The 243,793-nt window shown below is 39.5% G+C and overlaps 4 protein-coding genes across 12 annotated transcripts; 1 reads left to right on the top strand and 3 right to left on the bottom strand.

The window, feature by feature from the left end:
• Positions 1 to 1,724: 1,724 nt before the first annotated feature.
• LOC124171906 (protein tramtrack, beta isoform-like) lies at positions 1,725 to 63,900 on the top strand. 9 transcript variants are annotated; one of them, XM_046551312.1, is made up of 7 exons: positions 1,728 to 1,923; positions 2,415 to 2,541; positions 3,084 to 3,596; positions 3,696 to 3,869; positions 11,073 to 11,367; positions 53,881 to 54,175; positions 54,402 to 54,491. In XM_046551312.1, exons 3-6 carry the CDS (start codon positions 3,105 to 3,107, stop codon positions 54,129 to 54,131), a joined length of 1,212 nt encoding a protein of 403 aa, XP_046407268.1. In that variant the 5' UTR covers positions 1,728 to 1,923; positions 2,415 to 2,541; positions 3,084 to 3,104; the 3' UTR covers positions 54,132 to 54,175; positions 54,402 to 54,491. The 9 variants fall into 9 exon arrangements, with proteins under 9 accessions (XP_046407260.1, XP_046407261.1, XP_046407269.1 ...); XM_046551304.1 differs by lacking the exons at positions 53,881 to 54,175; positions 54,402 to 54,491 and adding an exon at positions 62,360 to 63,900 and having other exon boundaries at positions 1,725 to 1,923; XM_046551313.1 differs by lacking the exons at positions 53,881 to 54,175; positions 54,402 to 54,491 and adding an exon at positions 39,198 to 40,811 and having other exon boundaries at positions 1,727 to 1,923.
• A 9,934-nt stretch (positions 63,901 to 73,834) lies between these two features.
• On the bottom strand, positions 73,835 to 144,544 carry LOC124171022 (EF-hand domain-containing protein D2 homolog). Its single transcript, XM_046550159.1, has 4 exons — positions 144,307 to 144,544; positions 75,617 to 75,764; positions 74,834 to 74,968; positions 73,835 to 74,438 (listed from the first exon to the last, which is right to left on the bottom strand). The coding sequence occupies exons 1-4, from the start codon at positions 144,474 to 144,476 to the stop codon at positions 74,283 to 74,285; spliced, it is 609 nt and encodes a 202-aa protein (XP_046406115.1). The 5' UTR covers positions 144,477 to 144,544; the 3' UTR covers positions 73,835 to 74,282.
• Positions 144,545 to 193,445: 48,901 nt separating this feature from the next.
• Positions 193,446 to 195,271, bottom strand: LOC124170635. Its single transcript, XM_046549494.1, has 2 exons — positions 194,710 to 195,271; positions 193,446 to 193,603 (listed from the first exon to the last, which is right to left on the bottom strand). The coding sequence occupies exons 1-2, from the start codon at positions 195,269 to 195,271 to the stop codon at positions 193,446 to 193,448; spliced, it is 720 nt and encodes a 239-aa protein (XP_046405450.1).
• Positions 195,272 to 226,931: 31,660 nt separating this feature from the next.
• On the bottom strand, positions 226,932 to 228,639 carry LOC124171423 (enhancer of split mbeta protein-like). Its single transcript, XM_046550599.1, has 2 exons — positions 228,436 to 228,639; positions 226,932 to 228,178 (listed from the first exon to the last, which is right to left on the bottom strand). The coding sequence occupies exons 1-2, from the start codon at positions 228,514 to 228,516 to the stop codon at positions 227,612 to 227,614; spliced, it is 648 nt and encodes a 215-aa protein (XP_046406555.1). The 5' UTR covers positions 228,517 to 228,639; the 3' UTR covers positions 226,932 to 227,611.
• Positions 228,640 to 243,793: the final 15,154 nt, after the last annotated feature.

The raw sequence follows: 243,793 nt of genomic DNA, 5'->3' as shown, positions 1-243,793 counted from the left end.
CGCGAGGGCCTAATACCTAGTACCATGAGCCTCGGTATAATTGCCATGGGAATTAAAGAACCTGGATAACGTAGTGGTTTGCGCATTGACCCGGAAAGCCAAAGGTCCGTGGTTCAATTCCCGGTCCTGGGGAATTTTTCTCATGGCAATTCTTGTATATTTCAGTACTGTTCACGCGGCAGGGTTAGAAATATTACACATTACTAAGTACTTTTATTCAGGGGCGCAGCTAGAAATTAAGGCTAGGGGGGTTTCAGGACCAAAACACTGGGGTGTCTGAGGGTGTGGAATACCCGCCAGGGTAAGCGGGAGGTGCGGGCCCTCTCCATGAAAAATTTTCAGATTAATGGTTCAAAATGGTAAGTTTTACGGTCTTCTGAGGGATTTTGTATCAATATTTACACTATTCTATAAGTAATATTAATCAAATTAAGTGAAATGGATTAAAATTAAAAAATTCTCTGAGCTCTGGGGGGGGTCTTATCCCCCAAAACCCCCCTCGCTGCGCCACTGCTTTTATTTGCATTTAACTTTCTGATATTATGTAATTCTTGGTTTACTGCAAAGACTCAACTACTTGAAGGGGAAGGAGAGGGGTGCCGACCAGGGGGCATTCTACCCTATGTATCACTTAAATTGACTGTAAATAAAAACTTTAATGTTTTATCTCAATTAATCCTTCACATTTAATTCTCCGAAACTCGTTATTTTTAATTGAATGGTGGTGGCCCTGATGGGCATAACCAGATTGAAGGAGGTATTATATTATTAGTATGAAGGAATTATTGCATTAATATTCATATATTTGGGATTGGGTATTATGGCTACCCAAATGTGGCTATCCAGACTTCATGCACATAATGGTGCCATAATTGTAACTCACTATGGTGATAATGGCATGCCACATATTGGCCATAACTTTTGTGTTGACTGAGTAAACTAATAAATACGTATCTCTCAGAAGAGTTACTTTGGAATATTATCTTTCAGCAGAGAGTATAGGTCGTATGATATAAGAACATACAGGACCGGCCCTAGCAGGTGCAGGGCTAGGGGCGAACCTTCAGTGTGGGGCCCTTCACTTAAAATATTAAACTCTATACCCCATCTACAAACTCGAGCATTTTGAATCCCTACCACTCTCTGGCTAAGTATGTGTTCCCCTCCCAAATTCAGACTTCGTAATTACGCCGTTACGATACCTTGATTCAATACTATCGTATATTTTAATTTTTTCACGAACTCAAAGAGCGGGGCCCGGGGCGGTCGCCCCACCCTAAGGCCGGCCCTGAGAACATATATTAGACAGGCATATTTCGATTTGAATTCAAGGTATTTGAAAGCCCGATTGTGCATTTATATACCAAGCATAGTCTATCGGTCATGTCTTTTGCAATGTGGAAATGATGCATTGAACACAAGAGCTTCATGATGTTGCCATGAAAATAAATGGATAGTGTCGACCGTGTCGACACTGCTGAATTTTAGTATGACAGACACACTCAAAAAAACCGCGTTAAGTCCACGAAGGGAGATTCTCCGCAATCGATCGAAATACCTAAAGCGAAATTTTAAAATTTGTCTGCGTAACGTGAATTGAAAATTTAAAGCTAAATAAAACTCGGAATTATCCGAAATAACGATAAACAAAGATTAGCCTACAAACAAGACCAATCAAATCCGGTTCCTTCGTCTGTTCCCGCTGGTTATCAAGCGGTCATTCGGGGCATTCGGGTCCGCTTTCCTTTGTTACTTTGTTATGACTAGTAGTTACTTGGTTGCACAATGGCGTTGGGGAGAAAAGAAATATCACAAACATTGATCTGTTGAGTTGTGTCAAGGTATGCGGGCTCCTCCAGAGTTCTCTCTTAATATTGGCTGTGAAGCGGCATCTCTTTGAGATCGTCTGTTGCGGTTTGATCTGTAAGTAAATCCTACCGCAATTATTTTGCCCTCACTTCGTCACTTGTTAATTACATTTGCGTTTGTTTATAAAGATTTATTTTCTTTGGAACTTTACTTTCATTTTTGCCTTTTATAATGACTGCCACTGTTTATTGCTCATGAGTAGGCAGAATCTAATTTTTTATAAGTAAGAAATCTAGCTGTTGAACTTAACATAGTTCTGTTGGAATCGGTTTTTAGCAGAACGTGGCCGTTAAGTGAACTGTTGTTATACAATTGAAATCGTCGCATGGGGTACATTTGCTCTTAATTGGTAATTGATGATGTTTTATCAAACGTGTCATTAACCCTGTACGTGTTTAAATTCACTTCAATTGTGTAGTCTGCTTTGCATTTGGGGCAATTACAACATAGGACAGTAGGTCATCGGTGGCTTGTGTGTATGGCACATGTGGTTACGTATTTCACTTATTTATTTTCTCGTGTATTGATGTCGAACTACATTACAGTTCACCTTCGCAAGTCGGGCTGGTGTGACAAGTCGCCAATTAATTATATTGAGTGTGTCAACTGAGGTCCTGTCAGTCTTGTTTCCGAAGTCGAGTGGCAGTTGTTTTTGTTTTTCGATGACTCCATGTAAGTTAATGAGGGTATTGAAAATATTTTTCACTATCCATGTAAGTTAATTACTGAACAGAAGAAGGAAGTGAGCTAGTATATTTTTGTATATATATTATCTGCGTATTTTAAAGATTCTGGTAAACATCATATACAGATACACGTATCTGTCTTGTATATATATCTATCATATTTTTAAAAATCTCTGCTTCTCTTCTTGGGTATTTTATGGGTAGATTCAAGTGAATTATTTCTTCTGAACTGGATTCTGGAATCAAGTTAGTGTGACAGTCCACAAGTTAATACTTCGTTGGTTTTTGGATGAGCGCGGATTTTATTTTGAGGATCATTATACCCTTCGACCAAACTAATCATTTGGTACACCTTTCAGAACTGCATTTTCTTTTTGCTAAATTATTTTTTCATATCTAGCCCAATTTTCAAATAAACTTGTTATCTTCAATATTTTCCATTAAGGTGGTGCAATTGCATATGTATAACTTTCTTTGTGAATTATTTATTTTATGAAATTACTTTTCGTCCAAACCATTCTGTTTTAGGTTACCCAGAAGAAAATTAAAATGGAGCAGCAATTTTGTTTGAGGTGGAATAATCACCCAATGAATTTGGCAGATGTACTAAGCAGCCTTCTTCAGAGAGAAGCATTGGTGGATGTGACCCTTGCTTGTGATGGGCAAACATTCAGAGCACATCAGACTATCCTTTCGGCATGCAGTCCATATTTTGAATCACTATTTATACAGAATCATCACCCACATCCAATAGTAATACTGAAGGATGTTAATTATACAGAAATGAGGGCTCTCCTTCAGTTTATGTATAAAGGCGAGGTAAACGTAAGTCAAAATTTACTGCCCATGTTCCTGAAGACGGCTGAAGCCTTAAAGATTAGAGGTTTGACTGACAACCATGTGAGGAAGCCTGAGACACAGGCAGAGATGACAACACAAGTTGTGAGTGACCTGGACCGGCCACCCTCAGCCAAAAGAGGACGAAAATCGTCTGGTTCTGTCGAACCCTCAAATTCTGATAGATTTCTTTCAGATTCTCAGGTGAATTTGCCAACTTTCATTTGGAATTGTTTTATGGCTATTTAATTTGTATACCTTTTTGGAAGTCCTGAAAATTTTATCCCTTGCTTTTCTTTTCAGTTGTCTTCTAATTGTAACTATTCTAGCCCCATGGGAGTTATACCAAAGAGCCTTGTTCCAGAGTCGGATATGCCTGACATAGTGGAAGTTGTTTCACCAGTGGAGGAAATAAAGCAGGAACTAGATGCTAATGGGACTGAATACCATGAACCGTTCCACAGTATGGATGGAATGGTTAGTTTTCTGTCATTCTGAGCTCATATTTGTCTTATGGTGAAATTTCTTTGTGTGTGTGTGTGCGTGTGTGTGTCTGTTGATTTATTTCATAAGTGTAGTTAACAGCTTCATATTCATTTCCTTTGTTTTTTAATTTTTTTAAGGACTTTAAATTTTTAGTTTTTCTAAACAATGATGTGGTGGGATGAATGTACATATACAACTCGGCAGTGTTTATGGAGAGCTTGTCACAGGGACAGCTTTTTAGGATAAAAAACTGGGATTGCTCACTTGAGGACGTATTAAAATCTGCAGATCCAGATAGGGTCAGTAACTGAATGTGAAGATATCCAACGGCGTTTATTTGGTGAGAAGAAAGTTGAGGTTATAACTATATGAAGAGGCTGAGGGAGTAATGGCTGGGGTGAGGATGAGCACATTACCCAAAAATTCATGTGTATTTATATACATTGTCAAATTTGCGCGGTAAGGCACAATTTGGAGTTCCATTTAAAATCCATTATCTAATTAGAAAAGAAAAAAATCGCCAAGTAACTAAATTAAGCGAATGGGAATGAGTTGTGACAGTGATTTATAAAATTAAGAGAGAGAAAAAAAATTAACCTTCACCGGGACTCGAAACCCAGGATGCAAGTGGCCAAAGACAATGGAGGAGCGCCTCAGACCTCTCGGTCACCACAGTAGTTGAGAGGGAGCGATTGCTCAAGGGAAGTCGTGGTGCGTGAAATATTAACATGCGAATACCCTAGCACAGCGGTCCTCAAACTTTTTCTTTCCGCAACCCATTTTAGTCCATATGTTTTAGCCAAATGCATATATCATGTCGTAAATCTGTATATAATACATACTTTATGCATGTCTGATGATCCCTGGTTTCACCATAAGGATATTATTTGCGTATTTTAAAGATTCTGGTAAACATCATATATGGATACACATATCTGTATTGTATATATAATTTATCATATATTTAAAAATCTCTGCTTCTCTTCATGGATAGTTATAATTTGAGATTTATTTCTGAGTTTAACTTAACACTGAGTAATACTGGGATAACTTGAACTGAAAAAAACTTAAATAAAAAGTGTTGATTGAAAGTAAATTGAAACAGTTTCCAAACTTAAAAAAATCTGAGTAAAGAACTTTTGACTGAAAGTTAAGTAACTTAAGCAAACTTTCCCAATAACTTAAGATTAAGTTTTAAAAGGTGTACAAAACTATATCCTAAGTTAATAAACTGAGAACAGTGTTACTGTGGAAAAAATAACTTCAATGAGAACTTTAGTGGAACCGTTCCCATAATCAAGTTAAAATACTCACCAGTATGCATTGATTTTACACACTTCACTTGCTGCAAAAAAATTGTTTGGTCAGTTACTTCCCTAGAATATTCACAGCTTCAGCCATTTGTTGGTTTCACCAGAGAAGTTCTGTATGAAGTAATGTCACGTTGAGTCTCCTATAAACCTCAATTGCATAGCTAGAAAATGGTGACATGCTGGTTGTGCTGTGTTACGTGTGCCATCTTGATATTTGACATGCATGTACGTAGTAGAAGGTGTGTCTGCTGATGTCCATCGCCTGTCGTTAAAGTGGTTCCAAATTTCAGGGATCGATTTTTTTCTCACTACGAAGCTTCGTCAAACAGTAAGTGTAGGTGAATGGTAAGGCTGGTGTTTTGAAGAAGGGTTGTCTACCATCTGAGTAGTGTAGGGAAAGGGCAATGCTATCCTTTTAATGTAGGTTTCACATTAAATACATCAATGGTGAGCGAGGGGGGGTGGGTTTTGGGCATAAAAACCCCCCAGAGCCCAGGGAAATTTTTAACTTTATTCTATTTAACTTAATTGGATTTATATTTCTTTTGAGTAGTGTAAGGATTAATAAAATATCCCTCAGAAGGCCGTAAAACTCACCATTTATCTGAAATTTTCTTCTGGCAGTGGGCCCCCGCACCTCCTGCTTCCACTGTAGCAGGTATGCCATACCCCCAGGCTCCCCAGTATTACCGTATTTGCACGAATCTAAGACGAACCCCTCTTTTTTGGGGCTCCAACAGGGAAAATTTTTTTTTTCCTAATAACGATACGAATAAACGATGAATGCGGGAAAACGATCAAATCCGGGAATGTTTGGCTGGGTTGCCTATGTCCCAGGAAACACAGAATTTTTGGCGCGTAATTATGATGTTCAGTAAAGGATCCAAACAAGATTTTACCTAATTACAGGAATTCTAGTACTTTATCGAGACACTTAGGTCATATTGGTTATATGGTCCGAAGACGAATGAAATTAAACTAGTGAAAATGAAACCTGACTTTATTAAACCCACACAGAAAACACTCAATGGTTTAAAGTCAAGCCATCCTGGAAAGTGGAGAACCACTTGCTTGAGGTGAAGTTCGGAACTGATGCTATCGTGTATGGCGTATGCAGAGCATAGTGCAGTGGGTGAAGCATGACCATATGACTGCGCCATGAAATTTTTTGTCCTTAAGATACTCATTCTTTTCTAATTGGCGTAGCACCAGATGAGCAGATGAATTCTGATTGTTAGTAGGGAGAAACAAAATATCCTTAGAAGATATCCCTTCGTCAGTAACTCTGACAAGTGAGACTTATGGTATAACTCGTAAATTGATAACTGATAATAACCTGATATCCTGCTTTTGGAAAAAAAATTCCGCATTAACTGCTGAGAAGCTCAGCTACGAGGATATCGAGTTTCGCCAAAATCACCGTTGTATTTTTCCAAATAGTTCCTTGCTTAAAAATGCTTAAATAACGTCAGAAATACGTCGTGTTTGATATCATTCTTTTTTTAATTACGTGCACATCACTAATATCTCAATCTAATAAAAGTATAACACCAATTGCCGAAATTCATTTTTAGACACCTTTTGGGCCAATTGGTGATTCATGCAGCAGTTGACCTCCAGGAAAGGGGAACTTTGAAGCAGGTAGGCTGAAAAAAGTCAGCGGGCGAGAAAGGGAGAGGCGTGAAAAGATTTCTTTTGTTGTCAAGTAACTTGATATTTTCATTCGAAGCTAAGGTCTTTGTAATACGATCCCTGCGCCAGCTGGGACCTTTTGTTTGATTTTGGAGAAGAGGAAAGCTTCAGAGGGGGGGAGGCGAGTGCTGAATCGAGGGGATAACGGATCTTGGGAAATGTGCTAATGTTACTCTCCCACGACACTGATCTTCTCCCAATGGTAGTTCCATCTCCTGGGGAAGATTCATACTATGTGTCTGTTGTTATTAGCCATAAATGACACATTGCATTTATTTCATCTCATTTTCGTCTAACGATGGATGCGGGAAAATTATTCGTCGGGACCGAGATCTTCAAATGATCAATGTGGGAAAATGATACTTCGGGGAACGATAGATGCACGAAAAAATTACATTGTCTTTGTGGAACTTTTGGGACCAGAAACGGCAAACGAAGAATGCGGGAAAATGATCAATGCGGGAACGATAGATCAAGGTTCCACTGTATAACTTTTCTTTTGAAAGCGGCAGTGTAATGACTTCTTTTCTCTGCCATCGTGATACTCTGAAGGGCACTGGATCACAACTGAATCGATCTCTCTAATCAGAGGCAAATCATGTTCCCTTCTTACCGTTGCTCTGAGAAAAATGCAACAACTTTGTAGCAGTTTATTCCGCGACGGCATTGAGGCTTTAACGTTACAATTTAGGTAAATTGTAACCAATCACATGAACATTTTGTCAGTTGATCAAGCTTTAACTGGAATGGAGCCGAACCCAGGCTAAAGCAGGCGATCTCGCAGATACGGCAGAAGTGCGCCCGGCGACTGATCGGCACGCACCGAATCTTCGCCTGCTGCCTAAATATGGAAAATGTTTTTTTACGTGAAAGCAAAATTAAATTAGCTAAATTACTGTTCAGCTCTTTTTGACTGTGATTTTTCGTTGTATAGCTATCAGGTGGCAAACTCAGGTATCCATATTTTTTACGTAAATTATGCAACCCGATTGACATCGAGAATTTTGCATCCGATTGTAAGACAAACCCTCTTTTCTGCAGGAGTTAGGAGGGAAAAAAAACCTCGTCTTAGATTCGAGCAAATATGGTAGTTGTACCTGAAACCCTCCCTAGCTTTAATTGCTAGCTGCGTCCTTGAAATTCATAGTAGTGCATATACTTGATAGGTGTAATGACGTATTTGTATGTATTCTGATTCTTCAGGGAGTGGTACACTGCTTCACCAAGCGCAGTGGTTAAGGTACAAATGTCACTTTCAAAATTATTGGCATGGTGAGCAAAACAAGAGACTAATATTTTTGATTGGAGAAGTTGCAATTGTTTGAGAACAGCAACTTGTTAGCACAGATTTGCTTGTATACTTCATTCGATTCTGTGCTTCTCTGTGGAAGTGGGAGCCATACTTGTACCAGGAAGAATGTAGTCCTCTTGCATCTATGGATTATAATTGTCTTCATCAGCCTTCACGCTATCATCTCTGGAGATAGCATGGTCCATTTGCACCTCCTTGGGCTCATCATGATCCTGAAGGAGTTTGAGAATTTTTCTCTTCATAATTACAGTGTAATCTGGAGAAACTGATATGCTCTGATGCTGGCATCCAAATATTTAGTAATGCACGTGTTAAATAATGTTCCATTTACTTACATTAAAATGGTCATCTGGTGTAGGTTTCATTTTAATAGATACAAAATGGCATGGAAGAATATTCTCTTGATCCCTTTTTGCCAGTCTTCACTTGGAAACACATATTATTTCCATATTTTCCTATTCCAGAATGCACTCCAATTTAAATTTGCTTGTGAAACACAATTTTATGGCTCAGACACGGCACAAAATACAGTAACTACGAATGTAAACAAAGTTTCAGTTGCTAGGAAGCGATGTTTGATTGGTTTGATTTCGTCACATAGTATAGAAGATGGCTGCCGATCGTTTTTGCTCAAGGTTCAAAATAAGAATTTTATCCGTTATATTAACATAGATGCGTATTACAGTGGGCAAAAATTTGTAATTCAAGGTTTTTTTTATAGGAATCTGAAATAAATCTCAAATTATAACTATCCACGAAGAGAAGCAGAGATTTTCAAATATATGATAAATATATATTGTAACCCCACCGCGCGGGGCACATTCGGGGAGGGGGAGATTGGAGGGCAAAAGGGGAGGGCGGAGGTGTAGCGGGGATATTCCGTGCACCTGGGGCGAGGGAATGGGATTTTGGGAAAGGGTAGGAGGGGGAAGTTTAGGGGTGATGAGACCTGAGACAGGAGCGTTCGGATAAAGAAAGCCGTTCGACTGCGTAGTTCGCTCAACATAAATTTAATGAGTTTAAATATGATCATTTACAAATACAAGATAATCAATGGCAAAAGTAACAATTAACTTCTTCTCCTTGAATTCAATGAAATACAACGCATAATTCACTATGCTGCACAACAGAAAAATTTCAGTCCTTAACCTAAACCCAAAAAAAAAATCACGCTACACGTTTTCACATTCACAACCCATACAAAACCACAAGAAAAGGGGACAAATAAAAAAAAAAACAAAAAGAAACGGGGGAATGGAAATATGAAACAACGAAATAGATATTGCACTGAAATTCACACGGTAATAGGGGAAAGTACTGTCCTCTTCTCTATTTGTGCGGGGGGAATTTTACAAACGTTTTTAATGAATTCTCTTCTTGACTTGGTGAAGTGGGAATTTTCTTCTGTTCCTTGGGGGGGGAATGGGATTTCGTGGCTTTTTCTCTTACAGTTTGTTGAATTTTCGGGGCTCTCGATCTGCTGATCGTGGCGATTCCGTTCCGCGGTGTAGGCTGCTCTGCGTCAACTCCGGCAGGTTCACGAGTGGGAGATGGCCTCTATGCGACAGTTGGGAGATCCTTTCATCGGCACCACGAGTCTACCTTGCAACTCCTACTCGCATTGGGCACCCTCTCTCTTTCTCTCTCTCGGGATCTCTCCACCAACTTTTTTCTCTGCCTCCCCAAACTCCGCCTACTCTTGGGAGCGTTTTTTGTTGCTTGGAATCGCCAAAAAAATAGAAGCCCATTTCCTCCGGTGCACCACGTTATATAGCCATTGAGGGGAGGAAACACCGGGGAGGGGGGGGTCAGGGGAAAGAAAGGGATGATGCACTTGGGGCTGGACGGTCACTTCACCAAGGACACGAGGAGGGGGGGGAAACCACGTTCTTCTTCGTCTTAATAGTTCGACTTGCACACTTTAGGGGAGGGGGGGGGAAAGCATTACACATTGTGGGGAGGAAAATAGGGAAACATCAAATGGGGACTCAATGATTCATGACACTCACGCACACATTCACACGGACACATATCAAAAGAAAAAAAACGGCCTTCCTTTACCTCGCACTCCCGTCTCATGCGCCACTATGTAAGCGGGCAGAATGCACCGGTTACAATATACAATACAGATATGTGTAACTGTATATGATGTTTAGCAGAATCTTTAAAATGTGCAAATAATATATGGTGTGACTAGGTATCATCAGACATGCATAATATACAGATTTGCAAATCTGTTTACCAATGTATTTCGAAGTCTTAAAAATGTACAGATAAAATCCTTTTGGTGCCACTATGGTAACTCAAACCCGGGTTTATGTGGAAGAAAGGTGTGACTTTTTTCGACATTACCTATATAGTTTAAGAAAATGACATTGGCATTGAGATCCTAAGCATCACTCTCCCTCAGAGTTCTGGATCATTCACTTGCTGAGGGAGAACTTTTCATTGAGGGAAGAAATCACTCAAGTGTGTGTCAATGGCAATGAATTAAGGGAGTCCCATGTGAGGTGGAGAGGAGTTGCTGGGGAGTAGGGGGTTACTAGGTTGCAGTTGGTGATGTCATCAACTTATCTGCTAAAGGGTTGAGACAGGAAGTGTCCTGTGGCGAATAGCTCAACAAGTAGGCGACAGACTTAGACACTGAAAAATATGGATCTCTTTTATTGTCAAATTCTATTGGAATCTAATTGGAAGGAAAAGTTAGTGAATTGGCTCATTTTGTCGCCCAAGTTGTGCTGAAACTGAGTCCTGCACCACGTACCATGTAAATAGGTATATGTACCAGGCACTGATGAGTGAATTGAGATGTTCTACCTGTCTTGATGTTATAAATTCCTCTGATGTCTGCTTAAATGAGTCATATCTTGTTTTTAGGAAAGCCGAGTGCAGGTGTCTCAGTCTTTCTCTGGATGTGGGGACGATTTGTCCCTTCCGGTGTCAGTGGAGCACGATGACTCGGTCTCTGCTCACCCAATGAACTCGAGTGATATTGGGTCGGCACGTGTGGAGCCGAGTGTAACCCATCAAATCAACTCAGCAGACTCGCAGCACCACATGGAAGCAACACCTCATCATTTAGATGAGAAGCCCCCCCCATTGCATCACCACCTGGATACCAATGAACAGGAGATGATGGCCAGTAGCCAGGAGCCACTCGAATTGTTTGATGGTAAGACATTTTTTTCCCTGCCATGGCAAAGTTTTTCTGAAGTGAATCACAGATTTCCCATGTTTCATGTACATTGTTTCTCTGATTTCTCTTTCCTATAATTGTGTGTGCTGAAACTGCTTTTATTGCGCATGCCATGGTCCTTGCTTCAAAAAGAAAAAACTTTGAAATTGCCGTTGATTTTTTTCATGTACGTTTTCACAATTACCTTTGCGTTGCTTATGGATAGTTGAATTTGTTTTTGGTTTAGAGTGGTCCATTTTTTATTATATTGTTGGCTAGTGGCACTGTGCGACAATTGGTGTGTATTTTGGTTGTTGTTCAGGTCAGCAGATGCTTTCAGGTTGCGATCACAGGAATGTCAGATTGTGAGGGCTTTGAATTGTATTAGAAGTGATTCATGAATTATTTTTGCTGTGTAAAGTAGGCAGTCATCTAAGACAAACCAAGAATGGAAGGTTCCTATGATGTGGTTGATTAGTGAACTTAAGGAGTTGATACTGTGGATATAATGGCACTGATTGAATCTCTTCATCATTGAACGTGGGAGTGTGACTAGTCCATCAAAACTGTTCCTCACTTATTCTTCAATGCTTTCGCAGATCAGATGTCCCACTCTTGAGGGAGACTGTTTCCTCCTGACGTAACTGTAAACCCAAAAATAGGATCTCCAAAGCAATGGGTCAGTTGTAAATTTTTTTACAGTGGCCTCAATTACCTTTTTGTGGTATGTTCAAGCATCCCCATTGTTGTAAGTAAACTCCAGCTGAAGGTCATTTGGTCTATCATTTATGTTGTGACAGCTGTTACTATGTAGCTCAAAATCGATGCATAATTCTGAGCAAAAAATTGAAGTACTTGGAGCAGGACTGGGGGCACCACTCGCCAAAGCTCTGCCAACGACATTGCCCATTTACAATGCTGCACCCCCACTCCGATTCTGTCTTCCAAGGTGTTGGAAAGATGGCATTCCAATATTCTAACACTTCATTACTTCTGATGAAAAATACATAGTTGTATAAATCAGTGTCAATTTTATTATCATTAGCCTTCGTATTAATATGGTTATTATCCTAGTCCAAGTTCACCTACTTGGGTGCCATAGGATTTCCATTTATTTTCAGTGATAACTGTTGGAATTCGACATTAATCCTTCAATTCAAGTTTTTCCAATCAGACTAAAAGAAGCTATTTGAAAATCACAGTGTATACTTATCCTGCTAAGTTGTACACAATTCTGAAAAAGAATTTTATTTTTTATCAGTGGAAGAAATGACATTTTGGCAATTATTTTGAGTGAGATATTAACAGAATTTCAGCGGTGAAAATTTTAAGCGAAATTCGATAGGCACATTGTGTGACTTCCCAGGAAATTGAACAATCATCGGGGGAATCTAAGCGTCAAAGGATAATAACCACGTCGAAAGTAACTATGTTGCCAATTTCAGAAAACCACCCTCGGCCCTTCATCAGCCCATGCCTATGATTTTTTTTTTCGTTTCCAAATCACGTAGAACATAGTATATGCCTCAGAAGGAAATATCAAGTTTCACTAGAACAATCAGTGTGTGTTTCATTCCCACCCTATCTCACCAACTGACCCTTTTTGGCCTACCTGCTTCAATTTTCCATTTCTGGAGGACAAATGCTAGGTGAGTGACTTTCTGGGCCTGAAGGTGTCTTGATAGCTTTGGCTATTGGAAGACATGCCTGAGATTTAAAAAAGAATGAGACCAAACGCCACGCATTTCTGAGGATATTTTAGTTTTTTCAGCTCTAATTGATTGCCACTAAGTTTTCTAGTTACAACTAGACTATGCTAATATTCAACAATGTCCAGACAGCTCAATTGTTAAAGAAACGAGTGTAGCATTAGCCCCTCAAACAAGTCGAGACGGACTGGGAATGCCAACTGCATACATCACGTAGCTCGCCCAGCTTCGCTTTGAAGGCGACGACGTCACAGCATAGTAAGATCTGATATGTTAGTCCTTGACTCCCTCATTCATAGTCTCGTTGCTTGAAAGGCATAGGGATCGCACTCCTTCCCCTCCAACTCACCTTTCCATGCTTCTGCTCCCCACCCCTTGCTCTCGAGATTGCTGAGCTGTCATCTCATTCTGTTCCCGCACCTCGTCGCATGTGAAATCAATGTTGTAAAAATTGTCAATTATGTTGCAATTAAATTAAGGATATCAGCGGCATCTCAAGAGGTGAGGTCAGGGGGTCCGGACCCTCCCAATGTATAAAAACACAATTTTTTCCTTCAGAAAAGAAAACAAAATATTGAAAACTCATGTATTTGGAAAAGAGTTATTAAAAAAATGAAGTGTATTCAATTATGAGAAGTGTTAAAATTAGGTTAAAATTCTATACTTTGTACCCTGTTATTAAAAAATTTCTACCCCTGGTTTTGGACCCCCACCCCAGACAAAATTCTTGGCTACCCTACTGAGTGACATACAGTAGACACGTTATTGTGAAGTTCACGGGACCGAAAAACTGGAGGTTCGTAATAACTGAGTTTGTATGAATGTTTCTTTTAGGAATTGTTGAAAAAACTGTGTGTAATATACGCGATTAAAGTATGCGCAAGTATATATTGTAATGGTTCAGATACCATTTTACAAGGTGCATTCAATTCGGTGCATTCATTTCCCTTGCCCGCTCCGTTCCGCTAAACTTTCCCAACCCCCCCCAGACCACGGCCCGTTGAGGAAAGCGTGAATGCGTAAGTGGGGATGAATGTCAGTTATGTAAGATTATGAGTGTTGTGTATGAGTGTGTTTGGGAGGATGGGAGCTCGGGTTTTTCCCGTGAATAACGTGTTCCTCTTCCTCTTTTTTTTTACTTTTGCATATTCTATTTTACCATTCTACATTTGTAACAGCTCTCGGTATTGCCTATCTCTCTTTTCCTCCTTTTCCTCTTCCTCCCTCCGTCTCTCCTCTTTCTCCCTCCGGCTCTTCTCCTCCTTATTCTCTTCCTCCCTCCGTCTCTCCTCCCTTTCTGAAAGCAAGTATTTTTTAAATTCTAAAATTGGATCGCTTGAATCCGGTGAGGCCGGTATGGAATGAAAGGTAGGAGTTGACCAAACGGTCGATTCAACTCCAACTGCCCTTCCCTCTTCTGTCTCGTCCTCCTCCCTGTTCTCCATAACCTCTACTTCATCGATATCATGCCCTTCCATATATTTCATATCCTTCTTGCAAGTACCCATTGTATTAAATATCCAAATTCCCAAAAATGCACCAAAAATTTGCCCCTGTGATTACCCTCAGTCATTCGCTTCCAAAAGCTAAAGCACCACTTACTTGAACATTTACACCACACAAAGAACAATCGGGTCCCTGTTCGGGCGCCACTTGTGGCATCCCACCCCTGGCTCGCCCGGATACCAAAATAGAACCTGGGGGAGATGTCTCACAAAAACAAAAGAAAATACAGTAGAACTTGTTTAGTATGTTTCTGAAGGGACCACAAAAAATGAACGTACTAACCAGGAAAGCATGCTAACGAGGAAAGTAAATAATAGCAGTCGGGGTAATTGCAATCTGTGAAAAAGTCGTCATAATTACAATTACTATCGGTAGTTCTCGTAGGATCGCCTTCCTGAACTCTTTTCACCTTTAAAATCAAGAAAATGAGCGCTACATTGAAAAACAATACCATGTGAATAAAAATCACAATGTTTCATAGATTTCCCGAAGACAATTACATGAAAACGGCATCTATCTCCCGTGATTTATCCTATGTATATTTATAGAAAGAGGACAAGTAAAGCTAAGTAATTTCTTTTTTTTCAAAGCGTACTCGGAGAATATAATAACAACCCTGAGTATGACAACTGGTTGTTTATAAATATCATAACAATTGGACAAAATTATATTAACCTTCAATTACGGCAACAGCCGTACACATTCGCTTCTGGAATGAAACCATATCGATTGATATATCGATTAATAATACACAAGATTATTAGATTATGACGTAATTACAAGAAGATTTTATATTATAAAGTTGAAATTTACTTTAAAAATTTGTCTAATGTCATCTGCTTTCGTGCCGAGATCAAGTATTTTTCAGCTAAGCTTCGCGTGAAGATCCAGAGCATCGTCTGCTCCCGCAGCAGTAGTCAAGTAAATATGCACGTACTCCATAGCCTCGGCGTCGAGTTTATGTAGTACGTGCAGTACTGCTTTAGATAAAGTGGGAATTGGATAAGACTCATTTCTTCATCATGATAACTCGTGCAATAGCAACAATTGCCCACTCGCGAAATTAGTGCGCAGTGGGCACTCCAGAGGCAATAGAAGGTGAGATGGTCGGAGTGGGGAAAATCGGGGCTTCTCATTGGCTGCAGTTTAGTCAGTCAGGCATTCCTGATAAATGGCCGCATTTTATTATTCATCACGTCACAAGAATTGAGAAATGCGTTTGGATAAATCACGGTCGAAGAAAGAAATGTGAAATGAATGCAAGGATGTCAATGGCTAATAATAATAAATTAAATCATGAATGCGGAGGTTTACGACCCTTGAAAAGATACTAGAGAACGAATTGTGGGTTGCGTCATGGCAAGCAATTGAGTGTACTAACCAGGAAAGCGCAATTTTTTCAAACGTACTAACCAAATACTTTTACCTATATTTTGTTCGGATGGTACCGGGACCGAGAGAAATCGCCGTACTAAGGAGGAACGTACTAACCAAGTTACACTGTATATAAATCCGCGTGAATCCCTCTCGCATGGGACCTACGGGACAAACGTATGTCACTCTCTTCGTACAATTTACAGAAATTAAAAATATTCACCTTCTTTGGAAATAATTGCGGGTGGGGGGTTTCCGATTCGACCCGATGGGTAACGTTCGGATGCTTATGCACTCTTCCACAACGCATTCACGGAAAGAAAAATGAACGGGGCGAAAGGAATGGCGATGGATATTTTTCCTTAAGATGACCCGGGAAGGAGTTAAAACAAAACACTTAACACTTTCAGCGAAACAAAATATAATTCAAATAATAAAACTGCATGTGAAAAAACAAAAAGAAACCCTCTTATAAAGTAGTGATGTATGAGTTGGTGAAAACAATTTATGACACATCAATGATTAAAAAAACACAACAATATAACTTGATTTTCAAGTTGAAATTTAAATAGCAAATGATAACAACAAAATATAGTTTGGTTGTGAACACGTAAATAATGATACACTTTTTAATTATTTCTTGATGGGGGAGGTAAATGAAAATCCATCCCAACGAGTGTTAATTTTACTTTGATGATTTTTTTCACTTTCACTGAGTAACGGGTGCATTTCGTGACTGTCTGTCTTGACACTTGGCAGAAGACAAGAGGGGGCTTTGGGGGGGGGGGGGGGATAGTTGCTATCTTACTTGACCGTTGTCTGTGGTTAGACCAGGTTGGATCCAACAAACTCTTGTTCCATTTACTGCACACTCCTTTCTCCCTTGTTGGAGGAAGCTGCATCCAGAACGGAGGGAATGCATCCTCTTCAGCTGGTCCTTGCTCCTTCGGACAGGGGGGGGGTCTCTTATTTCAGACCGTGTTCTTCTGGAATAAATCAGTTGCGTGATTTGGTACGCCCCTCGTCTTCTCTCTGCCGTGTCGCACCCAAATTCGGGCATGGGCTCCGCCCAACACTCACTTCAAAATATCTCTTTTCTTCCATGCGCACAACCTTTTTATAATCCCCATCTTGGGGTGGGGTGACGCACAAAAAAAAAGAGGAAGAGGAACACGTTATTCACGGGAAAAACCCGAGTTCCCGTCCTCCCAAACACGCTCATACACAACACTCATAATCTTACATAACAGACATTCATCACCACTTACGCATTCACGCTTTCCTCCACGGGCCGTGGTCTGGGGGGGGTTGGGAAAGCTTAGCAGAACGGAGCGGGCAAGGGAAATGAATGTGCCGAATTGAATGCACCTCGTAAAATGGTATCTGAACCATTACAATATAAGCAAGAGAATTCGTTTCAGTTTCTCAATAGAAGAATGCGGCACGATGCAATCAAGGGTTGATATCTTCCCGAGTACAGAAAGTCCTCGATATACAAACTAGATGCGTTCCGAGACCTAGTTCGTAAGTTGATAAACCTACAATCCAGCCGCCGAGAGTTGTCCGATGACAAGCGAAAGGATCTAGTTTGGGATATGGTGCAAATTTGCCAGTTAAGGAAGTGAAATGCCTGCATCGCATCCAAACAAAAGGGTTCTGTGAAGAAAGGAGCCGGGAGGGACAACAAGTGTGAAGGACCCAAAATAAGAATCCCTTGTTTTGGGCTTGTTTTATTGGTTCAGGCTTGTTTTGGTGCTTCAGATGCATACGTGACTAAGTTGTATCATTAAGCAAGGGTGTGGGGTGCATTTTGGAGGCAGTGATTGGCAGCAAACTGTGATGGCGAAGGGTTCTCCACTACACTTTTTTTGCGCTGTCATCGGACAACTCTCGCTAGCCGAATTGTATGCAAGGCATCGCAGAGTACGGTTATCCTGCAGAATGCAACACTACAACACAGATTTGCTCTAACCCACAATTGTGACAAAGTGATCTAGCTCTAGGCCTTAAGTACACCAAAGGATGAAGTTCGCCATGAAAAAATATTAGACTTAGCCCGGAATCGAACCCGGATCTCCCGATTGCCGGTCATGCTTGTTAACCAGTTCCACCACCAAGCCATTTTCTCAGAGCGAACTTCGGGATGGGTTTTACCGAACAAGATGTTGACGTCACAAGTCCACACTGTGGCACATGTGGCGAGGGTCGTGCTTACTAAGCCACTGTCGGGGTGAAAAATCCTTATTTTGCCGCTGGTCTGCGATGACGAATTTCAAAGCACTGCTTCGTCCGGACTAACGAGTTGTTTCGTGATAACGAGAACTTTGTTATAACGTTGTTCATATTAACGAGAGTCTTTTGCATCGATAAAAATGTATTTTAATGTGTGGAAACATTTTTATTCAGATGAAGAGAACTGACATGTGCATGCACTATGGCGTGAAACAATCATGAGGAAGTTCAAAATCGACCTCACCACAACTATGAAGCATTTGCAGGTGAATGCTTCATAGTCGTGGTGAGCATGCAATGCAAGTCAACATACAATGAGAAAGTGACCAAATTCGGGGGAAACGTGTGTGTGGAAAATTGAAATACCCCCGTGCCTCGCTTAGCACAAGGGATGCATTCCTTTGGGTTTTTGCACTAATCGAATTTGCATTATACTAGAGCATTTTAACACCAGGAAGATGGGGATGCATTCCTGGTAGCATAAGTGTTGGGTATCGAATTTCCTATCAACCATATATATTCCTATAAATAGCATTAGAAGACCTTATTCATGCAAACATTTATAGTTTAAAATATCTTTTAAGATTGAAGGCATGCATTAAAAGGTTTTTTTTCTCTGAAAAATAAATTTGTACATGCTTTTAAAATTCCCGTCTTTCGAGCGGGTGGTTTATCATTGAGGAAAAAAATGCATGCTATCTGAAGGGTTCATAATGCATTGCTGGCAGTTGACGAATTTTCAAACCAATCTAAAAACAATTATTATGTCACCCTGGCCCTTTTGTCGCTCATCGAAATGACAGGCAAATGCTACTTTGAATATCATTTCATTGCTCAAGGAGTTACTGAATGATAAATCATAACTGGCTTTAATTTGAAGTCCCTCGAGGCATTAGCATCAAGTAGCAACGTGAAATGGTCTGTAATGGCTGGAAAACTAACTCAGATTATTCTTTCCTGAAAATGAATTAACCAGATTGCATTCTCTTCCAAAAGAATTCCGTCTCGTCGACATTAAAAACTAGTGGAGGGGGAAAGGATCCGCTCTCAATCAGGTTGGAGTTCATCAGAAAATGTTGTGGAGTCGGTGCTATCAACACTTGCAGATTCACCTGATATAGTAGCACTAAAAAACCAGCTCGATTTATTATAAATCCAGGTAATTAGAAGTCTTTCCTTTTTTTCCAACTATTAACTTCGCGTACGTGTTGACCGCTTGGCTGAAGTTGGTGCGGCTGATGTCTCTGACATTTTAACCTCGTCTTTATTCAGAATAATAGTGCGGACTGCCGACGTCGTGTGCCTAAACTTACGCGCAATATCGCTTTGACGCTATTTTCGAAGCAAGTGATCACTTTCAATTCTCTTCTTGGGTTAAGCATTTCCTTGATAACTCCTTTGCTTTTCTATCCACATTCCTATTTTGTGCCATTGTACAATTGTTTTTTACTCCGTACATATGGCTCTGTAAAAATCACCATCTACTACTGAACAGCTGCCACACTCGAGTCCTGAGGGCCTACTGCTGCTGGGAAGGAATGAAGCCATTTTCTCATTGTGTTTAGACTCTCTCTTGGACCCTAACACGCGTTGATGCTATTCATGTGCAACTGGGTCTCCGCTCCCGGATGACCTTGAAGGCTGGACGGGTAGACCCTTCACGTGGTAGTCAATTCGCCTGATAGCCTATGATAGCAAAAATGAAGTCTCTAACCGTATTGCTTTAAAAAACTCATTTCCACAAGCTCCAAACTTAATTAATGATTTAAATAAAATGATGTTATTCAGTTAAGAGGACGAGAAAAATTACTTTGGTGGGTCGGCTCTCCGGACGCATGACGAGTAATGTTTTTGCACATTGCACAGCAATTGATTTAGACGAATATATAAATAAAGATTAAAATATGAGGCAAGCAATGCTGTTAATATGCTGAAATTGGTGACATTTCAAATTTTTTCGGGGGAACAGTTTAGAAAGTTGGGAGTTTTGGAATTTTCCTCAAAGTCACTTTTGGTCGCCCAGCTCCGTGCAAAATTTCAGCTCTTTTGGAAGGAGTCGGGGATTTGTATCCATCTCTGAGGGAGTCATTTAGTCACATAAGGGGTTTTTTGTGCAAGGAACATTCGTCATTTGTGGCCAAAATCAGGATATCTTGTCCCTTATAATAAAAGGTACCCACCAGAATCCTCTGCTGCTACTATATTCGTGGCTCACGTCTCAGTCTACACATACTCGTTGGTCATGCTGAAACCATGCAACCCGCAAATCGCTTACATTTGCCTCACCCCCGCACATGGATGTTGGCATTTTCCCAGTACAGTCCAATTCATTGTATGGAGGTTTTGCTATATTACTTTTTTATATTAATATTTATTACATTAATTTGTTCACTAATGGAGGTTGCTATATATTTTAAGGGCGGTGAGGAAAAAGAATAGGTTTTTGAACACAATATTCCGTAGCTTCCCCCTTAACCCTTTCGAGACGGCGGAGTTTTCGTCTTGGCATGACTGCTGTACTGAGCCTCAAGAGACTCTTCTTTCTCGTGATACGGAGCATTTTTGGAAGACATTTGTTAAGAAGGGTATCGCTGAACCTTTTTCGACCCCTCCCCGCTGGGACTCCACATTAGGCCGGCCCTTATTTTTCAGAATTGAGAAAAGTTATGTTTTCCTAGTCTCAAAATGATCCAATTGAGGTTCATATTCACGTGTTAAAATTTGGTTACTTTAAAATAACAGCAACCCGTGCCCCAAGGGCCCTGAGTACTGAGGGTCCTCAATTGAGATATTTTGGTCCAAAAAAGTGCTATTTCTATGTAAAACGTAAAAGTAAAGGTCCTTAGGGCTGATTTTCTGTTTGTTTTGATCTATCTCTAAGCGTTTACGAGATATCGTCCGTCGTAATGCAATCAACCCCCCAGGGCGCTACCCCGCACCGCGGCGCCGCTGAGGTACAGCCCGCACAACTTACTAGAGACTTCCCCTCCACCCCCTCCCCTCCCTCAGCACAGACTTTGCTGAAACTACCAGGCCAAGGCATTGAATTCCTTATCGGCTTTAAAAACTGCATTATTACATGAGTTTCATGATAGCGCTACTACCTACTATCCTCGAAAGCTCTGTAACCTTAACTACTCGACTCGACATTTGTAAGGATACTCGAAACGCTCGAGTCGAGAACCAACTACTCGACTCGAATTTTCGAGTACTCGCACATCCCAAGATATGTGTTTTGTTATTACGATTACGTGTGGCGAAAATTCGAATGACTGTTGGAAACGCGGTCGTGTATAAATTTGTGGTTTGAAGTACTACTGGAATCGGAATTGATTTTTCACTTTGGCAAGTACTCGTTTTCGATTCCGGTTCTTGGTCGAGAATCGAAGAATCGAACCGACCCATCACTAGTTTATACATAACTCGAGATATAAGTTAATATTTATCGTAGAATTTCGTTTAAAAATTGTAAACCTTGCTCAAAAGACAAATAATTCAATTTTTAGTTTATTTTTTATGAGAAGTGAACAAATATTTATTTCGAAAACTGACTGGATAAACAATTGTACGACCGCTGTCCCTTACCGCTAAGAGGGGTTATAAAAGACGAGGGGTCCGGGTACCTGCTCCCGGATTCTGAGGGTAAATCCTAAACCCCGCAGGGTTGGGTCCCGAGACTAAGACGACGTAAACCCGCGACCATCCTATAAGGGGGAAAGCTAGAAAACTTATGTAAACGGCTTTTGTTGTCCTGGCCAAGAAAACATCACACGTAAATGTACGCCCATCGTCTCACAGGTCAGGAAACGTCCACACATATATATACGTGTATAGTAGGGAAAAGGTTAAGTTAATGCAATCTGAAATATTTTCGAAAATCCTAAAATTTTAAGGCATGAATTCAGAGAATATGGCAATCATGTTTGTATAAAGCATGAGTCAATTATAGAAAAATGTGGTGCATTTGGGTGAACATGCATGCATTATGCCAGAAAAAATTATGACTATCCATCCAGAATGAGCGTTCTTATTCTAATTTAGGGGAACTTCTTTGGCCAGCAATGTTCTGTAAATTTAGTGCAGGCAGCTGAAGTAAAATTATTGAATGAGAAAGTTATGTTTGTCGTAGAAGTTTATTAGGATATTTTATAGCATTAGTATATTCCTCCATTCTATTTATTTTATTAATTTTCACGTGTTCATGTACATTTACTCTTTACAATAGGAAAGGGTGTACCTAATTCACATCTTTACTTTTTCATAAAGTTTGTATATATAAGTACAGTAGACTCTCGTTAATATGAACTTCCTTATTACGAAGTTCTCAATTTTATGATGCAAATCATTGGTCCCAATGGTACGGTTAATGCAATCTCTAGTAGAAGAAACGTTTTTGCAAAATTTACATTGTTGCAAAATTTACGTTGTTGCAAAAACCTCAGTCGTTGTCCAGACTGTTACAAAAAGAACTTTATTACAAAGTTTCACGTTTAAGTAACGGCATTTAGGTGGATATGCACTACGCTAAGTTCTCATCATGTACTGTGGCCTAGAGCATTAATTATGGATCTTTCTTCAGTACATCAGCATGCACACAAAATCATATAATAAGCTTTATTGCTGTGGAATCATGATGACCCACTCATTACCGCTCGTAAATTGGCCATACAATAAGTCCTTTTCTTATGATCATTTGATTTACGAACGTTGAGAAGTACGAACATTCGAAAAATTCAAGCTTGTCCAAAATTTCAAATGTGGCACCTTTTGAGTTAGCCGATGTAATGCAGTGTGGTGTACAGGAACTCGCACATTGGGCACAATCTGAACTAAGTATCATTTAAGCCATAGTGAAGTCACGAACAGTTCGCCCGTTCTTCCTGCCTGCGGACAGTGATTTTTCCATCCTCAGCTGCACATGTGATGTCTTTTACAAATGTTATGAACTTGCCGTCCCACTCGTGCGTGCCCGAAATTTCAAATTTGTGATCTTTGGAGTTGGCCGATGCAACACAGTGTGCCATAGAGGAACTCACGCTTTGTGCACAGTCTGAACATAATCAATTAATCCGTTGTGAAGTTGGGAACTGTTCAGCCAAGCAGTTTCACATATGGATGTTGTTGATGCCAGATGATCATGACAATGGGAAGATGACGAGAAACTACCGAATGAATTCAGAGGGCAAGGGCTAGGCACTCGAAAATTGTTTTCCCCAAGATCACTTTTTAAGCAGATTACCTCAGAGCCAATGGAGAATATTTGAAGATATTCTTTTGTGTAAAGTTAACCTCTTTAGTCACAAAAATTCTAGAGAGTGAGTTCAATGCTTAATTTTGTTTGAATGATAAAATGCTAATGGGTCATTCCACGTGAAATCACCCCGAAATTTTCCAAATGATACCCACCGACGTGGATTTTAACGAAATTTTTGTCACCAGCTACGATCACCTTTTTAATGACCTGTGTAAAATACAGCATACTCTGGATTAATGAGGGGTTAATGATGGGGAGAGGCAGCAGAATAATCGGAAAATACGAATAATCCAAACTTGCCCTTGAATATCATTAAATTATCATAATTCGTGTAGATCAAATGATTAAATATTATTTATGGACGTCGTCTGTTATTTTAGATTGCTTTTGGGAATCATAAAGAGCTTTATTTTCCTGACTGCAATATTTTTAGCAGCAAAAACGTGATTGTACTTGCATTCCTACTGCTCCTTGTCATACCCGAAAACCATGCATCTGTGGCTGCAAGATAACGGATTCAGAAAAGTGGTTTCCACGAGTGCTTCAAAATCACTGTGCAACGTCAGAAACTACACTGTCAGGCACCACACCGTGAAGTCGTGTCTCGCACAAGTTGGATGTAAATGCTGCTGGATGCGGATCTGTGATCACTGAGCGTGATCGTCCACTGCGATGCATGGAAAAGAGGAACACGGAACTCCCGTGAAGGTAACGCGCTCGCTATCACGTCATCACGCAGCATCTGTCAGAGGAAACCAGGACATAGGCAAATTGTCTACGCAGGTGAGTGCCCGGATATGACTCATGTTGTCTCTAATTCCACTTCCCCTGCTGCCTTCACTTCTACCCTCTCCTTCCTCTCCAATTTGACCTTGACTAGTCACGGTGTAAATATGTCTAAAGTGCAGACAGAATCTCTGGTTCCTTTGGGCCGTATTCGACTAAATACATGGCCACCATAATAATTGCGCATTTGCGATATGAAATGTAAAATTGTAGATCGTGGACAACATTTGTTGTAATTTGCGATTAGTTAGCCATTGAAGAATCCTCTAAAATTAATCAAGAGTTTATTCCCACCAGTGATCGTCGTCAGCACTGCTGGAGCAGACGTCCAAGTAGGCTTGAAGCATTCCTTGTCCGCAAGTAAATTACATAATTCCATTTTATGAAGGGAATTCTAATAGATATAATAATTCCGGTGTAGCCTAGCATGCGTCTAGCAATGTGCTTTGGCGTCATTTTTAATTTTTTGAAAGATGGCGGAAAACATCGAAAAAGTTTAAAAGTCGTGCAAGATTAAAAGCCGCAACACGGATGAACTGCTGCCGGATAATCGAGAGTGTGCTGTATTTCCTCTCTCACTCTCATGGTTTGTTAGATATGAGGGGTCAAAGTTCGAGATGCTTCCTCAGAAGTGGCGGTAGTGGGATTCAAATTCCAGAGTGCAAGGCGCAAGGGAAAAATTCATAGCTCAGAAAATTCATCATATATTTCAATGAAATTTTGACCCTTTGTCTATGAAAGTACATAGTTTCCATAGTAATGTCTTTTATCCCCCCTACATTGCTATGTTAGCCAAAATAATGTCAACAATTGTTAATTAACCGATTTTTTTAGCTCAAAAACATTGCATCATATTTTCAGAATTATCACCAAAAGGCAGAGTAGTTAACTCATCCAATTTTTTTTTTAATTGAAGGTAAATATGTGCTCCAATATACTGTTAAATAAAGATGGTGCTGTTTTGACTGCCACTATGAGTATTTTGGGTTTTCCACCTCCATGAGGGGGATTTTGGACATATACTGTAAGATAATAAGCATAAGTTTATCCTTAGCTTTATGAGGATATATTTGAAAAAATGTTCAGTAAATCTAAGACCAAACATGTAGCTTTAGTGAATGTGGCTCTTGTTCATATAATTTTTTAAGAACAATACGTGGCTTGTGGCAGCTGTGGGGAAAAGAGCCCAAATGGCTCGGAAACTGTGAAATGATGCTCTTTTCCTGGAATTTACCTATTTTTCAAGTATTTAGTTTATGGAAAAAATGGTATCGGCATACTTTATACTCTTAATGTGCATTAGAAGGTAAATGAAAATACTAATTTAACCCTTGAGCGGGTGCGCCTGATATTTTTACATGACCAGGCACGTGGCGTACTTTGTCAAAGTACATTGTCAGAATACACGAGGCCATTTTAGACCAGAATGTAGGTACAATGTTGAAATCCTTGGTTTTCGAAGATTGGCGTACTTTATAAACCAGCACACCCACTCGAGGGTTTAAAAAAATTATTTAAATAATACACTTCAATCATAAAAATTATTTTCTAAGAGTGGTAAAATGGGCCCGGCTGAACTGGTGTTGTACAAAGTCAGCCTCACTTTCACTGAAGAAGTACATTCTTCCGGAACCCTTGGTGATGGGTGGGCTGACAGGACAAATGATGTTACTTATGGGTATGTAACAGACGTCTTCTCACTCCTGTGAAGGCCAGCGAAATGGTCTAGTAGGGCCATAAGGGTTCATAAATTTCACTTTCACATCATGTTCTTCCTCGTGTTTATATATCACTATTCCAAAAAGCCCGTGATCATCACAAGCACATGCAATGTATAAGTTTGTTAAGATATGTGATAACTTAATTGCAGGTGGTATTGGTAAAACAATTTGATGCTGAAGTTTTCATCTAAACTTATCCTCTTTGCTCCAATGGAATTTTTAGATAGAGGGGTAAAATTGTGAAATTCACATGTGCCAGGAATGGATTTTGCTTTGTGGAATCTCGATGCAAGCTGTTGTCAGGTTTCTGAAATAGTTTCCTTTTTAATCAACCAGAACATGATATTTTTGAACTCCTGGTACTAATTTCCAAAGAGTCAGGATTTTACAGGTCTTTTCTGCAAATTCAAGACTTACATTTCTCAGTGATTTTGATATTTTCCTCCAGTGGTTCTTAAAAGGATCAAAACAATATATTTTGTAGGTTTCATAATTTTTCAAATAGTATATTCTGTGATGTTCGCAGACATTGGATAGGAATTCACCAGGTACCCCCCTTCTGAAAGATAATATGTATTTGTTTTTCAAGCGTACTCATGATCTCAATTTTGTTCAGTTGCACCACTGTTGTGTAACTTTTTTTTGTGGTAATCAGATCCAGTTTCTTTTCCAATGCTGCACAGTTCAATAATTTACTCATTTTGAAACATAGTGGAGACACTAATCTATTTTAATTTCGAAGTTCACAATGAGCAGCTTCGGCTAACTCTTAGTACACATGAGTAATTTTCAGGTAAAAATCCCATGGTCGCACGCACACAATAAACTTGGATACCCATAGAGCACCTTCACACAAGAAGACTAAAAGTGGTTCCCCAGAGACTATTTTGATTTATCATGCCCTCACTGTGATACATTGCAACATTTTTTTCTTCCTAATGTGGAGGTTGATACCTACAATGCACTTAATTCTCTCATTCCTTGGGGAGATGGAATAACGCTGAAAACTGAGGCTGAATTGGTGGGATTGTATTACCTTCTCAAGTTTGTCATGTGATACAATGCGTATGTGAGGCAAGGGAAAAAACTATGTCGCACATAATGTCAGGATTATCTCTCCCAGTGAAATAGAAATTCAATACAGTGGAAGCTGGTTAGTACGTTCCTCCTCAGCATGCTTTCCTCCTTGGCACGGCAATTTCTCCTCGTCCCGGCACCATCCGAGCAAAATAGAAGTAAAAGTATTTGGTTAGTATGCTTGAAATAGTGGCGCTTTCCTGGGTAGTACGCTAAATTATTTGCCATGAAGCTACCCGCAAGTTGTTTCCTAGTATTTTCCAAGTGTGTAAACCTCCAAATTCATTATTCATTTTATTATTATCAGCCGTTGACCTTCTTACATTCATCCCATGTCCCTCTTTCTACGACGGTGATGCATCCAAATCCATTTCTCAATGTGAGGAGCATGCGCGTCATTACTTCATAAGTGTTGTTGGAGCTGATGATGCTTTGGATCTCACGCGAAACTTAACGCAACAATACTTGATTTTGGTACAAGAAATAGAAAGCAGGCAACATTGGACAAATGTTTTAAGAGAATTTAATCTGAAGAATATAAAAATGCTAGTAGTAATAATTAAATGTCTTATTAATCGATACATCAATCGATATATTCATCAATATGGGTTCATTCGGAGAACGAATGTGTATGGCTGTTGCCAGGATTAATGGTTAGAAAATGTAGCACAATTTTTTTGATTTTTTTAACACAAGCAATTGATATACTCAGGGTTATTGTCATTTTCTACGAGTAATCTCTGAGAAAGAAGAAATGACCTAGCTAAACTTGTCCTATTAAAATATGTACAACAAATCATGGGAGAATGCTGACGTTTTTATATAATTGTTTCTGGGAAATCTCTGAAAGCATCGTGATTTTCGTTCACATGGTATTTTTTTTGGCAGTTTAGCGCTAATTTTCTTGATTTTAAATGTGAAAAGGGTTCGGGAAGGTGATTCTACCAGAACTTCGGACAGTAATTGTAGTTGTGACAACTTTTCCATGGATTGCAATAACCCCAATTTCTATTAATTACCTCCCTGATTAGCATGTTTTCCTGGATAGCATGTTCATTTTTGTGGTGCCTTCAAAAATGCACTAAGGAAGTTCTGCTGTACTTCAGTTGTCATCAGGGAATGTGGAAATTGGTGACAACCTGCCGCAGATGTATAAAGTAATACCATTTGCTCTGTCTGCCCTCCCATCACCAAGGGTTCTGGAAGAATGTACTTCTTCGGTGAAAGTGAGGCTGACTTTGTACAACACCTGTTCAGCCGTACCCATTTCACCACTCTTTGAAAATCAGTTTTATGATTGAAGTGTATCGATCAGCCACTTCTGAGGAAACATCTCTAACTTTGACCCCTTATATCTTGCAAACTATGAGAGTGAGAGAGGAAATATTTTACACGGGTCATAAAATAGGTTATGGTGACAAAAATGTCTAGTGACAAAACAAAAATAGCTAGTGACAAAAATGTCATTAAAATCTGAGTCTGTGGGTGCCATGTCTGGGTGAACTGACATGACCCTATATCAACCCAATAGGGTGGTTTCCTATTATTTTTTTATTGCCTTAATCGAAAGATTATTACTCCTGGAGTACGTATTTCACGCTTTTAGATTTTTAAATGACAATACATATCTATTTTTCGCGATTAAATGAAAAGTGAAAAATTTCAAGCGCGCGAAAACGCGACGCGTAAGTATGAATGCCGGGAAATCTCTCCGTACGTCGTATTTCTGGTTCCCCCTCCCGCCCGGTGAGGTGACCTTGAGGCGAGGCTTAGCGCTGATACGTCGCAGGCTGCCAGCGGGTAGCTGAGTACCTTGCTGAAAGGTAGCGCTTGGCTTAAAAAAGGTTTATTAATACCTTATCAAACGAAGAAAACTTTCTGACCTTAGCCAGTTTTAGTAGGTGATTATTAAGACATGTTTCCCTGAGCTCTGTGCCTCATGCATGCATTGGTAACCTCAGACGATGTATAACTCCTATCCTCTCGTGTAGAAACTAGGTCCCTGTGACGTCACGTGGAGTGGAATCGCATGGGCGCCAATCTGGCCTTTTTCAAATGAGGATAAAATTTGACCCTTGCCATTCGTCTAAACCGGTATTTCAAAAACCAAACAATTTGTGTATTATGAATATACTAATGGTGGGTAACGAATCGCAATCAATGCCTTTCGTTTTCTTTGATGAAGGAAACTACCCTATTCTATCTGATGACTTGGAGACCACTGAAACTCTTGCCCGCCTTTCTTGATTCCGAGAAATCATATGCCCTCCAATTGATTAGTGTGCCTTCAGTTAGTGATAATATCTGCTCAACCCATGTTGCATTTTTAAGCCTATTCATTCTGCAGTTGTGTCTGCATTAAACGAGTAGGACATTTCTCCCAAGTATGTTATCAATGATTGAAAATGCAATGATGCTAGTGATAGAATGAATACTGGTGTTATTTGCAAATCATCTGCTGCTCGAAACATGCAATGCCTTTTAACAGGCTAAAGTCTAATTCATTGCACAAATGGTCAATAAGGAAAGTATTGTCTACCACTACCAAGGGAAAGGTTGAAAATTAAAGATGGGAGTCTCATTTCACCATAATTCCAAGTTTTTGTGCAAGGAGTCTATCATAGGCTTCAAGTTTATTCTGAAGAAATGCAAAATTTTTACATGTGTGAAATCAGGAGGCCATGTTGAAAATTTGTCCTGACATCAGGTGACAGTATAAATGCTCGGAAGCTGCTGTTGGGGCATGCCAGCCACTTCAATGCATCTCAAAATATGTAGTGAGGTTATGGGCATATTTCCAATAAAAAAGTCACAATGCCAGGGTCTGGGGTTCATCTAGAGGTCTCTAAGATTTTAGGCCTTTATTTGAGTGTGTTCCACAATTTATTTCGATGGGGCAGCAATCCCAGGCAAAAAAATCAATCTCTCCATTCCACGCTCCAGTATAAACCAGAGATGTGTAATACAACCTTTGCAGGGTCATTGCTCCGTTTGACTGAACCCTTTTTCTTGGCAACAGGAAAGTTGGGTTTGAAGCAAACCGCTTCTGCCATGGGAAAGAGATACTTACTGAAGCAGAATCAGTTGTATGAAAGGGCCTCTGGAGAATTTTTTCTCACTTACAGTGGCAGTTAAAGCAGTGCATAAAAAATCAAGATGCTCAATTTTCACTACAACCTGCTCCAATTATTTTTGTGTGCAGCATGTGAAGTGTTTACCAAGTATTGAATAAATTCAGAATGATGTTGATTTATTTTATAGTCACGGCTCAGCCCAACCATTCCTATCTCTTGAAATACCCTTGTATTGAAATAGCGTCTGAATTAAATTACTTGGAAACACAGTGTTGGACACAGCTACATTCATCATTAGAAATTTTTTAGGATCCTTGTGAGAAGCATAGCAGTATTCTAGTTGTATATTCTGTTCATGAAACTTCACACATGCTTCTTTATAATCTTAATAAGAAGTTGCATCACATAAACAAAGCTCATCAATGCTAGAATCCATACAATAAGTTTTTCATACATCCCGCTTCTATTATTCAAAGAGAGAGCTCTTGGGAGGGGGGTTCTGGATGCAGCATATTGTTGCATTCATTCATGTGCTTGAGTTAGGTGTAAGGCATACATTGTTTATGTTGCTCTCATTTGGCTTTCAAATGTAACTAATCAGGGAACACACTTAAGTAGTGTGAGGCATTCATCTTTGCGCAAATTTTGTTCTCTACCGAAATGTTTTTCCCAGCTTGGAATGATAACCAATACTTTTTTGTTTCTGTATGTTCATTTTTAAGAATGATTAGGTTTAATCTTTGTCATGAACTGTTTTTTAGTCCAGGTACTCCTGCTATGCAAGTGTTCATGGACTGTTTCTTTGGCCCAAACCGAAAGGTGATGAGGAGTAATCATGACTTTTCACACAATGACATAATTTTCCAAACAATGCTTTTTAAACCCAACTGGTGTCAACAGCTACTCTGTCATTGTTCAGGATACAAATACATAAAATGATTGAACCCTCCTGGAATAGTTCGTGGGCCAAAGCTTTATTTCCTTTGACAGCCTTGGTGTAAACCACAGCATGTATGACAGAGGGAATTGAAAGAAGGTCCTCTGTACTAGTTGTTGGATACAGACAAAATGTGGGACAGATCATACAGTGCCATGAAAAATTCCATGAAATACCTATATTTAAATGTAATAATTTAAGAAGGTCAACTGTTGTAGATTATTGATATAAACACTTGCAATTTTTCACAGTTATAAAATGTAATACAGCCTAGGTCTCATTATTACTACATCATCTTCAAGGTTCAAAATGGTTTCGACGTGCGCTTGGATATTTGGATTTTATTTATTTTATAAGAATAATCTATCATTCAAATTATTTAACATCAATAAATTATAATTTGCTGACTTAGTTCACATTCCTATCAACAATAAATGATAAATTTTAGACTTAATACATTCCTAAGTGGAGTTTTTGTTGTTCTTAAAAAACTGCACTTCTGTTACAAATAATCGGCTATTGTTATAAAATGCATCAATTATATGTTACCATGTATACTCAACTGTGCGCATTAGTTTTTTGGGATTTTATTCTGTAGAGGTATCAGATGCAAAAGTATTAATTATTATCAATGGAAGAACCATTGTGTTTTAAGTTAATGGTTTCAATTATTACTAGAATCGAAATTTTTTTTACTTATCGAAGTATAAAATATAGATTCATATTGTTGGCTTGGAATTTAAGAATAGAATTATGCAACTAATCTCTAAATAATTATCTATATGCAATGCAATCCTTAAGTTAATGGTTTCAATTATTACTAGAATCGAAATTTTTTTTACTTATCGAAGTATAAAATATAGATTCATATTGTTGGCTTGGAATTTAAGAATAGAATTATGCAACTAATCTCTAAATAATTATCTATATGCAATGCAATCCTTCCTGTTGAATTGGATTACAGTGACTGTTTTACTGTAAATTGTCAAATGTGGACCTATGTCTCAAGTGAACCCAGCACAGTAGATAGCTTCATCACTTGATCAAAAGATATCGTGGATAGCGAAGAACCTATAGACCATAAGTAGAAAAGACATGAGTTTTATCCTAAATATTTCACTGATTAAGTGTCATCTTCGTAAGTGCTCTCTGAGCTTTATTCTGCTAATCTTTTATCATGGGTACAACGCCAAGGATGAAGTCTCTGGCAATATCTCGTCAAGGTCACCCAGGTAGAAACAAAGATTACAAATGTTATTTATGTGGTATATTTCTTATGTGTATGTATTCTGTCATTTTGTATGTATGCTATTATTGCAGTTGGTGGTATCCTTTTTGTTCAGAATGATTGTGGTGTATTTATAATGCACTCATAACCTTCGCTCACTCTGTGTTTCAACTCAAAGGTTGGTTTCAAGTCAAGCTGAAGGCAATTCTCAAAATGGTCTGATTCATTTCCCTGTGAATTTATCTAATCGTGGGTTTGGAAGACTATTTTACTCTCCTGTGATGCTGTTGGAATGTTGTGGCAATTATAAAAATATATTGTGGGGCATTTTAGTGGTTGTGTACTGATTTGATCAAGTACCCTCCGAACTGTAGCCTACTGCTCTTCTTAATGTCTCATTACTACGTGTGAATTGAAATTTTTATGCATGTATTTTCTTAACCTTGCATAATATAGTGCAAGGAGATGTTATAGTGGTCCTTACCCTGTCTCATAACCCTTTTGTACTTTGTCCAATTTCCTCAGTGTCTGTTTATACCTTTTACTGTGGTGGTAAACCATTAGCTAGCATATAACTCAGGGGGTTCAAGACTTTGAGAGAAAATTGACTTGATCACCCTTCAAAACCTATGGCTTGACATGTTGGTTGTGATGATGGCCCAACGTTTACCTCTATGACCTTTGACCTCAGTATTAACCTTGGAGGTCAAATAGTGGATAAGACGAGTATTTGGATAATACCAATGACTTGGGCACCCTTTAAAACCCATGGATCGACACCTTTGTTGGTATCCTATTCTTTTTGCCACCCTTATGACCTTGAATGTGACCTTACTGGGTCAACGGTTGAATTTTCGTGAATAAAAGTGTTATTTTCGGTCTCCTCCTGTCTGAAAACCTAAGAATTGACATCTTGTTCAATGAAATTCAGACTTTTTTCTATCTCGAATTTTTTAACAATGAAACCCCATAAGGCAAATTCAAAATTTTGGTTTGGGCCCACATTAGAGTAGAGGGCAAGGGACGGCCCCGAATGAGTTATATAGGACAGGTTATAAAGGATGTAAAAGAGAATAAATATGTAGCTATGAAGAGATTAGCGGATAGGAGAGAGAAATGGAGAGCTGCGTCAAACCAATCTTAGGATTGTTGACTAATGATGATGATGCCCACATTGTGAGGTCAAAAGGTCAAAATTGTAAAATTTTGCTTACACTCAATAAAACTTAGGACCTGTCTCCATAAGTATGCCAATTTTCAAGCGCAAGGTTTTCCCGCGAATATGCAAATTTCATTTTAATTGTGACCTTTCTATATATATTATTGCTTAAATACCCCTGGTCAATAGCATCTAAAATTTAGGGCAATGGGTGGGCCACTGAAAGCATGGCTCTCAATCAGCATCAATTATTTTTGCCGTTAAAATAACACCGATTTCAGGGCAAAATATCATTACTTTTGTAAAAATATATCACCACTTTTGGCTATAAAATAACCCCACCTTTTGCATGTCTCTAGTCATGGGTATTCACGGGGGAGAAAGAGAGCAGTGGCTGGGTTGCGAATGAATAGCGTCAACACATCAACGGATCCGCTAGATGGTATCAAACAAATTGGCTTCATTCCCTCCCAGTAGTCGTAGGCCCTCAGGAATACAGTGCGGCAATTGTTCAGCAGTTGAAAGCGATTTTGATAGAGCCATACGGAGTAGAAATCAAGTGAATAGTAGGAAACATATTAAAGATACCCTGTTGTATGTTCCACAGAAGTTTTAATAACCGACCCAGGTTTCGACAATACACTATTTCATTTTCAAGGTGACTATGCGTACACAAATTTGCGAGCATTTATAAGCTCACAAATGTGTGTATAGCATGTGAAAATGACATAGTGTACTGTCGAAACCTGGGTCGGTTATTAAAACTTCTATGGAACATACAACACTGTATCTGTATTATGTTTCCTGTCACCAAGTTCCACCAACTATCACCGTCCAGCCTTAAGTTGACAAGTGAACTGTGCCAAAATATAAAAAGTTATCAAGTAAAAGCATAAACCTAGAAGAGAAATGGAAAGTGATCAGTTGCTTTGAAAATGGAGAGCATCTAAGCAATAATGCACATGAGTTTAAACTCACAGCATTTTATTCTGAATAAAGGCAAAGTTAAAATGTCAGTGACATCAGCCGCATCAACTTTAACCAAGCGGTCAACACATACGAAAAGTTGATTGCTCGGAAGAAATGGAAAGAAATGTAATTACCTGGATTTACAATAAATGATGAAATGATGTTCCTTTCTCTCAGGCAGTTACTTGTGCAGAAGCTGTGGCTTTATTTGAATCTGATGGGTGGTAATTGCTCCAAGACATTTAGTGAAAGGTTTCATTTGGTTCCAGAATTTTTAACGGGAGTAGGCATTTTCAATGCAGCGATATCAGGTGAATCTGCATGTGCTGATAGCGCAGTTGCCGAAATTTTTTTGGATAAACTCCAAGCTATGATTGTAAGTGGCTCCTTTCCCCCTCAACTAGTTTTTTAATGTTGACAGGACAAGATTGTTTTGGAAAAGAATTCAATATCGTTCATTCATTGTCAGGTAAGAAAAACCTGGGTCAGGTTTCAAGGCATTTAAAGACTGTTTCACGTAGCTGGTAATGCCTTGGGGGACTTCAAATTGATTTATCATTCACAAACTCCACAAGCAATGAAATGGTATTCAAAGTAGCATTTAACCGGCATTTGGATTAGCTACAAAAGGACCTGGGTGATACAATAATCGCTTTTTGACTGGTTTGCAAATTCGTCTACTGCCGGTAATGCATTATGAACCCCTGAGATAGCATTCATTTTTTCCTAGATATTAGCCCACCCGCACGAAAGGAGGGAATTTCAAAAGCACATATAAATTTTTTGTATGAGAAAAAATGTAAACGTCTTTGAATTCCCCGTGCCTTCTATTATTAAAGATATTTTAAACTATAATTTTTTTCATAAGTAAAGTTTTCTAAGGCTACAAATAGGAAGAGATATGGTTCTTACGCAATTTGATACGTAATATCTATGCTACCGGGAATGAATCCCTCTCTTCCAAATGTTAAAATAGTCTGAAATAATGCAAATTCGATTAGTGTAGAAGCCCGAAGGCATGCATCCCTTGTGCTAAGTGAGGCATGGGTGTGTGACACAAATATAGGTCTTTCAAGATAATTTGATGCAGTTATTGTAAATCCAACAAATCAATGTCTCAACTGCTAGTGCCATATGTCCTCAAAATATTGCCAATCCAAGTAATGAACCGAAAATCTGTGCAGATGGCTTAAAATCTTCTGCAAACAACCAAATGTGTAGTTGATTAACTTGCCAGGCTAAGCTACTGAAGTGAATATGTCCAAATATTCAAGCCATCAAGTAATTCAAGAATTCTTCAAGAATATTCACTGTCAATAATAAATCACAAACGAGGATGCTATGTCAAGTGTGCTTGACACTTTGGATGTGGCTAGTTTTGGCGAGACAAAACCTGCTTTGTCACTATGCCGTGGCAAACATTTTCCAAAGGGAATTTTGTGCACCAATGCAAAGTTATTTTACACCATGTATTTAGTCTGTTGTGAAAAAAAATTCCGTTTATGCCTTATTAATCTTTTGTCTTGTGCTGCCATGTGGTCATGAGGTGCCAAGCACCTTGCACCAAAAACCCCTTCTAAAAATTCACCCTGGAAGAAGATGACTTGGTGGTGTAACTGGTAGTAGGTATTCATAACTCCTAGGGACGGTTTAATCAGATACCTCGGATCCTCATATCCGTGGATATTGCTCGTCTCTGATACTTCAGATCCAAATTTGCTGAAGACATCTGATCTGGATCCGAAATTTTTCTGTACAGGTTATGCAACAGAATTTCAGACATGGAAAATTTTCTAGCAGTATACGATAGGCACGTGGAGTGACTATTCCCAAGAGATTGAACAACAACATTCGGGAAATCTCAGTGCCAAAGAAAATAACCACATCAAAATTAACTACGTCGCAGATATCAAAAAACAACCACGGCCCTCCATCAGCCCATGCCTCTGATGTTTTTTTTTCCTCTCCAAGACCACACAGACCATAAATGAATATCTTTGAAAGAAAATATCAAGTTACACAAAGGCAACGGAAACATGTTTCTTACCTACCCGATGTCACCCATTGACCTTTTTTTTCCTACCTTCTTCAATTATCACCTTCTGGAGGACAAATGCTAGGTTAGGTACTTGATTGAAGTTTTTTATTTACAGCAAGACTATCCCAATATTCAGCATTGCCTAAATAGCACATTTTTCAAAGAACAGCGTAGCATTAGCACCCTCAAACTAGAAGAAACAGACTGGATATGCCAACTGCGTATATCACATAGCTTGCCCGGCTTCGCTTTGAAGGCAAAGACTTCACAAACTAGCAAGATCTGACATGTTCGTTCTTGAATTTGCAGCCTCGTTGCTTGAAAGATAGAGGGAGCACGCTCCTTCCCCTCCACCTCTCCTTTACGCACTTCTGCTGCCCACCCCTTCCTCTTGGTGAGCGGTCGTTTCTTTGTTCCCGTAACTTGTCTCACATGATGTCAGTGTTATTCTTAACATAGTTAATTGTGTTACAGATTGTACAATTGCAATTTAATTTAGCGATATACTAATATTAGTCATTCATTGTGTAGAAATTTTTTTATTATGATAAGGAGAACTCAGTGTATGCCATGTTCATGCACAATGACGTGTAACTATTGCAAGGAAGTGCAAAATCCTCCTCACCACAACTGAAGCATTTGCAGGCAAAACAAAAGTCTGTACGTGATGAGAAAGTGATAAATTTCAGAGGAAAAATTTGTGAGGAAAATTGGAATACAGTAGATTGATTTATCTGCAGATTAAAACCTATCTTCATTGCCAAATGCAAGCGCAATAGTTTAGATCCTGAGCATGTAAAGATATTATTTTTTTTTAATAACTTGAAAGCTCCTAAAAATGATTTTTAATCATTAAAAATATTAAAATGTATGTGACAATCTAAATTGCATTCCTTTGATTGTATGTACTTGGAAGAAATTTGAATAATTACTTAGTTTTATGGCAGGAAATAAAAAATGCATTTGAATCCAAAAATATCTCAAGATCTGACACCTGAAATAAAGCATCCGATCCAGATTTGGATCGGAAAAAAATCCTGGATCTGCCCATCCCTAATAACTCCCATGACGTAATTGGGGCATCGTGACTTCGAATCCCTGCTAAACTATATGAGTTTTGTGGACTATGGAGTTGCTCTAAAAATCATGTATTTTCAACTATTTTTGGCTCTGTAATAGTTAGTCTTAAAAATAGTCAGTTATATATTTCTTATAATTTCAAAAATAGTAAGATATATAAAACCTTGCCTACTTAATATGGAACTGGATTCTGTACATTCACATTCACTAATAGGAATGGAAGAATTATATTGGCAAGTAATTGAATTAGGTAAGGAGATCCAGATTGAAGGCCAATTGAAGAAGGAAAACTATATCTCTGAAACCGATTTTCCAATTGACTTGGCAATCATCCAATGACTGAGTTATGCTCTTGTGTTTGCCCACACGGTATCATGTTCAAATAGCTGACGATTCTTCTTCCTAGTCAGAGATTTCTTCAAGACTGATGGATTCCAAAATGTTGCACAACATTGCAATTGAGGAAACATTATGAAATCCATCCTGCCTTCAAGAAGTCTCCAAAGAAACATCAGCTTTTTTAACATTAAGACGTGGGTTGTCTCAAATGCATTACTTACACATACATGCACTGTGGAAGTTTTAACAGTTTAAATAATTGCAATGGCTACAACCACTTGCTCGCCTTCAACTGAAAGCACGAGATGTTGCTTTTATTTCATCCACATTTTTATGTTTTTCTGCCACAGCGCAACATTCTGCTCAATCTATTGGTGGCTACTCAAACTACCAGACTATTCTTCCTTACTAGCTTCGGGGCTACAAATAAAAAAAGAGGATAATGTTACATTTGATGAGAAAATTTTGAAAGCTAAGCCATTTTGTACCTGAAACCCTTATCCTTCACCTCTTAGGCAGTGGGGTGGAGAAAGTGGAATTATTGGTTATGTTAAACAGAATTTTTGCCCAGACTTGTGCAAGGTGTAGTTTAAGGATGGCAGGGGTAACTATTGTGAGGTTTTATGCTGCTTGAAACAAAACTGGTGTATGTACAAAAAATTATGCATCACAGAATAATATTAAAATTTGAAATCATATGAAATAGCTTATCATTTATCATGTAAAAAAGCATTTTGTGGTGCAGTAATGATTGCTGAAATGGTAAGAGGAGGTAATTTTAATATTGCTATCTTAGAAAGTGAAGAAATTGATGCATGATTATTTGTCCATTATATTGATGGTAGCAGTTTTTTTGCTGGAAGTAGCTAGATAGATGGGGTGTGGTGAGGATAGATATTTGAGAAATCGGCAAGGCCTGGCTGCAAGGGGTTGGTTGCGTGGGTGCCAGATGGGTTGCCTGGATGCAAGGAAAAATATTGTCTTTTATTTTTAAATGAAAGACAATAATTGTCGGAATTCATAGGGCTAATCCAGATAAAACTGGTTTAATCGTATTTAGTCTTCCGGTAATGTTCCCAGCAGGAGGAAAGAAACATTTAGTACACTTTAAAGTTCATTACTTGTAGGACAAAATGATAAACTACAGAAAATGTTGCCTTTTGACCAAAAGTTTTTTTGTGGGTCATTTCCAACTGTTGGCATATGATCGCACATTTCAGGAGAAATAGAATAAATTATTTATTATATCATGATTGCATGGAATTTCATGAAGCTTTGACTGGATTAGCCAAGGATTATTTTCAAAAGTGTGTAAATTTGATTTTCGAATTTTATTTTTTACAGGGCCTTTGATTTTGAATACTTCCTCAATTTTCGAGAGACTATCATGTGGTGGAAGGATGTGTAAACTCTGCAGAAAATTAGTTGTCAATCAGTCGAATCATTGTCTATTGTCACATACCATGTTCTGCGCTATCCATGTTCTGCGTGAAATATTGTGCTATCGAGATGAGAATGGGAAGCAGCACACGAGGTTGAAACACCCAGATAAATTGAAGGAGGATGTAGTATCACATTCGCTTTTGTGATAATAAAAAATACTGAAGGAAATCCATCTTGCTAACCTGAACACTTTTCCAGTCAGAATATTTTAAAGCAGAAGTTTTTGGTGAATTTTAATCTGGGTTGCATGTTGTCCTCTAGAATTAGCATTTGGGAAGCATTATGTGAATTCTGATGATCCTCAGTATCACACTTAACACCTTTCTGTCCTGGTGTTCTGTTAGTAATTGTTTTAGTATTATTATTTAATTTTTTATGTCAGCTGAAGTGTATGATTTGTAGGTAGGGCCAGTTAAAATTTCATTTGTCTTAAACTAATGATAGTGTTTGACAAATTATGTTTAATCCCCCCTCAGGAGTGGATTAAGTGTTTCAGCATAATTACAGAGGGATAATTATGTTTTTTATGGTTGGTTTTTACCAATGGTTTATGTGGATTTTACCTTTCAGGCGTGATTAGTATTATGTTTTCCCTGTCCGAAAATAATTGTTAGTGTGAGACAACGATTTTTTCTCAAATCTAGAAAGGCTGAAATATCATGATCTGTGTAAGTTGAATGATTGCTTGTGGCAACGTTATGGTCAGTCTGGGGAATTTTTCTTTTGAATTCAAAGAGTAGTTGTTTGAGATTATTTTTATGCATCAATGATTTAGTTCGTCTGACTATCCAGTGATGACAATCAGGGTTTTCTTCTATACGAAAATTCTAGTTGAGAGTTAAAGTATTGAGTCATGGTTTTCATTCTGAAATTTTTAAAAATTTCATTCTGAAATGTTGCTAAAAACCTTTTACCATCACCTGTATCATATGATTACCATTTGATATTGTAGTTAGGTAATAGTGAAAATTTGATCTCCACGTTTTTGGTACTTCTACTTCCATATTTCCATTAATCCAATACTTGTCTCTATTTTTTTACTTGAAAACTGGTATAGTATTTGCCAAAGACATTGTCACAGTTCCTCTAGGTCCTGAATTCATGTATCAAGAATGAATTGTGTATTTTATTGTATTTGGTATGATTTCAACTTTAATTTTTATTCTGTGATAATTTTTGTATTACCCACCAGGTTTTATTGCCACCAAGTCCACCTTGCCTTATTTAAATTATATTGTTTGTATGTGCGGGTCTTGGATGACCATGTCTAATTCTGAGTTTTATTAAAATGCTCGCCTTATATGATCTTTCAAATTTCAATTTTTCATTATTTTAGTATTTTTTAAAAGAAATATCAGTGGCTGAACTTCTAGTACGCCCTGTGTAACTGTGATAGTATAATTTATAAAAAGATATTTTACCATGGGTTTACCTTGTATTTGGCTAAAGCTTAAAATGTTTAGTTGTCAGCATTTTCTTGCTTACTAAATTAAAATAAAAACAATTGTGATTTTTTTCTTTTTTGCATGATAATTTTTAATATATTGAATCTATTATTTCTGGTAAAAAAATAAACTCGTGAAAAAAATTTAAGCTGTAGCATTCTTTTAAAGGGTTCATTGTTTTCCTTTTTTCATGAGTTTCGTTTGTGGAGGGCCTTCTACAACTGTAAGAATGAATGGAAAAAATACTATGTCTATTTATGCACAAACAAATTGTGAACTATGGTGATTCTAATTTAATGTGTCAATAGGTAATCATGATGGATTTTTCTTGTTTAATATTTTGAAGCATGTTTTTTCCTTGAATATTGAAGCACTCAAATGTAGTTGGCTCGAATGAGGAACAAATCTTGCTATTAAATTTGGTGCAAACCAGTCAGTTTGAATCTTGTGATGATGTATGTATGTACTCTCCAGTCAACTCAAAGAAGTCTATCATTGTTCTTGATGTTTTAGGCTTAAAAATAATTCTATCGTTGTTAAATCCATATTTTTTTATCGGTAAATTAGCTATCAATCCATGGATTGATGCTCCTTTATCATGAACATACTTACGTTCCTTTCACTTTTAATTATATTTTCTCAGCGATTGTAGAATAATGAGTGACAGATTGCTGTTTACTTTCTCACTCAAATTCTGGAATTGTCTAAACCAAAATTGAGGAGTCCGTTTATTTATGTCATGCCATCCTTTATGAGTATCTTATAACATTTTCTTCGTCATTTATTTTTTAGCCTCATACAATGCCTATGTATCTCAAATTAGGGATTGTGTGTGGGTTAAGATGAAATTTTTGTTGAAGTATTTTTTCCTCATGGCTATTCATGTATATTTTGTTATTGTTAATGCTAAAATTGCCTTTTATGGAATTTCACAAATTTCAAAGGGTGGTAAAGGTAATGCCATTTTTTGTGAACTCATCTAGCTCTCATCAATGCATCATTCTCTCCCATATTTCAGTAGCCTCTAGATTAATTGTTTTGCAATGAAAAACTGCCTACAAAAGACACTTGGCCCTCTTGTCACTTATTCTACTAACACACAGCTTGAGCCGCAATATAATGAGCATAATGCATTCTATCTAGCATAAAACCAAAATGCATTTGAAAGACAGTATTTTGGACTTGGAGTAAAATCTAACAAATTTATTTATATGTAAACAAACAAAAAACAATGGAATGGAACTGAAAAACCACATAAGGTTCAGCAGAGGAGTGAAAAGATATTTTAGCAACTGGGATGAGGATAACTTATTCCACAAAAGAGACTTTCAAGACTGGGTCATTGGCATTTTATCGTATGGCTAAAAGATAGCACTTTTGAATAGTATCGATGATGAATGTCCCATTCTATCCCTTGAAATTTAGAAGACCAGATTTCCCAAACTCTCGTTCTTCCAAACACCCCTTTGACACCCCCTCACCTCTTGCTCCATCAAAATCTTCAGTTTTGCCCGTATTTCGTGGACAAGAAGCTGCCTCTCCTCACCCACCAGCATTGTCCAGCATTTAATCTCTTCCAATCGATCCATTCTAATTCACACCCGCATCTCAAATGCCACCAGGCTTTTCTCATCCTCATCCCTCAGCATCCAAGTATCCTTGCTGTCAAGTGCTACACTTCATTTCAGACTTGTCCCTATCCTTTTCTTATCACTCTGTCAAAAGTTATCTTATAAGCACTTTACTCTTCAGAAATTCCTCTATTCCCAACGTAAATCTCTTTTTTGTATTCAGAGGCACAGATGAATGTAAGCGCAGGCTGATTATTTAGGGGAGGCATGTGCCCCCTCCCTCCCCCCCCCCCCCGACGTTTAAAAAAATAGACAAGATTTTTAATATGGCCCTGTTATCATTACTTTCATTTTGTTTTATGGTGTGGATAATGGAGATGAAGAGTGTATCTCGTACAGTAATTGGTGTATGTTGTTCTTAATTCCATGTATGAGAAAACAGTTTGCCTTTCAGACCTATGTGCCCCCACCACCCACGGAAACAAATCCGCCCAATGAAATGTAAGCATGGGAAATATAATGGAGAGGGCCAAATTTTACTCTGTGTATTACTTTGCACACCTGTAGACTTTTATGGTTGCTGAATTAAAACAGACTGTGAAATTTCAGTGCAAGACTAATGCCAGCTCTGTGGCTGTTGGTAGAAGCAGTTGCGAAACTGGTGTTTTTTTAATACAAGCATAAATTCCTATAAAATTGCATATTTTTTAATGACTGAAATAGTATGACACTGTTGCCCTTGGATATTTTCTTGCGCGATGTATTTCAGCATTGAGTGCATTAAATTTTGAAAGGTAAAAAGCTGGAGAGCTTGGATTTGCAAAAAATGTCTTCCAGATGCTCTCATATGAGCAAAAGAATGAAGATGTGCTCAGAAAAATCTGAATGTCCAGTCACCCTGAAATAGAGAATGATGTGCAACGCTTTTAAACAGTAATAATTCCATTTTTAGATGTTATGTATATTTATTCTACTAATTACAATTTTGTTGAATGGATTCACTGAGGACTTCTAAAATTTTAAAGAACTTAATTTAAAATTTTTGATCCCTCTAAGAATGTCATTTCCACATGATGCTTTTCGTAGGATGAAGCATATGGAGTATCCTTGATGGAAAGAGCAGTTATGAACTTAACAATTAGAAAAGTATTCATGAAATTTTCAAATTTGGTATGTTTGATTGGGTGAGACAGACAGCCTTATTGAAATGATTATTTCAATTTTTTTAAATCACGCGTAACATAGTCTTCATTGATATATTTGAAATAAAAAAGTAATGACACATATTTAAAATATGTCTTTGAAAGTGCGTAAATGCTCTGAAAATAGCATTAAGGGCAGCGAGGCAATAGTAGACTAGAAGTGCCATGATCAATTAGGCATGTTAGTGTCAGTTACTCAAAATTGGTGTTGAAGACTTAAAAAACTTTCTCAACAATTAACTCGTACCTTTACTAATAGATAACTCGGAGACACATTCTGCATTTTTTCCATGGGACAGGGCTTCTAAGCAAACCAAAAGTTGCACCTCCCAGAGCACAAAATTCCAGACATGCTGAAATTTTTTTTATGAAGAATGACATAGTCTTATTTATATTATACATATATATTTGAAATAAGTTAGTAACGATATGTACATATTAAAAATGTTTTGCTTGAGTGTCTAAAATAATTGGGATAAATTTTTTAAAAAGATTTTCTTTCTGACCTTTCCATTGGAGTTGAAAAGATTTTCGAAGTATATTCAGGTATGTTTCCTTATCAAGAAATATTTTTAAATCTGTTCCCATATCAATCCAGCTGCAATCTCAACATTTTGATTCCTCCACAGCCCAAGCACCCACCCTCTGTAAAATCTTGTTGTTATCCCCCTCCAACCAGTCCAGTGGCAGTGAGGCTTCAGGTTTAGAGCAGATTTTTAATGTAAAAGGAATCACAATTTTACATGATCTTATATGCATTTCAAATAATGTTTGTCAATATTTAATGTGAATTATTAAAAAAAATTGGCTCTAGCAATTTGATGAATAAAAAGGCCTCTTGAAAATTTCTTCATATTTTCCCAATAGGTTGGTCAAATGTTGTATTCCCAGATAAAGTTTTTAAAAACCAGTACATATTTTTATATTTTCTATTCTAAGATACATTTAAATAAGGTATGTTTACGACCTAGTCTGTATGTCACTCATTTTTGTACACCAAGATTGCTTAACTGAAAGTGGAATAATTTTTTTGCATAATTCCCAAATTTTGCCCTTACTACATGATAAAGTTGCAAAATCATGGTAAAAAGACATTAGTATTTGTGGCTCCTTGTAATCTGAGAGTTATGCTAAAATTTTCAGAACCAGGAGATCTCCATGAATTATTTGAATGTCTGTTTTAAGTCAGGAATCATAAAAATTATATCTTCATGTAATCCTTATTTTATTGTTGCTATCAAATGATCGCAATGCATGAAATGATGTTAGGAACCTGGAAGACTTTTTTGTGGTCAAATATTGTATGAAACTCAGATATCTCAGAGGCACATTTTGTCTGCTTACCCAGGTCACAATTTTTCGAATGTCTGCTCCCTCTTAGTGATTCTATTTGACCTCTCCTGCTCCTCACAACTCCCCCTCTCCCTCCCTCCCTCCCGTCCCCCTTTCGATTGTCCCCATCAATCGCACTGTGCCCTCACCTCCCTCTCTTGTTCGTCAACAACTCATGCACTCTGAACATCCCATTTCCTAACCCTTAGCATTCTTAATGCCAGACCCCTCTTCAAACAATCCCTCGACCCCATCCTGAAAGCTGGAAGGTGGTGTTGCACCCTGACCCAATATCACTATTCATTTGAGGAATCTGGTAGCTGAGGGAGAAATAAGTTGCAACAGAAATATAAGTCTTCACCATTCAATCATTCTGTTGAGAATGAAGCACACCAATCCAGTGAGCAAGACCCAGGAGTGGCCGAAGTGTGGTGATCCACTCGGTAGGAGTCCATGACATCATCAACTTATATGCAAAAGGGTTAAGGCCACTAGTTTTTCACCAAGAATACATGAGTAACAGCTCAAGAAGTGGACAATGGATCAAACCAAAAAATTTGGGTCTCTTTATTTTTCAAGCACCACCACAGAATAAAATATGAGTGAAGGAGCCACATTAAGTTATCGGCCAACAGAATTACAGAGACTCTTCCTCTCCCATTCCAATCCAAGCGGAATCGCTCGGCCTGCTGCCTCCATGGGACTGGACTGGCCCCCCTTAATTCTTCCTCCATTAGTTTGCTCAACTGCATGAATGTGTATATTAAGCTGCTTTCCTCCTTGTTAGAAATCTTTTTTTCACCTGGTGATGACTGTTTGAGTTGAAATGCCAGTGTCTTGAAGAAAATGGCAGAAAAGTGCTTCATGTTTTTCAATTAAAGCCTTTTTTATTTATTAAGAATTCTAATTTTTATTTGTCAAACAATTTGTGGTATAGTTGGTGGCTAAAGGCAGCAATGTTCAAAGGTTCAGTCTCTTAAAGAAATCACATCTGAGGCATAAATTAAGTCCTCTCAATTGATTACCTGGGTTCTTCTTTCATGCATATAATTTAAAGACAAATTGGTGGTCACCTGATACCCCTCTTCCTGATTTTGGAAGAAATCCTCTCATAACACTGTTCCTTATTTGTCAATTCAAGGCACAATGTGGGAGCATATTGAAGAAGAGGTCGAATTGTTTTTCAATGCAGGAAATTAAGCGTGAAAAATTTCTCCTACATACTCTGTTTTGATGCATCAAAATATTGTAGATTTGTTTTACATTTTATATTCTTCAAGCAGTTGAAGGAAGAACGTTGCCGATATTCTGAAAACCAGATCATGAGGAACCAGGTGCTAATAGTTTTAAATCTAAATGGTTTAGGATCTAAATGATTGTAGAAGACACACCGAGGTGATGCAACAAATTTGTTTGTTCAAACTGTGTGATTCCTTCTGTTTGATAGACCGAAAATGATACCCAAAGGCTGTCTTTCTGTCACACATGCTGGTCACTTCGATTTCTCCAAGCTCTAAATTTACTAGTAACCTAGATGCCTCCAAATTGTGTGCCTCCTGGAGCTATGGTCCAGCTTAGCAGATGAGACTCGAGACTGTAGCACAAGCATGTAGCCAGAGTGATGAGTGCTTGCGTGGGGCAGGCACTCCGATTTCTATCCTTCAAATGAAGTCTCCCGTAATTACTATCGCACTGCAGAATAGTTTCCGAGTCATGTGTATAATATACGCGATAAAGATACGCGCAAATATGTAAAATGAGCACATGCGTTTGATTTTATCATTAGAAGAGTGCGGCATGACGTAATCGAGGATTGGTATCTTCCCGATTACAGTAAGTCCTCAATATACGAACGAGATGCGTTCCGAGACCTTGTTTGTAAGTTGATTAACTTATGCAAGGCATCGAAAAGTGCTGTTATCCTGCAGAATGCAACACTTAATTACAATTCTGCGTAAACTCACAATTATTACGAACTGATCTAGCTGCGCGTGCCAGGGGCGCAGCTAGGAATTATGGCTGGGGGGTTTAGGTACAACTAATACCACGGTGTGTGGGGGTATGGAATACCCACCAGGATAAGTGGTAGGTGCGAGATCAATAAATTGCAGAATTTTAAGATAAATGGTTGAAAATGGTGAGTTTTACGGCTTTCTGAGGGATATTTCATTAATCCTTACACTATTCTGCTAGTAATATCAATCCAATTAAGTAAAAGGATTAAACTTCAAAATTTGTCTGAGCTCTGGGGGGGGAGGGTTTATCCCCCAAAACCCCCCCTCGCTGCGCCACTGGCGCGTGCGACACAGCTGAAGCCATAGAAATCCCTTTCCGTGGGCAGGATGAATGGGCGAGACGCTCAACAGTTCATGACTTCCTTATGGCTTAAATGATACTTAGTTTAGATTATGCCCTATCCGTGGGCAGGATGAATGGGCGAAATGCTCAACAGTTCATGACTTCACTATGGCTTAAATGATACTTAGTTTAGATTATGCCCAAAGTGCGAGTTCCTATGCGCCACTTCGCAGCACATCGGCCAACTCGTAAGGTGCAAAATTTGAAATTTCGGACATGCTTGAATGTTTCGAATGCTTGTATCTCTGAAAGTCAAATATTCGTAAGAAAAAGACTTTCTGTGCGTCCAACTTATGATCAGAAATGAGTGGGTCACCATGATGCCACAGCAATGAAGCTTATTATTTGATGTTATGTGCATCTCCTACTGAAGAAAGAACCATAATTGACATTCTTGAGTACAGTGCACGGGAAGACCTCAAACGTAGCGTAATGATTATAATGTAGCATAGGGTATATCCAGCTAAATGCCATTGATTATTTATGGAAATTAGTAATAAAGTTCTTTTGGTAACCGCTGGGACTGAGGTTCATTATTTCATCATGATGAAAATTTTGCAATAACGTTTCTTTTGCTACAAATTGAATTGGCCTTTTCATCAGGACCAAATATTTGCTTTGTAATAACGAGAACTTCGCAACAATGTTTTTTGTATTAACGTGAGTCTACTGTAATAGTGAATGAAGTAATTCATGGATTTAATGGCATTGGAATTATTTTACGATATATGACATTGACGCAATTCATCAGAAAAATTGAAGAGGCACTGACCAATATGAAGAAGGCAATCAGAGACTAATGGCTGGATGTTGCTTAATCTGCATCTATCCTTTTAAAACTTGGCCCAACAAAGATAGTGCCTTTTTCTGATAAACAGTGAAGGCAGCTTGATTTGTAAGTCATGCATAATATGTCTTCATTTTAGTGCATTGAGTGTAATTTTAAATTTTAGAAAGTCAATTGTTTCAAAATATTACTTCATCTTATCTATCTTCCTGAAGTATGAGATAAGTACAATTGTGAAATTAATGTTAGTGGCAGCAAATTCACTTTTGTTGTATTTTTATTCTATGCAATGCAAGTTTTTGGAGGCTTATTTATGAAATCGTAATATTTTTGGATTTTGCATCATTTAAAAATTCCACTCTCACATGTGCCCTGCGTTAATAATGTGAGCCATTTGAAGGTAATGATGATGGTGATTGACCATAATGAGCTTCTTCACCAGTATTTTATCGTTATCGATTGTGATGGAGTTTGAGAAATTAAGAGGCGCGTAATTTTCCAGTTTTTTGATTGGTCTCCTGCTTCTCAAGTTATTAAAATCGATGGGCTTAACCCTTTTGCAGATAAGTTGAGAATGCCGCTGGCTCTTGCCAAGCAGCTCACCACCTCTCCTCTGCACCCTAGCCTGGTGCATCCATCTCACAAGGTTCATTTCTATTAGCACACCAGTGAGCAGTTATTTCTGTCAAGTATCAGATCTCTAAGAATGACTAAATGAGGCAAGTTTCCAATGAGGTCACCAACTTATTTAATCTCTGCGGCAGCATTTGCATTTTTTTTTTCATTTTAAAGCAATGAGAGGATTGCTGAATGAGAAGGGAATAAATTGTGAACAACTCCACTGTACTATTAAGGTAGTAATAATCACAATAGTGAAGTAGTTGTTTAGGCAAATTACTAGATGAAAATAATTGTAAAAATGATTCAATGACATAATTTAATTGCTGATTTAAACTTAAAATGTTTTATAGTTATTAATTTGATCCTTAGATAGTAGATATATTAGGAATGGCTTTAGTATCTGTTTCTCATAGAATAGGTTCATCATTTATTCTAAGATATAAATATTTTTCTTCTTAGACATTTCATCAGTATTCTCTGCAAACAACAGAAAAAAATAATATTAGGTTTCTAATTTGGAATCATTGTCTAATTATTGGCTATGGACACTTGAGGTAGTGATTATATATATTATGAAGTCTTATGTATTTTTATCAAATGAGAGGCACTGTCAAGGAGTATTTGTCCTTAATATTCTTATAGCATTAACCATGTTTTTAAGATCTCTCAGCCACCATGCTTGACACTGTTTCAATATGACATACATTCGGTCACAGTATGAGAATAATCTCACCATATTTTGCCATCCTTGCATTAAATTATTTTGGGGGAATTCATGAAAAAAAGGTCATATTATGGTTCAGAAAGATCTTAGATCGTGAAGATATGATATAATGGAATTTGATATCCTTAGAAAGAAATAAGAATTAATCATGCTGTGGAATTGGTGTCAAATGTAACCAGTAAAATAAAATTCAATAGTTCTCTGTTTAAAGTCTCTTTCAGTGGTCACCTCAAATGTCCACTCAGCAAAATGACGTCTTTTCATTTACCATATTTTCAAAAATCTGAGATGCACTCAGTTCTTACAGTCCACATTGGATTAACAATTTTGAATGATATGTAGAGGAAAAATTATGGCAACAGTAGTGAAAAACCAGTATTCAGTTCATTAAAATTGGTCCTTATGTCGTAAAACAGCCAAAAATAGTTAATGCAAGCGTGTATTTCACCTGCAAATGGTGGTAGAGTCTGGGAACTTACTTCTGCATCGGTGAGAAAAACCACTTTCTTGTGAAATTCTGAAAGGTAGAAAGCATTGTCTGAGAATCGTGCAAACATGATGATAATGCCCTGCTTGTATAACTCATTGTCATGGCATACCATTTAATAATGTGTGAGTGACTGAACTTCTAAGCTAATATCCATAATGTGGAAATAAGTTGTACCTTTCTGTGCTGTGTAGTTTATGGTGTTGGGAGGAAAAATCAATCAATTAGTAATTTTTCGCATAGTTTTTTTTTCAAACAGAGTGCATTAGGACATCTTGGAAGCCATTATTAATGCTTTCCATACAGATGGTGTCTTGCAGCATCATAACGTCTACATGCTGGTGATCATTGATTTCCTCAGGTTTTCATTTTATGATTAAAACTGCGATAGGGCCCTATTACTGTGTTTGGAATTATAGACCCTTGATGATAATGCCAAAGCAAAAAAAAGTGTGTTTGCAATAAATGCTTTAAGAAATTTCCCATTGATAGATTTATCTTTCCAATGTGCTACTCAATTCATTTGAAAACGGATGACATGGAGTTCATGGAGTCAAGTTCTATTTTGAATGAATTTATTCTGTTTTGAATGCACTCTACTCAATGGGTATTTTATTGTTTGGGTAGCAAGGACTCGGTCCATTTCTTTGTTGTACGCTTGGGGGGAGGCTTTCATCGTGTGGTAGTGATGTGTGGAACACTTGTTCTCAGAGCCATCTTATGGTGCCGCTAGGACTTAACTTGATTATGCTCTGCAATATGGGGATTTGGCATTCATTTTGCCTGCTCTGCTTCATTTACCCAATGCTAGGGAAGTGGCATGTTAAAGAAGTGTGATGCACGTTTTTCCTTTCGCAGGGTCTAAGACAAGGCATATGCGTCAGGTGTTTGACAGAGTGCCTGGCCTATCCAGCCATCACAGGTGTAGGATGTGTGGCAAAGTGGTCACCCACATGCGGAATCACTATCACGTCCACTTTCCGGGGCGGTATGTGTGCCCCTATTGTCAGGCCATCTACACCCGCAGTGACAACCTTCGTACTCACATGCGATACAAACATTGTAACCCTTCTTTGGATGCCTCAAAATCCAGTGAGCAAGATGGCTGGGGAGGAAGGATAGAGAAAGATGAGCAATGTAGCACTATTGAGCCAGTGAAGGCAATGGCTGTGATGAAAGCAGAGTTAATGCCAACGCCCAAAACCTAAAGGAAGAATGAAAAAAGAGAGATGGAATTTCAAAATGTTTTTTTTTGTGTATTGGAAAATTATTGTAAGTTGTGATATTTAGGATGAGCAATTAATGTAAAAATGCAAATTATACTTGTTTTTCAAGTAATTTTCGCCTGAAGAAATTGTGATATTTCATAAACGATCTGCAGCAGCCTCTGTAGAAGCTGGGACCATAATCTCACTATGCCTCCTGAAAATGTGATATGTTAACAGAATGCTGTGTGTGCCAAAGTTTGAGAAATTGAATACTAAGTGAAGGGTGTTGTAAAAATCCTGTGTGTGATTATCTGTGGATAGTAAAATATTATTTTTTTAATGTGAGCTGATGGAATTTATGCTGCTGGATTTCTGTTTATGCGTCATGAGTACCTGTTTTCAATGTTTTTATGTATTTCTTGGGAAAGGATAACCTAAGATTGTTATAATTCTTCAAGGCTCTCAAAAGAGTTGGGTGACTTGTGAACCAGTTTTTAAAATTCTGTATTCTTGAAATGTGTCTCTGTGTTAATTTTGTTTTGTATTTGTTTACAGTGCCTGTATTCTGGGTATTTAGTGTGTGGGGTACACACATGTTCTTTTCACTCAAGTTTTTAGGTATTATGCATATGCTTGTTTGAGCTACTGTTCTAAAACTAGCCCTATTCTTAAATTAGCCTACCAAGAGTGAGGTCAGGTCATTTAAATATTCTTAAAGAAGTAAAGAGGATTAGATTTTTAAATATTTTATTTAGGAAATTTTAATGTGGAGATAATTATTTTGGTTTGGAACCAAGTGACTCAATCCTTAGTTTTTTGAGAACCTTGAATTCCCTTTATATTATTTTATGGAGAAGTAAATTTAAAAAAAGAGATATTGTGATAGGTGCAATGGACATGTATTCTTTTTTTATAATTGTTATGTATGTTTTGTTTATGTAATGTACATGGGAAGTCAGGAGGGAAGCGTTTTGTTCTTTATTGGGCTGATTGTCTATTTTCTGGTCATGGTGTTAGGTGTTTAGAACATTTCTTGCTGACTCAAAGGATGGCATATTAAGCAAGCCAGAATTTAAATTGGCAAAAGTTTATGCTAGGCATAAAGTTTTAACAGTTTCGCAGCAATATAACTAATTGTCTGGAAATTCACATTCAGCCTTTTCATTAATTTAGGTCATTCCCAGTACTTTTAGAACTGTATGTCTATGACATTCTATTTGATTTGCCAATTTATTCCCCTAGTCTATTGATTATTGAATTCTTTTATGTAGGCTAAAAGCCAATGCCTTACTATCATGAACGTATAAATTGCCTTAAAAGGATGTGATAGTTATGCATAAAGAAGAAATATGCATACATTTTATGCATTATTTGCAAAGTTGAAAAAGGAGTCTGCTATTTTGCTGAAAAGAGTATGAAAAAAAGATGTTTATGAGACTACTATTAATTCCAATCATCTTTGTCAGAAGATATTTTACTGGATCTTTGACATCAATTCTTTTTGTTCATTCTTTGTTTTTAATATGTTGATAAGGTTGTGTTGATTCAGCAAACGCCTTTAAGTCTGTAAGTGTTAATCGTGTACAATTAAAATTAATGGCATCTTTTATTTTTGCAAATTACTTAACATGTGTTCAGTTTTGCTTGTTAATGTTATATTTTTAAACATTTATATCATCTGTTTTCTGTATTTCAGTTAATCATCTTCGTAAGCCTATGATATCTGTCGGTATTTTGGATATTCTTCATTAATAATTCATATCATTATTTTTATCCTGCCTACAAATTTTTCTAAAAAGAATGAAGTGATACAATACACGACATTGAGATTATACTTTATTATTGTCATCATATCCATTTTTCTGGTTAATTGCTTATTTTGTGTCTGGGGTGAAGGTCGATTTTTCACTGTAGGTTTTGAAGCTCAATTGAATAAAGCCTACTATTCAAAGATATACAATTTTTCATTTTTTTTCAATAAGAACTTTTAGCTGAATTGAACATATTTAAATGTTTGAATGCATGACATGAGTTATAAAGTGTTGTGGGTTGGCTTGCGAAGGCAGCCTACCTCATTTAATGATATAGTGTGACAAATTATGCTCCCATGGAAAATTAATTTCAAGCATCTCACAGAAAGCAAAACTTCTGACCAGCCTGAAAATTGTTGGTGAATGCGATTAGAGATGCAATTAAGTAGCAGTCATATCTTTTCTTACGAGTATGTTGCCTGAGCAAAGATTTACTTTATCTTTATGCTCAACTTTACTTGTTGTATTTTTGCAAACGATTCAGAGAGAAGGCATGCACCATAAAGGCCTAAATTTCCTAAAGGATAAAAATGAAATCATAGATGTGAATTTGAGTGCAGCCCTGTGTCCTCCACTACATTCTTGAAGGAATTTAATATTTGAGTCTTATCATTTGCATTTACATGTATGTATGATATTTAGGAGTCAACAGTATATTTTTGTCATTCAAGTGCATTTCTCAAGTCTTTTATGACTAAGAGATATTATTGAGTCTATTGTTGATTTTTTTAATTAGGCTGAAATCTTGGAGATGATTATCTTCATGTTTACTGTTCCAGCCCTTATTACTGAACATTACTCCTTGTATATTGCTGTTCTTAGTTTTTATGGAGGAATGTAATATGGCCAATAATAAAGTGCATAGTATCAATATGCAAAAGCTATGCTTGAAGTTTCAATTTTCATCTGGAAGTTTTGTGCAGGATTCTTTTTTTTGTTTTGGGAAACAATACTTTTTAGATTTTTGGCCATGCTTTTTTTCGGAACAAAAGAAGGAATCATTGTGTTAAATTGTTGACAGATGACTCTTTCTTTCAGGTTGTCAGACATCCAAGGGTGCATTTGGGGGCCAGACTCCCCAGTCGAGTGGAGATATATTCATTCGACTGCCTTCAAGTTCCTTATTTCTGTGCCGAATGTGTGGTAAAACTGTCAGCAACAAGTGGCATCACTTTAGGCGTCACTGGCCAGACAAAATCCCGTGTCCTATTTGTCATGCAGTGTTTGCTAGGAAAGACCATCTAAAATACCACCTAAGAGTGAAACACGAGTGTGTAGCAGCCGTATGATCAACAGATGTTATTCTCCTACCTATAAGTCAGAAAGAAATAGGGTGCGTGGTGTAATTATTCATGTTCAGTATGGATTTTCTGTAGCTGTTTATGGCTATTTCCTGAATGTTGTAAAATGGAGGTATTTTTGGAGATTGTTTATGCATGGTATTAGTATCTGCTATGGCTGATGTCACGTGAAAACCTTGAGTGAAGACTGTTTTTTGCGTCCAGAAGGGTTGACTTTTGAAGCTTTCGCCTTCTGATTCGCTATTTTTCCTCTTGCAGGGCCAAAGTCCTCACACATGAGACAAATGTTTGACAGGGTTCCGGAAAACTCCAATCACTTCCAGTGTAAGAAGTGTGGAAAAATTGTCTCCCACATTAGGAACCATTATCACGTTCATTTCCCAGGGCGCTATGAGTGCCCTCTGTGTCTGACTACATACACACGAAGTGATAGTCTACGTTACCATTACAAAATTAAGCACTTTAGTAAGAGTTGGTTCAGAGCATCATTGGACTCATCTCATGAAGAAGAAAGTGCCTCACAGTTATTTTGAAGTGAGATGTACTGCCATGTGTAAGACTGAAGTTATTAGGCAAGCTCCTTCCTTTTCATTAAGCAAATTTTCTCCATAGCTAGGTAGCACTTTGGAATGAAAGAAGCATTTTACTGAATTTGCGTGAGTCTAAGACAAGTTGAACTCATACACGACACCCCTATGGACCATAACAATGGAAAAGTGTGATTGTTAATCATGAAATATGGAAAAACTTCAGTTTGTACCACAGTTATTTATAATAATGAATAAAAATGTGCAGGAAAGTTATCCTTTAGTGAAGAGAAGCAGCAAAATAAAGTGAATGCTAATATGTTCCATATGCAGATGTTTGAAGAGTCGAGGCTTTTTTTACAGTTGTGAGACAAACCAAATTATCCTCAGAATTACAGAAGGAAGACAGTTATTAGATTCGTGATAATGTAGTAAACAGAACAAGCTAAAGTTGAAATATTCTTTCTCTTTTCAGATCTGTCGATAAATATATGTCATTAATGTAAGCAGTTAAATAAATGGAACCCTTCTGCCTCTAACAACCCCTCTCATATCTTCCTTCCTATCGGATGCACATTTTTAATGTTTCCTTCTCTTCTGAGTCATGTCTAAGAGTGGAGGGTCTTGAATTATGCTGTAGATTAGCATAATATTGATTTGGTCATCAGTGATGTGAATGTATCCATGGTGAGGGCATTTTGTCTGGGTGATGGAAATGAATGCATGTGCAAGATTTTATTGTGCTCTGGTATTTCTCTGCTTATGTGTGCACCGCAAATAACAAAACATTGCAATTTATGTCCCTTTAAAATAGCTCCAGATTGTATATCTCCCATGCTCCTCCAGAAAAGCCAATTCTGTGTTGATGATGTAATCATTTCAACTTATGCATTTGTGTATTGAGGGTCAAACTGTAACAAATCCCTTTGACATCACTCACATCCATCAAGGTTAATATAAATTGATTACTAAAAAGAGTAGGATTGTATCTCATTTTGGCTTCTTAAACTTTTTTGGTATTTTCCCTGCTTTGTTTTGTACTATTGGTAATGTATATGTTGTTAGTGGAGCACAAAATTGTTGGAGACTTCTTGTGGACTCTTGTAGCCCTTTTCCTTTTAACTTACTCTGTGCCATGAACTGCAGTTAACTTGGAATTGTTTCCTCTTATAGTTTAACTTATGACATTATTGAGGCTATAATAAGTGTAAAAAATTGATTTCTTCCATGTTACCAGCATGTTACCCTGCAGATTCCGGTCGATTGGGACCCATCCAGACTGATGAATATCGTCCTAAGCAAATCCCCTATTTATTTTCAGCATCATGTTATGTGGTCGTAAGGATGTTGAAATGTATTTTTGAAGATTTACTTGGTATGGAAATAATACCACAGATTTTTTCCTAATCATGTAGAAGTCCTTGAAGAATTGTGCATATTTCTCTAAGCCTCTCTCAGATTAGGAAAAATTTATTCAACAAAATCACTTAGTTGAAGAGTCTGTAATTATGTCCATGTTCTGTCTAGCTGATGGCAATGAATAGTACTGGATGAATGGCCTTCAATTTGCCTCAGTGTTATTGGATATCTGCAGCCCTGTCTCCACCCATATATGTAGTATATGTGGCTAAAGAAATAAACAGTGCTCAGGCTGGGTATACTGAACAATCAAAAAGTGTGCTGAAAGAGGCAATGAAGTTAAAGAAAAGCTAAAAGTGAAGATTTTGTTGAATCTAAAAAATGGACCAAAATATTTCATTTCTTAAGTTTATAGTATGTACTATATGTCTCATGCATGGTCACTTACAACAGCTTTCCTAACTGGAGGAAACAAATTGTTTTGAATGTTCTTCTGGGAGCAAAGAAGCAGCTGTCCATAACATCTGGTGGCCTCAATAACCAGTATCTAGTGTACATACTTTCAATGAGAAATGTGTTTTAAATGGTAGCATGAATTATTCAAATATCATCCAACTCTGAAGTAAATTATGCTGTGGCACAATATGCATGCAAGTTTTTCCTAGTCCTGAACGAGAAGAAAGAGATTGCTTGATTCCTTTTCCTGATATTATATCGGTATATATATATGATAGTTGCGGGATATTATATCTCCTACTAAGGGAGATTCTTATTCATCTTGTGCATCCATCTGTCATACTCTTTTGATTCATGTGAAGACCAAGTGACTTTGATTAACCATTAGCCTGTTTTCAGCATTAGCTTTAGGAAATTGTTCTTTTTTAGTTCTCTTCAAATAATGCATGAAGCGCCGACTTTAATTTGAAAATTTTCGGAGGTACATGTTTAGCTGAGGCATAAACCCAATAATGAAATCATACAATGGCTCATTTTCCCTCTTTGATGACTATAATTAGCTCTGGAAGAATTTTTTTGTCAACACTTTCCTTAGTCGAGGGTCTGTATTTATGGCACACACTGTTTGTTGTCTCAGAGGAGTTGCATTTCTCAATGTAGCCAGTATTATAGAAAACCTGGAAGGCTATGAAATTTCAATCTCTTTCAAAATTCATGAAATGTCATGGAATATGACCCAAATATCTGGGGGGAATCATTCTTGCTGTGCAAGTCAATTGGTGATATTGTCTCATCCTCTTATGCGTGCGAATATCTTTAATATATGGACGTACCAATACTACTCAGGTGGTGCTTCATGGCTGTTAATACTCGTTTCTCCATAAATCTGTAGTTCTTGCTTTAACACTATTATTTTACTGCACATAATCACATTTTGTGTAGGAGTGTGGTAGGCCATTGGGGCACTGATCAGAGGATCCCAGGTTCCTATCTCAGGTGAAGCCTTTGAACACCCCCAAACAAAATCCTTGATGTGCAATGTGGCCATGGGAAAGGAACTAGCCCCCTCTCCTTAGTGTGTGATGGCAATGTGGCTTAGTGTGGGATGAGCTCTATCCTCACCTATCCAAACTAACCACCAGGTTTAATCACCTAGTAAATGAATCACATTTTTCTCTCCTGTAAACAGGAATATCCTGGGTAATATGTAGTATCAAAGAGCAAGAAAAATGTTATGAGAAGTGAGGGGATGTCATCTTGGTATTTGTATGACCTCCCAGGTTTCCATTACTGCCCAGTAATTACTGTAGTACAAATTTCCCAAGCAAGATTATACGGATAAGATAAATATTGCTGACTATTTAATCAGGATCAACGTGAAGTGAATTATTTTATACCTATTGTGTCTCAATAGTCATGTCATATGGTCTAAAGCCCCGCTGATCGCACTATCTTTCTAATCTATGCATGAATGCTCTTTTGTTGTGTATGGAAGTCAATTTTTTTAATGTGCAGAATTACATCTCCTTGGTATAACATTATTATTTCTGCCAGCCCAATTGGGAATTTCTATTGCTATAAGATATAAACTATGATTCTTTGAATATGGAAACTTGTATGCTATCTGAGATCACAATATTGAATGTTTAAGTCACTAAGTAATTGATTGTTTCAGATGACACACAATTGAATCGCTTCCTGGTTGAATTAAAGTCTACCTTTTTGAGCTTTCACATTGTTTTATTCAAATGTATTCTGGATTTTGAAGTTCAATCTAATTGCCAGGACCTTACAGTCGCCTCAGTTTCAACTCTATAAGAGCACTAGTCGTGTGTAAATAGAATGAAGTAAAACCATGGAGTAGTGTGGTTCCTTCCTGTGTGTTTTAATTCATCTATTGGGTTAGAAAATTATTAATACTTTTTAAAATGTGTTGAAATTAGGCAGATATCACATTTCTTTATATTTGGCATTATAATGATTATTACTACAAATAATAATTAATAATAATGATTAGTAATGATAATTAAAATAACGGCGCGTGTTTTGTTTCACATTAAGTATATTATATAGTATTTTATTGTATAAGCCCTAATATGGTTTCTGTGGACTTCAGATGTCATTCCAAAGGTTGGTGGTGGGATTCCATGTGATGACTGTTATGAGATAACTTCAGTAGATCATGGTGGCTTAGCAGGTAGAGCACTGGGCGACTGGTCAGAGAAATCCAGGTTCAAATCCCATCTCCAATACCAAGCCTCTGAACACCCCCAAGGAAAAATGCTCCCAAGGGTAAAGTTGCTGAGGTGTTTGGCTGTCCTACCCCGACCCCGAGTGTGTCACGTTCACATGTTATCCCAGCCCACCTCCTGCTTGAGCACTGATTGTCTTGAGGGCATTAAAATATGTACTTACATTCTCCTCTTGAACAGTTTGACTTAGTCTCAACTGTAAGGTGTGTATCATGTTATTGTTAACTTCATGAGTTTTGGGATCCCTTACTTGCCTTTCAGTTGTCAAGAGGGTACGTAATAGATTCTCTTGGGGTAGGGAGGATTACCAGGGCCATGAACAATAAGTGATGAAGAGTTAGTGTTGGTGTTTATGTAGTTAATGGGGGAAGCTGAGTGCATTGTACATTGACCTTGATTGATTTGTGTTCTTGTGTGGATGTGAGATTGTTATTGCTAAAAATGTGTGTAAGCTCTATTACTTCATGTCATTAGCCCTCCCAATTCCCTGACTATTTTTCGGTGGCTTATTTTGAAAAGCCCGTATTTTGCTGTCCAAAAGGGGCTGGAACTTATTCAAGAGAATGAATGCAGACGAGCTAGTGGCATACCTTTACTTACCACCAGCAAGTGTTGTGTGGAAATCACTGGGGGGAAATCGTTTGCCATGACTGAGAGTTCCCGAATCTCCCTAATTCATTTCAGATGTTCTACCACTTGCACTACCAAAGCATTTTCTCTCCTAGGAGTTGCACCAGACTAACTATAATTTTAGGTGACCAGACTAGATGATTTCAGAAAAATTGTAAATATGGACCAATTGGGACAGACAAAGCATAGAATAAGCAGTTTGTGCCGAGGAAAGAAGTGCATAGATACCACAGACAAGCTTTATTCCCTCAGGCTGGCTGAATTTTTATTACTGTCCATTGTAATAGACATTTAAAAATTGAAAGACCCATTTTTTTTTGTTTATGTAATACAAGAATGAAAACAAAATATTTTTCGTTGTTGCTCTGTTGTCAACTCCTTGAGGTCTTTGCTGAAAAAATCATTGTTTGTTGTGCTGTTTATTGTTTTGAATACTCTTGTGAGTGATTCTTTCACTCCATGAAGGATTGAATGAGTTTATTTACTGAAGCTGTCATGACAACACCAACGTGTGAGAATTGGGTAGTGGCAACTTTCATGTTTTTATTTATTTGAAAATTTTGAGAGAATGGCCGAATAAGAGGGATACTTATTCATGATAACATATCTTTCTCTTCCATCTACTACATTCTTTTATTGAGTTATTTGTTTATTATAATGGTTTGTGGTCTGACTGACACCCCTTTCCCTCCAAATCATTGAAGTGTCTTTCCACTTGTATCTTCACATGGAAAGAAAGTGGCTGTACTACCTACTCTCTACTCATGGTGGGACATTCTTGCAAGTTTTTTGGTGAATGGATTCCATCTGAATTGTTGTGAGGATTGTAGTGTGAGGCATAGTTCTAGTCTTCTGATGGGTTGTTAGAAAGGTATAACCTTATTTATGCGGCAGAAAATTGCATAAGTATGGTACCACTACACTAAAAAGTTTTCTGTTTATTAATACATCCTTCTCAGTTATTCAACCACTCAAGGGAAGATGTAACATCCCAACTGTTCTTCATCTATCTTCAGCTGTGTGTAGCAGCTTGAAGTATTTTAATAGCTATCCCCAGTCACCTGGATGTAATCTGGGAAATCTGGACTGCCTGCATCCAGCATGCTGGAAGACAGGCTGAACGTTCTTGTCATGCCAATGCAAATTTTGGTGTTCCTCAGCCTTAGAGTGTAGCCTGCTTCCTTGAGATGAAGGAAGATTTCCAACTATTACAATTTTTTGCTATCAAGGTCGGTCATAGGTGGGGGGATTGATTGACAAACAGCAACCCTTGCTTAAGTTGTGATGAGGATTTTTAGGATTGGGTCTGATTGATTGCTACTTGAAGAATATCTCAGGCACACGAGAATGATTCAAAGAAAAACCCATGAATTGAACTAAAGTGACCAATAAATCATTTTGTGGGTTTAGGATCTATGTCCAATGACTTTTTTTCATCACAATGCAATCTGCCTATAATTATCTAAAACTAATGGATTGATGAGGATCTTGTGTGAAATGATTTGTGTGGGAGAAAAATGGGAATTGGATAATGAATGTGGATGAAAAATAATGCTAATGGGATAAAAACAGTGACCAAGTTACAAAAATACTATGAATAAGAAGTAACAGAACATTGGCTGGCACATTAATCTGAAGGACATTATTAATGCGGGAAAAATCAACTTGATGTTTGTCAGAAGGAAGATGATGAAACACTAGTGGAAATTGTCAGAGTAATACTAAGTCTTTGCTTGTGAAGTATCTTGTACGCTAGGTGATACTGCTTCAGCCACTTTATACAGATTTTCACAGATGGGGGAAAGTGGGAGGGGTTGCCAGCTGCTCTGGCTTACTTTGGATTTTGCTATCCTGCAAGGACAATGGTGACAAGGAAGAGGTTTTGGGGCGCAATTGGCAGCTGGCTGCTCCAGCCTGAATCCAATGCTCTTATCGTGGATGTGAAGAAAGTGCCTCCTCCTATGCACCCTGAGAACTAGCTGGTTGGCTGCTGACCTTGATGTTAATTGCAATTCTTTGCATCAATTTTTGAGGGGAAATTCCTTCAAGGCCTCAGCAGTGCAGCTGTGGCAAAGTTTCTTCCCTTTGTGTCCTTTGCTGGGAGATTATTTGCCAACTTTAACTTTGGATTTGTCAGTGGAAAAAAGTTCGGAAGATGTCACAATTGAAGGAAAGAGCATTCCAATGAATTTACTGTTTTGCAATTTCGGATCGATACAATTCAAAGGCACAGACAGAGTAAGTAACTCAGAAAAAAATCTCTGAAAGGAATAGAAATCTGAACCCAATGACAATTCCGAATACGAAACTTCCGTCGAAGTTAGCAAATGACCACTCTAGTACAGGTCCTCTGCTTCTCCTGAGTCTCGGTCTGAACTTTTAAAAGATGTAGCAGAAGAGACCTCCCACTCACTGTGAGCATGCTTATGCATATTTGGGGGAATAGTGGGCTTCCCCATGAATACACATAGACAAAATCCACTGTCCACGTGCTGTTCACATGCGTCACCTCTGAGCATCTCTTCAAATACCGTAGTTGGGAATTTTTCTGTATTATATCAGATTGATGTCTGCTCGATTGTATCCATTAAGCTCATTGTAAAAATAGGCAATATTGATGAGGGATCTCTCTTCTTTCCATTCTTGCTCAAGGTATTTATCAATTTAAGGGTGTTGTTGGCTCTATAAAATATTCTCAAGTCATTATATAAAATTTTTTAATCATAAAATATATTTATTTTTGTTACCTGCTCTAGGGTCACTGATTTTATCTGTTGACTATTGTTCTTTTTGTAGTACAGGAATGTTTTCATGGATAAATCAATAGAATGCAAGAGGTCATTTGAACTTATTACTGGTAGTTTGAAGGACTATTATATGGCTGAACATTCTTAGGGACTAAGTTTGAGACTACTTTGCCAAAATTCATGTTTTAGGTAGTCAATGATCTTATGAATGGTCCTCACCCTGTGCATGGCATATGTATTTGCAGATGGAGGCAGAGAGGGAGTTACCCGACCATACGATAAAGTGGACTCAAAAAGCCTTGTTTACAACCCCCCAGTTCCTTTCCTTCGGGATCCTTCACAGCCAATGGCATGTGGCCTGGAAGCTGTGAGTACGAGTACCTTAGAAGTGATGGCCGCTGCCGTTGCTGGTCCTGTGGCTGCTGCAACGCACGTGTGCCGTGACTGTGGCAAGAGATTTTCTCACAGAGTGTCGTTGGCACATCACCGTGTCACCCACAAATTCAAGATCCAGTGTCCCTTGTGTGAAGTTCCAATTATTTTTTCTAGGAAGTATACCTTAATAAGGCATCTGAAAGTAGTCCATCGGATGAATTCTGACAAGGCAGAGAGGGAATGGCAGCAGCATATCGCTCAAGGAAGTGTTCGGGCAGCACAAAGCTAATGAATCTCTCATCATGGAGGAGTGCCTAGAATTCATTTTCATTGTATCTTTGTGAATGCGGAAGCATCATCAAGTCTCATTTAAACTTGTTAGTGCCATCATTTTTCAGTGATAAGAAATAATACCAGTGGCTTATTAATGAAGTGCAGACCCTCATAAAATCCATGCTTTTGGTGGTTGACAGTATCCTCCCATAAAAGGAAAGGTCCATGGTTCAATTTCCTTTGAATTGTAAGTTTTCCATATGGAGGAAAAAGTTTTTAAGTCTAAACAGGTAAAAAAAATTCCTGCACAATCTTGAGTTTTCAAAGTCACTTGGTCGAAAAAATTAGTCAATATCATTACACTTCTGACGATGGCTAAACCTGGATGAATGAGAATAATTGAGCTACTAATTGGCTTAAGTGGATATGCACAACAGCAAGAAATCCAAATGCCATTCAATATTCCTTTGAATTGAAATTGGCATTGGGATTTCCTGTCTTGACGATTGAGAACTGCACTTATGAGTGAGGATATTGGTACAGTTGTTTACAAGTTGTTTTTTTCATCTACAGTTCTGCATTCAATACTGCTGCACCCTGCTTGCAGCTGGTACAAACATTCAATGATGCAATATTTACTTCTTGCACTCAGGCAAGGCCAAATGATTGGCTCACGGCTGGAAAGCTGCTGGTACCCTGTCCCCAACTTGTTAGGCGAAGAGAGGAAGACATTGCAACATGTTTGGAATTTCCTCATTGGAATCCAGCTGAAGAAGGACTTGCCATGAGAGAAGAAACCAATTTTATTACAGAGCAATGGTGGTGGCACAATTTGCAAGGATACCTACCTTTTTCTTCTGTGACACATGTTTAATAAAAACACATGGTGCATAAAAACTATGATGTGCTAGTCAATAAATGTCAATCACTTAGGGATTTGCATTGGATGATCTATAGCAGTAGTTACTGGACAGCTCTGCAACATCTAGTCCTCCAGTCCCAAAATGTATTGCAACAGTGATCACAGATCTGCAATGAAGGCCTCACAAATTTCACCACCTCGATGTTTGATGACTCTCACTGGAATTCTGTAGTTCCTATTACAGTAAACAACCACTGAATGCCGCCTACAAATAAGTTATGAAGTCAAAAAGCTCCCCTTACTTCCAATTAACCCTCCAACTCCTATCCTGTGTTACTTAATTTGTGTTACACCGCTAAACCTCTGTTTTAAAGGCATATGTTGAAAATTATATTGCTTTAGGATGTACATATTTGACAATGGCCATAAATGCTGTCTCATTTTTTGCTCGGACATAATGTATTCACTATATCTTTTAAGTATACTGACGGAGTTCAATTGAACCCCATTAATAGCGCATGTATTTCCTGTTACTTCTGCTCTGCTTCAAGACTAAACTCAATGGATGCTTTTTTAATATCATAAATGCAATGATTGATTAGTATAAATTATTTCAGTGGTAACATAAATGTACAAGAACTTTGGGCTGGTTGAATGTTTGCTGGAGTTGAGTAGCCAAGGGGGGCCTTAAGCTCCCCCCCAAAATTTGTTGTGGAGACTGCCTGCGATACATGTGCTGAGGAGGCCATTAGCTCAGAGTCATCTATCCTCTGATACTCCCTTTTTCAAAACAGTTACACTTCATAATGCCGCCTGCACTTTAAGCAAACATATTGATAATTCTAGTCAAACGGTATCCAGGATTTTTTCCTGGGGGGCTGATAGGTAAACTGTCTTTGCATATTTGAGATTAAAAGCAACATGCAACAATTACTTCACGAAATTCTCTTTATTATAATAACTATTCTCTTTATTTTAATATGAAAGTTATTCAAATGAAACTAATTTTTACGTATATTTGGGGGGGTCTCCCCTACATCTGCCTTTGATTCTAGCCCAAGAGTTGAAAATTGTTGCAAAAAATCATGTAGATTTCAGCAACAAACTCAAACGGAGACCTAGTTGCAATTTCTCCGTGCCTTTCGGTAAAAAAATGTTCATAACTACATTCATTACTACAAAAGCGGAATTGATAGCTTTTTAATGAAATTTAGGTACCTATGGATTTCCGATGCATACGAATTGACAACAAATTGCCAACTTGGCAAATTATAGGCAACCCGCACCACATCTAAGCAACCCTTTCTACACATTTCTGGCTCCGTGTCTGGATGAGTGAAATAACTCCCCAAAGGGCTTAGATACTCTTTCTACCGTACTTTTAATGAGTACAGCATTGGGGATATATTTCACCCAATATTAAGGGGTAGTTAGGCTACGGGACTTCCCGTCGCTTTCTTGGTCTTTTAGCCTGTCCATTCTCCTTTTACTGAAAACGACGTGGCCATTCTGAACCATCAGAAAGAGCTATTAAAACGCCACATTTAGCTTAGTGGAGTCTTATGTATTGTAGGAACGGCATAATTGACGTAAGTATAGATAAAATGTCAAAATGATCGCGTGACCCCGATAGTGGCTGCTCCAAGCCATCGTTTTTATGGTCCATGAAAAGCTATCGCTGGAGGAATCCCTCCGAGGATTAAAACGTGCGTGCGGATGGCGTGATTCGAAAACTTCTTGTGGAACTGGTCTGGTCTATTAGTGTGATTTGTTTCTTTTTTTCAGAGAAGGCAATTAGCAGGAAGGCAGCGGCATATCCACAAGGGGGAGGTAACCTCCTAGCAGTGGTAGGGGTCCGAATAAAATTACCATTCTATCTAGAGTAAATTGTATGCACCCCCATTGGCGGATCCAGGGGGGGGGGGGGCACGGGGGCACGTGCCCCCCCAGACCCTCAAAAATATGCAAGATTTTTAATACGCTCCCATTATCATTGCATTCGTTTTGTATTACGAGGTATCCTTGTGCCCCACCCAGAACAAAATCCTGGATACGGCCTTGCTTGTGCCCCTCCCAGAAAAAAATCCTGGATCCGCCCCTGTGCACCCCTCTCTGGATTTACCACTGGATTGTAACATACCAAAAACGTGTAAAATAGGCCCCAAGTTTAGAGCTTATTTGTATTTCAATTAGTTAAATTAGGTAAATATATGGGAAAATATAACGAAATACTTAGTACAAAGTGGCAACCTCCAAAAATTTCGATTTTGCCTAGCGTGTGTTTCTACCTAATGGGGGCTGCAGTCCCCTTTACCCCCCCCCCCTTCCCATAGATCTGCCACTGCTGGAAGTTCCGAGGTGTAAACTCTTATTGCCGCTGAAGTGACATTTTCCGTGGTCAGTTGTAGCTTCTTCGTGTATCCCGCCCTCTTGGGCCGCCATTCCTCCTCCGTGCAATTCCGTGTGTTGCTCTCTCCTTCTTCCACCCTTCCCATACTAACTGTAAGTAGTAGTACTAATACTAATAGAGAGCCTCTGCTACCTGGCCCTATAAGCGCTGGAATCAATTTGAAATTGTGGACTCCCTGTACAGGATAAACAGCGAAACGCGGGTGCCTTTTATTTGCAGCTATCCTCACACACTCGAGTGTGTGAGGAACACAATCGCAGTTTCCTTTCTTCAAAATTTCCAACTTTTGTCGCTGCAAAATAATTCCAATCGATTACTGCCCTTCTAGCATTAAAGAAATCTTATTTTTCATGGTTGCTGTTAGTGATTTATTACAAATCAATAATAAGGCCTGAGTTCGTAGGCTTGTCTAACCCACATAGCACAATATTTTTTATTTTATTCTCAAACCACCGGATACAGCTCTTATTGGCCATTTTACACCGGGGTGTTCAACAAATGTAACAAGTTAACGCACACAAACGACCATGCCCTGGACCGGGGAAACCTACCCAGGCGGGACTCGAACCCGCGACCTCTTGTTTGGCAGGCGAGAACGTTACCCCACCGTCTAGATGTCTAGAAAATATCTGGAACGTCTTCAGCTAATGTCTAGAAAATATCTTGTAATATCTTCTAGATATTTTGTAGATATCTGAATGTCCGCTTTTCTGATATCTACAAGATATCTTTGAGAAGATATTTTCTAGACATTCATATTCAAATTCAATCCATTGGAAAAATTCAGGATAAATAAATAAAATATAATATTTTTCGGTAGAACAATAGTTTATTTTCAACAGACAGCCTACTGGTGGAGCAGGAGGTGATGGTAGGGTACCTTCTGGGGATTCTTCCTGAATATTGGAACCTCTCTGGCATTCACTTCTTTCTAATGGGGGCTTCCTCCTCCTAGTCCAAATTTGAAGTTACCAAAGCAGCTTGTAATATCCTTTTATATTTCTCAAAGGAGTCTGCAACATAATCAATGAATGTTGATTCAGTGTCTTGCAGTATAGGTCTTGAAGAATGTTTTATGCAAGTTTTTGCCAACGTATTTAAACACCTTCATCAGGGCTATGAATGAATGATATTTATGTGAATGAGTACATAGCTGTGATACGTGAAACGTTATGGCAATATTTGTTACGATAGTAAAAAAATTGGTTGTAAATTAATTATAAGAAGCAGAGACTAGAAATTTGACATACCTTGTATTCCATTGAATTGGATTTGTTTATTGATGGTAACTAAGCTGAGACAGTTCATAGCAGTGGCGCAGCGAGGGGGGGTTTTGGGGGATAAAACCCCCCCAGAGCTCACAGAAATTTTTTGGTTATTCGAGACTGAAATCACCGATGGCGGCGCTGCAGGCGCTGACAATATGGCCGACGCAGCGAGGTTAGTGTTCTGACAATAGCATAGGCGTAGTAGGAGCACAACTCTGTGGTAGGAAGTATCGTCGAGGTATCCCGCTGTATCAATTGAAATATGTCGAGGAAGATGTTTCTTGGTTATGAAGAAGTATATAGATACCTAGGGGCAACAACGAATAGCGGCTGTGCCACGGAGGGAGAGTGTATTTTAAGTGCGGGACTTGTTAATTTCCGTTGGTTGCCTTAGCGAGCAAGGCGGTGAATTGAAAGTATTGGCTTTGGAAAGTATTGGCTATCGGTAATGCATAACATATATTACTTACAACGTTATCACAATACTAACAAAATAACACTGGACGGCATGATTATCGGCCCTGACACCATTCCTGCTGCTTCTACTGTAAAATGACCTCCTAAATCCGAATATGAACTCCGTTTTTCCCCATCACCCACCATTTTTGGGGGAGCTCCCCCCTCCAATTTTTATCACTTTTCAGTCATTTGGAGGAATTGAAACGATTATTTTAGCATTTAATTTTTTTCTAAGGGTTTTTAGAGGTGCAAAATTCTAAAAAATATATATATATGGTAAGGAGGTAGATATTGGGGGAATAAGTCTCCGTAAATTGTGTAAAAACGCATTAAGAATTTTCAATTTTGCCATATTTTCGCAATTTTTTACGTATTTTTAAAATTTTCCAGCTCCCATTTCACGTCTTCCTCCACCGAATGATAAAAATATGTATAAAAACAAGAAACAGCAGTAATAATAAAAATATTTTGCTGCATAGCATAGCAACAATGATTAAAATTTGTAGCAATACCTCGGAAGGTTCACTTTACTACGCTGGCCCTCGCAATGCCTCGCCCGCTCAGCCTTGGACGGCAATTCTCTTAGCTTTCGCAGCTAAAAAGGATAAGTAATACTTCCTTATTCCACGAAAAATATAAGATTAAGATTTTATATTCTCATTTCAGTTAAAAAGTTTTCTTTCTCCTTAAGAATGGAGTTGCACAAAGTATCAGCCTCTCAAATCAATTGTGTGTATTGAAGTTGTCGTCATCTTCCCTCGGTATCTCTAGCAATCGCAGAGTCAACTCTTTCGGTGTTTTGGACAAGGATGATCCTTTTTTTCCAAGTAGTTAAAATTGTGCAAAACAGTATAAGTTCAGCGTGGAGGTTTTCGGGGTTACTACCGCATAGATTCATCTCTGCAGACAAATCTGATCACAAATCAATCTACAGAATCTACGCGGTAGTAACCCCGAAAACCTCCACGCTGAATCCTCACCACACCGCGAAAGCCTACACAAGGATTACAGTAGAAGTTGTTTCACTCCTTCTTTTTCCAAGTGAATGTCAGTATGTGGGCTTGAGTTGTGATCATTACCGTGATTAAATGTGTAATTATGTTACCATGTGAAAAAATCATCCTCATCCCTTCCGCTATGTTTGCGGTGAATTTACTTAAACATTGCAACAATAATCTCTTCTTTTAATTTTTAAAACTGCTTATAAATTTTACTTTGGCTGCCAAGTTGGCGGTCAGGGCTAGGATTAAGCTCCAAGTGTTTGTTGCACCACTTGTTACAGTAATTTAACCAAATACTTGGTCAAACCACTGTAGCATATGGCACATAGTTTCGCGCAAATGAATGGCAATCTCTTAGAAAAGGGCATAAAAATCTTTTCCTATGGGGCTAGACAATCAGCACTGAAATTACTTTTTATGGAAGGTAAAGGCTTGGTTTTTTCTGTAATTAAATGCATTGTTGATAGAACTGATGATGCCATGTGACCCAAAAGATTGAGACTGTTTATGGATTCGTCAAATACAAGCTTTAAAGTGGTCCTGTTGGCCAATGGGAATGAGTTACCTTCTGTGCTTTCTGCATACTCTGCAGATATGAAGGAGACGTTGAAGGAGAGTATTTCAGTTGAATCCTTGAAAGAATTAATTATCGTGATTATAATTGGTAAGTTTGCGCTGATCTGAAAGCTGTCGCTCTACTCATGGGACTGCAATCAGGCTTTACGAAATACTGCTGCTTTCTTTGTGAATACAACAGCCGCGCCCGTGAAAAACATTACATAGTACGGAATTGGCCTCGGCGAGAAAGCTTTACTCATGGTTATAAAAATGTTGCTTATGTTTCCCTGGTTTCGACAGAAAATATTCACTTGCCACCATTGCACATAAAATTAAGACAGATGAAATACTTTGTGAAGGCAATGGAAAAGACAGGAGCTGAATTTCAATTTTTAACTTAATTTCCTCGTCTTGCAATTAGTGAGGCTAAAACCAAGGAAGGAACTCGTGGACCCCCAGATTAGGAAACTTTTACAAGATTCGACGTACATGAAACACCTGAATTATAAATAAAATCGAGCTTGGCTTGGATTCTGAAACGTGTGTTAGCTGTGAGAATGAGCTGAGAAACGTGTGAATTGCTGTCAGCGTATTAGGCCATGGGGTTTAACGTGTCACTAAAAATGCATTTCCTTCATTCACACCTGGATCTTTTCATAGAATATTTACGAGCAGTTTCAGATAAACGCAGGGAATGGTTCCATGAAGACATCACCAAATTTGTGAGGAGATTTTCAGGGAAATTGAATGCGGTCATGCTGATATATTAGGCCTACTGCTGTTTTTGCATGAGAAACTTCTACCTCACTTCACACTGGTTATTTTTCTCTTTGTTGATGCGCGTGTGGTATTGAGGGCACCAGCATGGTAGCGTACCTTCTCAACTGTTGGCACACATTTTCATTATTTTTTCTATGCCGTGTACCTAATTTTTTTTATTACTGCTGATATAATCTGTTGATATGTATATTTTTCCATCATTTTAGGATATTTGGGGCATGGAAAAATAAAATGGGAGCTGAAAAATGAAGAAAATAAGTGAAAAAATTGCGAAAAAAGGAAAGGTTGATCATTTTAATGGGTTTTTTTTTAAATCATTAACGGAAACCAATCCCCCCAAATCGACAACCTTACCATTAATTATCATGTTTTAGAACTTTTCACCATTAAAAACCTAATAAGAAATATACATTCTAATATAATCCTTTTCATTCCTCCAAGACATATCAAAGTGATGACAATTAGAGTGGGGGCTTCCCCCTGTAAATGGTGGGTGATGGAGGAAAGCGGATGTCATGTTCGGATTCAGGAGGTCATTTTGCCTAATAATTAGCAGGAATGGTATCAGGGGTCAAAAAATTGTTTTTGCCGTCCATATAAATGCATAAAATACATTACTTACGAAGTTATCGAAGCTTAACACTAACAATTTATCCAGGGAAAACTAAATATACCCTACAATGCCTATGATTTCGCAACGTGGTTTCTATATTACCAACGTCACAGTTGAGTGACGAATTGTAGCAATGAAAACCAACTTAAAAGCCTCGAACACAATATCAATGGATAAAATATATTGCTTACGACGTAATGATAGCTTCATGTCAACAAAATAACTACAGAATCCGAGAATACCGAACAATACCAATGCTTGATCAACGTGGCTTCCTGCGGTAAATGCCTAGCCACCTATGGTTCCCTCGAAGCTCTACTTTCGAATTCGGCCGATAGTTGGCGTCTCCCTTGTCTGGATTCTCGATATATATCTATTTTACTTCATTGGATTAATATTGCTTATAGAATAGAGTGAGGATTAATAAAATATCCCTAAAAGACCGTAAAAATCACCATTATGAACCATTTATCTTAATTTTTTTCCGGCGGAAGGCCTCCTCACTTCCCGCTAACCCTGGCGGGTATGCAATACCCCAAGCACCCCAGTATTAGTTGCGCCTGAAACCCCCCCTAGCCTTAATTCCTAGCTGCGCCCAGTGGCGCCGACTCCATGGGGCTTGAGGGGGCCCGAGCCCCCTCAAAAATTCGTTATGGGTGTGAGGAAAAATGTGTAAGGCTTGTTGATTTTCCCCGGAGTGTCCAGATATCGAGATTCGAGTTATAAGGGCTCTAATTTTGATCATACGACTCTTCTAAAATGCTTAAAAAACTTAAAACTCACTACTTAAAAAAATTCCCGAGGCAAGATTGGGCCCCCCAATATTTTTGGTAAGTCGGCGTCCCTGGCTGCGCCCCTGGTTCATAGTTACCTATCAATTTTGATTTCACTGGACATACTATACAAAAAGAGTCCCCGCTCAAAAAGATGTATGCTAGACATCTAGTAGATTTTTATAATATCCACTAAATTGAAGACATTTTCTAGACTCCTAGTAGATATTTCAAATATCCAAGACATTGAAGATATTTTCTAGATATCTAGAAGATATTTTGTGCTATGTGGGAAGTTATGTTCAGTGCACAAATGCAATGTAATTCAGAAGAATGAAATATAGGTGAAATGAATTATGATTCATAAGTGGAAACTTTAATTCGCCGAAGTTTTTTATGACACAGTTTTGTAGCAATTCCTCTGCTTAAAACAAATGAAGAGAGCGCAAACTGGATTTCGTGCCATTTATTTTGGTAACCACCGATTGTTTTTGGCGCCAGTTACGGTTCCGATCCCAAGAACACGTGCAACCGGACCGTTCCATCCTCATTAAAATTTCATTATCACCATACATTTTAAGGGTGGGAAAAGATTCTCCTTGTAGTTTTCAATGTTCGTTCAAACATAGATTTTAAACATTTTAATCAGGTTTCAGCCAAACTATAAATTGTGTGGGTGGAGGCATGGTTTAGAACGTGTCATAATCAGGTGTTCAAACGTTTCTTATTTTTAAATAATTAAGTTACACAATTTGAATGAATGCAATGAAGAGTTATTCCCATGGTACCTACCTATGTGTTTCGATGAAAGTTCTCATGGATTGGTTTTGTATTATTAAAGCCGATATGTTCTCTTCTAAAGCCTGTGTCCCACGGTCAAATTTATTATACACGGATCTTATTTTAGCAACTGCTAGATTAGGAGAGAAAAATGTGATTTCAATGCACATTTACAGCACTATTCATAATATTTTCTCAACTACAATGTACATAGTTTATTAATAACATTTTCCTCGCTGGAATAAACTGCCTCACGTATGTATCCTGGCGTTTTATTCTGCCATCAACCTTGCTCATAAGGGACATGAAAATATCCTCACTTATCGTCAATTATTATCGATAATATACGGCAACCTCGGCGACAAACTCCTTCTCTAACATATTTAGCACGCTTATTCCAACGCTTTCATACCCTCTTTCCAGCCAAGGCCAAGTTCAGCATTCCTTCTGTTTTATTTTTTCGCCTTTAATGTTCAGACAATTTCGACTGCTAAAAAAGACAGAATCCTTCACTTCCACAAGCTTCCGCATTTGTTTATAAATATCGTCTTTCGTTTGTTTTTGGTCCAAATGAGATGCATCGTGGGACACCCCCGTCCCATTGCATACAAATTTTTTCATCAAAATTTTTGGTCCATGCTTGACTTTTTTGTCAAAGGCCCTGTGATTGGTTGGTTTTATCCAATTGGATGAAAATTTAGAACCTGTCCTATCCATTTGGGAAAAAGGCAAGGTTTCCTATGAAAGTCAATGTGATGTGAATTGAAGGCATAGAATGTTGTAATGTTTATGTGTTTAAAGTGTGATGCACACTTCAGACAGGATTGCCGTGGTAATGAAGAATTTGAGAAAAAATACAATATAGATATTAAATTGATGACTCAGTAACATATGAATTGTCAGGTTGGTAATACCCTTAATTATATATGAGAGAATATTTTTGGAGGAGTAATATATTTAGGTTAGAAATTTATCTGCAAGGAAAAGATATGTTTCATGTTCTCCTCACTTTGTAAAATTAGAAATAAATAATGCGAGAAGTTTAAATTTTAATGTTATCATATTTTATTTTTATATAAAAATAAGGTGATTTATGCTAGCATATAAATCGTAGACTAAATTTACTTGATTTTAATCAATCAGCTCAACTTACTATTATGCATTTTAAATTGGCTTTGGGAAGAATGAGAGAAAATGGTGGTAGGCTCATTCGAATGAAAGTAAAACAAACGAGACTGGAAAATAAGACTCTGAACTCCTTTTGTATGAATGATAACATTGGTTGTATAACATTGTCTCTGGACTTGAAAGAAGCAATCGATAGCGATGCTTTTATGTGCCGATTCTGAATAAAATTTGATGGAACTATATGACTCGAGTAATTTTTCTCTCTACATTTTTATCAATGGGCACTGTGTAGGACTATTTAATTAAGGGTAAAGCCACAAAGATACCTTTATTGCTGGATGAGGATTTTTCGGACTACTATTCATCAGTACTATAGTTAATTCATTAGAGAAAAAGATTTTTCTAAAATTTGGTGGTTTTTTTCTCATTAAATAAAATACTTGTGGTTCAAAATAAATTTATTTATACAAATCTACATGCAGCTTCATACGTAAATATGCTTTACGCAAGTAATAAAAAGTTCACTTTTTGTGATTGATTACAATTCATAATCACATGCAATATTTAAACAATTCATGATATATATACAGATGATTTTTCCCTATTAGGATGAATTGTTTAAAAATCTTATGAGTAACATTAGAAAAACTATATGGCCTCATTTTTGGAAAAATTTAACGATGGTGTTTAAATGGCGTGTTTCATTAAATGCATTCCTAATTGTTTCAGTCTCTGATGATAAATCATGTGGAATAAGGCGGCACTTATTTGACAACTCCTCCTGCGTACTTCACCATTCTTAATCTTCCCAAAACTACACTCACGCTCCAAATTAAATACTGCCTGGGAATGGGATTCTCTTCATCACTGCCGACTGCTCAGGGCTGCTCAGTCTCCATTTGATTGTGATCCATTTTGAAATAAGGCAGCTTTTTTCTTGAATTCCATTTTCCTCTGTTGTTTCTCTTCTTCTTGCCTCAACCTCTCCTCTTTCTCTTGCTTGATCTCATCTTCAAACTTACTGGTCTTCCTTTGCTCCTCAATCTGAAATAAAGAAAAAAAAACAGTTTCATTCATACGATGGGCTCTTGTTTGCAAACGGAGTTGTTGCATATTTCCCTAGAATGTAAGAAGAGAGCAACTCTTATGATTTCCACTGTATAAATTGTTATATGTCTTTCAAGACTGTATGAGAATCTCTTTTTTCGTGGCATGGGTGTTTATGTGTGGAGAGGTTAAATGAAAGGGGACATTTGAGACATGCTTTTGCAATTTGATCTTGCAAACATTTCACGGGGTCTCGAATTCCTGGAATACCAACCACTCATTCTGGCCCCTGCCTTTTTTTGGAAAGTGTTAAATACCTCTCATTAAATTCTGCTCAATTTCACTACATTCTCAATGCCACTTAAGTCCTTCTTCTCAGCCATATCACTTGCCTTAGCTTCAAAAAATGTGGCTGCTGCACTGACACCCACGGCGTCGACGTCCACCTCGGTCAATGCTGCCAGCCGTCCCAAACCACTCTCCTCTTGCAGTTCACCTGCCTTGGCTTTGCGGTACACTAGCAGAAACTGGAAGAATTAAAAGTCCACCGGTGAATTCTCTCAAGAGTTGTGCTTTAAAATTTGCGACCATGAAATGATAAAGGCTAACAATTGTTTCTGAATAGAATCACACTCATCCCATTAAAATTTCATCCTCTTTTTCTCCATTCGATTCACATCATAATCGGGTCATTTTTCTCAGTATGAATTATGTGGCATCTTAATGTATGACTTGCCAACGGATTTTGGATATGATGGAATTTTTAAGATGTTGTGTATTTAATATTTGTCTTATAATTTATAACAGTTATTTTGTGTTGAAACTTTGAGGATCGGATTTTTAGAACCATTTGCTACATCGATCTTGGTTTTCAGAGTTTCAAAACTAATTTTATTTTTTAAGCTTCAGCAACTTTCTGTGGGGAGAGATTTAGATTATTCCAGATATCTCCTTCCACGGTCCAATTTTTTCTCATAATTATTTCTCATTCCAATGCCCTTTCTGCAATTTTCTCGCACATATATTGCTAATGCCTTTGAAACGATCCATCTAAACGGTGTTTCGTTGGCTAGATCAGAATTATTCCGCATAATCCTTTACCCCTGGTCATTTTATCGATTCACTTTCAACGAACCTTTGGCAAGTTTTTGTCCATTTAACTTTCATAGGCTTACCTCTCTAAAACTGATTTTTCCATCTTCATCCTCATCAACAGCTTTTATCATGGCCTTCAAGGCTAGGTGAGTCTGAGGGGCTTCAAGTTTTTCCATCATTCTTTTCACTTCTTCAAGGTCCAGGTATCCATCACCACCCACATCATACCTAAGGGGGAGAAGACCAGAATTAAAAGGATGATAAAAGGAATATTTGATCAGACATTCTCAATAGCGTAAACCTTTGATGGCGTAAGCATATCTATCCAATATTCATCGATATTCACTGACTGTCTGACCTGCTAGCACACTAAATCATGACTTTAAGAGACCCCATTCTGATTATAGCTCCTCTACTCACTCGAGTGCCCTTCCTCAACACTTTACGTCTCAACGCTACCATTCATCTCAAGGAAATCATTCATCTGTCTTTTTTAAATCAATTATCTGAAACTTGGCATTAATTTTAATGCATAAGAATATCATATGGGAATATTTACTATGGTGAATGCATTTTGATGCACGCTCCCTCGCGTATCAGTTGTGAAGGTAAAGGAATCTATGTGGGTATTCTAGGCCATTATCACTTAAAACATGTAAAAATTCATGATAATCATACACTTTAATGTGTTGGTATGAGCGCTGCAAAAATCTAGGGTAACTCCCATTCGAGTGCATTGGTTGACCCTATTCGCCGAAAAACTTTGGCCGAAAACAGAATCTTTCAACTCCACCCAGTTCACCCCAAAAGTATTCAATCCGCCTCAACAGCTCACGCTAACATCTGGAAACCCTTCCTCATATTACCAGCAAAGTCTCCATGCTCACATGATGAAAAGAATCAGTGCTCACGAGTCAAAGTCGCGGTCAGAAAGTAATTTTCGAGTTGGGTTTGTTAGGAGAGGGAGAGAGAGAGCATGGGTTGGCTTGGGATCAATGGCAGGGCAGGCAACTCCCCACAGCCGCCTCCTCTCTTTCAGGGGTATGGCTCCACGCCACATTTAAACCCCAAAACTTGTTTTGATTTAACCCTTCCCGAATTTTAATTATGTCTGATTTCTGATAGATTTTTTCAACACAGAGGGGATGTCAGCTCTGCGTGAACCGTGGCCGCCACAATTTTGATTCATCAAATTTTTCTGGGGAAAGCCTTCGGGGGAGGGATTAAGAGGGGGTCCCTGGGAGATAAGATTCAATTGGAGCGGGGGTCATAGACTTAAAGAAAACATCTTCCAAATATTTTAGAGGGAGAATAATTGAGTACAACCACATTCTTTACGGCCTTGTTACAGGCTGATTTTCCGGGGTGTTCATTCTCAGCACGAGATACGCGACGCATTGGTTGAAAAGTTTTTCTTTTTTTTTGATAAGCGAATGTAAATGAATACCAACAAACTAAGGATTTTTGGAATTATTTTCACCCTGGACTACTAAACCTGGCTCAGAGTCACGTGATCACTAAACCTTCGTCATTTTGGCGACGCTATTTTTTCAACTTCCAATAAGGTTATTTTTGTGATTTAAAGCAATTAACGTAAATTTTTATTTTATTTAATGCATATTTTAAAGTCTTCTATTGAAAATATTTTTAATGATTCTTTTTACTATGATTTTTAAAAAAATCTTTTGATTTAAGGTGCTGGGGAAAAATATTTAAAATGCCATAAAATACGTAATGTTTTATCGCAAAATGCATTTTCCAAAACGTTGGCATTTTAATTTGGCGCGTGGTAAGCATTACGAAGGTTTAGTCATCTAGGGTTAGTGATGTTATTAAAGCTACCACTGTCACATCTTTGCTTGTGGCTGAATTCTGAACTTGATATTTCTCTGCCAAATGTAGCGGGAGTTAGTTCAATTGAATGTCCACTTGGGCCGTGACCTTCGCGAGGTCAATTCGCCGAAATCGCGAATGGACGCGGTCCAGGAATGTATGCGCCGAGCAGAGGGGTATAATGCGCGGATCAGACGAAGGGGGTGGGCCGTCCCCCGAAATCCCTGGAGTAATGCAGGAGATAGTAATCATTAAGGTGGCTCTCGAATATGAGTGTTCATTTCACTAGCTCAAAAAATAACTTTTTGAAAGATAAATAGAGCACATAGATTTCGCCAGGGAATGATGTACAGAAGATTGCACATCCGTCCTTCTCGTTGAAGCTTCATTGTTGTTGCACTTGCTACATTTTTAATAATTTTTTACCAATGTCCACAGCGCGACAATAAGGTAAGAGTAATCCATTTATTATCATTATTTACTATATTATGTTCACAATTGTGAGAATTAGTATTGAAACGTTACGAGTTTGATGTATAACATCATCACATGTATTAATTTTGGTTAACAGCCGTAATTAGAGCTTATTTCTCCGTGATATTCGGATCACTCTACCCGGCAGCGACACGAGTGGTGGCTTTTGTGAACTGATTTAAATGCGCGTTGGGTGTCGACATAATTAGAGGCCAAAGGAAGAATATGTATTACATACATCCTCTACTGTACTGTTCGTGGCATAGCGTCTCTACATAGAACGTAATTTCGAGGAGGACAAATCTTCTCTTCGTGCATTCGCCGCGCAGATCTTATTGTTAGAGTCAATAGAGGAGCCCACAGTTAGCTGGAGGTGGGTGGGAGGCTAATGGCAATTTTTTATTAATTCCTTTCTTTTTCATTTCTCAATCCCGTAGTGTTTTCTATTAGTGAAGCTAACTTCATGCATTTTTCTGCAGATGTCATGTGAATCTCTTCAATTTTGACCAATATTGAAATACTCTGCAACTGTCTCAGGTAATTTATCTTGCAGGAAATTACTGAACTGTATTTCTATGACTTCTTCCTTATAAAAGTTTTGAATTATGAAACTAACTATATAATTATTTTTCTGTCTTATCTACCTTATTTTTTGTTTAAATCCCCAAAAATTGTTTGACAGTGTAACACTTCTCTATAGCCATTTAAGTCATGGTGTTTGAAACTCACTAAGGCGTACCATTTCTTATAATTTTCTTGTTTTTTTCATAAGGAAGTGTTCTTTTCCTTTAATGCTTATGAGAAAAAATTTAAATGAAATAAACTAATTTTATGTTTCTCTATACTATTTTTATGCAGGAGTTCATGAAGAACGCCATTCAAAAAATATTTTATACTGCTCCGACTAGTTTGCTAATTCATGTTATTCTTATAATAGAATGTATTAGTACCCAACAAATATTATTTTTGCCTTTTTACATTTGCCTTTACATGGATACATGCATTAACGTAAGGTAACCGTACTGTTCTAAGACCTTAGTAGGTCTTCCCTACCAAATATCAAACCAATGAAACTACTCTGTTAATCCTCGGAATCAGTTATTTGGTGCATACCAGTTCCCAAAAAGGAGTTATGGTATGTTTGCATCGTACTTTTATTTTGAAAGGTGTTTTGAGCAAAAAATAATAGACTTAAAAAGAATGGAATCGAAAGAGAGTGTGTTGTAGTGATTGTGTTAGGAGCGCCACTGGGACATATTTTTCGCCTATATTTGCTAAATATTAACTAATTTAACAAAAAAGCCTGATGGAAGCCTATGTTTTAAATCGCGGTGAATGTCATGGTCATAAATACTCTACACAGGGGTCTCCACACCCATGGTTCCATTGATTCCCACCAGTCACAAAAAATAGAGGCGATCCAGTCGGTAGGATACTAGTCAACATACGTATTAGCCCGCAAAAGATACGCTACGCGTTGAATGTAATCGTTTATTGCTCAAAATCAAGCTCAATTTATTAATATTAATCTTAATTTCATATCTAATAATTAAAAAGACGCAATTGAATATTTATAAGTGAAATGTAGTCCCTTCAAAGAGAAGATCGGTGAATCGTAAGTGCGGTCCAGTTGTTGTATTGCTGGAATACCATTCTGAAGTTCAATGCTCGATTCCGCTCAGTGGTATTTTTTCATTATTTCCTTCTACTTTTTCTTCAGCAGAAACCTGCTATTCACAATTATATTCATGATTTTCACTGAAAATTTTAATTGTGTGTGAGGAAAGCTGTCTGCTGTTTTCCCATTTTTTCACACGGAAGCCTCCTTTGAATTATTGCATTTTCATGTCGCAACACGACGCATTATTAAGGTACACATGTATTTGGTTTCCTTTTATGTTGCCAAATGATATTGTGGACTCATTCTTAGCATTCATGCCTATTTTTCGAATCGGATTTCGTTATTAGTTGAACTTTTAACACCCTGCGGAGCAGGAAAAAACATAACCGGAAAAGCTATATTCTTTGATGATTAAAATTGATAATTCTCCCGATGAAAAAAGCAAAATTTACCAACAAGACGCTTCTCTGGAGCCTCTTGTTAGATGAGTGGCATCACGCTGAGTGGAAAGATGGTTGACCGTCCCCAACTCCCGAGGAAGAACCCATTCCCTCCCTGGCTCGCTCCATCTGGTTTTCAACGGTTCTTTTCCAACGATTCGAAAACTAGGCTTGAATTGTAAGAGTCCACAAGTCCGTAATTCAATACGAAAGAAATCTAAGTACATGTCTATGCTAAAAATGTGTCGTGTTGCGACAAGGAAATTAAATATTTCAAAGAGAAAATTGGGGAAAACCGAAAACAAGACTCGATCATAAAATCTCAACGTAGGAATCTAACGCCGTAGCCACTGGACCACGACATTATTTGTTTCGGATGAAGGTCTAAAGGGTATTCAAAGCCAAATACATTGATAGCTACCGATCTTTGAGCCACTATTGACTAAAGTTGGAGTGCGTATTAATGCGCGGAGACCAGTTTCAAAGTAAAGTGGCAACAGCTCCCTAATGGATCCTCCTAGAGTAGTATAAACTCGATGGTCAAGGTCATGGGTGCCAGCAGAAACACTGTGAGCGGGTTTGCATCCTGTGCCCCCCCCCCCCTGGGGGTGCCACGTGTGGCTATGAAGCTTTTGTCTATTGAGCAGTAAAGCAATAGTAGTGTTGATGAAACGGAATGTTTTTAGTTGTTCTTATTTGTAAGGTATCCCTTTTCTAAATACAATCTCCCCGTTTAAATTACAAAAGTAGTCGGCACAAATTTTCCATGAGCAAGGGCACCCCATTGAATCCCCAACCCACCCCACTGGGGTGGGGGGGGGGGGGGCGGCGCGTCGTCCGACATGTATGAATTTATGTTCGAACCTCTCCGTTATCAAATTTGTTCCCCTGATATCCATTCGTCGTCCAATCAACTGTGGCGTCGGCCCTACAAAATATCCTGCACTTCGCCTGCAAATATTTCACCCACAATTCGAGATGACGCAATCGGCCGGCTAGAGAAGGAAGGATGACGGTGAAGTGAGAATGGTTCCAGCAGAAGGCAGAGAAGGGCATAGTTTACTGCGGCCTTGGCCAATGTCAAAAGGAATGGAGGGGAGGAAGGCAGTTGGAATGGGGCAGCAAAAGAGCATAGGTCGCTTCACCTGCGTGACGTCGTATTACTCGGTCATAAGATAATGCAGGATAGTGCTGGAAGCATACCAGCCTCAGTTTTCTGCTGGAGGTATTACCATGCATATCGAGTGAGTTTGTGACCGCAGAGCAGCTAGCACATTTGGATTTCGTGAAGAAATATCATGCGCGTTAGAGCTAAAATTGCCTGAATCACAGCATGCCTTCATAATGGAGTTGATAGAGGAATACGTGGCTGCACCATGAGAAGGTTAATGATAGCAATGCATCTTTTGTAATGTCAGGTAGGCGTTGTGTGCATCTGTGTAACGGTGACTATGATGAGAAAATGATAACAGAAACTGCCTTATTCCACAAAGATTATATTTGGTACTACTCGTATCGAAGTCACTGCAATTGCCGTTGGTAGCGCCATCAGTTGCCAACTATTCGTACCCGATGACGACGCAGTGGCGTTCATACTAGTAGAACCAAATAAAAACTCTGTGGATTAAAACATTGAGTTACTGTCATCGTTACCTCATGATGATCTTCCACAAGTTTACACCTGAAAATATTAAATTCGGCAACTTTCATTGTGGGTGGAAAACTTTTTCCTTTGCAAAGGTTGACGAAGAGAGGAGAGATGGCCGATGATCTCATTCAGTGGATGGACACACCGCACGAGTAGTTCCGCGTGAGTAGCTAGACCTCTCGTATTTCCTGTCCGTTCTTCCGTGCGGTATTGAATGCCTATAGAGAGAATAAAAAAGAACTCTTTGATCAAGCATTCATCATCTGATGCCCGTATTTATCCCGAGATCCAACATACATAACTATGGCGAGGAAAAATATGTCTTGTCTCCACAAATTCATGCGTCAGAAATAGCGAGTAACTGCGTCACCGGTAAGGATTAATTTTATGTTTATTTTTAAATCCTCACTGGTAAAAGATCTAAACTATTGAGCGCTATCGACTCGTTTTCTGTGTGACGTCCTTACTTCCAGGATTCACTGATCAGTGTTGCAGATATTCCAGATCGATAGTTGTTTTTTGGAGTCATAAACTCGGGCATCATTGATAGAGAAGTAATGCTATTGCTCCAGAAAATATTTATTGATGAAATGCTCTGAATTGTTTAAGTGTAATACATTCATAAATATTATTAACACCAAGCTTAAGATCCTCGCGAATGATTTTGCTCAAATGTTTTCGAGAAAGTGATGAAGGGTAATTATTATTTCCTTTTGAGTGTAAATATTCCCTTTTCGAAGTTTTTAAAAGCGTAACTTGGACTGAGCCTTGTTACTTATTGGCACTTACTCGAGCATTCTTTACTATACAGCGAGAGGAGTCCACTATATGGTGGGCTGTACCAGAGCAGTGCTTGGGCTCACTTTTTGCAATCCAGACCACCTAAAATGCAAGTAGGTACGTGTCCGTTCTTGAATTGACATGTCATTTTTCTTATATTCGTGCTGGTCATAAAAACGTACCGTGAAGTAAACGAGGCCGCCCGTCAGATAAGCGCCAGGGCTGCACAATGTGTCCGGGGTTCAACCATGGTCTGCTCAAAATACTGTTTTTTTAAGAATATATTAATTTTTAATGCAATGATATAATAGCCATTATGAAACTAAGATGTAATTTGCTGATCACAGTTGGTAACCTATGGAATGTGGAATTACATTCCTTTCTAGAATGGTGATTCAATGTTCCAAGAAAATACCTCAATAAAACACAGATGTCTGAGTGAGCAACTATATTGATCTAATTGCAACACAATTACTTCGTTTTTATAATAAGTTAACGCAATTCAAAAGTTGCTTAGTGTTTGCACAATGTCTAACGTTGAATAGGGAGTTGTGGGTAATGTTTTGCTAAAGTCCAAAATCGAAAAAGTGTGAAAAGCTGTTTTCTTACTATTTAAGTTTTTTTACGAAACTGCTTAAGCAAAATTAAAATCTGAGCTGACTGCCTCGCCGCAGCCACGATGCGGCGTGCAGCGAGGCAGTGAGGTCGTATGAGTCGAACATGCTTTTATTGCTGTGGTTATTGACCGGCCATGTAGCAATCGTTCTGAAACACTGAGTGAGTTGTGAAGCTAGCATAAAAATAAAAGATACAGTGTCCGGCGTGATACGGTGGAAATCTTTGATATTCAGCTTAGTAAAATCACTTGTCTGTCTCCACACACTTTTATTTAAACTGACCACGGTTGCGGCAACTGGTGCCATTATCAATTTAATTGCATTGATAATGGCACCAGTTGCCGTAACCATGGTCAGTTTAAATACAAGTGTGTGGAGACAGACGAGCGATTTTACTAAGCTGAATAGCATAAAATATGGAATGCTCTACATTGGAGGAACTAACGGAAACATTATATTGCGGCGATTAAAGGAATTTCGTGCCTTAAGGGATCACACAGCTCATCATTTTCCTCATCAGCTTATAACTCAGTGTAATGGAAGCGTTTATTATTCCCTGACGGCAGAACTGGCTGGAGGGATTTTAGTTGCAATTGTAATGAGAGCTAGGGGGTGAGGGGGGTTCGTGACACAATTTTTATCGCTCAATCCGAGAGTGTCTGCTGAAACTGTCTCTCTCTCATGCAAGGATTGTCCACCTCGGCGTGTGAAAATGCTAACAATGTTTTATTTTAGCTAAGCGGATTGGATTTTGGCACGTGACTTCACATGCGCAGAAATCGATGGTAAAATTTTAGTGGTGTAAGTGCTTCAGTCATCTGAATTTAATTAACTTTCCTTGAGAGAAGTTAATTAACAATCTTTTAAATTATACAAATGAACAATATTAGGAAATGACAAAAGTTCAATTTATTAGATATTAACTGTCGTTAATGAAGTTTTATTTTGTAAATAAGCAGAAATCATGACTTTATTGGATTATTGGATAATTTATGGTACTTTTTTAGCAGAAATGTGAAAAAATATATAATGATAAATTCGCATGATTATTTTCGCAAAGTGGTCTCGGGGTGTTTAGTTTGAGGCGAATGGGTACATAGATGTGTTTCAATTTTGTGCAAAATATGCGATTGGTGAAATAGTTCTCTGGTCTAGTCAGCACAAGAGCCGCACTCCCCATTCTTGGAAATATGACCGCATTTTCTCCACGAGGGAGACTCAAGTATGGTTTTACTTGCAATTCCCTCCAGTCAAATTGTGATAGATATGATACGTTTGGGCCACTTACTAGGCTTAACCGACATGAATGCCCCTCCCACGACAACTTGGCGCTCTTCAGGTGCCACTTGAGCGAGATTTGTGAACATGTACCGATAATTATGATGATGCGCACAGCTTATGAGTTTTTGGGTCATGAAAATGATCTTGTTTGGGTCATGAAAATGCTTACTTTGTTTCATAAAATGGATGTGTCGCTTAACATTTTAACCTAACCCAGAAGATTACCCGTGATTAAAAAATTATGTACTGCCGGCTGCGAATCAAAAATTGGACTTACATCGATATATTTTTATAAACTGGCTAAAAAATCCATTACTTCCTCAGAATTTTTAGGGTCTGAAGGACAACGGTTTCTTAAGCGTAGAAAAAAATGTGCGGTAGCAACTGGAACATAAGTATATTTAGCCTTGATGATTTATAGTGCACCATGATGTAAAAATCGTAATGTAAGAAATCTCACCATTATGCATACCGATACTGTCTTAGATGGAGCTAAACGATGTTAGTTCAGTAAAAAGGGCGCAACAATCGGCTCAAACAGTCACGAATCAAGCGTTCATTTGAAAATATATGCTCACTGAATTGAGCTCATAGCAAGTAATACGCATGAAATATGTAACATATTTTGTGCTTAACATAATAGGATGCTCATTATAGTGGGATGAAGGCAGTAGGTTTAACAAATGGACAAAGCAAACTGAAGTCATCGTTTTTTTATCGTACAAGCTCTTCAGGAAGACTTAAGCAAATTGAAGAATTGGGTATCGAGAAACGGGATGGAAATAATTGCAATTATGTTAACTTCAGTAAAAGAAAAAATGCGGAAATAGAAATTATGAATTCTCCAAATAGTTTAGTTTCAACATCAAATACCTTTCAATATTTAGGAGTCCATTTAACTAAAAATTTAGAATGGAGTTTAAACGTCGAACACGATCTTAAAATCGTTTAAAATATTGCAGTGGGTGATGAGAAACCTCAGAGAAAGCACCAGGGCCTCTAAAGAAATGGCCTATACAATCTAGTACGACCAACATTAGAGTTCGCATCTCTTGTTTGGGACACACATTATAAAGAAGAAGTGAAGAAATTGGTGAAGGTGCAGAGAAAAGCTGCTAGGTATGTGTTGGGAAAGCACAAGAAAACGGAGAGCGTTTCAGAAATGCTCAGAGTTCTGAGGTGGGAGAGTTTACAGGAGAGGAGGGAAAGGAGCAGGCCCTGTGGCATGATTAGAATAATAAGTGGGGAAGAAGCATGGAAGGAGTTTGAGGAGGACATTAAAAAGCCCAGCTTTGTTGGAAAAAATGATGACCAGTTCAAGAAAGAGTGGCGATCACAAAGGACAAGTGCAAGGCAGTTGTCTTTCTTTATTAGGACGATAAGGGACTGGAACGATCTATCAGCAAACAATCATCTTCTCACTGACCATCTCAGGTCTTGTCTATCACCCTAACAGCATTCGTAAAAGTTGCGGGGGCTCTAAGAATATAATACTCAAATCTAAGAAATCTCCCAATTGCAATTAGACGGATAAGTCGCTAGGTGGACCCCTAAGTGATATTCATCTATCAGCTAATTTATATTGTTTTCATATATTTCAAACAACCTGTGCGATTGAAAAGACAGTAACTCGCTTCATCTTTTCAAACTCTAATTCATAGCCGAAAGCTATCTGAGCAACCTAATACCATAAAAAATACCCGTCTCTTTTACCTCCGGGATAAATGGGAAGGATGCCACTACGTCATTGCTGAATGCAAGGCTGTCTTTTTGAGGTGTGTTGACGCAATGGGCTCCCGTTGCCTTCTGCAGCGCGGTACCTACTCCGCGCAATTCCGTGTCATTTGCTCTTGCCCGAATCGGTGTCGCTGCATCTGAACTGATAGTCTCGATATTTCAATCGAGTATTCTCCAGTCAGCCGCAAAAAGGGACGTCGCTCACCGCGCATTGAAATGTTTTGTTTCATATTTACCATACACAGAAAAAACACTATATTAGTCTTCTACATCGAAAATTTTCAACATGTTAATAATTGAACGTACACTAACATTCCTTGGTTAGGGGAAATCTACCCTGGCGGGACTCGAACCCGCGACCTCTTAGTTTGGGAGGCGAGGACTTTACCCCGCCTCCACCGAGGCCGGTTTATAAAACGGCGTTGTTTGAGGCTTGAGTGGGTGGCATTTACCAATCATAATTAAAATTAATAATTATAGCTGTGTTTTTCCACTTAAATTTATTACACTGCACCCTTGAGATCTTCTTCGACACCTAGGTCGCACTGCATTTATAAAATAAGCAAATGCAGAAAAATAAAGCTATGATTATTATTTTTTCACGATTATGGTTTAAAAAGTCGCCACTCACGTCCCCCACGGCAGAGCGATCCGAATTCCGTCGGGAAATGAGCCATAATTAGAACTGTAACGCAAAATGTACACTAGCGTCGGCGTAATTCGTCAAATTCATAACCTCCGAATTTAGTTCCCCGAGAGTGCAAATACTATATTGCAAATTTTGAAAATAAATTATGTACCTACACTCACATTTTAGAAAACACATTAAAAGGCGATCTATCCTAACTAACAATAAGTGATAAAAATAAGTCTGGCTTCAGCGAGATGGACTGGGATCTCCCCTGTGTAATAATCCTCATTATCTTGACCTTCGCCTTCTGAAAGCCTGCCTCTCTCCAGTGCAGTTCAGGCACATAATTTTAAGTTCAAAAATTCCAGAAAATATTTTTTTCCTAAATGAATATTTCATTTGGAATTTCCCGCGAAACTTTAATATTCATTTTTTATTTAAAATCTTAATGAAAAATGTTTCCGAAAATTATAAAATTGCTTCCGCTCCTTGCCGCCCGTCGCCAATTAGCGTTGGCAGCGCGGTATGGAGGGAAGGCGACTCTTCAGTGAGGCTTACAATCTGAAGACATGCAGCACGATTTCACGATATACACTTCACAATTTAACTTTTTTTAATCCCTTAGATGAAGACATGAATGCCTTCATTTTCTTGCCCACGAAAGCCGAGGAATACACGAATTAAATCAGTTGAAAATGAACAAAACAATGAGTAAAAAAAGTAGCATGGTCTATTTGACGTAAAATTTTTGCTTTTAAATCAATTGCTCACTCATTTGATGTTTTCCAAAATATTAATTTCAGAGCATTTATTAATTTAAGTCAGAATAATTTATCACCGTATTAATGGTTTTCGACGTAATAAATGTTATTTTTCGATGCATGTCACCAAAACTGACCTTAAGTCTAAACAATAGATAAGATGTCAAATAAATATTCTCGTTCTTAAGAGAGGAACGAATCAAGTATTAATTTGATGGCATATCGCTGAGAGGATTATACTCAACAGATTACATTACTTTACATCCCCTAACCTCTCGAAAAATCAGCATGGTTTCCTTCCTAATCGTTCCTGTCTTACTAACTTATCTGTATTCCATCACCATGCCGTAAACTCAATAGCAAAAAATTCTCAACTCGACGCCATATTCCTTGATTTCTCCAGAGCCTTCGATTCACTTGACCATACCCTCCTCTTTCACACACTTAATCAACGATTCAACGTGCATGGAACCTTTCTCAATCTCGTCCAATCCTTCCTTACTAATAGATTCCAAAGAATTATATTTTCTGGCACCTCGTCCGACTGGTCCCCGGTAACATCAGGTGTTCCCCAAGGTAGTGTCCTGGGGCCATATTTATTTAGCCTTTTCATTGATGACCTAGCCACACTTTTGCCTCCATCCCAGACACATACTCTTTTTTACGCGGACGACTGTAAGCTGTTTAAACAAATCCAAACTCCCTCGGACTGCAAAGTCCTTCAAGATTCCTTAAATCTGACTGCAAAATGGTGCAATACTTGGAACCTAAATTTAAATTTCAGTAAATGTAACTCCCTTTCAATTTCTCTTAAAAAATCCCCTATTATTTTTCAATATTCAATTAACTCCGAGCCTATTCAACGCGTTTCGGCTGTGAAGGATTTAGGCGTCATTACTGACACCAAACCTAACTTCTCGGAACACATTCATTCAATCAAGAGCAAAGCCATGTCACTTTTAGGTCTCCTCTACCGCTACACAGAAATAGCCGATCCCACAGCTTTAAAATCATATTTCTCGGCATTTATCCTTCCAGTCACCGGATATTGCTCTCCCATATGGTCCATCGCAGCCCCCTCTAACCTCACCTCTCTTGACAGTATAAAAAGCTTCTTCGCCAGAATCGTAAGACGCAGAGTTCCCCACTTACGTGACATGTCCACCAGCTCACTCTTATCTTCCCTATTAATGACTGATCTCTCCCAACAAAGGATTAAAACAGACTTAAAACTTATTCATAACATTCTAAATTCACACATTGATTGTCCTGATTTGCTTTCATCCATTAATTTCAGAGTGCCTTGCCGACCCACTCGTACACATTCCTTGCTCCATACGCCTATCCCTAGACTATCCCTCGTTAAGCGATCCCTCCAACACCGCCTTTGCTCCTTGCTCAATTCATTACCAGACAATATTGACCCGTTTTTTCTGCCCTTAAACTCATTTATCAAACTCGCCATGTCCCATTCCTCAGCAAGTAAACAGACCTCCCTCTACACCTCCCTTTCCTCGTGCCTTCTATTTTGTTCTTTACTATGCCATTGCTCTTTGTTCAAATTTTTTGTGTTAAAATTTTATGTTTGTTACTGCGTCACTGTAAATTGGCAGAAATGCTGTATGTGAGCAACTACTTAAATAAATAAATATCTCTTGCAGTACAACGACATATCTGTCAAATGGTTTTAGAGGGCGTTGGTGTAATTTTGCGAATCTTGCGCGTATAATTGGCTTTGTGAGTCTTATTATCGTTGCCGATAAAATGTCTCATTCATATAGAGCGGTCTCAAACACTTATATTGTTGCCAAATAATTCCAATTCAAGTTAATCATTGCATAAGAATGTAAAAAATAGGTGAAAAAAATGCACATAGAACAGTAAATTACACGCATTGAAACATTGTGGACACAGTGCAAGGCCTGACGCGAGGACGGGGAGGACGCAGTTACCATATTCCGAGGAAGCTGATCGCTGCTGTCGAAATCAGCGAATGGTTATTTCTTATGAGAGATATTCGTCTGTAATGAAACGAAACTGTAATGAAATAATCAGTTGGAACCACGGAGTCAATAGAGTATCCTTGATGATTAATAATTAATTATGCGTGTAGCTGCTGATTTGAGGGATTCGCCCTTCAAGAAGCACAATTTCCGCTTCTAACTATATCATTTCGTATTCTCTGTCGGACAATGGATCAACCAGGTTTTAAGCTTGGCATTAAAAGTTTCGATACTATCATTTCCAAGTGGATTCATGTATTCACTTATTTCAATATCATGAAGATTAAACCGTCGCAAAGGCTTTTCATGTAAAAATTAGTTAACGCTATGAATAATGGAAAATCAAACACAGTAGAATGAGCCAAGTATATATGGTTAACTTATTATCAGTAATGATAGTGAAAACCCTATTCCTCAGGCTGTCGTTACCTCCGATTGAAGTTAATCACAGCGTTAAACCAGATAGAAGGGCAGAATAAATAGGCAAAGTTGCTTTGCAGAAAAATAAATATACTCCACAACTAGCTATATGTTGATGAGGTTTCCTAATTTTCTCATTAAATGAAAACTGAAGCATGTTGAAACGAACACCCGATGTGAGCGAAAGCTGCCGTTATTGCTTGTGTTATAAATAACAGAATCCATCCAATACCAACTCAATCTTACCGCAACGACATGTAAGGTTTTCACTTATTGGCAGACTTAATTTACGGCCAAACAATCCATAGTAATCGGTTGGTGTCATGGTCAGACGCTAGATGTAGGCGGAGGTTACAGTGACCTAGATTTTTATTGCCACCCAAACGAGCGGAAAGGGAGATAAGTAAGTATGGATCATTAAGGTACGAGTTTGTGGCTATTTTTTTGGCCAGCTTCGAAAGAGACGTGAGGAGGCGTGCCCTTCAGTTGAATGCCTTCGCGACAGAGCGTTTGGCTAATTAGCTCCAGACTTGAGATGCTGCTAGCCGAGGCAAAAAAAAGCGGATAGAAATCGTTCGTGGACGTGAGGCGAGCGGGTATGACCTTGAAACTTCTCTCGCAGATCGATAAATCAATCGCCTCAAGAATGCAGATGTCGAAAAAGGTGATTGTTCTCGGTTGCAGTCGCTGGAGGAGTTTTCGGCCTAGAAGACGAGCCACGCGGAGATTGGCGCCCCACTGGGCTCCTTCGCCATTTTCTTATTACTATCGATTGCGGTCGTTTGAAAAATTCAGAGACGCATCTTTTCCGTGTCTCGACCCGTCGCCTACTTTTCTTGCTCTTTAGGGCTAAGTATCGACGGGCTCAACCGTTTCGCTAATACGTCTATGACGTCACTGACTCTTTCGGAGCGGATAACGGCTTCTACGCTATTTCTCGACTTCGCGCATCCGTGTCACGTGGTTCGTTGTCGTTTGCCATGTTCGTTATGATCACAATTTTATGGATATCAAATTTTAATTCAAAATTTTCTCATGGCTTGAAGTAAACCACACTATCAAAAACTCACAGAGAAATGGCCATTGAGGGCCATGTGAGCGGGTGTATTTTTCGATTTTCTTGGTAGTTCCAGATTGGTTGTAGTAGTGTTTTTTGCGTTTTGTTTTAAGTATTATTTTGTTATGGGAGTTTTCGAATGCTTTTGCGATGTCGTGTAGCCATTGTACAAGATATGAACGGCTCTTGTAAGAAATCGCTGGGAGGCATTCCGGATATGTGAGGAAGGCGTTCTATTCTCGTGACTCAGCGTTGGTATCTTCCTAGGGGAGGATTTTTCCTCAAGCATTCTCTTTTTTCTACTTTTTTTCTGGGGTTCGGTGAGGCTTGATAAACTCGACGCGATATTTTTAGTTTGCCGAAGAATCATCGATCAGGAATGGGATTTCTTCTCGGTATCTCTCAGCTTGTTGATTTAGACATTCGAGAGAGAATCGATAAGTCCTTTTTATCTGTATTTACGCTTTTGGTGTTCCAGGTTCGTGTTTCGAACGTGATGAATTATTTAATTGACAAGGTGCCGAAAGATAAGACGGAAAATGAGCAATATCGTCATTTAAAGAGCAAAGAGCATCGCCTTCTGCAAAGAACAAATTGCTAAGTTTGCCTTTGCGAGCGCAGGCGAAGTATTTATAAACCAACGATGAACTTTGTCTGGAAAAAATTAATCGAAACGACCGGATTTCGAACCCCAATCTATCCGCTGCCAATCACCAATTTTAACAGTGGGCAACTCACTGGGTGAGTGGTGTAATTGTTAAGATCGATCGATGTAAATATTATCAATATATGTAAATTAGCTTCACAGCTTCATAGAAAAAAAAATAGCGTAGACTGGACGCCATCTGTCGTAATTCTGAAGAACCATACCAGCAAACTGCCGCACACAACGCATTGAAATTGAGCTTTTTTCTTAAGCACAGCGTTGTCTTTCCCGGAGTTAACATCTCAATTAAATATTATGTCAATTTTTAATTCCAAGCGTTCTTCAACGATTCACGGTTCAGAACTAAAAAACATGGATGCAAAGCGCAAAGGGAGAGTTGTCGACGTCACCGGAGACATCGCCAATGTTCCTCCTCTCCTACTTTGAAGGTGCAACTTCATTTCAACTTATGAACCTAATATGGTCTTAAGTTCTAATTTCATCTTCCGTTGAGCTGAGGTAATTTTTAAGGATACTTCGGTGGTAAAAATACATCTTCATGCCAGTCTTTTGGGAGAGTTTACTACGGAAAGAGAAATGTTTCGGACACAACTTACACAATAGCAACTTGAGAAGCAGCCAGCCAAGGAACAATGGAGTAAGTTGAATGATGAAAAAGATAACTCTTCCGTAAAGTCAATACATTTCGCAATATATCTAGTGGGGGATTTCATCTCAAATCAGGCAGAGGGGTGTCAGGTGACCGTCACCGATTTCTCTGAAATTTATATATGTGAAAGCAGTATCCTTATGATGAATAATGATGCCTTTACCTCTGCTCAGAACTGAACCGTCATAAAGTTACCGCCCCTTGAACATTGCAGTGTCAGGCCTCAGAGTAAAAAATGAAAAATCACATAAATGCTAAGTACTAAGGAACCATGGCTTATAAAGCAGTGGTTATTGTTTTATTTTGAAGAGAATTCATTTATGCACATTTTGACATAACTTGCAAGTCATTTGAAGCAATAATAAACAAATAGGACTTGTTTAAACAATAAACATTTGTCATTATTTAACAATTTATTACTAAAAAAGGCCACCTTTTATTTTCTTTAAAATTTATCAGTGGGTAGTTCAAATGTTCTGCTTTCATTTAAAAAAATAAAAAAAGGTAGTATTTTTATACTTTTTGTTTTAAGGCATGTCAAAGTTAGGCATGTTTTCGACTCTTACACACCAAGATTGCATACCTTCAAGGGGGGAAAAATGAAGTTTCATTCTTCTTAACATTCATAATAGTGAAAAGTTCATATCTGAATGATTGGTTACATCTATTGAGTGAAAGCAAGTTCAATCTTGTTTACTTCCATGGCATCCAATGTGTGCAAACACCCACTGCTACTAGCTGGAAACGATGAATGAGTCGCAATTTGCACAGAGTATTTTTCAATGGCACTTCACATAAGTCTTCTACTTTGGCCATGTGGATCATTTTGATGGACCATGTGGATGCATAAACGAGACACTAATGTCATTCTCTTCTAAAGACACTGCAGTGATTTTAAAAATTCACCAGGTTTTTCGGAAACAAACAAGGAAGTTATTCATGGTGAGATTTTGAGTCCTGTACGTCTTTATATCTGGATTTGTTAGTGTCACAGCCTGTTTGATTGTGTGGATTACAGAGCGAGCGATAGTTGTCCCGTGTCTGTTAACTACCAACATATGAAACTGTTGATGCCATGTACAGGTGCTCCTTTCACCCAATCATTTTTTTGTGTAAATTGAGCTGGTTAACGTGTGTAAAATGGAAGTTTCATATTAGGCAAGAATTTACTTACTGAAAGAAACTGATAAATGTCGAACATGTACTTCAAGACTCTGAAGAAGCCAGAGTGAAATGTCTATGAGTGGCCATGTTCAAATTTTATCATTCTTTTCCACGAGTTAATCTAAACAACATAATATGGCTGCTTTTCCAGTTTCAACCAAACATACAATTGACATATCATGCAGAGCTAAAAAAAACAACTAGGAATATGGGCCAATCTGATGTATACTGTTGGCATCCTCTTCCTCATAGTGCTCAAACAACATTATGCTCTCATTTTACTTGGATGATTATAAAGATTGTTCTTGTGTAACTCCTAATCAGCAAGATGTGTTCACTGCCATTGAGAATCATTCAGACAAATTCATTGCTGAAGTTTAGGATTGAACCAAGAAAGGTGTGTATCACCAATATATCCGTAAAATAGAAAGGGAAGATATTCAAAAAGAGAAGTTGGTAACACTAATTTTTGAGGCATTGGTGATTAATTTTGACTTTTCTGAGAATTGGAGTGTGATTCTTCAAGATTAAGTACAACCGTATGACTGGCAAAAAGTACAGATATCAATATTTACCTGTGTGGTATATAATAACTAAGGTATGCAGGCGCTTCAGATGATACCTCACATGACACTGCACATTCTTTTCTTCAGATGAATCAAATAGAAGAACAATAGTGTAAAAATATATCATATGAAGAAATAAATCATATATATTTTATTAAAGTCAGCCGCTAATTAAAAAAAAACAGATTTCAGATATTTGACTTGGGGAAAGGTGTTAACAGGAAGGAAGTCATAGGTGGTTGTTCAGTGCGACTGGACATGAATAGGGGCCCGATAGAGTATATCCTTGCCTAATATCAAACTTTTGCATTTAACACATGTTAAACTAACCGAATAGGGTAATTTCCTTCATCAAAGAAAACGGAAGGCATTGATTGCGATTTGTTACCCACCTTTAGTGTATTCATAATATACAAATTATTTGATTTTTAGAAATCCCTGTTTAGACGAATGTTAATGGTCAATTTTAACCTCATTTGAAAGAGGCCAGATTGACACCAATGCGATGCCACTCCAAGTGACGTTACTGGGACCTAGATGCTATACGAGTAGATAGGAGTTTTACATCATCTGAGATTAACAATGTATACATGAGGCACAGAGCTCCGGGAAACATCCCTTAACAATCACCTATTAAAATTGCCTTTGGTCAGAGAGTTTCCTTTGTTTGATAGGGTATTAATAATCCTTATTTAAACCAAGCTAGAAGGGAACTATATGCTAACGCCATGCTCGGCAGCAAGCAGCCAGAGGTCACACGGGCTTTTCGCAGCATTCATACTTAACCATTGTGTTTTCGTACGCTTGAAAATTTTCACTTTTCATTTAATCGCAAAAAACAGATATCATCATTTAAAAATCTAAAAGCATGAAATATGTACTCCATGAGTAATAATCCTTCGATTTAGGCAATAAACAATAATAGGAAACCACCCTATGTAGACAAAAAAATGTTTGGGTGAAAGGAGCACCTGTACATGGCATCAACAGTTTCATGTGTTGGTAGTTAACAGACACGGGACAACTATCGCTCGCTCTGTAATCCACACAATCGAACAGGCTGTGACACTAACAAATCCAGATATAAAGACGTACAGTACTCAAAATCTCACCATGAATAACTTCCTTGTGTGTTTCCGAAAAACCTGGTGAATTTTTAAAATCACTGCAGTGTCTTTAGAAGAGAATGACATTAGTGTCTCGTTTATGCATCCACATGGTCCATCAAAATGATCCACATGGCCAAAGTAGAAGACTTATGTGAAGTGCCATTGAAAAATACTCTGTGCAAATTGCGACTCATTCATCGTTTCCAGCTAGTAGCAGTGGGTGTTTGCACACATTGGATGCCATGGAAGTAAACAAGATTGAACTTGCTTTCACTCAATAGATGTAACCAATCATTCAGATATGAACTTTTCACTATTATGAATGTTAAGAAGAATGAAACTTCATTTTTCCCCCCTTGAAGGTATGCAATCTTGGTGTGTTAGAGTCGAAAACATGCCTAACTTTGACATGCCTTAAAACAAAAAGTATAAAAATACTACCTTTTTTTATTTTTTTAAATGAAAGCAGAACATTTGAACTACCCACTGATAAATTTTAAAGAAAATAAAAGGTGGCCTTTTTTAGTAATAAATTGTTAAATAATGACAAATGTTTATTGTTTAAACAAGTCCTATTTGTTTATTATTGCTTCAAATGACTTGCAAGTTATGTCAAAATGTGCATAAATGAATTCTCTTCAAAATAAAACAATAACCACTGCTTTATAAGCCATGGTTCCTTAGTACTTAGCATTTATGTGATTTTTCATTTTTTACTCTGAGGCCTGACACTGCAATGTTCAAGGGGCGGTAACTTTATGACGGTTCAGTTCTGAGCAGAGGTAAAGGCATCATTATTCATCATAAGGATACTGCTTTCACATATATAAATTTCAGAGAAATCGGTGATGGTCACCTGACATGATTTTGCACTATCTGCCTGATTTGAGATGAAATGGCCCTAGTTTAAGATATATCCTCTTTTGTTTAATTTTATATGTTTTCCGTATGTCTTTCATGTACTTTATTTTAGTAGACAAAATTTTCCGGAAAGTATACAATTTTACAAAATGTTCCTTTGATAGGATTCATAATATATGAGTAATGAGATACTCCTATCGTGGCCAAATTCCACCAAATAGAGGCAGAAACTTTGGAAATTATAAATATCCCCATGTTATTGCAGAACCGCAGCGGCAAACAGTTTGTCCTTTTCCATTTCCTGAACTGTCCAGCCCTCTTCCCCGCCTCGGTGGCGATTGCAGCGGGCGCATTCAGCGGATGACGTGCGCTGCCACAACACAGCCAAAATTCCACCGCCGAATGAGACCGCTGCGCAGCGCGAGCGCTCACTCATTTCTCGGAGCGGTCTTTTCGGCCGCCACTCGCCCGAGCACTCGTCGCTGATTGGCGGGAGCCAGTGGCGTAGCCAGGGGGGGGGGGGGGTCCAGGGGTCCAGAACCCCCCCGAAATATAAAAACTCAATAATTTTTCTTCATAAAAGAAAACTAAATACTGACAAATCATGAATTTACAAAATATTTCTTTAACAAATGAAGTTTTTTCGATTATGAAAAGTGTTAAAATTAGTTTAAAACCCAATACTTAGTACCCCGTTTTTCAAAAAATTTCCCCCCTGGTTTTGGACCCCCCCCCCGAACGAAATTCCTGGCTATGCCCCTGGCGGGAGCTCAAGTATTAGTTAGTACTGGGCAAGGTGCGTGTATTAGGTCTCTTCTAGCCACCTTGAGTTCTGGGTAGCCAACGGTGTGTTGCATGTTGTGTATGCAGCATGATTCAAAAGCCCTGCCGTGGCGCACGTTTCCCATTCGAGAGGAAGCTGAGAATATGGTGCGCTCCCGTGGTGAGCTCTGAGCGCTGCCTGACTTCCCCTGAATGCGCCCAGTGTCCTCGTAAAGGGCTCACTGGGAGTGCCGGAAGTGACGATCCCGCGTGCGGCGGCGCCCGGAACTGACGACGACGACCATATCACAGGGCGCTTCCGTTGCTTGGACTATCTGGACGTGAGCAGCAGACACTGCTCGGCAGGAGGTCGTTTTCAGAATGTCAACGTAATGTCCGTCGGCTTAAATATGCACACACCTCGTAATTGACACCTAGCCTCGATTCGTATAAATTTGAATGATGGAAATGCAATGCAACTATATGCTGTGGCGCGGATTGAATTTCATTCCATTCGCATTTTCTCATAAGAGCTATAAATCAATTATTTTTAATAGTGTTTGATGGCCTAGGGGAAGTGGTTTCCCATAAAAACTTCCAAAAATTAGGGCGGGGTGGCGTCCCCCCTTAATCCTTCAATGAATATTTAAGAGGGTAAATTTTGTACATTTTGTACATCCTGCTACAAGTAGATAAATAATTAGTAAGCTGCATTGTGACATTTTGATGCTTGAAAAGACCCATTCACACTTAGTTTATTTAAATGCGAAGGAGATATATGTACCTGTGTTATTTTATATCTAAATGCTCATACACGTCTGCTGTTACCATTTTGAAGAATAGAGAAGACTATACATTCTCTGTTCTAGTTCCACGAGAGTGAGGATTTTGCGCATTGGTAACGTTATTTAATATTTCATTCCAAAAGGGTCATTTTCTCAGCACTGTTAAATGACGAGAATTTTTGTGTGCAGTGGCGTAACAAGGAATGTGCTTTGGGGTGGGGGTGGGATCGTCCGGGGTGGCGACGGGGAGAGGGGTAAACGGCAATTTTTGAAAAATTACATGCCTGGAAATACATTTTTACATAATATTGGCACTAAAGCTTTAACTATAAGCAGATGCAGTTATTATATGTCATAACTAGAAAATATATTTTTTTTTCTCTCTGAGGCTTTGGGGGGGATCTATCCCCTCATCCCCCCCATAGTTACGCCACTGCTTGTGTGCATATTATGTATATAGAATGAGGAAAGCTTAAGGCCTTGAGATTGTGATGCAGGAATACCTCACCCCTCAGTGGTGTGTCTAAGGGGTTGGGGGTGAAGGGACAGATCCGCCCCAAGCCTCAGAGAAATAAAAATATATTTAAAACTATTGCCTATTTTTGACGTGTAATAATTCAATAGACACTAAATGAAAAGCGGAGGAAAATGAGACACTGTCGCCTTGAAGATGCTCGCTGCAGAGGGATCAACGCGTCGTGACAACGTCACAATGCAACAGCCGAAAATGATCGTCCTTGCTAATGCGAAACCTTCGCCGTGGAGCCTTCAAAATGGCGGAATTGCCCGATGTATAGATGAAGGGCCATCGATTGAAATATGAAAGAGGTTTGCTGTATCGAAAGTGTTCCGCTACGTACCTCGCACATGGAGTAAAACAAGCTGAGGTTACTCTGAAGTGCGATCAAGTGCGCGGATGAACAGATGTGGACACTGATTGCGAACGAAATGACACATTGGGCGACAGTGTTTAAGTTCCAGTGGTTTATTTACACTTGTGTTTATTGCCTCTGGTTGGGTGGCTTGGTTTACCGCATATGGCCCCTTTCCCTTCAACAATCACTCCTCCCGTCTGCCTTCTGTCCTCGCCACGCCTCTCAAAGACAAACTCCACCGCCTCCCCCGTCCCTCATCATCCATCCACTTCCCTTGCCCCCACCCCACTTTTTTCATCCCAATGTCTTTTTCTTCCCTAAAATGTACTTGCTGACTATGCTGTCATCTACCGAGAAATTAGTGAAGATTCCGACGCTGAGATCCTATCAACGGACCCACACAACACTCATGCGAGGAGTCATCGATAGAGGCTGCAACAAAATCTCACAATCAGCCGAGAACGTCTGACTATCGCCATGTATACTTGGTGGTAGAGTGCACATAATGGCATCGGGTGGAATCAAATATCTAGGATTTACGATAAATTCAAACCAAAGGTGGGGAGCACATATGGCATACATTTGTGCCATATGTGCTCCCCTAAAAGAAGGCTGAATTCATGACGCGCGATGTAGGAAGATTGAGAGAGAGGCACTGCTTAGCACGCCACGCCAAGCATGTGGCATTCGGCTCTGAAAGATTTAATCCGTGAACTAAATGCAATGCAAAAGAAAGGGGCGAAATTCATCAAAAACAGCTACGAGCAACGGAGAGCTTTTAGGCCGGTTTACAGAAAAATAGCCATAAATTATGCGTAGGGAGCGCTCAGCGTGACATTCAAAGCCAATGGCGTCGTTCATGGAAAAATAGTTTGGAAGCGTGATGCGAAATTAGCGCGAAAATTAGCGAAAAGGGATTCGGTCGATTTAACGGAAAACTTGGCGAGAAAATCTTCAACGCGCAGTGTCATTGTCATTTTTTTCATGCTCACTTCATCAGTGCTGTGTTTGCTCCACACGTGAATCGTGGAAGAAGAAAACTCGGGATGAAAAATAGCAAATGAATATGGGTATGCTAATGAGTTGAGAAGTGAACTCCGAAAAAGACATCGATGCGGCAAAGAAACAAACAACTCACACTCCATTCCAATACCTCGGAAGTTTGCTTCTATAATCAGACGAATGATGGAGGCTGTCAAGTGCGCGTCCATTTAAACGCCCTAAAGATGTGAAGATAGTAAACCGTGAATTTATCGCTGAATTCAATTTTATTGCCATTTTTTCTATAAACCAGCCTTTACAAACTATTTAAACGGATTAGTTATCGAGCCAATGGGGACTCGGGAGTCTGCGCACTTGCCTTACAATTAGACTGATCAAGCGCTTAGAAACTGAAATGCTTCAGAGTGAGACGAAGGGCATCATCTTAGACAACAGATGCAGTTGTAAGGACTTCAGGAACATAATCACTGGAGCGAAGGCGAATTTGATGAAAGGGAAGTGAGAGAATTGCTGTGGAAGAATGTGAAGAAAACACAAGTGAATAGTCTAATCCGGAGCGTAGCGCTGCCGGTTCGGAAACGTGGACTCTGAGGAAAGAGAAATAGAATACTGGAGAACTATGAGATATAGTTGTGGAGGAGAACGGAGAAGGGGACGCTAATAGAGGAAAGGAATGAAGAATTGTTGGACGCGATGGGCGAGGAGAGGAGACTTGTATAGACAGCAAATGGAGGTTTGGCATTGGGACAGTTCTCCATAGGGTTCCCCTACAGTTCCCTTGGATACGTGGATCCTGGAAGACGGTCAGCAAGTTGCTCGTCGACGAAACGTCGGAGAGAGAGATGGGAAGCCTAACCCGGCGTGAAACCTGAGTGACTTTCATTTATAGTTTTGTATTGGGCAATGGAGGGTCTCTAAACAGAGGGTGTGGGTGAAGAGGGAAGGGGAATACCGTGTTAGAAGGATAAATGTTAGCCTTATGTGGTGGGGAAGGAAGAGAATAACATTTATAAATGGAATAAAAGCGGATAAATGCTTTCGGTCGCCTATTCCAAATACCTACGGCTATTTCCCAAATGCCTTGTCTACACTACAGACTTAAGTGACTTCACTTAAGTCTAATCTTAAGTGTGGTGCGGTAGCTACACTTGAGCTTTAAGTCGACTTCAGCACCGTGATTGTCTATATCGGGAAACAGTTATGTTGACAGATGAAGATCTAGGATAGCAATTAGTGATTCTGTGATCCAAAGCCACACATATTTGAAATAAACTACCAAACTCCGTGAATTAACAATTTTGGATTTAAAAGGTTAAAAGGAAAGACCGATTTCAGTCCCTGAGCAAACGCTATTTGGCGAGAGGTGATGGAGCCAGAGGAATTTAGAATTACTAAGTAAGCTTGACTTCGTGGAATGACATATTCATAACGTAAACGAAAACACTTAGTCAAATTCCACTCCTTTATTAAAACCGTTGATGTTAAATTTTAACCTTCAACTCCTCCCACGTCCAATTAAATTGCCATATCTTATCCCCCTGGGCATCCCCATGACTAAAATTGAAGCCATATGCAATGGTTTCAATAGCAGTGTGAGGGATTTTACTGTGAGTGCATTCGTTAACGTTATTTTCGATTATGACACCATGGAAACTTAACTTTTCACCGGATCCTCTGCCTCTCTGTCGTCTCAGTCTTAAAATTCCTTAAAATGTTTCTAAGTTTTATAAAACGGGTTTCACCGTGAGCAACAGGCATAGCAATTAGTTTTCACGGAAATAAAACCAACAATAAGATGAGAAACTCCACAAAATAAATTCGTCGATTTAATAACCCCACCACTGGAAAGTTAACTAACGAAATAGAACACTCAATAACCACATCATGGAATACAGCACAGCTTAGAACATAATCTACGGGATGATTCAGGGGTGGGCTGGGTATTACGTGCCATTTACAATACTGGAAGAGCGTCAACCGTGCGGGAACAGTTGCCTACGCAATTTAAGTATGGGTTCTGAGTGACTTAGGTGGAGGTGTACTTAAAGGAAGCTGATGACACCTACACTACCACCTTAAATAGAGAGCCGACTTAGGTGGTTACTTATTTGCAGCACTCAGGGGAGCCACGGATGTGATCCCTAACGTGTAGCTCGGGGCGGTTTTGCCGGGTCTACAAAAGCATTGGTTTTGCCGGGTTTACAATAGTAGTACTATTGTATACCCGGCAAAACCGCCCCGAGTTACACGTTAGGGATCACATCCGTGGCTCCCCTGCGTGCTGCAAATGGTCACTGGCGCCACTCACCTTACTTGGGAGCGCTTTCTCGCGCTCTCATGTGTCTCCAGGAAGCGTGCGTGACGTGTCACGCTGCCGGAACAATACCCGGCGCCATATTTGGCCTGGAGTCGAGCGGTGGGCAGATATCCGCACTGAAGGACACAGTCGGGCTCGCGACAATGAGATAGGCGTGGTGTTCTCGAAGGTAGTCTGTCGGCACGAGGCGCGCGGTCAGAAAGTTGGGTTCGCTGACCCTATATCATAAAGTGCGGGGACAAGATAGTTTTATAGGGCTACAATGTATCCTGACTGTTTTCGTTGCCGGGGACGGATTGCGGTCGTTGTTTTTGGATAGCCTTTTTCAACTGCGACTTGGTAGTATGTAATATCTCTCGGCGATAATGCGTTTTACTTCGACAACCGACTTTAAGATATTATCCAAAAATCTTTAACGATTGCTTGTTCAGCTGTTGAAATAAAACTTATATTTGAGGTCCACGCTCTTGATAGCTATATTTTCTATTTTTTCCAGGCATTACGGAGGGGGGGAGCCCCGCATTCTATAATCCGCCCCTGTTTGTTGGTACCACAACTTTCAACACAATGGCGTCATTTTCAAGTCCGGACGAGAAAGGAATTAGATTTTTCAATTATAGTTCGAAAGAAATAGCTTTTTATCATCAAAAACACACGGAGAAAACGCGCATTCCTACCGAAGCCCATGTTAATTAGCTCATATTCGCTGGCTAATACCTCATAAACAATACTTCTTTAACGGTAGGTTAGGAAAGAGGTGACTTCTTCATGTGATATTAGAAAATGATGGGCTCTGGTTGAAGTGGTCGAACTCGACCCAACTGCTTCAAGCATTTTCAAGAGGATACATCACTCCCGCTCAAATGTCTTTCTTATCGTATTACTTGAAATAATCAGGGTTTATAGTAAGTCAAACCATGGGAATTTTCGCTTTGTTAATATTTCTTCCTTGGTTAGGTATTTGGCGTAGTGTGCTTTTATTTTCGTCATGTGGAGGACATCATAAAAACATGCCTCATCTCGTACAGCCTGCCATATAAATAAGGTCCGTGTCTAGTTTGAATGGAGATATTGAAGGGCTCGAAGGTCCGATGGCAAAAAGAAACCCTCGGTAAGAATCGAAGAAGTATCTTTTAATAAAAATGGGAAAACAATCTTTCAATATCTAGTGATGATGATTTCAAGTTAGCTACTTCATGAACAAGAGGAAATACGCGCTCACATACACTTAACTTCCTAATTGGTTTGTACTCTCTTGAAGATAAATGCATGTAAAATAATATTTTCTAATATTTCATTTAGAATATGCGTCGGTTCCTACGACAGATAAACTGTATTTGGTTCTCCACAAAGCAAAATCTTGGTATGGTTTCCCATCGTACACCTAAGAATGCCGATTGCCGACTACAAGTTGGCGGTACAAATTTGTTTAATTAAATAAAAGTGATATCGCACACATCCAGTTGGAAAAAAGAGCCGAGATCACATATGATGTAATGGATTACAATTAAAATGGTTAGTTTGCGTGTGGTATTTGGCGTAACTAACATTTAGCCTAATGATTCTAAGCCTCAACCTATAGTAAATTTGATAACCTTACTCATCACGCAGTAGAATTGAATATGAAACACCATGCTGGAGAGATATCGTATAGTTCGCCAGGGCAACTGTATTATAGTGCTGGGTGGCGATTTCTCGGTAGTCATTCGGAGAATCGTAATAAAGGAATGAAACCGCTCTTACCGCTATCTGGGCTTAAACCTGATGTTCTGAGTTGTGGTTCATTAATAAACTCGAAAGTCTGCGAAATAATTGGTGCAACTCATGCCTCACAAAATCAAGGAATGATATAATATCTCATCCGCAATTCTCACTCTATTACCGAGACCGGTTGCGACTACTTTGCAGGTAATAGCAGAACAAATACCAAAGACATAATTATCCCGGCTCTAACGATCTCCCTCAATTGCTTTGAGTATTCTGCTTTAAGAGGTGCCATTCATTTAAAGTCATCATCTTTTGCCTCGAAAGAGCGAATTAAAAGGTATTCGGAAGCGCAATGAATCTGCTGCGTCATTATTATTACGCTTCCACGAGCACGACCTAATCAAACTCAAGTCATGAAAAAAATAATTACTCGTTCTTCTTTCCGTATATCTCAGGGAGTAGTCGTGATTCTCTTGGAACTTATATGTACTCTCCTGAATGAACTCGAATCAACAAACTGCGTGAGCCCGAGTCCGGATGGAGGAATCAAATTTTTATTTCGATTAAACTATCAAAAGTAAAACTGCGGACGTGGGTAATTCTTAAACTACCGTGGTGCGGAAAAAAACGTTTAGGTTTTTAGGTCGCAGTTCCCCATGCTTCAATGTACCTCTGAAAAAAATATAATGTCATGAGACGCCTCACAGAACTTTCCAGTTGAACCTTTTCCCAAAAATGATGCAGTTTTGATGATATTGTTCGCACTCAACGAGAGGCCTTTGCCAAATAAAATAATCCGCATCAAGCATTTCACTCCTACGGAAAAAATCTCAGTTATTCTCAACACCAATTGCACGTAGTCGTGCGTTGGGCGTGGTCCGCACCCGGCAGGATTCGACTACATTGCAGCAGTCTAACAGGCCTACTGATTTCGAACAGATCACTATCGAAATTCGGATGTTGCGGCCTGTCAACCTCTGAGGCTATGGTTACATAGTCTCCTAGAGCCAAAATCAAAGAGGGTATCGAGGTCAATATCGCAGCTATACTTTTCCCGTGAAATGCTAAAAAGTTGGCTGTTATTCCGCCGATAATTTGAAAAGTAAGCAACAGCTTGGAGCAAGATTAAAATCCGAGGAAAGTTTTCAAACTTTGCATCATGAGGCAAATTTTAAATGATTTTCAAAGTCAGTTGCTCGATTCTATAAACTTAACGAGACTGCGTTGCCAACCCGGTCTCTTTTAACTTGTCTGGAACTTAAATTCCCTTAGATCGACTAGCTCCTTTAACTTATGGATTTTATTTATCGAGATACAAGTGGGTCGGGCCGATATAACCGCCCATGCATTACCTACTCCTCGAGCTTGAAATATTTACATTGTATGGCAATAGGATGGATAATATACGTCTATAAAATGAAATCATTTGTTAATTATTCAGGTGTTTAATAATAATTCGTTTGTTTTCAATCATTATCGGCCATTATCAGGATTGGAGGCAAGTGCATAGCAGGCCAACCATAGAGAACGCAGTAGAATGTAGTGAATCCCACGGCAAGAAAACGCCTGTGGCAGGTTTGGAGGTTCGATTAAATTTGAAAGTTTGCACTACCTTAAGTTAGCGAAACTGGTACCTAGGTACTTATTAAAAGCCTCGGGTCTTCCGCAAGAAATTTGTATTTAAAGACGAAACTACAGAAGTGTTTTTATGCATTTTATGGATTTCAGTCTACTCAATCCTTCTGGTGCAGTACGTAAATTATTTATTATTGTCAAAAGCATTGTATTCACTATGTTAGCGTAGATGTTTAGGATTACATAAAGCATCCCTAGGATTTGAAGCAGTCACATTTCCTCTTCTTCAGTATTACTTGATATAACTTTAACTTGAGCTCTCATCCTGAAAATTGCAGGGTGTAGAGGGTGAACCTTTTTCAATACTTACCTTGCTGTCAACTACAAGAATTTTGCATATGAAAACATACTAAGGCCAATTTTTCAAATTTGAGGTATAGGCACACGACGAAAATAGACTACCGTACGTACTATGAATATTTGAAGAAGACAGCGAAAATATAGAAAAAGCATTGCTTGGCGAGGAGAGAGCATTCTGGTTTGAGTTAGCAGGGCGTCTTCACTGACTCATTCAACTTTCACGGTTGTAAACGACTGCAAATCTATAAAGTTCTCTCGATGAAATTTTTTCCTAATTTACCAACATTATTTTGAACCGGCCATGTCTCGCTCAGCCACGTGCTCGCTTCGGCTGAAGGACGCTTCTTTGGTGCTCTGCGGCTTGCCCATACTGTTAATTTAGTGTCAATTCCCATGCATTTAAAAACAATACATTACATCACATTCACTATAAATTTCGTTCTTTTAATGCTGAAATGCGGCATTTTCGTAGTTCTTCCTACCGAAACGGCCAAAGTTCTTACGGCTTGGACTCCATAAGCGTTTGTTATCGAAATCCGCCCGATTTTTTCAAACAATATTCAACCGGGTCTCAGGCGACAAAATGTTATACGTTCAAGAGTAACGTTGCATCTAAAAAAATCAGCCTCCTCCAGTTGGTTCGATCCAATTTTTCATTCGAAGCCAGATAAAATTAAGCGGTACCATCTGAGCCATTATATTTACATTTTTCGACAAATGAAGCGGATTTGGGGAACAAAACGCCCATGTGACCAAGGCATAATGACAACGGCCGTTTCCATGGTGGTGAAAGATCTCTTTATTTTCAGCAGCATTCAAACGAAATTTTAACCTTATTCAATGAAATGTATGGTTTTCTGTTGCGTGCGATTTGAAAACAAATTACTGTAAATGTTTGACGACTTGTGGCCTCATACTATCTATCCCCTTTAAGAGCCTCACCGATTCAATGGAAGAAAATAGTTCCAATGTGAACGCCTTAACGACTTTAATTTTTTAACTAAATATTAATTTTTACGCATAAATGTGCATTCAACGATTTATTTAGATTGAAAAACTATTAAAAGCGTTAAAGAAGAGCATTAATGAATGCCTCGCTCGCGCCTTTAAGCACCTCTTTTCTTTTTTTGTGCCCTAACATCTCGGAACTCGGCGCAAAGATATGAATACAATGAATCGCCTATGCACCCGAGCAACTCTACCTCAACTCATTCATCAATCGAAAACATTCCGCCAGAATGTGTTTACTTCAGGGCTCCGTCGGCGGTGGTTCGTATGACCCGATTTTTAAAACATTTCGGATCTGAGACATTATGACCTGAGAGACTTAATAAAAGCCATTAACCTCTTGTAATACGAGAGTCGTTCATTAAGTAATGACCCTTATTTTTTTCTCAGAACATATTTATTGTAAAGAGTCAGAATTTGGCGACAATATGCATCAACATGTCTTGTCCATGCCCTATTTTTCTGCGTAGCACCAGAGAGGAGAAGCAGCCTCGGTAGCACCCATTACGTTCTAAGGCCTAACGATAACATTTTGGGCGAGCATTTATTTAGTGGTGGTAAAAGCTCTTGCCTGGTAGGCGTTGTTATGCCGAGCGTGGCTGATCATGCAGCTCTGTTTCTGCATCTCCTGGGGCTGTAACTTTCTTTACCCATCGCCCATCTTCACTCCTACCAACTGCAGCGTTGCCATGCGCTGCACACAAACGTTTATGGATGCTAACCCCGGTTTCTTTTTCTGTGTACAAAAATTCTATAACAGCACGCTGCTTTTAATGTGAGACGTATGTAGACGCCATTTTGACGCTGTACTAGGGTTGCTCTGCTAGGACGGTGTCAAACTTCGTCAGCGCAGAGAAAAAGCATCAATTGTGAAGCACCGACAAGGACACCGATCTATGCAAATCAATGGCTTTTTAAAAAAATTGGGGCATTACTTATTGAGCGACCCTCGTATATCGACACTTCAATAAAAATATGTACCCAAACTGCTAAGAAGAGCCCTGAGTAAAAGCATTTGCACTATTGTAATGAATGTTACCTGTACATCTATGTATATGATTCATGTAAGGTACGATACTTCCAAATACTCACGTATAAAAATCAATTTTCTACAAGTTAAGACCGCAGGTTTTGCAGTCTCCATGTTACAGTAGTACCGCCTGCAGAAAATTGTCTTTCGCTACACACTTGTGAGGCTGGACTAGCTCTTTCTTTCCAAAATTGCAAGATTTATGAACCATGGGAATTTTGATTGAGAAGTTTATCAACTATTTTTATGGATCTTGAATTTTTGTGGAATGTTATTGGACGAAATGAACGAGCAATAGAACATAGCTTTATTTTTGTTGACCAAAATAAACATTCTATATTTCTATATTCGTTTTTTAGCTAATATTATTTTGTAAGCTCAAGAAGAAAACAAAACGAGAGCAAAGTAAAATACAAAAATTTACATCGGACTTATGTAGAATTAAAAAAGGCTAAAGGATGATGCCACCTCTTGTGCCGTCAAACGCAGGAAAAACCGGAATCGTCCGCTAAAACCTATAGGTAACATATTTTTTCAAAGAAATCTTTAAAAAATTACGTATTCTCTCGGCTTTTTTGTTAAGAAAATAGTGTAAAGTATCTGAGTATCGCGTGAGAAAGAGTAAGCGATGCAGCGGTCCACTCCGATAAGGTACTCTAGCGGGATGGAAGCGGGTCAGTCGGCCGCCACCGCCGCTGACGAAATGCAATTCGGCGTCCACGTAGACAATTAGAGTAATTTACTGCCACGAATAAAGCCAGCTGAAACTCCCAGGCCAAGGCAATACATTGATTCATCGACTTTGCAAACGATATTCTTACATTAGTTTGATGATAACACTTGCTGTCGGCAGATTTCTGAATCTACTGGCTTCAACAGCTATGCAACCGGCACTACTCGACTCAACTGAATATTCGTAATGGTACTCGAAGCACTCACAGCTCTACTGCCAACTACTCAACACGATTCGAATTTTCGAGTACTCGGACATACCTAGTGATCGCGCTTGATTACATCTACTCCGAGGTTGTACAAATGCTCTGGTAAATGGAAGCTCGATAACGCAATAAAAGGGAGGTAAAAACATTTTTCGCTTGATAGTATTCCCGTCAAGATGACGTCGCCACGCTTGCGTCGTGGGCCCTCGCGTTAGCGGCCATTTCCAATTGGGGCGGCTGTGACAGTCCTCACGCGCCATGTCGGAAGCTATTTCTGGAAAATGTAGGGTCTTGATTGTCATTAGTTGAGATGGCTTTTGTTCCATTGTCTCGATGAGCACATCGGCCGAGTCAACGGGGACGGGGCTAGGTCGAAGAAGATTTCTAAGTTCCCCGCGACAACGCAACAACGGACAAAATAGAAAGCAATACGTGATTCAAAAATATTGGTGGTAATTCGACGAAAAGTAGGCCTCTGTAAACAATTCTTAACTCTTCCAAAATCATTTGAAAGCTAAGAGAAAAATAAATAAGTCTTTATCGGGCAAAAACCATTATTAAACATAGAAGGGTTCGAAGAGGAACGGCTAGTGAATTCCTGAGAGCAAAACAAGTTTTAGGCGTTAAGTGTGAGAGAATTAGACTGAGTTTGATTCTCATTAGACAAGGAAGATGCTAAATGAATGGGAAATTGAACGCTTTCTGCTGAAAATACGGCGTCGGAATAGAATTAATTGACATCTTCACAATTTAAATGGAAGCATTATCCGTTCCAATTGACAAAGCATACACAATTAAAGAAACGGAACCTCCGGAGCAAAGGCCCGCATTACGTGAAGAACAATACATTGGAGAAGAATTTCATGCGCTCTTTCTCTGGAACCGATAAGCCTGGGAGAACGAACCTGTTCTTCAAAATTACGCTATTCTCTTGAAAAGACCGACACCTCTCGTCATATCTAATGCTCATCTCATCTCTTTCCCCTGAGTCCATTAACGTCTAAACAGGGGAATTGCGAAGATATTTTCATGTTGAAAACCGTAAGAGAAAATATGCACTAGAGCGCGCATTGGCATCTGCGCATGAAGCCTAGATTTCACGAATCACATCCACGTCCCCCTCGCCTGCGTTTAACTGAATCCACTGAATCTGACAGCTGATTGGAAGATGCTCACGATGCTCGCGTTTTGGTTTCCTTTGTCGCGGTGAGCAAGGAGCATTAGTTGGTGCTGTGGGCAACGCTAGGTTCAAAGTAATGTAAATGTTCACAGTAATACTACCAAAATCGAGAAACATTATGAACGCTGCGAATTTCAATTGGTATTCAAGTTTATATTCAATTTTCTTCGCTTTAAATAGTAATAACGACGTCGAGGGAAATTACTTTTGTTTTTGGAATTGTATGAAAAAGCTCGTGAGAGAGCGCAAAATAAACTTTCATCCGCAAATCCTTCGAAATCATTAATATTTCTCGTAGTCCATATTCTCTCATACCTTTTTACGTTACTTTTATCGGTGGTGAATTTATCTGCATGATATATACATATATAAATATACTGGCGAGTGGATAAGAAGAAGTACAAGATTTATTTTTGGTAAATATATGCAGCTTTTGACGTAATGCTATACAATGAACCCCAAAAATTCATATTTGAGAGAGGATAATGCGTGCATTGTGCTGAGTTTATGATTGTTTAAGGTATAGATAAATCCTGGCGAGGTAAATTAAATAGACTTTATGAGTTTTTTTAGCTCAACTGGATTGGTCTTTTCATTTGAAATATCGCTTCAAATAAATTTTTGTATGTCTCCTAGGTATATTTCTAGTTCTAGGCTGAGGTCAAATCGAAATTGCAAGTTTTAGAACATAATAAGTGGCAATTATTACAAGGATAGTTACATTTTTGGTTGAAAAGCATATCAGAGAAGAATTTCATCTCCGTAAACAAGAATGTTACCTTGCTTACATATGCACCTGCTCAATTTCAAGCTATCCTTGTAATAATTGCCTGTTCCGTATTGAATCCGTGAAGCAGACTTACCACAAGACAACGCTTTTTTTAACTTAGCGGTCGGTTATATGATTTACATCATGCAGCGATTTTTGAAGAAAATAATTTCAGATTAGTCATTTTAAAATCAGCTTTGAAAATTGAAGTTAATAAATAATCTTGTATTTCGCAGATCGTATCAATAATTCACGAGGAAAATATATCCTAACTAATGGAAAACATTCAAATCTCTGAAGAATCTGAGCTTTTCCCGCTGAGCCAGACCCTGACCCGGTTGGAAACCCGAGAAGCTTTCATCCATTCAAATCTCTCGTAAATAATCCACATTTATTCCAGGAGATGAAGCACTTTGGCTTGCAATTTTTTCAAACTGGATGGATTTACTTGCAATTTCGACAGTGGGTAGGCAATAGACCAAGAATCAAAATCTATATCATGCCGACGGGCGCTTTTACCCTGGGGGTGGTTTCCACCCCACCTCGGTGGTGAAATGTTTTTATTGATGTTGACCATAGAAATGGATGGGAGAACGAGCAGAAAATTTTCTTTGCATTTTTTCGTAACCTTAATATTTTTCGAGTTATTCACCAATGGTAAGTTACAGTTTTTCATTGAAAAAATCAACGTTTTTATTGGTTTTTCGCAAATAACGTGAAAAATGTGCATTAATCAAGAAAAATATAAATTATAAAATTGTAGCTTATAAAGCAGCAAAGAAAATTCTTTTCTATGTCCCCTTGGCAACCAGTACGAATCGAGATACGGCTTCGTAATGACTAACTTTTGTTTGTTTGACGCCATACTTTAGATATTCGATGTCAAAGAGCGGTAAAGCCATGAATCTTTCGTGAAAAATAAAAAAAAATATGTTTTAATTTGTTTTACGTCCTTTCTTTAGAAACATAAAAGTATTCTTTAGCATGAAATTTGAGTGAGTTATGATAAAAATAAAGTCTGTCTTTACTTTTTTCTATGAAAAAATCGGTGAAAACAGCAACCGAATCACCAACATAAACAAAATTGATCGTATTCCTGTTTCAGTTCTCTTTATTTAGTTCTATCAATAAATGATAAAATTTTCATCAATTTACAATTATTAATTTTGAAAAATAGGACCTAATAGTGAAAAACGATTTTCTACAATTACGTAAATAATGTTCTTTTTTTCAAAATAACTCCAAAATAGTGGAGATACGAAAACTTTATGGTTAAAAAATTTTAGCTACTATAATTTCATGTATTTTTATTTGTTTAAATTTCCTGTATCTTAAATATTTTGTGAAATATGGCCGTTTAATGTCTCTATTTACAAGCAAGGATCGCCTTACTGCTCTTTAAGCTCACCCCCTTTCTAAACTAAGGCATCAAAAGGATTTATTTTTACATAGCCTCTTAGCCCTTTAAACACGTAAAAAATAATTTTAAATAAACTTTTTATCATAAAAAAACCAAGGAACTACGTTTAAAAAACCAATCAACTTTTTTAGGAAAATTGCGAAAAGCACAATTCAGAGCATCACAGCCCACATTACCGGTATAAACTTTGTGCGCTACACGTTCGGCGCTGACGTAAACACTCAAATTTACACCAAAATTAACACACATACCCATAATATGCCTACAAGCACACATACACCCATGTATGTGTGTTGCGGAAAGACTGGACGCCATGCAGTATCTGTTATATCGTGATATAAGTAATGTATACATAAATATCCATTTAGTTGTTAACCATTGGACCCCATTAAAATGAACAAACCGCCTGCACCTGAAAAAATTCTCAAAATGATTTTTTTTATAATGACAAAAAGGGTGCGCCGTTTCATTTGGCTGAAGAAATATGGTATAATATTGCAATTCTATTTCTTCTGTGTGTTCTGGTGAGGATTATCCTGTATGTATCAGAAGATGACGAGAATCGCGACGACGATGACTATATAAATGAAGATGATAAAAAATTTATTTTTATTTGTGCTTGTATAAGTTTTACTTTTGTCTATGTATATAAAAATTTAGTGTATTTTTGTGTAAATTATCTTTTGTGTGTAATTTTATTTTTTCCTATTAATAACTATTAAAGTAGTTTATGAACATCGCATTGTTATATGGGGTGGTTTTTAAGGGTTGAAAAGCTGCAACATAAAATTAGTACATATCTGAAGCAAGAACATTCCTAAATAAAAATACTGTGACGAATAGTTATTTTTTTGGGTAAATACTTTTTTACATTAATCCCCAATAAGGGCTGATTTTCAAGGTTTGAAATATTCTGAAATTATGTTCCAAAGGATAAAACAATCATTATTAAACTAATCCAAACTAAATTTTACCCATACAAAATTTTCAACTGTAGTGTTTTAACTTTTGGCATTTAGGGGTAGTTTTCACCCCTAAAAAATAAAAAGCGCCCATCGGTATAGTATAGATTTTGAATTAGAGGGTAGGATTAGTCTAATCCAAAATTTTTAGGCAAATCGATTCGGTTTGAAAAAATTGCAAGGTTTTTTACTTTAATGAGCTTCATTTCCTGGACTAATTACTTGATAAATTCTGGCTTCAAGCCCCTGCTGCTGCGTAGATTGCATGCGCATCATATTGTATATATTTCCTCCGGGGTCAAAAAATCTTAAAACTGTGCATATAAATTTGGAAACTTTTGAAGAAAATAGTGAAGGGTGTCATAATTGTCCCATGGCCGTTAATACTAACATCCACATGCTGACATACTAACAATCATAGAACTTAGGTGCCAGCGTAATTGGCTGTAATAAGACGGCACGAGAAGATGAAAGTAGACGCTAATTCATAGATTCCTGTTTCGAGCCCAGATCAATGCGTACAAATCGGAATTCATTGGGATTGCTTGCACTGCACGGCACAAGAGAGCGACTCCTTGACGGCTTGAATGCTATTATTCCAAAAGAATGAATTTCGTCGAAGTGGACTAACGAAATGAAGCTTTCTGTAATTTTCATAATTTGGCGATGTGGTAACGTAGAAAGTCAATGATATTCGTTAATACCAAATCGCCTCGTAATTTATTATCCTCACGCGCCTCTAACATCGATACAAAGAAAAGGGGCGTGTGAAATTCCACAGCTCATTTCTCCAAAACTAAAATTAGGTCAATTAGATTGCAATGAGTGGAACATAACGCAATTATATCTCGACGAAATAGTGGCATGAAATTATAGCCAGGGCTCACGATTGCTTCGGATAATACTATTTCCACGGTTACTAAGGGCATGTCGTATTGTTGACTAATCACCAAAATAGGATGCATACTTTTCCCTGTGGAAGCTATTCCGACGAAAAAAGCAATGGATTAATTTTAGAAACATTCCTTTTTCACTTAACGGCAAAAACGAGAGCTCTCTCCCTTAATTATGACTAATTGCATTAAGCAAAATACGAAACCTTTCTAAAGAACCAAAACTTGACCTGAGTAGAGATTCAAACACCATGGATACCGGACGGTCCAATACGCACACGTAATACGGTGCATATATGCCTTCGCTAGCGACGGTATACCACAATATTCCACAGATCCTTACATTTTTTCAATCGACCCAATTACGAAGTGGAAAAAATCTCTTCATTCTTATAAATTTTATTGCGGCTTATCTAACTGAACGCACCATTATGTAGCCTCGGTCCCTTAGGAGCCAAAACATGACCAATGACCCCCAAATCGTTGTAGTACTTCCATATTGGTATATTTTAAGTATCTCTGGTAAAGAAAATAATTCTCGTCAGTTAAACCCATTTTTAGGCCGTGTAAAGGCCTACTTGGAGGTATTCTAGAGGCCCAAGTGTTCTGTTTTATAGTTTATGCGTGAACTTGTGTCAAGTATTTTCCTAAAAAATTTCTTCTGATGGTTTGCATGGTGCTTTGATGATGGAATGTGAGGGAGGTACACTCAAGTAAGCCAAGTATTTCCCTGATATTTTTAGTGATATTTGAGTGATTGGGAGATAGGCCAACTGACAGACGCACGTGTCCATTTTTACATCTCGGTAGGATTAACTCAAGCACAAAGGAAGAGCATGTTCTCCCCGGGTAGCTGCAGAGCAGAATTGTTGATAGCATAGCAGAAACATTGGGTGAAAGTGGGAGATGGAGTCTGGGTTGGGTCATTCTGGGTTGGCTGTTTGGAGCGATCACTTCTAGCGGATACCTCAAATCGGAGTTCACACTTTCGCAGATTTATTATATTTACTGATCGTTTCATTTTATTTTGCTCGTAGTTGTGTTCTACTAAATGAGTTAGCGACTTTTGTTTTATTTACGCGTTTAATGATACCATACGATATTTTCTACATGTAAAAATGTATTTTTAGTAAAAGAGTAAAAATTGAAAAGTGGCCGTTTTACAGCATATTCCAAGACAGCTGTGTCAAGGGAAATTCTAGCTTTCTTTCGCATTAGTAGTACTATAGGCATCGAACTTTTGCACATGTTAAAAAAACAATGTTTTATTTTTGGGATATCATAACTGTACTAAGTATCTTTTTAAAGTATCTTCAATTATAGAAGAATACTTGAGGGAGATTTCGGGAATAACTTACAATTAGTGGTCGAAGGGGTACGCTGTCGAGCAGATTTCTTCGCTGCATGGGTTTCGTCAACCCGTTAGGCATCCATTCCGCAATGCCACACCAAGGCCACATAAAGAGCACATTTGGCATGAATTGATATTCACCTCACACATTGGCAAGTCCACGCTTCGCTCCGATCCGCCATATCTTCGACATTCTAATCGGTACTTGCGTCACGTCGCGTCGCTTGACGAGGAGGATCGGCGCCCAGCGCGGATTTACGAAACTGATCATATTATCAATCCATATAAAATTATCCCGCTGATTTTTCCTTTTATTCTCATTTCGAAATAAATTACTTGCGACTTGCTCAAATCAACGGCCAACCAGCCTGCTATCGGTGGACATTATGACTGAAAACATTTGACGGACGAGTGAGCTGAGGCGTAAGACCCTCGAGACGGGCTCAAGGGCATAAAGTTTATATTACAACTTCGAGAAATATTCGCATGTAAATATTTCGCGCAGCATGAGTTCCCTTGAGTAATCGCTCCTTTCCAACATCTGAGCTTGCGTCCAGCATTGAATTGGCAAAACCTGAGGTCACGTGATGATTCTGATGGTTCTGGTTGGATGATTACGACGATATCGTTTGTTTAGGTGTTGTTTGTTTCGCTTAGAAATTTAATTTATGGCAAATTAAATACTCCCAGTGGAGAATAAATATGATGGCTTTGACAATATCTATTCGTAATGATATCTTTCCTATTTTTTCCATATCACGTAATTGGAACGAATTTGGCGGTTTCTAATTTGGGCTCAGCTTTCGGGTGCTTCTTGACCACCTCCGCCACCACTCTCCTGTTTACTCGCAGGTTGTATTGTTGTATTTACTCGGAGGTTGGTTTACATGATTTTCGGATAAATTTGCCACGGCTACTTGGATTCATCTCTTTAAGGGCCGCTTTCCATTGCAATACGCTGTAAACAAAAACTCAAACGGATGGAAGCGAGGTCGGAAGCGATGAGACGTTCCGTTAAAACGTTGCGCTTATGAGATGGTTATTGTTTCTCTTCTCTTTGTTTTAATCCTCTTTCTGGCCACGGGGAATTCAGTGTCGTATGTAGCATACCAAGTATTCCCTGACATTTACTTTGCCACATGGGGGATATTTTATTTTTCATTTACTTCTATGTGGATGCGTCGTCGTGACTATTGGAATGCCTCGAGTAGGTGTACCAAATAGTCTTCCTCGGAGTACTTTTCTTCCGATTTTTCCCTCCGATCTGTCATGCAGTGTACTTGAACATGAAGATAAGCATGTCGCAAGAAGTGACAACTCACCGCGGAATTCTTTGTGGTGCTTCGCAACGTAAGTTTTCTCACTGTGACCATTTCTTTTATCGTCAGCATCCAATTCCAGTACTAAGTCTCCAAAGTTTGTGTTCTTTTCTAATCAATCGGCCGATCCTCAACAGCCCGAGCTACTGAATCGTTGGAATACCTCGTGCACTACTATTTTTTCATTATCATTTCTTTCAATTTCATCTTATTTGTAGAGGAAGTTGTGGCCTTCTTTCCCGTCAATGACGCGTTTACTGAGCTATTTGATACTCCATGTGTGAGGTGGAGGCTTAGAGGAAAGATTGCAAGGATATGAAAAGAAAAGAGGAATCCTTCTCTTGTGAACCGATATGAGGATTGGAAATATTACACGTCGGGCTATTCATTGAATAGTCAACTATATCAGACGTGAGGTGAGAAATGACCGTGAACTTGCAAAAGATAATTACTTTGATATTTCTGGTGTTTTGCGACAGGTTCCGAATGTTAAGCTTCCCATGAAGGTTGTCTTCACGATGAAGAATGATGGCAGTGTGTGAAGCGTGTGCGAGGGGAGATGAGGCACCACTCCACCCCGTGGCTGCTTGAATTACGCTGCCACTCTGGGCGCGTTCTCATCGGTTCTCAAAAATGCCCGCAGGGCGGCGCGGGGCGCAGAGCGATCCTTAAATTCTCAATATTTACCATTTAACGCATACACTCGTGAGGAGTAGCATTGAAAAGTAATGAATTCGGAACTATTCTTCAACACGATAATAATTTTTGGTTGAAAGCCCTGACTACACCTTGATTTCCCGTGGAATTCCAATCGCTGTGCCCGACCACGACCCCATGGACCCCTTCAGTATACCCATGTAAATGCGTGGTGGGTGGCGACGCATCTAGGGGTCCACTGAACAATCCTAAATTGTAGCTTTCCTGGATGTGTGACACATACAAGGCCGCATTTCGCAAGTAAATATCCGTCACTTGATCCGACGCTTCTCTGGCTTCCCGTGCGGTGATCTGTGACGTAGGATGGCAGTTCCGTCCGCGATGCCACAAGTAACTTCCGGTCCGAAATATAATTTTTTCCAATTTGAATGTAAGCATTTAGGAGGTCCTTCTGTAATTTAGAGCTAATTTCTCACAAATTCTCTCAAATTCTCACTAATTAATGTGCTAAATAGTGCAGAAGATGCATGGGGGCAGTCTACAAAAGTCAGTCTGTTTAGATTTTAAATTGACCAGAGTATGAAACTATTCCCAAAGCAAAGTCATTAAACTAGTATAATGTCATAGTTTACGTCGTTGCACTGTAGACAATTTTATGACCACTGCGACCGCCAGAAATTCAAAATGATTCATAATTAACCAAACCTTACGCTAATTTCTCCGTTTACTCACCAATTATTGCCTTTGCGCAATTTTTTCCATTAACTTCGTCATTGACCGCTGCAACATGACTCTAATTCTCATCGCTCTCCACGCTAATTATACTGACAAGCCAATTCTAACTTTTTGCTCGTCACATCAAGTACAGGTATATGTTTTGGCATGTGTATATGGCATGCCAAATATATATCTAAAGTGTGTATACCTCTATCAAATAAGGTTAAAATTTTTCAATTTTTCAAAATCGCAACAAATGTTATGATAATTTTCGCAATTAGATTTACGCAATGTTTAATGATAGGTGAGAGGTTTGGATTTTTTGTGCACTATTACACTGACTGATGTGACGGCTGTCAAGCGCGTAGTCATGTCGATCACGTGACTGTATCCGCCAATAAAAATGCGTATCGGTGGTCTACGAGAATATTCACGGTATGTGATTGCGCATCATGTGATTGGCGGTCACGATCCTTGATCCTTGTGCTGATGGAACGGACGCGAGACTTGATCTACGATCACGAAATGATTGTCCATCAACGTAAGTTTGATGGAACCAGCCCGCGTCACTAGAGTTCAAATCATTCACTAGTGTTTCCGCGTCGAATCGTAATCTGTTGTGCCAAATACTGTGAAAATAGCCCACCGTAATCTCTTCAAATACAATTATTATGTTCTGAATTTTACGCTATGAACAAATATGCGAAGGAAAGTCACTTCCATCCTATTTTTTGTGTAAAAACTGGATGCGGTGCAGGCAAGGTGTTCTTATGGTTCGACTGTTTCGCGTCAGTAGTGCGGCAAGCCCTTAATATATATTCTCATGTAAATTAGTGTTAAAAATTCCGGAAAGGATATTGTAAACACGAAAATCTAAGAGGAGATTCATGAAATGATTTAGAACTTTGAATAACACTAAATAGTTGACAATAAACCTACAAACTAATCGCCTTTCGGAAACACGGTCGCCCGGCGGAGCTTTCATTACTGGAAAGGTAAATATTGGGTTCATTATTACCTGACTGTACGACATTTATACATATATCCTTGATATCATCCATAACGAAAAAATTTCAATAAATTATATTGGTAATAAATCCGCTGACAAGATAAGAAAATTGACCAAACTTACACTCAATACATTGAGATAGGCCGAAAAGGTTTGTTTGGAAAAATATGCTCATGACTAGCGATATGATGATGACCTCGCGAGTTCACCGTGTGGATGCATTCGTTGGAGGCGGCCTTGGGTGGTCTCTGCCGCTCGTGCCCCGTATCGGAGGCCGACTTCTCTCACGGAGGGGTCGCAGTGGGGGGGAGTCACCTATTTCGGGCCGACCATCACCCGCGACGCAGACGCCGGGCCCCCAGACGAGACGCACAGCCCCAAAGACCACGAAGGCAACGAACGCTGAGATAGCGACGCCCCACACTCACACGCTCGTAAAAATCATGAATGCACTCACGATAAGGTGAAAGCAACTCTGCTGCCCTCAAGTGAACGGCTAAATAGTCGATATTGGAAAGTAGAGTCTTTCGCAAAGACGGCAGCAGCCATGTAATTACATGAATGAATTTTCATTCATGTAGCTTTCTGGTAGAATGATTCTATAGAAGCCCTTCGTCTGAAAAAAAGAGTTCGACCATTTTTCGCACATATTTTGTAACTTCCACCTCCGTTGTCGCAGAAACAATCGTCGTTAAGTCGTTCAACTGCGTCTTCCAACAGTTCGGACACTACGATTTCCAGGACTGTATGCATGGTGGTAATCACGCTAGTCATGTGAACGGCACATATTTATTCTTCGCCCTCGTTCGGTGATTAGCGCTAACTTGTATCATTGCCTTGTGCTTACATTAAAGACATTAACTCTGCGGTCATGGGAAGGCCTCTGGACAGACTATAAAGTACTTTACAGATAAAACCAAAACATTTTGAAGTACTTATATCAGTAAACCTCCCCTTTCTTTTATAATCATGTAAACTTTTGTGGTCTGCATTGAAAAAGAGAAAATGTTTTTCTAACGAACATAAACATGTCTTTCAAGCACTCCAAATGCCCCGATTTTGATACGACGAACTACTCAATTTTTCGAACAGTAATAGTGAATAATGCGTTTTTTTCGAAAATAAAGAATGATCTATTGGCTAAGATTGTAATTGGAAAAGAACACGCCTGCATGCCCTTCTACTGAGGGGTATTCAGCGTAAGACAAACCGTTCCAAAGAGAAAGGCAGTGTACATTTCCTTTAGCCTGCGTTAATTTCCAGGCTCCAACTTATACATTATTGAAGGGAGCTCGGGTGTGGTATTTTCGCCAAATACCACGGAATCGAAGTGAACTCACTCAGTGATTCAGCTCGTGGAGTTGGATAGGTGAGGGTAGAGTTCACCCTAGACGAATCCGCAGGCGTGAGAATTTCACACATTCGGAGTTCCTTTCTCCGGGCCAATTCGCTCTTCGAGGATTTTTGTTGGGATTGTCACCAGCCTTCACCCGGGATTTGAACAAAGGACTCTAAGGCCAGCAGCCAAGAATTCTCCGTACATACCGGATATTAGTGAATAGACAATGAGACACCATCTATCAATTCTGACATACCAGAGGAATCCAAATAAGAAATGCAAAAGCAAATGAGTTTTACCGATTACACTCAGATCGTGGGGAGAAATGTCAACTAGGGCAAACGCCATGAGTGAAACGAGGATGTTATTGCTGTAGGTGGCTTTATCCAAGCAATATCCGAAGAGTACAGCGTTCAGTTCTCGTTTTTCAAAAAAATCCTAATTTTAACAATTATGAGGTATAAAGAAGATTAAGTAAAAATACTAAGTAATTCAAAGAGTTCTAGATTTTTGGAAATCATTGTTAACTCTTGTGAATATGATGAATAAATAACTCAATCTCCAGTGCAGGATGGAAGAGCTGGAGGGAGAAATTCACGAAAATGTTTTTAATATATATCTATATTTTTTTTTCTAAGCAGTCGCACGAATAAAAACTTTTAGATTAATTATACCATATAATTCAATAAGATTATTTAAATCATAGAGCATGAATAACAAGTAAAGTTTGTGTTATGTTTAAAGGGGCTGAACTTTTCACAAAAAAAGGCGCTATTTTTTTTAATTTTGTAAACCAAAGGTACGATGTACGAACGGAAGATGTTAACCGGTCGCCGTTTTCTTGCGAGCCGCTCTTCTTCTCAATACAGCAATCAACTTTTCCGCAGTAAGCCGTTGCGGCCACAAGGATTTCCTCGCACATGGTAACGTGAGCAAAATGTTTCAGGGTAGTGCATCAGGTAGTGAGCGGGGTGAGGACTGCGCACACCACGCTCAATTTCCCATGACTTCCAGGGGCGGGTGCGGGGGAGGCGGGAGCAGGAGGGACCGCGCTTCGTCGAAAGAGCGTGGCGTGGCAAGCAGCCCACGGCTACTTCCTCATTATGACATATCCTTTGCTTACCGTCGCCCGGCGCGATGAATCGCTAGTGGATGAGAATGGAGAGGGAGGGAGTGAAGATGCGAGATTCCTCTCACGAGAGGAAAGGACGATTCGCACAATAAGTGAGCGAAAAATTAAATGAAAATATTTCAAGAAAAGTTTACCTCTCCACGATCATAAAAGAAGATGACGCGTACACCATTCCATAGAGATCCGTTTCCACACCAAGCACGAGTAGCAATCGAATGAAAAGCCTTTCTCTCGATTTAGTTCCTACGCTTGCAATGAAGTAGTTGAGATGGTTGAATTCTTCACATTTATACGTCCGGCACAACTAGTTTCGCCCCTTGGGGAATCATCAGGTATAATACAATTCAAATAAAATAGCTGGTGATGCCCCGATTTTAAACAAGTTCCATCGTGTAAATTAAACCTGGCATATTTTCGCGGTACAGTTTCCGTTAATCAGCAGTGATTGATCCGAAAACTCTACTGTTGATGAGGCGGTTATATCGATGGATATATGCACAAAACATTCCGATTGACTACAACCTTGTAGCAAAGGGAGAAAGGATGGGTATTTACTCTATTCGTCCCAATAGGAACGACCTCATCCGATAGGTCGAAATAGGGCTATGCGATTCAGGATATCCTGGACGGTTCCACGGTTATGCAGAAAAACCGTTCCGAATTCGGTGCACTCTTGCAGTAGACCGAACCGTTGTAATCTACATTACCCTTTTTATCCCTGCTAAACCGGTATTTTCCACCGGACCGGTTTTTTCCATTGAACTATTTTTTTCTATTGATCTATTTGTGGCAAGCTGTTAAGAAAAATTCCATCCTTAAGAGAGTATTTCGGAAAAAAAATACTTTACCAGTAATTTGAGCTGGGCTTTAAGCAGGGTGAGGTTCGTGATCCAATCAGCGTTGACGCAAAATATAGCATTTTTCTGGATATAAATTTTGGGTTATTTTCACCCCATTAATTTAAAGACACTTTTTACAAATAAATGAAAACTCATGGCGATGCAACCATTAAAATAGTAATTTCCAATATCATCTACGAGCTCATTAAGGAAGGTATTGTGCAAAAAACGCGCTCTGAGGAGGTGGCCGGGTGGATTCGGGAGGACCGAGCGTGAGATACCTGCAGCCGTGAGTGAACGGCGGCGTTCACAGAAAAAATCAGCGATGGTTTTGGTCAATTTTCAATCGATGGGAAAATTAGCCCGAAACTTTGAAGGGCGCAGTGTCGTTGTCATTTGTTCATGCGTTTTGGAACCGTGTTGTGCTAGTCCTAAACGTGAATCATGAAAAATCAAATGGATATAGAAGGGAAATGAGAAGTGAACTCCAGAATAGGAACCTAACTCAACTCTATTTCAATGCTTTATGTACAGAGGTTTACTGTTCCAGTTCTTCAGAAGAATGATAATTGGCGTCCACTCCGCGCTATTTTTTTCTGTGATCGCACCGAAGCTGTGAAGCTAATTTTTTCGTTGGTCCTAATTTACATTTATTGTTGCCTTTTTTATAAATGGACCTTGATCCTCGAGAAAGTGTTACGTAAAAAACGCTGATGGAATCGATGAGGGTATGCAAATCCGTGCGAAGGTGCACTAGGAAGAGTATTGAAGATACGGGGAGATACTGGATGACATGAAATTAAGATAGAGGAAAATAAAATTCAATTTGTTCGTTGCACATTGACGATCTATCACCGACCATGTTTTCGGCACTTGCGGCATTACCAGGGTACATACCTTGATAATTAGCCAACCATTATCTCGGTAGGTATCGTCACCAATGATAAGTGTCGGCACCAATCGTAAAGAATGCATTTTCAGTAATGAGTGCATTTTTTCCCTCTCGCTCCATTACGTGAAGACAGAGGTTAAGGAACAGCACGCGAATGCGGACAACTAAGTCCTATTGAGATGCAGCGTAAGGTTCAAAATGGTTCTAATGCCATGTAATATTGATAATAAAAGGCTAGCGATGTATAGAGAGGGGCTGTATACATGTGTAGAAAGAGGGGCTGGAAGCGTTCGAAATGTGGAGGTGACGGTTGGAGAAGGTGAAAGAGAGGAACGACGAAGTGCGAGATTTGGTGGGCGAGGGGAAAAATGGGATGCGAGTGAGGGTGGCGGATGGCTTGGATGGAGCAAAGACTGAGAATGATGTGAGGGCATTTGGTGAGGGAAGAGGCAGACAAGGCCAGAGTGGAATGTGGAATGGCCGAGTGCCCAACATGCCTCCCACCTTCACACGCGCAATACCACTAATTGTAACTATAAGAATAACGTGCCAATGCAAATGCGGATCGGGAGCTGAAGATGTGGAACAAGGTGTAGCACTTATGCTTCCAATTATTCCCTTCTTTCAAATGTTTATGCGAACACAACGCCGCGGCTATAGCTCCCAATTCGGATTTTTTGCATTGCTCCTCTTCGTCTACACCTACAAAATACCCTGCGAGCCACCTCTAGGGGGAAGGTTTGGGTGGAGTTCTTATCACGCAATAAGTTCTCTTCGTTTCTCAGCCCATTCGCAATTCCAGCAGCCTCGGTGGGTTAGTGCGTCACAGTCCATTGCTTTGAAAGGATTAAGAATACTTCCTCGGCCAGATCGGCTTCAAGTTCAAGCGGACAAAAAGCAAAACTTGGTGTTTGTATTCGTGCACTTTCACCGTTGGCAACCCCTCCGTCCCAGGAACCTGTTTATTAGTCGTCACGCATGCGCACCAACTTGTTCTCCGCCAGCGAAGTGGGACAGAGGACGCCAACGCGACCCCAGCCGCGTCAACCGCCAACACCACGAATCGCAGACGCCCAACCCCCGTGGTGGCGCACCACTTTACCCCAGAATTGATTTTAGAGGATGCAAAAATCACACCCGCCCTTCCTTCGCCACGATTCACTTGTTTAGAACGCACGGGATTAGCTCGTATTTTCACGTTATACACAGTGGTCCATATTCGGCAGGTCCTTGAATAGTGTGTGGGGAGCGGAGGCCAAGTGACGTCAGCCGGCGGCTCGTACCTAAGAAAGCGAGTTCGTTTGTCAGCGAAAGAAGCACACTCCTTACCGTAGATAACAAAGTGCGATGTAAGTGGAAACTCCGCGGTAGAGTCTGGAATGCACTCAAAGAAATAAGTCCTTCGTCGCAGGCCTTGCGGTCAGCACACTCGGCGTAACTAGACGGTATTGGTTACTTTTTCTCTACATCTGGATGAAATATTTGGTGAAAACAGCCTCCACCATTTTCTCATGTATACATAGTTGACAACAATATAACCTTTGATAAACCACCAAATAAAAGAGACATAACGGTTTATCAGCATATAATGACAATTTTTCCATAACACGATTCATTTATTCGCCGGCAATTTGAAAAAAATCGAAGGAGGGCATTTTTCGGTGGGATTTGTTCACCTTTGACCCCATACGAATCGCTAAAGTGCAGGCAGAGGAAAAATAAATAATACATATTAAGCAAAACTTATTTGAAAATGTTTATGCGGCGTTTCAACTTCCTAGCAAAAAAACATTTTTGGGCTTAAGCCTGCTTTTTTTCGATTTCAGCCCATTGCTCCAGCGCATATAATCTAAGATTTTGGTGACGTCCTCAAAACACCTTCGAAAAACGTAGTTATTGAGAATTCCTACTTCATCATAAACACCATATGCAACGATAACTGCACGAAAATTCTCTCCCTTGGCCCTACCTTCTTATGCGGATTCAATCATGCGCCCCTTCCCGACAAACTGCGGAAGCCCTTCTTCACCCTGATTCTCACAGTAAACATACCAAAAGAAAGGACTCACATTTGCATTTCGCGGAGACCTTCCATGTGGTCGTACGTCTACATCATGCTACGTTTCCACTACGCTTTCCATACGCTGGTTGACACTGAAACGGGTCGGATTACGTAGTTGAAACGGCAGTCACCGCCAGTTAGATCTGGAACCCGGGATTGATGAAGCAGATAAGCCTGTAAAATGGGCTAAAAATCGTTTGGAAAGCATCAGTTATGTGACGGCAGTTACCTATACGACTTCTTATGATTTTTCTCATTGGCCCAAGAACTTAACTTTTATTCATCCCAGCCAAAAGAGAATCACGTTAATATCAAAATGGTCATAGATTTAAGTTAAGCACTCAACGAAATCTTAGATTCACAGCATATCTTAAATTGTTCGACAGCTGACACTGTGGTTTATCCATGGTTATATAAATAAATTTATCTCTTTGTCTATTCCACACACTTCGTTTGGTACAACATCGATTCTTCTAGGCCTATGGGTACCAGAATCACGCGAAATGGGTTAATTCATTGCTAAATCCTTTTATGGACCGTCCTTGCTGTGGGTCAATTTTGTACCCTTGGGACGCTAGTCAGGACCACTGTGGAGCTTGCATAGTGGAAACAAAGCATTAGAGATACTCGATGGAGAGTACCTGGTTACCTCGTTGCTTACTTCACGCATAAGCAATCCAATACAACAGCAACTAAAACCAACTACTGGTAGTGCCACTAGTGAGCGCGACCAATGAACTCTTTAACTTTAAAAGAAGTAATACTAACGAAAGAATGGAGTGGTAATGCGTCCAAATTTATGCAGCAGTGAATAAAACAAAAGTTTGAACTATTTTGAACTATAATATATATTTTTCATTCCAAATATTTTTGTATCTATTTTTTCATTTTTTATTTCGCATATTTTTATTTTCAATATTTTTGCCATTATTTTGTTTGCTGTTTCTATTTTAAAATTGTATAATTAAAAAAAATATGTATCTTAAAAGTGAATGTCCAAGCTTGGTGGCTGCAGCTTAATCAACTAAACATTGCTCTATTCCAAATGAGCAAAAAACTATAAATCACAGTTTCGCAATGAAGATTTTACCTCAAAGACAGGAAAGAATTCGAAATATCGACGTAATATCTCTTTTGGCGGTCTGTATCTTTGGAAGCGTTTATAATATGATTTCGTGCGAATAGTCATGAGGTAGTTGGACGCAATCGCTCCTTGCAATACCATATGGTTTGAGTGGAAAGCACCCTCCAGTGTGAACAGAGTTTCCCCGACAGCCCGACTCTCTTGCTCCTCTCAAATTCCTCTCTGGCGGACGCCATGTGGGGTGGGGGAAGGGAAGGGGAGAGGGCGTGGACACGAATAATAAGTGGCGCACCAAACAAAGCTCTCCCCCCTCCCACTCACCCACCCCACGGTTGACATTTCCCTGAGGCACAGTCAGTGGCCCGGGTTCAATAGTTGGGCGCCGAAGTCACGGGGAAAAGAAGGAAGGCGAGGGAAGGTCTTGGAGTAAACTGCTTGCCCCTCATTGCTGAGCGGATTCATGCTCATCTACATCCACGGGATGCCCCGATAGCCACTACCCCGAGGGTGTTTGGCAGTGGGGGAATATTTCTTCCCAGCACGCATTGTGCTACATGTAGGCCCAACCACTATGAAAACACCCCCTACCACACGCCTTTCAGGCGGCTTGCGGGGTATTATGTAGATCCAGATTTTGAAACACAAATGCTTAACCTATCCTGAGGAATATTCGTGAAGTGCCGCGACAAACGCAATCTTCCGTCATCACCGAGGGGCGAATATTCTGGAAGTAGAATTTAGACGACAACTCTATGGCTTTCCGGTCATACTTACGGGGAAATAGCGCAACAGTCTCTTCACTTATACATGAACGAAGCTATAGAACGGCGAACGATCGAGATAAAGCTTCTCTCAAATAACTTTTTTCATAGTGTCTTCACTGATTTAACGACGAATATATCAACACCTTTACTCTACCAAGAATAAATGCCGTATATCTGTATTTCAAGCAGTGGTTTAGAAAAACAACTCAGCTCTATTAATCCAAAGAAATAGACAGGCACTGATCGCATTCCAGATTGAGAATATAAGGAGTTAGCATCAGAGATAGCGCCTTACTTGATAGAAAACCTGTGTCGAGAAGAAGGGTCTATTTATACCATATTCATTGTTTCAAATAGCATCCGCACCAAACAGAGGAGAAAATATTCTTGATTTATTAGCGACAAATATACCACATCAGGTAATAAACGTTGGCACTGTCGAAGGAATAAGTGACCATAGGGTAGTAACTGCAAAGTTTTCTCTAAATACCGCTGTAAACTTTAAAAAAGAGCGTAAAGTTTTCATTTTTAAAAGAGCTAATTTTGATGGGTTTAAGAGTCATATGAAAAATGCTTTCCCCGAGTTTCAAGAATCAGTATTAAAGTTAAATGTAGAGAATACTTGGAAAGCTTTTCTTTCGCTCGTAACTTCGGGAATAAATAGCTACATCCCTAGTAAAATAGTAAAAGAAGGCAGCGAACCGAGATGGTACGACGCGGAAGTGAGAAAATCATTGAGGCGACAGAGAGCGTGTCATGCTAAAATGAAAAAAGTCAGCACGGATTTATCCGCTAATGAACGCGAGCTAATAATTAAAAAATATAGGATGACTAAAGCCGCCACGAAGGAAGCGTTCAGGAATGCGTTCACGAATTTTAAAAGAAAAACACTAGTAGAGCAGTTACAGGATAACCCAAAAGCATTTTGGTCATATGTTAGGGAAGTTCAAGGTAAACGATCTACCGTATGTTCGCTGAGAAACGACAATGGAGATGTGTTGACAAGCAGTTACGATAAAGCCAATTTATTAAATTCCTACTTTAAGAGCGTGTTCACGGAGCCTTCCGAAAACTCACCCGAGACCGATGACAATCCCTGTCTACATAAGATGCCAGCTATTGACATTAGTACGCTCGGAATAGAAAATATATTGAAATCGCTTAGTCCAAATAAATCACCTGGTCCAGACGAAATCCCTTCTCGCGTATATAAAGAACTAGCCTCAGAACTTGCCCCCTACTTGCAGTTAATATTCAGTAAATCCATCAAGCAACACGAAGTACCTAATGACTGGAAAATCGCTAACGTAACGCCTATATTTAAAAGTGGAGACAAGGAACAGCCATCTAATTACAGGCCGATATCTTTAACGTCCATCTCTTGCAAAGTCCTTGAACACATCGTAGTCAGCTCGGTAATGAAACACCTAGACGCGCAAAACTTATTAATGGGAAATCAACATGGATTCAGGAAAAGCAGATCGTGCGAAACTCAGTTAGCGCTTTTCGCCCACGATATTTTAGTCTCCGGGGAAGACAACATTCCAGTAGACGCGATTTTTCTTGATTTCAAAAAGGCATTTGATAAAGTACCCCACGGAAAGTTAATAATAAAACTGAAATCTTACGGTCTAGACGAAGATGTCATTTCCTGGATTAGAGAATTTTTGAGCGACCGCGTCCAAAGAGTAGTATTAGACGGTGCAGTCTCCAATGAGGTTAGAGTCACTTCTGGCGTTCCTCAGGGTAGTGTCATTGGCCCACTCCTATTCCTTCTTTATATAAACGACATTGGCGAAGTAGTGCAGAGTAAGTTACGATTATTTGCAGACGACGCTGTAGTTTACAGAGAAATCCGTTCCAGCAAAGATATAGATGAACTAACGAATGACCTTGCTGCTATCCAAGCTTGGTGCGATGCTTGGCAGTTAGAATTAAATTTGGAAAAATGCGTCGTAATGAATTTCTGGAAGAAGAATAACTCCCTACAGCGTAACTATGTCATTCGGGGCACGCAGTTAAAGGCAGTTGAATCTGTGAAATATCTAGGGGTTAGACTCAATAATGATCTATCGTGGAATAAACATATTCGAGAAATAACCGGTCAAGCTAATCGTAAAATGGGTTTTGTTAAAAGAATATTAGGAAAGTGCGACGACAAAGTGAGAGAAATTAGCTACTTTTCCCTCGTTAGACCACATTTGGAATACGCTGCCAGTGTTTGGGACCCTCATGAAAAAGGCTTAATAACAGAGTTAGAACGCGTGCAAAGAAGAGCTGCCAGGTATGTGAAAGGTCGTTACGATAGTCTTGTTAGTGTAACTGACCTCTTAGATAAACTCGGATGGGAATCTCTGTCGGACCGTAGATTGAAAAATAGACTAAACCTTTTAGATAAATTCAAGAGCAGTGTCTTTTCTGACGAAGTTAACCATATCTTGCGGACGCCAACGTACTACGGAAGATCAGATCATATAAATAAAATAAGAGAGATACATTGCAGAACAGACAGATTCCGAATGTCATTTTTTCCACGATCAATAAGAGATTATAACGGCAGCAATAGAACGCGTAAATAGATTGCATGACTTGTAGTGTAGCCTACTAACCTATGTAAAACTTACTGCATGTTTCTGAATTTCTATTCTATATTCTATTTCTAACAGCATGTAGTAGTATAGTTTGTTATTATACGGGACGTTTCTTGGACGGTGTGGTGTGCATGTGGGAGTCCAAATGCATGCTGCATGCTGGTGATTGATCACCCCCTGCCAAACACCCTAGAGGTGGCTCGCAGGGTAATTTGTAGATGTAGATGTAAGGCGAATTTTGAAGGGTTAAAGCAGTACTTGTCGAACTCACTGTTTTCAAAGACGCCACTCTCAACCTTGGGTTAAACGAAGCATGGAAAAAGTTCATTAGTATTATGCAAGATGCCGTGGATAAAACGATACCCAGTAAGTGAAAACGTTTGAATACTGAACCGAGATGGTACAATGCTTAAGTCCTTAAAGCTCTAAAGCGACGGAGAGCAATTCACGCTAAAATAAAAAGACACATGCGGGACTTGCCTGTGAGAAAAAAAAACAAGAAATGCGTGAAAATTATAAAAAATTGAAAAAAGAGACGAAGAAAACACTTAGGGAGGCGTAGAGTGAATTCAAAAAAAAATATTGGGCGAATATTTAGATGACAACTCTAAGGCTTTCTGGTCATATGTGAGGGAGGTACAGGGAAATATCGCTACAGTCTCTTCACTCATAAATGAACGTGGCGATAGAGTGACGAACAATCGAGATAAAGCTAATCTCTTAAATAACTTTTTCCATAGTGTCTTCTCTGATTTCACGACCAATATATCAACACCTCTACCTCGACTCTACCAAGAGCAGATGCCGTCTATCTGTGTTTCAAGCAGTGGTTTAGAAAAACAACTCAGCTCTATTAATCCAAAGAAATCGACAGGCACTGATCTCATTCCAGCTCGAGTGTACAAGGAATCAGCATTAGATATGGCGCCTTACTTGAATATAGTGTTCGAAAAATCTCTAGCAGAACACACAGTCCCTAAAGATTGGAAAACAGCAAACGTCACGCCTATATTTAAAGGCGGGGATAGTGAAAGCCTGGTAATTACCATCCAATTTCACTTGCTTCCATGTATAGCACAATATAGGAAAATATTATTTTCAGTTTGATAATGGGTCATCTTGATAGCCAAAATCTTTAAGCAAAAGAACAGTACTAGGATTTAGAAAATGGAGGTCTTGTGAAACTCAACTTACTCTCTTCGCTCACGATATCTCAGCCGCGGGTGACGCACATGTTCAAGTCGATACCATATATTTAGACTTCATAAAGACTAAAGCTAAGGTTCCGCATTTAAAGCTGATTCAAAAGTTGGAAGCATACGGTATAGATACACTCGTAATTGGTTGGATCAAATATTTTATACAAGATCGCGAACAGAGGGTTATTTTGGATGGATTTTCCTCGGTTACAATTTGAGTTACCTCAGGTATACCCCAAGAAAGTTTTAAAGGTCCTCTTTTGTTCCTTCTTTACATTAATGACATTACCACCGCGGTCACCAGCAAAATCCGCCCCCTCCCAGATGATGTAGTTGTATACAGAGAAGTTTACGACCTTTGTGATAGATTAGCTATAGAAAAAGACCTCGTGGCCATAAGAGAATGGTGCAGTACTTGGGAGTAAGAATTGAATCTTGAAAAGTGTATAATGATGGACTTTTGGGAAAGGGATAAATCTTCAAGAAGGAGCTACAACGCTAACGGGATTGAATTAATAAATGCCAAATTGGTAAAATAGTTAGGAGTCACCATTACTCGGGATCTTTCGTGGAGTAAACACACACGTGAAGTGTGCGGGAAAGCTAACCGTAAACTTGGATTTGTAAAAAGAATTTTCGTTAAATGCCCAAAAAAATTGATGACGGCTACATGATCCAGCCATCTCGGCCCCTCGGTCAAGATAAGTCTTGTAGCAAATGTATTCAGTGAAGATATTGCTGAAATTGTAACTCTTTGAGGGTTCATTTAGCAGTGCTCGATTCATGAATCATGCTTGGCGATGGTTTGCTTGTGCATGACGTAGCGATGACGTACCAGCGAGCATTCTGGAATGGCTCGAGTGCTGGAGTTTTCGAACATCTTCGCTTTAGTGGCAACAACTTCGCAATTGATCAAATATATATCCACATATTTGGTACTCGGTATACGATTTTAAGCCATATGGAGGGAGGGTTTTCAGTCAATTACAGGAAGTGGTACATCTGCATACTACCCTGCGAGCCAAGGTGCGTATAATAAGAGGTGGTCTCAGCTGAAACTCCGTGCGGGCATGACGTCACGAAGTTCCCAACGTAGACGTATGCCAGGGAATAACAAGCAGGAACCGGGACGTGATATCGCCTTTCCGTATCAAATTCTTATGAGTTACTACAAAAATATCGTTATTAGCCATAAGATTACGTTGTGTACTCTTCCGGAATGACCCTGTTTTCTTTTCAATCGCATCATAAGACTAGCAAAGTAAGCAGAATTACCGTATTTTACATCCTATACTTTCACCCGTAAATATCGTAATGATCATGCTATTTGGAATTCTAAACTCACAAGAGGAATAAGCTACCGTAAAAAAAGATAAACTCGTTTATTTTATTTAAGTATTTCCAGCTTTAAAATTTAAACTGAAAACCACGGCTGCAGATTTGTAGCCACTTCAAAATTGCAAATGGAATTCTATTGCTATCAAGATAAAACATTTACATGTAATGTAAATATGTATCACAACTATCATTTTGGCTAAAAATAAATATCCTCTGATAGTTGAAGACCGTAATCTGAGCTAAATAAGCACCAGTAGCAGTTAATTCGCCACAAAAAAAGTTATAAAGTGAAAACTACAAGCATGCCTCAGCCAAGTTTCGATGCTTTAATAGGACGTTTTTCCGGGTATGGAACTTACATATTTACATGGTGAATCATATCTGAAAGTACTAATATTAACCTCATGCCCATAAAGTAGCAATGCTTACTATGGAATAATTTGATCTTTAGGAAAGAAAAATATTGGCTGAGAAACAAGATCAAAGAGATTCCGCACATAATTTCCAAGTAAACTTCCATTAAGGTAGTGCAATGAACAGAATAGAGGACGAATATTACCCAAAATATGACAAGAAAAACTACAGAAACCACGACCTATCATGCAGTACATGTGCTTTTCATGAGAGTTGCATCAAATGAAATCACCGACAGAAGTATTAAAAAGGAAAAAAATTTTCATTTTTCAAACTTATATAATGTACACACACGTCAAATGATACATTTTCAGATTTCAATGATATAAGAACGCCATTGAAACTGTAAACTACTTCCTCCCCCACTTTCAGCTGAGACCACCTCCTATTATACGCACCTTGCCTGCGAGCCACCTCTAGGGTGTTTGGCAGGGGGTGATCAACCAGCAGCAAGCAGCATGCAACAGGATTTCCACTTATACACCACACGGTACAAAAACGTTACGCATACTAACAAATTGTACTGCCACATTCAAAGGCAAAACTTGTCTACTACTGATTAATTTTTTGTGACAATAAAGCTATAACACACAAAAAATGCTGTTAGAAATAATAAGAAAATTCATAAACATGCATTAAGGTATGTATAAGTTAGTAGGCTACAATAAAAGATATTTGTGAGTTCTAAAGCAGCCGTTATAGTCCCTTATTGATTGTGGAAAAAAGACATTCTGAATCTGTCTGTCCTACAGTCTATCCCTCTTATTTTATTTATATCATCTGATCTACCGTAGTATGTTGGCGTTCGTAAGATATTGTTAACTTCAACGGAAAATGCACTGCTCGTGATTTTTTCAGATAGGTTTAGTATATTTTTCAATCTACGGTTGGCAGAGAAACCTATCCGAGTTTATCTATGAAGTCAGTAACAACACTAACAAGGCTATCGTAACGACTTCTCACGTACCTGACAGCTCTTCTTTGCACGCGCTCTAACTCTGTTTTTAAGCCTGTTTCATGAGTATTCCAAACACTGGCAGCATATTCCAAAAGGGGTCTAACTAGGGAGAAGTAGCAGATTTCTCTCACATTGTCGTCGCCCTTTCCTAGTATTCTTTATACAAAACCAAATTCACGATTAGCTTGACCTGTTATTTTCCGAATATGTTTATTCCACGTTAGGGTGCTTGGAGAACATGGTAATGCAAGTAGTTACAATATTAGCATCTAATCGTTACATTTGTTTCAAGCCCCTATCAAAACACCTTGCAAGTATTTTGTCTTGCTGATTGGATAATTTTAGTGAATAAACCGTTCTCCTGGGGTCTTGCACGGACGAGCATGGAATGGAGAGGACTACTACTGCCATCTCAGCCGAATATAGTGAGTTGATTTTCTGCTAATTACAATCCTTGTGCTCGATGCCTATTGCTGGCCGAGTGGCGTCTGCAGATCCGCATTTGGAAGGGGGGGCTCCTACCTTATGTTATAAGCAGCGCCAAACTTTCGTTTTGGCCCCAATGCACGATAGCATGAACCTGGGGACAAGGGCGTACCCAGGATCATAACTAGGGGAGGCAAGCCATGGGATTCATGAGATTGTTTCCTTGAAAAAACTGTTTTACTTTAGTAACATATCATATAATAATACATATCATTTTTGGTGGGTTTAAAGAAAATTTGTTGAATACTTTCGTTTTAATTCAGTACTGATTTTGCTCAAAGACTTCATGCGATTTTTGCTTCCAGAGGGAGGGGGTTAGCTGCCCCCCTGCTCCACGCTGGGTACGCCCATGCCTGGGGACGAGATGCTATCGCGTCCGCGAAGGATACTTTCAGAGTATTCAATCGAATTAAAAGTATTCTCAACTTTCAGAAGGAGCCCCACTAATATAGAGAGAATTGTTATCTTGATAATTGGTAAATTAATGATCCCAAGAACTCATTTTCGCCTTGAAAATGGTGATTATTTAGTTCATTCTAATGTTGGTAGTAAAAAACGTTGCGGGTACGAGCTCTCTTTCGTTCATGTAAATGAGCCTTATTGAAAGCACGCATACATTATGAAGAATTGAAAGAAGAATCAGGAGGGAGTACCTATACCGTAAATTCAAGTGCGACATAAAACCCTTCATCGACATGTGGTGTCAGGGCGGCGTCCTTTCCGCAGTGGAAGAGACGGAATCAGGGGACACCATTTTAAAAATAAAGATAGAGCCATAAAAAAAGAAGAATGTAATAATAAGGGCGGAACCTTACGGGAGCATCACCACTCGGAGGGGGGGCCACATGCGCGGAGGGATGGGGTCCAAGGTTGCGGTAACCAGCCCCTTCGGCGGACCTCCCCTGTGCGCGGCCCTCCCCTGTGCGCGGCCCTCCCCCTCGGAGAGTGCAAAGGCGGTGAAAAAGACATTAAACAAAAAAAAATAATAATGACTGAATGAATGAAAATGAAGAAAATAATGATTTTTTGAGGAATAAAAGAAGGTGACGATGAAACATTTTTAAACCTTTTAAAAAAACCGCCCATTTAATAATAATAATAATAAAATACATTATGACTCCGTCCGTGAAGTGAAGTGCTCGTGGTGAACTTGAAATCTCCATTAACTGGGTTGGATCGACTGAAATGGAGCCTTTTCCCCCCGAATCTGTTGGACATAGCTACATGGGTGCGAGATGCCTAGTCAAGGGCCGGCCCAAGCAGAGCGAGACGAGCCCTAAAACGGATTCCCTTAATTGCTCTATTGCCGAGTATCGTGAAACCTCCCCCAAATGATGAACATATTGTAATGGCTTTCCCAAATTATATTTTGAATAAATCCTTATTTTCATGACCGGCTGAACGGCAACTATTTTCTTTCACACTACTTGACTCAGATAAATACATGCTGTCCCAATTATCTATAACTCTTCGCAACGTGAATGTGTGTTAAGCTTTAAAATTGTCTATCGCAGATGTTTGTACAGCGTATTGCAATTATGAGCGTGCTCTAAATAAATCTGAATTATTTTTCTACCGTGATCTGCGTGAGTGTATGGAGTTCCGATTTCATTCGTAGGTGATTTTACCATCGTGATTGATTATAGAGATGTTTTACTCATGTGGTGATTTACGCATGAGCTGATTTGTTACGTCAAATGTATACTCGTCCGTTATGACTGGATTATTTTTCACAGAAAGATTCGCGTCGCCTTCACGTTGAATCATTTTCGACATTTTTATGTGAAAAGATCGCGTATTGACTTGGCTGCGGTGAGTATTGCTCCAGTATTGCGGCATTGTTCATGCGTGTTAACGCCTGAGAGGATGGCGAATTATGAATGCAATCCATGTCATTAGGTAAATGTACAGTTGGCGAGATATAAGAGATTGGATTTACATTCGTACTATATAATATGCTTTCCCATTCCGTTATTCATTATGCTTAATTTCAGTATATGAAAAATGGCCTCTGGGAGTCTGTACAGTATGTAAATCAACAAGTTGATGACGGATCAAACATTCATGAAATTCTGTTCTTGTTGCCAATATGACTATTGACATTCCGCCTTCAACCGTGAAACTCATTTCTATGTCTTTATTAATTGTGAACACTGGGCTGAGTATGGTCAGTGGTATCTCTTCGCAGAGCTCAAACAAAGCCCACGAGGCATTTCTGTGAATGCGAAAAATGCTTGGGTCGAAAAGAATGGTGATGAAGCGTTTGTCTGCGCTGCGATATTCTTCCGAGCGGACACAAAAGCCATTGGGAACACTGTCAGCTTTTGAAATGTGGAATCGACCAGATATCCACAAGAGAACATTCTCAGAGGGATGTTTGTCCGCCGTTATTGAACAAAGCCTTCAATCGACGTAAGAGACATGGCCTCGGATTTCGGAGAGAACTGATGAATCAAATGGTCCGCGAGGAAATGCAATCGGCTGGGTAACAAATGAAGATGATTTATTCGTAACAATACGGGCCGGGACGTGGTATGGTGGGAGACGGATATGAGGTTATTGAGCCGTCGAGTGGGGAAGCAGTGCGAGGGGAAAGAGGTCAGCTCGACTCATCGTGATGAAAGCCAAGGATCCCGCGAGCAAAAACTTTTTCCGCTCTCCAATGCAACGTCGTGGAAGCAAAAATAAATGCGTCACAATTGATGCGAAGAGAAATCAGAGGACAGTAAATTTCACATGGCAGTCGTTCGATGGTTACCATTGTGAATTATAATTAGGTTTTATTTACCATTTAGAGGCGCAGATTTTCTCCCCTTATTGTGAGTGCCAATGAGGTGTAACGTGAGGCTACAAAGGCTAAGACCAAGAGTTAGAGCTGAAAAACTGCGAATGGGACGCAGGAAGGCAGTAATAGGGAACTCGTAGATAAGGGCAAACGGTAGATGAAAGAAATGGCGTCTCTTTAGGATCGATGGGAATCGGTACTTATAAAAGCGACAGAGAGGTCGATTAGATTCGTGAAGAGTTTCAGGGTAATGGCTCTTTTATCATGGGATACTCTTGCTGTCAAATATCTATTTAAAAAGTCGCGTAATTATGCACTACATATTGTTTCTTCAAATTAAGTGATATTTATGACGTCACAGGAATAATTCCTTTTAGAACATTTCTTTGACCGAAAAATATGTTGAAACACAGTCTTTCGGATTTTGATCCTACTAAGTCGTACTAAATTTCATGCCGGAATTGGTCATAAAACTGTTTTTTTTTCGTACGTCCGGGGTTTTATGTTGATTTACGGAGAGTTGTAATGAATGGGTCATTTGCGATAAAAATGGACTTGAATGATTAATGCAAAAAAAAAATTAAACTGCGTTTATAATCCTCGAATAACCAACTCATGGTTTCAAAAGGATTTATCGGGTCCTACACCGCGTCAGTGCGTCCATTTGTGCCGACGCACTGCGGGCTAGAATCGAAAAAAGCCGGCCAAAACCTCAATTTTTCAACTTCCTAGCTCAAAAAAACAATGTTTTTGAGCTAGGAAGTTGAAACTTCGCATACATATTCTCAAATAAATTGCGCATAAATTTCCAGATTATTTCTTTCCTGTGCCCTTACGTTAAATATATATTAGAGGAAGTTGAACAAATATAGCGAAAAACGACCACCCTAGACTTTTTCTGAAAATAGCCAATTTAATCCTCGTGCGGATGTTTCATGAATAGTTTTATTGACAAAACTTATACCATCTTAATAAACACTTCTTTTTCTTAAATTTGGAGGGTTTTAAAAGATTTTGCTTCATCATTAATCATAGATATATAACAAAATGTCGGAGCCTGTTTTCAGCCAACTTTTTATATAAAAGTAGGGAAAAAGTAGATACTACCACCGACTTCCGCCAAGTTACTTATACCACGTCGTTCTATGAAGATTCGAAGTTGTGAATGTAAAGTAAAATCCTTCACCAACTAGCAACCTCGCATTTTACATCGTTTTTTCGAGCGTGCGGTCGACTCCGGTTCTGGCCGGCGGCGGAGAGTACGGCGACGCGGCAAGCGTGTGGATGCGATATGGCCACATTTACTTTTATATCTGGATAACAGATATAACATTGATTGAAAATAATCACCAGGAAGTAAAATTAATAAATATTGCTACGAATGACTCTTATTATGTAATCGCTGGGCACTGCATGAGGAGACCTCTTCCTTGGAGTCAATTCCATATACTTACTACTACGGAGAATGGACTTACATCGTGTGCTTCACGCAGGGAAACGGACTCTTTTTATTAACAAACAAACTCTCTTTCTTGGCAAGAGCCGTCCATGAACTCTTCTTTCCAGCCTCCCATACGTAATTAAAGCAAATTAAATTTATGCAAAATTTCCAGTTCCTAACTAAAAAAATCGTTTTTGAGGTTTTGGCCAGTTTTTTTTTCGTTTCTAGCCCACTGTGAGACGTTTTGATCCTCTTCTCGATGATTATTTTCAATATTTTAAATTTAATCTCGAGCCGAGGATCGGAACGTTGGCCCAAATGGTGGCCCTGACCCGGTGAAACACCCGAGAAAACTTACAGCATGAGATACGGCGGGAAAGCTTCAAATTATACATCACACGGTTGTTGCCGCGAGAGATATCGTGCAGGGATTTAGCGTAGCGCGTGACGAATAGTCGCTCCGATCGGGAGAAAGCGTGGACATGAATATGTGCGTCACGCGTGCCGGTGGGCACGGCTGGATGCTAGTCGGCACGGCACGGCTTTTCCGCTGCAATAGGCGTGACTCAGTGCTCCTATTGATCGCACCGACGCAGCTCATCGGGAGCACCGAGTCATCGCGGGGGGTCGCGCGAAAAAGTTTTCGCCAAAGAAGCACGACTCCCGCGGCAACATCAAAGCTCACTGCGGCTCGTTACGGCGACGACACGGCTCTGTCAATTTGGGCGCTCATTCCCATAATCGAGTTAACTCTACTACACCTCACCAGGAGGCGTGGGGGCGGGGCGCGCTTTCCCATCGTGCCTTGTGTTCAAGTGATCCGGTGATGGAAATTCGTGAAAACATTCCACCGTCGGATACCAAAATCAATTCACGTCAGTTTTTGAATTGCTCTCGCGTTGGACACCGAGTAAGGCTGTCTAACCCACGAGCAATTTACAACCATCATTCGACGAGGAAATCTGTGATCTTTTATAATTCACGTCAGTATTGCGGTTCTTATTCTTCTAAACAATGCGATAGAAGGCAATCCGTTGAAAAATCATAAATGCACGCTTCCATGACTTTCTTCTATTCAATGACGAGAGAGGGGACAACGTCCGTGCGATAGGCCGCTAATCCGTGATACCCTTTCTTAAGCTTAATTTCATCCTCTTTCTGTAGCTCTGTCGAAACTTTCTACTGAATAATAGTCATGTGTGTGTGTGTAATAGTGTGGTCGTAAATGTATCTACCCTTGTGAGAGAACGCTAAAAACTACATTGCTATTGCATGAAAAGCCAACGCAGTTAGATAGTGGTTCTATGATTTCTGGAAACGTATACCTGCGAGTCATCTCAAGAGCGTCTGGCAGGGGGGGGGGTTTCTTCTAAACATGAGCTAGCTACATGTAGGCGCAACCACAGTGACACGTAGGTATGTGTGGCAAGGGTTTATACAATGAAAGCTAATAAAATTCAGGTGGACATTCTAGCACATTGGCCGCTTAAAACTTACCAGTACCTATTCTTGATTGATTAATCATTGGAGAGTCTCCTATAAGTCAGACTCCCAAAATTTAAATTGTCTGTAAACTCATTTACATTCATATTAATATTTTAAGTGCCCATTTAATAGTTTAAATAATGAAGTGACCCATATTTACTCGTGTTCCGATCCTTCGCATGCTTCTGGAACATTTTGCGGGGAAAAGTCGACCGCCATAATTATTTCTCAGGTGAGTTGATGACGGCAAGCACTCATGTGAAGCGGGTCACCGCTTCTCCGCCGCATCGTGAATCGTCCTCTCGAGGTTCGTTGATGTTGACTGTATTGGAAACGATCCTCTCCCTCAAAGAGAACCTCTCCCACATGGAGTTAATGAACCAGAACTCAAGTGACGTCACTGACTCGTGAAAAGTGGGCCGAAACTTCCCCTTATTTTTGTCATATGAGAGATTGGCTGAACGAGGAAGGCTATTTTCACATATTAGATAGTATCTGGCGCAACTTTGTGGAATCTATTAATCAAGTTAAACTAACTAGAAAAACTCCGAGGGCTACCATTGGATTATTGAAATTCACAGCCATGTTTTCGTCGAGCAGTCGACGTCATCCGGTGAGCATTTTACTAAACGTATTTATGCTCACCTGACGATGTCGACTGAGTAACGAAACCATGGCCGTGAAATAAAATAAAACTGTTTAAGTGTACAGAGGGTACCTTGCCGGTTAATCATATTTTTTATCGTAACTTACCTCCCATCTACCGAATTCTTTACATAAAATGCGTTTTCGGGTCCAGGTGAACGTCTCCATTGATCAAATTGGCGTATTAAATGTAAATAACGGAAAGCATTTTGCGCCTCGCAGGTCACCCTTGCTAAACGTATTTTACGTACGTAGCCACTGGAGCAAGGACTCGGTGGCGATCATGGCGATGCCAACGCAACTCACGATCGCTTCGCGGCCGCCCGTGCGCACTCGGATTTGTTCAAGGTCGAAAGCGCGGGGAAAATAACTTTCCAATTCCTTGCGAGGCGCGATTCCTACGTTCGCAAATCTCTGCGCCTCGTTCACGGACATTACGCTTTAAGTTGTAGTGTCAGCAATGTCATGCATCAAAACTGTTATCGTATTTATCTTTTTACCACAACGCACGTCTATTTAAAATAGAATCACCATAAACAAGTTTAAAAGATTGCGATATAATATGCAGCAAAAATGGCCAGTATATTGTCATTCCGAAAGCGTAGATTCAAAATAACTAATAGATACACTCACGGTTCCGTCGACCTTCTATGAGTATTGGCAGTGCACTCGTTTGCAAAAATGAACCTTCATCCAATCACGTGAATGGGTGCAAATTCCCATTGGTCCATTGAACGATGAAATGTATTGAACTGATGGAGATTCGAACCACTAATGACCAGCTACACCAAGGCTAAGGAATGTAACTTGGTCGTGTGGTGGTACTGTTAACGCAATAGTCTGGGATTTCGGCGATCAGGGTTCGAAATTCGGTGATAGAATTGTATTTGTTTGCTATTTGTGCCAAAATTCACAATGTGTTATGAACGCATCACTTTATGTGCTTAATATATCGCGTAAGTGGTTCTATTATCACCTTTTTGACGTTGGCAGAAGCCTTTAAAACTGCGTCATTTCACGCGAATGGAAACAAATATTTACCTTGAAAAGATAATCCAATCCATTTATTAGTGCTCTGTTAACAGCAGTAAATCTTGAAATGAAATTTATTTCCTTGTAAATAACTCTGGTTTAACTCTGAAATTTGAATGAAATCGGTGCGGTGTTAACATTACATTGATCATAACTTACACACTTTCATAATACGAAACTTGGAGCAGACTCTTTGGTTTTGTACTTCATGGCAATTTCGTATACGCTTAATTTTGTTTATTTATTTTCACGCAAATGAAGTAATGGTGAGTATTTTAATATTTACATCATGCAGAGATTGCAGTTGGTGGAAGAGGAGAAGTAGTGGGCACGACCCTTCTAGTGTTAAGTGTTCTATGTGAGTGGCATTCATCGCAAGCGATAATACACAAGCAGTTTGAGCTCAGGCGAACCATGTTCTGCACTTTTCATTTCTACTAAAATTGCATGAAATGTGAATAACCTTTTCCACCTCTCAGTTAAACGCATTTCACTCGTAAGTGCAAGTATATATTTCGCGAAGAATTCGTCGTTTCCCACTGAATTTAGCAAAACGTTTTCGTTGGTGGGGCCTTTCAAATCAGAGAAAAGCTAAATCATTTCAGCATTTATTAGCACGCAGCATGTGCTCCTTTGGAAATATTTTTATTGACGGCATTCGTCACACATGACGAGTAGGTTATGATTTTCAATGAACAAACTTGGTTATATTCTCAACAGTTTTATTCTCCGCGTCTGGTTTCAATGCTATTGTGTCCTTTTCAATAGTCCAACGGACACCAATCCCTCCCATATTTATACCCTGACCCTATTTTTGGTGTTCTCGCCTCCTGAAAACGACAAAACAACGTTGAAACCGAATGAGAAGAATAAAAATATGAGGAATATTACAAAGTGTTTTCGTTCCCAGCCATGGAAAAATTCCACCAAGTAAGCCAGTCGATGGTTAATTTTATGAGTGGGTGATGGTTAGCCATAGGAAAATACCCGAAGCATAAAGAGAGACGGGCCTAAATTTGCAATTATTCTCTGAAGTTGTGAAACTGCATCCCATGGTGAACAAACAGTAATTTTCTCGCCGCGGGCAGGCAATGGTGAGACCGCAAACGGGAGAACGTATTTTCCAGCTCGCTTGTCGAGTGAGTCACTCACACGGCTCCCAGCGCGACGGACGTAATGCGGATCGGCTCTCAAGTGTCACTCCACCGCCTGAGCGTTGCTTCGTCACCCACGGCTGTGCTCATTAATAAATATCATTTCCATGCATTGGTCATGTTACGGTTGTCACTTATATCCAGATCGTTTGGGGAAACGCCGGCTAGAAAAAGTGAAGACACTTTTAATCTGTCGCGCGAATAGCGACGAAACTTCACATAAATCGCAATAAAAATTCACCCTGGCCAGGAATCCAACCGCGGACCATTGGATTGTATTTTCGAGGCAGGCCACTAAGCTTTCTCAAATCTTTGGGTTAATTCTGGGGAGGTTTCCTGCGAAACGCGTGTTCCGTAGCCTCACAAGCATTATTGAGCTGGAAAAAATAATTGTTTGATGCCCGATTCCTGGCCTAGGTGATTTTTACGTTTTACGAGTACAATTCCTTCGAAAATTATTTAAAACTTGGAAAATTAAATAAGAAACCCATTCCAGTTTCTTGGCACAAAATTATTTCGTCTTGTATCGTGCCACGATATCCACAGATTAATTATTACTCCAGATTGCGTGAAATATCTGGACTGCTTGCTCAAAAAAGCAATCCAATAGTATTTGGCAACACTGGAATATACAAACGAGGTAAAATTGCTTTTATTTTGGGTTTAATGTCAACTGCTGATAGTATGCCTTATATACCTGAGGACTTAAGAGATTTGCTTTGGCGAAGTTCAACTACCCCAATGGTATATCTTTACTTTTGCGGAGACGCGAAAGTAGGTCACGAAGCAAAGTTGTTTTTAAGGTTTCATTCGTATGGCCTCAATCGTATTTCTTCCAGCTTGCACCTATCTTATCTTTCATACGCCTGCTTCCTTGGAAATATTTTAGCTATGCGTTGCAACGAAGCCCGTTCAACTACTTTTTGGATCATGTTTACTTGAGGGTAGTTGCAGAAGTGGGCTATGAAGTGTTTGTCAGCTCCACTCGTGTTTCGCCTTGTTCCTCGCAGCATATCGCCGCAGTGCCGTGGGTGACGCGAGTTGTTTGCCCCGGGTCAACATACACTCCTGAGCGTGTGCCTTCGGGATTGACGCCTAAGATCCCAACATTTGTTTACCTCTGACGTCAAACAAGAAAGACACAAATCATCTGCACCTCCTAACGCACTCTTTTCACGCGTTCAAATTACTCTCAATGCCTCCAACTTCTCATTAGCATCCAATTATTTCACTCGTTTTTTTCCCACCTTTGATTGCATTCTATGACCCTGTGGGCACTCTAAGAAGGACAAATGCTACTCGACGTAATAATGTTCCTCCTGCTCTTCACCCGAGTGGAAGGTTCAATTTTTTCTGCGATCGGTATCTTATGTTATTCACAGTAGTCACTTCACTTTTCCACAAGTAAGACAGTGTACCCATGTATACCTTAAAGTACTGATTGGGCGGAGAATGTGAAACTTCGATGTTTAGTATATTGACGCGGCTTCCTCGATTGTGTCGTTGGGATAGTTTCGTTCAAGGATGAATACATTGGTAAGAGCAATTGCCAGCCGAATGAGAGAATGAGGGAGCGTGTTTTTTCGCTCAAATAATGCGAGGGCCCGTAACGCAATGCGTAATTCCCGCCTTCACTCAGCTCCCTTGGCACGAGCACATCGTCAGCTTCTCGGGTCCTAGGGACCGCGTCGCAGAATGGAAACTTTGGAATTCCTGTGTTCCGTATTTTGCAATCTTTTTTCGCCGGAAAAGCTACACATCCGGCCCAGGACGTATTTTCCAGGTAAGAATGTAGTCTCGCGGAGGAAAATATTAAATGTGCTATAATTCATGTCATTCTCCCGCCACGTAAATGAGTGCACTAATGACTGGAGTTTTTATACTGACGTGATGGGACTTCACTTTTCGGAGCACCTTTACTGCGGCTAAAAACTAAATTGACAGTAAATCAGCAAAATAAATGTACTTCACCGTCGCAAACTGGCAGTCCGCCGCAGAAGGACGCAGTCTATTTGACTTTTTGTAGCCACTAATATGCATACTTGTTGTGGAATTGTTGTAATAAAGTCCTTTTACCGCAGAGCTAATGTTTCGGTAGCGTTAGCCGTTGGTCGTGATTGCTGACAGAGGCCGTGCACTTTGTCCGCAGTGAACTCCCGGTGCAGAGCGGCTTACCTGTTGAACGTCTTCTCGTACTCCTTGATCTGCCTTCGGGAGAATTCTGCAAACTCAGTGTAAACGTTGACCACCTTGAACTTGGGCTTCACCTCTTTGCCCTCGTCCAGGGCTTCGTTGATGGCCTGCCTGCGACTCAGCACGCCGCTCAGCTCGTCGTCCGCCGGCATTTCGTGTTTGCGCGCCGCCCGCCCGTATGCTCCCGCCACGGCAACTCGACTCCAACTGCGCCCGGCCGGCATCAGCTGAGGCGAAGGCGGAGGGGGAGTGGAGGGGAGGGGCGGGTGGGGGAAGGCGAGTTGCGCATCCCAGGAGAGAGGCCTTGGGTGAAAGTTGACGATCGATAGGGGATTTTAAAGGGGGATGGACTCAGGGAAAGGGTTAGGGGGAAACCGGTGCCAACGAGCGACCGGTTCCGATTATACGATTGATCGAAACTGACTATCGAGGGTTGTGATAATCCGCGATACAATTGCGCCTATATGGCTATTGACTTAGATATGAATGCGGCATGTTATCAATGCTTTATATTTCAAAGATGGCGGAGAAATTAATCGGATAGAACCCGGAAAAATTCCACTGGCAATGTAGAACAACATTTTTCTAAGTATTATATTTTTTACTCACATCTCGCAGGCTTGTTCGGACCTTTGAGTAATCGAAACCATAACTTAATGGGTAATATCATCAAAGATACTGTAGTAACTCAGTGTAGTTATTTGATATTATCTCTTTTGTTTTCGATTGTAAATGGTTTTAAATGCCAACCTATTTCTTGTGTATATTTTTTATGTTTTTACTCTCGCCCAAAAGGCTATTCATGCGAGTCGATTGATCGAAAATGACTAGCAATTTTTATTGACACTCGACGTAGAGGTGGTGGCCATCCATCGCTCCGTATAGATTGTGATTCGATTGTCGAGCGTCGTTGCACCAGTGATCGCTTTACGCATCAGCGACTCCCGTGGCGACTTTTCCAAACCCATTCAAATGAGACAGCTCAGGTTCCGCGGTCGCAATCAAGTGTTCGTGTGGGTCGGCCCTGTGCCGCGCAGCACGGGATTAGCATCACCTGTACCCCACCCATGTAGCGCAGAGCATCTTCGCAGCCCATGCAGCGTGATTGACGCTGCTAAATTATTTTCAATTAATTCAATTGCCGGCCTTGAAGTTTCCATTGTTAATTTTAAATATTACCACAATACCTGTCCAATGCCATAGATGCCAAGTACTGGCACACAAAAGAATCACTGCAACCTCCCACACACGTGTTCGCTGTGGCGGCAATCAATACAAGGTGGATTGTCAAAAACCTCTGTACTCATGTGTGTATTACGGTGCCATTGGGAGCTAGGAGAAGGAGGAGCATGTCCCTTATGAATTGCGGCGGCGATGAGTTCTAGATGATGCTGTTTGCTGACTGGAGTTGGAGCGGTAATGGAGTTATTGAGGAAAGGGAATCAACCGTCTGAGAAATTAACATATTTCTCCCAGTAGGCTGCTGTTAACATACAAACAAACCATTCATAATTTTGTCTCCGTTGCATCTGACTCCGTGATCATGCGACGTAATTGATTTTCCAACAACCATCCTGTTCAATCCACTCCATTACTCCTCTTCTTCTGATCTCCTCCGCTAAATTTTTCAAATCCATTAAATAATCAGCACGTTTTACATTTACATCAGCCGACTGGGAGAAATAGGTTAATTTCTTAGACGGTCGATTCCCTTTCCTCAATACCTCCATTTCCGCTCCAACTCCAGTCAGCAATCAGCATCATCAGAAACTCATCGGCGCCGCAATTCATGAGGGACACGCTCCTCCTCCTCGCTCCCAATGGCACCGTCACTTGACCGATCACACTCATCCAAAACGCCGCAATGCTGCCCGTCGAAAGTGGCAAAACTCGCGTATCAAATCCGATGAAACAATTTACAATCGCCCTTCTAATAAAGGTAAACAAGATATTCGCAAATTCAGCGATAAAACTGGGAAAATCACATTTTGAAATTAATATTCCAAAATCATGCTCCCTTAAATACCAAACTCATCTGGCGTGTTATGAAATCACTGAAAAATCTGACACTTATGTCGCTAACCCGTATCCTTCAAATTCCGGTTTCGATTTGGGCAAAAAAACGAAATTCAAGCAGATTATTTGCGAAAAATAATGTCTCTCGACAATTCTTCTTCAGTGGTAAGTTCAATTGAATCAGGCGTTATGTAGTGGAAGTTCGACGTACTGAAATAAAATGAATTTTCACTTTTCCACAAGTATTTAATGCGCACGGCGCGTTTCGGCTCACAGACTCATCCTCTGGTGTAAGACACGATAGTGCATAAGGGTATGACATTATACCATTGAGGAAGGGATGGGGGAGGTTTCGACAAGTTTGAGGAAGGGGTAAGGGGGCTGCTCTTCCGCAGCCCCTTGCCCTTCCCCTTTCAGTGGTTCTTTCCCTGTGTCGTTACTCTACACCTATGACTAGTGTCCCCCTTCCATCCCCTTTGGGTTTCCCGAATCTCTTAACTTGAATGTTTCTCACTGTCTCTCCACTGTGCGCCTGTCTCCCACCCCTTCCTCAAACTTGTCCCCATCACTTCCTCAAAGGTTTAAATGACATGTTCTTATGTACTACAGTGTCTTGTAGCAGAGGATGGCTCTGTGAGCCGAATCGCGTCGCACGCATTAAATACTCCTGGAAAAGTACAAATTTATTTTATTTCAATATCTTCTTCGCCAATAAAACAAGAAATAAACTGTTTTTTTTTCCAATCCGCCGCCTATCCGTACACCTTTTGCAATCTCCACTCCTTCCACTGTTCGCAATATTCTCTCTTCTCTTCCCATCAAAACAAAAACTCCCAACCAGGAGAATATCTCAAACTTTCAGTACCAGCCGGCCTTCCGTTCTCTTCTCTCCGATTTTCTAACTCACCTCTATTCTCTCCCGTATTTCCCTTGCACTTGGAAAAAGCCAAAAGCATACTTATTTCTAAACCCGACCCTGGAAATGATCACCTTATCTCTCTTCTTTCGCGTCTCTCGAAAGCTCTTGAAATTCTTGTTTCAAACCGTCTTGAATCTTCTTACACAGGTAATAATACCATCCGGCCTGATTTGCTTGGATTTCGACGGAGAATGTCCGCTTTCCATCAGAGTCTCCGACTGGTGGAGACACGTACTTCAATAAGGCATCCATGACTGCAATTGCTCACTCTCGACGAAATCGGCGTTACTGGATGTGGCGTTACCGTTTGGCAGAGTGTGACACGAAGGACTTATCTGCAAACTCAAATCCCCCCTCCCTCCGTAATTATTTTCATCCAACAATATGTACACCAGTGGCGATGCCGAGTCGCCGAGGTCAAAACACGCGACATGATTGTGACCGATTGAAGCAGGCGTTCCTCGAGAATCAATTTTAAGTACTTTACTCTTTACATTCTTCGTAAACGACATGACATCAACAGAAAAACACAGATACGCTGACGACACTACGATCGCAGCGACGTCATGAAGAGGACGCACGAACAAGACGAAGTCAACACACACTTAAAACTCATTCACGCTTGGATACGCACGTTGAAATATACAAATCAATTCTTCCAAAAGTACACACATGTACTTTTCACGCAGGTGACGATCCGCAGCACAAACGACACCACTCATTAGTAAACAGCGAATACCAAGAGCAACCTCTCAAATTTCTCGGTGCCTACTTAGATGAAACGAGGACGGGCGTACTCTCCCGAGGGTCTTCGCTTTTCTCGCGCACACATCGGTAGGGACAGGGTAGGGAAATTAGGATAGGAGGCGCCGCCGCGATGCGAGCCCGACGACGACGCGACGCCTGCAGGGAAAGGATGGGAATGGAAGGGAGGGGATGGGCAGGGTCGTTGGGGGATAGGGACAAGCCCATGGCGCCACGGAGGAAACGGGTCCCGCTAGTAACGAAACCATCATTTAATATGCCAAGAAAATTAGACGATTATTCTATAATGAGAAGAATCCATTGATCATTTCATTGGATGGCCTATTTAGACAGTAAGTAAACGTTTATTGACCATACGAAATATTGCACCGCTAAAGCATTAGCAGCAGGGTAAGCGGTGGCTTCTCTCTACTCCTACACACCTCCACTTTCCCACACTTTAGAGTCGAATTACATTCTTGTTCAGTCGGACCGAAACTCCTCTTCGGCTGTGAGATCTTTGCCCATCTATTGATTAATCCGAAAAACTCTAGAAATCTTTGAAAAAACACATCCCTCCGTATGCTCGTCAACCTTTCAATATTAACCCGCATTCCTGATGTCCATTCCGCAGTAAACTAATTCAAAACCCAACTAGTCAACAATTAATGCATATTAAAATTAATTGGGAGTTTAGGCTACGGGCGACTAATTACACATTACTTAAAGACATTTGGCCCTATGACCCTTCAGTTCCAACTACATACGTGCTGCCTTATCGAGTCACTCTTCAATGCGTCTTTCCAATGCTATTTCACTTGTGCTCGTTTTACTTATAATTTCATTTTTAGGACATATTCATCGAATTTGAAATTAAACGAAAAAGAAAATAAATTAAAAAATAAAATTTGCTACCTCCCACAAAAAAGGAAAAAATATCAGGTATAGTAGGTAATATAATAAGTAAGATAGCATTATAAAAAGAATATTTACTTTGTGAATATATTTTTATGCAATTGCCAACAAAATGCTCCAATTAATGTTTTCATTGTTACATTTTTAACCTTCTGCTAACATAGACAACACACTACACACGACGCAGACAAATGTACAAAAAATTGTGTCGTCGACTGGGTGGTTGTGGTTAACCCTGGTAGGGCAGCATCAGTACAGGCCTGCAGTGAGACCAGTAATGAGAAGTAGGTACGTAATACCCTGCGACCAGGCAGGGGGTGACCAATCACGCAACAGGATCCACACATGCACGACACCACACGCTCATAAAAAAAAAACACCCAAAATTACAAAAAGTATGCGTGCTCATTCATGCAGATGGCGTTCTAGCAAGCGTGCATCGCTCCATGCAACATGAGACCACAACGTAAATGCACTCAAATAAAAAGTCAAAACTTCATCTACATAACATCTACATCTACATAATACCCTGCGAGCCACCTCTAGGGTATTTGGCAGGGGGTGATCAATCACCAGCATGCAATTAGAACATGCACACCATACAGTACAAAATACGTCCCGTATAATAACAAACTATACTACGATATGCTGTTAGAAATAGAATATAGAATAGAAATTCAGAAACATGCTTTAAGTTTTACATAGGTTAGTAGGCTACACTACAAGTCATGCAATCTATTTACGAGGTCTGTTGCTGCCGTTATAATCTCTTATTGATCGAGGAAAAAATGACATTCGGAATCTGTCTGTTCTGCAATCTATCTCTCTTATTTTATTTATATGATCTGATCTTCCGTAGTACGTTGGCGTCCGCAAGATATGGTTAACTTCGTCAGAAAAGACACTGCTCTTGAATTTATCTAAAAGGTTTAGTCTATTTTTCAATCTACGGTCCGACAGAGATTCCCATCCGAGTTTATGTAAGAGGTCAGTTACACTAACAAGACTATCGTAACGACCTTTCACATACCTGGCAGCTCTTCTTTGCACGCGTTCTAACTCTGTTATTAAGCCTTTTTCATGAGGGTCCCAAACACTGGCAGCGTATTCCAAATGTGGTCTAACGAGGGAAAGTAGCTAATTTCTCTCACTTTGTCGTCGCACTTTCCTAATATTCTTTTAACAAAACCCATTTTACGATTAGCTTGACCGGTTATTTCTCGAATATGTTTATTCCACGATAGATCATTATTGAGTCTAACCCCTAGATATTTCACGGATTCAACTGCCTTTAACTGGGTGCCCCGAATGATATAGTTACGCTGTAGGGAGTTATTCTTCTTCCAGAAATTCATTACGACGCATTTTTCCAAATTTAATTCTAACTGCCAAGCATCGCACTAAGCTTGGATAGCAGCAAGGTCATTTGTTAGTTCATCTATATCTTTGCTGGAACGGATTTCTCTGTAAACTACAGCGTCGTCTGCAAATAATCGCAACTTACTCTGCACTACTTCGCCAATGTCGTTTATATAAAGAAGGAATAGGAGTGGGCCAATGACACTACCCTGAGGAACGCCAGAAGTGACTCTAACCTCATTGGAGACTGCACCGTCTAATACTACTCTTTGGACGCGGTCGCTCAAAAATTCTCTAATCCAGGAAATGACATCTTCGTCTAGACCATAAGATTTCAGTTTTATGATTAACTTTCCGTGGGGTACTTTATCAAATGCCTTTTTGAAATCAAGAAAAATCGCGTCTACTGGAATGTTGTCTTCCCCGGAGTCTAAAATATTGTGGGCGAAAAGCGCTAACTGAGTTTCGCACGATCTGCTTTTCCTGAATCCATGTTGAGTTCCCATTAATAAGTTTTGCGCGTCTAGGTGTTTCATTACCGAGCTGACTACGATGTGTTCAAGGACTTTGCAAGAGATGGACGTTAAAGATATCGGCCTGTAATTAGATGGCTGTTCCTTGTCTCCACTTTTAAATATTGGCGTTACATTAGCGATTTTCCAGTCATTAGGTACTTCGTGTTGCTTGATGGATTTACTGAATATTAACTGCAAGTAATGGGCAATTTCTGAGGCTAGTTCTTTATATACGCGAGAAGGGATTTCGTCTGGACCAGGTGATTTATTTGGACTAAGCGATTTCAATATATTTTCTATTCCGAGCGCACTAATGTCAATAGCTGGCATCTTATGTATACAGGGATTGTCATCGGTCTCGGGTGAGTTTTCGGAAGGCTCCGTGAACACGCTCTTAAAGTAGGAATTTAATAAATTGGCTTTATCGTAACTGCTTGTTGAACTTCCCTAACATATGACCAAAATGCTTTTGGGTTATCCTGTAACTACTCTACTAATGTTTTTCTTTTAAAATTCGTGAACGCATTCCTGAACGCTTCCTTCGTGGCGGCTTTAGTCATCCTATATTTTTTTATTATTAGCTCGCGTTCATTAGCGGATAAATCCGTGCTGACTTTTTTCATTTTAGCATGACACGCTCTCTGTCGCCTCAATGATTTTCTCACTTCCGCGTCGTACCATCTCGGTTCGCTGCCTTCTTTTACTATTTTACTAGGGATGTAGCTATTTATTCCCGAAGTTACGAGCGAAAGAAAAGCTTTCCAAGTATTCTCTACATTTAACTTTAATACTGATTCTTGAAACTCGGGGAAAGCATTTTTCAGATGACTCTTAAACCCATCAAAATCAGCTCTTTTAAAAATGAAAACTTTACGCTCTTTTTTAAAGTTTACAGCGGTATTTAGAGAAAACTTTGAAGTTACTACATTATGGTCACTTATTCCTTCGAAAGTGCCAACGTTTATTACCTGATGTGGTATATTTGTCGCTAATAAATCAAGAATATTTTCTCCTCTGTTTGGTGCGGATGCTATTTGAAACAATGAATTAGATGTAAAAGTGTGTAATAAGGCCTCGCAGATCACTTTATCCCTCCCACCAGGAATGAAGCTATAAGTCTCCCAATCTATAGAAGGTACGTTGAAATCTCCACCCACAATCAAGTTTCTTTCAGGATACTTGGATGCTACGCTGTTGATTTGATTTTGAAAATCCAACATTGACGTTATATCTGAGCAAGGTTCTTAGACTGTAAGGTTGCCTCATTCGTAACTGCGCATGCGCCAGCAGAAGTCCCGTTACGTCACTGTAGACCCTGTATTCCAGCTGATCCTAGCCATTTCATTGTTTGCTCGCTAGAAATTGAGAGAGAATAAGTTCCTGAGACCTTGCGCCGCCTTGTGTTTAACGCGAATCTTTCCAACAATTTCACTGAAAATCGTCTTTGTAATCCATTACTCATAAGACGAACTTTTTGTGGGTGAAGAGCGCCTTTAATCGTCGGATATGCCAGGCTCCCGTTGTACTGTGGCAACGTGCTCCAACAGCTTGTCGAAAACGAAGAAAGCTGGACGGAATGTCTCATATCACAGGATGCTAAAATTGAAAAATCTTTTTATTGTGTATATTAACTAATCGAATCATTGACCGTGTCTCGCCCCCCACACATGTGAAAAAAGAGGTGAAAGTGAATCAGTCAGACAAACTAAGTGGATATGCTAAATATTTCGTAATCAAGAACTTAGATGCCCCTATTGCATTGGAATATCAGGAATTCTTCCCTTTTAAGGCAAATTGAACTTAATATTTTGCGCACTCATTCATGCAGGGACTATTTTGCAAATTCATTGTTTACCTCGTATGCTATGAGTAACATCGTGTGCCAATGGTAATCATATCAAGTAAACAAATTTTTAGTACTAAGTCTGTAAATTTGAGTCCTTTCGTATGCCTTTGAGAGCTATTGAGAAATTTTCGAGGCCACGGTTGCGCAAAATTGTTAATTAATTTAGGGACAGAAAAGTTTTAGCGTGTATAAAAATATTTATCAGGAATCAAGTGTTAAAGCGTAGTTCACATAAAAGAAACTTACGTTAATTTTAATCATAATATTTTCTCTCGAACTAGTAAATTGGTTAAGAATACCCTTTATAAACTTATAAATGTTGACTTGATTCAAACCGTATAATATTTTTATGTACTCTTTCACGTTTATATTTACCTGCAAACTGTAATGAAGTAGACTCTACCCTATCATTAGGACTAATTCGACAAATTACCAATGTTCTGTGCTGTATCTCCAACTTGGACAAAACAATTATTAAATGTTACGCCAAGCAGAGCCCTGGTGAAAATGAACTGTTCAGGAACCGTTCAAGAAGCATTAAATGAAGTGTTCAGAACCTGTTCACTAAGTGTTCATGAACTGTTCGGGAACCGTTCACGGACTGTATTTTGGCCCATTGAACCGTGACGAACCGTTCCAATAAGCTGTTCAGCAGGCGTTTCCCAGCTGTTCATGGAGTGTTCTGTAACCGTGCAGGAAGCGTTGCACGAAGTGTTTAGAACCTGTTCCCGAAGTGTTCATGAACTATTATTGAACCGTTCACGGACTGTATTTTGGCCCATTGAACCGTGACGAACCGTTCCAATAAGCTGTTCAGCAGGTGTTTCCCAGCTGTTCATGAGGTGTTCAGCTGTTCATGGAGTGTTCAGTAACCGTGCAGGAAGCATTACACAAAGTGTTCAGAACCTGTTCCCTAAGTGTTCATGAACTATCATTGAACCGTTCACGGACTGTATTTTGGCCCATTGAACCGTGACGAACCGTTCCAATAAGCTATTCATGGGGTATTTTCCTGCTGTTCATGAGGTGTTTTCAGATGTTCGTGAAGCATTCTTTTAACTGTACAGGAAGCGTTTACCATAATACCAATGATGATTAACATCTCGAAGTGTAGGTCTGACAATAATAATTGTGTAAATAACAATTGTGAGAATAATATGCAAAATTGTTTACCAACATTTCGATATATTCCTTATACCTTATTCTGGGCTATGAATGATAATGATTACATTAAATTGATACATGAAGGCAAGGGTGAATCCAGGATATTTTTCTGGGAGGGGCACATGGCATGTGACAGGCAAACAGTCTTCTCATATTTGAGATTTGAAGGGTAACAATATGCATAGAAAAATTAGTGTACAATATATTTTCTTTATCTTAACAAGATACTTATTAATATAAAATTATGTAAATGATTGAGACTCCCAATTAAACAAAAAGAATACTAAAAATCTTGTCTATTTTTCAAGCGTCTAGGGGGGGGCACGTGCCCCCCCCCTAAATCAGCCTATGCATAAAGGAATGAAAGGTAATTACAATGTTTTGTTACAATAAAAGAATATATGTAAATAGAATTCAATTTTACATACATAATATGCCAAAATTCTTGTCTCTTCTTTTACATTTGTGTACAATTGCATTCTTTCTGTATTTTTTGTGACCTACAATCCAAGACATTAATCATCATTGGTATAATTGTAAACACTTCCTGTAAAGTTAAAAGAATGCGTCATGAACATCTGAAAACACCTCATGAACAGCAGGAAAATACCCCATGAATAGCTTATTTGAACAGTTTGCAACGCTTCAATGGGCCAAAATTCACTACAAGAACGGTTCCCCAACAGTTCATGAACACTTCTGCTACAGTTTCTGAACATTTTGTGTCACACCTTTGGAATGGTTCTTGAACAATTTATTTTCACCAGGTATGCAACCTTTATCATTCATAACAATTGTATATCATTCTCAGACCTATACACCAAGACATTAATCATCATTAAATAATTGAGGTCAAGAAAAAGAAATCCATTTAATAATACCAGTGCTTGATCAGGAAGCTGTGGTAGATATGTTTACAAACTGTAGCTAGGCTGAACTGAAGTGTTGCATACCAATGAAACTAAACTGTTCAGGAAGAGCTCTCAAAGTCTTTGGGAATTAAGATTTTCAATCTTCTGGGGTTATTTGCAGTACTTTCAGTTATTGCACAAGCTCAGGATTGTATTTGAAAGTCACACATTCACCACTTTATTTACTTTGCTCACATTATTGTTGTAAATGCATAGCAACCTCAAAACATTTGTACTTAAATATTTACACTTTTATTAAAACTGTCATGGTAAATATATATTACCCTCATTATACCAATTTGGCAATTTTTGCACATTTCACCAATAACTCAGCATAAACATTCACTCACAGTTAAAGCACTTTTGAATTTTTGAACATATTAGCCCTAATTTTAAATGTCTTCCCTTATAATGCACTCATTCATGTTTCTTCTAATTCATGCTTATCATTTATGCAAAATAGTGAATCATGAATAGCATAAATTAAATTTTACATTTAGTAACTGTGGAAGAAATGGGTTGGGCTCTTGAATTTAATAATCTGTTCAGGAAGCGTTCTTGGCCAACTGTGCTGAAGCCGTGCACAAGACGTTCCATTCATGGGCCTTTTGTGGGTAGAGCGTGCGAACAATTCCCAAACACTTCATGAACGGCCTAGGAAATTTGTCAAGTTCTAAGTCAATATCTGATCCTAATTTTGCTAACAAAATTATGAACACAATGATGGTTGTTTTCCTTAATTCATGATGATATGTTAATGATCATCAATAATTTAAAATAGTGAATCATTGCTAAATTATTTCATTTAGTAACTGTGGAGGAGATGTGCAGAACTAAAATATATGTTCATGAAGCGTTCATGTCCAACTGTGCAGGAGCCGTGCACAAGGCGTTCCATTCATGGGCCGTTCGTGGGTACCAGGTTAGAGCGTGCGAACAATGCCCAAACACCTCATGAACAGCCCAGGAAATTTTTCAAGTTTTAAGTCAATATCTGATACTAATTTTGCATTGAAAATTATGAACACAATGATGGTTGTTTTCCTTATGATCAATTATGTAAAATAGTGAATCATTGATAAATTATTTCATTTAGTAATTGTGGAGAAGATGTGCAGAACTAAAATATATGTTCATGAAGCGTTCAGGAAGCGTTCAGGAAGCGTTCATGTCCAACTGTGCAGGAGCCGTGCACTAGATGTTCAACCTGTTCATGGGCCGTTCGTGGGTACCAGGTTAGAGCGTGCGAACAATTCCCAAACACTTCATGAACGGCCCAGGAAATTCGTGAACCGTTTGCACAGTACGTGCACAGCTTACGAACAGTTAAGCGAACAGTTCATTTTCACCAGGGAGGGTATTCACAAAAATTAAATGTTTGAACAAAAAAATGCAACAAGGAAGAGCAACTTTGGTAGTGCCACTAAAAAGATTTAAAAATTGTTCAGTAAATCCTTTTACATATATTCTTGAGTCTTATTATTTATACCCTCTTCAAAATGAACCTTTACGGTGGAGCTAAATTTCTACAACAGACTTATGATCGACCAAATAGCTGATATGCATTAGTCGAAGTTTTTATTTCAGCAATTGTCACTGAAAATTATAGAATTTGTTTCCTGCTGTGCTTTTTGGTGCCATGAAATATTTTTCTTTTAGGTGTTTTTAACCAAAGGCTGCAGTGGAAACTTTCTGTGGAATCAAGATAGAGAAGAGTTCTCTGATTCGAAGGCCGTTCTCCACTCAAGCGGGCAACTATGGTGCTGTTTTGATAACGGCAATTGTTGGTGGTTCATTTTCCATTTCTAGAAATTATTTTACCGGGGAATTCTTATTTCTCTCAGCATAATATTGAAGTTAGTTCCGTTTCATCTGTATGATTTTTTGCTTAACGTATGGTCACTTTGAATTCCTATTACCATGATTTGAAAATGGTAATACCAGTAAATTTACAACTCTTTTCACTCTATTTGTTTATTTTTTTCTACTCATTGAAGTAAAGGATTTCGATGTCCCCTTGCATAATTTTCTTTATCTTATATATTTTCAAAGCCCGGCGAGGAATGAAAGCGAGCATAATTTCTATTTAAAAAGTGGCGGAACTATAATTTTTTTGAAGCAACTAATTCGTTTTTTTGCGTATTTTCCTCCCAGCCATATTAATCTAAGTTTAAATTATATTGCGGAAGTAGCAAGGAAAACAGCGTTTTGAGAGTTACGGCAAGGAAGTGTGGACACGGAATTAACTCGCACACCTTCCCATTTCATCACTTCATCAGGAAATTTTAGCGTCTGAATACACGAATTTATCTTATTTTAAATCTTAACATCATTATTTTCATAAATCGGCATTCAATTTAAAATTCGGCTTATAGTGTTTGATAGAGTGTAGCTTCAAGAACTCGCTGCGGTAAGCAGTTACGCCCGCGGAAAGGCTAGAATTTGAAATGGCGCTGGACGTTGGGTCTACAGTGACGTCAAGCCAATGGGAGCCCGAGTCGCGAATGAGGCAACATTTACTCTAAGAACCTTGATATCTGAGTTAGGTGGTCTGTAATATGAACATAATAAAATAGTTTTGAATTTTGGACATTTAATTGAACACCACACAGATTCAACGCTGGTCTCAGTTACCGTTATCGCTTGGCTGACGATTGAATTCTTTACAGCTATAAAAACTCCGCCCCCAACTCGATTAATTCTATCTTTCCGATAAACAGTGAACGATTTTGGGAAGATCTCATTGTCTGAATCATCATCTGTTAGCCAACTTTCTGTTCCAAAAATGACGTTACACTTCGTACTATGAATTAAATGGTGGAATTCGGGAATCTTATTTCTTAAACAACGGCAATTAACCACAGCCACGATTAAAACTTCGGAAGTAGTATTATTGCGATTCGGGAATAATTCTGATTTACTTTTGTCGAATAGACTATTCACAGGCTCTATACCGCTGATAAATGGAAATGCATGTCTTATTGTCTCACTATCAAAATGACTTGAGCCTTGACTGCCTTTGAACGTATTGCTCGACTGACGCTTCTCATGCTTAAATGTAATACCTGAAACGCTGATTTTTCTTTCTACTTCTCTATTCTCATTTCTGGAAGAATTTTTGTCTGTGAAAAGTTTTGAACTTACCCCTTTATTTTTCAACCCACTAATATATCTACACTCTGCCCTACTCTCTACTCTAAAAAAGACCTACAGTGCTCAAATATGCTACTCGCTACACGACTAGCCGACTCGGCCGTGTAATGGACTCCCGAACGGTTCAGAGGGATCCGACACGATCGGATTGCCGGCCTAAGGTCCACGAAGGAGGCTCCGATGTCCGTGCAGACCCAACAGTTAGTCCGTCCCAACAGTTAGTAATTCATGCGGCATATCCATGCAAGGTTAGAACAATGGAAAAAAGTAAACTTACAACGAGTCATCCTAGCGAGTGACTCCATTAATTGTATGTATCAGGACACACTGAAAGTCGAAGGATATTTTTTACGCCAACCAATATCGGTGAAGTGGTGACAAGCACACTTCGGTTATCTTCATACGACGCAGTGGCACGCAGAGAAGCTCGCTTGTGCACTGACAACCAGGCTCAGGTTATGAATCGATGGGATAACTCGTAGTTAAATTTGGAAAAATAATTTATGCATGCTTGGAAAAAGTAAAACTATCGTCTTTGCAACTATTTCGTATTACAGATTATATTGGAAAGCGTATACTCGACTAAATTCCTTGGAGTGAAAACAACGAATGTTCTTACTTGGATCAAACGTATACGAATAGACTATTCTCAAATTAGATTTTGTGAAAAGCATTCTCGGGAAATGCGATGATAAAGAGAAACAGAATACTTATCCTTTGTGAGACCTCATTTGACGTAAGTAGGATCCTCATGAGGTAGGCTTAACCAATAAATTAGAGCGAGTGCATCAAACAAACAAACTCGTTTGCAGACCTAGAAAGGGAGACATTTTCTTAGCATTTACTCTTTCCTCCATTTCGTGTCGAAGTTGTTAACGTATACAAATGGATAGCTCTTGTACCCTGCGGGATTTAGCTTCATCAACCATAACTGAATAACAACCTAAATTGTTTATTTCCTTAACAGTAACCTTTAACACTTCTTCTTTTTACAAGTAACAACAACTCATTTTGAACATCAGGACTATTCATGTTAAAGTATTTTTCATATTTGCCTTTGAGCGTTCTGTCGTATTTATAAAGGAGTTCACATAATTCCAAAAAATTAACTTTAATTTTCCATTCATTAGATACTCAATGCCCTCGAAGCAGCAATCCTTGCTTCCCAAGGTACAACAGAATGTCCAATACTTTTTTTTAGGTAGTCACGGTTTTCGGTCAAAATCAGTTTGTGATTTGATACTTCTGTTGATTTTTTATACTCATTCCATTTAGACATGGACTTTTCAAGTTTTTTACCAGATTTTTTCCAATTGCGCAAACCCTTTTCAACAAATAATTCTTCATTATTGAAATATGGAAAGTCCCGGAATACGAATCAATAAAGAGCATCAGCGCAGGACTCAACCAATTCGCATATCTTGTAATAGAAACCTGAAAAACTGCTTTTTATCGTACCGGAAAAGCCTGTTAATGGATAATTCTGGACGACTGAACGAGCTGGTCCTTTGAGTATATGAGCAAAGTCGGAGCATTCCTTTCATGTATCCTTGTGTGTTTTGGCTAGGCTACAATTTCCTTCTGCTGAATTTGGTCGCTTTTCTGTAGATAAAATAGATTCACGACCAGTTGCTCCAGTAGGTATTTCCTCAGATAACGTTGATAAGAAAGATGTTTTAGATTTATCTTCTGTGTCACATTTTTGTTGGAAAAAGAAACGAGTGTCAGTGTTTTTGATTTTTGCTCATTGATGGGTATTTAGTAAAAGGTTTACGCATTAAAAAAATTAAAATGTCATCAATAAAACTGGACTTGTAAAAATTAACTATTAACATAACGATAAAAATCCATAACAAATGCAAATATTTAAATTCATATGCTAAAACGCTACACTATACAAGTGTCCAACACTTGCACTTAAGCGTCAACGCCTGAATATTGCTCCGCCAAGAGATATGCAACGACGAGGAGCATGAAAATAATCAAATTAATAACAGATGAAAGACTTGTGGCAACTGTGAAACTTCGACAACAACGAAAAGCACTTACATTTGACTCATAGCACTACTGAAAAGCTCTCCTCCAAGCTCCGACAGACTGCGGATCCAAATCACTATTCTAGTCTTCCCGGCAGCACTCGCGCTCGGAAGTAATACGTTGTAGACCGCGAGACTATACGCGTCGACGTTTTGCCTTTCCATAAACGTTTGCTCGCTAAATCGCTTCAGAGAATTCGCTTCAATATAAGAACAAATTCATTTCGTTGTTTCTTAGGACGTAATTTTTGGGTTTGTTTAGTAATTTACCTCTTATACGAAATTGACAATGTCTTCGAAAGTGGAGGGCGGGAATATAAGTGCACTGTCCTTGTAATGACTTGCACATCAAAAGCGTCCGCGGTGGTCTTTTGTGGTTTCCTCTTCCTCGGACTCAAATACCTCCTTGGATCGATTAAAGTCGTTGGTATTAGCTCCCTCTCGAGCTATGCGTTTATTGAGCGAGTGGATATAATCGTCGAAGAGGCCACACGTTAATCTTCGTAATTCAAAGGAATCACCAACCCGTCTACTGCTTCTTCCTGTACAACATTTAGTTCGTGAAAAAATAATTAATGCACCAGACTTGGAATAATTTTTGCGCAGCCACTTTCGAAGATACTGTCAGCGTCGTAAAAGAGCTAAATAACTAATCAAACCCCTAGCATTGCGTCCTTAGAAACTGTTAAATTCAATAGATTTAAATTTAGAATAAGGTGGAGTGAAAATATAAAATAAATATTATAGATTAGGCTTCTTAATTATCTACGAAACCAAATGAAACTGAAAAAGATCTAAAATTTCATGAAGGAGATAAAAGCACTTCGTGTTTAACCTAAAGAAGTCTAACCTACCAAAATGCGTGTCATACCAATTCTAATACCTATCCTAACGTAATACTTAACATTACAATTGAATAAGAAATTACTGAAGGGTAAAGTTAAATAACTAAGGCAGTAAAAGCGGTACCGTTGGCAGCGAACGGACGAGGTGTCCCAAGTCCTTAACTGAAAGTTACCATTGATACCTGTAACCTTGTGTACATTGAAGAATGTGCGTTCCTGGGGTGCTAATGTGTGTTTTGGAGACGTGTACAAGTACATAGTGTTTTTTTCCTGCGTAAGTTTTTTTGTTATAATATATTTCGTGATCGTTTTAATGAATGTATAGGAAAGCGCACTAAGCGATAATATATATATGTGGCCGATCGAGGAGAACGGACAAAAATGACACTTAGAAAAACACAGAAACACATAAAGGTGAACCTTCGGCACCGAATATACACACGTTTGAAATGAACTCACACGAGCATTATAAATAATATAAAGGAACGTCTTCTTGCCCTAGGGTGGGCACACAATAAAAACTTTAGAGATTGATAGAAAAAAGAAAAATAAAATTAAAGTGGGGAACTTACGGGGAAAGGTTGTTTCTACAAATTTTCGATGGGACGCAGCCCATCTTTCTCAAGTGAGAAGAGGAGGGAAAGTGAGGAAAGGCCATAAGGAAGGGTGCAAAGCAGAGGGCAAAGATGGAGGGAGGAAAAACGGTGGACGGGGATTGGTTGTGTTCTTTCTAATGGGCGCGGTTGATTCCTGGTCCAGAAAACGCACGGAAAGCCCATATGCATTTCCTTCTTTACTTCGCAGAAGATGCATTAGAAAAGGCCCTCGTTGCCATAACTGACTGGTGCAGTACTTGGGAGTTAGAATTAAATCTTGGAAAGTGTATGGTGATGAATTTTTGGGAAGATTAGGTATACATCTTCAAGAAGGAGCTACACCGCTAACGGGATACCATTATCAAATGACGAATTCGTTAAATACTTGGGGGTCGCCATTATCCGGGATCTTTCGTGGGGTAAACACGTACGCGAAGTATGCGGGAAAGCTAACCGTAAACTTGGATTTGTAAAAAGAATTCTCGGTAAATACACAAAAAAGGTGACATAAATAAGCTACCTCACTGTAGTGAAGCCTCGCTTAGAATATGCTGCTAGCGTATGGGACCCTTACGAAGTAGGACTAATAGCTGAAATCACTCGAGTACAGCGCAGGGCGGCCAGATTTGTGATGAGTTGCTACATAAAAAAGTATAGGCTTAACTTATTTAGAAAATTCGAGGAAGATATTTTCTCAGACGGCGTGAATCATATCCTTCGTTTGCCATCGTACTATAGTAGACGTAATCAAGAGAAGAAAATAAAAGAAATAGACTGCAAAACAAGGAGATTTAAAATGTCGTTCTTCTCTCGTACTATTCAGGATAGCAACGTTGTCTCAATTGATAGGATTAATGGCGTCACTCGCTAGGATGACTCATTGCATGTTTTTTTCTATAGTACTAACCTTGCATGTATTTGCTCTAGGAAATACTAACCATTAGCAAGTTTTTTTTATGAATATGCATGTATATTTTCCTAGTATGCGTAATATTTCTATGGTCGTGCGGTGTTTATGTGGCGGTCCTCTTGCATGTTGCATGTTGGTGATTGGTCACCCCCTGCCAAACACCCTAGAGGCGGCTCGCAGGGTATCATGTAGATGTAGATATTTACGTAGCTTTCCTTGCACGCTAATAGTTTTAATGCATGTACATCTACATCTACATAATACCCTGCGAGCCACCTCTAGGGTGTTTGGCAGGGGGTGATCCATCACCAGCATGCAATTAGAACATGCGCACCATACAGTACAAAATACGTCATGTATGCTAACAAATTATACTACCATATGCAGTTAGAAAAAATAAAAAAAATAAGAAACATGCATCAATTTTTACATAGGTTAGTAGGCTACACTACAAGTTATTTAATCTATTTATGATTTTTATCGCTGCCGTTATAATATCTTATTGATCATGGAAAAAAATACATTCGGAATCTGTCTGTTCTACAATCTATCTCTCTTATTTTATTTATATGATCTGATCTTCCGTAGTATGTTGGCGTCCGTAAGATATGGTTAACTTCTCTTAAGATATGGTTACTGCTCTTGAATTTATCTAAAAGGTTTAGTCTATTTTTCAAGCTACGGTCTGACAGATATTCCCATCCGATTTTATCTAAGAGGTCAGTTACACTTATAAGACCATCGTAACCACCTTTCACGTACCTGGCAGCTATTCTTTGCACGCGTTATAACTCTGTTATTAAGCCTTTTTCATCATGCTCCCAAACACTGGCAGCGTACTCTAAATGTAAATCTGAGACGGAACTATATTTTAATGTTGGGAACTTAACCCTTTTGGAATAAAAACAATATTAAAGAATTACTGTTCTGGAGTCATAAAAAATTCCGTGATTTTCGGAAGTGAAGGCTTGCAGGCTGCTTTTCTCCAATTCTCTCGAGTCCTAATGAAGAGAATTCGTAAGAATCGTTACGTCCTCAGACGTATTTATTGGTCAAGTTCAACGTGCACAATTAACATCCTGGGAAACTTTCGAAGACGCCGTGTGTGGACTCATCAAGCGGCCAAAAGCTCTCACTAGGCCGAGTTCATGGCAACAACAACGAGCAGCCTCAACGCAGCCGTTACAGACCGGTTTCTCAAGCCTAATCGCCAGCGACCGGAATAACGTTTAGAGTGTGACAAACGCATTCACATTCCAATCAGAAAAAATACCTTTCCGATTCATTTTTTTTCAAACAGTCTTTGGGAAAAAATGCAGAAACTCTTTCAACTTTCCCTCGACGCTTTCTCGGTGAAAGGTTTCTCGCAAAGGGGTCAAAACAAACGAGTCGACGCGAGGAAGGACGGTCGCTAAACGCATTCGATACACATATTCGGTAATAGGGTGGTTTCCTAATATTTTTTTTATTGCCTAAAGCGAAAGATTATTACTCCTGGAGTACGTATTTCACGCTTTTAGATTTTTAAATGACGAATTCTATTTTTCGCGATCAAAGGAAAAGCGAAAATCTTCAAGCGCGCGAAAACGCGACTGGTAAGCATGAATGCCGGGAAAACTCCCGTGTGACGTCCTTCTGGTTCCCGCTGCCGCAAGTGAGGTGACCTTGGGGCGAGGCTCTGAGCGCTGATACGACGCAGGATGCTAGCAGGTAGCAGAGTACCATGCTAGCTGGTAGCGTTTGGCTTAAATAAGGATTATTTATACCTTATCAAATGAGGAAAACTTTCCGACCTTAGCCAGTTTTAATAGGTGATTATTAAGACATGTTTCCCTGAGCTCTGTGCCTCATGCATGCATTGGTAACGTCAGACGATGTATAACTCCTATCTTCTCCTATAGAAACTAGGTCCCTGTGACGTCACGTGGAGTGGCATCGCATGGGCGCCAATCTGGCCCTTTTCAAATGAGGATAAAAATGGACCATTGCCATTCGTCTAAACCGGTATTTCTAAAACCAAATAATTTGTATATTATGAATACACTAATGGTGGGTAACGAATCGCAATCAATGCCTTTCGTCTTCTTTGATGAAGGAAACTACCCAATTGGAGTGTATTCATTGATGTTCGATACCCGACTCTAATGTTTGGTTATCACGCCGAATTTGAGCGCTGCGTTGGTGGAGTGAATACTTATGCGAAGTATGCGGGAAAGCTAACCGGAAACTAGGATTTGTAAAAAAAATTCTCGGTAAATATCACAGAGAGGTGAAAGAGAGAATCTATATGACTCTGTAAGGCCTTACTTGGAGTATGCTGCTAGCCGGTGTATGAAGTAAGACTGATAGCTGAAATCGATAGAGTACAACGCAGGGTAGCCAGATTCGCGATGAGTTAGCATGGCCTACAAAATTATGACAGCACTTTATTAGTTTATAAAATTATGTGCTTGAAAAACATAATGATTATATTGTAGCTCCATGACGAATACTAATATCCTTTTTCTTCGAAAGAAAATTTGTTCAAAACTTTCGTTATCATGCCAGCATTCAGCATGGTAGCGGACAATGTCCTGGCTTCTGAGAAGAGATCATCCTCAATCCCCGCCAAATGACCAGGTATATGTATATTGTATGCATTGTTTTGGCGCCGGGCCCAAAATATCTGTGGCCACGTATGAGTCACACTTTTCAGTGACAAACTAGGGCGACTATTTAGATTTGGCAACGTTGAGTTCGATCCTCTCTCTCATTATCTAGTCTCTTTCTTGTAAGAAATCCTACTCAAATTTCTGATTACTGTTGCTACCTCATAAGTAAGAAATAGAAAAATAGCGAGATGCTACTTTATTCTTTGCTTGCGTAATAGTTCGATGTTTCATCTATAGTCATCTATTCCCGTTGCGTTCATATTTGAGCTGTTTCAACTTCGCTAATAGGCCGAACCGGGACCAAACATGTTCTCAAACGATGCGTACACTTTGCAATACAACGCATTTACTGTCCACATTTACGATTCGGGCGTATCAGTTGTAAACCCAGCAGAAGCGATGGCAACATGATGAGGTCAGTGATAAGTTTAAAAAAATCGAGAGTCGAGCTGAGGTTCATCCATACCAGCCGAGAAAATTGTAATAAGTTTAATTAAATGTGACAAATATATGCATCATATTACGTGCATTTGTGCAAGAAATTAGGAAGCTAGAAAGATCATATTTCTAATCATCTTCTAGATAAATGATTGTCAAGTAAAAACTGGTTCATGGTGGCATCAAAAATGTAAAAACATAAGTAACATAAAATTCCATACCAGTTATCGTCAAAGTTGCGTAAAATATATACGTGTATGAGTAATAAATTAAGGACTGGGAACATGAGCAGAAAAAACATGGAATCAAAGGATGAGATAATACAGACGGAAAAACTTAACATAAGTTGTAATTATGCTTTTTTTATCGAGTATTGTTGTGGTATTAAGGCAAAGTTGTTTCAAGTTTACTCTAATTCTGCCATATTTTTCGAAGAGAATATCACTAGCAATTTTCCTCCAATAAAATACCAACTGCGAGAATCCAATGTTATTGAATTGGAACCAAATGATTGAATGGAAAATAAAAAAAATTGAAATATCAAAAATATAAACATGCATTTAATCGCACTCATTTCCCTGATGACTTATGTCCCCTTTCCTGCGAATCGCTTAAATTGTTGCTCGTGGTCAAATTACTATCGCAGGCATTCATTCCAGTCATTCCATTGTTTGAAATAAATGGAAGAGAACGAACACAGACTGTGTTAGCCGCTCACTACATCATGGCGTCGTTCTCTGGAACCTAAAAGCGCTACCCATGGAAAACAATCCCTAGGTGGAAGGGTAAGAGAAGCTGCTTCGAGAAAATCATCCGGATACTGCAATTGCTGCACGTTTAAAATCAGAAAAGGCGAAATTTTCTGCTCACTGATGAGATGATTTGGAGGAGTCACTAGAAATCTGGTTCATATGCAAGTTCAAACAGAACATTTCATGGAAGATAAATATACGATTTGTATGTGAGAATTTATAGAATCGTTAAATCTAAAAATTGCCATTTATTAATGGATGGGTCACGAAGAAAATAAATAATTACAATATGATAAAATTGAAATTGAAAGTGAATACGTATGGGAAAGAAACAAACGATTGTGGGAGGGGAAATAAGGAGATCTATTTCTCTAGGCTCGCCATTCCTCCGTGGCCACGACGAAGGAGAAGGATTTTCGGACGACTGCATTCAAGATGGCGTCGAATAACAGCAGCATCACATGTCGTATTTCTTTATACGCTGACAGTAAACAAATGATATCCAAAATGACTCTTCAAAAAAGAGTGAGATACGGGTGTATGCCGCGTGTAGTAGTGGAGATTGCCCCAACGTTTCGGGACCGACTGCTGGTCACTTCTTCAAGAGAATGATGCTGGGATTTGGTTTTTGCTGCCTTTTTATTTCAGGTGGGAGGGGTGGGCGGAGGGTGTGAGGAGTGAGGACTGGAGGGGGACGATGACGAAATGTTGCGGATGACTGGGTTCCAAGTACTGCTGACTCTATATCCGGTATCTCTGTTATAGTTGTTCTTGTTCTTCTTTATTTACATGGCTTCGGGGATAATTCGGGCTTTAAAATATAACTGATAACTTCAGGCTTTACTTTGTGAAACCTCTCCATATTGGAAATAAAGGAGTGAAACTTTGTAAGGTTCAGTTTTACCCTCGCGATGACTCTTGATTTTTCGAAGTCGATCGCATGTCCGAAGCTCTGTGCCTCATGCATGCAGTGGTAATCTCACACGATGTAAAACTCCTGACTACTCGTATAGAATCGAGGTCCCTGTGACGTCACGTGGAGTGGCATTGCATGGGGGCCAATCTGGCCTTTTTCATAACATTCGTCTAAACTGGGATTTCTAAAACCAAATAATTTGTATATTATGAATACGCTAATTGTGGGTAACGAATCGCAATCAATGTCTTTCGTTTTCTTTGATGAAGGAAACTACCCTATTCATTGAAATTAAATTAAAAATGACAATTACATATCCTTTTAAACCAAAGTAAGCGCCATAAAAATGAAAACTGTTTGCTGCACCGAGGGAAAACTATAATCTTCGAAAATATAATTTTAAATAATGGCTTTTATTTCGATACAAAAAGCAAAAGAACACAAATGCAATAGTTCCAAATACATTAGCAGACCAAAGTAAAGAAAAAAATCGTAGAGTAAGTAGAATAAAAGTTAGTTTTTGCCAAGATATTTTTTTTTAATAGGAGCAATTCATTAAGTCCCAAGATGTGGAATTTTATTTCAACATAGCGATACGCAAGACCATATTTTCTGGCAAAGTTTAAATGAGACTGCATGCGATCAAGGATTCAATCATTATTAGACTCTAGGCGTGCAGTTGTTGCGTAGAAAAATCTACACGCTAGTCGCACAAAAGGATTTTAAAGCTTCAGGGTAAATTTATCTTCTTTTTTTATTGAAATTGCCATAGCAATAAAGAAGGTCGCCTATAAGAAGTGTGCGTTGATGTAAATATCATTAATGTACGTTAGGAAAATAAGTGGTCCTATGAAATTTCCATGTGGAACTTTCGTTGCGACATCAACGTCATCAGAACCACTAATTGGATGTTTCCTACAATCTGCTGGGGTTCTTTGCTGTCAACATAATTATATAAATCTGCGATTTTATTTCTCAGGCAGCGGTGACTGATGCCAGAATATGTGCTCACCCATTTGCTAAAAGGCAGATTTCGATAGTTTAAGAAGTGAACTAGCAAAGTATTATGGATAGTAAAAAGATATCAGCGAAAACCAAAGAGTTGAGGATATTTGGAATGTTATTCGGTGTTTCACTCAACTAGCCGTGGGTTACGCAATGCCTACATCTGCATAATACCTTGCGAGCCACCTCTAGGGTATTTGGCTGAGGGCAAGGGCGCACACATGATCAAAACTAGGAGGGGGGCAAGCCATGGCTGTTCAAGTTGTAGGTAAGATTTAAGCATGGAAAAGGTGAATGAAATCAACATTATGAGGAAACTGAAACTCTTTATTAATTTTTCAAATTATTTGCTTGAAAAAGTATTATTTTCCTTAAAGATATTTGCGAGTTTTGCTTCTGGGGGGGGGGGGGGGGCAGCTGCCCCCCCCCCTCGCCGGGTACGTCCATGGCAGGAGGTGATCAGTCACCACCATGTAGCATGCAATTGGACAACCACATACACACCACACGCTCCGAAAAACGTCACGAATACTCACAAATTATACTACCACATGCTGTCAGAGATAAAAATTAAAATTCAGAAACATGCATTGAGTTATATATAAGTTAGTAGGTTACTTTACAAGTAATAAAATCTATTTGTGAGTTATAACGCTGCCGTTGTAATCTCTTATTGATCGTGGAAAAACGACATTCTGTATATGTTTGTTCTACAGTCTATCTCTCTTATTTTATGTACACGATCTGATCTACCGTAGTATGTTGGCGTTCGTAAGATATAGTTAACTTCGTCAGAGAAGACAGTGCTCAGTGAATTTATCTAAAAGGTTTAGTCTATTTTTCAATCTACGGTCTGACAGAGATTTACATCCGATTTTATCTAAGAGGTCATGACACTAACAAGACTATCGTAACGACTTTTCACGTACCTGGCAGCTCTTCTCTGCACGCGGTCTAACTCCATTTTTAAACCTATATCATGAGGGTCCCAAACACTTGCATCGTATTCTAAATGGGATCTAACGAGGGAGAAGTAGCTAATTTCTCTCACTTTGTCGTCGCACTTTCCTAATATTCTATAAACAAAACCAATTTTACGATTAGCTTGACCTATCATTTCCTGAATATGTTTATTCCGCGATAGATCATTATTGGGTTTAACTCCTAGATATTTCACGGATTCTACAGTCTCTCATTGGGTACCTCAAATGACATAGCTACGTTGTGGGGAGTTTTTCTTTTTTTCCAGAAATTCATTGCAACGCATTTTTCAGATTTAATTTTTACTGCCATGCTTCGCACCACGCTTGGATAGCAGCAAGGTCATTCGTTATTTCACCCCTATCTTTACTGGAACGGATTTCCCTGTAAACGACAGCGCCGTCTGCAAATAATCGTAGCTTACTGTGTAACAATTAACTCGCTTTCATATCAGCGGATAAATCCCTGCTGACATTTTTCGTTTAAGCACGGCACGTTCTCTATCGCCTCAATTATTTTCTCACTTCCGCGTTATACATTCTCGGTTCGCTGCCTTCTTTTTTTGTTTTACATGGGATGTAGCCATTTATTCCCGAAGTTACGGGCGAAAGAAAAGCATTCCATGTACCCTCTATATTTAATTTTATTATTGATTCGTGAAACGCGGGGAAAGCTTTTTTCAGATGACCCATCAAAATCAGCTCTTTTAAAAATCAAAACTTTCCGTTTTATAAAATTTTCAGGGGTATTTAGAGAAAACTTTGCAGTTACTACCCAATGGTCACTTATTCCTTCGACGGTGCTCACATTTCTTACTTGATGAGGTATATTTGTCGCTAATAAATGAAGAATACTTTCTCCTCTGTTAGGTACGGATGTTATTTGAAACAATGAATTTGATTTAAAAGTGTGTAATAACGCCTCGCAAATTATTTTATCCTAAAATTAACACGGAACCTAGATGGTATAATGGTGATGTCCGTAAATGTCTGAAGCGACAAAGGGTCATGCATTCAAAAATGAAAAACGCCAGGTAAGATATCACCGAAGAAGATTATACGAAATTATCTGAGAAATATAAGAGAGTGAAATAAACAACAAAAATGGCTTTGAGACGAGGATTAAAGGAATTTAAGACTAAAATATTTGTTAAAAGTTTAGAAGGTAATCCGAAGGCATTTTGGTATTACGTGAGGGAGGTTAAAGGTAAGAAATCCGAGGTACGGTCGCTCAAAAACGGCAATAAAGCTAGCAACAGCTTAATGGAAGCATTATCCTTAACTCCTTCATTCAATGCGTACACCTGTCCTCAGAAGATTACCGTTAACTTTGCTAGACTGCATACAACTCCAATTCAGTCAATTTATATTTCTTTCCGTGGTATAGAAAGTCATCTAAAATCCATCAGCCTATAAAATCCCCAGGTCCCGATCAAATCACTGCCAGAGTTTTTAAAGAGCTGGCAACTCAAATACTGCCGTTTTAAAAATTAATATTTGACAAATCTCTCGCTTGCATCGTGTCCCTCAAGATTGGAAAATAGCGAACGTTGCCCCTATCTTTAAGAGTGGTGAGAGGGAAGATCTCAGTAACTATACACCTATCTCCCTCACGTCTATCTCATCCAAGATACTGGAACACAGTCATCACCTCAGTAATGAGGTAATTAGGCATTGAAAACTTGTTAAGTGTAAAGCAGCATGGATTCAGAAAGGGTAAGTCGTGCGAGACTCAACCAGCCCTCTTTCCGCATGGCACTCTTCCTTCTGCCACGTTCAAGTAGACGCGATATTTTTAGATTTCAAAAAAGCTTTCGATAAATTTCCGCGCGCAAAATTAATAGCTAACCTAGAAGCGAACAAAGGGTGGTTCTAGGCGCTAGTTCAGATACGACGAATGTCATATCCGGTGTACCCCAAGGAAGTTTCATTGGTCCCGACGACTCAGTACTGTACAGGGATGTAAAGAGTCCGACAGAATTGAGAGATATCAGTGTTTTTGACAATTGGTGTGGTACTTGGCAATTATTGTTCAACTTTAACAAATGTGTAGTTACTAATTTTAAGAAAAAGATAGACTTTTCCAACGAAACGTATTCATGTAATCAAGAAAAGTGATTTAATGTAGCGTCGGTTAAGTATTTAGGGGTACCTTACTCTTTAAGTAGGACCTGTCCTTGGGAAAACACATTTGGGAAATTTGCGGGCAGGCAAATCGCGAATTTGGATATTAAAAGAATTCTTGGAAAATACGATAAAATGTAGAAGAACGATGTTATTATTCTCTATTGAGACCACATTTGTCATACCTACGCTGCTTGTGACCCGTTTGGAAAAGAAATGGTTTCGGATAAAGATGGAATACATAGGCGAGCAGCGAGAATTGTAAAAAATTGCTATGATACACACAGTAGTGTAACTGAAGTAATTAGAATTTTAGTACGGGAAAGTCTTACCGATTGGAGAGAAAAATTTAGATCTAATATTTTGCGGAAATTTCATGGGATACTTACTTTATGCTTGATGTTCAAGATATATTGAGAGAGCCTTATTATTATTGTAGAAACGAGCGTAAGGATAAGATTAAGGAAATACAATGCAGAACCGATAGATGTAAAATGTCATTTTTCCGCATACAATGAGGGACCATAATATGTCTAGAATAGCTTAACTCGGCTCAGGTAAAATAGGCTTTGCATGAATAGTTAATAACTAACTATATTTTTTTAATACTAGCTATGCATGCATTTCTTGAAATGTTATAACTCATGCATGAACCACTTCCTGCGCCAACTTTTCGTTTTTCTATTACTGATCAGTAGTTTTATTTGCATTGTAGAATGTTCGTGTTCATTGTACTCTCCTACAATTTTGTAGTTTCTAGTCTGATCGACCGCCTTTTGTTTTCCTTAGTGCTTGTCCTGCGTCCGGCAGGCGAGCGCCTGTCTGATTAAGGCTAGGATGAGTGCTGCATGCCTGGTGTGGAATCACCCCGTGCTACACACCCTGGTGGCGGCTTGCACGGTACCTCGTGGATGTGGATGAATGGCCGAAGTACATGTCAGCCAGTTGGCGATATTTGAGAAGGTCCCGAGGAAGGTTTTGCCTCGCCACGAGAATGCTGCAGGCTTTGCAAGGCTGCGTTACGAGACATTTGTCGAAGCAGTTGAGCGTGGACTGCACTTCGGCCTTGACTTCCCTCACAGGTCACGGCGGTTCGTCTCGCGATGGTCAGGAGGGAATTGAGCAACTCCACTCATGATTCATTACTTCCCCCCCACGCATATCTGCCAGCGTGTTTGCGCTATCTTTCGTGTTTCCAAGAAGATATTTCCCGTACCTCTCATTGTAAGAGCCAAGCCCTGACTCACGCACTGCTCTCATTCACTCACCACCGTGCAGCTCAGACTCGAGTCGGTGACATTTTCCGGGTCATATCGCCTCTGCAATCCGTAGTGCCGGGTCTACACTAGTAACTTAAGTGACTACTTAAGTTGGCTCTGTACTTAAGTTGGTAGTGTAGGTGTCACCAGCTTCATTTAAGTACACCTCCACTTAAGTCATCTTAGAACCCAACTTAAATTGCGTTGGCAACTGTTTCCGCACGGTTGAAGCTCTTCAAGTGTTGTAAATGGCACATAATACCCATCTCACTTCTGAATCATCCCGTTGATTATGTTCTAAGTTGTGCTGTATTCTATGATGTGGTTATTGAGAGTTCTATTTCGTTAGTTAATTTCTAGTGTTGGGGTTATTAATTCGACGAATTTATTTTGTGGTGTTTCTCATCTTATTGTTGGTTTTATTTCCGTGAAAACTAATTGCTATGCCTGTTGCTCACGGTGAAACTCGATTTATAAAACTTAGAAACGTTTTAAGGAATTTTAAGACTGACAATGAGACGACGGCAGAGGATCCGGTAAAACAGTTTTTTTTCCATGGTGTCATAATCGAAAATAACGTAAACGAATGCACTCAGTAACTTCCCACACACTGTTATTGAAACATATTGCATAGGGCTTTAATTTTAGTCCTAGGGATGCCGAGGGAGATAAGATGTGGCGATTTCATTGAATGTGGGAGGAATTAATGGTTGAAATTTAACATCAATTGTTTTAATAAAGCAGTGGAATTTGACTAGCAATAAGTGTTTTTGTTTACGTTATGAATATGCCATTCCACGAAGTCACGCTTAGTAATTCTAAATTCCTCTGGCTCCATCACCTCTCGCCATTTAGCGTTCCCTTAGGAACTGAAATCGGTCTTTCCTTTTAACCTTCTAAATCCAAAATGGTTAATTCACGGAGTTTGGAAGTTTATTTCAAATAACAGTCGCTTTGGATCAAAGAATCACTAGTTGCTCTCCTAGACCTTCATCTGTCAACATAACTGTTTCCCGATATAGACAATCACGGTGCTGAAGTCGACTTAAAGCTCAAGTGTAGCTACCGTACCACATTTAAGATTATATTTAAGTGAAGTCACTTAAGTCTGTAGTGTAGACAAGGCATAGGCGCGCAAAGGAAGAATTTTTACCATTTCGTCATTCTACCCTGTGAAAAATTTTCAAGTAAATGATGTAAATAAAATCAAAATAGTTAGTTTCTTGAAACGGTGCTGCAGTCAGGTTAAAAATCTTGGAAAAGCATTTCTTTTACAATGTACACCTTGAATTGTCTGCATGTGTTCCGTGGGGATTCAAACCCGGACGCTCCGGTTGAGGAGCCACCGCTGTGGCCACAAGGTTCGAGTCCTCGTGGAATTGAGAAGTGCTGAATGTGACAAGGGAGCGTATTCCACTCGGCCTCAAATAGGGTGGTTTCCTATTATTTTTTTATTGCCTAAATCGAAAGATTATTACTCCTGGAGTACGTATTTCACGCTTTTAGATTTTTAAATGACGAATTCTATTTTTCGCGATTAAATGAAAAGTGAAAATTTTCAAGCGCGCGAAAACGCGACGCGTAAGTATGAATGCCGGGAAATCTCTCCGTGTGACGTATTTCTGGTTCCCGCTGCCGCCCTGTGAGGTGACCTTGAGGCGAGTTGAGCGCTGATACGACGCAGGCTGCTAGCGGGTAGCTGAGTACCCTGCTGGCTGGTAGCGCTTGGCTTAAATAAGGATTATTACTTAATACCTTATCAAATGAAGAAAACTTTCCGACCTTAGCCAGTTTTAATAAGTGATTATCAAGACATGTTTCCCTGAGTTCTGCGCCTCATGCATGCATTTGGTAACCTCAGACGATGTATAACTCCTATCTTCTCGTATAGAAACTAGGTCCCTGTGACGTCACGTGAAGTGGCATCACATGGGCGCCAATCTGGCCCTTTTCAAATGAGGATAAAAATGGACCATTGCCATTCGTCTAAACCGGTATTTCCAAAACGAAAGAATTTGTATATTATGAATACACTAATGGTGGGTAACGAATCGCAATCAATGCCTTTCGTCTTCTTTGATGAAGGGAACTACCCTATTGTCTGGACACCCATCGCGCACTTCAATGAGTTCACCGAAGTCGCCACTCGCGTCGCTGAGGGGCGGAGAGATTCGAATTTCATGAAGAGATAAACTATAATTAGGGTTGTCTACCGAAACTTGTATTCGTCATAATGTGATCTATCTAACTTTTCAGCACTGCTCCTAGTGATTGTAAATATTATATCGTTAATATTGAGAATAAACAGATCGCTATTACCTCATCGCCGCGTTGCGGTAATTTTTGGAAACCGATTGAAATGGACCGAAATTGAAGGCAATAGTCGAGCGTCCAGGGGAAGGTGTCGAGTGCGAATCATGATTTTCGTCTGCGTGGCTAGCAGGAGACACGTGAGGGGATCTTCAAAGGCAGCGCCGTCAGCACAGCGCTCACCCGTCAATCGATGCACTGCGAATCTGCCGAGTGAGCGGGCTGCTCCGCCCTCGTCTTCGCTATGTCGTGGCTTTTGCGCGTTCACCCGGAAATGAAATAATGTGCGTGGCGAGGTGCGATCACTTTGTCAGGCACGGCAGTTGGGAGCGAGGGGCCGGTACGGAGAGGGAGGGGGCCCCAGTCCCAGGCTTCATTTCTGTTGCATCTTTGGGCGCATTTAAATCGATTTTAAAAAGATCCATCAGTTCCATTAGGCCTCAATAAACCAGACATTTCGCTGATATAAGGATTAACCTGCGTTTTGAATTATTGTGACATTTTTTTATCTCTGAACCAACGTTTTCCCAAAATGAACGAAGTCATCGCCAAACAATCATAAACTTCGAAAAATCAAATTTTGCATTTGAACCTGGATTATAAAGTCCAAAGGCCAAAATCATAAATTTTGTTTCCCTTAAATAAAAAGCACAACCTTATTTGATGCGTGTGCCAATTATAATCAAAATCGCTCAATTTTAAGTGCCTAAAATTAGATATCAATATGATATACTATTAATTGGACAGTCTCTAAATATCAATCATCTGATCAAGTCATTATATTTCTCAAGGCTTTCAACTCCTTGCTTATAATTCTCTAACCAGACCTAAACTTTATATTGCATTCACAGATTTCCTCTCTTCTCAATAAATGTGACTCAACTTTCTCGCCATTGACGAGAAATTTCCGCAACTCAGCTTTACAACTTCTCTTGTAAATTTATATGTATAGTATGTAAAAATAAATTGACAGGTAAGGAAAAAAGAGATAGGAACATAATAGAAAATGGACGAGGACAACGGCGCTGTGGAATTACCATCTATTATATGCTCTATTATATATTCTTTCTTTCCTTACCTGTGAATTTATTCGTATGTTTTATCTCAAGGCTTCTCAAAAATGCACTATTTTTAAGAAGAGATATTTATTTTTGAGCTATATAGTTGTTATGGAAAATAAAATATGCAACAAAATTGAAAAATACTCAAAAATATTAGATTTCCTCCGGCCCTACCCGCCCCAGCCCGGCCGCCACCCACGTCAGCACATTGCGATGTTGTAGTTAAATCAATGCTGAGATCGGAGTAGCAAATAGTAGCAAAAAATCTTCTTTAGTGATAGGCTGTATAGCTCTTTGTATTGATGCAAAAGACACCGCGACGGAACGTGACGCTTTACACGATATTGTACATTTTATTTGAGAATTCGGGTAAAAAACGCCAAAAGCTTAAAAAATATATAAAACAGTAAAAATTGTTAAATTCGAATGAAATATATGTTCCACTATGCGTTAATGTTTTTATTTTTATGTAGACATGTTTTTGACTCAATATATCGCGTAAAGTTTGTCCTCCATGACGCTGAACTTCTTCAAAATCGACCGATTTCACGTAACTCATTTTTACGGTGAATGCTCCATGTTTGACGGATCCCTGCAGCCGCTCTGATGAGCAAAAACCCCAACTTATTAGTGTATTTTGTACACCATATCCTATAGAATCCGAATACAAGGTTCAAAAATTCCTTGAAAAAATAAAAAAAACGACTTTTGGCCAGCTTTTTTCGATTTGGGACCACTATGCGTCTTGCCCTGCAAGCCATATCTAAGGTGCTTGTTAGGGATTGCATTTTATTTGCAATGCCTGCACTACATAGTTAAAAGTTACAGACGATATTAGACTCTCAATTGAGCAAAGACCCTAATCTTGTTGGTTCTATTAGGCTTTACTAAAGCTTTCGATTCGGTGAATCACAACATACTAATGAAACGCTTGAATGATGTTGAACTTTCGAATTCAGCCGTGCTTTGGTTCAAGTCATACCTCTCTAACAGGAAACAAGCCGTTGGAGGACCGAAAGGCTAGCTATCATACTATTGTCCTGTAACTAAAGAAGTGCCTCAGGGGTGCCTTGGACCCCTTCTGTTTGCTATTTATGCCAATGATCCCTCCAAAGTTATATGTTAAGTTATAACTCATTCACATCAATAATTGAATTGAATAGACTTTCCTCTGCTTATCCCCCTCCCCACGTAGAGGGAGCAGTCGAGGGGGAAGAAGAGTGGGGAGGGATTTCATTTCACAATATTCAAACACCTGCCATGATAATATTAAGTGGGTAACCATCATTGCAGAAATCCCCTGAGGTCAAGAACAAAACGTAACTAACCTCCAGCTCCTAGCAAAGCCACCTTTAAGTACGAAGTCAGTACTATCTAATTCCCTCCAAGATAAGCTACGCATGTCGACGAACTGGGAACCTAATTTCCTGCTCTCCTGCCTATATTTCCCTAATGCTGTAAAAACAGCAGTTATTGTCCTGCACACGGATGACCAAGTAAAGGCCCGGGACAGAATTTGCTTGAAATTACTATGACAAGCTGCAAAAACCATATGATACCACACTAAGCCTTCATGTACTCAAAACGTCCGATAAACAGTACTTTATACCTGAATGATCCTGACTGTTCGCCACGAACAGATATTTTGAACAGTTCTTTTTACTGAACAGGTTCAAAGTGAACGGTTCATCAAAATGAACAGTTTAACCCACCTCTACCGTTTTGGGTTTGCGTTGTGGGAGTCAGAGGGGATATTTGGTCACTCATGACCGGGGACGAATGTAAGCCATCGCATTCGGAATAAATAAGTGGGGTTCCTAATCCCGTTCTCGTTGAGAAAAGAAATTGCACGGTCTAATGCACAAACCAATGTGGAAAGCAAAAATTCATCGTGCAAAGCCGTGAAGAACAAGAATGCATGAAAAAATAGAGCCGGTTTCAATCCTGAAATGAATACACTCCCGAGTGAGAGAAACATCACCAGTTGGAAGATACGGAATGTCATGCCCTGCGCTTAATTAGAGAATCGGAATGGCAATACACAAAAGTGGGAAGGCATTATTTCAGATCTCTTCGCTCAACGCGTGTCATGAAGTAGCCGACTGTAATACTCGTAAATCTTAACAACTACGTTTCCATTTACGTTGACAATTAATCCACAAGAAAAATTCTCCATCATTAATTGCAAAGACACTTGATAGTAAATCGACTGCTTTACAAAATGAAAATCTCCCATTTTGAATTTCCCATTGGGTTGGATTGGGTTTTCCCAAAGTATGCCGTCTCTGCGATTGGCTCGCTCATTCCCAGCCGAGTGCTCATCATCAGTGTTCCTTGTCGAAGTTTGTGCCGGAGAACATTCACAGTGTAGTTGCCCAGTTGTGGATACAACGGTAGTGACTCGCGAAGATTTACATAGTATGGTCTCGGCAATATGGTCCATGAACGCACAAGAATGCGATGGAAGCATGCCCCAAGGACACAAGAATGGTAAAGTAAAAAACATATCAGGAAAGTGCTTAGGATTGCCACGAACTATGACTTTTTCAATAGGCTTCAGCTTACATCAGATTCTTTTATTTCTTGTTCTGCGGGGGTTAAAAGTAAAAAAAACCAGAGGAGGTGAAAAATCTTCTGATCTAGAAGAAAATATTTTTGAATTTTTGAAATCTTCATCTTCTGACTCAGAGCAGAAATTAAAGAGGCACGCCTCGTTTTTTTTTTAGCAATTAGCAATAAAAATATTTGTTCATGGTATTTTTTCAAAATAGTATTACGCTTCCATGACCAAATTCAAGTTTAAAGGCCAAATACCAATATTTAATCATCATCTACACTATGCCCTTTAGCTTTAACTTAGTTAATAATAGAAGAAATTTCATCTTTCTCCAGGTGTTCCCGTAGCAAAATTTCGAATTGCCCCTGTCACATTAGCATCCAGCATCACTTTTTCTATATTTCTACAATCCTACAACTCCGATGAAGATACAAAAGTATACAAAAAATGAATTAAGTTCCTAAAGACCTACACACCAAGACACTAATCATAGTAAAGAATTATCTCGAGAACAAGAACTTATGCGTAACAGCGGTTCCGGAAACCGACAAGGAAGGCAATGAGCTGTCGTTAAAGGCAGATAAAGACAGCCTTGCTCGTACAACCATTTTCATGCTGTTAGAACCTGTGTGCTTCACCAAAGTACGAAACGCGACCTCAGCGAAAGTAGCGTGGAAGAATATTTGTGGCGCATATGAGGCCAAGAGTCGAGGCAAACGCCTGTGACGAACTCTGTGGCGTTGCAAATTAGAGACATCGCGATCAGTGGACCATTATTTGACAAAATAAATGAATGTTGCTCATGAGCTAGAAGACATTGACGCCAAGGTTAGTGAATATTGGCTCCTATCGATAACTATTGGCGATAATAATTAAGTTTTATCTGAGATTGACCGGCAACAATCCAGTGAGGTCTAGAATTGTGGCAATGTGGCCCTGTATATCGCAGCGAAGTAAAGCTGCCTATAATAAAAATGGCATGGAGGTAAATACAGGAGTGGTATGCAAACTGATGGGAAGAAGTTTGCCTTCAAGTGTTTCAAGTGCCACGTGGAAGTCACTAAGTGGCTGAATTTCCAGAGAAGGATGACCACAAACGAAAAGAAATCTTTGGAGTGAAGAGAAAGTGTCGGAAATTTGACGGAGTCGTAACAAGAAATTGAACATATCTCTACGGTACATACAAGATACAATGGATAATTCCTGTAAAATATTATGTAGACAGCTGTTGTTTTCACCATTTACCACCCTTAAATAAGGTGGCTAATTTTTTATCTCGGGGATCAGATCTTGAAATAGCTGTTGCTATCAATGAAGTTATTAAGACTGTTGGCAGTGACAATGTCCCCATTAAAGTGCCAAATAGTCGTGAAATATAGTCAATATCTGATGTCTTGTATGTCTCAGAAACCACTGTTGCTGTTCGTTATCAATCCTGTTCGCAGAGCGTTTTCCATGATTTCAGCGAATAAAGAATGCATAATCTTCCGTAAAAGTGGATGTAACATCATCGGCGATTTGGCAGCTGTGGCCAAAGACATCGGTGAGCTTTCTAAACTGGAGCTTGAAATTAGGGAAGATTTAATTGAGCATGAGAATCAACAAGTCTGCCTTATTACTACCAGTACAAAAACACGACATGAGCAGGCTGAGGATCTGTGGCATCGGAGACTAGGACACCAGGCAATATATGACTAAATGAAAGACATTTGCTGATGCTGTCCACTTAACAGGCACTATGGAGATAAGTTGCACTCCATCTACTACTGAAAATATGTGGAGATCTCCATTTGAAGAAAGCTTATCAAACAAGAAATTGGAGCTTGTGCATGCTCATCTCTGTGGGCCAATGAAAGAAAAATCATTTGGAGGGGCAACGTATTTATTGCTGAGGATGAGTGACCATCCCATAAAGATATTAGGATATTTTCTTAAGAGTAAATCTGATGTGTTGGAGCTGTTTCCTGAATTTGTATTGTCTATTGAAAATCAGACAGATGAAACTATAAAATTTCTCTTCAAGAGTTCGAATCCGTAGTAAATATATTTTTTTCACTTTGTAGAAGAGACCTTTTTTAAATCAACAAAGTAGATACAGTCGACGCAAGAAAAAGTTACTATTGGATATTTTTACCAATTGAATTTTTAAAATAATGAATATAAGTACTTTAAAAATTCATTTCATTTGTTTCTAAACAGATTCATTCACTGAGAAGAAATCAGCCGAAGAAGTGGCAATGGCTGTTCATCGCGTTCTTGCGGCTAATTACTGTCAAATCTCCGTCGAGTAAAATTCCTACTCTTAGTAACGACAACACTCAATTAATAATCAGATAGATTCTTCGTTGAAATTATTTTGATAATCCTAGAGCATGAAAAATGTTTGTGATTCCATCGATAGTAATCAAATTACTCACGTAATCATAGTAATCAAATTTCTAATACTTTGTCACGAAATAATGTGGGAAGTGGTTGGATAAAAAATACCAACGCTTTCCTTCCAGTGGGTGAGTTAACCACAATTAGCTTTAAGGACCAGGTGTAAATAATTGGGATAAGAACTCTTTCACCCTAAATAATACGACGGCTATTAACATTTATAAATTTATGACCGAATGGATATAATCCATTTCTTCAATGTTTAAATGACTCTTGAATAATCACATTGAAATATTTCTATTTGGTAATCTTATGGCCTCACCTTCTGATTTCACTACAATCAACTTAAGCAGAATATTATAGCGGCTCATTCACCAGACCTAAACCCAATACAGAACGTATGGGGAATTATGACAAAGGAATGGCAACCGAAGGGCGCCCAAACAGTGCAGGGGGCGCTAGAGGCGTATGGCCACGAGTGGTGGGATTCATTTTGGCGTTTTATGTGAGAGAAATTAGTTGGATCAATGCATAAACGTTTGCAGAAAGTTGTAGAGACAGCGAGCGACAAATTAAAGTTTGAAAACAGGGGGGGTCATCCATTTCGGTCATTTCGATAATAAATGATTGTGTTAACATTGAGTCAATATTAAAAAAAATATATTCGTTAAAAATTCGGTATTAACTTTTTCTTGAGCCAACTGTATCTACTGTATTGATTTAAAAAATGCGTATTTAAAAAAATGAAAAACATTACTTCAAACTCGAACCTATCCAGAACTTCACCGCAACTACAGGGCACAGTATATCCCTACTCGGCTACGGAGACTGGACGACAAGAAGATCAGCCGCCACCGCCGTCGCAGCGGCGGTGACTTCGAGTCACGAGAGCACCGCTCAAGCCTGCTCCGTAAGGGTGTGATGGCCCAAAGTCGGAGCCCGTGAATGATTTTTCACGAAATTGCTGTTCGAAGACTCAACGACTGAAGAGCCCACTGTGCGCTGAGCAGTCGAAAAGGATGGCCAAGATGCTGGCCATCTGTTCACGGTAGAGGACCATGGGGTAACTGGGGCATGGGTCAAAAATGCATATTTATGGGAATTTTAAGTTTACTTCGCTACATAGCTTCGCTACATAACCTCGCTACATAACCTTCGCTACATAACCAACGCTGCATAACTTCGCTATGCTGCATAACTTTGATACATAATTGCGCTACATTACCTCGCTACATAACTGCGCTACTTAACCTCGCTACATAACAACGCTACATAACTTTGATACATAATTGCAGTACATTACCTCGATACTTATCATCGCTACATAACCTCGCTACTTAACTGCGCTACATAACCTCGCTACATAACTTCGCTACATAACTACGTTACATAACCTCGCTACATAATTCGCTACATAAGCACGCTATAAAACCTTGCTGCGATACCCTGCTTTATGACTGTGCTTCAAATCTGCGCTACGTAACGGCGCACAGTGGGCTGAAATCGAAAAAAGCTGGCCAAAAATCAAAATATCGACTTTTTCATTTAGAACCGGGAATGGTATATCATCATTTTGGATTTTGCCCAGGGCATGTAAAACTGGAATTAATTTTTTGTTTAATTTTTATAGCTCGCCAAAAATCGACAAAAATCTATGAAATCGTGAGTGCGCGATTTATACGAAAAAGTTCAAAGTTTGTTCCCCATGTAATGGAATACAATTAATAATTCAGAATTTTTGAGGATATTTATTGATAGTACCACTCTTTAAGTTAATTAAGAACGGACTTTTGTTTTAGTCAATTGTTTTTTATTAACTTTATGAATTGTTAAAAATATCACTGTTTTCGTTAATTTATTTACCTAATGCTAGGATAAAAGTAGTTACCACCGCTTGCCGCTCCTAAGATATTTACACCAGGAGTTATACTGAAGTCTATATTATTAGACGGAAAAGAAAAATCTTGCTCCAACTCGCTCCCTTCCGATTTATTCGTGGTAAAGGAAAATGATGTCTGGCGGTTGTCGCGCTACATGACCCGCAATACACGGCGTAGACAATCCGGAACTTAGGAATAAACATGCGTCGTAGTCCGTTTGAGAGTCTGGATTTTCCCTTAATTGTGAATGCATCGTACTCAACTACTTGTTATTTGCGGTGTATTTATGGTTTGTACCCTCTTCTGACGATTATACCCCTGGGTCTTTCCGCGGGAGCCGCGTGCGTACGGCAATAAACCTAACGGTTTGCGCGCTCTCCAAGCCCTTTGTTCTCGGCGGCTACCTCTTTATGCACCCAGATTTGTTCTTTTGCTATGAACACGTGCAAGTGTCTCCATTTTACAAATTGGGTTTTCCCAAAATATGCCGTCTATGCGATTGGCACGCTCATTTCTAGCCGAGTGCTCAGCATCAGTCTCCCTTCGGTATTCCTTGTTGAAGTGTGTGCCGAAGGTCGTTAACAGTTTAGTTGCCCAGTTATGGATACAGCATTAGTGACTTGCCAAGAATTACATAATGTGATCTTGGCAAATACAAGGGTGACCATCAAGCAGAATAAGTCGTTAGTATTGCAGTTTTTACACAAAAACTTATTTTGGGAGGAGATGAGAAAATAAAAATATTGCTTGCGGCCTTCATTCAAAAAGTGTTTTTCGTCAATACTTTCAAAAGTGGGTTGAGTGCACCAGAGTGAATAGCAGATTTCTGAAGTTGAATCATATTTATGAATGAATCAATGAAAAAAAAATGTCCAAAACGCATTCCTGTCCAGAATGGGTCTTACTGGTTATCTACCAAAGGCAGGTTTTGGTACGACCAATGACGGCAATACTGCGAGATGCTACTTCGTAAATCCAGCGCTATCAGCTGAAATTTCAGGTGAATTGTAATAGTTCCTTCAGTGATATGATAAGAGATACACGAAACAGTTTATTCCAAAAATATTCTAATGTAAGCCATTGAAAGTTGAAATTGAAAATTGTCGAAAGTAGATATTGGTTTTAAATGCCATAAAATATATGGAAGTGGAAATAGTATTTTTAATCCAGGGAATTCACTTTGTCAACTTACTGGGTTTTCTTAATCGTTAATCAGTTAGGATGTCATTATTACGTGAGTTGGTACATTATTAGTAATCGACAATCATAATAGATCGCCATCTAAAATTCTTCTCCAGGAATTTCTGAAGACCTAATTACCTGCTTCTCGGTAATTTTGAGAGCTACCTCGACTGGAATTCGAGTAAATGATAAAATTTTCTCAGCTTATTGCCTTATAACAGCTAAAATCTATGTAAAACTCTATCCATGGTTTATATGCCTCCAACTCTTCACAAAGTTTTACTACATGGAGCGGAAATTGTGAAAAATACCATACTTCCCATTGGACAGCTTTCCGAAGAGGCGTTGGAAGCCCGACACAAGGATATAAGAGAATATCGCGAAAACACCAGGAAAGTTTTTAGAATTTGCCCTAAAATATGACCTTTTCCATAGGCTGCTGCTTACGTTAGATCCTTTCATTTCTTGCTCTGCGGGGGTTCCCAGTAGAGTAAAAAATTACCAGAGGAGGAGAAAAATCTTTTAGTGAATAGCGAAAATATTTTAGAATATGAGGAGCCTTCATCCTCTGACTCAGAATAGAATTAAATGTGGCACACCTTTGTTTTGAGAAATTTGCAACAAAAATATTTGTCAATGGTATTAATTTTTATTATTACGCTTCAAATTTCCGGTTTAAAAAGCTTAATAGCAATTTTCAATCATTACATACCTTATGATAAGCTACGAGACAGCTTAAACATAGTTAAAAATGGAAGAAATTCTGTTTTTCCTTTGATATTCCTATAGCGAAATTTCGACTTGCCCCTGGTAAATATGGTTCCCGCGTAACTTTTCCCTATTTTTAAATTTTATTGCCCTCATAAACAATGTTCTGGACTGAATCATCGTAAATAAGTTTCATTGTGTCCATACAATACCCAATTCGCAAAAAGTTTCATTAATTTAGCAATACTTTAGACTACAGCGATTTTTGGCCAGCTTTTTTCGATTTCAGCCCACTGTGCGGCGCTGCATAACCGCGCTTTATAACTGCGCTGCGTAACTGCGCTACCTAACATTGCTACATAATTGCACTACATAACCTCTCAATGTAACCACGCTACATAACCTGGCTACATAACTGCGCTACAAAAATTTGCTTTAAAAAAGGAACGAGATATGTGGTGAATCGCGGAAGACTAGAGAAAAGTGGATGCAAAATACTTGTGAAGACGTATAAACAATCTGAAACATGGATAAATAAAGGCCGCCTATTGGATAGTGAGGAACCACTTTAAGGAAAGGGGCGAAAGATGTAATACCCTGAGGGACAAAAACGGAGAACTAATGATTGAAAACGAAGACTAAGGGAAGATAGGGAAGGAATATCTGGAGGTTGTACAAAGGAAACAGTTTAAGAACGAATGATATTGAAAACGAGAAGGAAGTGGATGCCGATGACATGGGAGCCCCAATTTTAAGCGGCTGTAAGAGACCGTAGGATAAATAAAGCGTCTGGCATTGATGATATTCCGGCAGAACAAATTAAAAATGCAGGAGAGCCAGCTGTACAAACCATTGAATGTTGAACCAGCTGTACAGAATCATTGCTGAAATGTACTTCACAAGTGAGATACCGAAGGACTGTGAGAGGAACATTATAATCCCTATTCCCAAGAAGAAAAGAGCTGAAAACTGCGAAGATTTTAGGACCATAAGCCTAACTACACATATGTCGAAGATACTGACAAGGATCATCTATAGAGGAATAGATCGAAGATTAGAAGACTAGAATGAGGAGGAATTTGGATTCAGAAAAAAAACAGGCACAAGGGAAGCAATGTTGGCCCTTAGACTGCTCATAGAGAAGAGAATGGAAAAGAACATGTCAACGTTCGTTGCGTTCGTGGACTTAGAAAAGGAATTGACAATGTGGATTGGAGCACAATGCTTAGAATCCTAAAGGAAATTGGGGTTCTTTACAATGACAGAAGAATCATTCACAGTTTATACAAAAACCAAGTTATAGCGGTGATAAAATCAGGGCCCAGCTATGAAGAAGCAAGAATTAGGAAAGGAGTGCGACAAGGCTGTACATTGTCACCCATAATTTTCAACGTTTACATTGAGAAAGCCATTAATGAAATCAAAGAAAAGACATTGGGAGTGAATATCCATGGTGAAAAATTAGGATGCCAAGATTTGCCGATGACATAGTCGTTATAGCAGAAACAGAAACTATATTTGAAAAATATTCTGGTTAATATTGGGGGTGTAATGGGTAAATATCAACTGAAAATAAGCTCGAAGTCAACCAAGATACTACTATGCAGCATAAGAGAAGAAGTCAAGACTTATATTAAAATAGGGAAGAGATAACTGATAGAGGTGGATGAACTCGGTTATTTGGGAAGCAAGATGTCGAGTGTCGGGAGTCGGGAAGCAAGATGAAGTGACGGGAGAAGCAAGAAAGAAATTATCAGCAGAATAGCCCAGACGAGGAGAGCATTCCACTGAAAGAGAAACCTGCTTACAGCGGGAAACTTAAATATGGAAGGAAAGAAAGAATTTATAGAACCTACATTCGGAGTATGCTCCTATGCGGTAGTGAGGCATGGACCATGACCGCAGCGGAGAAAGCAAGGAAAGATACTTTCGAAATATGGTGCTACAGAAGAATGATGAAGATCAAATGGATCGACCGAGTTAGTAACGAGGAAGTCCTAAGAAGAGTAGGAGAGAAGAGAAGCCTCATGAAAACCTTAACAAGAAGACGGAAGAACCTTACAGGCCACATCTTGAGACATGATGGCCTGATGAAGACAATCGTCGAGGAACAAGTTGAAGGCAAGAACGGAAAAGGGAGACCTCGAACAAAATATATGGAGCAAGTAAAGAAGGATGTGAAAGAGAAGAAATAAGTAGGTGTGATAAGATTAGCTGATAGGAGAACTGAGTGGAGAGCTGCTTCAAAGAAATCCTAGGATTGTTGACCAGTGATGATGATTCCATTGTATCCCTTAGCAGCAGAATGTTGAATATTCCACTGTTATGAATTATGTACTCTGATAACTCTATTACAATTAGGAAAAGTAGATCATGCGAAACTTTTTTCCCACGATATTTTACTCTCCGGAGAGGACAACATTCCAGTAGACACGATTTTTTAATCGATTTGAAATAATCATTTGATAAAGTACCCCACGGAAATTTAATAATAAAACTGAAATATTATGGTCTAGATGAAGATGTCATTTCCTGGATAAGAGAACTTTTTAGCGACCGCGTGCAAAGAGTAGTATTAGACGGTGCAGTCTCCAACTAGGTTAGAGTCACTTCTGGCGTCCCTCAGGGTAGTGTCATTGATCCACTCCTATTCCTTCTTCATATGAACGACATTGGCGAAGTAGTAGACAGTAAGTTACGATTATTTGCAGACGACGCTGTATGATAGTCTTGTTAACGTCACTGATCTCTTAGATAAACTCGGATGGCCACCCCTTTTACTAATAGGATGTCATGCCACTATATCTCTTCTGCTTCTGTTACTTTTAATGTGTGATGTTCATGTTGCGGTCCCATTGCAAGCTGCATGTTGGTGACTGATCATCCTCTGCCAAACGCCCTAGAGGTGGCTCGAAGCGTATTCTGTAGACGTGGATTGCGTGCTTTTATTTCTCCATTGTTCCGTTGGGAGCGTGCTTGTCGGTATTATTTTGCATGCAGGTGATTGCTCACCCCCTGCCAAACGCATTTTAAGTGGCTCGCATGGAGATATGTGGATGCAGATCCGCAGGTAGAATAATTAATAAAACAATGTACGATGGTTAAAACTCTCACTCTGCCTAACACCTTTGCTGTCGTCACCAGAATTCCGGAAATACGTGGACGAGCTAAAAAGTGGAGTTGGGGAAGAAAAAGGAGTTTCTTTCCTTCTCCCCTAGAAAATTTCGATGTTGTCAATTCTATGGAGGCAATCGGCGTAAATTTGTTCACTTTTCGTAAAATCCTTATTTCTCATCGTAGAACCTCGATCAAAAGACGCATTTAATCACTCAACCGCGAGGAATATTCTTAGTGTATTTATTTACCACTAAGTATTGGAATTAGCAAAGTAAAAAGTATACTACGACAGGTCATATGGGTAGGGGTGGGCTCCTGCTGTGACGGCCGTCTCCCGAGGACCCGGAATATCTCGGGAAGCCCCAGGAAGGGTTTGGAAAAGGGTCGCGCTCGAGCGATGCTTGGGTCCAATATGCCAGGCTGGATCTTGGCCCCACCAAACTACCACTTACCCGTGAATGAAATCAATATTTAAGGAAACTGTATCAGCTCTTTATTAGTTTTTAAATTTATTTGCTTGAAAAAATATTATTTTCCTTAAAGACATTTGCGATTGTTTCTTCTAGGGGGGCAGCTGCCCCTCGCTGGGCCCGCCCATGGTTTCAACGCATTACTGAGTCATCTTTAAGTATAGCAGGGTTATCGCAAATACATAGATCAGGAAAATAAAGGGAAAACTCGTGGAGAATTAAAGAAAATATTCTTGAAAACGAGGCATACGGCTAACTATTGATATTTGTTGCAGATTGTGATTTGCTTGCTGTGTTTCAATTGAATACTCAAGTGAAATTACTCGCGAAAGGAGGACGCCAACTAATATTCCGTCCATCACGAGAGGGAGAGGACAGCAGCTCTTCTTCATATATGCACAGGCGCAAGCTGAAGTGATTATTAAAGCGACACAATTTTCACCACAGGCGTCATAATTTCATGTATTTAACGGCTAAATTACTGCGATGCAGAAGAATAGGGGCAACCACCACAATTAACTCAATGAGTCACATCCACTACACTCATTACAAACATGATGGTATCATCTTTAGTAAAATATGCCTTCATCATCATCATTGGTCAACAATCCTAGGATTGGTTTGACGCAGCTCTCCACTCAGTTCTCCTCTCAGCTAATCTTTTTTACACCTACGTATTTCTTCTCTTTCACATCTCTCTTTACTTGTTCCATATATTTTGTTCGAGGTCTTCCTTTCCCATATGTCTTAGTTAATTAAAAATAGTCCCCCATTTGAATTTCAAGGCGGGGACTATACGAGGGAGCACATCGATCAAATGCGATAAATTTTCTTGAAGATAGGAAAATGAAACGAGAGAACGCTTCGAAGTTGCAGAAGGCCAGAAAACCTGAAGGTGGAAATTCGAAGAATGATCCTGGGTGCATCAAGAATCAGCGGATTAAAATTGCCGGAAGACTTATGGAATGGAAGCTTCAAAATAATACGCACACGATCGCTAACCGGTATTGATGAAGTGGACATGGTTCTAAGAAAGAGAGCAGATTAAAAAGCTACCTACAGTTTAATGAAAGGTTGGTAATCGTAAAGATATAAACCAAAAGCCATAACTACTGCAGCTCCAAAGGTTTGTAAGTCTACACAAAATTGCTAGAAGATGCAGAAGAGTGGTAAGTGTATCAAGATATCTCAAAAATAATCAAGCAGGTAGGAGACGAATAAAATGCAATCATTCGCGGTGAAAGTAATTTTATCTTCGGCGAAAATAATGACGTTTGGCAACAAATCAAGTATTGCATTTCGTCCATTGCCGTAATACTTTCCACCAAAGGAATTATTGCCATTCAAAATTCAAAGGCTGAAAGTACGATTTTAATCGGAGAGGATGTTTCCCTAGCGCTCGCGTTCCTGAATGCTCTGAAACTCATTTTAACTTGGAGGCAAATTCCTCTTAAGGCATAAAAAGTTGGAACGTGAAGACGGTTGGCGTAATAGAAATTGTTCTCTCAAAATAATAGCCACTAAGATCAAGATCACTTAACAAGGTTGAATAAATAGTATTTGCGAATTATTCCTCCACTTCAGAGAATTGGAAGTGCATTGAAAATAATACAAAGAAATTTTCACTTAAGGAATAGTTTAGGTACTCACCTCTTAACCCCAATGAGGGCTTTCCGCGAATTCCGAGTCCAGTAACTGATGGAGGGAACTGATTCTGATTCTCCGTCAGCCACGTGACGTATACATGTGACGTCACGATAATTTCGAACCGATTTCTTTTTAAGGCAACGAAAAACCTAAAAACCGCTGAAGATCGTAGATGTTAGATTATTTGAAATTCATCCAGTAAAATACATCAAAAAACTTGGATATTCTGTATTATATATAAAAAGATTTATCGCGCGGAAAACCAATACGATGCTTAACCAATAAGATTTGTTCACAAGTTGGCGCTGTTATACAACAATAGCGCGGAATTTCTTTAAAAGCCAACGGTCACAACACAAGTGATCAATGTTCCAGATATTCTAGTCATCTACGAAGGTCAGTAGGTACGCTTGCAGAACACGTCATCGCTTTACGAAAAACAATACATTAGACTATCTACGATCTGCATTCAACTGTCGCTTCTAATCCCGCACCTCCCCTCCCTCCTACTCACGAAGAAAAAACAAAACACCCCAGTACGTCACCAACCTTCCATGCGGTAGAATCGTGTTTTTGCGAGTTTGAAATTTATAAAATTAATTTGCTAGACTGTTTCAGCCGTTTCTTCGTTCGTTGAAGTCACCGTCACACTCCGGGGAAACGAGAATGGAGAGCGGTAACTATCAACAGAAAGACGAAGATATAACTATCTACAGAAAGAAGAAGCGGTAGGTATTGATTGAGGTATGTGAGAACAAGTAATTTCTTTTGTATAGGTGAACAGAGGTAGCAATTGTAATTTTAGTCTAATCACGATAATACTCATGCATAAGCATGTCACTAATGTAGCTCATCATATAACATAATTGCATACGAAAGTGAGTGGCAAAGATAGGCAGTGTATTGATATTGCGGAGTTCATGAGCGATAAGAACATTAATAATTCCACTATACGATATGCACATAAGCGAGAAGTATATTTGTGTTCATATCAGTGCTTAAAAATGCTCCCCTTTACAATTCACTCCATTGTCATTGATGAATCAAATTTATCGTCGATTCAAATATAAAGACCTTAAAATTGAATGAAAGCCACATTGAAAATTAGTAGCTCCCATTTTATTCAAGGATCGTATTCATGTTTTGGGCATATTACTGGCCAATTCTCCTTCGGATATACGAATTATTTCAGAGTTAAAGATTGTAAGAAACGGAAATATTCTATTGATTTCCCAGATGCGAATGTGTTACTCGACATTCTCATAATTGATGCCCTTCGTTCAATCGCAGATAAAATTTCAAATGACATCCACAAATTATTTGTTGTCTTGTTAATTAATCAAGCATGAACAGTGAAACATATACGGTGCCAAAAGAGAACTTTCAATAGCAATCACCCTAAAGAATGCATGCTATTAAATTCAGTCAGCTTCCACTTATTCTTCCACTATGCCACAGATTTCGCTACATCTTTAAGTATATCTGCATCCAGGGATGCCGACTTACAAAAAGTATTGGGGAGCCCAAACCGGGGATCTTGCTCCGGGAAATTTTATAAGTAGTGAGTTTTAAGTTTTTTAATCATTTTAGAAATGTTATATGATCAACATTAGTACCCTGATAACTCGAATCTCGATATCTGGACACTCCGGGGAGAATCGACAAGCCTGACACATTTTTTCCTCATACCCTTAACGAATTTTGGAGGGGGTCAGGCCCCATGGAGTCGACGCCACTGTTTGCATTTGTTCATTTATAATGCCGTTAGTTAGTATCTGGCACACTTTTTTAGCCCTGAAAATAGTGTCATTAAGCCTGAATAATGATGCCATTATTTTTATATCTAAATGTCAATTAAATGAATACTGTAAACCTTCAAACATAAGTGAAGCTGACCAACATTTCGCCGAATACTTCAATATTCTGACGAAAATCAAGATGAGTTTTAGAAATACACGAGGAAAATTTTCTCTGTGACAAACACAGGGAAAAGTACAACCGGTGAGAAAGATTCACTCTTTTCATTTCACTGTTAACCACACTTTGTTGTGGGTAACTTAAAATTAATGCTTTGAATGTTTTTTTTTATTTAGCTGCGCCTCGTTAATGAAGTTCAACGAGTAATAATTTAACAGGAAATATAATAACCTAATTTGATAGTCTAAAATATAAAATATTATTCAATTTCCTCATGCATTTGTTTGCCGGCTGTCATTCACAGATATATCCAATGCACCCTAATCCAACTTGTATCATAATTGATAAAACAATGGACAACATTCTCATAAATTTACGAGATGAAAAAATTCGTTTCATACAGTGTATTCCTCATCCTACACAATTCTATTCTTCCTTGTTATATGCTGTGAACATTACTCTCATCAGCGAAAATGGTGAAGTCTGAAAAAGCGTATTCGCCAACTAAATTGTTTCCACTAAATAACAGTCTCAAATTTTTTTGTCGGTTCGTTAAGAATGGGTTGAGGGCAGGTTTGTAGAGTTGAACACTAAGTTCCATCAACCGCCATCAAACTGTAGCGTATCTGCATCCTTAAAACGCCTCGCTGGATAAGGCACCTACTCTACCGACACAGAGGATTATCCTCGATCAAATGGCGAATCCTGATGTCCTCAAATTTTGGATGGCTCGAAGCTTGCCGTTCCTTCGCCTCTCTATCAATGACTCGTCGCCTTCCTTGACACGCCTTACCCAGATAATGCCCGCGTAAGGCTGGACTCAACTGCCTGCTCTTCCACAGCACAGAAATACTAGACTGGTTCTGAACTATCGATGGAGTTGTTTGCGAACCACATTTTCCCTCAGTTAATTATTCCATTCCTCGAGGTTCCTAGGCCGTGTTCCCATGATAACCACTTCAAAACTATGACAATCTTCCATGTTCACATGCTGGCAATTCGTGACATGGAGAAGTGGTAAGAGCGTTAGATTGCTTTGACGAAGTGTCAGGTTTTTTGCTATTTTTTTTTGCTCATGAAAATCTATGACTTCTATGTATTCATTGTCCTGATTATTATTCAGAACTTACTCATAGTGTGTAAAGAGTTTTACTGTTTTTTAATACCAATACATGAGTACGAGTTAGAACGCACATTAAAATGAATATTTTAATATGTATTTTAATATGCTTTTCTTTTGCTCGCTTTGCTATGGTGTGCGGTTCCACGATCCACGTTTCCATGGCTATAACTCGAAAATTATTGTCTGATCATGCACAAGCGTTCAGTGGAATTAACGTGGTGACATTGTATGCGCGTTGATTTACTACCTTGACTAGTGTTCCAATCCCAGGGTGGACAAACTTTTTCATAAAGTATTTTCTAGGTGAGGAAAATTTTAGGTTGTGAAAGAGAATAATAAGAATTGCGCGTATTAACTTGCTTATTGAAAAGAATAATTAAGATTTTTTACAAAATGTGTGCTAGGGACTATGACTAAAAACAATATAGTACTCCTATAGGATTGAAATACTCAAAAATGCGCTCTACATAACTCAATGACAATATAAAGGTGTGTCACTACAGTAAGTGGCAAGATATTCAGGCCTTCTAGGTTTTACATTCACAACAGGGTATAACATCTACAAGTTTTCTTTTTCAGCCCACCGATTAATGGGATGAATACGTTCTGAGAGATTAGTTTGATCGCTGCATGAATTGGAACCAGAGAACAGATTCAACTTGAAACCCTAATGAAATAGCATGTGATGATTATGAAGACCATTCTTCTTCTTGATCCTAGCGTTTGTCCCGCGCTATTGCAGGGCCCGCAGTTCTGCTAAGTCTTCTCCACTTGGCTCGATCCAGGGCATCTACTGTCGTAGCGTTGACGGTCTTCATATCTGCCTTGATTCTGTCGAGCCAGCTCATCTTAGGTCGTCCTCGTGGTCGGCGTCCTTCAGGGCACAGCCGCATTGCTGTTCTCGCCACGGAGTTCTCGTCGCTACGCACCACATGCCCATACCACCGCAGTCGAGCCTCCCACATCTTGTCCGTGATTGGTGCAACTCCCATTCTTTTCCGGATGTCTTCATTCATGACGTGATCAATTCGGGAGATGCCTAGAATCCATCGCAGCATCCTCAATTCCATAGCATGCATGTCCTGTTCTTGTTTTGCTGTGGCTGGCCAACATTCGGTTCCATATAGGGCCACCGGGCGAACCACGGTCTTGTATACTTTGGCCTTGAATCAGTCGGGCATTCGACGGTCGCACAATATACCAGTCACTTGGCGCCACTTTAGCCATGTTGCATTAATTCGAGTTCGTGTGTCGGCGGTTGTGCTTCCATCGTTGCTGATGACAGAGCCCAAATGTTTGAACTGCTCGACCTTCTCAAGGTCCTCGCCGTCGATGCTGATCGTGCCATCGTTTTGAGGTCCACACTCCATGTACTCAGTCTTCTTGGTGTTAAATCGCAACCCATAGTTGTCGAGTCGTACCTTCCATTGTTGAGTTCGCTTCTGCAATTCGGATCTGGTGATGCTGGCAAGGAAGATATCATCGGCGAACAATAGCGACCAAGGATGTGATTCTTGGAGACAGGCTGTGAGCGTGTCCATGCACAGGATGAAGAGGAGCGGAGACAGGGACGATCCTTGGTGGACGCCAACAGTGATTGGGAAAGGCGGTGATATTCCTGATGGGCAACAGACGGAGCTGGTGACGTTGGTGTAAACAAGCTTCACCCAGAACGCGTAGACTTCAGGGGCGTCGTGAGATCTGAGGGCATGCCAGATAAGGTCGTGTGGCACGTGGTCGAAGGCCTTCTCCAGATCGAGGAAAGACATATGTAGTGGCTTGTTCTTCTCTCGGTGCCTCTCCAAGAGCAGCCTAACTACGTGGATTACGCCTGTTGTGCCCTTTACAAATCCACAATGGCTGGGTGTGATGTGGACGATATTTCTGAGCCGGGCGTCAATCACTCATTCGAATACTTTCACGGTGTGGCTAAAAGCCGGATCGGGCGGTAGTAGGAGCATTCTGCGACGTCGCCTTTACCCTTCCAGACGGGCACAGTTATGCTGGTCCGCCAGGAGTCGGGAACTTCACCGTCAATGACGATGTTGTTAAATAATTCGGCGAGAATGACGGCGCCGTTGCGGCCAAGTAACTTCCACACTTCCGATGGAATGTCGTCAGGGCCCGTTGTCTTTCCATTCTTCATCTTCTTGATAGTGGCGGCTACCTCAGCTTCACTGATGTGTTGTACAGGTCCGGGTATGGGGTCCACGACAATGATCGGTGGGTGGGGAGATTCGGTGTTGCAGATGGTCGAGAAGTGTTCTCTCCAGCGCCGAATGATGGCGGGCGGGTCTCGCAGTATCTGGTGATCGTCGCTTTTGATGCATTTGACCTGGCCGACATCCTGAGTTGCTCGATGTCGAGAATTGGCAAGGCGGTAGATCTTATTCTCACCTCCAGGTGTATCTAAGTCGGCGTACTGCTGGTCGTAGTGTATCGTCTTTGCTTTAGCTACGGCTCTTTTCGCGGCTGATTTCTTTGTGCGGTATTGTTCATAGTCCACAATATCGTTCGTCTCGCTCCACTTCTTGAAGGCCATCTTCTTTTCTTTGACGATGCGTTGCACGTCTTCATTCAACCACCATACTTGCTTATCGATGAAACGTGTTCCTGGTTTCGTTTGCCCAAGTACCTAGCAGGCGGCTTCTTGGATCTGGTTCGCCACACTGCGCCATAGGTCAGCCACCGGCTGGTCGGGATTGACATTCAGATGATCTGGGGCTATCTTCAGTTGATCTTATTATGAAGACCATGAGTGCCACATAAATCAACTAAGACATCATATAATGACGCATTAAAAGGAAAATTAGCCAATATCGATGATCACAAAATGCGCACACTCCACATATATGGTGCAAATATGTTTTCAAATCTGACAGAGTAACCGAGCAACCGAGGAGAGTTCGAAGTAAATGAATTCTTGAAAATATTTAAGATCAATGTTAATAGAAAAAGAATAATAAGTTCATAGTAGTGAAACAAAATGTGTTACCAGGTACTTGCACCGGACTTTGAGCAGTCCAATAACGCTAATGCGGGGTTATCGCCCGTCCTTTACCACCGGCTGACCATCTTTTCCAAATCCCTTGCCTTTTAAATGTAGCCATTCTTGAAAAGGGTAAGACCACACTTGCCTTATTTTGTAGCTATTTTGTAACTATTTTGTACTAGCTCCTTTTTAGTTTAGCTTAGTTTAGCTTACTTTAGTTTAGCTTTTTAGTTTAGTTTACCTTAGTTTAACTAGCTCCTTACAGTTTTAAAAAAGCATATGATGCTGTTGCTGCGAATTTAAAATGAATTTAACTGTATAAAGAAATACAAAACGATGAATGACCTGAAAAAATGCAAGCAATGTTTCCACGTCGCAGGTTCGATGTCAATATCACCATCATCTCAATCGCACGTGTACTCTCCTAGGCCACCGCAAATGCTAGCGGAGGAAGTTTTATAACACGTACAATACAAACCAACATTGAAAACCGGGACAAGCACACAGTAAATGCACACGAAATAATCATTAAATCCGACATAAATCGAAAAAAATGATCAATTTGCTAGAAACATCTCCCTCTGAGTGACTATATCTTCACCCGTAAACGTAATATTTTCGGTGAGTAGTAACCAAGGAAAACGGAAAGAGTAAGGGAAACTGAAATTACTCGAGAAGCAGAAGTGGCGCCACAAACTTTGTCTTAACTTTTGAAAGTGACTGTAAAATACTTTTCGATGAACATGATTTCCGGAATACCTTTTCTAAGAATTTTTACAGAACTTGGGGTCCATTGAAATTAATTAGTATCGTTAGTGCAAACCGTTGCTGGCTGATTTATCGATAAATTCCGTGGAACATAGGTATATCGAATAGAATGCCCACAACTGGCATTCTAAACTGAATATATGTAAAAGTATGTGTTCGTTTCGCAGCACTGGTTTCAGTGGGTTTCAAAATGTGTTTATTTTGTGAATCACTTTATCTCATGACGGTCGGAAATTCCAGAGAGTCGCGGGCGAATCAACGTTTATCGGACCGAATGCCGGGCACACCTTCCGTCACAGGAAATCTAAGGAGGACGTAGGCATTAGTCAGTGGCCGAGGAGACTTCGTCGGCGGCAGGGGGGAGGGGTTGTCAGTGGCTAGTGTCGATATCAGTCGCAGTTTAGTGATGACGTCAATCCCATGCCGCGTTCAAGGAAGTAACTCTCGCAAAATAACTTCTCTGCTCATTAACTTCTACATCTACATAATTCACTGCCAGCCACCTCTACGGAGTTTGGCAGGGGGGATCAATCACCAGCATACAGGATGCAATTGGACTCCCACATGCACACCAAACGGTCCAAAAACGTCATGCATACCAACAAATTATACGACCACAGTCATGCAAAGGCCAAACTTCCTTCCCCAATGAGCAATTGTTATTTTAATGTCGATTTTAATTGAGATCATAGGCTTGAAAGACCAGTATTTTCCGTTTTTTTTTTCGATTTGTCGTCAACTTCTCGAGTTATTCGCGACAAAAAATCGACGTCATTAACCATTTCTTAGAATATTTGATAACGTAACGAAGTCAATCCGCGTGAATCACCACTTCTCTGTTAAGGCTGGTGTTCAACGAGAAATCGGCAGACATATGGCATTATGCTGAAGCCGTAATGAGTTATTTGTCTCCTAGGGAAACAAAAGCCATTAGGAAAAGCTTCCGAATGAAGGCTCAAACGTACAGGGGCGCAGCCAGGAATTAAAGCTGGGGGGGGGGGTTTAGGTGCAACTAATACCGGGGTGTGAGGTGGTATGGAATATCCACTAGGATAAGCGGTATGTGCGAGATTTATAAATTGCGGAATTTTAAGATAAATTATTCCAAATGGTGAGTTTTACGGCTTTCTGAGGGATATTTTATTGACCCTTACACTATTCTATTAGTAATATCAATCCAATTAAATAAAATGGATAAAACTTAAATATTTCTCTGAGTTCTGGGGGGGGGGGTTTAACCCCAAAAGCCCCCCCTCGCTGTGCCACTGCAAACGTAAACAGTTGAGTTCCGATTTCATGTCGGGCACTCGAGACTTGTGGCATACGAATACTGCAAAAGAGGATCCTCAAGACGGCCTCTGCCATCCACCGCGCATTTAAATGGCTTTACAGAAGTCGCCACTCGCGTCGCTGACAGACAAATTGATCCGAGTTACACGGGGAAATAAGGTACAATAAGGGGTGTTAATCGAAATTTATATTCCTGATGATGTTATCCATCGCATTCACGCTATGCTATATCTCTCTCATGCTCTATCGCATTCATGTTAAGCATGTTTTCAATGCTATTTATCGCAATTAAAAACATAAAATAGCAAAATATTGGAATAAATAGGATCGCATTGCACTCATCACCGCACCGCGGACGTTTTTGAAAACTGATTAAAATGCGACGGAAGTGGCAACAGGAATCATCCTTCTATGGGATGGAATTGGATGCCTCCTCTTGCATGTGCCTTTGTTTTCATTTAGTTTTTTTTTCACGTGACGCTGAAATTTGAAGAGAAACTTTTTCGACATGCATTCTTCCAGACTCTCCATGTACTCATTATATGCTCTACACAACCATGGACCGATTGTTTTAATCTTTTTAACCACATCGAATGACTTGATAAAAGATTTTCAGTCGAAGAAGTCGGTTTTTGTTAATTGTTGAATTGCGTTACATTCTCAGAATGTTGATATTTTTTCTTTGTGGCTCGGTGCAATTTGCTTCAAACTACTCAATTCATTTATTTAATATGCAATATTTCTCTCATTGAGGCATAAGCAGTGCATTCATTCCGATATTTTTATATACGTTGCATATCCTCTAGTTTTCATTTATCGTATTAGTAAAGTCAGCGAGTTGGCTCAGTAGATCTATAGTTGAATCTTGGTCTCACGACTAATGCGCTTTTGAATCGATTGAAAGCTTTTTTGATCGATTATCGTCCTCCACAAAACCTCAAATGATTATCATTTGCGATTCAAATCAGCGTTACTTGTGAGGGGCAACGGAAAACAAACCAGCATCCGGTCAAACAAATTAAAAACATTGAAATTGTAAAGCAAGACGATTGGCCGGGACAGCTGTTGTAGTCTTCAAAGGACAGGAGTTATCGTTGGAATACGTAGCCCCGGAACCCCGGAACCGAATGCATCTTTGATGTGAAAGGATATTTCCTCCAAAAGAGATTGTCATTCCCCCTCGAGTAAGACGTAATACACCTAGAAGTGTTACGTTTTTCGAAGTGTCATTCCCATTCGAGAGAGACGTAATCAACTTAGAATTGTAGGTTCATCAAATTTTCTTCGATGGTTTAAAATGCATACTGTTGAACGACTCATTGAAGTGTCATGGGAACTATCGGAAGTGTTTGTATTATCGGTTATTGTTTCGACAAATCGGTTATTTTTTGGAAATAAAACTTTGTAAGGTTCATTATTATTTTAATATGGGCACGACCCGCGTTTCGTAACGTGGTTACATCTTCAGGTGACTGATCTTCCATGCATCTTATATTTATACATACATATGACAGTGAGGACATCTATCGGAAGGGAAAGGACTGGTTGAGAGGACGGGGGTTACTGAGTCCATTATGTCGATATTTCACAGTCCACTATAACATTTTCTATTCTATCATGTCGATATTTTTCTGTCGATAATTCTATCAAGTCTACTATGCCGATATTTCACACTCCTCAAGTTGACTGAAAGTCCACTTATGGACTGTGAAATATCGACATAATGGACTCAGTAACCCCCACCCCCGCCCTCTCAACCAGTCCTTTCCCTTCCGATAGATGTCCTCACTGTCACATGTATGTATAAATATAAGATGCATGGAAGATCAGTCACCTGAAGATGTAACCACGTTACGAAACGCGGGTCGTGCCCATATTAAAATAATAATGAACCTTACAAAGTTATATTTCTTCATTTCCAATATGGAGAGGTTTCACAAAGTAAAACCTGAAGTTATCGGTTATTTTATCCTACAAATATCCGATACCAATACAATATTTTCATTCGAATAAAACGTTAAATGATATAAATAAATGAAATACGTCAAGTCGATCGATCCATAACCATGGGTAATATCCTCATTTTAGTATCTTAGGGTAATACTTACGATGTACCGTGCTTTAAATGACGGTTTTCAAGTATATTTAAAAAAAACTTAAGAAATCGACCTTATTTACCGAGCCTCAGGGTCCCGCGGCGTGTACTTAGCCTTGACGCGCGATTGAAAAAGTGGTCTCATTTTCTTCGTCGCAAACTGTTTTCCAGCGTTTCTGCTTAGTAATGTTGAGAAATCTCTACTCTATACTTTGATGTAATTTTTCTAGTTATGTTTTTCGTAAACGAAAGATAATGTCTACTTTATCTCACATTTCACGTGAAAAACGATTCCGCCATTTTGCAAAGCATAACCATATAGATGAGAGCCAAAATCTTCAAAAGTCATGGAAGTATAGGCAAAGCACCGTGTCAAAAGAATATTGCATTTTAATAAGATGCAATATTCCTTTGACCCAACGCAACACCACCTGTTTAAATTCAAATAGTTCAGTATAAAAACGAGATCGCCCGTGTTTTTTGGAAAGTTGGTCATATTTGGGCCACTGTATCTCAGTAACGGGTCGTATTTATGAAAATGGCATATAAATATAGAATTGGTAATCATTTTATGAGTATTTACGCTAAGTTTCAAGTGTCTATCTTAAAAAAGGTCATTTTGGACTTTAGTCCGGCCTTTTCCGATTTCGGACCACTGTGCGACGGTTGGCTTGGATAGGTAAGAGTAGAGCTCACCCCGAATAAAGCCTCTGGCGTATGAATTTCACACATTCAGGGTGGGGAGGTCCCTTTCCCTGACTCACCTCGCAATTCAGACATTTTTATTTTGACGCGTTCGAAGGATTCAGCCGGGACTTGAGCCCGTGACCCCTCTATCAGCAGCCAAGTGCTCCACCATACACACCACACGCTTCACAATCTTTCTTCTTCAATGAAATTTAAAGGAAATAAATTTTCCGATCAAAATAAACAACATGCAAGCGAAAGTTATCTTCGCAGTCAGCCAATCAAACTCACCACGTGATCTGGGATTTCGCCATGCCATATTTGGTTCCATGCACAAAAGCTCTGTATCGCTCTTGTTCATATTCACTCTGAGGTGATCCCGTGTTCGAAAATGGATATTTACAACTCTAGATTTTGTATTTTAGAAGGACTTTTACGCAAGGGTGTAAACAACGACGAACCACGCGAGACCGAAGAGTACTGGCTAAGGAGCGGCGACCCGCTCGGCTCGATCTCGTGACGTGATCAACTTTTCTGCGAAAAGGTTTAGGCCGTCGATTTATCGTTGTGACTAGCATTACATCTACATCTACATAATACCCTGCGAGCCACCTCTAGGGTGTTTGGCAGGGGGTGATCAATCACCAGTATGCATCATGCAATTGGACTCCCACATGCACACCACACGGTCCAAAAAACGTCCCGCATACTAACAAATTATACTACCATATGCTGTTAGAAATAATAATACAATTAAGAAACATGCATTAAGTTTTACCTAGGTTAGTAGAGTACACTACAAGTCATGCAATTTATTTATTAGTTCTATCGCTGCCGTTATAATCTCTTATTGATCGTAGAAGCATTAGAAATAGGCGACAGAGCAAAAGACGGATAAATAGTGTATTTTTATAAATTAGGTCTCCTACGATCGACACTTTAAAGAAATTATAAAACGATCCCATTGCTTCAATCAGTCATTGCTCTTCGCTTATAGGTTAGAACTCTATCAAGGACGAAAATCTACGACGCAACGCTCGAGTTCTGTTGTGCTCACAGTGAAAAAATATGACTGCTCTTTTTCCATAATGGATAATCAATTGAAACTTTCAAGATTAATAGTAAAAATATTTATCCAACATATGCTGAAATGTGGTGTAATAATTTTTTATTTTGGTGAAATTACGGTTAGATTAGTTTTTTCTGTTTCCCTTTTCGTTGTATAGTTATTCGCAGCAAGGCTGGAGTGCATTTAAGATCTGCGCTGAGAGTAGGTCTTGGCCTCATTCCATGATTCCCGGCAAGCGTCCATGCATGTTTTTCAAATTGTTTGAGAAACACTTAAAAGTGGTCTCGTGCAACAGGAAACTGAAATGCCGCCTCATCCGTCATTGCCGCTTCGGCTGATTTCCTTCCGCCAAATGCGATGAAAATACCTCGCTCAACTAACGGAGTCTCCTAGTCACCTTTCTAGCTAGGAATGCCATCATTCATGGGGAAACTTCTCTCCGTTTGCTTGAATAATGAAACTCGAAAAGCCTCGGCCGTTGAGTGCCCGAGGATATTCTCTTCATACGCTCTACATACCCTTCGCTAGTTATTCGTCACATTTATTTCCCCCTACAGTTCCCCATTTTCTCATATTCACCAGCCTACTTCAAGTCCCTCTTTTCCATCTCAGCCTTGACTGCTACGTCGTCAACAAATCTCACCGTACTAATTTTATCCACGGGAATATTATCTCCTGAAGCCTTCCCAGTGTCTTCGTTGATTGATTCTTGATTCACACGTGAAAAATTACAAGGCGCAGTGCACCCCCTTGTCTCTCTGTCTTATCCTTGCTTCTCATATCTTTAACAACAGTAAGTTGGTTTTACGCGAACTGAGTGCTACTTCTCTATCATTTTACAACACTACAATTTCGTTCACAAATCAAAACATAGGCAAAGAAGCCTAAAGATAAGACAAAATTTAGTAAAGCCGGTCGTTAAATTAAAATATTTTAGGAATATTAACTGACTTTTAATATATCAAAGCATGTAGATCTAATCTATGATGTCAGAAACCTTCTCTGTGTTCACAAATAAAATAAACTTGGTTTTTTTCTCCATACTCTTGTTTACGAAGGATTAGGTCCAATATTTCATCTCTTTCAGACTTGCTCTTCCTGAATCCGAAACGATGTTCAGTCAGGATTACTTATGCTCTTCGTTTAAATTTCCTGTTACGATTCTTGTTAACATCTTTAACTCGCTGTTTTTGGTGGGCTTATGGCCAAACATTTAGAAGCCTCTTCGCTCTCTTCTCACTTAGAATAGGAATGACGATGTTATTGTCGAAGGCTCTTGGTGTCTTTCCTGTAGAATTCATTTTGCAGGTGGTAATTTGAAGAAATTTAAAGCCTTGTCCTGCATGTTTCAATTTTCTCTCTAGGAATGTAACTAAGTCGATATATTCCTTCCATATGCTCAATTTAGTTAATAGTCAATCTATGGATCTCTTTTCTTATCCTCATATAGGGAGAAGGCCCCATTCGGCCTCCCCCCGGACCCCTGTCCCAGCTAATGCCGTTTTACACGGGGCACGTCGTTGAGCAAGTTAGCACTGAAATCATGTTGAAATTGCGACAATGCGAGCTTGGAATTAGAGCAGGGACTATTTTGCCGTCTCGCATCCACGCATTCTCGCATGTGCTCTAGCTATTCATCACTTTATACGACACAATATTTATTGCGCCTCCGTACGTACGTCAGATTGCGCAATCACGTTCCCAGTGTAAACTGCCTTTGCACACATAATATATATATGTGTACGAAAACTTGAGCCCTTCAATTTCCCGCCGGCTGTACATTTTTGTTGTTGGCGCATGGTAGAAGTTGTAAAAAAGGTCGCCTGAGGTCGCGCCGATCAGCGCTCTCGTGAACGGGCTGGTGAGAACAGCGCCAATCGCAAGGCCTTGTGAACCATCAAAGTTGCCAGATTGGTATTCATGTGATTTGAACTTGCTATATGTCACGACACCGTATCCATCGCTCACAATCATTGAAATTTGCACGTAATTTCAGTCAAATTATGTGCTCTTTATTAAATCCGAATACATAATTTTTACACATAGGTTACATATTGGTTATATTAAGAATGGCGATGAAATCAAAGATCTGTTTATCAAAGGTTTATTAATAAATTGTGACTTAATAAGACATCTATCATCACTGTTTTATCGGTAGATGTTTTAGTGGAAGTCATTAAGTCTTGCTCACATTCACATGTATCGCCCTGATTTTGCGGTAAAAATATTCGATAGCCAATACATATTTTTGATAGTTTTCATATCATTTCTTATTCATTAACGATGAAAATTTCCACACTGTCTCAGATATTGGCTAAAATTCGCTACACGAATTCTTAAGCGGCCTGAAATTGTTATCTTCAGTTATCATCTGTTTTTATCGGCTTGAAGAGGAAATCAGTAAATGTTTTTCATTGTTAGATATTGCTTTAATGTCTTTCGTCCTGCATCGTGGCGGTAAATTAAGAAGCGTGATAATAGCTCCTGGGTGATGTCATAGAACTGGAGCCGTCATGGAGGCAATTGGTGTCGCCGCAACCGCAACATCTTAATCTTTCGAGCGAGCATCATCCCCTTGGTTATCATCATACTGATCCTGACACTGCTTTGACGCATATCACCCTTCTGGCTTTTTCCGTCTCTCTGCGATACTCTTCGTCCCACCATAACCATTTCTCTCGACGAGGCCGGTCCAGTCGTCACGTTTTAATATCAGATCTTTCAGAAGCTCCCCTCACCCCCTTCATAGGAATTTCTCGTTTCTCTCTGGTCATGTTATCATTGTGGTCATGTAATAAGAATAATTATAGCTCAGTGAGGAAGGTGAAGAGGCGACCGACGCACAGTGGGCTGAAATCGAAAAGAGCTGGACTTACCCTCGAAAATGTTTTTTTTAGCATGGAATTCGAAACTTTGCAAATTTGTCAGCACATTAGTGCATGTTTATACGCAAACCGTTTTTCATAGGTTACTAAAAATACATGGGCTCAAAGTTGAAAAAATTCCGCTAAAGTTCCCCGAATTTAATTAAACTGTTTTTAATTGTTAAATCTCATCAACTTTCACTACTTAGTTGTTGTATTGGTGGCCAATTGAATACAAAATGGCACACCCTGTTTTTCGTAGATTTTTTTTTCTTTGTTTAGGGTTAAAAAAAGTGTCATAAAGTTACCTGGAGATACTGACACAAAATAAACAAAAAAGCTCGCCGATTGAGTTACTTGGAGATAAATTGCGACCGCCAGCGACGCCGAAAATAAGATCGATATTTCGAACGTGCAGCGCGGTTCGGAGCTTGCTGCTGGCCACAAGTTCTTTCGCATGCGAATGAAGTTGCTTGATGCTAGGGGGGCTTATCGGTATTTTCCGGAGAGTGCGTCTTCAGCGGAGATGTAATAGCAGCCGAGAGAGGAGATTATGTTCATTTGCCTTGCCTTTCGTCGCGAACCCTTCGTGCGAATCAACGTTGCCTCAAAGTCCGGATTTTATAAATTTGAATTTTGAAACGTGCAGTTGAATAAATTAAGTTAGCACCATTTAAATATATTTTTAGGATTTGATCCTTAAAGAACGATTGGATGTTGTTATTTATTTTCTACGGTTAAATTATAATAATGTCCTCAGGAAGGCCTTGATTAATTAACGAACGGGCTCTGTATGATTGGACAGAGTCGTATCATGCTTCCGAGGTAGCTACTCCAATTCACTTTACAGTCCACTTCACAGTGGGCCTTGAGGCATTTACTTAATAATTCAATTAATATTAATAAAAAAATATAAATAAAATTACAATCAAAAGTTACAATGGAAGTAAGTTATGCGAAAAAAGCACAAAATTATAATAAGAAAAATACGAAAATCATTGGTGAGCTTACAAAGATTTTGGACGGAGGAGAAAAAAGACAAATCCATCGTGATAGCGAGAAAAAAGGGTAACAATTTGATTGAAAATATCAACATTTATGACAGACAATTATGAAAAGTAAGTCATTAGTAGATAATGGTGTATAGTATGAACCAGCGTGTGATGAAGCAGTGAACAGCCTCCGACCTTGATGAGGAGTGGCAGTTGGATCACGCGGGGAGGTGGGAATTTGGTGGAAACCTAGTGGTGGTGTGCACGACGGCAGGATGAGGTAATTTGCACCGACACGGCTAATTGCAACATCCGTGTCCCGATCCACGATCCGAATCCACGTCCGTGAGCACTACCATCTCCAGATATAGTAATGGGCTCACTCTGTGATTCGATTCTTGAACTATGCCTCAGGCGCGCACAGTGGTTCAAAATCGGAAAAAGCTGGTCGAAAGTCATTTTTTCAACTTTTTTCGAGGAATTTTTGAAGGTACTATTCTTATTCTACACTATATGATCTATGATATTGGCTGGTACTACGACTATTTTGTGGCTCATTGTAGTTTTGTATGAATGGACAAACATGAGCCCTCCGGGATAAAAACGCCTGACGCGTAAAATCACTCATTTTTAGAGAAGTACACCTTCATAAAAAAAGGTTTCAGATAGTTTATGAACTTTAAAAAAATACATCGCACAAATTGGTACCTTCGCGTACAAATATTTGTGATTTTTTTAAATTTCCAAAGTTTTCTAGTTGGAAATAAAAATGTTTAAACTTTATACTATTTTTACTTGAATTTTTAAATATAAATAGCAATATCGTTTTGGGAACCTCCGAGCCCCCCGGAGATTTTGACGCGAATTGAAAGCATAGAGTCTGCAGAGTCTATAGCAAAGGAAAAATCTTGCTATTATTCGCTAATTTGGTCTGAAGATGGTTTTATGTTGAACGGTGCAATGCGCTGCCGCGCCGCCGCCAGTCCGACCTGCGGCGCGCTGAGTATTATAGCGAGTGCGAGGTGTATTCCGAGGAAAGGTTACAATGCCAGGTTTCTTTGATGCTATTGTGCTACTTGGTTTTCAATACGGGATCCATTTACAATAGATTTCTCTATTCTTTAGTGCATTTAGGGCTTTCCAGTAGCCCCAGCGTATGATATTTAGTGATGCTCGATATTCATCAGAAATAATCTTTAGAACAGCAACAGTGGCGAATATAATCGAACATATGGCCTGTGTAACATATGTTTCAAGAACTTCTGGATTTTTAACTTTCACAATATCCGGAATACCCTTTCGTCGTCACCCGTTGGGAAAGCGGACTCTTCAAATATACGATATTTCATAGCACGCTAATTCACTGGAAGCCGCCGCACGGTCGATAATGATTATTATTGCCAAAAAAGGGCAGCGCCCGGCCGCAGTTTTATTGCTCTTCAACGAGGTTTACCCGATCTCATCTTTGTCCTTTAAGTTTGCTAAAGTGGAAGCTAAAGTGTTTAAAGTGTGCTAGGAATATTTTTCTCTCTGACTACCCTCAATGTCGCCGCATACCATCTACCAATATGGAATGGTCAACTAAGGAGGAATTCAGATACGGAAGGGGCCCAAGGCCGAAAAAAATAAAACCACCAAAGGAATGTAGGCGTGAAAAAAACCCTAACCCTAAGAGTCAAACGTCGTAAAAAAGATACCAGATCCTGGCAGGTCTTCGAGGTTCCGAGAACCAATGAGTGGCAATGCCTGGACGGCCCATGCCTTCTCTATCATTGCCACGATGAAAGAGAAAGGAAACGATGAACCAGAAAAGCAGATGATAATGATACACAGAGAAAAGTATTCAGCGTCCCCCACACAGAACTCACAATCGCTAAGAAAGTACATAAATCGGAGCGTGAGTGGAAGAATATCTTCCATGAGCGTCCGCCAGACGCTGCTCTTAGAGCAAGCATTCTGGCATCAGCTGGAAAAATATTCGAAAAATACGAGCATACAAACAAAGGCAATTAAGAAGCACAGAAAGAAAGCAGGCAGATATGTCTCGCCCGCGCACGCTCGAGGCATGGCATTCAGAGGACTCAGACGGTGCATCGCATTCGCTGAGAGAAGGACCACGGGCATTTAAAGTCACGCCTAAGGCGTTAACAACGCATTTGCTATAGTCACAGATTCAAGAGTGAGGACAAAGTTTGAGTGTGTGCGAGTTATTTTGAGATATCCTTCGTGGATTTTTCGCTTTGAGTGATATTGAGTTCAGTCGGAAATTAGTCGAACTACGTGATCGATGGAAGGGATAAAAGGGACGAATATAAATATCCTTATTTATGTGATATCCCATAGTCTCAGTCACAATATTGAGCAATTTAATTAAACTGGGGAAAAATATTAAGAGAAAAAGTTAGAATGCCTACATGTTTACTTTCAATCCTTGTACTTACCTCACCAAACAACTTGAAGGTCACTGATGCGAATTTCATCTACGCCTTGAGGGCATTGACCATATTGTATTATAATTTTGAATTGTTAAGCAAATTCATCAAAAAAATGAAAGTATCATAGATTATGCATAAAACATTTAACTTAGCCTGAACAGATAAAAATTATGTAGGAACACAAATTACCGTTGCTTTAAAAACGGTCAACTTTAATTGTTTATATAATTTATAAATAATATTAAATTTAACAAATAACAGTCACAGATCTGAAAAAATACCTCGATTTATTAAATGCGCATTAATGTACACCATGAATGAATAATTGAATACAATATCTATTTTAACATTTAATTGTTTAAATAACAGGCCATTTAAAACAATAATATCAAAGATACAACAAAAATAACTTCAAATTCGTATTCAGCGGACAAAAGTTTTATAATATGCTTCTTCGTAATACAACAGTGACAAAGAATAAAAGCGGTAATAATTTCGACCACCTGTTTTCGATTTTGAACCACTGTGAGGCGGGTGAAGGCTCCTTTCCTTTGCCTTGCCTCGCTCTTAGAGGATTTTGTTTTTGGGTTGTGCGGAGATTGGTCATGAGGAGTGAGTGACAGCACATGAGCAGCCAATGCGGACTCAGCCAATGGGAATGGGCAGAGAGAAAGAACCACGTCGGCTCCAAAGACTCATTTGTGATATTCCGTCCCAACCCCACCCCCCATCTGCACCCGCCCTTCCAATATTCTCTATCCGCGGCGAAAATTTTTATTCTCTGCATTAAATGCTTGCTTGATAAACTTATGGTTAATTAAGAATATCCACATTCCTCAATTAAGTGTGTTTAACTGAGTTGTAGGAATGTCAATATCTACCTAATTCCCTAGAATTCCCAAAAATACACGAAAACAGATGAATTTCACGCGCAGCGCTGCTTAACCTGGGAACAAAGTAATTAATTAGCTGCATGTCATGTATTTAGTCATCGCCATATATGGGAAAATTTTAAGAGGCTAAAACTCACAACTGCCCTTAATATTCTTTCATGAAAACACTCTGGATGAACTTTAACCTTACTTGAAAACGTTAATATGTTGAAACATTAATTAAATCTTTACAGTAATATCATAATAGCTAGTTAGTTGGCTTCTGAAATAATATTTTGCTTGTTCTTTAGTACTCCATGGAAACCTACCTTAATCGGTACAATACTATAATAATAATAATATTGGACGACATTGTAGCAGGGTGGTACTTAATCAAAGCGAAGAGTATATAACGAATTATTTTGGTTAAATACTCGATCGAAATGCATCGGAACACACCTTATCGATTTTGAGTCACATTAGTTGTATAAATAAATAATGATACTATTTAAAATCACATAAAAAATACGAATAAAATAAAAATATAATGTTTTACAAAAGTTTGAACTCATAGTTAAAATAATGTATTTTTCATATTTTTATGCAAAACCTGTGTTCCATTGGAATGAATCAATTTTTAGAGATTAGCTGATAGGAGAACTGATTGTGAGTGGAGAGCTGCGTCAAACCACTCTCTCGATTGTTGACCTGCGATGAGGATGATAGTTTCCAGCGAACTAGCCGCAAAGGGATCGGGCCCACGTGGCGGCTCAAGTGTTGGCTTCACAGCCCGTGGGCCCGGGTTCAAATACTGGCGGGAGCAAAGAATTTACTGACTGCCTGAGGCCACTCTGAGTGCTTCCTGGGGATGATCCCCCTGGTGCCTTTCGTTAACACCACGCTGATTCCTTCACCGGGAGTTCCTCCACCCTTCCATCCCTACCCTTCCCTCACGGCGCAAATGGACCTCGTTGTCGGTCGTCTCCTGCAAATGCATTCATTACCACGCCGAGTTAGCCGGCCGCCCCTGACGCGATGCCTCCGCAGTGTTGTTGATTCGTACCCTTGCTTTGGCGGGGCAAGTGCTCAGATGCGCGAGCGTTTGAGCCGGTCAACGTCGACTCCCTCGCAATGCACTATGCCTCAGCTTCGGTTTTATTGCTTTCACAAGTTATCTCGAGCTCACGCGGATTGCAAAAATATACAAATATATATTCGACCGTATCTTAAAATAATAATCTATGACGTGCAACTCTGTTTTACCGTCATTTAATCTATTGAGAAATAATTGTCATTTTATTTCTGTCTTTGTGGGCATCCACTCAGTCGTGCTTAGTCTTAGAGATTTTAAATGCAATGCGACCTTGAATTTTAAGCTCAGGTACCGCTGAATGTCTGGGAATTGGGGAATTTCTGACTTACTTTGGATTGGTCATAGCCTGTAAGTCTGCATGCATAGACTATGACATTTTAAGAATCATTAAATCATTGGAAATAAATCGAGCTAATTTTGAGATACGCGACTGTAGTCTAGGAGTTCATTGGCAGTGATATCGATGAAATTCACAATGAACTCGGCTCATATTATTTTTAGCGATTAGCACTATCAAAAAAAAGGTTGAGTCTTGCTTCTCGAATCCTCATTTTTGTAAAGGTATATTCTAGTTGGTTGAGATGATGACATACTAATATTTTCAAATTTACTTGGCAGAATGTTATGAACTCAAAATGGAATGGATTACCTGACATGTGTACACTGTAACAAAGTCTTTAACGGTCTTTAACTCCAATTCCCAGGATACAGTAACACTACATTCACATGAACAGGGAACTGCGCGCAGTTTCAGTGAAAATTACTAAGTAAGACTAGGACGAGAGCTGCTCACAGATGTGAGAAGTACGTACGTACGGACATATTTCCTATACTATCCATAGGCCGCCTCATTGGGCGAAATAATAAAGGAATAGGATACATCCAAAACGGGACTCGGTACTTTACCATTTACTAACCTTATTTTTCTTTATCAGTCCTGATACGCCTACTGAGGTGGCTTGCGCGAATACTATGTACATGTAGCCTCCGAGCCTCTCGCAGCTCCTAGCCGATTGCGTGTGAAAGCTGTGTAACCCTCTTTGCTCGCTTGTAGCAGTTTTTGTCGAATCGCGCAGATTTCTTTTCTATTATGAAATCTCTCCGCGGCGGATGAGCGTCGCGTCATCAAGGTGCGACGCACAAACAAGGACGGGCAGGTGGGCATTTCCGAAATGTGATATATCCGAAGATTATCGTGAACTTTGTGAATCATGTCGGCTATTTAAAAATTCTCAAAGCGAAAAACGTGCCCTACTGCTGCTCATTAACTGCTATACTAGCTGTATCTACTTTGACATTAAATATGTTACACCATTTTCGCAGAGCCTAGTCGTGTTATGAGGTTAGTTTTTAGTATTCATTTTTAATATATTCGCATAAATTTGAAGTGGCACTCCTAGCGAGATTTTCATCGTTCTACTTTTGATAATACGCGGGAATCGCTACCTACCCAAAACTCTCGGTAGAGGCGCTGAAATCCATGAGAATCCATGAAAATAGTCTTTGGAAGTGCAGCATATCTGCTGATAGAGTGACCAAGTGCGGCTCATCATTTTAAGATTATGAAATTTAAAGATTGTATTGAGGTTAAATCCGTAAGTATGAGCTAAATAATATCTTAACATGTTGTAATAGTGTGGTAGATCAAATTATATCACTATTGAGAGAAAGCGTTATAGGTTCCTTTACCCCAGATTACATTGTCACTGGGGCAATTTTAACCCATTATTTTCCTCTTTCCCCATCAAATATAACGAATCAAATAATTTGTTTCAGAAATGGTGCGTACCTACGATCGGAAAACTCAACCGCCATGTTACGCGAAGGACGATTTCAAGATTGCTGGGAACTGTGTTAGAAGTGGACAAATGACATGACATGGGGCTGCAAAAAATACAAAAATGGTTTGACATTACAAAGTACAAAATCCCTCAAAAAAGTACAAAGCGAACATTGTTTAAACATGTAAAAGGAAAAAGAGGTGTTTAAAGTGCGACTCCGGGAAGACCTACTGCTATCCCTTACGAAGATGAGAAGATAATTGCCGATAGTATCAAAACAATGGAGAAGTGGGGTTTTGGTCTCTCAAAAAGAGAAATATTGGAATCTATAGGATGCTATAGACATGAAAATAATATTGTGACACCCTTCAAGAATGGAGTGCCAGGTGACGAACTCTTCAGAAGGTCATGAAAACATTTAATCTGAGCCTGAAGAAACCTTAAAGTGCACATCTACATCTATCTATATCTACATAATAGCCTGCGAGCCACCACCAGGGTGTTTGGCAGCGGAAAGGTTAGTAAAGGAAGCTAGAAAAAGAAGTCTTGACCCTTTTGTCATTTCAACTTGCGTAACTCCTGAAAGAAGTAACCGGTGGTGTCTCTCCATCACAGATTTATAACACTCCAGGAAAAGGAAATATCACAGTGTTAATGGGATGAAATGCTGCTGGAGAAAAATTGCCACCACTAATTGTATTCAAGGGAAAGAATGATTGGGACTCATGTATTGCAGAAGGAGGAGAAGACTATCCTGTCATTACTTATGTAGCTGCAAAAAATGGCCAGATGGAAACAGACTCATTTAAGAACTGCTTTGAGAAGAATTCCCTATAGGCAAAAGGCCAGTAACTTTGATCTATGATGGCCATAGTTCTCACCTTGGTATCTCACTTATTCAAAAAGCTTAACAAGATTAGTAATGATTCTGAAGTTATCACCACACACAAGCCATGTTCTCCAGCCAATGGATGTGAGTGTATTCAGGCCCTTGAAATTTACATGGGACGGAGGCCTTGTAAAATGGCAACGAACAAATTACGGATCATAGTCGCTGAAATCAAAGTTTGCGTCTCCCATATCAAGAATCTGGTCAAAATTAGATCCAGTTATTATATGGAGTGGATTAAAAAAGCTGGGATATTTCCTTTTTTCAGTGCAGTAATTCCTGTGGAAAGATATGAACCACAGGTATATTGGATATGGGTAGATTTGCAACAAAGCCAAAGCGAAATCATTCATGGCTCATCAACAATGATCCTTTCACGAGGTCTTCCATCTCCGCCATCGGGAGAGACTAGGGTAGAAACTCCCCAAGCTCTTCCATTAGCAGTGTAGCATGAAGAACCTCATCCAGCTCTACCGCCAACATCCAATGGCAACGACATTGCTGATTCGAGCGACCTTGCTGCCCCAACATCAAGCAAGCGTAGGGTCTCATACCCCGTTTACACTACGATCGTGTCGACGTTGATCCGTACGCGCGTAAGCTCAAAACGTCGTGTAAACGCGCAGAGTTACCATCGTATGCCTTAGTACCTAACACTGCCGAACTTACGATGGTTAGCGCTAGTGCGCCACGAAAAAAGAGTTAGGAAATGAAGATCAATGCATATACGATTCTTTCGCGCCGTTGCAATCTTGATACGATAATTGATGTTTCATAAATAACTCTAATATATTAAAGATATATGGCAACGATTGAAGACCTTATTGAGCAGGTAATGGATGGACGTAAGGGGAAAGTTTTTTCTGATGTTATATTTAGCAAATGATATCGGATATTCTATACTATACCAGTTTTATGTATTTCTTTATTTACAGGTAAACCCATAGCCATGTATCCTTACATTATACTTCACAGATGGAAAATAACAAACATACAAAAAATGCTAACCAATTAAATCATTTTATACGGGATTTAACGATAAATTTTGCCACAAGGGGCATGGCCGAATAAGAGGGTGAAAAGTCCCCCTCCGGGATTTTTCCCGTACTTGGGGTATACGATTTGGGATCAAATAGTACAAACCTCCCCACATTTCCAGCCCGCTAGAGGCCCACCAGGGCCGGCTAGATCGAAAATACGATTTTCACTCTTTTTTAATAACTAGGTCAAGAAGGCATATTTTTTAATGCTGTTTGCGGCATTTAAAACCATATTTAATGGAGCAGATTTCCAATTGTTTTCAAGAACTTTGAGCGGGACAAGAAGATATGGCGTTGATTTGAAAATTTCTAACGCATGTTTTTATGAAATATGTTTGAGAGGGCCAAAAAGGAAAAACGCTTTCTGGAAATGTTTTTTAATACCTTTTGGCTGGCGTATTGAAAAAATAATTTTTAGGTGGTGGAACATCGCGAAAAAATGCGATTAAAAATATGCAATTTTGGCCAATTGGCTCTATGCTCTGGCCCTCCATAACACCCCTTTATTTATTGTAGCGTTCTACCGATTAAGGTGCCCACCACAGGAACAGAATTGTAGGGATACTGGTGCCGAAAATGGCTTCTCTGCCCTTGAAAACGCCCGAGTATGCTACTGTCTATTGGATAAATAATAAATTGTTGCTATTATATGAGTGCAACACCGTATTCTTCTATTTCCATTACCACAATCACAGCAATATGTCAATATGCTGCCTCATACGATGCCATTCGCTGTAAGTATATTTTAAATAAAAATTACCTACCCGTCTTAATTTAGCCACGAATCACAATTAATTCAATTCTTGAGTCGTTAACTGAGCTCGCTTGCCTTTCAACGTCGGCATCAGCACACTGAACTCTAAATCATCTTCTAAATATGACACAACATCCAGAAATCCTCTATCCAGAATCAAAATGTCACCCTTTTTTATGAAACTTTTCATTGGATATGCCGATTGCAAGATTGATTTTAGAGAATCGGCATAATTTTGATTGGCCAAAAAAGGTCCGGGCATATAAACCACAACCCATCAAGGGTAAAAATAGGGAATGGTTACAAAGGGGAACTAGTACTGTTCATGTTTCCAGTTCGCAGCTTGAAAAGAAAAACACTATCAGCCCTCGAGTAACTGACCTAATATCCGAATTTCTCGTCGACGTTACTCAGTTACTTGGTCCCATGACAAACCAGTAAAAGTTCGCGGAAAATCAGTTCTCTGGAAAATGGAAGTCACAAAGTTTCGCCGTCAAACTGCGGTTAAATAAATCTGCCACTTTGTCCACAAATAGACGCATTTTAGAAACATGCAAGGAAATACTTATGCAGTAGATACGGAAAGTGGTAATTTCATAGGTAAAAACCGCTTATCGTGTAGATAATCTTTACAGACCACAGTTTTGAAAGGAATGATCAACCTTCTCTCACCTGCAATCTAGCTTCTACGGTAACAGGATGGAGATAATTTATAACGGTATATCCACAAATGAAACAACACTTGTGCGTAGATACAACGCGGGGAAAAGTCAAATCGAGCTCATTTTCTTAATCTATATTCTTAAATTTCGGCAGTTTTTGGAGGCCCTGAAGCCATTTTCGGCGCCAGTATCCCTACAATTCTGTTCCTGTGGTGGGCACCTTAATCGGTAGAATACTACAATAAATAAAAAGGGGTGTTATGGAGGGCCAGAGCATAGAGCCAAATGGCCAAAATTGCATATTTTTAATCGCATTTTTTCGCGATGTTCCACCACCTAAAAATTATTTTTTCAATACGCCAGACGAAAGGTATTAAAAACACCTCCAGAAAACGTTTTTTCTTTTTGGCTCTCTCAAACATATTTTATAAAACAATGCGTTAGAAATTTTCAAATCAACGCCATATCTTCTTGTCCCGCTCAAAGTTCTTGAAAACAATTGGAAATCTGCTCCATTAAATAAGGTTTGAAATGCCGCAAACAGCATTAAAAAATATGCCTTCTTGACCTAGTTATTAAAAAAAGAGTGAAAATCGTATTTTCGATCTAGCCGGCCCTGGTGGGCCTCTAGCGGGCTGGAAATGTGGGGAGGTTTGTCCTAATTGATCCAGTGGCGGCTCGTGAGTCAAATGCTAGGGGGGGCGCACTTCACCGGGGGTCATAATTTTTTAATATTTCGTGTATTTTATTAAGTTTTTACGACAATCTAGGAATTAAATTTTGTGATGCCATATGTTCCGTTTTTTTCAACAAAAATACCTAGTTTTCCTAATAATGCTTGATTAATAAATACTTAATGCAGAAGACTCTCGGTCATACGGATCGGCGTAGTCCGGACTCTCGATTATACTGATCAATGATCTTGAAGGATAAAAATATATTTGCTGCGATATTTTGCAAATACAGACGAAAATACGTAACTTTCGGTTTTAGCGCCTACATTCTTTGTGCGAATATGCCCGCAATTCACTTCTGTTGTTCGTTTTGCAATCATAATGCGTTATTTGTCAAATCTATACAATATTTGCAATGATTTATGTAGCAATGACACTTTTAACACCTGAGGAGGGAGGGGAGTGTCACTGACTTCCACTAGGCAACAAACACTACTAGAATGCACGCGCTTTGCTATGGCAGATGTAAACTTTGATTGAGGTGTTCGCGTTGCTTCTTGAATACAATATGATTTAAAATCAATAATTAAACACACAATTTTAACAAAATCTGAAATACTCACATTCCTTTAGTTATATTGCAGAAGTCCATCCTTCTTTCCTTTTGTCCAGCAAAGTGATCAATTACGCGTAAACCAGCGCCGGACAACAATTTCTTTCCGATTGAACACATGGCAAAGGTACTAGTCTATAATAAACAAGGGACGACACAAAATAGGCCGACGAAAAATACGATCAAAAAGAACAAGGTGGCTGGACACAGAATTGGGACAATTGTTCCCTATATTTCCCTAAATCAAAAACGAGCACTGTTGATTAATTAAAATTGTCTTCTTGAATGTACACACAGCACTAAGAAACTTCTTAATCGGCAATTACACACAGTTAACTCCTCGAAAATGATGTCTGAACTCATTTCACTCCGTTCTTTCCGAGAGTCTTGCCGTTACTATCATACTATAAGGACGGCTCAAGGGAGATAGAAGTCGTGGTCCACTAATGCTGATTCAGCTGAGGGACGAATTTAAGGTCAGCAAAGGCATTCAAGCAAACAGAAGACGTCACGGACCATCTCCTTGAGTCTAAGATTCATATGTGGTAAACACACGAAACGCCAACGGGTCGCACTTGGAATAACCATGTCTTCGAAATAATTGCCATGATATAATAGAAAATAAATTCTAGATCGTAAAAGAAGACGACTCTGAGCCACAGATGGGAGCTGTAAGGATCTCCGCACCATGATATGAACTCTTTGAAGCCACTTAAATCAGACCCAAGTGGACATTTTCCGTCAGACAGCTACCGCTCTGCCGCTGAGGAATTGGGTGAACATGAACTAATAGAACAAGGACGGCTAGAAAAATGATGAATCTACACACAAAAGGTGCATTGTACGCGGCACTTCTTGGCATTCATTGAATAACTCTATTTAAAGTCACGTTTTACGGGTTAAATCATGTTCAATCCTTCACCCTATCACGCACGCACCTATTTCTTAAATTATAAATCAGTGGGGAATGTTAACTGATTTTTCCCAATACTGCAGGCCTTTTGATAAATTCATCTGAAAAATAGGTTCCGCATTTCTAACCATCGGGAAGATATGAATACATTGTTAAGGCCTAAATATTATAATATTAGTTTCCCCAAGGTTCTTGAAATTCGTAATCATAACAGAACTGTGGCAAATACTCGAGAATAGTTTTCCTACGTCAATACGGCCTTTAACTGGTTGGATTTTATGTGCTCCGGAATTCAAACACCCAAAAACGCAAGCATAATGAGATAATTTATTTTCTGTAGCAATACCTACCAGTAATTAAAAATTAAAATCGTATAGCTACACCCAGTACAGTGACCATTCTGATTCCGTACGTCCCTTTTCTGTGGCAGCACCAAGTAGACGCCAGATTATACGCCCGCCGGCCTGCGCAGCGATGTCAACTCACACGTCGCTCTGCGCATTCTCGGACGACGTCCCAAGACTTCCATAAGACACAACGTTAGACGCGTCATAGCACCAGCGGCCCCCACCACTACCACTCTCCATATAACTGCATGGGGATGGATTGGGACGTTCTGGCCAGCGCCCCACGGCTACAAATACGAACTTCTCGCGCTATTTCTTTTCGTGTTTTTCCTACACTTTCGATGTATGCGACTGAAAAAACACTCTGATTAATTAGATGTATAATTATAAATTAATGGATATTAATTTTTTTTTTACTTTTTAAAATATTTGGGAGGGGCGGCGTCCGAGAGTCCTTATGGGCAAGCCGCCACTGAATTGATCCCAAATCGTATACCCCAAGTACGGGAAAAATCCCGGAGGGGGGACTTTTCACCCTCTTATCCGGCTATGCCCTTTAGATGAAGACATGGAGAAATCAATACTGGTGCCGAATTAAGCCGAAATTTAAGCCTTTTCTAGTTGAATTATAAGAGCAACATGTACTTTCTTTAATTCGTGAGTATTCTTAATTTTTTATGTTACATATTCTCTCGAAAAATCTAGATTCTTAAAGGCTTCACGGACTGTTATGACTAGTTTTAGTTATACCTCATCAGCCTGGATAGCTGGGAGTTGAAGACATAATTTGCTCTATGGTAATTAAAAACAAGCAGGTGAGGATTTGCATAGTTATGATGAGATCCATTAAAATTTACTAATAAAGGAGATAGGAACAATCTAAATAGGAATTGATAATTTTGTAGAGGAATAGGGCATTGTTGGAGGATCGTATGTCGTGCAAGTGTTTTCAAATTGACTAGGGATTTAAGATATGAAGTGTTGTAATAAGACAGTGAGATTCCAAAATCGTAATTATTTAATTTGAGAAATTTATTTTGGACACGTTCTAGGCGGATTGAATCGATAATATAATAAAGTGACCAGTTAACAATATATTCCAATTTGGAACGTAGCAAAGCGACATATCTACTGTCTTTACCGCATGAATATTGTTAAATTTTGGACAGATTCCCATAATGAATCCTACATTCTTTAAATTTTTGCCGACAGTTCGGTCTAGCTTTAGTGTTAGCACATGAAAATATTAATATTCTTTTGCTTCTTAATTTCGAGGACTTCAATTTTCTCGCGCAGTCACGTCGTCAGTTGTTATATGACACAATTCCACAACGAGGGCAGCACTGAGTTACAATGGTAACTTTAGACGTGTAAACGCGCCGTAGTTCCCATCAACGTCACTGCGATCGTAGCGTAAACGGGGTATCATTTGAAGAGTCACCTCTGGAGTAAGTAAAACAAGTAGCAAGGTGTACGCGTGGAAGAAAAAGAATATGTGGAGGGGCAGAAGTTATCGCCTCATAGTTGGCATTTCTAAAACTGAGGATAAAAGAAAAAAAAGGAAATCTGAAAAACAGGTGAAAAAATAAAAAGACGGTAGTGTATCATGAGGAAAGTAGTGATGAAGATAATGTCGAGGAATGTATAAATGAATCGGATGATTCTAAACTAGAAGATAAGGTCAAAGAAATGAACGAAGAAGAACAAAGAAAAAAGAAGAATAATTTCACAAGTGAAATGCAGAGAGATTTATCAATGATGCAGGTGGGTGACCGAATTCTTGCAAACTTTTGACATGAGAAGGAAATAAAAATGTTTGTTGGACAGCCGACGGAAAAGGAGGAATGTCTGGAAGTGAAATTTGCTCGAAGAATCCATTCAACATTGATACTTCGTAGGCTCAATATTGAAGACAAGAGTATAATTCAACCTGAAGAAATTTTTCAATTTTTACTGCATCCAGCATTTGAAAATCTTGGCGCATTCAAATTTGATACATCATTTGATTCCTATTATACGGGTTAAGTGCATTAAAAGTAATGAGAACTTGCATTTCTCCCCCAATCATAGGGGGAAGTGTAAATGCTGATTACAATTCATGTTCTTTGTTCGAGAAAGGAAACCACTGAAACATGTGTGTATTATAATTCATTTGACATTAGAGCATATATTTCTTCAATACAATATAGAATATTAATAAAATTGAATACCAATTCAATGTACAGTAGCTAACAAAATGTCAACAATATAAATTTAGGGTTCCACTTACCCCGGTGTACCTTAAAATCAGCGGTTTTGACCGAAATTTATGTATATAATGATGTGTTCTGTAACACTCATAAAAGCTCAATGCTATTTCTCTCAATTACAAGTATTATACCGCAAAATATTGGAGAAAAGTGGATCGTATTGCACGCATCACCGCGCCGCGGACATTTTTGAAAGCCGATTAAAAGGCGACTGAAGTGTCAACAGAAATCAATGGGATGGAATCGGGGCTCCTCCGTGCTATCAGTCCCCATGGCAGAATCCCTTTTCATCCACGGCAGTAAAAATGTTTAGGATTGTAACATATGCGGTGAGTAATAGGGTAGTTTCCTTCATCAAAGAAAACGAAAGGCATTGATTGCGATTCGTTGCCCACCATTAGTGTATTCATAATATACAAATCATTTGGCATTAGAAATCCCAGTTTAGACGAATGTCGATGGTCAGTTTTAATCTCATTTGAAAAAGGCCACATTGGCGCCCATGCGATGCCACTCAACGTGACGTTACAGGGACCTAGATTCTATACGAGTAGTCGAGGTTTTACATTGTCTAAGATTACCAATGCATGCATGTGGCACAGAGCTCAGGGAAACATCTCTTAATAATCACTTATTAAAATTGCCTATGGTCGGAAAGTTTCATTCGTTTGATAAGGTATTAATAATCCTTATTTAAGCCAAGCGCTACCTGCTAGCAGGGTACTCTACTACCTGATAGCAGCCAGCATCGTAACGGCACCCATTGCCTCGCACCATGGTGGCCTCACACGGCAGCAGCGGGAACCAGAATGACGTCTCACGGGCTTTTTCCAGCATTCATACTTAGCCGTCGCGTTTTCGCACGCTTGAAATTTTTCACTTTTCATTAAATCGTGAAAAAAGATATTGTCGCTTAAAAATCCAATAGCGTGCAATACGTACTCCAGGAGTAATAATCTTTCGATTTAGGCAATAAAAAATGTAGTAAACTATACTATTTACGCTTCATATGAGCCGTCGATGCACCCACAAAAAAATCCATTTTCATTTAAACAGGCACCGCACCGTAACTAATTTCTACATGGATGATATACATAAGCTGCAATACGGGATAACATTTCTGTTTTTAGTAATCAAAGCTCTGTTTAACTGTAATAAAAACGCATACTCGCCAAATTGATTATGGTTCTTGAATACGATATCGAACTCTGTAATTGAATTGCATTGAGCTATTTAGCATTTTGGAACGGCGCACAGTGGGCTAGAATCGAAAAAAGCTGGCCAAAACCTCAAAATCAATTTTTTTGAGCTAGGAAGTTGAAACTTCGCATGCACATTCTCAAATAAATTGTGCATAACTACCCAGATTATTTTGGTCCTGTGTTTTCAATTTAACAATATATGTGAGGTCAAAGTTGAGCAAATTTAGCGAAAAACGACCACCCTCGATTTTTTCTGAAAATTGCCGACTTTATCCTCGTGCAGTGGTTTTATAAATAGTTTTATCGGCAAAACTGTTATACCATCTTAATTAACACTTCTTATTCTTTCATTTGAAAGGTTTTTAAAGATTTTGTTTCATCAATAGCCATAGATACATAAGAAAATGGCGGAGCCTGTTTTCAACCCATTTGTTTACATAAACGTAGAAAAAAAGTAGACATTGTCACCGGCTTACACTAAGTAACTTATATCATGTCGTTCTTTGAAGCTTCTACATTGTGAATCTAAAGTCAAACCTTGCACCAATTTGCAACGCCGAATTTTAAATCGTTTTTTCGAACGCACGGACGACTCCGGTTCTGGCCGGCGGCGGCGGAGAGTACGGCGACGCGGCAAGCGGGTGGATGCAATATGGTCTCATTCACTTTTATGTGTGGATAACAGATATATTAGTGACAGAAAATAATCACCAGAAAGTAAAATTTATAAATATTGCTACGAATGACTCTCATTATGCAATCGCTGGGCACTGCAAGAGGTGCACTGAAAGGTTTCTTTCTTTGAGTGCATTCCATGGAGAATGGACTTAAATCGCGTGCTTAAACTGGGGAAACGGACTCTTTTATTAACTAACAAGCTCTTTTTCTAGGCAAGAGCCCTCGATGATCCATGGCCTCCACTTCTTAACCTGTCATACATATTTAAAGGCCTTCGGACAACGGTCGTTTTATAGTATTGTTGTAGTGCCGAGTCCTTCGAACTTGTTTTTGGTTTGAACTCCTTTTAGCTTCAAAAGCTTCGGAAGGCATATTACTCACATCGAATAATGTATTCTTTCTAAGAATAACAGTTCATTTTAATCTTTGTCTTATGCTCAATATAAAGTATTGATTTAAATCTCTTACCTATATATCAACGTCATTATTCTTAATGAACTGCGCTGCTGACAAAATGGTTATTTTTCAGGAATATTTTACCATACAAACATAACAGAAACAAAAGCAACACAATTTACGCTTTTCCCAACTAACATTCTGCAATTAGCACTGTCAGCAATAAAAGGTTACTGTTTTTCATTCACTATCTGACGAGTTTTTATCACTTTCACTGTCTGAGCTAAAGCATTGTTTTCCTTTTTCAAAAACAGATCCATTACATTGTTCGGTAAGCTGTGTGTTTCCTCCAGTTTAATTGGCATAATTTTTGTCATTATCAGTTATGACATTAGGAGTTGTCTTCGAAATAAATCCCTATTTGTGGCCACTCGTGCCATTTTTCTAGTCAACCGTTCACGGAACTTTCTCACGTCCTTATATCGTGCCTATATTGCTTCCCCTGTCAGTTGTCGCAATTAAGAATGGACTCTGTTGTAATGTCAGCTCCTTGAATGAAGACCTTATGCACGGTTGGTGGCATACCATAATTGTATTAAAAGCGTCAGTGAGAGAGAGAGAGAGAAAATTAATTTATTTGGAGAGGAAATCTAGAATAATTGTGATGACTTTTGAATACTCGTGCCTGTTTCATGCTTCGCCTAACGAACAGCATTTTTTACCTAAACAAGAAGGCACAAAGGTGCTCACGAGCAATAATTCATGAGACATAGGCCCTCGTTCCCACGTGCAATTATATTTCGCATGTCCTCACTGCTATCAAAGCCGTGTTTGCAAATTAAAGTGCACTTTATATGCGACGCGAAACTAGGATCTGTGGAAATGCACGTTAAGATTCGAGTCGCAGTAAGAGAACAGAACCATTTTTGGAAACTTCTTATATAACCTCTGCTACAATAATTTCACTCGGGTAAATGAAATAATATGCTCGCGTCACTCTCTTATCGCTGGGGTTAATATTATATCCCTGGCATTTCAGATTTTCGAAGATTTTTGCACCGAAATTTGGTGAGCTGCATGGACACAATTACTTATTGAGAGGGCCTCTTAATCTGACATAACATAATATTCGGGGTTGCATTTTATCCACTTGGCAAGAGTTCTTCTTGCCTCCGAGGATGGTCACTGTATCTTCCTTTTGCATTCGTTTTCCTCCTATTCGTTCTTTCGATACAACCCTGAAAACATGAATTGACGTCCATCTGCACTGGCTAAACTAAAGCAACATGTAAATTGTGCTGCATAAGGAATAGTTATTAATTGCTTTAAATCAAGAATATAAACTAAATAAGAATAATGAACTCTTCAAGCACCAAGACAGTACTTGATTTGGTAAAATTCGGCAAAATCAAGTACTGTATTGAGCCATTTTCCATCACGTTTAAGGAATATATTAATTGTTACTTTAAAAAAGTTTATTAGTTAGTAAAAGAGTCCGTTTCCCCACTTTAAGAATGCGATTTAAGTCCATTCTCCATGGAATGCACTCAAAGAAAGAAACCTTTCAGTGCACCTCTTGCAGTGCCCAGCGATTGCATAATGAGAGTCATTCGTAGCAATATTTATAAATTTTACTTTCTGGTGATTATTTTCTGTCACTAATATATCTGTTATCCACACATAAAAGTGAATGAGACCATATTGCATCCACCCGCTTGCCGCGTCGCCGTACTCTCCGCCGCCGCCGGCCAGAACCGGAGTCGTCCGTGCGTTCGAAAAAACGATTTAAAATTCGGCGTTGCAAATTGGTGCAAGGTTTGACTTTAGATTCACAATGTAGAAGCTTCAAAGAACGACATGATATAAGTTACTTAGTGTAAGCCGGTGACAATGTCTACTTTTTTTCTACGTTTATGTAAACAAATGGGTTGAAAACAGGCTCCGCCATTTTCTTATGTATCTATGGCTATTGATGAAACAAAATCTTTAAAAACCTTTCAAATGAAAGAATAAGAAGTGTTAATTAAGATGGTATAACAGTTTTGCCGATAAAACTATTTATAAAACCACTGCACGAGGATAAAGTCGGCAATTTTCAGAAAAAATCGAGGGTGGTCGTTTTTCGCTAAATTTGCTCAACTTTGACCTCACATATATTGTTAAATTGAAAACACAGGACCAAAATAATCTGGGTAGTTATGCACAATTTATTTGAGAATGTGCATGCGAAGTTTCAACTTCCTAGCTCAAAAAAATTGATTTTGAGGTTTTGGCCAGCTTTTTTCGATTCTAGCCCACTGTGCGGCGGTCGGATTAGATCGTGTGAGCATTTAAACCTGGGAAGTGCTACTTCATGAGCCCCTGGCCAATTGGGATGGGTAGCTCCAAAGAGATTTTTACTTTTTTAATATTTTTTCATTAAAAACTCCTTTCTAATGAAACTATAACATGTTTTAATGTTTTTAATGTGAGTTGTGTAAAGAAAATGAAATTTGTTAATGCTCCATATTGAAAAAAAGACGGATGATATGCTATTGGGGGCGAAGTTGCTGGGAAAGTATATGTTCAGCCGCTAGTAAGTAATGCCAAAGACCTTGTTATGCTATAGATTTTCTGGATTCTGCGCTAAAAATTACACTCTCGGTGAAATTGTGGACATTTCGCGAAGTATATCTTAAATTCAACTACAATCCAGTTGTATCCTTCTTCGGTATTATCGCCGAATCGTATCAAGCTAAAACTGTGGTCAGACGTCGTTTTGCAGATATACGAAAATGTATCACAACGGTAATCACTCTCTTTGAATATATAATTTAAAGAATAATATCGGTTAATATTGTCAACAAAATCTGTGTTGTGTAAAACAAGTTCTGTGATGTGCGCCTCCGATCAGCCGGCCCTGATGTTGTTGTGGAGCAAAATATAACTGCAAATTCAGGCGCAACATACAAAATAAATTATGAGCCTAAAAGCATTGTTAAGGCAGTAAAATTTGTAAGTCTTAGATTATCATCAGTAAATAACGCAACCATCGAAGGGTTGCGGTGTTGTGGAAACGCATGGATTCTGACGAGTGGTTATTTCCCGTAGGAGGTATTGTTACTCATCCTTTATAAAATGAAATTTATAATTCACTGTCATTTTACAGAAGGTTATTCATCCATTTGCTTCGTTGCTTATGTTATATATCGAAGTAAATCGTCCCTACAGGCATTATTTCCGTTTCTTTCAATACATTTCGTGTGATTTGTTGCTCTGGTTGAGCAATGGAGCTAATTAGATTTAAAAAGTATTCGTTTAGTACATTGCAATTTTTACAATACCGATAAAAACCATTCGGGACATATTTTTTATCCGCGAGAGTACTTATGATGATATCCATTCCATCGGAGGTGAGTACATTTATACTACAGTAAAACAGAAAATCCGAGTGCAAGCTAAACATTGCAAGCAACGCTGTATTCCAATTTGAATTACTGAGCAATCACAGTGCTCGTATATAAGTAGAAAAAAAAACTTCCTATAACCGCGCAAGCGATAACAGAACGTGATATTTTCGCGATAAAATAAATAAGCGACAAAGAGAAATCCCAATCGAAAAGCCGGTGACTGCACCAGATTTTAATCAGGATATAAAAGCAGCCATAAAAACGAAACAGAAGTATACAAAGTTGATGCCCACTACAATTTAATAAATGTATCAACAAAATAATGACAAAATCTCTCGCATACTCAATAAGTCACTGAATAATTATCGATTTTGACCCAATCACCGGATGTAAACAAAAGCTATATTTGTTTCGTAAGAAGTACCTCTTGATTCAGCCAGCATCTAAGATCTTCACTGATTGCCTGAATTTTAGCGGCAAAATGATCAAACTCTGCCGTCTATAAGTGTAAGCATTCAAGGCTAATTGATTTCAGATGCGTGTACGGGTTTTGAGAAATGGCGAACCAAACAAAGGGGTCTGAGGGTTATGCTTCGCAGCAGACCAGTTGGGAACATATTTTGATTTCCAGGATTAAAAAAATCGCTGTTTTCAGTCAATTCAATGCTAAAAAGGACAGAATTTGAAAAACATTACATGCGAATGAAATCAGTTGGTTTATATTAATGGATTCTCAAGTACGCTTCTGTCTATTATGCGTGTGCCGTAAGTTTGCAAAATGTGCTTTTAAATGTTGACGAATTTCTATACAATTAGCAATGGGGGGTAATTTGGCCATTAAGTATAACTGCATACCTGTGAATAAAGTGGGACCCTTCAAACCTTTCTATCTCAGTCTAATGCGAGTCACGGGACAATGGGAATCCTCCATCTTCGCATTGGCGCTCAACTAATTTAGCATCTCCAGAAAATTAATTCCCTAGACCCGAAGTAATCGTTAATTTCAAGAGAGCACCTCCAGAAGACAAGGATCGAAATGGTCGTAGCGAACCCAGTGATCTTCGGTGCCAGCATTTGGGCTTTGAGAGGAGATGATGAATCAATTACCTTGCAGGATCCTCCAACTACCCGTCATCGCTCGGGCGGACCAAGTGCCCCTTCCTGTGCATCATCACCCCAGCAGCGTTGCATATTAGAAGAACTGTTGCCAAGAATATGCTTAAATTACCACCTAGAACAGTACTAATTTTGACGTCTTAATTCAGCACCGGCTCAAAACTTCGAATAGCTTCACGATAGATCAAGTCATGAAGTCATCCACTGCTCCCCCATCTCGAATTCAATTAACTTCATTATTTAATTTGATTGGTGCGAAATATTCTTCATAACACATTGAAAGTGGGTGTAACTCCTCCAGGGAAACAATGCCAGGGTTTAAGAACATTAAAAAGCAAGATATCATTTTTTTATCAATATATTTCTGTATATAAGTATCACAGATTTGCTTCTCAAAATAACATATCTGTAAATATGTCCGCCATCAAATTGACGGTTTCATTAAACACTCTCTGAAACGGGATAACACCCGTAAAAATAACTGGATATACTGGGGAAAGCAAGCCCTACATAATGCTTATCACAGGTACATAAATATCACAAGCTGCTCAAGTGAGAATTTGAGGCTTACACGGAGCTATCACAAACACTTAAAAAACTTAATATCAGAGGGTAAATACTTGATAACTCTTGAACTATAAAAATGTTTCAAAAGTGCACATATCAATCTCGGAGAACTTCTCCATAACATGAATCCAATATAAAGGCATATTCATACTATCAGACATTTCTCTGTTAGGTCCATTTCTGTTAAGGCCACCTTATCTTGCATTAACAGAATAATAATTTGTGCAATCGGCAAAAAATAAGGCCTTGCATAAGAGATCAACGTACAAAAATCGCATGTAAATACGATATTCCCACCTCTATAGTGTACTTGCAATGAACTATGAAAGACTGGGTGAGATCATAACAATGTCAAATAAATGTCTGTGCCAACGTGCGGGCAGCAATAAATTCTTCCCTGCACACTAAACTTCAATAAACTCTTTCATTATCGTCCACCAACGCGCGCACACACTTCACCAGGGGCGCCAGACCCGGCCCTCGCCGCCGGCCGACACGCGGCCTTCGTCGGCCACCTTGAGCAGGCCGGGCAGGGCTGTGAGCGACGGGGACGGCGAGGGCGAGCTGCCGGCCGATGAGGCTGAGGAAGCCGGAGAGCCGGGAGGCGTGAAGGCGGCGAACGACGGCACGGCAGGCCCACTGCCGGCAGGCACTTGCACGGTGAGCGGCGAGAGGGCGCCGGGCGCGTCCAGCTCGTTGAGGCGGTGGCCGAGGTGAGTCATGAGCGTGGTGCCGAGACGGACGTCGACGCCGGGCGTGGCGGCCAGGCAGCGCGACACTTCGGCGGCGCAGTGGGTGAAGCCGGCGCGGAAGCGGTCGGCGTGGTCGGGCGAGGCGGTGAGGCGCTGGGTGCGGCGCAGGCGGTGCAGATGCCGCACCGTCAGCTCCAGAATGTCAGCCTTCTCCAGTTTGGAGACGTTCTCGCCCTCGGCAGCCAACGCGCCAACCATCAACTCCTTCAGCTCGTCAAGGCAGCGGTTAATCCGGGCACGCCTCTTTCGCTCCAACATTGGCTTCATAACCTGGAGAGAACAGGAAGAAGAACACGTCAGACACAGTTCGACAGCGGCATTCAGGAAGGGGAAACTACAGCCCAAAAATTCACGAAAATCTCTCATTGCCAAATGAAGTATTGAAATATCTCGAGTGGACCAGTTCCATGTTTAAACATTACGGATCGCACTCGAGTTCAGTGGAGAGACTTCGGGGCATAACTGAGGGAACTCAACCCAGCTGGATTGCTAAGTTTGAATTGTATAGTCCGGAGTTCGATGCTTACCTTCCTATACTGGTAGGTGCGAGAGATGGGCTGGAGTGGCTCCATGTCCACGGAAGTCACAACGGTGGATTCGTGCAGCATTGTCACGACTGTTCACAATCACTATCAAAACGAAGTTTTCGAAGTCTCTGTATCCGTCTCCCTCCACGTCAATGCGTATTCCACGAGCGCTAGGCTGAGAATGTGTGCCGAGGATGGCGCGCAGCCCCTCTTATAGGCGATCGCGCGCGCCGCGCGGCCTGCCGCCCCCTCCCCTGGCTCTCCCACCCCATCAGGTGTGTGCCGGGCCCGTGTCAGCCGGCGGCGGGGAGGGGGCCTGCCAAGGGCGTGGGAAAGCGAGCCACGGCCATGTTCCCACAGCAGCCGCCACCTGTGCCTCCGGGGGCGGGGGGGCAGCGGCGGCGGAGGAATGGGGGATGTGTAGCGGAATGGGGTGGGAGATGGGCGGGATAAATATTTTGGCCGGGAGTCGTGGTAGCGCGTGGCGTGCGGATTGAATGCGACGGATCGAGTTGGAGAAAGCAATCGTTGTAAGTTGCGAGGCCATGAGTAATAATGAAATAACGCTGTTTAAATCCTAAGGATTTTGTTTTGTTGCGAGCGCTATCGACTCGTATGCGTCATCATGAGGGACTGAACTTGTGTATCATTATCAGGTTTAAAGCGCAGAGAAGATTTCCGCAAGCGCTCTCAAGTGAACTACGCAATGACCGAAGGCTGAGGCCAACATCGAAACCTCCCAACTTATGATAATTAGAGATGGAAGTAGTGGGCAAATAAATAAATTTCAGATATTTTTTCAATCGCGAGACTTCCTATTCGTCAGTCGTAGTAAACTTCAGGGAACTTGAAATTTCAATGGAGATGAGCAGCAAGGAAATAAACGCTATCCTTGAAATCAGACCCATCACGTGATATCCGAATTTTCCATTGCAACCTTGGTCTCATGTGCAGAATCCGACAATTCCTCTTGTTTATATGTACTCTGAGGTTCAAACACGTGGCTCTTGTTCTACCAGAAGCTTATGCATCCCCACCCGGCGTAGCATCTAAAAAAGTGTGAATTTACTTTTTCTGTTTTCTCTATTAGCTATGCAATGAGCGAGAATGCTCAGTAGGCATCAGCTTCATTCCGTAGTTCTAAATGTGCTTTTCTGCTGATTATCATATGTGCTTATGGTACCAACGTTAAGGTGTTCCTCTGCTATGACATGTCGCTTGGTAAAATTCCTGCTGACGAGTGGACGATAGATTATAAAGTGGATGATGAATATTGCCGTCTCTGATTGTATTCTATTAGTACAATTGCTTCCCTAATTCTCACGTTTCTCTGGGTGCCTCGGATGTGATTGAAAAGCGAGAAACTATGATTTTCCGAAGTCGATCGATTTAGTTACGTAAGTGATTACATACATTGCGGCTGCGTTTTAATAGAATAAGATATTTCTTATGAATGAGTACTCTTCATACTGATTATTATGACAGTACTATCCCCTGGGTTTCTCCTCAGTTCCTCTGGTTCAAATAATTACGAATGTCTGTTGCAGGCTGAAGTACTGTACTTCGACTGTCTATTTTTCGGTGTGACGGAGAGTCCACTATTAGGTAGAATTTTAAATTATTTCTGGGTTCAGCGAAATGAAGATTTATCTTAGGATAGCCTTTTTTCCTGGTAGGCCACGAAGAGCAGTGATGAGAGGCCGTGTAATCGCGCTTGGCGTCCACGCAGCCTCCCGCGATCCCACCAAAGGTCCCCGTGAGGAGACTGTTACATGAAAACGAAATACGACCCCTAATATCCGGAAGTACTGTCACGACAATGATTCACTTTCTTTTAAGTTTTTCCGAGACCTCTCTGCTTGTAGTAATGGCATCTCTTCGCTGGCGCCTCGATCGAATCTCGAGTACTCATCTCCTCATTTCATTGAATCGATATCTACCTTTGATACAATGTTTCCTACCCCATGAAATCTCTATTTCAGCCTTGCCAATGAGAAGAGTTGTGTGTCAATTTGATCTCTAAAATTTCTGCCGCTGACCGAATAATATACATGATTTGAAAATAACTTGGATTGATTTGATCGAATTGAAGAACTCGGCAAGATTGGGCTGAATCTTCGACTGCCAGCCGTGAGAACGACCACCAAGCAGCATGATGGACGGGGTCGACAGCATGCAATGCGCACAATGTTCAATGCGTGCATACGAAGCAACGAATTGCGGCACCATCATGAGCTAACTGTCCTAATACTTTTTTAACGCATCTCGGGCCTTCCTGTTCCTCGTCGATTGTTCTCATCCCACCTCCATCATTTCTCCCGCATGTAGCTGATGAAGTCGTCACGTCGTCTCATTAGGACGTTCAGAAAACTTTTATTTTATCCCACAAATATAACAAATAACGTAGTATATGTCATATGAAGAAAAAGTAAAAGATTAACATAAATTATTGATAAACCTTTGAATGAATTAATGAATGTTAGTATTGATTGAGTAGAACATGTACATGTTTTTAAATGACAAACACTCAATGTCTATTTTTCCACGAAGTACTGGTTGGCTAGACGGAGAGAAGACGCCATTTTCTGAAGAGTATCTACGTTTTAAAATCCTGCCTCTGATAACCGCTCTGAAATAGGTGAGTTACGTGCTTCCCGTCTTTACGATTATGTCAAAGACTATCAATTTCAGCGGTAGAGATTCCTACTCAGGTACGTAGTCATTTGTTTACTGAACGCTATCATTCGACTCGAGGAGAGAGATGATTATGCCTGTCTAATTAGAGGTAATACATTCAATGGTACGCATCGTAACACGTTACTTTTATATCCCAGCCATTCCAATTCTTCCTTCAGTGACAGATGCATAACAAAGTGAAACGTGCATTTTATCGTAATGAAATATTTACCTGCGTATAATTTCAATGTTTTATAATAAATTTAATTGAGAAAAACTATCTCTCCAATCCTCGTCACCAGAAGTTTCTAAAGGTTTTGAGTTTATGTTATTGCGAGTTCCTTAATGTTTGATCAACCATTAGGGTGAATTAGCCATGTTTCTGAATGAAAAGCTATTGATCGATGCAGGTTGTTCATTTTAGGCTCACCACGTGATTATGGTGGTTTCGAGCCCGAATCCTGATTGCGCGCGTGTAATTGTTGTATTCCGAAGGTGGTGATCTTTCTCTCGGGACTGTACGCAGCGTAACTCTCAAAGGAATAAAAACATCGAAGGGACTCCAGTCTCGATTTTCCTAGTCTGCGGAGGTATTGTAAGCGTTGTTTCCACGTCGAAGATATGTCGTCTCATGATAGGTTAAAGACGATATGCCACTTCTGTTCAGGGACGCCGACTTACAAAAAATATTGGGGGGGCTCAAACCGGGGATCTTGCCCCGGGAAATTTTATAAGTAGTGAGTTTTAAGTTTTTTAAGCTATTTAAAAGAGTCATATGATCAACATTAGAACCCTGATAATTCGAATCTCGATATCTGGACACTCCGGGGAAAATCCACAATCGTGGCACATTTTTTCCTCGCACTCATAACGAATTTTTGAGGGGGCTCGGGCCCCCTCAGGCCCCATGGAGTCGGCGCCACTGCTTCTGTTATCAACGAACATGTGCCCCAAGAGTGCAAATATTTTTTTTCATTGCGGAACTGGACTATTCAAAATAAATACTGCTGGAGAAAAAGAAATATGGTAATATCCTTTAGTTTTTCATCATACTGAAATTTAGGCTTACGACTTTTCCCCCTCAACTAATAAATAGCAAGTTGCAACTTGTCACAACATTATTTGAGTGTGTTGTTAAATCAAGGTTGCCGCATGCAACACATCCATTATTATCCATTCCTACTTCAACATCACTAATGACTCGAATCAAGACCGACCATGTCGATCCGTTCTCTCTCTGGTCCGTAACTACCCTCACGCCTGAGGGCAGCGTAATAGCTGCTCATAGTCAATTGCTCATAGCAGTCGACTTGGACGTGTAAAGGCAGCGTAAGCCAGGCTCGTGCATGAGTTAGTGCACGAGGAAGTCAGGCGGTGGCGTGTGCTGAGAGCAGTTGACGCGCTCCCCCCGACCGAGATTTGTCCAGAAAAACATTCCAAAACATGGCGATTACGAGGGGGCTGCGAAGGATCGCTGAGACTCATCGTAGAAGAGGGCCCTTCGCTCCCTCCCATTCCCCTGGCCCCCGCCCATCCCCCGGCCGCCCCCTGGGGGCACGAAGGAGGCGGCGGCTGCGAGCGGCACCGTGGGAATGCAGCCGCCGCCGAACAACCCCATCCCCGGGTCCCCTCGCACGTGCGGCCTCCCCTCCGCCCCCATCCCTCCTGCCCCCCTCCCTGCCCCCATACCACTGCCCCCGCCGAGCGCGCCGGAACGGGTTCCACCCCTCCCCTCCATCGCCACGGCTACTGGAAAGGGGAAGATGAAGACGGGACTCGTTGTCGGCGGACACCGCCTCCCCCCCGCCGCCTGGTGATTTTCCTTTGTTTTTGAACACGGCGCCATCGCTGTCGCTCGCATCACAATGCACCGCGCTCACTCCCCGCGGTTGTTAGCTGCGTGTCAGCGATTCTTCATGGCGGCGCAGAGGCTGACTGCTAACGGGACCGTGCTTTGCCCCTCTCGCCCTGCAACTTTATTTCATCTTGTTATTTCTACACGAACAGATTTCATTCACTCATCTGGCGACTTTATCGCGATAAATATGTTTTGTAATAACGCGGCTTTGAACTCAAGTTTGGGTTGGAGAGGTGAAACTCAACGCAGCACTTGGAATTTCAATAATCACAGTGAAAGAGGGGGCGTAATTCCTTTCTCACTTCGCGCCTTGTGGAATTCTGTAGGGGTGCCCATAAGAACTGCCCGGGATTCGAACCGGGAACCCTTTTTTTCAGGATCCAAACGCCCTATCTTTGTAGCCGCTGCGCATAATAATGTAAATATTGTATACATATAAAATTTATCATTTTTTCTGAATAAGCCCGTTGGCATGCGTTGTCGTTTACGCTAGAGCTCAGTTAACACGAAATTAGTGTTCCATATACATTTGTATTTATTTTTACCACCGCGAAGATTTATATGTCAGAAAATATACAGAAATAATTTTATGTACTTAATAAAAACGATTTTAAATATCTCTGCTGCTGAGAAATGAAAAATAATTGCAGAGGTAAAAAGAATCGCCCAGTCTTGAGGGCAGCGTGGGATATAATGAATTGTGTAACTGTTACTATCCCCGGTAATTCAAATTAAGAGTGACATCTTCAATCTACGTGCTCTGCTGTCTTATTTCCTTAATCATTGACTTGATTCAATCTGGCGAACATCGTTGAAAGTATCGGATTTGTTGCTGTTGACAGGTAGAAACTAAGTTTCTTAGCTTTCTGATTGGCTCTTAAATCAGCCTTTTAGACATCAAGAGGGATGTCCTACTATGGACTCTATTGGGTGAAGTACTTTTGACAGTAAACGAAAGACGAAGTAAAAGTTAGTAATAAAGAGAATAATTTTGATTTTAATAGCTATTCTCGATGGTCAGAGATTTTAGTTTCAGTCAGCAGAGGCATTGCATAACAAATGCTAAGGAAATGAATTTATATAAGTTTATAAAATTTATAATCCTTGGATGAAAGTTGCCAATACCCTTGTCTTTTGAAATTTTTCTTTAATTGATGACACGGATTTTTGCTTTACGCCATGTATATTTAATTGGGTCTTTTCTTGACGGACTTCCGGCATCTGACGTCTTTGGTCCATCGTGTGTGTTGGGCTTATTACTTAATTTTTTACCTCTCCATTTACCTGCATAATTGTATATATATTATATTAATTTTTATATGATGAATGTAATTAAATCGAAGTTCCTCAAATTACTTACATCTTTAAATGATGCCTCTTTTTTACAAACCCGATCACTTCAATTTCCAATGCTAACAAATGCCGAGGTTTCTACATCATGTATCGCAATTCTCTTTCAGTCAATCACTCGAGTCATTGCAACAGTGTAATCGGCCCATAAAGTGAAACCCCGGAGTCTTAGATTCGAATCCCAACCGCTTCAAATGATTTCTTTGCCAGGGATAGTCTTTCCTCGGGTGTAAATACCTTCTCAGTCTCGTTAAATGGCCCGTTGTTAGAGGCATCCCTCCCTTCCGCCAAACAAATGCCTCTCGGGAGCATCAGAGCGCAGCGACGGACACGCTCCCGCCAGCCGCGTGGCTTTTGTTTCGCCCCCGACGAGCTTCCCACGGTGGCGGCCGGGGGGGAGGGGGGCGAGTGGTCTGGGGAAGGGGTAGGGGACGGTGGGGCCGGGGGCGGGCGGTGTCGGCAGCGGCGACCACCTGCCTCCGTTTCCCACGGTACGCGAGTGTGGGAATCCGTCCATTGATGGCTGACTCAGCCGCCGTCCAACGACTCTCGCTCCCCGGCATGCCGACACGAGCGAAGCGTCAAGTGCTGGCCCTCCCCACCCACCCCAACTTCCTCCTTTGCCAAACTTGATATAATAGTCTAATATTGATGAGCGATCACCCCTTGCTTGGCTTGTTGTAGAATTACTACATGTGCACGATACCCTGTGATAGTCACCTGTAGGGTGTGTGGTAGGATGTGAGTATCTTTACGTACCGACGTGCTCCCGGCTACATGCTGGTATTGTGAAATTATGTGGCAGACATCCTTCTCATGAACCATTCCTTCCGCTACCTACGGCAGTACTTAGATTCCGGATGGACTTGCATGATTGATTTAGGGCATGTAAGAATGCTACCAACGATACGGCTATTTACATCTACATCTACAGCTACATAATAACCTGCAATCCACCTCTAGGGTGTATGGCAGGGGGTGACCAATCATCAACATGCAGCATGCAGGAGGACCGCCATATGCACACCGCACGGTAGGTATTAGAAATATTACGCTTACTAGGAAAATATACATGCTTATTCATAAAAAAAAATCTTGCTAATGGTTAATCATTCCTAAAGCAAATACATGCAAGGTGAGAACTATTAAAAAAACATGCAATGAGTCCTAGCGAGCGACGCCATTAATCCTATCAATTGAGACAACGTTGCTACCCTTAATAGTACGAGGGAAGAATGACATTTTAAATCTCTCTGTTTTGCAGTCTATTTCTTTTATTTTATTCTCATGATCACGTCTACTATAGTACGATGGTAAACGAAGGATGTGATTCACGTCGTCTGAGAAAATATTTTCTTCGAATTTCCTAAGTAAGTGAAGCCTATATTTCGATCTACGCTCCTGTAAATATTTCCATCCCAGCTCCTGTAACATACTGCAATGGCTGCACTTTTCGTCGTAACAACTCATCACAAATCTGCCCGCCCTGCGCTGTACTCGAATGATTTCAGCAATTAGTCCTACTTCGTAAGGGTCTATAAGTCCTACCTCCCATACGCTAGCAGCATATTCTAAGTGAGGCCTCACTAGAGTCAGGTAGCTTATTTATTTCAGCGCTAGCGCTATTTAGCGCTACTATAAAGGCATAGTATTCGGTGACAATAAGTAAAAAATAGATAACTTTCTAAGCTGCCTGACGGAAGACTAATAATAATTTCGCCGAGAATTCTGTTTTGGTCTTTCATCGTTCTCGGGCAGAGTGACTTTTCAAACCCCTTCCCTTTCGAATCCCTCATTCGAGAGTCGCTCAAAACATTCACGACTTGATCGTCGTCATCTGCAGACGACGCCTCCTCTATGACCGGGTGGCGGAAGGAGTTGGCGAACTGGCCGTTTATCTCGAAGAGAACACTCAAACATTAAGATGGGGCTTGTGAGATATTTTCAGTGCCACCAAGGATTCATTAAAGTCCTTTGCTATTCGAGGGAATTCCTGTTCCTCCCAACGGTACACCCCCATCATTTTAGCATTTCTATTGGAGCCTGAATTATAAAGTGGCTCTGAATAGTTCTCGAAAACGAAAAGGAGACTTCGTTGATTTCCACAGATTTATTTCGTCCGTACGACATGTTTCGAGCCATAGAGGTCATTATCAAGTACCTCTGAATAGTTCTTCTCCGTGACGCTTCGAAATGCGTCTGTTCTTAGTTGCTCTAGCAGTATGAGTATAGCTCGGGGCCCCCGGGAGTCCATTCCATACACTCCCAACCCTAGAAAATCCGTGTGTCTGACTCCCTGCTCGGGAGAATGTGTTTTGAGGGATCGCACCGCTTCGCTTTTATTTTAAGTCGACGCATAATTAATCTCTCTGCGTTGCATCCCATCTGCTCGACGCGCATTCGAAATGATGGGTGCCAAGTTTTTGCCAGAGGAACTTCCCTCCACATGACATCTAGGGGCTTTAATTATGAATTATGAGTAAATGCCAATAAATAGAAAAATTGGCGGTACGTTTACCATGAGGAGAACTTATGGTGATATTTAAGTGTCCTAAAATCAATAAATCGCGGCGTTCATAGAAGAAAAAGAAAGGCCGCGAAACCAGGGAAAATTAAAAGAATAAAAATCAAATAGTTTTGGTAAATTTTGAATGAGCGCAAAATTTCTTACATCTCCTGAAATATGTGGGATTGTCATAATAAAGATGACATTTGTAGTATAAATCATGATTATAAATTTCTGCTTTATGGAAGTGATAAATAATATTTGTCGAGGTATCTGGTATTCATGTTCATGTGATTTGGAGTATTTGTGATTTTGTTCTCTCGTTTTTTTTCTAAGCGAAACACTTTGGTCGTTATGTTGTTGGCTGATGTTATATACGAACTCTCTGCGGTTTTCTTACACAGGCTCTCCGAATAATTAGACATTTATACTATTGTATTGAAATGAAAGTGTCAACCCTTAAGTATACTAATAATGCCTTTAGGTTTAAATTAAAGTTGTATTGTCTTCTATAATTGCATCCAGATAATTGTATCTGAGGCTATACCTATCGTAATTGCTTGTGCATATACTCTTTTGTGAATCGAATCTTAAAGATTTCTTATCGCTTCTCTGCATTAAATCAATAATATATAATCGATGTATGCTAAATTATGTATTACTTAATGGATTTGTTTCAAAAACACATTTCCGTCTCTAAATTAAGAATTCATGAAGAGCCATTGCAGTCGTCAACTGAGTGGCGAGACCTCTTGGTGTGATCAGCTGAATTAATGGTTAAACTTCAATGGTTAAACTCATTTAAACTCCATACTTTTCATCGCAATAATAGGACACTCTGTTGTTCTTGTTTTTTTTTCAGGTGTTTTCTCCTTTTATATCTCATTTGTATAATATGGATTTTACATAACAGATCAGGGGCGCAGCTAGGAATTAAGGCTAGGGGGGGGGTTTAGGCGCCACTAGACCTGAGGAGACCCACCAGGATAAGCGCGATGTACGGGGGCCCTCCCCCAGAAGATTTTTAAGATACATGGTTCAAAATGGTATGTTTTATGGCTTTCTGAGGGATATTTTATTAATCCTCACACTATTCAAAAAGTAAATTAATCAAATTAAGTAAAATGGATTAAACTTAAAATTTTCTCTCAGCTTTGGGAAGGGTTTCATCCCCCAGAACCTCCCTTCCCTGCGCCACTGTATCAGATTATGTGTCGATGGAAGGAAATATATAATGCAAACCTACCTTTGTATAGTTAACATCGAGCATACTTCAAAAGTTACAATTATCATCACAATGAAACGAAAACTTAAGAGTCACTTCTCATTCGAATCCATTTTTATCATGCAAACCAATCAATTTTACACAAGAGGAGAAATTATTAAAATATTTCGTGATACCGGGGCTGAAATGTTGAGTTCCCTGTGCAGAGTCCTTGCCGCAGAAGATTACTCCCTGACTGCCATTTACTATCTTTTGCCGCGTGGGTGCGGTGCAGCTTTTTCTCTTCGTTCGTCTGCCTCGCGTGAACAAGGACTCGAGGGTTTTTTTTTCATCAGACTCGCTGCCGCGCCTTCCATGCGATTCGGTGACTTAGAGCGAGCAGTTTGGGCCGAAAATTTGATCCGTCCCTTCAGGATCTAGGGTTTTTTTTTAAGACGTCGGCACTCTTTTTTTTTAATGTATGCTCTCGATAAATGAAGGGTTGGACGAGTAGGATCCTACTCCAAGCATCAGCTTCTCTCGTTTTTAGACAAAACTGCCAGCGAAGGAGCTTTATCCTCCTGGGATTATTTCTCTGGAAACGCAAATTGGGCGCTGCAAGCATTGTAGTAATTCTGTGCGCCTGTCGTTGAAAAAGGCGATGAATCCATTCAGTTACTTCCTCGTGTAGTTCATGTTCCATCATTTTCATCCGCTGTATTAGAAGGGTTGTTTTTTTGTATAACAAATCACATGCTCAAGCATATGTAGTTTTGAAGTTATAATAATGTCGGCTTAGATCGAAAAAAATTGACCAATATTTTCACTTCTTTATTTAAAGCCATTACTCATTATTTTATTTCGCGATCGACATTTTATAATGCCTGTCCTTGTGATATAAAACTTGTGGTTATCACTTTTCAAAAAATTTTTAGGATTATGATAACCATTCTATGTATAAAAGATGCCGATGGAATAGGGAAATCCAATTTTTACGGAACATTTCACAGTTATCCCTTCTGCTGATAAGTTAAAAGATATCCATTTGTCATATCTATTAATCTTCTATTTATACAGATATACTTAGGTATTTTAAAATTAAACCTGTTTACAATAGCGTGAGAAATATTTAAAACATTAACTATATTCGCCAACCTATTTGGCTCTGCAATAATGACGTAGTTGCCAACACCGCTCAAGTTTTTCCCCTGCCAACCCTCATGAGAACCCGTTCGGGCCCTGGAGTCGTAAGGGGCACTCGATAGTCGGCCACTACAATTCGTGAAGTCTTCGAGCTTGGGACCTCTCTGCAGACTCAGCACTTGGGCAGCGTTTCCACTTATGTTAGTTTTTAACTTTTAGAATTTGATAAAACACGAAAAAAAAACTTTTTGAATTTTGTAGATACTGGATTATAGGAACTGAGGAAAACGGCTTTGCGATCGAAGATTTGCGATGAGTAATAAAGCATTTCATAAAGATTTTCAAGAAACAGAACATATAGATTTTAAAGCATAAAGATTTACAAGAAATAGAAGAGCAATTATAAGCTGCTACAATCTCTTCTTCTGAAAATAAAGAATAAAAACTGAACATTATACCGTTGGACCCGATTTCCTCTGAGGACATTCATTGATGAAATGCATAACTTCTTCGAATACTTCTTGACAGATCTCACGCCTCTTCACACGACTTAATCACCGGAAACGCTCAAACGTAACGTTGACGCGGCACGCTCATGTTATTCCTGAGCGGAAGGTTATGACGACTATGACAATTTCATTGTGTTTATCCGAAGTGATAGGGAACATTTTCGTACAAATTGGGGAATAGACATTGCGTAATTTACTTCAGAGTTCAACAACCAACCAAGGTGGTTCAATGAAACTTCTTAAATATTCGCAACAGCATATATTACTTATGCCAAATGATCAATCACACTCGGACGTCCTAGACGAAAATACAAGCGTAAATTGCAAAAACGAATTGAGGCAAAGATAAATACATTAGGTTGAACACAGAGGTGATTTGGAGCCGCAAATTTGGCCGAAAACTCTTGGTAAAATTTCCCATAGATTGATGTGTCCAAAATGTCCGTTATTACAGTGTCGAATCAAATCAAATTGTCATATCAAAATGTCCACACGCAGTGTAGCAGCGAAAGTTGATGCTGTCGTAGGAACCGGAAGCTAAGGATCCATTGAAATTCACGGGAGGTTAATGCTTCCGAAATTGTTTGCTATTTAGGAAGAAGCATCGTATAATAAATGATCTCACGAAGTAGCATGATACCTTAGTGTTTATGGAACCTTAGTGTTTCGAGTGCAAGAGGGCGATCTTTATTGAGAAGCCGTTTCATTGCTATAGACGAGACTTGATTGGTGTCTAAAAGGACAATTGTCAATGACCTCTGACTTAACGTTTTTAGCCAAATATATATGGATAGTAAAACGGACTTTGAGAGCATCAGTTGGGAGCCGCTATTGACAGCACGATACCGCACCTGCATTTCTACATTAATGTAACGAAACAATGAAACAAACAATTTTGGCAAAACGAACCATTTCGCCATGCGACTAAAAGTATATCTGTCGGATAGAGGAAGAGAGGAGATTGATGACGGGACATTCAAGTCCAATAATTGGTACTTTCCACGTGTGAAATCACTCACATTCGTCATCACATCCAAAGTGAGCATTCGTGTGGCACACGGCTCGCTGCTGGCGCGGGACGAATGAATCGGGGCGACATTTGAAATGGAGCAGGACACACGTTACTCTAAAAATCAAAAGGATATGAAACACTTCAGAGCTAACATAGGGCACGGTACAGTTTGAAGGCTTGATTAAAGCTTTCCATCTTCATATCTTAAAAAAAAGTTATGAAACTTTCCCTCTTCGGTACAGTTCGTCGTGATCGTTATTTGCACGTCTAATCATCATTTTCTTAAAGGTTTTTCAGTTACTTATTCAAATAATTACCAGTTCAATACGATAAAATAATGTGAATTTTATTAATGAATCAATGCCCTCAAGGTACTTATTCAATTATATAATATATATGGCAGTTATATTTGTGGGCGTGAAGGCATTTCATCCGGCGCAATAAGTAGAGCGAATGTCCGTGAGAATGTAGCCCTCGTGCATGCGTGCTCTTACATCGGGGGTCATTGCATGCATCCCCCCCCATGCAGACGCCGCTTCCAGATACGTCGGGGATGGACACGCGTGCCTCGGGACGTGATGCTATGTGTCAAGCGTGTGTGACGCGTGGGGCGGTCGTGTGAGCAGATGCCGGGCCAGCGTGGGAACATCGCCACTAAATGCCCATCTGCTGCTCTCCGCTCCCCCCCTCCTTCTCCCTTGCTTCCCCCCTGCCCCCCCCCCCCTCACGCGAGCCACACTCGAGAGCGACCTCACTCAATCGACGAGCACGTCACGACCACTGACCACCTCCCCTCAACGCCTTCGCCTCGTGTAACTCGCTAACACAAACATCAAAATAGAAATTAGGGATTATGCTCAGGGATGTGCGAGGGGCACTATTTGATCTCGATGATCCGAGTATCGAGTCGAGCTGAAAACTACTCCCGAGTATCGAGTCGTGTCGAATATGATAATTTCTGGACCAGGCAATACAGCAATGCATGCTCCTATATATTCTTTTTTCCAACCCCGTCGCGAGTTTTCTATTTTGAATGCACAAGCGTGAAGATTATGAGGAACGTTGATGGTTCGTGTCACAATTAGGAGATGAATGAAAATTAATAAGAATTTTAAACTTAAATTAATGAAAATAAATGTCTTCAACATTTCCACACATATTAAAATGAATTAACCTCCAGAATTATGTTGACAATTTATGTGATACATGTAGTCAAACTGCTAGGGAGAGCCCTGAGTAGAGTTATTGGCACAGCTGTGATGAAGATTACATTCTACGTGAATGAATCATGTAAAGTGTGATCCTTTCAAATTCTCATGCAGAAAAACCAATTAATATACATGCTCAGGCAGTAGGTTTTTACGTCTCCATGTTACAGTGTTACTGCCAGCAGAAATTTGTCTTTCGCGACACACTTGTGTGGCTGGACAAGTACTTTCCTGCCAAAATTGGAATATTTCGGAACCTTTGGAATTTTTATTAAAAATTATATCAACGATTTTAATCTTGAATCTTCCTAGAATTTAAGTGATCGAAGAGAGCGAACCATAGAGTTTAGCTTTGGCTTTTTAGATAAAAAAAATCTATATTTCCCACGTCGTTTAATCAACCTTAGCAACTCTTGTTTTTTAAGTTCAAGATAAAAAATAATCGCAACGAATGAATGAACGAAAATTAGCATCGGACGTACGTAGTAATCAAAAAGACTAAAAGATGAAGCCACTTGTGAGGTCAACAAACACCGGGAAAAACCGGCATTGCCCGCTAAAACCTTAGTGTTACACATTTTTCTTTCTTTCAGAAATCTTAACATTTTTTACGTATTCTCTCGCCGTTTGAGTAAAGCAAGTTGGGCAAAAAAATATCGCATAAGAAAGTATGAGCGATGCTGCGGTCCACCCCGATTACGCCGCCGGGTCGGAAGACGAAAGGGTATTCGTCGCCCACGTCGACTACTATGGTTTATACAGCAAGCTGAAACTCCTAGGACAAGGAATTAGAATGACTTATCGACTTTAAATACGATATGAGTTTCATGATGGCGCTTCCTGTCGGCAGATTGCTGAACCTACTGGCCCGGACAGCTCTGTACTTAACCGAAACTACTCGACTCGACATTCGAAATGTTACTCGAAACACTTGAGTCGAGTACCAACTACTCGATTCGACTCGAATTTTCGAGTACTCGCACATCCCTAATTATTTTTATTATAATATTCGTCAACAGTGCTTGTTTGCGGTGCTGACATTGCTTGTAAGTTTTATGTAAGCTTTGAAACAATGGAAATAGCTGAGGTTTCTTTAGCATCAATTTCTGGGAATAGCGAACCTACCATAAAGTTCTTCCTTGGATTATACAGTTCTTTTATTGTATTGAGTGGTATTGAGCGTCATGGCATTGAGAAGTTCGCGAAAGTATGACGTTCGAAGCGCAGTTCCGAGCGACAGAAATCGTAATTTTTTCATACAAAGCTCAGTTAAAAAAGAGCTCACGTAGAGATGAGTTTCTGGCGATACTGAAATGTCGAATTTCATTGCATTTCCAGTTAATTTCATTGCAAACGATGGTGTAGTTCCCGAGATGCAACACCTCTAACTAAAGTATCTCCACTTTTTCCAAGGACGTTCCACGATGCCACTTTATTACTGATCAAGATGTGACTCTTAATTCATTACCTAAGTACAAATTCAAGTATGCTTCTTGTGAAGTTGCCTAACCCAGTAAAATATTTTAATAACAATCACACTTCGCCAATTATTTATTTTCTCCCATAGACATACGAATCCACTTCTCTAATTGCCAAAAGATATTTATAAAAACTGTTTACTCTAAATTCCTGCCAATTGCCATTTTTTAATGAAATGTATGACAGATATTTCAGCAATACAAATTCGATTTTATTTTTGCCTCCATAATTTTCTAAGCGCTGAAACCATGTGCCGATCATGAAGTGTCAGCGTGGATCGTACAAGAAACTGATTTTAATTGACCATTTACTTTACTTTGCCACTAAAATTGATGGCTGCATTTTTTACAATTATTATATATTTTGTGGCAGGGACACGGTGTTATTATTTCGGCATTTCTGTACTGAATAAC

The sequence above is a fragment of the Ischnura elegans genome, chromosome X, assembly GCF_921293095.1.
Source record: "Ischnura elegans chromosome X, ioIscEleg1.1, whole genome shotgun sequence".
NCBI lineage: Eukaryota > Metazoa > Arthropoda > Insecta > Odonata > Coenagrionidae > Ischnura > Ischnura elegans.
Note: the sequence above shows the minus strand (reverse complement) of the source record. Positions and strands in the feature narration are given on the sequence as shown.

Coding starts and splice junctions, on each gene's coding strand:
- LOC124171022 (XM_046550159.1), bottom strand. CDS start 144,476: ATGCCGGCGGACGACGAGCTGAGCGGCGTGCTGAGTCGCAGGCAGGCC. Junction 75,765..144,306: donor TACGAGAAGACGTTCAACAG/GTAAGCCGCTCT, acceptor TCTCCCCCTTAG/GTATGATGTGGGTGGTGATG. Junction 74,439..74,833: donor CCACATTTTTTGAAGCTAAG/GCAAGTGATATG, acceptor TCTTTATTTCAG/ATTGAGGAGCAAAGGAAGAC.
- LOC124170635 (XM_046549494.1), bottom strand. CDS start 195,271: ATGGCCTTCAAGAAGTGGAGCGAGACGAACGATATTGTGGACTATGAA. Junction 193,604..194,709: donor AACTGTGCCCGTCTGGAAGG/GTAAAGGCGACG, acceptor TGTGCCCTGAAG/GACGCCGACCACGAGGACGA.
- LOC124171906 (XM_046551305.1), top strand. CDS start 3,105: ATGGAGCAGCAATTTTGTTTGAGGTGGAATAATCACCCAATGAATTTG. Junction 3,870..11,072: donor TCCACAGTATGGATGGAATG/GTTAGTTTTCTG, acceptor TCTTGTTTTTAG/GAAAGCCGAGTGCAGGTGTC. Junction 11,368..62,359: donor GCCACTCGAATTGTTTGATG/GTAAGACATTTT, acceptor ATGTATTTGCAG/ATGGAGGCAGAGAGGGAGTT.
- LOC124171423 (XM_046550599.1), bottom strand. CDS start 228,516: ATGCTGCACGAATCCACCGTTGTGACTTCCGTGGACATGGAGCCACTC. Junction 228,179..228,435: donor GCACCTACCAGTATAGGAAG/GTAAGCATCGAA, acceptor TGTTCTCTCCAG/GTTATGAAGCCAATGTTGGA.